This window comes from Lygodium microphyllum, chromosome 28, assembly GCF_053477565.2.
Source record: "Lygodium microphyllum isolate KBCC chromosome 28, Lygodium_microphyllum_v1.1.10, whole genome shotgun sequence".
NCBI lineage: Eukaryota > Viridiplantae > Streptophyta > Polypodiopsida > Schizaeales > Lygodiaceae > Lygodium > Lygodium microphyllum.
Window position 1 is genome coordinate 34,400,317 of NC_141162.1, and position 288,358 is coordinate 34,688,674.

The 288,358-nt window shown below is 42.3% G+C and overlaps 1 protein-coding gene across 1 annotated transcript; it reads left to right on the top strand.

Moving 5' to 3' along the window:
- The first annotated feature begins 46,749 nt into the window (after window positions 1-46,749).
- Window positions 46,750-217,544, top strand: PTAC3 (plastid transcriptionally active 3). The gene is made up of 13 exons (XM_087670108.1): window positions 46,750-47,522; window positions 84,929-85,100; window positions 85,247-85,464; window positions 113,528-113,588; window positions 154,846-154,921; window positions 155,012-155,089; window positions 161,929-162,086; window positions 172,459-172,627; window positions 191,628-192,102; window positions 213,601-213,915; window positions 214,173-214,373; window positions 215,936-216,069; window positions 216,229-217,544. Exons 1-13 carry the CDS (start codon window positions 46,827-46,829, stop codon window positions 216,383-216,385), a joined length of 2,910 nt encoding a protein of 969 aa, XP_087526234.1. The 5' UTR covers window positions 46,750-46,826; the 3' UTR covers window positions 216,386-217,544.
- Window positions 217,545-288,358: the final 70,814 nt, after the last annotated feature.

A 288,358-nucleotide genomic window follows, 5' to 3' on the forward strand; every position in this document is an offset into this window, starting at 1 on the left:
TTTTTGGATTGTCCGTAGCTTCATCAAAACTCACGGGCCCCTTACCTTTAGAATCAAGGCCATGCTGACAATGAGTTCAAATGTCCTCCCCTACTCCATTCTCTTTGACCTTTGAAGTTTGCAGCTCTTCATCTGTAGGAGCCAAAATTTTCTCATCCAGGAGCTACTTTGCTAGGCTATTATGAGTGAAGAGTCTCATGTCAAGATATACAAAGCTTCATTCACTACTTTAGTTGAAAAGGCATTCATGTTTTAGTATATACATCATGGTTGCCTTGCTCCAGAATTGTCATTTTGCTAATGTATATAGGTTGCCACAAGTTCATGCTTGATATCATTCTCCTTGCAATAGTCAACAAATTAATTGATGGATGTGGGTTCCTCGCTTTGATCACCGGGATTTTTTCTCAATTTCTTGCAATTTTATTCTTCACAAGCTTATGCCACTGTAGGAAATCGCAAAAAGTTTTAGCGCTTTACATATTTTCTACCATAATCCTCCATGATTAACACAAATAGAAAGGTCCTTCTAAAGTTTGAACAATTGTCTTACAAGAAACATTAGAGGCATCAATGTTAGAGAAGTCTTCAAGCATTTGGAAATGATGGATTCCAGGACCAACACCTCACCTTTAAACTCTTAGGGAAAATAAATTAAGTAAATGAAGTATGAACATCATTATGCACATCCAAACCATCATTAGATGCACAAATGACTTTGGGCTTAACAGTGCTTGTCTTCAAAAATGTTGAATATCTATGCTTGAAAGAGCCACAAATAAGAAGGACGAGTCGAGTATTGAATATGTATGCATGGAAGAGCTCCCCTACTTCCAAGAGAAAAAAAGAAAAGGACTTGAAAAGTTGTAGGTTTAATTCCACATCCTATTTGCGTAAATGATTTGATTAATGAAGCGTAAACCAAATCAATGGGAAATCTATCTTTAGTTTTAAATGCATTTGTTATTGCCATTGATTCCACAAGTGAGAAAGACCTTCAATTATTTTTACACTCTTAAGTATGTAAACACAAATTGCTAAATAAGATTGATGTATACCTCAACCTTCCATAGAAGCCAATTTTTGGAGAATTGACATGTAAATCTCACACATCTAATAGGGAGTTTGTAATAGAGAATTATGGCACTTCCACCATGTAGATAAGAGAGAAGTCTCAATCTATGTATGGAATGAATTTCTCATCTCCTTGGCTAGAGGAATCATAATGATGTATCCACTCATTACAATTGTTGACTTTCACATTTTGGGAGGATCATAACTCTTGTTCACATAATATTCTTACAACTCTTATTCTCTCTCTATATACATGGCAAGAGCACAACCAATCTTTCTCTTTGTTTCTTTTATGTTTTATCTTTTGCGTCTAAATGTGGCCAATAAGATATGTTGGAAAATGTTTCTCTACGATGTTAATGTTTAAATAACTAATATATATCTTGGACCTCTCATTCAAGTAGCATTGGGTCAACAAATTGGGCACCATTTAGGGTTCAACTTTTCCACTCTCTTTACTAGTCGACAACAATGTGGGATCCCATGAACCCCTGCATAATATGTAAGTAAAAAACCAGCACTCATAAAAACCTTGAACAAAAATGTGAGATAAAACAATACACTCATTCAATGGAAAGACCTTTACATTTAAGAGTAATGCACATCCAAATTTTAGCAAATGTGAAATAAAGAAGGATATATGAGATGCATTAGAGCATTGCAATGTTGCTTTCCTTTGGGCTTTTCCCATCAATTGTTTTCTAATTAAATCCTTGACCTTGAGTTGAAATGTACAATCATGAGTTAGATGTAATAATAATGATAATAATAATAATAATAATAATACCTCAATGATGATGATTTGCAAGGTGGTATAGTCACAAGGTCGTATTCGAATAAGATGCATTTTGCTATACCAAAGAAATTAAGTAGTGATGACGCTTAGCACTTTATGACAAGTAATGCATGGCATATACTCCGACATGGACTTAGTACTTAGGGGGTGCTTCATGCTCCTACTAAAGGTGGGTTTGCCTTCATGTATTATATTACTATTGGTAGGTGGACATTTCATGGAGATGACTAAGTTATCAATTGCAAATCTTTAGGGCTTCAAGCCCTTTAATTAGTGCAAAGATCAATCACTAATACATGGAAAAAATCCATAAAAAGCTTAGAAAAACTCAAATCTTCAACCTTAGACCACATTTCCACACCAACATTTTGAGTTTGGGGTCAAGACCAAAGCTTTATCCTAAGCTCATGAGAAAAATAGACATATGGATTTCATAGTTTTCGCTCAAATTATCTTAAGTTTATTGATGCCATGATTACTAATTGTTTATATGTGTAGATGGGAAAGGTGAAAGATCTCAAATTTGAGGCTAAAGTTGCCTCCTCATAAGCCAAAGTTGACAATTGAGGATAGCTTCAATATTCTCTCTTTGAAAAAAACATAGCAACATAAGTTGATAGTCTACATCAACAAAAGGGGCAAACATAAGCACATGATAGCCAAGAACCTAGATGATATGGAGAAATTTGCCTCATGGATGATATGGACCATGCTGGCCTCAAAACAATGGCCACTCTGGGGACCTACTTCCATTCCTTCAATCATGACATCTATTCACAAGTGCATATAATTTCTTACCTCATAAAGTCAGTTTAGGGACCTATCCCCATTCCTTGAATCATGACATCAATTTTCCCAAGCGTGCATAGTTTCTCATGTAGATCAATCAAGATTAGGTAACCTTGCAGAAGTATGGGAATGGGAGTTTATTGATTAGCGAGCCGCTTGGCCCTTTCAGAGGGAGGCCCAATATTAGCATTCATTTCTCATACTAATGCCATTGAAGAAGTATGGGAATGGGAGTTTATTGATTAGGACCACCTTCCCTTTTCTTGCTTTCATACTAATGTGATTGAAGAAGCATAATTCTAGGGATTGTTAGCCTATAAACCAAACAATTGACCCCAAGGTCTACACCAAATAGAGGCATGATTTGGAAGGATAGAATAGGAGACACAAACCACAATTAAGGAGAAGGGCAAGAGTACATATAGAAAATTAAAAAATAAGTAAAAAGGAATAAGTAAGGTGAATAGAAACCTAGAAAGTGAGACTAGAACAGACCATTAGGAGGTCATGATAACATATTGTGATGCTAAAGAAGATGCCCAACTCGAGGTAGCCTTCGAGGCTTTGCAATTGAAGGATGCACTCATGAAATTGCACACATCTATAAAAAAGACTAAACATAAAAAAGGACCTCCACACATCTATAAAAGATGAAAAATAAAGAGAAAAGGCATCCTTCGAAGAGTGGATGCACATTCACTATGAACAAAACTTCAACAAGCTTAGAGTTAGTCTAGCAAAGTTGCATTTGCTATAGTCAAGGATCCTATGGAGGAGGGTTGTATTGAATATATCATACTCTTGTAGTTTTAAGAAATGTTGGCACAAAAGGCAACTCTGTACACATAACTTATACAGAACACATAGGAGTTAAAGAATACCACTTGACCTCCTCCTCACCTAATTAAAGTTGCCTTCCTCAATAGTCCATCAAAGAAGTGTCTACAAGGGACAAGCCCATCACCGCTATGCACATCCATGTAGGTAGCTCAAAGCCAAGAGGATTTGCAATTATCCATGATAAACTCAAGAGGCCTTGTTCATTACAAATGTTTCACTAATTGAACTCCAAGACGGTCCCCTCAAGACTCAAAGAGGAAGGAAAGTAGGCAAATGCATAATGATTTTCCTCATAGCTTAAAGACACTAAAAGGGGGGTGGATGAATTCTAGCAACACAACAACATGAGCAATCAACAACCCTTCAACATTAGCATGAAGCATCAAAACAAACAAATGCTTGACCCTCCAAGGATTTGCCTCATCTTTCTAAGGCATCAAAAATATTGGAAAAGATGATTCAAGACAGTATATTGATGGCATCATGAGTGTTAGAAAAGTGGTTACAAACTAGTCTTATAACTATAAACAGTGAATACTAATGTAATAAATCAACTAACATTGCATAAAAACCACCTTACTAATTGATATTAGACTAAAATCTAATAGACACAAGTGCACCAAAGAACAAGAAATAGAAAAAACTATTTGAAACAAACATATTGAAGTGAAGAAAACTTGTATTATTGAATAAAACTACAACAAAAATTTGAATGGACTGTGGAAAAGGCTTAACGAGAAGGAGAATAAACTCAATCCTTGATAATGAAATAATAAGAATAACAATAGCTCACTCTTAGGTCTCTTAGTTTGCTCTCTTGTATCTTTTCATATGTTGGATACATGAGTTTATATAGGAGTTGGCACTAGGCAATTTGCCTACAAATCTTGCATAACTAGGCTTGATTGCAATGATAATATCTTTTTGGTGAGTAATTAACTAATGCTGAGGTTTTGTAGGGATGTCAACCATATCATTGGCTACAACTTTAGGAGTTCAAGTCAAATCCAAATTTTGCATTATTTGTGAGATATTAGTTGCCCAAAAGTACCTGCTCTACTGCTTGTTGTTTTTTATGGTCTTGAAATCCAAGAGTAAATCTAGGATTGCTTAAAAATTAGCCTTTGATTCAGTGTACTTAATGCTTTTAATAAAAATCATATATCCATGAAAATATATTAATTTCCTATAATCCTATGATGATTTTTAAGTCATGCTACTATCTAGAAGTACTTATGTAAATAGTTGTCATGAATCACGTAAGGGAGAACTTGCATGAACCACTACATCAAACACACACAATACATACAAGAGAAAGCTCACTCAAGAACATAAGAAGAGAGATGGAGGCAAAAATGTTTCCTCCTAAACATAGTATGGTCTCTTATATCACCCCTAACACTAGCACACTCATCTTTACATTTGGCTCCAATGGCACTGAAAGAGGCTTGCATGTTGTCATACCAGACTTGGATAACATATCCAAGCAATACTACCTTTGGGACATCCATATACCATCAACACATCTAATCACCTCAATACCAAGGAAGTACCTCAATTCATTCAAATACTTCATCTCAAACTTTTGCTTCAAAAGGCCATTAGCATTAGCAATCCCATTGTCACTATCACCTACGATAATCAAGTCATCTACATATATGATTATAATGACCAAACCTACATCATCCTTCCTCACATATGTCAGACCATGCTATAGGTGCTTGCTTCAGCCCATAGAGTACCTTCTTTAACTTGCACACATATGTGGGATACTCTAAATACTTTTAACCTATTGGTTTCTACATGCACAACTCTTCTTGCAAATCACTATGCAAGAAGGCATTCTTTGAGTCCATGTATTGTAAACTCCAACCTTTGGCCTATTGCCGAAGCAATCACATATCTGAGACATGTGCCATCCTAGCAACTAGATTGAATTTCTCTTCATAGTCTATGCCATATGTCTATGCATAGGCTTTCACAACTAGCTTGGACCCCTTATACTTGCTAATAGAACCATCTACATTATATTTTATAGACCCATTTATAGCCCAATAGTTTTCCTGCCCTTGGGCAATGGTACTACATTCCAAGTCTTGTTGGCCTCTAATGTAGCCATCTCATCATCCATTGTTGCATCCTAATAAGCATGACCAATAGCTTCCTCAACATAAGCATGCTTAATATTCTCAACTATCTTTACCATATAAGCATAATGGTGAGCTACATAGCCCTCAAAACCAAATCTTTTAACAGGGTATCTCACCTTGCTAGACTTAGATACAATTGGATAACTCAATGAAGCCTTTACATTATAATGTGCTCTATGCACACCTAGTTTTCTTAAGGAGTACCAAGCTCATCATCTAAACTCTCTAACCCACTAGAGTCTCCATCAATAATTAACTAAATGACTAGTAGATGCATCATTATTGTCTAATACTTTCTTCTTCCCTTTGTCATTATCTACAACACTTGTAGATACACCTGAAGATGTGGGGCTACTCTTTAGTCTCTTAGATAAAGGATTTACTTTAGATCTATTACCAGATGATGTCTTTGCTCCACTAAGGGTATGTGATTCCTACTTTTCTGCCTATACATGACCATCATGATCATCAACATCATCCAACTACTCACCTCATAAAAAATAACATCCGTAGTCATTCAAAAGTCAATAATAGGGCTATAACAATGATACCCTTTTTGCTTAGTAGAGTATCCAATGAAGATACATTTTTTAGTTGTTGGGCCCAATTTCTTCTTCAACTTATTAGGTACATGAGCATCTGCAATACAACCAACCACTTACAAGTGTAACTAATCACATTTCATACCTGTAAAATCGACACTTTCAAATGTGATTAATCAAGTTTCTTGCATGTAAACATTCTTAAGGTATCGTACCATGATGTGCAATTGTGCAGGTTTTATTTGTAATATAGACAACAATGTGAACAGTCTCAAACCAAAAATACTTGAGTATATTCCATCAATGCCCATGCAACTTTTGCAATATAATGTCTATTTTTCCTTTCTACAACCCCATTTTGTTGTGCTAAAAAAGCACTTAACTTTCAAGCCTATCTCTATTTCAACAATAGCCTTGAAAGTTTTGAAGTGTCAAGTACTTTTTTCTTCATGAAATATATCTAGAGTTTTCTAGAGTAATAATCAATGCATGTAACGAAATACTTACTATCACTAAAAGATACATTATGTGTAGGTCCCCAATACTTGTATGCACAACATCAAGTATATTATTACTTACATCTCTGTTATATGAAAATAGTTGCCTTATCTCCTTCTTAAATTAACACGCCTCCTAGCCTTTATGTAATTATGCAACTCTAAATGTAGGGAACCTTATAACTAACCCTTTAGGTTACATTAATTTCGGCCTTTGAAATTTTAGATGTTTAATGCATTTCTCCACATTTCAATGTCTACAAGCAAACCTTTGCCTTTAGCATACATAGTAACATTTATTATAGGAATTCCAACATTCCAAATAAACATGCAACCAACTTAGCTTCCTTTTGCAATCAACCTGCACTTATTATTAAAATCTTCAATAAAAAATCCCTTTGCAATAAATCTAATGTGTAGCTCTTACTTTACCATTTGACCAACAAACACCAAATTCTTTGAGACAAATCACACACATATTACATGTGACAAATGCATTATGTGACCATCATGCAAGGACAAAGGAACTTTTCTAATATGTGAGATCTGGTGGCCTAAATCATCATCTATCTCTTCATAACTTGGACTATGTAAATCCTACATTTCTCCAAACCATTAAGTATAGCTACTCATATGATTAGATGTGCCTAAATCAACATATCACACATCGTCACATACCCCCTTTCTTATAATAACGTTCATCATATAATGTATGAAAAATAAACGCTCGTTTCTGTCATGATTTTGTCTTTGCTTGCTACAATTTGCCACTATGAATATCATCCTTCTTATCATATCAATGGGCTACAATATGATATGTTCTTCCACAATAATAGCAAACAATACCAAAATTACTAGATGATGTATGCCATCCATATTTTTCTCTAGAGCTCCCCCTTACCTCTAGAAGTACTAGGGCCTCTTGAAATCTATGTGTCACCAAACTATTAATTTAACATGTTTTATTGGTTACCACCAACATGACCCATACCACAGCCTCTTGAAGAGGATCTATCACATCCCCTGTGTAAACTAGAGCAAAATGCTTGGACATGTTCACCACTTCTTTTTTATAATTCACTCTGCATATTGATCTCTTTCGTCATCATGAGAGAGACCAACGCATCAAAATTTGGAAATGGCTTCCATACATACATAGAAGTAATGAAAAATATTTCCATGCATTCTCCTTATTAAGGCCAACCAAAGTAGATGAGACCAATCATCATCGTGAAGCATTGTATCAATAGCTTCTAAGGAATGTACAATGCTCCTCACCTTCAAAACATATTCATTTATTTGATATCTTTCCTTTCTTCAAAGTATTTTGATTTTACTTGAGTTAAATCTTTTGTACCTTTGTATTTACAAAAACATACTTTCAAATGTTACCCAAGATGCATATGAATTTTCTATATCTTTTATATATCCTAGCATAAGGTTATCAATGACTGCCGATAACCAATACATTACTTTTTTATCTTTTGTAATCCGTTCTTTTCATGCCTTAAATTCATTATCCACAAGATCACTTAGCTCTAGTTTCATTTCTTTACCTAAAACAAACTTCTAGATACCTTTTCCAATAAGGAAATTTGTCACACGGAACCTCCATGATGGGTAGTTGTTATTGTCTAGCTTCTCAATATAGGATTTTCACTATTCTTAACCATTGTGATACAATTGAGTATCAAACACCAAGCAAGTCTTTTGCAACCTTACATAAGATGTGTACATCAACAGATCAAAAAGCCTTTTTTATAGATTGCTGAACAATACATATAATTTATAACATGTTTATAGATAAACCTTGTGTTTGCTTTCTGAGAAACATCTCAAAACTTACAAATTTGAAACCTGTAATATGTGCATCTGAGAATGGATAACACACCAAATTTATAGTATGCCTTAAAACTATTATTTGTAACCCTATGGAACTAAAACGCGATCTGAAACTATTTTAGATCGCCAAAAACACAATGAAAAATCCCTAAAGCCTCTAAAATGGGATTTGAAACTATCTCAAATGGCCAAAAACACTAGGAAAATGCCTGAAAGCCTTGAAATGGGATCCAAAACTGTCTCAGATGGCCAAAATAACAATGGACAAGCGCTAAAGACCTAGTGTGCAAAATACATGTTATGTTTGCACACCAAATCTCACAACAATATAAGATTTTTGTTCTACCTTGCTTCCCATGCCTCACATGCATTATCTAAAGAAAAGAGTGAGAGAATGGGAGAGCTTCTTACCAGTTGCCTGATTGCTTGAATCATTTTTCTCTCCTTCACCTAAACCTCCAAAACTAGCCTCTCTCAGTGACAATGCTTTCATACCATCACAAATCACATGGTGGTGGGACTTGCTTGAGCTATTGCGCCGAACACACACAATACATATAGGAGAAAGCTCACTCAAAAACACAAGAAGGTGATAATGTTTTCTTGCTAGTTTTCCTTCCTTCTTCCTCTCACAATATAATGTGTACAAAGTATATATAAGATACAACAAAAAGAAAAGTGATCTACTAATTCAATCAGTGCTTAACTAACTATACTAATCAATTGGTGCTATAACTATGCCAAATATAGTTAGATGTATGCTTCTTTATTGGTGCCTCAATAGCTCTCTTATGAGTAGCACCTTATTGCCTTGTCACTCAAAGAATAATAAATGAGTGTGTCTATGTATTGTGCACCCAAGTATACTACTACTCCTCCTAAAGCATATGCACATATTTCTTGTACCATTTAAGTACCTCAAGTTTTCTTTCACTTCTTCCCAATGGTTCTTGCTAAGATTTGACATATACAAGCTCACTACTCCCATTGCAAAGATAATGCCCAAGTGATTAGCAATCATGGCATACATGAGACTAACCCACCCATGATGAATACAGAACCTTAGCCATTTTAGCTCTCTCCTCATCAAATTTGGGACAATCATCAACACTTAGTTTCACATATAGAGTCAATGGAGTACTTATTGCCTTCCCCCCTCCATATTGAAACACTACAACACTTTTCTAACATAATCCTTTTGAGACTAACCATTTGGGATAGACAAAAAGATCTCTTTGTTCTATCCTTGATTATACACATAACAAGAATGTGACTTACATGTCCCAAATCCTTCATTTTAAAGATCTCCATTAACATTTTATTCAAGGCATCAATCTCAATTCTCTTGTAATCATTAGGATTTCTAGTGTATAAGCATTGCTCTATCCCACTTCTCTTTGTAATCATGAGATTGCATTAAGGCATCATACTTATTGTACCATTCCCCTAGGGCCTACTTCAAGTCATAAAGACTCTTCTTTAGCTTGTAGACACTCTTCTTTGCCTTTTTCCACAAAGCCCTTTGGCTATTGCATATAAATCTCATTATAAAAGTCACCATGTAAGAATGCCATATTGACATCCGACTGCATAAAGTCTTCTTTAGTCACTAATGTAAGCATAATGCAAAGAGTAGTTATTTTTTACCATAGGTGAATATATCTTATCAAAGTCCACACGTTTCTTGTGCTTGAAGTCTTTGGCTAACAAACGTGTCTTATACTTTGGCTTAGAATTATTAGTTGCAACATTCAATTTGTAAAACTGCTCACATGGCAAAGCATTCTTATCCTTTGGAACTACCTTCCAAGTTTGATTCTTCGTGATAGATTCCAATTCTAACTATATAGCTAGCTTCCACTTAAGCTTGTCCTCACGAGTCATGGACTCTTTATAGCAAGATGACTTTCTAAAATCTATTAGTATCATGGAGTCGACCCCACCTAAAATCCCTCAAGGGATGAGAGACACAAGTAGATCTCCATAACACAATGGATTGACTTTGAGCTAAAATTTCAATCCCCCACTCTTTCCTCATGAGATACATAGGGCCCTCAATTTGGTGCTTAATAAATCTACCTACTTCTAGATACACTTGACTAATTGGTTACTGCAATTACATGATCTATTATAGTGGCCTTTATCCCAACACTAAGTGTAGACATGTGGACCCATCTAACCAAGTGTTCCATTATTCACATATGTTGAGCTTGTCATCTCAAGTAGTTTCCTTCTATGTATAAGTACTTTGTTTTTTGTAAAACCATTATCCAGAAATACCTTCCTATAAAGAACATGGATCTAGAGCATAGCTTTGACTATGGAGGACGGAAGTCAGTAACAAGACTCATAGTGACATAGACAAGAAGACAACATATTGCTCAAGTGAATGAAATTCCAAGATGTAGGCTTAGATTCATAAACACAATCATGAGCTGACCATGACAAACACACATAATGGAGTACCAAGTACCAATAGCATTACATGAAAAGTGAACCAAGTACATGTCTTTATAGCTTTACAGCTTCTCCACTCTCCTCATTGTGCTTTTGGAATACAAGTCTCCTCACATGCAGCATACATAATTTGACATATTTTCCAACACCCCACCTCAAATGATGAATTCCTACACTTGCTGGCTTTTGCTCCCCCTACATGATAACATGGCTCCGGGAGACTAGCTCTTGGGCTCTTGGGCAGTCTAGTAAAGTCAAGCTTGAAATTTTACATTTTTGGCAAGGGTTTTTTAGTATAAATCCATTAAGGGAAAGAAAACATCCACTATGGAAAACACATGATCCACTATGGTGATGGGACCTAAAACGGGCCGGAACTGGCTATAGCACTAGCGGACCTCATGCTCATGACACACAAACACCCTCATGGCCTCGCGAACCAGGAGCGTCAATCTAAGTCTGAAGGACAAACTGCCCTAAAGCTTAATTCGTGCGTTTATAGTTTATAGTCCAACATTTCCCTTAAACTCCTCAGAGGGAGATCCCAAAGTACATAGGCATAACGCCTCGTCACACACATATAGGAGGCACTCCACCGACTAATAGTCGGAGCCCCACTGCAGCTCTCCTACATCGCAGGGATTGGCCCTTTGATGCGCTGCTAAACATATAACACAAATGAACACAAACTCCTCTCTTTTATATTTCTCGTATTTCCAGGAGATATACCATGCTTCCTCACTTCACAATCCCTTAGGAAACCGACCCTCTACCCTACAGCAAGGGATAACCTCACACCCTCAATGTGGGTCAAACTCCTAAGAAAACAATTGCTATGCAGTCTAGGAGATTTTTCCTTCGATACCATGAACCATGCATAGTGCATAATGTGAATGGTTTAGTGCAAAAACAATAGAAAATCAGCATTGTGCATCGTGCGAAACCAATCTTTTCATGATTTCCATGCTAACGTTTATGTATTGAAACGAGGAGAGACACCGAGCCTTACGCTCATGCTGCCTTTTCCTTCATTTTAAAACAATGCCCTATGGCCATGATGCAATACATAAATCAGATTTAAGATTGTACTTTGATGCTCAAACTCCCCTCTCACCCTACCGCTTAATGTTTTGCAATCGTTGATAGATGTAAGAGTCGTTTTATGTGTATTTCTTTGTAGAGAAAGTGATAAATACGAACAAAAACATAGAAGTGAGGGTAAACTGAGGCTAACCTCATGCTCTAACTTGATTGTGCATTGCACAAACACTTATGTAATTTTTTGGAATTTTTCTTTTATCGTTTCCTAATTTTCTCCCATTTAAAATCCATTTCTACCATTTTTTGGTATTTTTCCTCTATTATTTTCAATAAAAATGACTAGAAATTAAAATTGATTGTGGGATGTGGCCCTTAGATTCTTTGACAGCAAAATTTCAGGTTTTTATTGATGTTATATCTCATGTTTCCACTTTATTTTGTAAAAAGACCCCATTTTGCCTCTTAAACACGTGTTTTACGGGTTTTATACCATTAGTTTCAGTCATAACACTTATGATTTTCTGATTTTCTGAGCATAAACTGATCAAACTCATAGCAAACAACATTATAATAAACTTTCATCCCACATAAACGAGATTTCATAAAGCAAATAGCATAAAAATATCATTTTCCTTCATAAAAATAGCATTACCGCTTATTTTCAGGTCTCCATTTCTTGATCTTGATTACGGGACTCATTTCCAGCATGCATTTAATGCTCATCATCTTCAAGAACATCACTCTTCATGTCTTCATCCACCCGGAAGCAATCCGGTCTCATCCGGATAAGCTTTCCTCCATCATTCTTCATTGTCTTCTTCCACACAAGAACAGCCCCTTAAGGGAGAGAGAGGGAGGAGAGAGAAAGACTGAAATCAGAGATCTCCATTGAGGCCACCATTTGAGGAGCGAAAGGCGGCGATAGAGTCAGCATACAGGAGGGAATCAAGGGCCAATGTATGTTGTATGGGTTGTGTGCAGACTGCCATCTCCAATCCCCAAGAATTGGGTGCATTTTTCGGTGCCATTTTCTCACGCTCCCTCTTCCTTTCTCTCACTACGTTTTGATGCCCACATTTTATGTTGCATGAAATGCTCCAACTCCCCCCAAAGGTCACTTCCCACTTGGCCAAACTTTGGTCCACCTCTTCAAATCTTACCCATTTGTTGGCCATTTCCCCGTCCGGACCCCGAATTGAGCTCTGAAAAATCCTCGGCATCCAGCTTGACATCCCGCATTGGCCGATAACTCTTGACAATCCGCACGGCAGTCTGAAAATTTATCAAAAATCAACAAGTGTCGCTCGGGCGCCTTTAAAGCACTTTGACGCTTAAAATCGAGCCGCCGCCTTTGACGTTGAATATTTTTCCCTTAATATTCATAATTTTTAGCTATTTTTAAGCACTTCTCAGCATCAAAATTTCACTCTCATTGGCGACCACGGGATAGGGCGACTCAGCCCGTCGAATCCCACACCAAATCTGCACAAAACAACCAAAGGAAGCATCAAGCTGATACAAAATAGATACATATTAAAGACAGCACAATGCTCACCCTACCCCCTGACAAAACCAAGGCATGCCATCCACAAGGAGTAGGCCTAGCATAATTTGATAAAAGGTCCGAAGCTAGTCACTAACCAACTACTCCAACACGGCCAAACTAAAAAGAACTATCAAAGAGGTTGCCCTAAGTGGTGGTCTGAACTACCTACCTAACTAAGGACAACACAACTAGGAGCTCCTATTAGGCGAGGACTCCTATAGCCTGATCAAGAAGTATTTTCTTGTAACACATGTCTTCTTTTAGGATTTTTTATTTTATTGACATACTTGGGCATGTAAAAAGGAGGGAGCTGAGCGTAGTGACCCAAGGAGAATAGGGCATCAGTCTCAGGTCCTGTCTCGATACCCAAGAACCTACCAAGCCCTCGTAAGGCAACACTTAATCCTTTTCTGATGCTCACTTTTATTTTCGCTCCAACCTTCCTTAATTTCTTCTTTTCCAGCAAGATGCCACCCCTAGGAAGACAAGGCATCGGCCCCGGGTCTAACTTGTTCCCAAGAACCTACCAGGCCTTCGCAAGGCGATGATCAACTACTTATAGATTTTCCTTTTCTTTCTTCTCTATTTTTATAGGGGTTAGAACCCCTTTTTATACACCTTTGTATATTTTTAATTTCTTTAAGATATTCAAGGTTTCCTTTCCTTTATCATCATCATTTTTCTTCTGGCAAGCTTCTCTAACTGCCTCACAACTAACAAGAACTCCTAGAATGGCTGCCTAGTAGGCTAGCAGAACAGGGTCACTAGGACCCCCTTCTAAAACAGGTCTTTTGATGCTTGACAATGTCAGGAGGCAACGACTACTCAAACCTCCCTCAGACATACTTAACCTAAACCTGGGACTTCATGCCTTGGACGCCGGTCCCCATCAAGAAAAGAAAAATCCCCTACAGGACACAGACATGTAGAGTATAAAAACCACGGTACTCATAAAGGAGAGATATCACCTGGATAGGGCCACGACAAGCTTCCACACAACAAAAGGCTCCTTCCAAGCTCTTCTTCAAACCTGTCTAGCACAAAACTAAAACGAGAAACCATTAACCGTACCTGCACTAAACAGACAATTGGCCCTCTTGGCCTAATGAAATAAAACACTTCACCACAAAAAAGAATCGGCCCTCCTGGCCTAATGAAATAAAATATTCAAAACCTCGCAAAACGGGCTCTCTTGGCCTAACGAGATCAAACAGAATAGCACCTACACATCCCTCCTTGAAAGAATCCAGATATACAATAATAAGCTCCTTTCCAAGGAGCAAAAACAGGCTCGTAGCCCTAAACTAAATGCATAAGGTTATGACCCATCTCTCCTGCATATATAGCAAGAGGCATACGCATAACATGTTGTCTAATTAACCTATGGGTCCCAGATAATAACGGTAGATTGGTCTCGGCTATTCTTTGCATCACCCATATCAACCATCGTCTATCATATATTGCATGCTCTAATAACATTCCCCACAAGCAACCATGTCCTGTTTCATCATTGATCACAATATCCAAACTAGGACCACAATTAAAGAAGAGGTCTTCCTCATAAGCAAGATTTGCCAGTGAATCCGCAAACTGATTCCAATAACGTAGAATCAGCTGAAAAGACACTCTCTCAAACTCCTCAAGTAGGGTCATAGCAGTCTGATGATACATATAAAGAATGGGATTCCGCACTATGTATGTCCCATCTAGCTGATTCAAGATCAACTGGGAATCCCCTTTTACCAACAACCGACGAATACCACCTTGTTTGGCAATATGCAGTCCCATAATCAAGGCTTTATACTCCGCCATATTGTTAGTGAATCCTACCCCGAGATAAGCAGCTAGCTTCATCGTGACTCTACATCGGGGATCTCGGATTATTACTCCAACACTTCCTTTTTTATTAGGGCCCCTGGATGCTCCGTCAAAATATAATGTATATGTTCACAATGGGTTTACACAACCTGCCATCACAAACTCCTCTATTCGTAATTATGGTAATCAAAGTTTAGCATGTTGAGAGGATAAACTGGTGGCTCCATCCCACCTTCTTCATTAAACTCCACAGGGATACTCGTCAACAGTCGTAAGCAGTGATGGCAAAAGACTTTGATCTCCCACACAAAGGTCCCATCTTCTTGCTCAATCACCTTGTATCCTTTGCTCCACCAGACAAGTTTCCCCTGATGGTATCTCTGCTCCAGATATGGGTGCTCCAAATAAGGAATTAATCGACCCATCAACCGACTTTAAGCTCTTTCGCAGGTCTCAAATCATCCCCAGCATGGACCTGCAATGCATTTCTCTGTATTAGCGTACTTAGAAATAATAAGGTTTAATCTTATTAAGATTAACCTTATTCTTAAACTCTACTCCCTGTAGATAAGCTAATAGGGCCGTAGACCTATTTTTCCCTAACCTAACAATCTTGTAGGGCCCATCCCATTTAGGTTCCAGCTTCCCTGGAAATAGCTCCCTGCGCGCATCATAATACAGAACTAATTGCTCTTTTTTAAAGGTATATCTCTTCACTCTAAGGTCATGCAACTGCTTCATCCGACGTTTAGCTACTACCTCCTGGTGTAATAAGCTCTGCAACTTCAGCTCATCCAAGTGGGCTAAGGTCATGAAACGTTCAAAAAGGGAATCCTCATCTCCCAAAGAGTGGTTAATTGCAAACCGTATGGTTGGCAATTCGATCTTGAGGGGTAACACACACTCTTCCCCATTAACCAATTTGAATGGAGTATGGCTGGTAGCTCGCTTGAACGTGGTATTATACGCCCATACTGCCACATACAGCTTCCTGTCCCAGTCTCGTTTCTTCTCAAAGACTATCTTAGACAAGATCCCCACAAATTGCTTATTAGTACTTTCCACCTGCCCGTTTGCTTGTAGATTATAAGGAGTCGTTTTATTGTGCTTGATTTGCCAAGCTTCTGTCAGGCTTTTGATCACTTTATTCAGAAAATGGGTTCCACGGTCCGACACTAATTCTTTCGGGGGACCAAAATGGCAGATAATCTGCTCTAAAAGGAAACTTGCAATCTCTTTTGCATTGTCCTGCCTCGTCGCCCGCGCTTCTGACCATTTTGTAAAATAATCAGTGGCTACTATAATATACCTCTTCTGGGTAGTAGACGACGGAGTAATACGACCCACAAAGTCAATGCCCCACTTCTCAAATGGAAGAATAGCCATGATAGATGTAAGTGGGTGTTTCCTATTCTCTCTATTGTCATGTCTTTGACATGTATCACATTTCTTAACATACTCAAAGGAATCTTGGAAGATGGACGGCCACCAATATCCAGCTCGTAACGCTTTCTGCGCCGTCAACCATCCTGCGAAGTGCCCTCCACATGCAGAGTCATGACACTCCTCCAAGATAAAAGGAACCTCGTTAGGCATCACACATCGGAGGTAGATATCATCAACACCCTGCCGATATAGTGTCCCTGCGATCAAGGAAAACTTCAATGCATGTTGTTTAATTTTTCTCTTTTCAGACTTTGACAAACCAGCTCCCATCTCTCCTGTTGATAGATAATGCGTAATAGCAGCATACCAAGATGGGATAGAAGCTATATCAATTTTAAACATTTCCTCGATATCACTTCCTTCAGCCAAAATCTCTTTCGGCTCCCCGAAATCCACAAGGCATTCCACAATACCCTGCAACCTCGGTGGCTTACTCTTAATCTCATAATCAAACTCCTGCAAAGTGATTAACCACTTTGCCAAACGATCAGGCGGCTGCAGCTTGTTCATAAGCAATCTAAGTCCTTCCGCCTTCGTATAGAACACTACCTTTTCATAGAGGATGTAGTGCCTGAATTTCTTAGTCCCAAAGACCATCGCAAGACACAACTTCTCCATGTAGGTATAATTGATCTCTGAAATGCCCAATTTCCAACCAGCAAAAGCTATCGGATGATACCACTTGTCCTCCCAAATTTGGGCTAAACAACAGAGCTGATACTATGCATGGTGGATGCTGAAAATATGTAGAACACCTCGCCTCTTTTAGGTGCTTTTAAAACAGGTGCTTTTACTAGCTCCTGATTTACATCCTCGAAAGCTACCTTGCAAGGGTCACTCCACTCAAATGAACAGCTAAAGGATAATATATTCGTTAATGGCAACGTTCTTTCTGCCAAGGCATTTATAAACCTCCGATAGTACCCTATCAACGACAAAAAGCTATGAATCTCTTTCAGAGTGTGTGGTGGACTCATAGCAACTATGACCTTGATCTTTTCAGGGTCAGTTGCTATCCCTACTGAACTGACCACATGGCCCAGCAATAGCCCATAAGGTACTCCAAAGACACACTTCCGTGGGTTAAGAGCGATACAAAATTGTCTGCAACGCTCAAAGCACTTTCTTAAAATAATCAACATCCTTTCCCTTACAGTGGCTGCCCCCAGGTCATCAATAAATACTTTCAACTCATCTGGGGAAATGTCACCAAAGGTCTTGTCTGCTGTTCGTTGCCACGATCCAGGTGCATTGCACAAACCAAAGACCATCACATGGTACGCAAAAGTACCAAAGACCGTAATAAAAGTGGTTTTCAACTTGTCCTCTTCTGCAATTGCCATTTGGTTGTATCCTGCAAAGCAATCCATGAATGAATATATTTGCCTACCCACTAATTGATCCAAAATCTGGTCAATAAATGGCAACGGATAGTAATATTTAATCGTCTGCTTATTTAGCTCTCTAAAATCCACACATAATCGGATCTGGTTGTTTTTCTTCTTCCTGATAACAACTGGAGAACACCATTCTGTGTGTTGTACAGGGAAGATTAACCCAGCTTTCCTTAGCTTCTGTAACTCCTCAAACAGACCATCCCTCAGTTCAAAAGGCATATGCCTTACCTTCTGGTGCATAGGACAAATGCCTTCTTTTACAGGAATAGTATGAACAGCTAGGCTGGGAGGGATGCCTCGCAGCTCATCATAACTCCAAGCAAAGATATCGCGGAATTCTTGAATCAATGACACATAGTCCTCCCTTTCTGCTGAACTGAGCATGGAACCTAATTTAATTGGCCGCAAATCATTCGGCGTGCCAAGGTCTAACTCAATCACATTTGCATCTCTTATCCTATCTTGCGGCTCTATCGGCTCATTTAGAGTTATCTGATAGATATCCTTTGTAGTGGACCCCTCTTTAGATTCATCACTGGATGATATCTCACTACCAAATGGATCATCTACTGTTTCTAATTCAGTAGGAGATAAAGGAGCTCTCTCACTCTGAGGAAACTCAAGATAAGCATCGACGATTACTCAATTAGCACCTCGACCTAGAACCACTCGACCGGCGGGTATATCGACTTGACAGTCTGTTCGTAAGATCCAAGGCCTACCTAGCAAAACTTGATAGCTAGGACGTCTTGCAAATCTAATCACCCTAAAGTCCAAGAAACATTCTACACTTGCAAGTGTAACATGGACTCTAGTAACGCAACCTTTTGGTTGTCTTAGACTATCATCAGCCATTCTCAAAAGGGTGGAGCTGTCTTTCTGGATGCCTAGACCCAGCCTCTCCATCAACTCTGAACTCATGATGTTGACGGAGGATCCAGTGTCTACAATGGCATGTTCCACTAATATTCCATCCACATAAGCTGAAACCCTAGGGCAATTCTTTTCAGCATGGTCAAACCAATCTTCCCCTACTCATGCTATGCCCAGAGGTTCTACAATATACCCGATACGCAGGATCTTCTTAAATTCCTTGCGTACTCCTGGAGATAATTTGATCAATTGCAAGAGGTTTACATCTGGTTTAACTTCGCAAAGAGAACTTGCTAAATCGAAGTCATAATAAGTAGCCAAAGCTCTCTTTTCCCGCCAAACCATCCTCTTTTTTGGTCTTTGGACCGGCTTTGGTGCTTCTTTCTTAGCTCTTGCCTTCTTTCTTGGCACTTCCTCATCCTTTTTAGGGTCAACTTTCTTGTCAACCGGTCTTAGCGGTCCCCCTTCCATGCTAGGATTTTGGACTTGCGTCCCCTTATCCCCTTGTTTAGGGTTTGCCTCAACCGGTTTTTCCTTATCTTTGTCAACCTCTTTAGCCTTTTGGCCTCTTGTCATGGCTCTTAAGTTAGAGGTTTCAGGATCATTAACTCGTACAACCTCAATAAGGCTGACTCCGTTACCTTGTGGCAACTCTTCTATATTTGTTCTTCCCCTCTGCAATATTTGCCTAGGTGCACCATTCTGCTGCAAGTTATTTCCTTGCGCTCTATGATTCACTGGGCCCGGCTGTTTACTCCCTTGTTGGAGGGAACTAATCTTACTCCAACAGGTAGCAGCTAAATGGCCTGACTTCCCACAAATGTCACATTTCACATTTGGACAATTTCTAGGGAAGTGCTGTCCACCACACCACTTACAACTGAATCTAGAGGGTCCACCCTCTTCAGGGCGTCGACTCCCTATCAGATTTTGTTGCTTCTTCAAGAAATTAACGTCGACGGCTATTTCTCTATACTGTTCGAAAATCATATCGGTATAATGCTTCATCATGGCCTTAACTTCGCCAAGGACATTAGATGCACTCGACTCATAGCCTCGATCGTCGACCCGTCGTTCCATTGGCCTAATGATTTGATTTGGCATTGGCTGTTAACCCACAGGAACAACATTAGAACTCGAAACTTGGTCTCCAACATTTGGTGGAGCCAACTGACTTGCCATAGGCATAGTCACACTGGGAGGAGCCGGTAATAAAGGTACGTTTGAAACCACACTCCCTCTCCCAATAGGGTTAGTCATAGGCATCCCTTGACTTCCATTCGTCAATGATGGATTGTCGCTAGATACTAAACCCCCATTAACATTCATTCGAGAGGAGTAGGCCGTTTGTAATCGTGCTTCCACTCCCTCTGCCCGTGTAATAACGGTATCTATATCTGCCAAGGCCACACTGCTCAATTGTACTTGGATATTAAAATCCAACCCATGCAAAAAGTATTGCAATTGGGCAGCCGGCGGAATGGAAATGTAAGTTTGCAACTTACGGAATACTTCCTTCAACTTCTTGGCATATGCTTTCACATTCTCGTGAGGATCTTGGCGCGTTACATTCAAGACCCGCAACCAATATTGGCCACCTCTTTCAGGGGTATATTCCGCTCGGAAAGCTGCATAGAATTGATCAATGGTGGTTATGGTTCCAGACTCTATGCTGTGATACCATACCGTAGCCCTTCCTTTTAACGACATATTAAAGAACATCATTTATGTCCCTCGTCTTGGATGCGATAATTAAACATCAATCTCTGAAATTCACAAATGTGAAATTATGCATCCTCTTCCACTAACCCATTAAAAATGGGTAAGGGAACTCCTAAGGCTGGTAAATCCGGCGTCCTTGCAGGGATCGCAATAGGCTGTGCCATGGTGACAATCGGATTAGCAATAGGAGCTTGAAATGACGGATTCACACCCCCACTTGAAGTGGGTAGACTTGGTGGAGGAGAAGAAGATCTTACACTTTCTCCTGCACCTAATGAAATAGGTGGAGTAGTTGAATGACTAAGACCATTGCTTCGTATACATACTGGGCTACTCCTTTGAGGAGAATAACGGCTTACAATCTCTAACCGCCGTCTAGCCCTCTCAGCACGTTCTGCTTTCTGGATTTAGGCTTGACGGTCCTTGTCAGAGGACATAAACCAACTTTCTTTTGGTCCTTAGAAACCCTAGATCTGAAAACCATCACTTATAAGCAGCTCCCAGCAAACGCACCACTGATGGGACCTAAAACGGGCCGGCACTGGCTATAGCACTAGCCGGAACTCATGCTCATGATACACAAATACCCTCACGACCTCGCAGACCAGGAGCATCAATCTAAGGCTGAAGGACAAACTGCCCTAAAGCTTAATTCGTGCATTTATAGTTTATAGTCCAACATTTCCCTTAAACTCCTCAGAGGGAGATCCCAAAGTACATAGGCATAACGCCTCGTCACACACATATAGGAGACACTCCACCGACTAATAGTCGAAGCCCCACTGCAGCTCTCCTACATCGCAGGGATTGGCCCTTTGATGCGCTGCTAAACATATAACACAAACGAACACAAACTCCTCTCTTTTATATTTCTCGTATTTCCAGGAGATATACCATGCTTTCTCACTTCACAGTCCCTTAGGAAACCGACCCTCTACCCTACGGCAAGGGATAACCTCACACCCTCAATCGTGGGTCAAACTCCTAAGAAAACAATTGCTATGTAGTCCAGGAGATTTTTCCTTCGATACCATGAACCATGCATAGTGCATAATGTGAATGGTTTAGTGCAAAAACAATAGAAAATCAGCATTGTGCATCGTGCGAAACCAATCTTTTCATGATTTCCACGCTAACGTTTATGTATTGAAACGAGGAGAGACACCGAGCCTTACGCTCATGCTGTCTTTTCCTTCATTTTAAAACAACGCCCTATGGCCATGATGCAATACATAAATCAGATTTAAGATTGTACTTTGACGCTCAAACTCCCCTCTCACCCTATCGCTTAATGTTTTGCAATCGTTGATAGGTGTAAGAGTTGTTTTATGTGTATTTCTTTGTAGAGAAAGTGATAAATACGAACAAAAACATAGAAATGAGGGTAAACCGAGGCTAACCTCGTGCTCTAACTTCATTGTACATTGCACAAACACTTATGTAATTTTTTGGAATTTTTCTTTTATCGTTTCCTAATTTTCTCCCATTTAAAACCCATTTTTCACCATTTTTTGGTATTTTTTCTCTATTATTTTCAATAAAAATGGCTAGAAATTAAAATTGATTGTGGACTGTGGCCCTTAGGTTCTTTGACAGTAAAATTTCAGGTTTTTATTGATGTTATATCTCATGTTTCCCCTTTATTTTGCAAAAAGACCCCATTTTGCCTCTTAAACGCGTGTTTTACGGGTTTTATACCATTAATTTCAGTCACAACACTTATGATTTTCTGATTTTCTGAGCATAAACTGATCAAACTCATAGCAAAAAACATTATAATGAAATTTCATCCCACATGAACGAGATTTCATAAAGCAAATAGCATAAAAAGATCATTTTCCTTCATAAAAATAGCATTACCGCTTATTTTCAGGTCTCAGTTTCTTGGTCTTGATTTTACGGGACTCATTTCCAGCATGCATTTAATACTCATCATCTTCAAGAACAGCACTCTTCATGTCTTTATCCACCCGGAAGCAATCCGGTCTCATCCGGACAAGCTTTCCTCCATCATTCTTCATTGTCTTCTTTCACACAAGAACAGGCCCTTAAGGGAGAGAGAGGGAGGAGAGAGAAAGACTGAAATTAGAGATCTCCATTGAAGTCACCATTTGAGAGCGAAAGGCGGCGATAGAGTCAGCATACAGGAGAGAATCAAGGGCCAATGTCTGTTGTATGGGTTGTGTGCAGGTTGCCATCTCCAATCCCCAAGAATTGGGCGCATTTTTGGGCGCCATTTCCTCACGCTCCCTCTTCCTTTCTCTCACCACGTTTTGATGCCCACATTTTATGTTGCATGAAATGCTCCAACTCTCCCCAAAGGTCACTTCCCACTTGGCCAAACTTTGGTCAAACTTTGGTCAACCTCTTCAAATCTTGCCCATTTGTTGGTCATTTCCCCGTCCGGACTCCGAATTGAGCTCTGAAAAATCCTAGGCGTCCGGCTTGACATCCCGCATTGGCTGATAACTCTTGACAACCTGCACGGTAGTCTAAAAATTTATCAAAAATCAACAAGTGTCGCTCGGGCGCATTTAAAGCACTTTGACGCTTAAAATCGTCCTAGGTTGAGCCGCCGCCTTCAAAGTTGAATATTTTTCCCTTGATATTCGTATTTTTTAGCTATTTTTAAGCACTTCTCGGCATCAAAATTCCGCTCTCATATGGAAAGATATAATGAAAATTTCTTTAGAATAATCTATCAGAGTTTTGATGGTGGTGGAAGCTTCTTTTTCTTCTTCTCCTTCATTCATAAACTGACCTTGATGGTGATCATCTTGTGCCTATTGTGCTCTCTTCTTGTGGAAACATTCACTGGCTATATGACTAGTCTTGCCATAGTAATGACAAATAATTTGGTCCTTATGGCTATTGGTGGTGAATCCTCGACCACGTCCTTTTGCTGCATAAGTACCCTTGGTGTACAAGAGGTTATCCCTTGAGCTAGTTTCTTTTACATCCTTGCTTTTAATTTTGCTTTCTCCATCAAGCAATGAGCACTCAATGTATTTGAGTGAGAGACTGGGAACATTACTTAGTGTGGACACAAGATTCTCATATGATTCATGATTAACATTGGCAAGTAGCAATGTTATTGCCTCATCCTCATCAATGTTCAATTTAAGAGTTGCAAGCTAAGTTTTAAAGCTCTTGAACTTATTGATGTGTACAGTCATAGACAAACTATCTTTAACATCCAACTTATTAAAGTGCATGAGTAATTTTACCTTTGACTTCTTTACTTGTGTACCAAAGATCCTATCAAGCTCTTCCCATGCTTTTTTTGCATCCTTGATGCCAGAGATGTGGTATAATACATCACTTGATAGACCCCATGCAATAATACCCAGAGCTTTGTCGTTCATTTTCAAACAGATTCCACAAGTCTTTCCGCATGAGGTGGTACATGGTCTTCTCCTTCCAGGATGAGAGCCTTGTCCATTGAACTTGGCTATTTGTTCAAGCTCTGCCATGTTCATCAACTTCAGCAAAAGAGTTGTAGTTCAATTTGTCAAGAGACACAAGAAGATCAGTGTCAATTGACGCTGGTTGAGTATTAAGAGATACTAGTTATGATGAGCTTGATTGTTGACTTGATTCTTCCAAATCTTCTTGAATATTTCCCTTGCTAGAGAACATACAGGTTTGAATGAAGAGATTTCAATAGGATAGGAAGAGTAAGTAAATGAGGTGAGAGAGAAATATTGGTTTGAGACAAGCTATGGTAGTCTCTACTATACCCATATGATTTTTAGCTCGTATCTGCGCGACCAGTGGTCTATCTACACTAAGAATTGGTGAGAAGGTAGGTTATATGATAGGCTAAGAAAGTGCTATGGTCACAGAGTGTTTTGCTTCATGTGCTAGATAAGCCGACTGTACAACCAATGATAGGCACAGATCTATAGACGATGATGAATTTCAGCAATGCCAGGTGTTGCAATGGTCAATGTCAAGTTTTATCATGCTAGACAGGTGCGTCCTAACCAGAAGGATGCTTGCCTAGAAGAAATCATAGAAAAATATTAGGTGTGGAGAGAGATCCAAGATCTCCAAGGCAGGTAGGTGAAGCTTAGATATGGCAGACAACAGGAAGAAGAAGTGTAGACTAAGAGATGAGATTAAATGCTTAAGCTAGATTGACTAGATGCTATGAGCTGGAGGATCAGGGAAAAGAACTGAACCATGCTCGACTAGCTCTAATACCATGTAAAGAACATGGATCTAGAGCATAGCTTTGACTATGGAGGATGGAAGTCAGTAACAAGACTCATAGTGACATAGACAATAAGACAAGCTAGAATGAAGTTCCAAGATATAGGCTTGGATTCATAAACAGAATCATGAGCTAACCATGACAAAGACATAGAATGGAGTAGCAAGTACCAATAGCATTACATGAAAAGTGAACCAAGTACATGTCTTTATAGCTTTCCAGCTTCTCCACTCTCCTCACTGTGCTTATGGGATACAAGTCTCCTCATCATGCACCATACATCATTTGACCTATTTTCCAACACTTCCATATGCACTTTTACTTTTTCTAGAACTACCTATAAGGATAGTTCTTCAACAATAAGGAGAATCAACATAAATTACTACTTCAAAAACTAGCCAATGGCATTGGCCTTTGCTCGATTATTAAGAATTATATTTAAGGAGTAGATTGTGCTTCTAGAACACCTCATCCTATCAATAGTAGGAGAAGTTCTTCATAGCAATGCACAATTCATAGTAGTTCACTCATATGTAGCTCTACTTGGCAATGATGATGTGGAGACTCACGCTACCTCGAATTGAAAGAGAAATAGCAAAGGCCCACCTTGTCAGTGTCCTAAGGTAGATGGGCTACAATGACAGCAAACTTCATGTATAAAAATGTTTAGTTCTACAACAAGAAGAACAACCACCTACAATGTTAGAGCATATAGTGTGGAAGATAGTGACTAGACACTTGATGAAGACATCCTTATCCCACCTCATTACAACCAAAGATTGGGAGGAGGGAACACATAAAGATTAATTGACATCTATAATAGAATGACCATTGATCCATAGAAGGCCAATGCCAAAACGGACAGCAAGTCCAATAGGTGCAATAACCCATTGCAATAACACAACATGAAGCTCAACCTCACAAATCAACCACAACTTCTATAACATGCCTTGTTTGCAAAAGCTAATCATAGGAAGTTCATCCATTGTTCAATATGGCTATCCAACTTCTATAACATGCCTTGTTTGCAAAAGCTAATCATAGGAAGTTCATCCATTGTTCAATATGGCTATCCAACTTATCCCTCACATTGAGCTCCCTCTCTATACAGCACCACCAATAGAGAGCTTCAACTTGCATGCAAGGACCTTGAGGTGTTGAAATAAAATACCAAAGTCTATGTCATCTTGAATTTTGAGGTTCCTCCCAAGCTCCACAGAGTTCACACATACACACACACACACACACTCTCTCTCTCTCTCTCTCTCTCTCTCTCTCTCTCTCTCTCTCTCTCTCTCTCTCTCTCTCTCTCTCTCTCTCATATCAAGCACCTCATAAAGTTGAATTTAGAATATCCAATAAATATATTGAACAAATATAGCAACCTACCACTGATTTTTTCAAGTTACCATGATGTTATGGAAGAACTATTAAGCTAAGCCAATTGAACTATGCTATGGAGGCGAGCACGAGCTCAACCACCAAGTCCCATGGACCGCTTATTGTTCAAGCATTTCAAGCGAACAATAATGGCTACCTCTCACATAGACGACGTGCTATCCCTCTCTACAAGTGTAGTGAGCTTACCTTGATGCCCAATTGAGTTGCTTCCTCTCTCAAGCACTCTGATAGCTCCACGATTCATGATGCAAGCTCAAGTATCCTCAAACCTCTTCCTCCATGCTCCATCCTTCATAGCCACACACGAGACAAGAGAAGAGAAGAGAAGAGAAGAAGAAGAGAGGAGAAGGTGGAGAGCTTCACCTCCAAGATCCCTCACTCTCACAAGCTCACTCCCTCCCTCAACCACTTACAAGCAAGCAAGAGAAGAGAAGGAGAGAATAAGAAGAGTCCACTTTGCCACACACCAAAGAATGAGCTCTCATTCACTTTTTGGACTTTATATACAAAGCCCTAAATCCCTTTTGGGCGGTCATCCCCTTATCCCCTTTTTCACATGGCTGGCCATAGCCTAGGGCCCTTTTTTCCATTATTCTCCTATCTTCCTAGCTTCCTTCCTACCACCCATCTACATTTACAATTTGCACAGGCCAGAGCTCAACACTCTTAAAATAAATCATGGTGTGCCTTGCGCATTTTTACAAAAGTATTGACTTGCGCTTTTTCTTGAGCACCTCTCCTTGATTTAGAACTTTTTCACACTTCTTGTGTTTTCCGATTTTTCTTGGTGCATCTTCATCTTCCATTCCACTTTTGCCTTGGCCTTGACTTTTGCTTTATATTTTTTGGATTTTCCACCTTGTTTGTCTAAGGGTTAACATTACCCCCTCCTGGCTGAGTGCCATTCCCATGGCACTTGCTGAGTTGGATAGTGTTGCTGGGAAGGCCAAGTGGCTTTTTGAGTTTGTATACAAGCCGTGTTGGAGGGTGTGTTGGAGGGATTTATGGAACTAGAAGGCCCTTAAGTTGCGAATGAGCCTTGGTATTGGAGGGATTTATGGAAGTTGAAAGGCCCTTGTACTAGCCCTGGTGGAAGGTGTGTTGGAGGCATTTATGCCTTTGAAATTGAAGATAAAGTTGGATGGATCCGTTGGTTGCCCCTCCGTGGCTACCTTTTCCAATGCTATTCAAAATGGGCTTCTTCATTCACTTTTTGACTAGCCTGTTGCATTTGCCCTTTGCTTTGTTGTGCCTACATGGTGAAAGGTCGCATAATATGGGGAATACATTGCATGGATGATGGGGTCTCTGGAGTTGGTGGTGGGAGCCCTTGTTTGTACCTGGAAAGAGAAGAAGGTGCACTACTTGGGGGTGTGTCTGCCTTGCCGTGGAGTGTAGTGCCGGTGCTTGTGGGGCTGGGAGATGGGTACACCCTTGGGCAAGCCCTTGGTGTGTCCCACACTTGAGGACCTAGTTTGTGCATAGGGGAGGGTAGTGTGTATAGCTCAGGGTGATAGGTCTTATCCATAGGTGAGTGTTATGTCCCTAAGTATGTCCTGCCCTTGATGTGTCCTAAGTGTGAAGTGGGGGATCAAAATGAGGCTAGGGGGTTAGGAATGGAGCTGGCCGACTAGGGCCACTGGGCACACCTAACTTGAGAACCCCTAGGTGCAGTGACGGTGATTGATGTGCAACTTGCATTTTTTATTTCTATTTGTTTTTTTTTTATAAACTGTTTCTTGAGTTTGGAGAAGTAATACAAGATGACAAATTCATTTTTTGGGTTCATGGGCATGGGATAGGGAAGTTGGGGGCTTTAATGATTTGTTAAGGAAGTGTCTGCTTAGCATATACCCTTTTTGGCCTATTCTAGAGTGGAGAGGTGTGGTGGACAAGAATGGATGGCTACATTTGGTAATTTGGCTATCATTCATGTCCTCAAGAAGGGCCATGCAAAAGGATGGGAGTAAAGCAACGCATAGCATTAGCCGAGTCATGGCGCACCCATCTATTTCCGCTTTAATCTCAAAAAAGAGCAGCGAAAGATGGTACTCTGCTGGTTTGGGGGGTTGCTTGAGGAGAGTCCTAAGTAATCTAATATAGTTACATGTTGTTACAAAGGTGGGGTCTGGGCAAGAGGAGAATTCCATTAGGAAATGGGCCATAGAGTCCCATAGATCTTATTCTGAAGGCAAGTGCATCCTCTCATTTTGTGGTGTTGACATTGTAGATCCTTGGGAAGTCGTATCGGCCATGGATGTCCAGGTCAAAATCTACTCCCACCCTTCGAGGATATGGTAGATAGGTCGGGTTGTTCCATTCAAAGGGTAGGGAGCCACAAAATGACATCCATACGTTCACGTTGCCATTCCAGAATCCTTCTCCTCCACTTAGGTTGGGATTCATAGCCTTTCACCGTATCAACCTTTTTTTCCTAGTAATCTGGGGACTCTGTCCCCCAAACTATTGGATTTTTCTCTCTTTCAGTGAGCCATCTTTCACCAAGCCTTTTTCCCATGGTGATTACCTCCGTTACTGCTTCGGTGGATAGTATTTTTCTCAAACCCGCTGGATATCGAATGGTGAAGTCGAAGGGTTGGTGATGATTTTTCCACTACTCCCATACCAACAGCTCTGTATTCCAATTCATGGGTAAGCAGTCCCTTTCTAGTGGGTAAGCAGTCCCTTTCTAGTGGGATGGGTGGCTGTGGAACTGCAAGTGGTTTTGCTTGAGCTCTTTTGCGTGCTCGATCTAACATTCTAGCCCTCTTCTTTTTTGCTTCTACCTTCCTTTCCATTGTGGCATCTTGTTCTTGAGGGGGCTCTAGTTGTGGTGAGGGGGGTGGTGGAATCCACTCCTCATCTTGTTGCTTTCCTTCACGGCTTGACCCTACCCCTGCCTCCTGGGGTTATCGTTCTTGAAGTTCCAAGGTGTCAATCTCCTCTGGTGTCAAGCCTGCTCCTAATTGTTTCTCTTGCTTATCTTGACTGATTGGATTGAGGCTTACATCTTGGACTTGGGAGTACAACCCTTTTTCGATCGCCTTCCGGGTTATTTCTAGTTTCCTTTTAAGCACATCAATTGTCTCCTCCTCCTCAAAGAGTGTGACGTCTAAGATTGTGCTAAGAAAGGCACGTTGTTAGATTTCAAGGCTAGCTTGAGTGGCACCTGCCCTGCCTTCTGCTAATATTCGGCCTCTCTCTGCAAGGGCCAAGCGGCTCGCTAGATCCTTCACTTGCTTTCTCGCTCTTGGCTTCCCATTCCCTTGCCTTCTTTTTCATTTCTTCTAGGCCCTCACTTTGCCTTTGTGATAGTGCCACTATCACTGGCTCCTGCCTTTTCCATTTTTGTACAAGGTCCTCTTTTTCTTCTCTTAGGCGCCCGGTCTTCTCCTCTAGCGTTGCTCGTTCTTCCCTTTGTCATTGCATTCCACATTCTACTTCTTCTCTCTCTTTTTTCCATTCTTCCTGCTCTTGTGCTCTCTCTACTTCCAGCACAGCGAGCTCTTCCATGCCCTCTTGAAGTTTTCTCACCTGTGCTTTAAGCTTAGTCTACTATAGAACCAAGAGCTTGTATTCCCTTTGTATTGTGACTAGCTCCTTGTTCTCTTCCTCGAGTCTTTTTCACCACTATTCTTCGTCATCTTCCTTGGCCCTTAGCTCTGCTTTCACGCATGGATTTCTTTGTGTTGCAAGGCCACTTGGCAGGTCTTTCTAGCTAGGAGGCATTTGGCATTTCCCTTTCCATTTCCAGCGTCGCCATTGCCACTCTCTTCTCCTCCTTTGCCCTTTTCAACTAAGCGTAGAGCTCCCTGACATGCTCATCTTGGTCTACGGCCTACGGCTCTGTGGTGATAGCATCTACCTTTGGTCGCTTGGATCCCTATTGAGATTCAGCACAACAGCCAATCTTTTCACCCCTATAGTTGGGGTTGCCGCTCTAGAGGTGGGCATTGGGATATGTGCCTTATTGACTAATAATTGCACCTGTGCCATGAGGTTGCTAGCGTCCACTGTGGCTGGGGTGCCTGGCATTGCTATGATGGTTGGGGTAGTGGGTAAGAGGGTAGGCGGGGTTGAATGGAGCATGGCTTTACCCTTTCCTTCAGGGACGGGTGGAGACAAGTCTTCTATCGCTTCCTGGCCTATCTTGCCTAGGCGAGCTCATTGCTGCTAGTTCTTCTTGCCTCTGCACTGTTGTTCAATGCACATGTGTATAGCTTGTGCTAGGTCCTCCTCTTCTTTCCTTCTCAACTCCTCTTCTTCTTCCACAGATCTTTTTGACTCAATCTTGGCTTTAAGTAGGTCCGCTTCCTCTTTTTTCTTCCTCTCTTCCTCGTGCTTCTTCTTCGTTGACTTCTTTTTAGACGTCTTTGCCTTATATTTGCTAGATTGAGCTTCTTGCTCTCCCTCTTCTTCACTAATCGTCCTCTCACTTGATGATTCTTTGTTGTGACGAGGAGATGACTTCTCACGTGTTTCATCTGATCCCTCTTCTCCGTCTTGTGCCTCTTTTATAGCCTCTCGGATAAGGACAGTCAAGACTCCTCCATAACCTATGAATGCAGCCTTGGTCGAGGGCTTCTTCCTATTAGTTCCCTTTGATGCTGGGGATTCTTCACCCGTCCATCTACTTCCAAGGTCGAGTGTCTTGACTGATTGGTCTATGGTTTTCCTAACATAGCCGTTCCAATCCACTTTATGCAACAAATGAGCTGCCACGCTCTCCAGCACAGGCACGCCGATCCTATGCATGAGCGAATTGTACCTTAGGCTGGGGAAAAGGGTGTGGATCACCTTTGCTTGCAATTTGATTTTTGCGTTAGGAATGTCTTGGATACTTATGCCATCGTTTGTTAAGACGCTTTCCTTCTTCATCCCCAGCATGGCATAAACGTCTCTTTTGTGCCTTTTCTCCACCTTTGGTTCCAATCCCAATGCCTTTTCCAACAAAGTCTTGTTGAGTGGGACCTGCACATGCTTGGTTCCTTCCCTCCTTGCCAAGGACATTGTCCAACTCTCCTTATCAGGGTTATATATTCTCAGGAATTCCACACACTTAGTGTGGTCAAAACTTTTGGATATATGTGACGAGGTTGCACTGATCCACAATCTTTCTAATGGCTTCCTCGCTGGTCACCACCCCTTCGATGTTGTGGATGCTCCTAAACCTAAGATGGTTGTATGCCCAATTTTCAAGGGTTAGGCCATACTTTGCTCTTTCCTCTTCCATGAAGGGTAGGCGATGGGCTTGGTCTTGCTGCGACATCTTCAACTCCTGTCATAAGCCATGGTTTGCCATTAGTGCTTTTCCACCTAGATTTACTGAAAGAAAGACTTCATGCTTGGCAAATAAACTTATTTTTAGTACGTGATTAGACTTTTTCCTCCAACAGTCTAAGTCCATTAATTTCAAGTTTTATTATCAATTCCTCAGTCACAAGTTGCTTCGTCCTACCATTGAGGTCACTCATGTCCCGCATGTGTTATTTTCCTTTATGGTTCTTGTTATGTGTTTTGGTTTGTTTCACTGTGCCTCCCCCTCTTTGAATTGAGAATAATCCTTCCTAGGATTAAAGGGTTAGAGGATGAGGGCCATTCAGCACACAATGTGAGTACTTTTAACTTTGCATGAGCCAAGCATAGAAATTTGGATTATACTCAAGGTTAGCATAGCTATCCATGTCGAAAGGGCGGATGCCTACATGTGTAATATAAGTGAGAATGTCAAGCAGGAAGTCACCAAAGTCCATTCGACTAGCGACATGCAACTCCTCTTCAGTGATGATGCAATCTAAAAACAAATGTCTCTCAATGTGTTCTTCTAGGAGTTGGCTACGAATAGAAGTCAACACCCTATAGGAAGTTAGAGCAACATAGGTTGGGTCATATTCAGATGCCTTGATTGCGCGTCAATGTTCAGCATTAGTCATTATTTGGTATCCCACTTGCTCCCATTGCAATCTTAGAGCGTACCATTTTTGTAAGAAGGAGGAGTCATGGTCGATAAGCTATTCCAACTCCGCGATTTCTTGATTTGTGGCCGAGGTTGTAGTCTTGTTATATGATGTAATGAGACATTGCTTGATGGCTTGTTTGTGGGATATCTCAGTTGCAATTAATTCCCGAGCTGCTTTGGAAGCCTTGATGAATACAAATTCTGACTCTTCCCAAGAGCAAGGGAGTGTTCGTACTCTCGTTGCTCTAGGTTCGTCCAAGAGACCTAAGTCTAGTAGTTCATAGCTTTTAGCCAAGGTCATGAAAGTAGCGTCCAAGCATCGGAGGCAAGCAACCAAGCCGTCTCCCGTATTTTCAACTAAGTCCGCGGCCAAGGTTTAGATTGATCATTGCTCATAAGAGGGTCGAAGGCTTGTGGGGGGTTGAGGCTTAACAGGACTAGAGAGTTCAGTAGCCAATAATTGCAGTTTGGGTTGTTCTTTAGGTTGGAGTTTGGCCTCACATTCGATGGGTTTAGTGGGAGTTGCGGTTGTCATGCCACTAGATGCATTCAAGATGTGAGATGTATCATTAGCGCTAGAGCTAGGCATTTTGCTAGTAGCGGGCTGTGATTTTAGGCGATAGATTGGTTCAAGCCCTACTGAGCTAGACTTTGGAGGTTCTACGGACTTAGCAGCCTGATTCTCTTGTGTTGTGAGTGTCTCTAGCATGATGTTTCGTGTGGTCAATTTTGAGGGTGGAATTTGAGTAGGGCCTTTGGTTGTTTTGGCTTTAGGTAGCCAAATACAGGTGTTACCCACATAGTAGCCTTGCGCTTGCAATGAGGTCTTGGGGACCATCGTGGCTTTGACTGTGCGTTGATGTTTATGGCAAAACCTTGGCTTCCTAGGTTTTGGGTGTGGATGATGAGCCTTGCGAGGCCGTGGGTTTCTATTTCTAGGTGGCCCTCCCTGTTTAGGTACCCATTTGAATTGGGGTTCATGGGCTTCAGTGTGGATTCTAGTGGGTTGTTGGCCTTAAGGCTGGGTGGGTTGTGACGAGTCACGACCCCCCTCCTTAGCCTTGGTGGTGGGTTTCTCTACCGGTGGCTTTATGGACTTGGAAAGAGTTACACTGCCCTTGCTGAAAGCTGTAACTATGCGAACGTTACCCATGGCGAGGTGGATGCATTGCGACTCATAGTCGACATTACAACGAGCTTGCTTCTTGAAAGTTCGTCCTAACAATGATTATGTGCCTGCATTCTTAGTATTGGGCAACACATAGAAATTTATTGGCATGCTTTCAGACTCGATAGAAATTGCAACCTTGCACTTTCCCAGAAGTTTGTAGGGTTGGCCTCCATAAGGAGTGAGACTAGCATTAGTGGGCTGCAATTGCGGTTTGCCAATTTGGGTCCAAGGTCATGAGTCAAGATATTAAAATCAACTCCCTCATTGATCAATGCGTCGATGGTGCACATGTGCTTCGCAGTGACCGTCACGTTGAGGTAGGATGGGGGCATTGCTTCCTCATCCGCACCGTCTATTTCAATGATACTAGCTACTTGTACGTGGAGAGGAGGTGCTGGCATTGGGGGCTCATGCAACGGGTGTATGGGAGGGAAGTACTTCTCTATGCGGCTGCCATTGAAGAAGCCAATGCCTTCACCCTCTAGGGTTCAAGTTCCACGTTGCCAGTTCGATTGATGGTTTGAACCTTAAAAGGTTATAGCCCTCGAAACTTTAGCTTTTGTTTATGTCCTTTGACTAAGTATAGTAGTACCAGGTCACCCTATTCGAAGCTACGCTACTTGACATGCTTGTCAAACTAACTTTTATGTCTTGCCTTCTCACATATAAACGCATGGGTGGCTAGAAGTCGGGTTTCTGTTAAGCGTTCGAGTTCAATCAAGCGTTCCGTCCAAGTCCCCCTTTCCCTCCCATCTTTCTTGAAGGGTGATCCTGAGGCTTGGCAAAAAGAATTCCAAGGGGAGGATTGCATCTATGCCATATGTCAATCTAAAGGGGCTTTGTTTGACAGCTATTTAATAAGCCATGCAATAGGCCCATAAGGCCGCCATCAACTTGTTATCCCAAACACTGCGTGAAGCAGAGACAACCTTAGTCAAGACGTTTATTAGAATTTTATTTGTTGATTCGGCTTGACTGTTTTCTCGTGGATAGTAAGGCAAGGATTTCTAATGGATGATTAGGGAGGAGGACAAGAGATGAGCTATCACTTCATTGATGAAGTGGGTACCTTGGTTGCTAACTAGTTCGATGTGGCAGCCGATTCGTGAGATCACTTGCTCCCATAGGAACTTAGAGGTGGTCCGAGAGTCATTCTTTCTTGTGGCTCATGCTTCTACCCATCTTGTTAGATAATCGATAGCCACAATAATATATTTGACTTGTGAATACTATGATGCTGGACTAATGGGTCCAATGAAGTCAATTTTCCATTTTTCGAAGGGTTGTTTCCTTACGAATCGGGACTTTGGTCCTTTGGCACTCGTCACAGTGTTTCACGAAGTGTGTAGCATCTCAAAAAAGGATAGGCCACCATAACTAGGACTGCAATACTTTGCCAGCTATCACTTCTCCGCTGAAATGTCCTCGGGTGATTCCGCCATGTGTCTCTATCAGCACGTGATGCATTTCATGTTCACACATGCATCTGCGCAGTAACCTGTGTTGTCGCAGCTTGTAAAGTTGGCCTGCTATTAAGTGGTATGGTTGGATCTTTAGGATGAGCCGCCTAAGTCAGGCTTTATCTATTGGTCAAGCACTTGAACTATGTCATCTGCCCAATATGGTGTCATGTCAACTTTAAACAAATCTTTTTCGCTAGATAAATGGAATAGGTGCGCCTGGCAGTTCATCCACAATGCATTGGCCAGCCACTTCTCCTATGGGGATACGAGATAGATGGTCAACCATGTAGTGCTACTTCCCTTTACACCCTACCACGGAGAAGTCAACTTCCAAAAGCAAAAGAATCCATCTAGCAATGTGTCCTATAGTGCATGGTTTATTAACCAGATACAACAAGGCTTAGTGGTCAACAAAGAAAGTAAAAGGCGCAGCCAAAAGATAGTGCTGAAATTTATTCACAGCAAACATCATGGCCAAGCCCTCTCTCTCCATTGGTCGAGTAATTCATTTTAGTCTCAATGAGTTGTCTACTAGCAAAGCTCACTAGGTAGTCCAGGTTGTGTTCACCAAGTTGGCACAACATAGCTCCTATGACGAATTTCGAAGCATCAATGTGCACGTGGAACGTGAGTGTCCAATATGGGGCTCGTAGTATCGGAGCAATGGTTAGAGCCTTTTTTAGTTCCTCATATGAGTGTTGGTTAGCACTTCGCAGTCCATTCGAATAAAATCAATAGCTTATATAGAGGTCTAGCAATCAATGCATAGTTTAACACAAACCGTCGGTAATACCCAGTATCCCCTAAGAAGCATTAAACACCCTTGTAACCAACTGGGAGTGGAAGATCGACAATGACCTTGATCTTTGGGAAATCTGTGGCAATGCCATTCTTTGACACCACGTGTCCTAGGATACATCCACGCTTCACCCAGAACTGGCATTTCAAGGGGTTCAATGAGAGGCAGTATATCCGACATGGTTTAAGGATCGCTTGGAGCCTGTTTAAGTATTCTCGCCAAGCAAAGTGAACGCATAAGTTGTCCACGAAGACTTCTAACTCCTTCCTCATCATGTCTTTGAATATTGTACACATCAGTCGTTGGAAAGTGGTTGGTGCATTAGTCAATCCAAAAGGCATGACAATGTAGGCAAAGACTCCCCATTCAGCGGCGCATGCCGTCTTATGCCTATCGTTAGGATGCACTTGCACCTGATTGTACCCAGAGAATTCGTCCAGAAAATTGTAGGCATCCTTACCAGCTACTTTCTCAAGCATGTGCTCTGTGTATGCTAGTGGGTAATTATCTCTCTTCGTAGCTGCGTTCACCTTCTTGTAATTGACACACACTCTAATCTTTCCATTCTTCTTTAATATGATGACTATGGGGGAAACCCAATCCATGTGTTAAATTTCATAGATGAATCATGCTCTCATTAGCTTGTCGATTTCTTCCTTGACAGCATGGGCATGCTTTGGATTCATGGGATATGGTCGTTGTTTGACCGGTGTTGCATGAGGTGTCATGGGTATGTTGTGAGTCACCACACTTGGGTCCACCCCTTAAGTTCTTCTAGGGACCAAGCAAACACGTCTATATACTCTCATAGGAGAGTAATGAGACTTGCTTCATCTTGCTCAGCCAATTCATCCACTATAAAGATAGGTCGTGGTGTCTCCCCCTCCTTAGGTAAATTGACCTCCTTGACCTTGGCGGGTCCCTCGATTGGTTTGCTTGCTTGCCCCTACCATTTGGCTCCCAACAAGATCACCACCCTATCTCCCTTTTTGAACTTTGTGAATTGTTTTGGTAGGCCTTACGGTTTTCATTGTTCTTCTGTCTGCGTCTCTTTAGGTAGCTTCGGTCGTTCCTCCCTTAATTGTTGGTGCTTTGGTGGACGGGTAGGCCCCCTTTGGTGTATCTAGTCTTGGGAGGTCGAGGTATTTCAAGATCACTATCTGAGCTGACTTCTGATTCGGAATCGAACTCTCTGTCTTCGCTAGAAGAGGGGCTCTCCCCTGGCAGTCGTAGCTCAGAAGGTGAGTCCGTTCGCAACAGTGGTGCATCATTTGGCAGAGCTAGGCCTGCCCTACTCATAGTCAATTGCACCCATGTGCTCCAACCAAGTTCGATCGCAACCCTTGTGTCTGACTCCTTTCTCTACTCTAAGTGCACTTTGCTTGCATGGTCTAGGCTCTACTTATATTTTTTCAATCATATGTCTCCTAGTGTCGTACTCTAGGGTATCGACTTCCTTTTCGCTCTCATTACTAAAGGAACAACAGTCCTCATATTCGTCATCAGAGCTGTCTTTGTCCAGTTGCTCCTGATTCTCCTGGTTCTGACTATTCCCTTCTTGTTGGGTCGAGAAGTAAGGCCCAATTGTACTTCAAGTTAAAATCATGCACCTTGGACCATCGCCACTCAGACTCATCCAAGAGATCTTGGAGTGGCTTAAGGTTGCCAGCCAACTTATTGGTTAAGTATCCTAGGATCTCCTAGAGCTCACGTCTATTGCTTGGGACTCGAAATGCAACCTGAGTGGGTCTTCCACGTAGACTCCTGTCCATCATGCAGAGTAGCACTGAAGGTGTGTCCTTGAACTTATCAGTTGCCTTGACGGTTTGTTTGTACTCCTCAGTATTTGAGAACAGTAGGTCGATGGTAACAAGAACGTGCATCCAGTCTCGCTCGTCCTCAGGGCACGAGATATACTTGGTAAGAGCTCCATAGGATCCCCTAGTCTGTCCATCGCCCTTCAGCATGGTAGAGATGGTGTCTAGGTTGACTGGTGTAGTCTTCCAAGTGTCCATCTCTACTCTCACAGCTTTTGTTCAATTACCTAAGAAGATAAGACCATTGCCCCAGTCTTCTATGACTCTCGCGTTGCACATCCAAGCCCAACCTAGCAGGATGTTGTAGTCTACTCCCTTCATGACTATAAAGCCTACAAAGAATTGGATCCCTGTGAGCTTTACTAGCCAATCAGCACTCTGAATGGCTTCACCTTCATTCCATTTGCCAGTGTGACTTTACATCTAGCAATCTCGACCGGTGGGTTGCCCCAAGTTTGGAGTACCACATGACTTATCACACTCACTCTTGCCCCTGTGTCCAAGATCCCCTTTCTCATGACATCCCCTAGTGCTAAGAATGGTAGGACTGCATGCATTTTCGTGCCTTCCCAAAAGGCATTGATGTGTAGGGATTTTGGAATGGAGTGCAGCATCAGACTGGGTATTTGAGTTTCTACATCATGCTCAGATAAATCTGTGGCAACTGGCTCATTTGGTTCTTTGACCCACTGCTTAAGCTCCCGCCATAACGTTGGGTGCTGCCTAAGCAGGTCACCTAAGCTCAGAGTTACTTGAGTGGTCACCAGTGTATTGAGGAGGTTGCTATACTCGCCTCTCTTTTAGGTCTGTGGTTCTTGGCCAACGGCCCTAATTAATTTTCCGGCTTGGGGTAGTTAGACTTTATCTAGGCGACCTAGCTTGTGGTTCCCTCGTCTCTCTTGGTTTTGGTTGTGGAAGAGAGATTGGGGTGCCTATGATTGAGAGATCATCGATCTCGTCCTCTAGTATGGGCTCAACGTCCTTTAGGTGCTCCTCAGCCTCCCTCACCCATTCTTTCACCTTCTTGATGGCTTCGAGACCTTACCACTTCCCTTTTCAGCCCATCAACGTCTCTTCTTCTACGTCAATGACTTCCCCTCCAATTGGCAAAGTCGTGGCACCTTCGATTTTGAGGGTGACCTTAGCATCTAGTCTCTTCTTCCTTCGTCTTCAACTCTTTTTTCCAACTAAGGTTGTGTCACTGTTGCTAGGCCCTGGCAATGATATGCCAACCTGCTTTGTTTGCGCACGGGTCATGACATGCAATGGGATAGGTGTGGCCTCCTCGTTGAGTGTCTTGACACCAAACAACCCCAATGGAACCGATGGCTTGTTTGCTGAACTAGAGGATGGTCTCCACCTAGGGCAATCGAAAAAGAGATGAGTGATTCCACACTCAACGCATCTTAGGTCAGCCTTATCTCTATTTTCTTGCTCTCTTTTGGGGCTGCGCGAAGAAATATGTCCTGGGTGATCGCAAGTCCAACAGGCTCTTGGCTCTCTCTTCCCAATGCCATCATCAGTACTAGTTGATAGTCCATGAGGATAGCGTTGCCTTCCTCATCGTATGACACATATGGGTTTACATAAGGCTCATCGTTGCTAGGCTCGTCCACATAGTGGACTGGGGCGTCGCTCGATGGATGGGTAACGTAGGGTCCAGGCGGTCTAGGGATGCCTGTAGGATTTATTTCCATCCTAGGGATGGTCGGCTTAGCATCATTTGGTGCGTGAAGAGCCAATGGGGCTCCCCTTCCAAAGAAGTTCGATGGCCTGTTCACAAGGTGGGGTTAACTGTAAGGCTGTGGATATGGGAGCCTCTGAGGTAATCGACAATGCATGGTGTCATAGCCGAGCCTACCACAATTAGCACAAGGTCGTGACACTCAAACGGCAAGTGATTTTAGCCACAATGCACACGTTGGACATGTGGGCGCATTGGTCGTCTCATCATCTCCTGTAGTTTGGCTATGTCCATTCTAATCTTAGCTAGCTCTTTTCCCGACTCGGTGCCCTTCCCTTTGTCCTGAGTGCTTGAGTCTGCACTCTTACTTGGTGTTGAGGTTCTCTCGAAGCTCCTGACACTGGAATCTTCTTGATTTGAGCCTTTGGAGCCTCTTTCCTTGAGATGGTCATCCACTCTAATAGCTGCTTCAAAAACCCTTGCTAGTGCGTCTTGCTGCAAATGTGAGTTGCCGACCAAGGCTTTGTAGAGCTCTTCGCTTCGTATTCCGTTGACGAATACCGTGGATATCGCCCTTTCGATTGGTTTCTCACCCATGGGGATTCTATTAAAGAGGCTCCTCATGTGGATCATATAACCTCAAATATCCTCTCTCTCTTCCTGCTTGACGTTCATAAGTCACACCAACAGGTTATCGGAGCATCCAAGTTTTGAAAATCTCTTAATGAAGAGATTTTTCAAGCCATTGAAATCAGTACGCTCTATAGCATCTAGACTCATGTATCAGGTCCCGACCCTTGTTGCCTAAGCAGAGTCCGAAGGCTTAAGAGTGCTGAGTAGGATCAGTGAGGCCATTGGCCTTGCAAACATGCTCAAACTATTCCATGAAGCTATATGGGTCATCGGTAACTTTGTACTTGTCCAACTGTTTTTTATTACCACAAGGATTTTCAATTAGCTTTTAGAGCCTTGGTAGACTCCTAGTTTTGTCAGTAGCATTGTTGCCAATGTTGTAGCACTTTGTTTTGCAGCCGTGTTATCTAGCAGCCGCTTTTTCAAGAGCTCGCTCAGTGTGAGATCTTCTTCTAGCGCTCTCTCACGGACTCCTGCCCGCTAGGGCCAGCACTCTTTGGATCTCTTGCATTTCTAAATTCTGGTGCAAGTTCCTAGTTTGTTGATCCTGGTTATACGTAGTTAGGCCTTGCAGAGCCTTACGGGCGAGCTTTCTTTTCTCCTCTAGGTTTGCTATGATGTCATCTATCGGTCTACTATGGTGTTCTAGCTGGGTTTGAGTGTCATATTTGTTCACTAACTGTTGGATAACCTTAGGAAAGTCTCTTAGGTTAAGCTCTTCGTTGCTTCTATGGCCTGAGCTATCTCCCTCCATGTCTAGGACTTCCTGTTCTGCCAAGTTGTCGATCAAGTTGATAAGGCTAGGTAGATCCACTTCCACGATACTGTCTGTCCTTGTTATGTTCAGATTTTCGATTGTATCCTTCACTTGGTCCTACTTTTGGGGATTCGATCTCCCTTCTATGTCCTTGGGTCTTCTCTTATTGGTGGGTTCTTCAAGTACTTAAGTCCAGGTGTGTTCCTTGTTAATTACAATTAGTCCTCAATTTACCCTCACTCTGTGCGTGTGTGCATGCGTGCTCTTTTCTGTGCATTGTGTGAAATCAGGCTTTTAGCTTTTCTCCATCATTCTCTGAGGGTTGGAATTCAGAGTGAGTGAGAAGACAAGTGCCTAAACGACTCTATCACTCTTGTCGTGGGTTTAGCCTGATAGGCTCGTATGCCTAGTTTTTGGCGCAGTTTTTGGCCGTCCCTTCTGATTTGTAGGGTTCATTGCTAGTCTCTCCGCCTAGTCATGATTCAGTAGTGCTCTGAGACTCCACTCGATGCTGCTATCGGGTAGAAATCACTAGATAGTCGGCTAGAGTTTCCTCTATGCTTGAGTCTCTCTAATCCCCTTGTTCCTTGCGCGAGAATGGCTTCTTGAGTGTCTGATTGGCCTTTGGGTCAGTCTCAGGGTCTACGGGTTAAAATTTAAGAAAATCAAAAGTTGGCCCAATAAGTCTAAATTGCACTGGCCAAATGTTTGATTCAGCCCATCCGAATGGTCAAGGGGCAAATGAGAAAGGCCCGAATGCAATTGGTCTGAGTGTCGAATTTGGCAAGTCCAAACGAGGTTGTCTGAGAGCCGAGTGGCCGAACGGTAGTGGGCCAAATTTATTGGTTCGAGGGCTGAGTGGATAGGGCCAAGGGCTGAATTTTCAAGTGTCCGAGTTAGATGGGCCGAATGCTGAGTTGGTCTGAATGGTTGACTTGGACAGGCTGAGCGGTGGGTGTCCAAGTCAACAAGTTGGCTGAATGACCGAATACAGAGTGGGCCAAGGGCTGCTTTTGAGACTCGGCCCTCACCATCACTCGAACGGGCCGAACGCGATGCGTTTTCGTCGAGCTAACACAAAATTCACTATGCTGAGTGATCGAGGCCTTTGCACTACTCAAGCACCTCCAGATCCTAACTACACATGTAGGAGAAGGTGTGGGAATACATGTAGTGGGCAATGAACCCATTGGTGATGAGATTGAAGCAAGTCTACGCAATGAAGCTCTCTCTCACTCTCTCACTCTCTCAGGCAACCAGGGTTTCAAATGAGCTTCCCCTTGGTCTCTTGGCTGTTAAGCTCCTCCTCCACGAAGTTCTTGCCACTTCTACCCCCTTGCTTGTCGGTCTCAATCCCCTTCAACTCTCCTTCCTCCCATTTTTCACATATATGTGCCCTATTTAGTCTGTTTTACAGTAGCAAACCCTACACTTTTCCAACCGAATTTCTAACCTTAACCTACTCTAAATGCAAGAAGAATCGAAAGCAAGGTACTGAACTAATTTCTCCTACTACACTAACCATCAAAGATTAAAAAATACTTACTTGTAGCATGGATTAAAGACCACCTCCTATCTATCTCAAGCTTTGGTTCAGGGATGTAACCCTTACTTCGGTGCTCGATTTGAAGCGCGCAAGCGCTCAAGCTTGAATTCGTTGGTCCCGACAATGGAACCAAAATGTAGAGACAAGCACAAGCTCAATTGCCAAGGCCCACTGACCGCTTATTGTTCAAGCGTTTCAAGCGAGCAGTAATGGCTACCTCTCACATAGCCGACGCGCTATCCCTCTCTACAAGTGTAGTGAGCTTACCTTGATGCCCAATTGAGTTGCTTCCTCTCTCAAGCACTTTGATAGCTCCATGATTCATGATGCAAGCTCAAGCATCCTCAAACCCCTTCCTCCAAGCTCCATCCTCCATAGCCACGCGTGAGATAAGAGAAGAGAAGAAGAAGAGAGGAGAAGGTGGAGAGCTTCACCTCCAAGATCCCTCGCTCTCACAAGCTCACTCCTTCACTTTCTCACACTCCCTTCCTCACGTACTCACAAGCAAGCAAGAGAAGAGAAGGAGAGAAGAAGAAGAGTCCACTTTGCCACACACCAAAGAATGAGCTCTCATTCACTTTCTGAACTTTATATACAAAGCCCTAAATTCCTTTTGGACAGTCATCCCCTTATTCCCCTTTTCACATGGCCGGCCATAGCCTAGGCCCTTTTTTCCATTGTTCTCCTATCTTCCTAGCTTCCTTCCTACCGCCCATCTACATTTACAATTTGCATAGTTTAGAGCCCAACTCTCTTAAAATAAATCACGGTGTGCCTTGTGCTTTTTTACAAAAGTATTGACTTTTGCTTTTTCTTGAGCGCCTCTCCTTGATTTAGGATTTTTTCATACTTCTTGTGTTTCCCAATTTTTCTTGGCGCGCCTTCGTCTTCCATTCCACTTTTGCCTTGGCCTTGTCTTTTGCTTTAGATTTTTTGGATTTTCCACTTCGTTCATCTGAGGGTTAACATATCCACTTTGCCACACACCAAAGAATGAGCTCTCATTCACTTTTTGAACTTTATATACAAAGCCTTAAATTCCTTTTGGACAGTCATCCCCTTATTCCCCTTTTCACATGGCTGACCATAGCCTAGGCCCTTTTTTCCATTGTTTTCCTATCTTCCTAGCTTCCTTCCTACCACCCACCTACATTTACAATTTGCACAGGTTAGAGCCTGGCGCTCTTAAAATAAATCACGGTGCACCTTGTGCTTTTTTACAAAAGTATTGACTTTTGCTTTTTCTTGAGCGCCTCTCCTTGATTTAGGACTTTTTCACACTTCTTGTGTTTTCCGATTTTTCTTGGCACTCCTTCGTCTTCCATTCCACTTTTGCCTTGGCCTTGTCTTTTGCTTTAGATTTTTTGGATTTTTCACCTCATTCATCTGAGGGTTAACATATGCCTACTTGACATTGCCTAGTCCTATGATCCAATCATGTGCATGGTATGCAAATTTTGCCACCTTATTTGTCACAATGATCTTAACATTCTACCCTTACCCCCACAAATTCCCCAAAAAAATATGTGACGATGCATGTGTTGGAACTTCCCTAAATTTCCTAACGTCTTTGCTTTTAGCTTTGAGTCTACTTATATATTCCATCATGACACTCTCAATCCTTCTTTCAAGGTTTTGTACAATAATTTAGTGACTACCTAGGTCCAACTTCATAACTACAATTAATTGCATTAGGCTCTTCATCCTTGTTCTTGCACCCCATTTATCTTTCTGGAAAATCATAAAAGAAGTTAGGAGGAAAACATATAGTAGCACCCTCTATTTTAGGTATTAGAGATGCCCATGGCCTTCATTTATTCAACTTCATCAATAACCGCCTAGTCTCTCCGCCCACCTTATTTAAGGCACAAGGGTAGAATAACAATACACTGACCAAAAAGATGAAGAAAAGAGAAGTTGGAAAAATAAAGTGCCAACAAAGCTAGACTTAAAGTGCTAGAGTGAAAACAAATAAAAAATTCACAAATGGCCAGCCGTAGAAACAAAATTTGCCAAGTAAATGATTATTTTTAAATCCCACAATCAATGATTTCAATTCTTTGTAAAATTTGAGTTGCAAGATTTGTGCTATGCAAATTGTTCAATCCCACGAAAATAGTAGAAGGCCTAGGCCAAGAGTTCGGTGTTGTAGTAAGCATGATGACCAAAAAAGGCTAAGTGGAAGAGCAAAACCTTATCCTTAATCTTTTATATAAAATTTAAAGTTGCTAATTCAAAGTGACATGTTATGTTAGCTAACTTGAGTCTATCTATTTCCCTCTACCTCCATAACTTTAGTTTGAGCTTGGGAGTGAGTCTATTGTATGTGTAGAGCTACTCAATGAGCCTACTATATGTATAGAGCTATTCAACACAAATTTTAGCTTGAGAGAAATTATGTTGTATGTGTAGAGCTATTCAATGAGTTTGAGCTTGAGAGTGAGTTGTAGAGCTATTCAGTGAGTGTGAGATCATGGATACCTCTTGCTCACAATGTTGCATTGTAGGGAGATCAAACAAATGTTAGATCATGAAGAGGTGAATGGAGCTCATGATATGGACCCAAGAAGATTGGAACATCTCTCATCTCTCTATCATTCAAGACTATAATGGTGGAGATAAAGGTATTGATGAGTTGTTGCATTCTTCTTGAAATTTTAGATAGCTTGCACATAGTCTTGGGATATGAGTGTTATATGTGAGGAGAGGATGAGAGAGTAGGATCATAGAGTAGACCAAGTGAGAGATATGTTTCCATAAAGTGTGTAGCTACCCATGGGGCAATAGGTGGTTTTGTCTAGTTGCGTATGTTGAGATTCTATTGTTTGGTAGGTCCTATAAAATCATGTTCTTTTACATGCAAGAGTTCACATACTATGGATGCGACAAATCAAACCTTGCACATATACTTATGCAATAGTTGCCACTTCTCTATCAAGGCAATTATCTGAAGTAAATCAATGTAGGACATTCAATCATTTGGCATAGTTTTGGCCAACCAATGAAGAACATAGACTAGCATTAGACCAAGCGGCCTTTGAAACCAACCGACTTGATAACGATCCACTCCCTTTGCATTCATTTTAACCAATACTATAGAATATAGAGTAGCATTAGACCAAGGAGCCTTTGAAACCAACCAAGTCAATAAAGATCCACTCCCTTTTCACATTCATTTTAGCCAATACTATTGAACAATCCCTTTTACTAATGAATTGATGTGCTTTGCTTAAGCAAAGTTGAGAGAAATGACAATAAATACTTTGACAACATTCCCTATCATCTTTAGGAGAGTTGTTTTTCTATATGCATCAAGGTATTGAATAACTTCACATATTGCATACTTCACTTCTAGCATGTTGAGTCATTGATTGTGTATCACGATAACAAAATCCTCTTTCTACCTTTCAGCATGCATCTTTACATTGCCATACTCACCTATTGCATTATGTTCCTCCATAGAGAAGCACTTAGAGAAGGAAGAGGCTATTTGTTTACAACTTAAGAAGGCTTGGTATGCATTTGTCACTAAGAGCTTCTATGTGATTCACAATTCACTAAGTTTCCAACAATCAAACCCACCTCTTTTAATTCAAACAACCAAGTGTTTATATTTTTAAAAGTTGGTCAATTTGTACAGATTAAGTTATGGAGTTTTCTTGGTGAACTTTCATTGATTTTGAACCTTCATATTATGTGGACGATAGTTTGAACATGCTGTCAGTGTGATTGTTTGACTTAAGGGTCATAGAGTGGCACTTTGATCTTGAATGGCATTTGCTCTTAAGAATTATCTAATGATGTTTATTGAAGAGCTTCACATATTGCATACTTCACTTCTAGCATGCTGAATCATTGATCATGTATCACAACAACAAAATCTACTTTCTACCCTCCACTATGCATCTTTACAACTCAGTGGAGCTTCCCTCAGTGGAGTTTTCTTGGTAAACTTGCGTTGATTTTGAACATCCATATTATGCGGACGACAATTCGAATGTGCTGTTAGTGTGATTGTTTGAATCAAGGGTTGTAGACCAACATGCCGTATTAGAAGAGCCATTCTAGAGTGGCACTTTCATCTAGAATGGCATTTGTTCTTAAGACTTATCTAATGATGTTTATTCCACAATGCTTGGGCAAATGGGCAATGCATCTGTAGAGCATGGTGAATGGTTTCTCTACTCCTATACTACGTTGGACACCATGATGCAATCTTCATGAACTTGGCGGCTCTATCTTTCATTGCTAATTTCTTCTCAGTAATCACCTTCATGAGCAGCACGTTGGATGGGGAATGAAGTAGAGAGACTCAATTATATTTATTCTTTTGATATGTTAATATAAACAATTTTGTATTAAAAAATGATGTTTATTGAAGGGCTCTAGAAGAAAATGACATCTAGAATGGCCTATCCCTTCTCTAATGATGATGATGATGATGATGATGTTTTAACGTCTAATGCTGAAGCGTGGGGTTTATCCACCAAAAACCTCTGTCAACCTGTATTTCACGGTCGCGGACCAATTCGAGACTCGAGAGCACATCAATGGCAGCCTGCTCTCATTTTCCTTCGGCTTCCTCCTTACAGAAAGCATTCCCCTCTCAGGAATCTCTGTCTCCGCAGCAGGAGCCGTCCCTCAACCTTGCGCTCGCTCGCTTGCGCCTGCTCACCACTCCAGGATCGCGAAGAAGAGGACGCCGCAAAAGCACCTGGCAGGGCTCCTCGTTTGCCTCTCAAAGGCTTGATCCTGTACAATACTCCATTTATCGGTGGGAGGACGCAAGAACCATACATGTGCCTGCGCGCGCATCCTCTGACAACAACAGCACACCTAATGGTTTCAAGTCTAGGCATTATGCGGACCCGAGCTCTGAAAATCCTCTGCGCCGGAGGAATGATGCTGGCAAGTGGGAGAGTGTGTTTACGACTTCTGAAAATGAGCTGCCTGCGTCGTGGTATGCATTGCAGAAATCAGAAGACGAGCTTGTTGCAAGCTCAAGCACCTTGAGTGGCAGGGATTTCTGTTGGCAGCCTGCTGAGCTAGAAAGAGCTGGCATTGGTGGAGAGACTGACCTTCGTTTCATGCTTTTGGAGCTGCTGATGGAGCGAGCACGCAGCATGGATGCGGCCGGAGCTGAGGAAGCAATGCTCGACATGACTATTGCAGGATTGAAACCAGGTCCAAGGTCATACCATGGCTTGGTTGTGTCATATTGCATGTCAAGAGATCCAGAAGGAGCGGTAAGAACTTTCCCAACACAGCTTACTACAAAATCCAATTGTCAATGTTCGTTAGTCAAAACATTCTGGCTTCAGCTTTTGGTTGTGGCATTTATTTTCATAGATATCTTTAGGGATCACAGGTATGTTTAGGTGGAAAGACAGATACATGTTTGTGTAAGATATCTAGGGCTGTAAGCTTTAGTTTGGCAGAGTTGCCTTTGTGTTCAAGCAAACATGCACTTTGGTGCAGTTCTACATTCATTGAAACTTGAAAGACGTGTTTTCAATAGCAATGGCCGTGACAGGCATGGATCAGCAGAGCCCTGGTAGATGATTGAAGAATCAATAATAAAGCATAGGGCCCAGTTTTGGTATCTTACTATAAGTCGTATAGTAGCACCCCAACGAGCATCCCATTCTAGAATTTGAATCACAAACCAAAGGTAATCATTGATTGAAGAATAACTAGGCAAGGTACTAGGTTTAACTAATCTTGTTTCCAAGAGCTCATTTACTTGCTACATCCTTTATATGTGAGAGTGCACAATGGAAAAAGAACATGAACAAGGAGAGAAGAGGAAAGAGGAAGCCAATGAAAGAAGAGAATGAAGTGATAAATCTGCACTGAATCTGATTGAAAGTTGAATACAAAGAGTGGACTGATCAGTCTGTGCACATAGCCCAAGGCGTTTATGAGGGCACTGGATCAGGCTGATGATGGAAGGCAGCACTGGAAGATGGAGGAATGTCATGAATGTTGGAGTGAGCTGAAACCTGAAAAGCAGAATGATAGCTATCAATAGCTGAATTGCTATATAGTAGAAAAGTCAAAAAATTGGCCGAGTCGATCAAGGAACATGCCAAAATGTTGGCCAACCTGCCTAAAAATAATAAAATAATGCATGCAGCCAAATACAATGTTGATTGCAGTATACTGATCAATATCACCTCTAGCCTGGTGTGAACAAGCTCTCTAGCCACACTGAAAAAGAAATACAAAGAGATGTAAACTATCCTCTGCCAGTGTGAAGACACCTAAAATTGATTGAAGAAAAAATACATGCTCTAGAAAGATATGCCTCATTTGTCAAAACACATGACAAATTGAGTGTTAGAGCTCCTAATATTCTCGTTTGACTTAGATTGAGGCTCATAGGTAGGAGATGATTGTACAAGACATGACTACTAACATCCCCTCTCAAATCTTGGATGTGGTTGAAGGTCAAAGAAAACACAATGGATCCAAGGATGCAAGAAGAAGTGTTGAGCTAAAAATGCGTTCTAAGCTTAATTAGTTCTTAATTACAGCCCCAAAACTCAAAATTACCAAACTTTTACTGAAAAGAAATGTGATCCTAGAGAGTGTATGTCTCCCTTAAGCCAAACCCTGATTTGGAAGGACCCATCCATCTATAAATAAAGAGACTTCCCACCACTCAACTCAATCTCATTTTTGCATATTGTAGGTGTCAAAAGTAGTGGAGCAATGGAAGCATAGATAAGTGCTGAAATAAACTGTTGAACAGAAGTTAGAAGAGAAAGAAAATAGAAGAACACTGCAAAAGAAGAAAACTTAGAGATGTGCTCAAAAAATGAAATCCATATACCAAACACAAGAATGATGCATAAACAGTGAGTCTTTGGCTCCTAGGCACTGGCACATGCTCCCTCTCTCCACAAAACCTATAGGTGATGATGCGTCTAAATGAGGGGGAGCCGAGTATGTAAAGAAGAAAATAATGCCAAAATAGGGGTAGGTCGGCCATCATAAAATGCCTCGAATAAGCATCATAATGATCATAATAAAATTCCTAAATAACCTAGCCATGCCTGACATAGGTTAGACTCACACACGAGCTGTCTGAATCGCTAATACTCTCTCTCAAATCATGGGTGATGTGATACAATACAATGATACAATGATAATGACTCATCATAGTCCATACAACATGGAACCACTAGAGTAGAACCATGGATACCAAGTAGTGGGCGATCAAGCCACCACCAAGGGGCCTCGGAGAGAACCTGATGTTAATGTTGATTGCACCAACTCTGGAAAATAGAGAAGAGTTATAATAGATCTCTATGTTTGTCAACAGTGTCTCGTAGTAGCATACAAGAGTAGCTTGTCAAAAATGCCTTTGAATATATGTAGCCATGGATTTTGTGCCTTTGGCTAAGACTACCAAAGTGTCCCCTCATATGAGCTCGGTAGACAAGCCGGTAGACGAGGAGCCAATCTCGCTCTTTGTCAAATAACAACCCATCATGAACTTGGATGTCAATCCCCGCTCTAGGATTTGAACCTGCCAGACTTAGGTCGATTAGTCAGTGACGTCTTTCCTTGGAACTTGTGCACCTGTATATCTATATAGATAAGGCTTGTCTGTCCCATCTCACCACCCTCTTACACTCTCTCTTTGGCAATGGAGAGTTGTGAGGGATCACTTGGGCTAGAAAGCAATAGAGAGGGGTAGGCAAGCCTTTCCCTTGTTGTGAAGAAGTGGATCCTTGCCACGCCTTGGACTTCCCTTTGGCTAGAGGATCGGAGTGGGAGTGGAAAAAGAGGATGACTTGTTGGAGGAGTTTGCATTCTGCTTCTTCTTTTTCTCTTGCTTCTTTTGTGAGGTTGATAACACCTTGTAGTCCTTCCACAAGTATCTCTTATTACTGTAGTGATAAAATTGGGCCTTTGACTTCTGCTTCTTGTCACCCCTCTTTGAAGCTGTAAAGGCCTCATTGGAGCCTCCGTAATGAGATGAAAGCCTTACCTGTAAGCGGAAAGACGCCTCGTGCTCAAGCAGCATCGAGAACATATGTGTAAAGCTCATCGGTGTAGATGATGTCTGCGCCGGCAAGGCATTGGCCACTCCATTAAACTGCGGGGGAAGCTTGTAGAGCACCGTTCCCATGACATGTGCTTCTGGAAGGGCAGACTATATGTTTCAAAGTTAATTCTGTACCTGTGTAACATGGAGCAAACATGATTGAATGGTGTCCTTTGGCTCAAGCTTCATTTGTTGAAGTTGTTCATAAAGGGTCACGACATGCATGCTGGTGCCTCATACTGTTAGAGTGCAGCGATGCGGAAGCATAGGACAAAGACTGAGAGAGGGTGAACACAGAGAGAAGAGAGAGAAAAGGAGATAGTGTAACACAGAAAATCTGCAGTGTAGTGTGCTGTATAAGAGTGTAGAAATATACACGGGGGCAGAGAAAATGTCTGCGTGTGTGTCTGTCTTGAAGACCTCGATCTTCGTCAGCCCAAGCACAGTCAGTCTTAGTAGACAGATCTCAAGATTAGAATGAATCAGAGAGTGTGCCACCAAGTGGCTATATATAGCCAAGAAGGTATCAGGTTGGTTGAATAAAATAATAAGAAAACTGTCCGACTGTGCAAAAACCACTGTCCGACTATGCAAAGCTGCTGTCCAATTGTACCAGTGCCACGTGGCATCTTGCCGTACTGCTGATGTGATATCCTGCTCTGTCCATACGACTTTGCACATTGCTGTCCAAGAACTGATGACGTGGCACTTGACAGATCTGTCCGACAGAGATAAACCCTAACATAGCCTGTCCAGGGGATGAATCTACCTCTAACACCTCCTCTTAGATCCTGGACGAGGCATCAGGTTGAGAGATCTGGAATGCTGATGAAGTAAAGCTTGGGGAAGCGCCTTCGTGAACAAATTTGCAAGATTATCCTCCGTCTTGTAGTACTCCAAATTAATGGTTCCATCTAGAAGCTTCTCCCGAATGAAATGATATTGGATCTCAATGTGCTTCATCCGGGCATGGAATACAGGTGTTCGGACCAAGGCCACGCAACTCTCATTGTCGCACTGCAGAAGAGTAGGACGAGTCTAGGGGAAGCCAAGCTCATCCAATAATCTCCGAAGCCACACAACCTCACATGTGGTGGAAGACGCAGCCCGATACTCCACCTCAGTAGAAGAAAGGGCTACCGTGGGCTGCTTCTTGCTACTCCAAAAGATAACACCTGTACCCAAGGTAAAACAATAGCCTGTAGTAGACCGCTGGTGGTCCACATCGCCAGCCCAATCCGAGGCATTTCAACCTGCAAGAACAAGATTTGAAGCATTTGTACTTGTTGGATAAGAAATCCCTAAGTCAGAGGTCCCCCTCAAATACCGAAGAATCCTCAGGGCAACATGCCAATGCACGTGTTTGGGTTCACCCATAAACCCTGCCAAAAGACCCACAGCAAAACAAAGATCAACATGAGTGTTAAGAAGCCAAATCAAGGATCCAATCAACTAACGGTAGCGGGAAGCATACGTCAAAGGAGAATCTGAGTGTGAAGTGGCCTTCCAGTCTAGATCCATAGGAGTAGTAATGGTCCGACAAGTCTCCATCTCAAAAGTCACCAAGAGCTCCTAAATGTATCTCTGCTGAGAGATGAAAATCCCCCCTGAGACTGATAAATCTTGTGACCCAAGAAGAAAGGAAGAAGCCCCAAATCCGTCATCTTGAACGTTTGATGTAAAGTTGTCTTGGTCTCTTGGACCTTCTGTGCATGATCCCCTGTCAGAATCAAATCATCAACATACAACACAAACTACACACGACTAACCTCGGAAGTGTGCACATACAGTTGCGGATCAGCCTTGGAGTGCCGATATCTCAACTTCGACTAAAGAAACGAGTTAATCTTCTCATTCCATGCACGCGGAGCCTGCTCGAGGCCATACAAGGCCTTCTTCAACCTGCAAACTTTCCCATCCGAGGATCCAAAGCCAGGAGGCTGCTTAACATAGATTTCCTCCTGCAAGTCACCATTCAAAAAGGCCGACTTCACATCCAACTGATAAACAGGCCATCTCCTATGGCCAGCCAAGGCAAGAACAGCTCGAATAGTCGCCATACGAGCAGTGGGGGCAAAAGTATCATGGAAGTCAATGCCTGGGCGCTGTGCAAAACCTTTAGCAACAAGGGAAGCCTTGTGCTTGTCCAAAGAACCATCGCTAAGGTACTTGGTCTTGAAGACCTACTTGACACCAATCACCTTCTTGTGAGAGGGACGAGGCACAAGTGACCAAGTGCCATTCCTCTCAATAGCCTCCAACTCGGTTTCCATAGCCTTCTGCCAAGGGTCAGACTGCAAGGTCTCCTTCACTGAAGTGGGTTCTCGATCCTGCATGACACGGGCCATCAAACAATAGTTAGAGCAAACAAGCTTCGTAGAATGTGCTTGATTTCTCCATGACCTCTGCGGTCCATCCTGCAGTTCCCACTCCTGAGAGACCCCCGCGATTCCTGAATCTCAGAGTGTGTCACGGGCCCAACGAGGAGGATGCCGGACCTCTCCCCATCGCTCTCCATCTGCTGAAGACTAGGGTACATCCACCTGTGGAAGCTTCTCTGGGGTGGCCGGTGGAAATGAAGACTCTGAATCAAAAGAAGAATCTCCATCAAGAGGCTCTGGCTCCAAAGGAACTGTCTTGGGAGCCCAACTCTGTTAGAGATCATAGCCTGACTGGAGGGCAGGCAGCTGCACAGTCGGACCAGCAGGGCAGCTGCACAGTCGGACTGTGCAGTCGGACTGCCACGTGGCAGTCCGACTGCCTGCAGCCCAGTCGGCTGCATTTAATGCAGCCGACTTATTCAAGCTGCGCCCTATTTTCTGGCGCCCTAGTTCGTGGCAGTTTTCGACTATTTATAGTCGACGTTTCCAGCAGTCTGGCCACTCTTCTCTGTCGCAGATTACAGACCGGTGCCGTGCAGATTTCTGTCTCTGTTCACAGATTTCAGACAGCAGACAGTGCAGACTGCAGCAGACTTCGAGGTGGACAGCAGGTCGCATCGTCGAGGTGGAGACACGCAGTCCAGCGCACTGCGCCCGTGTATATCTTTGTATTCAGCATTCTTTATACAGCAGATCTTCATTGTCCACTGTCTCTTTCTCTCCCTTCTCTCTCTGCGTTCTCTCTCTCTCAGTCCTACGCTTCCGCACCGCTGCACTCTGACATGGTATCAGAGCAGTGTTTGAGGGCTGACTGAGCGTAGAATCAACCTGAAGGGGAGTTTCCATCGCGACACAAATTTGCGTTTTTTGCGTTTAAGGGCAGACAGGAGGGCTGCGCCTTGGAACAAGGCTGAAACGAGTGTGGGCGCACAGGAAAGGAGTATAGGTGGTGGATTTGCTGCTGTTTACTGCTGTTTGACGCGGAGGAAGTTTGAGTTTTCAACCTAAAAGTGCAGGTTTTGCTTTTTCATCGCCTCCGGCGGGTGAAGAAGCTTCGGGACGCGGAAGAGCCTTAGCAAGCTGAGTTTACCCAGTCAGAGGGGGCTGCTTTTGCGTTTGAGAAGGCATTGCAGGTGAAGATGTCTACAGAGATGGACTTGGAGTTCCAGGCGATTATGGACCGGAAGGTGCCTGTCCTACCGGCTCTTCCTACAGATTAGAAGCTCGACGGCGACAACTACCGCATTTGGCGCGTTATGATGTTGGCCATCCTTGAGTCCTATGATTTGGCGGAGTTGGTACAGGAGGATATTGACCGGCCTTCGGTAAGAGATGAGTCCAAACTCTCTTCCGATGCTCGTGCGGAGTTGGCCAGGGCCCAGTCTCATTGGGACAAACTGAATGCCAGGATTCGATCCTTTCTCTTTCTATCATGCACTACAGCCGTGATCGCTCACATCGAGCACTTGACGGTGGCTCGTGAGATATGGTTGGAGCTTGATCAAATGTACAATCGGATGACCCTGATGAAGAGGGTTTCTTTGGAGGTACAGATGCGGACCTTGTCCGTCAATAAGTCTTCTTCGCTAAGGGAACACATTAACAAGCTAAGGCAGCTACAGATGCAGGTTCAGAATGCGGGGAAGCCGATTTCCTCCGAAGACATGGCGATCACACTATTGTCCCAGTTGCCGCCACGATTCGGTACATTTTACTCTGCCCTTATTGCTTCGGGGCGAGAGTCTACTCTTCGTTGGGAAGAGTTGGTTCCTATGGTCTTGGACCAAGAGGAACAGTTAAAGGGACAGAATGCTTCCAAGTCGGAGGCGTTGACAGGTCAAGCCTCTCAGAAGAGGGGGAAGGACCAAAAGAAGAAGAAGGGGGATAACAAGTCCAAGAAGGACAAGGAGAAGGACAAGGACAAAGACTCCACATGTCATATTTGTGGAAAGACTGGCCATTGGAAGAAGGATTGCCCTGACAAAGACACGAAGGACACCAAGAAGAAGGATACCAAGGATTCTGGAGCGGTGGCTGCACCCTCATCAGCTGCATTTCTACATCTAGTTGACATTGAGGACGCTTCACTGAATGCTTCTGATGCTGCGATGACGGCTTCCCAAGCTCGAGAGTGGATTGTTGATAGTGGTGCCTCACGGCACATGACTCCTTCATCAGATGGTGTTGCCCAGCTGCGACCTTCGCGTGGGCAGGTTCTCATTGGCGACAGCTCTTCAGTTTCTGTTGCAGGTCGGGGTAAGATGCAGCTTATTCCGGATGGACGAGGTGGCACCCATACCTCAGAGGTTTTGCATGTACCAGGATTAGGGTACCATCTCCTTTCAGTTCATAAGATTTGCTCCCTTGGTCTTTTGGTGGAGTTTGATAGTTCTACAGTGCGAGTCCTTGATCGTGAATCGAGGAAGGTTCTCTCATCCGGATATGAGGAGAACGGCATTTACAAACTGAAGTCGTCCACTGCTCTCTCTACTCTTCTTCTTACCTCACAGTCACAGTCTGAGTTATGGCATGCTCGGTTTGGTCACCTGAACTATGACTATCTTCGGAGGGCGTCACGTGGACAGCTTGTTCGAGGGTTGCCGGATATAGTGGTGAGCTAGCAGCCATGTGTCTCCTGCATACGGGGGAAGCAGCATAGAGATGCCATTCCCCACACCGCTTCGCGGCGGTCTACTTCACCGATGGAGTTAGTATCTACGGATCTATGTGGCCCTATGAGGAATGAGTCCCTGCGTGGGAGCTCGTACTTCATGCTGATCGTGGATGACTATAGCAGGATGACATGGGTCTATTTTTTGGCACTAACGTCAGAAGCTTTCTCGCACTTCAAGGATTGGCTTCTCTTTGAGGAGAACCGATCAGGCCGGAAGTTGAAGACCTTGCGATCCGACAAGGGAGGTGAATTTGTGTCTAATGAATTTGGTCGGTTTTGTGCAGATAGAGGAATTCACCAGGAGTTTGCCAATACCAATACTCCTCAAGAAAATGGTATTCTAGAACGGAAGAACCGCAGTGTGATCGAGATGGCGCGCACCATGATGGAGCACCGACAGACCCCTCAGGTTCTGTGGGCCGAGGCTGTGGCTACTGCCGTCCACATTCTTAATCGATCCCCTACTTCGGCCGTGGAAGGGATGACTCCATTTGAGGCTTATTTTGGGACGAAGCCAGATGTTTCTTACTTTCGAGTCTTTGGGTGTGATGCTTATGTTCACATTCCCAAGGCTCACCGTGATAAATTTGAAGCGGCTTCCCGAAAACAGGTATTTGTTGGCTACAGCTCCCAGTCCCAAGGCTACCGACTGTATGATCCCGTCAAGCGGGATGTGTACACTAGCCGTGATGTGCGGTTTGTGGAGGTTCCGGCTACTTCAACGGGTGAGGAGCATCCCGTTCTTGGAGATCCAGGGGAGAGTTGGGCTCCTTCAACAGTTCCACTGGAACCCGTGCCTTTTGATTATGATTCTGTTTCTGACACAGAGTCTATTCTTCCACCGGACCCTTCTGAGGAGTTACCACTGGTGGATATTCCAGAGTCTTCTGCTGATGGAGAACGACGAGGGGAGGTTCGGCCTCCTCCTCGCTGGGCCCGTGACACACTCCGTGATTCAGGGATCGAGGGGGTTCCTGAGGAGTGGGGACCGCAGGATGGTTCGCGGCGGTCACGGAGGCACCAGGCGCATTCTTCGGAGCTTGTTTGCTCCAACTATTGTTTGATGTCCCGTGTTATGCAGGATCGAGAGCCCACCTCCGTGAAGGAGGCTTTACAGTCCGCCCCATGGAAGAAAGCTATGGAAGCTGAGTTGGAGGCTATTGAGAGGAATGGCACTTGGTCACTTGTGCCACGCCCCCCGAAGAAGAAGGTGATTGGAGTCAAGTGGGTCTTCAAGACTAAATATCTCAGTGATGGTACTTTGGATAAGCACAAGGCTCGCCTTGTTGCTAAGGGTTTTGCCCAGCGCCCAGGGATTGACTGTCATGACACCTTTGCCCCCACAGCTCGTATGGCAACCATTAGAGCTGTTCTTGCTTTGGCTGGCCATAGGAGATGGCCTGTTTATCAGTTGGATGTGAAGTCGGCCTTCCTGAATGGTGATTTGAAGGAGGAGATCTACGTTGAGCAGCCTCCTGGCTTTGGTTCTTCAGATGGGAAAGTCTACAGGTTGAAGAAGGCCCTGTATGGCCTCAAGCAGGCCCCGCGAGCTTGGAACGAGAAGATTGATTCGTTCCTCCAGTCTCAGTTGGGATATCGGCGGTCCAAGGCCGATCCGCAGCTGTATGTTCACACTTTCGAGGATGGTTGTGTGCTGTTTGTATTATATGTTGATGATTTGATTGTCACAGGTGATGATGCACAGCAGGTCCAGGAGACAAAGTCAGCTTTACATTGGACGTTCGAGATGACGGATTTGGGGCTACTTCATTTCTTTTTAGGCCATGAGATTTATCAGTCTCAGAGGGGGATCTTTCTCTCCCACCAGAGATATGTACAGGAGCTCTTGGTGTCTTTTGAGATGGAAGATTGTCGGGCCCTCTCTACTCCTATGGATCCGAATTGGAAGGCCACTTCCCATTCAGCTTCTCCTTTGGCGGATGCGTCCCGCTATCGACAGTTGATAGGGTCCTTGATTTGGCTTCTCAACACCAGGGTTGATCTATGTTTTGCTGTTGGGCTCTTGGCAGGGTTCATGAGTGAACCTAAGACGGTGCATTGGCAGGCTGCTCAGAGGATACTTCGGTATCTGAGGGGGACGTCTGATTTGGGGATTCATTACCCCGCAGGGATAGATGGGTCAGATCTTGTACTTGCAGGTTGGAGCGACTCGGATTGGGCCGGTGACGTGGACCACAGGCGGTCTACAACAGGTTACTGCTTTACCTTGGGTGCAGGTGTTATTTCATGGAGTAGCAAGAAGCAGCCCACGGTAGCCCTTTCGTCCACTGAGGCGGAGTATCGGGCCACGTCTTCCACCACATGCGAGGTTGTGTGGCTTCGGAGATTGTTGGAGGAGCTTGGGTGCCCCCAGACTCGTCCTACATTGCTGCGATGTGACAATGAGAGTTGCATTGCCTTGGCGAGGAACCCTGTTTTTCATGCCCGGACGAAGCACATTGAGATTCAGTACCACTTCATCCGAGAAAAGCTTCTGGATGAGACCATCACTGTGGAGTATTGCAAGACGGAGGACAATCTTGCGGATTTGTTTACGAAGGCGCTTCCTCAGGCTCTACTTCGGCAACATTCCAGATCCCTCAGGCTTCTGCCCTGTCCAGGCTCTGGGAGGGGGTGTTAGAGATCATAGCCTGACTGGAGGGCAGGCAGCTGCACAGTCGGACCAGCAGGGCAGCTGCACAGTCGGACTGTGCAGTCGGACTGCCACGTGGCAGTCCGACTGCCTGCAGCCCAGTCGGCTGCATTTAATGCAGCCGACTTATTCAGGCTGCGCCCTATTTTCTGGCGCCCTAGTTCGTGGCAGTTTTCAACTATTTATAGTCGACATTTCCAGCAGTCTGGCCACTCTTCTCTGTTGCAGATTACAGACCGGTGCCGTGCAGATTTCTGTCTCTGTTCACAGATTTCAGACAGCAGACAGTGCAGACTGCAGCAGACTTCGAGGTGGACAGCAGGTCGCATCGTCGAGGTGGAGACACGCAGTCCAGCGCACTGCGCCCGTGTATATCCTTGTATTCAGCATTCTTTATACAGCAGATCTTCATTGTCCACTGTCTCTTTCTCTCCCTTCTCTCTCTGCGTTCTCTCTCTCTCAGTCCTACGCTTCCGCACCGCTGCACTCTGACAAACTCTCCCCTGGATCGCCAAGTACAGGGTGCTCCTCACCCCCTCAGTGGCCAGAACTTCCACGAATTGCACGTCTTGGCTCGTGTAGACATCCCGCTTGACGGGATCAAACAGATGATAACCTTGGGACTGGGAGTTGTAGCCAACAAAACCTGTCGTCGAGAAGCCGCCTTGAACTTGTCACGCTATGTCTTTGGGATGTGCACATAGGCGTCACACCCAAAGATCCTGAAATAAGAGACGTCAGGCTTAGTCCCAAAGTAAGCCTCAAAAGATGTCATCTTGTCAACGGTCGAAGTGGGAGATCAATTAAGGATGTGAACTGCGGTAGCCACTGCCTCGGTCCATAGAAATTGAGCTGTCTGTCAGTGCTTCATCATGGTGCGCGCCATCTCGATCACACTTCGGTTTTTCTAGCTCCAAATGCCATTCTCTTGAGGAGTGTTGGTGTTAGCAAACTCTTGGTGAATGCCCCTATTTGCACAAAAACGAGCAAACTCATTAGACACAAGTTCACCGCCCTTGTTTGAATGCAAGGTCTTTAGTCGCTGGCCAGATCGGTTCTCCTCAAAGAGAAGCCAATCCTTGAAGTGAGAGAAAGCCTCTGACTTCAATGTCAAGAAATGGGCCCAAGTCATCTTGCTGTAGACATCTATGATCAACATGAAGTACAAGCTCCCCTTTAGGAACTCGGTCCTCGTCGGGCCACAAAGGTCCGTAGATACAAGCTTCATGGGTGAAGTAGACCATCTCGAGAAGCTTTGTTGGGAATCGCATCCCGATGCAGTTTCCCACGAATGCAAGGGACACATGGCTGATGGCTCACTACTATGTTCGGCAATCCTTAGTCAAAAGACCCTCGCGACACCTTCTAAAGGTACACATAGTTCAAGTGGCCAAACCGAGCATGCCATAGCTCTGACTGTGTTTGAGAGGTAAGAAGAAGTGAGGTAAGAGCTGTAGAAGACTTCAGTTTATAGATGTCATTCTCCTCATACCCTATTGAGAGAACCTTCCTCGAGCCACGATCAAGGACGCGAATAGTATCATTGTCAATCTCCACCAAGAGGCTAAGAGCATAAATCTTATGGACCGAAAGTAAATGATACCCCAAGCTTGGCACATGCAATATCTATGAAGTGTGGGTACCACCACATCCATCTGGAATAAGCTGCATCTCACCCCGCGTAGCAATAGACACAAAAGAGTTGTCTCCAATGAGAATCTGCCTATGCGAAGGTCGCACATGGGCAACACCAACGGAAGGAGTCATGTGCCGTGAGGCACCACTGTCCACAATCCACTCTCGAGCTTAGGGAGGTGTCATCGCAGCATTAGAAGTCTTCGATGTAGAGTCCTCAATGACCGCTAAATGTAGAAAAGCAGCTAATGAGGGCGCAACCACCACTCCAGAATCTTTGGTGTCCTTCTTCTTGGTGTCCTTGTCTTTGTCAGGGTAATCCTTCTTCCAATGGCCGGTCTTACCACAAATATGGCAGGTCGATTCCTTTTCCTTGTCCTTCTTGGTTTTGTCCTCCTCTTTCTTCTTCTTGTGGTCCTTCCCCTTCTTCTGAGAGGCTTGACCAACCAAAGCCTCCGATTTGGAAGCATTCTGACCCTTCAACTGTTCCTCTTGGTCCAAGACCATAGGAACCAACTCTTCCCACCGAAGAGTAGACTTCCGCCCTGATGCAATAAGAGCGGAATAAAAAGTACCGAATCGTGGCGGCAACCAGGATAATAAAGTGATTGCCATGTCTTCGAAGGAAATAGGCTTCCCTGCATTTTGAACCTGCATCTGAAGCTGCCGAAGCTTGTTGATGTGTTCGCGAAGCGAAGAAGACTTATTCATGGACAAGGTCCGCATCTGCACCTCCAAAGAAACCCTCTTCATTAGGGTCATACAATTGTACATCTGGTCGAGCTCTCGCCATATCTTTGGAGCCACCGTCAAGTGCTTGATGTGAGCTATCACGGCTGTAGTGCAAGGCATAAAAAGAAAAGAACGTATCCTGGCATTCAGTTTGTCCCAATGAGACTTGGCCTTGGTCAAAAACTCCGCACGAGCACCGGAAGAGAGTTTGGACTCATCTAGCACCGAGGGCCGGTTGATCTCCTCCAACACAAGCTCCTCCAAATCATAAGACTCCAAGATGGTCAACATCATTACCCGTCAGATGCGGTAATTGTCACCATCAAGCTTCTGATCTGATGGAAGAGCCGGTAGGACAGGTACCTTCCTGTCCATGATTGCTTGGAACTCCAAGTCAGCCTCTGTAGACATGTTCACCTGCAATGCCTGCACAAACACAAAAGAAGCCCCCTCTGACTGTGTAAATGCAGCCTGTAAGGGCTATTTCCGTCGCTGCCCGAACCTTCTTCATCCGCCGGAGGCGATGAAAAGGTAAAATCTGCAACGGAAGACCTAAAACGCAGCCTTCCTCCCCTTCAAACAGCAAAAACCTGCAGCAAATTCACCAGTTGGACTCCTTTCCCGCACGCCCATGCTCGCTTCAGCCTTGATCCGATGCGCAGCCTTCCCACTCGCCCTCGAATGCTGGAAACGTAGCCTTGTGTCGTGCTGAAATCTCCTCTTCAGATAGGTTCAGCACTCAGTCAATCCGTCTTCACCGCTCTGATATTATGTCAGAGTGCAACGATGTGGGAGCATAGGATTGAGAGAGGGTGAACACAGAGAGAAGAGGGTGAACACAGAGAGAAGAGAGAGAGAGAAAAGGAGACAGTGTAATGCAGAAAATCTGCAGTGTAGTATGCTGTATAAGAGTGTAGAAATATACATGGGGGCAGAGGAAATGTCTGCGTGTGTGTTCGTCTTGAAGACCTCGATCTCTGTCGGCCCGAGTCTTAGCAGACAAATCTCAAGATCAAAATGAATCAGTGTGTGCCACCAACTGGCTATATATAGCCAGGAAACACAAAAACGCTGAGCATCGAGTTGACTAAATAAAATGATAAGGAAACTGTCCGATTGTGCAAAAACTGCTGTCTGACTGTACCAGCGCCATGTGGCATCTTGCCATACTACTAATGTGACATCCTGCCTTTTCCGTACGACTCTGCACACTGCTGTCCAGGTACTGATGACGTGGACCTGACAGATTTGTTTGACAGAGATAAACCCTAACACAGCCTGTCGAGGGGATGACTCTACCTCTAACATGTACAACATCTTAAGCTTCAACCATGTTTTGGGGATGTCTTGGTAACCGCTAGTAGAACTTCTTTAGAAATAAACCGAAGCAATGTAGAATATGCATGTGCATCGAATCCTAGGTAAGCACAACTTTCTCATGGTTGTCCTCATCAAAATCTTTGGGAAGAGGAAAAGGACGCTGAGGCCGAGGAATAGCTCCACATACAACGTATCAAATCTGCTTCTGCACAAACCAGGCTTTCATCATAGCACTGCATGTAAGATAGTTAGGTCCATGTAACTTATCATTTGTGAAAGTGCATGGAGGAGCCATTGGGGGAGGATAAGAAGAGAAGATAGAGAATAGAAGATATATAGAGAGAGAATACAGCCAAATCAACAACGAAGACTTCACAAAATGAGAGTTCACATGCAGTGTAACAAAAAAATTGATCAGAAATGAAGCCCATTGTTGCAAATCAAGCTGTAGATGGATTAGGCTGGCTAAAAGAGCACTTTAGACTTCGGGGTAAAATCAAGGGCATCAAACTACCTAATAAAAAAGAAATGATACTTAACCTATTTGCAGATGACACTAATGTCACACTTAATAATGATGTAGAGTCCATCCTCACCATTTGGAACTGCCTGGACATATTTTGTTTAGCCTCAGGCTCCAAAATCAATCATACCAAAACAGGAGTCAAAACTCTTATCCAGGCCCCTCCTCAATTGATCCTGGTTAAAAATTGCTAGAAACGTAAAATGGCCTAGACAAACAATCGCCAACCACGGTTAGAGGCTAAAAATGAAAAATGGAGTCTGGTTGAGCATTGAAGGCAGCAAACTGACAATTTTAGGTTGTAATATTGATGCAGGGTGAAAACGTAGGCAAAGTAACCGCTAAATGTTTCACCCCTGAAACGTTTCATCTTTGAAACGTTGCGTTTCACCCCAAAAGGTTTCAGCTTTGGGCAAGTCCCAAGTGAAACGCCAAGTGAAATGGTTGACCAATATATGTGATATAGTTTTCTTTATAAATAATGAGTTGCCACTTACACATTTATACCATGTAGACCCTTTCATGTCAATAAATGATGTCTATCATATATGTACTGGTTTAAAAACTCTCAAAAAGCACAAAAAAACAATTGTTTTCCATTTAAAAATCTTGTTTCAATCAACTATTTCACTCTGAACGTTTTGCATTTCAATGAATTGTTTCAAGAATTTCAGCCGTTTTGCGTTACAGTGCTATCGAAATGCATCTCACAGTTACCATGAATGCGGGGTGTAGGCTGAAAACGTAGGCAATAGTGGACCTCTGATGTCACAACTCTATAGAAACATAATTTGTATCCTTTTTCATTAATTTGTCTATATAATGATTTATTAAATTTGTTTCCTTTGCACTAATTAGATATAAAGAAAAGTGCATTGGAGCTAGCCACTGATGAGTGGTCACAGGTTATGGTGGACCCACGCGGTGGGTTAGAGAAAAGATAGTTCACACTTCCACCTATATGGCCCGATTGGGTGCCTGTGACCAGAACTCACGCATATCAGGGTTAGACTCGCACACAAAAAGGTTTGATGCCTTGAAGTGTGGCTAGATCCACCAGAACAGACAATTACAATTAACAAGATGGCATGATCATGAAATGCTTGTACAATGTGCATGTGTGGGCTGAAAGCTTGAAATGCATATTTCTTTGCATAGGAAAGTCACATGAAGATTCTGATACCGTTTTTGTGATGTATACGGAAAAAGCTTTCATATGACACCCATATCGGGGGTCCCTAAATTTTAGGAGCCTCGAATTAGCCTAAAAATGCTAGTCCTAAAAAAATAGGAATGTCATTCTAAAAATAGTAAATTCTGTAATCTGACTGTGCTTACTAAATTTGGTTGTTTCTATTATTGACAGTAATTCAGCCCAAAAAGGAAGGCCATAGAGAAGAGACAAGTGTCAAGACACTTGTCACACAAGTTTCCAAGTGTCCCACCACTTGTCACATCTCATGACGTGTGGCTGGACACTTGTCTTGTGCTACTCCACTTTCCCCTTTTGTACTAGCTTTTCCCTCTCCTATAAATAAGAGCTCGTTTTTCTTCATTCAGCATCATTTTTCTTTGCTGTAAACTCATGTACAGCACCCATAGATAGCCAGAAACTGGCCCCATCCATCCCCATCATCATCCCCCGCTTCTCCATTATCAAATTCCTCCATATTCCCTCTTCTATCACTGCTGTTTTACAGGACAGCAAGCCTGTAAATTCATTACAGCACCTCCTTCTCGAGCTCTTTCTTCCATTTTATCAACAAGAAGCAAGCCCTATCCATGTACTGCTGATCAACGATGGAGAAAGGCTGATTTCCCCTCTTTCTTCTCTCATGCTGTAAAGAAATCAGTTCTTATCATTGCATAATAGATAATGCATGTGTGTTTGTACATCTTTGCATGATCTTGTGAGAGTGAGAATTACTTCTCCTCACTCTCAGGTTGATTGTAACTGAGCTCTTCCCTAAGGGACTTGGGTTGAGCAGAAATACATTCCTTCGGGGGGAGGGGGGGGGGTTGCCCATCTTCAACCCTCAATCTTGTCTCCATTACTTTTACCTTTTCATGGCTGTAATTTTGTGAGTAATTTTCATTTTCAGCTTTAAGTGTTCATTCTCTTTTATATTAAATCTCGAAAACAAGCGAATATCATAATTGTTAAGCATACTATGTTGCTCGGGGCGTTTACATCTGATAGGCTGAAAACCACCAGTAGTAGATTGCTTGATTAGCAAGGGGAAGAAAGACTTGTAATCGGCAGAAAAATTGTAGTAAGAACCTAGATCCCGCAATTTGATACCATGTCAGAATTGGTGCAGCAATGGAAGCATAGACAAGTGCTGAAATAAGCTACTGAACACGAGGTAGAAGAGAAAGAAAATAGAAGAACATTGCAAAAGAAGAAAACTCAGAGGCGCGCTTGGGAAATGGAATCCATATACCAAACATGAGAATGACACGTACAATAGTGAGTCTTTGGTGTCAGAGTGCAGCGATGCGGAAGCGTAGGACAAAGACTGAGAGAGAGTGAACACAGAGAGAAGAGAGAGAGAGAGAAAAGGAGACAATGTAAATGCAGAAAATCTGCGGTGTAATATGCTGTATAAGAGTGCAGAAATACAGAAGGGGGCAGAGGAAATATCTGCGTATGTCTCCGACTTGATGATCTCGATCTCCGTTAGCCCGAGCACAGTCTGTCTCAGCCAACAGATCTCAAGATCAGAATTTGAATAATGAGTAATGGAGTGAGCCACGAAACCGGCTATAAATAGCCGATAAAATAGGAAATAATTGGAGTAGGTCGGCTGCATCAAATGCAGCCGACTGCAGTAAATCTGGCCGACTGTACCAGCAAATCTGGCCGGCTGTACCAGCAAATCTGGTTGACTGTACTAGTGCCCTGCCGTACTGATGACGTGGACTGCCATATACCAACTGTCCTGGAAATGACTGTCTAACATTTGGCTTCTAGGCACTGGCATCGGCTCCCTCATCATTCAAACACATCATCACCTATATGTTCTAGGAAATGATTGTCTAACACCCTCTCTCAGATCCTGGATGGGTCAAAAGACTGAGGGATCTGGAATGCTGCTGAAGAAGAGCCTGGGGAAGTGCCTTCGTAAACAAATCTGCAATATTATCCTCCGTCTTGCAATACTCCACATCAATGGTCCCATCCAGAAGCTTCTCTCGAATGAAGTGATACTGGATCTCAATGTGCTTCGTCCGGGCATGGAATACCAAGGCAATGCAACTCTCATTGTCGCACTGCAGAAGAGTAGGACGAGTTTGGGGGCAGCCAAGCTCCTCCAACAATCTCCGAAGCCACACAACCTCACATGTGGTGGAAAACGCAGCCCGATACTCCGCCTCAGTAGAAGAAAGTGCTACCGTGGGTTGCTACTCCAAGAGATAACACCTGTACCCAGGATAAAATAGTAGCCTGTAGTAGATCGTCGGTGGTCCACATCTCCAGCCCAATCCGAGTCATTCCAACCTGTAAGAACCAGATCGGAAGCATCTGTACCTGCGGGATAATAAATCCCTAAGTCAGAGGTCCCCCTCAAATACCGAAGAATCCTCAGGGCAGCCTGCCAGTGCACGTGTTTGGATTTCGTCATGAACCTTGCCAAAAGACCCACAGCAAAACAAAGATCAACATGAGTGTTGAGAAGCCAAATCAAGGATCCAATCAACTGACGGTAGCGTGAAGCATCCATCACGGGAGAATCTGAGTGTGAAGTGGCCTTCCAATTCGGATCCATAGGAGTAGTAATGGGCCGAAAAGTCTCCATCTCAAAAGTCACCAAGAGCTCTTGAATGTACCTCTACTGAGAAATGAAATTCCCCTCTGAGACTGATAAATCTCGTGACCCAAGAAGAAATGAAGAAGCCCCAAATCCATCATCTTGAATGTCTGATATAAAGCTGTCTTGGTCTCGCGGACCATTTGTGCATGATCCCCTGTCAAAATCAAATCATCAACATACAACACAAACAACACATGACCAACCTCGGAAGTGTGCACATAAAGCTGGGGATCGGCCTTGGAGCGCCGATATTCCAACTTCAACTGAAGAAATGAGTCAATCTTTTCATTCCATGTATGCGGAGCCTGCTTGGGGCCATACAAGGCCTTCTTCAACCTGCAAACTTTTCCATCCAAGGATCCAAAGCCAGGAGGTTGCTCAACATAGATCTTCTCCTGCAAGTCACCATTCAGAAAGGCCGACTTCACATGCAACTTATAAACAGGCCATCTCCTATGGCCAGCCAAGGCAAGAACAGCTTGATAGTCGCCATACGAGCAGTGGGGACAAAAGTATCATGGAAATCAATGCTGGGCGCTGAGCAAAACCTTTAGCGACAAGGTGAGCCTTGTGCTTGTCCAAAGAATCATCGCTAAGGTACTTGGTCTTGAAGACCCACTTGATACCAATCACCTTCTTGTGAGAGGGACGAGGCAGAAGAGACCAAGTGCAATTCCTCTCAATAGCCTCCAACTCAACTTCCATGGCCTTCCGCCAATGATCGGACTGCGAAGCCTTCTTCACTGAAGTGGGCTCTCGATCTTGCATAACACGGGTCAGTAAACAATAGTTGGAGCAGACAAGCTCTGCCTAGTTCCTTTGTGACCGCGGTTCATCCTGCGGTTCCCACTCCTCAGGGACCCCCTCGATCCCTGAATCTGGGAGGGTGTCACGGGCCCAACGAGGAGGAGGATGAACCTCTCCCCGTTGCTCTCCATCTGCTGAAGACTCACGAACATCCACCGGTGGAAGCTCCTCGAGGGTGGCTGATGGAAGAGAAGACTCTGAATCCGAAGAAGAATCTCCATCAAGAGGCTCTGGCTTGAAAGAAACTGTCTTCGGAGCCTAACTCTCCCCTGGATCTCCAAGGACGGGGTGCTCCTCACCCCCCTCTGTGGCCAGTACTTCCATGAACCGCACATCTCGGCTCGTGTAGACATCCCGCTTAACGGGATCAAACAAACGATAACCTTAGGATTGGGAGCTATAGCCAACAAAAACCTGTTGTTGGGAAGCTGCCTCGAACTTATCACGCTGCGTCTTCGGAATGTGCACATAAGCGTCACACCCAAAGATCCTGAAATAAGAGACATCAGGCTTAGTCCCGAAGTAAGCCTCAAAAGGTGTCATCCTGTCAATGGCCGAAGTGGGAGATCGATTAAGGATGTGAACTGTGATAGCCACTGCCTCGGCCCACAGAAGCTGAGGTATCTTGCGGTGCTCCATCATGGTGCATGCCATCTCGATCACATTTCGGTTCTTCCGCTCCAAAATGCCATTCTCTTGGGGAGTGTTGGTGTTAGCAAACTCCTGGTGAATGCCCCTATCTGCACAAAAACGAGCAAACTCATTAGACATAAATTCACCTCGCTTGTCAGAATGCAAGGTCTTCAGTCATCGGCCAGAACGGCTCTCCTAAAAAAGAAGCCAATCCTTGAAATGAGAGAAAGCCTCCGACTTCAAAGTCAAGAAATAGGCCCAAGTCATCCTGCTGTAGTCATCTACGATCAATATGAAGTACAAGCCCCCCTTCAGGGACTCGGTCCTTATCGGGCCACAAAGATCCGTAAATACAAGCTCCATGGGTGAAGTAGACCGCCTAGAAGCTTTATTGGGAATCACATCTCGATGCAGTTTCCCACGAATGCAGGAGACACATGGTTGATGGCTCACCACTGTGTCAAGCAAGCCTCAGACAAATGACCCTCGCGACGCCTTCCGAAGATACACGTAGTTTAAGTGGCTAAACCGAGCATGCCATAGCTCAGATTGTGTTTGAGAAGTAAGAAGAAGAAAAGTAAGAGCTGAAGAAGACTTTAATTTGTAGGCTCCATTCTCCTCATACCTTGCAGAGAGAACCTTCCTCGATCCATGATCAAGGACTGGAACAATATCACTATCAAACTCCACCAAGAGACCAAGAGCACAAATCTTATGAACCGAAAGTAAATGATACCCCAATCTTGGCACATGCAATACCTCAGAGGTGTGGGTACCACCACGTCCATCTGGAATAAGCTGCATCTCATCCCGTGCAGCAATAGACATATAAGAGTTGTCTCTAATGAGAATCTGCCCATGTGAAGGTCGCAAATGGGCAACACCAACGGAAGGAGTCATGTGCCGTAAGGCACCACTGTCCACAATCCACTCTTGAGCCTGGGGAGCTGCCATCGCAGCATCAGAAGTTGTTAGTGTAGAGTCCTCAATGACTGCTAAGTGTAGAAAAGCAGCTGATGAGGGTGCACCACTGCTCAAGAGTCCTTCGTGTCCTTCTTCTTGGTATCCTTCTTGTCTTTGTCGGGGCAATCCTTCTTCCAGTGACCGGTCTTACCACAAATATGGCAAGTTGATTCCTTCTTCTTGTCCTTCTTGGATTTGTTGTCCTCCTCCTTCCTCTTTTGGTCCTTCCCCTTCTTCTGAGAGGCTTGACCAACCAATGCCTCTGATTTGGAAGCATTCTGTTCCTTCAGTTGTTCCTCCTGGTCCAAGACCATAGGAACCAACTCTTCCCATCGAAGAGTCAGCTCCCGCCCTGAAGCAATAAGAGCAGAATAAAAAGTACCGAATCGTGGCGGCAACTGGGATAGTAAAGTGATTGCCATGTCTTCGAGGAAATAGGCTTCCTCGCATTTTGAACCTGCATCTGAAGTTGTCGAAGCTTGTTGATGTGTTCTCGATACGAAGAAGACTTATTCACAGACAAAGTCCGCATCTGCACCTCCAAAGAAACCCTCTTCATGAGGGTCATCCGGTTGTACATCTGGTCGAGCTCTAGCCATATCTCACAAGCCACCGTCAAGTGCTCGATGTGAGCTATCACGGCTGTGGTGCAAGACAGAAACAAAAAAGATCGAATCTTGGCAGTCAGTTTGCCCCAATGAGATTGGGCCTTGGTTAATTCACACGAGCATTGGAAGAGAGTTTGGACTCATCCCTCACCGAGGGCTGTTAATCTCCTCCATCACCAGTTCCGCTAAATCATAAGACTCTAAAATGGCCAACATCATCACCCGCCAGATGTGGTAATTGTCACCATCAAGCTTTTGATCTGTTGGAAGAGCCGGTAGGACAGGCACCTTCCTGTCCATGATCGCCTGGAACTCCAAATCAGTCTTTGTAGACATGTTAACTTGCAATACCTGCACAAATGCAAAAGCAGCCCCCTCTGACTGTGAAAACGCAGCCTTCTAGGAATGATTCCTCCGCTGCCCAAACCTTCTTCACCCGCCGGAGGCGATGAAAAGGTAAAATCTGCAATGGAAGGCCTCAAACGCAGCCTTCCTCACCTTCGAACTCCCAGGCTCGCTTCAGCCTTGATCCGATGCGCAGCCCTCCTGCTCGCCCTCGAAACCTGGAAACGCAGCCTTGTGTCGCGATGAAATCTGCTCTTCATATACGTTCAGTCCTTAGTCAGTCCATTTTCACCGCTCTGATACTATGTCAGAGTGCAGCGATGCAAAAGCGTAGGACAAAGATTGAGAGAGAGTGAACACAGAGAGAAGAGAGAGAGAGAGAAAAGGAGATAGTGTAAACGCAGAAACTTTGCGGTGTAATATGCTATATAAGAGTGCAGAAATACACAAGGGGGCAGAGGAAATATCTGCATATGTCTCTGACTTGATGACCTCGATCTCCGTCAGCCCGAGCACAGTCTGTCTCAGCCAACAGATCTCAAGATCAGAATCTGAATAATGAATAATGGAGTGAACCATGAAAACGGCTATAAATAGCCGATAAAATAGGAAATAATTGGAGCAGGTCGGTTGCATTAAATGCAGCCGATTGCAGTAAATCTGGCCGACTGAACCAGCAAATCTGGCCGACTGTACCAGTGCCCTGCCGTACTGTTGACGTGGACTGCCGTATACCAATTGTCCAGGAAACGACTGTCTTACATTTGGCTCCTAGGCACTGGCATCGGCGCTCCCTCTCTCTATAGAACATATAGGTGATGATGCGTTTGAATGATGAGGGAGCCGGGTATATAAAGAATAAAATAATGTCAAAATAGGGGCAGGTTGGCTAGCATAAAATCCAAATAAGCACCATAATAACCATAATAAAATGCCTCAATAACCTAGCCATGCCCGGCATAGACTCACACATGAGCTGTCTAAATTGTATATCTCTGGTGTCCATATCTTGCTCATGAAGAATATCACAGTTCAAGCTATTGTCCATTCCTGTTCGGAACATGTAAGACTTCCAAACTGGAGCTTACTAGATGGTTGGGCATTAACGGCAAAGTGCAAATACCACTAGAAGGCACTAAAGAAATGTTACTAACCGTGACTATACCCTCACATTGATGAAGATCATACAACAAATCTCCTCGATAGTCATATGACTCAAAGTATCGTTGTTAGTAAGCCAAGGCCTCTCTAAAGATGTGACAATTGAAGAAGAGTCCTTCATCTCATGTATATGAAGGAACCCGGACTTATGAGTGATAATTGAAGTAGAGGTAAAGGAAGGCTCAAATGATGTACCTCCATTCTTTCCTCCCGGATGAAGATGAGGGTATTTTTTACAACACTTCTCTTTGGGATGGATACTCTTTGCTCAATGTGGGCATCTAGGTTTTGTGAATCAGTGTCAGAGCCTAAACAACACTCCTTATCTTGCCTCTTCTTGTGCTTGGCCTTCTTGTCCTTCTTGTTGCCCCCTTATGAACTTGCAATAAAAGCTTTGAGGTGCCACTATTCAATATCCATGAGTCAGTGGTAGATATTTCTTGCGCCGAGGAACACACTTCCACAATGGTCTCCATGAATAACTCCAACTTTACTTTAGTCGTATTGGTTGTCTCTTTCTCTCCTTAGTCTTTAGGGTGCCATTCTTTTCATCTGTCTTCTTGACACGACAATTTGCTATTGCATGTCCTTTCTTCTTGTAGTAGAAGCACTCTTCTTGAAACTTTTTCTAATCACCCTTCTTCTTTTTATCAGTGTTGGTAGAGGAACCACCATTGTCTTTTGCATTGGTAGAGAATACAACATCTCCACCACTGCTACCTTCTTGGGCTCTAAGCCGTAACTCCTTCATTAGTAGTGCATAAAATGCCTGAAACGTCAAAGCTTGGGGTCTCATTTGAGTGTCTAAGGCAGTTACCAATCCATCAAACTTTGGTGGACAAATCCGAAGACACTGTCATGAGAATATGTATTTTTGAAACCTCACTTAACATGTGGATTGACTTTTAATCACATGGTTAAGTAAATGTTGCATACGTGAGGTTTAACTGGGATTAGAGTAAATTTACAAGCCTGGGACTTGAGGAAATCACGGGATGTCAAAGGTAAAAGTTGCTATAAGTTATGCCGCACAGGTACTTAGTGGTATTTGGTGCGAGTTGTTGGCCTGGGTCATCCATTTGGCCATAAGTGTGAGTTGGTGACACTAGAGAAATGACGTTTAATGGTACCTAACACCGATCTGATGGTTAAAGATGGCGCAGAGACACTTGGGAATGGAAGTTGCCTAGCTAATTTAATTATTGACCAATTAGATTATTATTTAGGGTACCAAAATAATTATTAGATTAATTTTTAGTATTTAAATATTAAAAATTAATATTTAATTATGAAAAAGGTTCGAAAAACCATTTGGGAAGATTGCCACTTGTCAAAAATTCCCATGCAAGACTGAAAAACGTCTTTAGAGGTTGGAGAGAGGCATTTTTATAAATTCAACCTGCAAGAGAGAGGGAGGGGAGACTACTGGTGTGATTTGCAACCATTGGAGGATCTTCTGAGGCAGCCAAGGGCAAGAGAAGAGCAATCAACAGTAGGTGATAGCATCTATAGGCTGTTGAGATGGGGCAGCAGCAGTAAATGACTGATTTTCTTCAGTTCTTTGCATCTACAAACTGTTGTGGCAGGACAACAGCTGCATTTGATTGATTTTCAGTCATTCTTTGTGACAAAACTCTAAATTTTCTCTCTCTACAGCTTTCTCTCCCATCTCCCAGCCATTTCGTAGCCTTGCTTCGAAGATCTCAGCATTTGGACCCTTGGAGGTTGAGAAATTGCAAATTTCTCTGCTGTAAAACCTAATTTACAGCAGAAATTAGGGTTTAGCATCAGCCTTGGAAAGCATGCCAGAAATTGGAAGCTTCAAGGCTTGGATTCAATAGGGCTGAAGGTGAATTTCAGCTAAATTCAGATGGAGGACTAGCTAGTCATTAAATTTGGGACATTTCCATTGTCCATGAAGTGGGTGAAGGCCAATTAAGTGCTTGAATCAAGGGGCAAAATAGATTAAAGACTTGCTGGTCACTTTGGACAGCAAGGGGAGTTCAAATACCGAAAGGGATTGGGAGAATCCCATTGTAAATCAACTTCTTCTTCAATAAAGCTAAAGAAATACCGAAAGGGGTGCCAATTTTGGGGCCAATCGGGTGTGCATTGTCCAAGATCAGTAGGTAAATTTGTATTTTCAGATTTGGATTAATTGTTTGCTGTTGTAATTAAGTTGTAATCAAGGATTTACCACCCATCCACGGAAGGAAAGCTGGTTTCAGACACCCTCGAGCAAGCTCCTCACTAGTCTTTTGTATCCGAGCACCAACCATCTAGTTGTGCAAATTTTTGATTAAAGTGATGAATGCTTCAGCTGTCTCTCCTCGAGTAAACTTCTTTGTTGCTAGTTGATTGTCCAAGTTTTGAATTCTTGTTTGATTTTGCATTTCATAGTGACTCCTTAGTATGTTCCAAGCCTCTGATGCCCTGGTTGTATGATGAATCAAGGTTAAAACACTGGCAGAACAGCTTATAACTAAGGCACACAACGCGTCTGCGTTTCTCCGCTTCCAAGCTCATAGAAGATTTGCGTTTGGAGAAATCATAAAACTCGAATTTAATGGTTCGGGGTTGGGTTGTGGTTCTTGGTTAGCCCTCGATACTGTCTCTCGAAGCTCATAAGAATTAAGGATAGTTGTAATTTAAACTTCCACAAATTGTAGCTTGTACCTTCTATCTTGCCTCCGCTAAAGGTTGGTGGATGAATCCTCAGTGTGTAAATTGTCAGTACAATACCACCACTATCTGATGTCCCAGTACTGCCACCTGATGCAGCAGACGACATTTCTCCTCTTTGTTGAAGCCCTTGCCTTTCGCGTACTCTTCACTCCTTAGAGTCCCCTAGGTTCTGATACTTTGTAAAAATTATTTGGTGCAATGGATAGAATTTGAGCAAGGAGTAGAGAAAACATTACGAATATGAGAAAAGCAGAAAATGCTTTAATTTCAAATGAACTAATATAAGATGGCTTTGTCCACATGCGTGCTTCCACTGTGAATTTTAGATGGCGATCCAGACAGATGATAGGGGAAGAGCTTAAGGCTAGTTGGAAGAACTCAGACTTAGTGAAAGATAGATTGACGATGGCTTTGGAGGGGTCTTTCTTTTATAGCTCGGGAAGGTATTTTGGTTGGCTTGTCTGACCATATGATAAACGTTCCCTAGTTGGCAAGGGCATATTCTAGAGAATATTCTCTTTACCTTCGAGCCAAGAGTATTGCCCTTGGATCTTTGTCAAGGGGGCCACTGGCCCCCTTGAGACCCCCTAGTGCGGGGTTGCTTTCGTGGCCCCTAGATCCCAAAATATGGGTCCTTGATAACTCCTATATTCCACAACTCAATGTATTGTGCCTCGAGTTGCTACTAGCATAACTTGATCCTGAAAGTCCTCACTTTTGGCTCTGATACCATGTGAGAGTGCATAGTAGAAAAAAACACAAACAAGGATAGAGAAGAGAAGAGAAAGATTACAATGAAAGAAGAGAATGAAATGATAACCGTGCATTGAAATTGAATGAAAGCTGAATACAAAGAGTAGACTAATTAGTCCTTGCATGTAGTGCAAGATGTCAATGAGGGCATTGGATTAGGAGAGAAGGAAGCACCAGAAGACGGAGGAATGTCTTGGATGTTGGAGTGTGCTGAAATTTGTAAAGGAGAATGATAGCAGTCAATAATTGGACCACTATATTCAGTGGAAAAGTAAAAAAACTGGCTGAATTAATTAAGGAATGTGCCAAAGTGTGGCTGACCTGCATAAAAATAACAAAGTAATGCACGTGCTATGTAGCCAAATAAAATGTTGATTGCAGCATATTGATTAAGATCGCCTCCAGCTTGGTGTGAACAAGCTTTCCAACCACTAAAAAAGAAATGCAAAGGGCTGGAAACTATCCTCTGCTAGTGTGAAGACATCTACAACCGACTGAAAAAGAAATGCGTGCTCTAGAAAGAGCTGCCTCCTTTGTCAAAACACATGATAGATTGAGTTTTAGATCTTGTAATATCCTTGTTTGACTCAAATTGAGGCTCATAGGCAGGAGATGACCGTGCAAGAAACATGATTTCTAACATTTTCTTGTTATGATGTGTTGACGCTATGAGAGACTGGAGTCGGGCTTCTAGGGGTGAGATCAATTAAATGATCTTTAGGTTGCTTAATTGGTAGTTACCTTGATAGACACTCTATAAAACAAGTGTTGAAAATCTCTTAAAAATTCAATATATTTGAAGTCTCTAGTATGCATAAGCTATAAAGAAGAAGCTTCTGACATATAAGTGAGGACCCAACCAATGTTTGGGCTCCCACATGGCTTCTTAAGTCACTTGCAGATCTTCATGTGTTTGGCTTCGTAAGTCACTTGGAGATCTTCATGTGCACTAGACATCTCCGACACATATCTACATTGATAGTCAGAGTGCTTTGGCCATGGCATGGAACCCAATGTTCCATGTCTGTACAAAGCATATAGAAGCTCATTACCATTATGTTTGTGAGTGAATGTCAGTGAGTCTTGAGAGATATAGAGTTGTCTTATGTACCCATTGAAGACAACTTGGTAGATCTTTTCATGAAGGCTCTTTCTCAATCAAAGTTCTAGGCTGATTGACAAGCCTTGAACTTGATTCCATTTCTTCTATGATTTTTCATACTCTCTACTCTCGTAGGTTGTCCCATTTACTTGGATGAACTTCTGTAACCATCACCTTATATTTTCTTTTATCTTTTAGGATTTTTTTGTCAATTTTCCTAGATTAGTGTGCCCATTTTATGCATCAAGTTTGTAGTCATCTCATGGATTAGGCATTGATGCCCTTTGATCCATGATCTGAGCTCCCTATCCATTTCGTTTGTCATTAAATGCGGTTGTTGCCCCTAATGTCCTAGACACTAAGTGACTAGGGTATGTTAACTGCGAAACGCGTTTTGCTGGCATTGAAACATGAAGCAGCTGAAACGCTTGAAACGTTTCAGTGAAACGTGAAATGCCTTGAGTGAAATGTTTGATTGAAATAATATTCTTTAAATAGAAAAAAAATTTAGTTTCTTCCTCTTCTTAGAGTTTTTGAACACTCTACATATAAGATAGACATCATTTGTTGACATGAAAGGATTTGCATGGTATAAATTTGTAAGTTGCAACTCATTGTTTATAAAGAAAACTATCTCATATATATTATTCAACCATTTTACTTGGCGTTTCGCTTGGGACTTGCCCAAAGGCGAGATGTTTTGGGGTGAAACACAATGTTTTAGGGGTGAAACGTTTCGTGGTTACCTTGCACTAGGGTTAGGGTTTCATTTAGGGTTTCCTATGACAGTTAAGCTGTTAGGGTTTCTTTTTGTTTAGGGTTTCCTATGATAGTTAAGCTGTTAGGGTTTCTTTTCATTATAAAAGGACCCTTTGTGCGTCATTAGCACATAAGTGTGGCATTATTCATTTTGGTTGCCTTGAGCGTTGTACTCTCTCTTACTTATTTTTAATACATCATCTCTCATTTAGTGATTGAGTTATTGTGGATCGATTAATTTGTTCATTATCTTTCATTCTCTATTAATTAATCATGCAATTACTTCATACCTGGGCCATCCGTGGTAATGGTAGTGGATCCTTTGACACTATCTATCAGCATGCTACCATGCATGGATACTTGATTTATCTTTGTCACACGAGACATGATCTTCAGTTTACTGTCTCCTAGTTGAGCAGATTTATGCATAGCCCTTCAATATTTCATTGGCAACAAGCAGTGAAGCGTGTCTTACTATATTTTAAAGGCACTCTAGATCTTGGTTTTTTCTACAAGGCTGATTTCTCACTCTCTTTGCATAGACCTTATATAATTTTATTTTCTAGGATTTTCCTTGCATGTTTCCTAGATTAGTTTGCCCATTTCATGCATGGGGTCTGTAGGTCATCTCATGGACTACACGTTGATGCCTTTTGATCCATGATTCGAGTTCCCTAGGCATTTGATTTTTCATTAAATGTGGTTGTTGCCCCTAGTGTCCTAGGCACTAAGTGACATTAGGGTTAGGGTTTCATTTAGGGTTTCCTATGACAGTTAAGTCATTAGGGTTTCTTTTCATTATAAAAGGACACTTTGTACGTCATTAGTGCATAAGTGTGACAATATTCATTTTGGTTGCCTTGAACGTTGTGTTAGAATTTGGTAATTCTGGGCAATGCCCAATGTATTTTTTGTGGTGTGGATACTTATACAAGTGTCAATGTAGTGTGTGTACTTAGTGTCTTTAGACATTTAATTAGTGATACTAGGAACTAGAGTAAGTTAGCCTAACTTTAGTTAGTTGGTGGAAGGCTGGTTAGGTCAACTCATGACCTAAACTAGGTTGTACTTTCACTTTTTTAGTTTAGTTCGAAACTTGTTTATTTTTTTTACAGGGAGTTATCCATCCTCTTTTCCTACTATTGGCCTTTTTTCAATAAGCATGGCTTTTAGGTCATCTTTGAGAGTGACAAATGTATTGTCAAAGATGGAGAGATGGACTTTGCACTTGGGATATCTGGCACCTTGCACAAGGGTTTATTCATGTTAGACACTTATGACCGATAGTCTCATGATGCTCTGGCAGCCACTAATCTTTCGCCCGCTATGCAAAATGCAAAGCTTTGGCCTGCCCGTTATGGACATATGAGCTTTGGGAGTTTGATGACACTTCAGAGGTATCATATGGTAGATGCGTTGCCGTCAGTGGAGACTCCACCTCCTCATGCATGTGAGGGATGTATTTTGGGCAAGATCCACAAGTTTGCCTCAAAAAAGGATGGGGTAGTGCGTGCTGTTTGGAAAATGCAGCTTATTCACTTTGATGTTTGTGGTCCCATGAGGACACATGCACTTGGGGGTCACCTTTATTAACTTTTGCTCCTACATCTTGTATGAGTGATTGCGATGGCTGCACATTATGGTTGGAAAGTACATTAGTTGGATATTAAAACAACATTCTTGAATGGGGATTTGCAAGAGGATGTTTATGTGTCCCAACCTCTAGGGTTTGAGATTAAAGGGAAGGAGCATATGATATGCAAGCTGCACAAAGCTGTTTATGGTCTTAAACAGGCTCTTTGTGCATGGTACTAAAAAATTGATTCATTTTTGGCCAGCAAAGGGTTCAAAAATAGTCCAATTGTTCCCACTCTATGCATTAAGAATGAAGGGGGGGACTTGTTGATTATCATTCTTTATGTGGATGACATGCTGCTCAGTGGACCTACAGAGGTAAAAATTGTAGAATTTAAGATTGGTTCAAAGCATGCATTTGCTATGTTTGACATGGGCTGTCTACACTACTATTTGGGGATTCAATTCACCCAAAATCAACATGGTATCATCATGTCACAGTCATAGTATGTAGATAAGTTGTTACATAGGTTTAATATGCAAGACTGCAAACCTAGGTGCACTCCTATGGAGCTTCCTATGCATGATGGCGAAGAGATGCATGATATTGCAACATATAGTGAGGCTGTTGGCTGCCTTATTTACCTTTGCAACACACGTCTTGACATTCAGTATGCAGTATCTTAGGTGAGTAGATATATGCATAGCCTACGGACCAGACATTGGCAAGCTATTAAGCGGACATTCAAGTACTTGTAAGGTACTTAGTCACATGCATTATTATTTTCTGGGGGGAATGGGGGGGAAGACTTGCACTTGCAGGCTTACAATGACTTAGGTGCCCAAGTATTTTATGTGGTGTGGACACTTATACAAGTGTCAATGTAGTGTGTGTACATAGTATCTTTAGACATTTAGTTAGTGACATAAGGAACTAGAGTAAGTTAACTCTAGTTAGTTGGTGGAAGGCTAGTTTGGTCAACTCATGACCTAAACTAGGTTGTACTTTCACTCTTTCAGTTTAGTTCAGCATGTACACTCTACTAATGCATAGGACCATGTGGATGTCAAAAGGGCTTAGCAAATTTAACTATGGATGGGCACAATTAATTTTCTAAGTAGGGACAAAGGGATGGATTAATTTTAAGAATTTATTCAATTCTAAAAATTAATTAAATGGCTAAACATTATTGAAAGTGGATAGGAAGGCTATCACTTGGCAAAACTTTCCCATGCAAGTGGGGAGAAGATTGTTGGAAGTTGGAGAGAGCTCACTCTGGCTTGTTGGAGGTTGAGAGAGGAAGGAGAGGTTGTCATTGCTGTACCAGGGCACTGGAGGGCATTTGCAGCTAGCTGAGTATCCTATAGGAGCTGGCGACCTGATTAAGAGGACCTTTTCCCGCCGGGACAGCTTGGAAGCAGCTAACATCAGGGTGACAGCCATTGTGGCAAGTGTCAGCTGATTTTGGGCCTTCTTGCAGTAGCCAACAACATCAAAGGCAACATTGATCAAGGAGCAGCTGATTTTTGCAGTTCCTGGCAATAAAACTCTGAATTTTTTCTTTCCTCAGCATCCTCTCTCATTTTCCAGTTGTTCCTCAAGTATCTTAGCAAATCTCAGCTATTTATAGCAGGAATGAGTCAGTATTGGTGGACAACAGGATTATTTATTGTTTTGTAAACCTTGATTTACAACAATTTTTAGGGTTTAGTGTTAGATGTGGATGCAACGATAGAAGTGTAGAAGACTGTTGTAATAGACTTTACAACACTAGAGAAAAGAGAAAACAAAAGAAAACAAAAGAATAGAGGAACACTGCAAAGGGAGAACTCAGAGATAAGCTTGGGGAATGGAATCCATATACCAAACACGAGACAACCATGTACAATAGTGAGGCATTGTCTGCATGGGCATTGGCAACAACTCCCTTTCTCCAACATGGCTTGCTTTGGAATCTATAGATGATGAATGACAGATTGAGGAGGGAGCCTAAATATATAGGTAAAAAGTAATGCAATAAATGCATGAGGTTGGCCAGCAATAAATGCTATAAATCACATAATAATGACCAATGAAAAATGCCTCAAATCATCTATAATGTTTGGTCCATTGAATCACATGTACATGCTTACTCATGAGCTGACTAGACTGCTAACATGCTCTCTTTGATTGTGGGTGATTTGACACATACAATGATACAATCATAATGAATCATCATAGTCCATACAACAAAGACCAGTAGAATAGGATCATGGATATCCAAGCAATAGGTGATCAGGCCACCACCAAGGTGCCTGAGAGGGAACTTGATGCCAATGTTGATTGTACCAAAACTTGAAAATAGAGAAGAACTATAACAACTCTTTGTGTCTATCAACAATGCCTTGTAGCACCATACATGACCACCCTGTTAAAAAATACCTTTGAGCATATGTGAATATGGATTTCTTGCCTTTGGCTAAGACCCAAAGTGTCCCCTCATGTGAGCTTGAATGAGAAGCCAATACCGCTCTCTATCTAGTGATAGCCCATCATGGAGTTGGATGTCAATTTGAGCTCCATGGTTTCACAACTTGCCAAATTTCAATTGATGGGAAAGGGAAGTCCCTCTTTGGATCCTTTGCACTTGTATGTCTAGATAGATGAGGCTTTACCTGCCCCACCTTACCACTTGCTCACACTCCTTCTTTGGCACTAGAGAGTCTTGAGGGATGACCTTATCACATGCACTAGAAAGGAGCAGAAGGAGGGGCTGCCAAGCTCTTCTCTCGGTCTGAAGAAGATTACCCTTTTATGCCTTGGCCTTTGCCATGGACAGAGAATTCGAATTGTAGTCGGAGGAGGAGGATGACTTGGCAACGGAGTCCGTATCTTGCTTCTTCTTCTTCTTCTTCTTCTTCTTCCTTGAAGCCCCTAACTCTTTGCGATTCTTGCACAAATGTCCCTTACCATAGTGATAACATTGAGCCTTCGAGTTCTTCCTATCACCCTTCATTGAAGCCACCATATTGAGATGAAAGGCTCCTCTATAACTAAAAAGATGCCTTGTGCTCAAGCAACATCGAGGATATATGTGTAAAGCTCACTAGCATTGATGATGTTTGGTCTTGCAAAGCTTTGGTGACTCCTTCAAACACTAGAGGGAGCTTGTAGAGCACAATCCCCACAAGATGAACCTTTGGAAGGGCGGATTGCATGTGACGAAGCTGATCCTGTACCTTTGTAACATGAAGCAAGAATGGCTGATAGTATCCTTTGATTGAAACTTCATTTGTTGGAGCTGTTCGTAGAGGATAATTGGATGCATGGTCGAGGGAGCCTCATACAACATGTGAAGCTTTGCCCATATTGTTGAAGCTGTTTTGTAGGAGTTGACCGCCAATAGAACCTCTTTAGAGATACAACAAAGAACAATAGAATATGCATGGGCATCATTGCTGATGTAAGCACAGCTTCCTTGTGGTTGTCTTGATCCCAATCGTCTGGAATTGCTGATGTAAGCACAGCTTCCTTGTGGTTGTCTTGATCCCAATCGTCTGGAAGAGGAATGGAAGGTTGAGGATGCTCAATAGCTCTAGAAACCACATACCACAATCGCTTGCACAAACCATAATTCCATAATAGCACTCCAACTCAAGTAATTAGGGCTGTAAAGTTTATCACCAATAGAACAACAAGGAGGAGCCATCTGGAGAGGATAAGAAGAGAAGATAAAGGGAAGAGAGAGAGAGAGAGAGAGAGAGTAAGAGATACAGAGAGAATGTTGACCTGAGGGTCTGATGTAAATTTTCACTACCTAATTCAATTATCTTCACGAGAGAGAGAGAGAGAGAGAGAGAGAGAGATTTATGAAAAAAAAGAGAGATATAGCCAAGCACAACGCAGAGTACGTGAAGTATTGGTTCACACAGTGTCATGGGGAGCTGATCACAAAATGTCAGCAAAATCAGAGTGACAATAGCCAACAAATACTGATAGAGGTTCTCATGGCTGTAGGCACAAACGGAAAATCAGGAGTGGTGCATCTTGGCTAATTGCTATTGGATATCCTTGATTTTAGCTCGGACACACGCCAATAGCAATGAATATCCACATGATTTAATAGAAGAAGATACTTTGGGATGCTGCCATGCATATGTTTGGGTTCTGGAAAAGTCGGATGGGCATCACCCATGTGTTGAGGTTCGGTGGGAATGGGTGCATCAAAAGGAGATACTCCTTGAGAAGCCATGATGGTAAGAGAGGAGTAGTCCGAGAGAAAGTAGGAAGATTGAGAGTGAGTTTATGCTGTTTGGATTTGAGAGAGAGGCAGATGTAGATGATAACAAGACTGTAAAATAGAGTGCATTAAATGTAGGTCAGAACATTCTTTTTTTTTTGGGCCATTCTTTGACCACGTCTGGCCTACCCTCCATGCAATGGGACAAGTCACACCCTTCCCCTTCCCCTTCAAGAATAATAGACATTGCTTGGGAGGGTGCCCATGTGGCAGCTAGGGTTTTGCCTATCCCATATGGTTGGTCCACGGTTGCGTGTCCCAGTCACCAGGTCCAAAGTCGCCATAGCCATGGACTTCGTCTGCCCTGCCATGAATTGAGAGACTCTCTCTCTCTCTCTCTCTCTCTTTCTCTCTCTCTCTCTCTCTCTCCCTCCCACCTTGACATCACACTTCATTGTTCCTTGTCTTTCTCTTTCCCCGACATCACAAATTTCTTGATGCTTCAGGGCTCACAAGAGAAAAGAACATTAACATTGATGCTAAGGTCAAATCAACAATAATATTAACATAAACACTAAATATTAAGAAGTTCAATAGCATTTAATATTATACTAACATTAAAATCAATAGTAACAATGTAACATTAACACCAAATCTTAAATTAAGAATTAAGGGAGAAATTTTGGAGTTTCGGCTTTATTGATGATATTTTGACATAACCTTAGAGTGGCAGCTCCCCAGACTCCTTCATGAGTACCGTTGAAACTTGATGCATATGCATCACCTCAACACAAAAAACCGAGCAAGAGTATTGGACAAGAATCGTACCTTGTTGTACCCATCATTGGCAACACATGCCCCTCGTGTACGTCCCTCTTGCTAGTAGTGTCCCGTACCATCCTAAATGAGATAAAAGCATACCTATGAGGTGTGAACCACCATGGTTCCATGAGCAAAAGTGGTTTTGTGCATGTCATTGGATCTCGCATCCAATTGCAAGTGGACACTCTGATACCAATAGAAATGTCCCCCTAGGATCCAACTTGCACATGAGACATGACACAAGCCATATCCACAAATAAAAAGGATTGGATATGAGACTCCTCTCCCAGCCATAGAGCCAAATGGGCTCACCCTTCAGCTTGAAAGCTAGTAGCACTCTGGTTCATGACCACATCACAAGGGTTGTTGTCCCATACCACCAACCCATGCCATCTAGGTGTATGGATGCATTGGCCAATGGGCCAAGAGTCCAAGAGAGGCAATCACAGAATAATGTGCACAATAGGGCCTTGAGTCCTATAAATAGGACTCTGCTGCCCTAAACCCAAATTCCCCTTGAGTGACTTCATGACCATTGTAACCAATGCTACTAGCACTCATCCGGATGTCCAAGGATGTAACAAATAGCCTTGGCATAAAATTCCTCATTTCATATGAGGACAAAGCTCATTGAAATTTAGTATCACTTCATCTGTAAGAAGGTCTTGGATGGGACCATTGATACGGAGTATTGTAAGATAGAGGATAATTTGGCAGATTTGTTTACTAGGGCTCTTCCTCAAGCTGTTCTTTGTCAGCATACTAAACCCCTAAGCCTTATGTCATGTCTAGTATCCGAGAGGGGGTGTTAGATTAGGTCACCTCCAGGACAGGCATCAGTGGGTGATTTGCGTTTCTCTCTTCTTCAATGCCATAAATGTTCAGTGGGCAGCATTGTGTGCATTCAGAACAGGTTGGACAGGCAGCTGGGCAGCAATTTGGGCAGTTCAGGCAGGAGGGCAGCTCGGGCAGGCAGTCGGCGGACTTGGCACGTGGGAGGTCAGTTTCCAGCAGTTGGACAGTCTATGCATCAGTTGACTGCATTATTTTATTGTTTCTGTTTTGGGTAGTTGTACCCAGCCTTCCCCTGGTTCATTCTCACTTGAATTTCATGCAGGATGAGAGATCTCCAACTGTTCATACATTCACAGCTTGTTGTACATATAGGGTAAAGGGGCCAGTATAGTGGCACCTAACTTGGATGCCTAAAATCTCAAACTTCAAGTGGGCAATTGTCTAGCGCAATGGCTACATCTCATCGCTTCATCATGAAGCATCTCAAAAAAGAATGTAGGCAGGTACGAGATTCCTTGCATGTGCAATGGCCGCCGAAGTGATTTTATGTGTTGTGAAAAACTCCTGCTAAACAAGTGCACATAGGTGCCTGACTAAAAAGACACATGTGGGCCAGGGGAGGACAAGTTTTGAACCCGCGTCTGCCAATCCCGTGCTTTGTTTTCATCCTCATGGAACCATTGGAGCAACCTAGAGTGACTTGTTGTTGGTCCCCACTTAAAACAAAGAGATGCACTTCTATTGGGGGACTGTTCTTTTACTGGCCCCCTTACCCTACTACCTTTTGTATTCAATATTCATTCTGTGTGGTCTTTAGTGTTCCCCCCCCGGCCGCCGCCGCCTTTTCTTTCAGTCTGGTCATATGCTTGTGCATCGTTGCACTCTGATAGGTAGTCCCTCAGAATGGTGTAATTGCAGGTGCTATATTTTATGTTTATTTGTCCCTTGAATATGGGGGTCTCCGGATGACTAATGTGATGAATATCCTAAGTCAAATGCCGACTATCTTTTGTGTTGCTTAAGCCTTGGTTGTCTTGCTTGAATAGACATGTATTTTTCGGTGTCCTTTGTTCCCTCTTGTTACGAGGGAACTTCTTGTTTCTTGTCCCATTTCTTGTTTTGGTTATGATGGTTCAAGAGAGTTCTTTTCTTGTGTGTATCTCTTAATTTTTGTTTGTCCCAGAGAGAGAGAGATCAATACACAAAGACACATCCCCCCTTCCCATTTGTCTTTTTCTCGGTTCCTTTTTTTTGGCAGGGGGATTGGACAACACTTTGCATAGAACTCACATAGACCCTTTACTTTTAGTATAAGGTTTCTTGGATGAGCAAGGTGCCTTTTACATTGTCCACGAGGCAAACTGTTCCTGATAGCATGCAAAAGTGCATGTGCATGTGCATGTGCATCTAATTGGCTTCCTTAGAAGGCTTGTGGAGTTATGCATGCACTGCATATTTTGTAGCTTTCATCAGCATATATTGGTATTGAACTTGTATTTTGATTTCTCGTTTTTGGTAGAATATGAGATTTTAAGTCATTTGAATGTCTTTCCATACTTTTTCCACCTGGCTTATATGTTGTTATACTTTTCAAGGCCTTTACTGCTAATTAAACTGTATTTTACTTGGCTGCAGCTACAAGCTCTAAGGAAGGAATTGAATTCAGGCCTTGCTCCATTGCCAGAAACGTTTACAGCATTGGTACGTGCATTTGGGGCTTCAGGTAACCAGAAAAGGGGGGAACAACTTCTTGGACTAATGGAACACTACAAGATGGACAGCCGCATTGCTTGGTTGACCTTTATAGGTAAAAGCATATATGTAATGATGATTGGCAGGATGTATGTTGACTCGATCCAGGAAATGAATTCCGAATGAGTTTTAGTCTTTGTTGTGTAGGACAAATGCTTTTTGTTTTTGCATATTGTGATAAATGTGACCTTCTGTATACAGAGGGACTTCTGAAAGGTGGCCATCTTACAGAGGCTACTTCTGTATTTTTGAAAGGAGCTGAAGGGGGATACAGGGGCACTGATTACGTGTTCGATACTCTAGTTGAAGAGAATGCCAAAATTGGAGAGCATGCCAACTGTATACGTATACTGCGTTTTATGGAGTACATGGGAAGGATGTGCAAAACGTTTCATTACAACTGCTTACTGATGATTGAGGTGGAAGGTTTTTGCAAGCAAATTTTCGTTTAGATTCTTTGATTACTTCCATTTTCATGTGTAAACACAATCACATTTCTTCTTTTTGTTGTTTTTGGGGGTGAGAGGGAGGGGGCAAAGGTTGTTAGGAGGTATTTTGTGAGAGTGGAGTGGGAATGGGGGAGGGAGTGGTCTTCTTTAAGAGGACTCTAAGGCAGCCTCTCTGATGCACACTACCAGATACCCTATCTCTAATTCTTCCAGCTCCAGAACCGTCATCTGGCTGAAGGTTTAGTTGATCTGCAAGTTCATTCCTTTTGGCAAACTTGCCAACTATCCTCAAGCTAGCACTGTTGTCAAAATTAATCAGGTTGAAATGACTACTGTTATGTTGAACATGCTCATCCTTGATGCCTTTATCATTGGACACTAGCCGGGATGGAGACGTTGGTTGAGTAGCAGAAACAAAACTTTGGAAGCTATGACAAGGTAACTGCCCTACCTTTGCTTATGCATCTGAATTTAGGCAATTAATCTGTGACCTCACTTGGCATGAGGAGTATTTTATTAGCCAATTCGGATGGGGTCTTCGAGATGACATCAAGGACCTCATGCTCACTATGCCTGAGGCAAAAACACTCAACAATTATATCATGCAAGCCAATCCACTATGATAATAGATTGTTCGAGAGGAAGCAAGAAAAGCGAGAAGAATTAAGGCCTCACTAATGGAACCTAGCCCCAATTAGAGACCCAATTAGAGAATAAACCAAGCCCGAACTGATACAAATAGATAATACCAAATTTTAACGCTTGACTCCACAAGAGAAGCAAAGACGAAGAGAGAATCATCTATGCCTATATTGTGGAAACCCTAGACACATTGCTCTAAATTGCCCAAATAACCAAGAGTTGCTGCAACCATCCTCCAGCAGGAAAGCGAGGATGTCGGTTGTAAATGAGACTGTACAACCGAACCTTGATATAAGAAAGAGTTTCTTGATCCCAACCACACCCATAGAAACTTTCCTTGTCACAGTCGAGATGATCCTGCCAAGAAAGACCCTTTCCCTCATAGCCTTGGTTGACTTTGGGGCCTTCGCATGTTTCATTGATGATGGATTTGTGAATAGATACTAGATTTTAGTACTCCAATAGACCAATCCTGCAACAGTTGAAGTTGTGGATGGAAGACCTCTAGCATTTGGAGATATTACCAAGGAAATCCGACTACTCATGGTAACTCTTGGCGATCACAAATCTCGTATATGTTTTAATTTCATATCTAGTCCCATAAATCCAATCATCCTTGTGATGCCTTAGCTAAAGAAACACAACCCAAAAATTGATTGGGTTAAGTAAAAGATTACACGTTGTGACAATCAAGGAAAGCTGGTATATCTAGGAGCCAAAGCCTTTATGCACACAACAAGTGTAACCAGTCTTCCTCCTCGGATAGGGTGGTAAATAACCTGATTAAGCACTATTTGCAACAATTAATAAATTCATAAAACTGAAATGTACACTTTACCATATAATCTTGGACATTGGATACCCTGTTAGTCCCAAAACTGGTGCCCCTTTCGGTATTTATTTAACTTAATTGAAGAAGAAGTTGATATACAATGGGATTCTCCCAATTCCTTTTGGTATTCCAACTTCCCTTGCTATTCAAAATGACCAACAAGTCTTCAATCTGATTTGCCCCTTGATTCGAGCAATCAATTGGCCTTCACCTGCTTTGATGGAGATGGAAAATGCCCTAAATTCAATGATTTGCTAGTCCCTCCACTTGAATAGGCTAAAAACAGCTTTAGCCTTGTTTATCCAAGTCTTGGAGCTTGCAATTTTTGGCATGGTTCCTGAGGCTATTGCTAAACCCTATTTTCTGCTGTAGATTAGGGTTTATAACAGAGAAATCTGAAATTTCTCAATCTTTGGTGATCTCAATGTTGTAATCTTCGGGGCAAGGTTGTAGAAAGACTGGGAGATGAGAGAGAGTGCTGAGGAGAGAAAATTCAAACTGTCTTCACGAAGAACTGAAGGAAATCTGTCATTTATTACTGTTGCCCTATCTCAACAGCTTGTAGATGGAAAGAACTGAAGAAAATCAGTCATTTTACTGTTATTGCCCTATCTCAATAGCTTGTAGATACTGTCACATGCTGTTGATTGGTCTTCTCCTGTCCCTGGCTGCCTCAGAAGGTTCTCCAATGGCTGCAAATCAGACCAGCAGCATCTCCTCCCTCTCTCTTGCAGACTAAATATACTAAAAATATCTCTCTCTAGCCTTTAAAGACGTTTTTCAGTCTTGCATGGGCATTTTTGACAAATGGCAGCCTTTTTAAATGGTTTTTTTAGCATTATCCATAAATAAATTTTAATTTTTAGTCTTTAAATACTGAAATTAATTTAATAATTATTTTGGTGCCCTAAAAAATAATCGGACTGGCCAATAATTAAATTGGTTAGGCAACTTCCATTCTCGAGTGTCTTTGTGTCATCTTTTACCATTAGATTGGCGTTAGGTACCATTAAACGCCACTTCCCTAATATGACACGTATGGCTAAATGAATGACCTAGGCCGACAACTAGCACCACATACCACCAAGTACATGTGCGGCATAACTTATAGCAACTTTTGTCTTTGACATCTCGTGATTTCTTCGGGTCTCGATCTCGTAAATTTACTCTAATCCCAATTACACCTCACATGTGCAACATTTACTTAACCATGTGATTAGAAATTAATCCACATGTTAAGCTAGGTTTCAAAAATACATGTCCTCACGACAGCAAGGGACGAACCGATCTACATGATATATCATATACCAGCTAAAAAATCTAGCAAGGATGAGTCAATTGATCTACTAAGCCAATGTCAAGAATTTCAAGATGTCTTTGAAAAAAAAGAATGCAAATCTCTTGCTTGGATGCAGACCATATGATTGTGTTATAAAACTCTATGAGAGGGCTCAACCACCTTTTGGACCCATCTACAGGCTGTCCCCTGATGAACTAGTTAAACTATGCAAGAACATTGATGAGAAACTTAGCTAAGGGGTTCATTAGGCACTCAATCCTGCTATCGCTCCAATCGTGTTCGTGAAGAAGAAAGATGGGTCACTTCGAATGCGTATGGATTATTGAGGACTCAACAAGATAACATTTAAGAATCGATACCCTTTGCCATTGATACCAGAGCTCTTGGAACGCCTTGGAAAAGCCAAGATCTTTACAAAGATTGATCTACGAGAGGCTTACAATCTTGTACGGATCAGAGAAGGAGACAAATGGAAGACAGCCTTCTGCACAAGGTATGGTTCGCTTCGAGTATGTTGTTATGCCATTTAGTCTCACCAATGCTCTTGCAGTGTTTTAACATATGATGAATGATATCTTTCGAGAGCATCTAGATGATTTTGTAGTTATATACTTGGATGATATCTTAATATTCTCAAAAGATTTACAAAAACATGAGCACCATGTAAAATTGGTTTTGGAAAAGCTAAAAGAAAAATGACTATATGCAAAACTTGAGAAGTGTTTCTTCCATTAAATAGAAGTGGGATTCTTGGGGTACAATGTCTCCCAGAGAGGAACCTTTATGGATCCCAAGAAGATTGAGACTATAGCAGATACCCACATGTGTCCATGATGTCCAATGTTTCCTTGGCTTTGCCAACTTCTATAGGGTATTTATCAAGGATTACTCAAAGATAGTCAGACCACTCACCAGACTCACAAGAAACTCAAAGTTCTCATGGATCGTAGAAGTTGAGAAGCTCGGATGCATCAGCCTATGCCTTAGGAGCCATCTTGTCCCTGGATGGAGATGTTGATCATATGCATCGAGTGGCATTCCACTCAAGGAAGTTCTTGTTAGCAGTCATGTTTGTCATGCCTTGTCATCTCCTGCCTATGAGCCTTAGTTTGAGTTAGATGAGGACTTTAGGAGCTCTGACTTGTCTATCACTTGTTTTGATGGAGGAGATAGCTCATTCTAGATCACTTAGTTTATTGCATTTCAGTGCATTTTCTCCTCCAGTCAGGATTTTATGTGCATTTTCTAGGGCAGTTTGTGCATTCTTCAGCCTACCTCACTTGTCGCCAAATTTCAGGTCGGCCAATTTTTGGGATTTTTGGCTATTTATAGCCATTTTCCACTTGGCAATCAATTAGATTATTATCTTTCCTCCTTCCTTGGCCGGTGCACACTCCCACTCCGTCATTTTCCTCCGTCTTCGGTGCTGTGGTCATCATCAGCTTGATCTGGTGCCCTCAGTGACGCTGTGGGCTGCGTGTAGGGACTGATCAATCCTCCTCTTGTATTCAACATTTGTTTCTTATTCAGTGGAGGTTTTTTTTCTTCTTCTCTTGCAGATTGTCTCTCTCTTCCTTTATGTTTGAGTTCCTTCTTCCGTTGTGCACTCTCACATGGTATCTGAGCATGGTATCATTGCCTAAGAGCGACACGGAGTTGACTTCTCACGGAGACCACCCCAGATTGCCAAGCGGCCTGCCGCATCAACGTTTTTCTGAAAACACAGCTTTTTGCTTGGAGGCGTTAGCTTTTCTTGTGCGAGGTACCCGTTTTGTTGCCCACTTCTTGTCTTGCTGGAGGCGACATGCTTCCTCAGCCAGGCGCCTGTTACATTAATAAATGTAACTTATGGGAGACAGGCGCGAGGGATGACCGTCTGGGGGCCTTGGGCACCCGAATGGGGTCAAGGGGAGCCTAGAGAGTAAGTGAGTCTAAGAATAGTAGGACTCACCTGAAGTGGACGACTGGCAGATGAAACGGGAAAGAGGACCCAACACTCATCTAGACGAGGCTGGGTGGAAACGAACGATATCTCTCCTGCTATGAGCGTGGTCACTGTATGGTATCATTGATGGATTAGAGGCAATCTTATACTGGTATCAGAGCTGTCGGGTTCCGTTTTAATTGAGGCGAATGCTTTCGTGTTGGCACATTGGTCTCACACCCTACTAATCTTCAATTCGAACTTTGACGACGGCGCCCACACGGACGCGAATCCAAGCTCGAGTAGACGGCGCCCACACGGACGCGAATCTAAGCTCGAGTACTTGACGGATTACGTCAGTACTGACCAGTCGACGCCTGACAGGATTGGCCCGCACCTCAACACACGTGACTGGTAACATCCGTCACAACCGTAAATTTTCCCCTCCTTGGATTGGCCACCATCCCCAGTTTTTATGTACAGGAAGTGGACGGCAGTATGGAGCTAGTCAGGCGAAGTCCCTTTTGAGATATAGCTGTGGGTACAGCTAGTTTACACGCAACCTCCTGTGGGGGGGGGGGGGTGGGGGGTGTGTTTAATCCCCTCCTTATTCTGTGTTCTTGCCCGACAGGCTTCATTTCAACGCGACTGGCTCGGTTTGGAGGAAAGTCGAATTGTTCCTCACTCTTTTGGTTATCACTAAATTATTAAAGCCATCAACAACTGCCCTATCGCTATAATCAGGGAAGTACTTCATTTTGTATACAAACTTCTTCTATTTGCTTTCTAATTCCAGTGTATTAATGGAAGGTAAAGAGAAAAAGGGGGTGACGGAAGATTCTAGTTCTGGGGACCATCCTATAGCGGATCCCCATGAAACAGAAATTCAAGAAGAACAATGGGAAGAATTTTTTGCTACACGAGAACAATTTGATGATTTAACTGCTCGTGTGCAAGCACAGGGGGTTCAAATGGAGTTTCTAACTCAAACACTCACAGAAATAAAATCTCAATTAGCCCTATTATTAGAAAGGGATAAAAATAAGGTAGAAACCTCGGATATTCCATCTTCATCGAAAGATTTAGACGTGAGTATGCGAGATCCTAGAGAACCCCACCAAAAGTTAAGGGATAACCCAGTGTTAAAAGATATGAAACCCCCTTAGTTTTTCGGGGAGGAAAAAGACAGAAATAAAGATACTATCTTTAATTTTCTCAAAAAATGGGAGGATTTGCACAAACTTTAAAATACTCCATCGCATCTCCAAGCTGGAGGCCAGTTTAACTTTGGGGCCAAAGGCATATAAATGGTGGCGAACTTTAAAGGAGGCAAATAAAATACATGAAACTTGGGCTCAATTTGAATTGGTCTTTTTGAAAGAATTCATTCTTGAAAATGAAATGGAAAGAAATTGGGAAGATTGGGATTATGTCAGACAAAAAGAAAGACCTTTGCTGACATATCTGGAGGAATATCGTGAGATAATCCTCAAATTGGAAGGAATAGATGAATTTCAAAAGACAAGAGGATTCATTAGGGAACTAGATAAGGCCTGTAAAAAGGAAGTGAAAAGGAGTTCACCTAAGACGCTTGAAGAGGCAATTAAATTTGCATTAATCAATGAAGATAATACGCGTCCAGGTACACTCATTAGTCTCACTGATACGGAGCCGAAGACTAAGGAATTTGAAACCTCAAAATTTGTAGGCAAATTTAAAAGGAAAATGCCATTTCTTAAGGGCAAGAAACAACCCCTTGAAAAGAAACAATATGTAAGGCCAAAGTTAAGTCAAGATGACTTTGATAAGGCCAAAAAAGAAAGGCTGTGTTTCAATTGCCTATCCCTTAACCATGCTGCTTGGAATTGCCCTCAAAGGAAAAAGAGGGAAGATAAAGGAAAGGATAAGGACAAGGGCAAGGGAAAAGAAAAACAAATCCATGTAGTGCAGACCCTGGAATTAAAGGGGCATGGAAAGTATAAATCTTTAGAGGTCTTGCACAAGGATATACAACACAGGTGTTGTATGTCAACTTCTATGTGGCAACTTACTTTTGGGCCACATGATTTAGTTAGAGTACATGGATTGATAGCTGGAAAGAGGGTTAGAGTCATGATTGATGACTCTGCCACCCACAATTTCATAAATTATGCACTTGTCAAGAAATTGAAACTTCCCCAACAAAAGAGTGGGCATCAATGTGTTGTTCGTATGATGCAATGTCAGGATAATAAAATATGGGATACAATGGTATCCAATTTGGAAATTGAGATCCAAGGATATAAAGATAAACTTGATTTCCAAATTATGAATATGGAAAGAGCCGATATTGCTTTAGGGAGGGAGTGGCTATGGGGATTGGAACCATCCTTAAAACGTAGTTATCATCATAATACACTGGAATTTGAAAGGGATGGTAAGACTTTTGTGATTCAAGGTGAACATGAAGTATCTGATAATCCTTTGTTGTGTTCCACTGAAGTTCAGAAGCTGATAAAGAAGGAAGCTTGTGAGATATATATGTTATGGTCCGCTCTTGTACAAAATACTTTTACTTTCTGTCATATAAAGCAACAATTTTCTTATGTTTGTGAGTTGAATGTAAGTAATGAATTAAGTAGTTTGTTAGATGAATTTAAAGATGTGTTTCCTTCTGATTTACCAAGTGGCCTTCCACCAGATAGAGGTGATGTAAATCACCCAATTGACATAGATAGGGATACACACCCTATTTCTAAACCACCTTATAAATTAAGTGAAACATAGCACCAAGAAGTAGAAAGACAAATTAAAGATTATCTTGATAAAGGGTTTATACAACCCAGCAATTCACCTTGGGCTTCACCAATTTTATTGGTAAAGAAAAAAGATGGTTCTATGCGACTTTGTGTTGATTATAGAGCACTTAATAAGATAACGGTGAAGAATAAATTTCCTATGCCCAGAATGGAAGATCTTATTGATCAATTACAAGGGGCAAAATTCTTCACAAAGATAAACTTAAGATCAGGCTATCACCAAGTAGGAATTAAGGAACAGGATGTTCCTAAGATAACATTTCGTACTAGATATGGGGATTATGATTTTTTGGTGATGCCTTTTGGTCTCACTAATACACCAGCTACTTTTATGAAGCTGATGAATAGTGTGTTACGGCCCTATCTAGGACACTTTGTAGTAGTCTTTTTGGATGATATCTTGATCTTTAGTAAATCAAAAGAAGAACATTTGGGACACTTACGATTAGTATTCCAATTGTTAAGAACACATTCCCTTTATGCGAAGAAAACTAAATGTAAATTCTTCGCACAAGAGGTCAAATATTTGGGGCATATTATCTCGAAAGAGGGAATCAAGATGGATCCAGAAAAAGTAAGGGCAATTATTGAATGGCCATCTCCAAGGAACCTGAAAGAGCTGCAGATCTTCCTAGGTTTATCTGGATTTTATTGTGGATTCATTCGAGATTATGCCAAAATAGCTGTTCCGATGACAGACCAACTTAAACGGAAAGGGAAGAGCTTTAATTGGGGAATAGACCAAAATGAAAGTTTTCAAAAACTTAAGGTAGCTATTGCTACAACTCCAGTACTATTAATTGTGGATCCCAATAAACCATTTGTTTTTTATGGTGCCAAACTTTTGATCTTGTCGGATCATGAAAGCATTAAGTGGCTTAATGACCAACCGGATCTACAAGGGCGTAAAGCCAGATGGGCCGAACTTCTTCAAGAGTTCGACTACGAAATAAGATATAGAAAGGGAAAGTACAATATAGTGGCTGATGCACTCAGCAGAATGCCCATCATAAATGAATTGAGTTTCACTCAGTTCACTTCCGATTTACTTGAATCTTTGAAAGGGAAATGCCAGGTTGATCCGGCATATTCCCACATATGGGAAGCAATAAATAATGGGGATCCAAATTTTACCATTGATAATGGTTATTTACTCTACAAGGGTAGGGTATGTGTCCCGAAAGATGAAGAAATAATGCGCCAGATACTCTTTGAGTGTCATGATACCCCTAGTGCGGGACATCCAAGAGTTAATAAGACTTGTAGTCTTATTAAAAGGCAGTTCTATTGGCCTGGAATGAATAAGGACGTCCTCGACTATGTGGTCAAATGTAGTAAATGCCAGGTTAATAAAGCTGAAAGATTGAAAATGGGACGACTTCTCCACCCATTAGAGATACCTTCGGGAAAATGGGAGAGTATCTCCATGGACTTTATTGTTGCGTTACCCAGAACATAGAGGGGGCACGACTCTGTGTGGGTGATTGTGGATAGGTTAACCAAAATGGCTAGGTTTATTCCAACTTCAACTGATGTTAAAACACCAAAATTGGCTAGATTGTTCGTAGAGAACATATATCGATTGTATGGCCTTTCGGCAAATATAGTTTTTGATCGAGATAGAAAATTTGATAGTCAATTTTGGCGTGCCGTATTTAGGAAGTTGGATACTAAACTTAGCATGAGTACAGTGGACCACCCGCAAACTGATGGGCAAAGTGAAAGGGTTAACCAAATCCTTGAAGATATGCTTAGGGCAAACTAATTGGGAAGGGTATTTACCGATAGCAGAGTTTGTATATAAAAGTACCAAGCACTCTTCCACTGGATATAGTCCATTTATGCTAATGTATGGGTTTCAGCCTAGAGCTCCTCATGCAATAGGATTGCATAAGGAAAAGGTTCAGGCAGCCAAGGACTTTTTGAAGGATATGAATAATATGTTAAAATTTGCTCAAGAAAATATTAAGAAAGCTCAAAATCGAGCTAGAGCTTATGTAGATCCTCACCAAAGAGACATCTCCTTTGAAGAAGGGGAATTGGTCTATCTTAAAGTGCCTGAACAAACCAAAACCATGAAAACGGGACGATGTCCAAAGCTTTCACCCAGGTATTGTGGTCCTTTCACAATACTTAAAAGGGTGGGAGAACAGGCTTACAAGCTCCAACTACCTGTTGGTAGTAAAACACATCCAGTTTTTCATGTAAGTAAGCTACGGAAGAAGCTGGGTGATTTGGACAATCTAATCTTAAATGATAACATTGAGGAGCTATTAGATGATCAATCTAATCCACATGAACCAGAAAGAATATCAAATGTTCGTAACAGACGAACAAGGAATACTATTTATCAAGAATATTTGGTCAAATGGAAAGATTGTTCAGAAGAAAACTCAACATGGGAGCGAGTAAGTACTTTAAGAAAAAGGTTTTCCAATTTACAATTGGACCTTTTAAGTATCGTTTTCGAGGACGAAACCGATTCTTAAGGGGAAGGAAATGTTACATTAATAAATGTAACTTATGGGAGACATGCGCGAGGGATGATCATCCAGGGGCCTTGGGCACCGGATTGGGGTCAAGGGGAGCCTAGAGAGTAAGTAAGTCTAAGAATAGTATGACCCACCTGAAGCGGATGGCTAGCAGACGAAACGGGAAAGAGGAGCTAGCACTCATCTAGGCGAGGTTGGGTGGAAACGAACGATATCTCTCGTGCTATGAGCGTGGTCACTGTATGGTATCCTTGATGGATTGCAGGCAATTTTATAGCGATAGTCTTCTGCTGCGAACGTAGTGTTCCCCTAGTCAGGCAAGACCTTTCCTCAACAAACAGACATAGTCCTTGTGCAGGCGACAGTCTATCTCCCCTAGGTGAACCCTCTACATTGACTTCCTTGTGATCTTGTAGCTATTTTCTCCTGTATTGGGACTGTCTACCGCCAAAATGCAGGTTTTTAATGGATGTTTTGCAGACATTTACAAAGATGTCTTATCACTAGTTCTTTGTTGACTCAAAGGATGAGGTCTATGTTTCTTTCTCTGAGAGATGGAGCGATTTTCATGCTAGTTCACGTGACGATCGGAGGTCACCTAGCCTGTTTGTACGAGATTCCTCTCCTCATTGTTTTCTCTATGTTTCACAGAAGGCTCGTTCAGTTGGCCTTCATATGCCTTCCATGACATCCTCTATATAGGTGTCCGTACTCCCTTCTTTACCCAAAGAAGATGGGCTTGATGATTCCAACTACTCGCTTTGGTCTTGTAAGGTGGAGTGTATCCTTGATAGCTTCGATCTTGGGAGTTTGTTACCCACCCTATTCCCGTCTAGTGGAGGATCCCATCGTTGAATCATGGATGGATTGCGTGGCCTTATGGGATCGGCTTAACTCGAGCTTGATCTTTCCTCTTTATTAGCTTACAGGATTTTGTCCTAGTGCATGTGCACAGGTTGCAGAAAGCAACAGAAGCGTGGACAAAGCTTGTGTAATTGAAGAGACATTTGTGCCTATCAATCCACACCGACAATCATCTCCACTTCAATATTACGTGCCCAGATGAATGCTCACTTTTCTTCAGTAAGTAATTTTTTTTCCATTACAAATCCTGTCAATGCTACCTCTATATCAACATTAAAATCAAAACCCTCTTACAATAGCTTCTATAAGAAAATAGGAGTCTTAGAAAAGGTCGGATCTTTTTCAATATGGTCTATTGATGGTAAATCATCCGAAGAAATTAAGCTTCTTATCTACATGATGTATACATATGTAGGACAAAAGATGATAGAACCACAGACAAATAGAATAGACATCCTAAATGCAATGACCCATGGATTCGTTGGCGGACTTAAACAATGGTGGATATCCATTCATTCCCAGGTTATGCTAGCCATTGTATAGCATCAAGACCCTATTTAAATTTTCTTTGAGTTGTTACTAGGAGAACTTGTTGGAAACAAACTAGATGATATTTTAGAAGCTAGCGAGCTTTCTTTAAATCCAAACTCTATGATCCTAGACTATACAAATAATATCTTGTATATATGAGAGACCTTATATATGAAGGTCTTGGAGCCCATGATAACTCTATGAAAGAACATCTAGTATGTTCTTTTTCAAAACCTATTCCTTTTTATTGTAAACAAAAGATAAAAAATGAAAACAAGGATCTCACTGATAGTGTTGGACAGATTATCCAAACCATTGAGCAGACTATCAAGGAAGTATGTCATCAGCAGAAAATGACACAACTCAATCAAAAGTTCTCTCAATCTATCTGCAAAAGAGTCTCTAAATTTGAAGCTGATTTTGGATGTGACAAATGTCACTCTAATATTTCTTACCACAGCTACTATATAAGGAAGAATAACCATTGGCATCAAAGACATCATGGATATTTGCTAGAATATGAGCATAGATCTTCATATGGCCATCGACTTCGTCGACATTCTAAAAGATCAAGAGAAATCAAGAAAGATAAGTATCACCAGAAATCTTAATCCAGAAAAGAGAAAAATAAGGAATATGAAAAAGGTTCAAAAAACAAAGACTTGAAATGTTTTCTTTGCGGGAGTACTTCACACTTGGCAAATAAATGCCCAAAGCAAAATAAAGAACAAACAAATGCAGCCAAGGTCAACATGATGCATCACTATGATCATGATAGTTGTTATTCATATGACAACTATTCAGATGATGAATATTCCTACAATAATGATTATGACAGTGACTCTGAGACAGACACTGATGATGAAGAAGAAGAAACCAAGATAGAATCTTCTGAAACTAATAGCTCGAATTCTTGGCATACAACAGAGAATCTTTCAGATACATTGGAAGACACACCTTCCGATATAACTGAAGAATCAGGTGATGAGATACATCTTGATAGCTTTCAAGCTATTAATGCCCATAAAGTCCATTTTTCCTCTAAAGGAAAATTTATGGAAAATGCCTTTGCCTCCTCTTCGAAGACATTGAAGAACGATTTCAAGAAAAATGAAAGAAAAAAAACTTGAAAAAAGTTCATCAAGCCCAGAAGAATCTGAAGATACAGATATCTCATCATCAAAACACAAGAAACAGAAAAATAAGATTCGACAAGAATTCTTTTCAAATCCGTATGATTTGCCTAAGCCAGGTACTCTTGGCCCAGAAACTAAAGGACAAGTAAATTTTTTTATCCCATACAAGTTGGAGACTTTACACCAACCCAAAACAACATCCCAACTACTACATTCAGCCTCTTCAGGTACTCAACAAGCAGGACAAGATATGACTAATGCTTTCTTACAAATGCAATAGGAACTCCACTCACTCTGTAAAATCTACAAAAGGATCTTGCTAAGTCAAAAGAAAATAGCTCAAGGAACTACAACAATCTTACAAGAGTTGCAACCAAGTAAGATTATCTCAAACTAGAATCCACAAGCTAAATGCTTTAGATACAGGTGGACCTATTCCCATGGTTTGTGTACAAGTTAAAAATATGCCACAATTTTTCCTTTTTGTAAATGCATTGTTGGATACAGGATCTTTACTACAATTGCTACCTATGAACTATTTCCCAAAAATTGTATAAAAGTTTCTACTCCCATTATAGTAGAACTATCCAATAACCTTAAATTTGATCTTAAATTAGGATTTTGGCAACTACCTATAAAGGAAGAAGATAGGTACAAGACAACATTTTGTGTCTCTCATGGTCATTACCAATGGATAGTGCTATTCTTTGGAATCAAGATAGCCTCTACAAAGTTTCAAGAATGGACTGATTCCAATTTTGGCAAATTCTCTTTTTGCCTTATCTACATTGATGACATTCTTGTATTTTCAGAAACTGTGCAGGAACATGTAGAGCATCTTTTCCAGTTTGCAAAAGCAGTCGAAGAAGCAGGAATAGTACTATCACCCACTAAATCAGCGATGTTTAAAAAATCAGTGGGATTTCTTGGTATAGAAATAAACCAAGAATGCATAAAGCTTCAGGAGCATGTATTAACTAAAATTACAGACATGCCAGACACTTTCAATTCAGTAAAACAACTCCAGCAGTTCCTAGGTTGTTTAAATTGGGTCAATTCTTCCTCCCCTCAGATTGCCTTTAGGTCTTCCATTGTTTCTTTACACAGATGCTTCTGACACTGGATGAGGTGCTTGTCTTTGCGAAGAAGAATCGTCAGAATTACATCTGTGCAGATATGCCTCAGGAATCTTCTCTACCACCCAAAGAAACTACCCTTCCTACCAAAGAGAGATTCTAGCAATGATCAAGGCAATTAATTCAGAATCTTTATTGAATTTGTTCCTTTTACCATTCGCATTGACTTGAAACATGTGCCCGGGTATCTTACCAAAAAAGCACCTAATGAAATCGGAAATAAAAGGTTGCTAAGGTGGTCACTCTTTTTTTATGCCCTTGATGTGACTTTTGAATATATTCCAGGTGTTCAAAACACTATTGGAGATTTACTATCCAGAAAGTCATCATGACCACTTCCAAAAAGATACTACTGTGTAATATTCCTTTGTACCCTCATGATGTAAAGACAATCCCAAAGTACTTTTCTTTCCATCTCGCTCCGCACTACCAGATACTTCCTCATCCCTTTACATGGGAAAACTTTGAGCAGGAAAATGATTCCCATTCTTATAAGCCTATATAAGGCTCACCCATCTCATTGTAAAAAACAACAATAAGACAACGAGATAGAAAGAGAGAAGCTAGAGAGAAGTCCAGAGCTAAGCTTAGTTTTCTTGTACTCAGTTCAAGCTTATAATACAGAGTAACTTTCTCACCATATCTTTTTAGTTTAAATCATTGAGTTCTTGGCAAGCAAGTTCAGTCAATTCCCTTTCATAGCTTCTGTGCAAACTTCCGCTCGCGCTCATCTCTGCAAGCAAGTTGGTATCAGAGCAGATTAGTTTTCCATTTGTGATTTGAGAGAAGAAAGGTAGTAAGTGACGCTGTGAGATATAGCTCGTTAGGCATTGAGGCGTGTGTTGCCGTGTTCGCCGTTGAAGAGCATTAAATCCTCTGTTAGTCCAGTAAAGTCCTATGGCTTCTTCAAAACAAAGTGAAAATGTCCTCTCTTCTGCCTTCAAACATCTTTCTGAGTGCTACAAGTCATTGGGGAATTCAACCATCATCGTTGATGATTCTCAGCCAAGCTCAAAATGGATCTTGCCAGACATTGGTGCTTCTCACATCTATGGTGAAAATGATATTTTCAAGTTTAAAGCATCTACTCTGTATATTGAGGATCAAGGAATACTTATTGTAGGAGACTCACTCTCACAAGACCAACATGTAAATCTTTTTTCTTTAAAGGTAGTTGCCAAAATCCTGATTTAAGCTCAAATCTACTGAAGATATTGGCTTTTTTCAATCTCTTTAAAAGAAGATCTTTCAAGGCAATAGGATGACCATGTCCTATTAGATACTGATTCAAGGGTTTGTAATTGATCACCAATATCTTTTTTTCCCTTTTCTGTTCTGAATGTTTATTTACATAAAAAGCTTGACATACCCATGGGGAGTTGGTTGCTTTTATTAAGCCTTTGGTCAAGAGGGACTGTATCTCTTCTTTGCACAACTGTAAGTCTTCATCCTTCATACCAAAATGGACTACCTTGGTAGGAACTGCATTAGATTGGATAGGTAAGGATACTGCAATCCTTGTCTTTTTTCCTTGTAGACCATAGGATCATCATGCATAAAAGTCTTTATGTGTTCCTGTATCTGAGTTGTAGCCTGTTCATGTTTCTTCAGTTCTGTCTTTATCCATTGGACTCTTGAACTATCTTTAGCCTGGGCATTTGCTTCTGCAATGGAATAAACAGTTCTTCCAATTTTTGTAAGTAGTGTCATGTCAGCTTGTTTTTCCTTATAGGTCACTGTAAATTTTCTAGCCTAAAAAGTATAGGGCACCAAATGTTGCAAGATGTCTGTACCAATCAATAAGTCATACCTCATTTGTTTCATGAGTTGTATTTCTATTGGTACCTTGATTGTTCCAAGTTGTACATAAGCCTGTGTCACATGGATTAGTGTGATTTTTTTGTTATTGGATAGTTCTACTATAATGGGAGTAGAAACTTTTATATAATTTTTGAAAAATAGTTCATAGGGAGCAATTATCAGTGAAGATCCTGTATCCAACAATGCATCCACAAAAAGAGAAAATTGTGGCATATATTTTTAACCTGTACACAAACCATGGGAATAGGTCCACCTCTATCTAAAGCATTTAGCTTATGGATTCTAGTTTGAGATAGTCTTACTTGGTTGACTGGACGTATAGAGTCACTTGTAGTTGAAGATTGCAACTCTTGTATGATTGTTGCAGAAGACATTTGCCCATTGGATTACTCTCGAGAAGAAATTACGGATGCTCGCTGTCGACGATTCTTCTTCCATGAAGGATCATATCAACAAGTTGGAGGACATGAGGGATGAGCTTGCGCCCCTTGGTAGGATGATCTCTTCAGAGGATATGGCCATGATTCTTTTGACTCAGCTGCCATCTCCCAGGTTTGATGTCTTCTACACGAGCCTTCTTACATCGAGGACTCGTGAGAAGCTTCTATGGGAGGAGCTTGCCCCGCTTGTTTTGGAGCATGATGAGTGTGCCAAAGAGTTAGGCAGCAGATCCACCTCTACCAAAGCTTTTGTTGCAGGTTCGAGAGGGGGGACGCAGAAGAAAGGGAAGTCACAGGCTAAAAGATAGGAGAGTTCTTCAGGTTCTGACTCTAACTCGGAGAAGCCTAAATGCCCATATTGTGGGAAGGGGATACATCCAAAGGAGAAATGTTGGAAGAAGTACCGTCACCTTCATCTGGGAGCGAAGGATGGAGCTAAAACATCCGCGCCTTCTATCTCCACTCCAACGGTTACCCATGAGTGAATTTTCCTTCATATTGTTGGTGCGGAGGAGCTTTCTTCAGTGGTTGCCTCATCTTCTGAGAGGCCTTGGCTGGTTGATTGTGGAACTTCTAGTCATATGACTCCACGAGGTGATTTGTTTTATGATCTATGCCCTTCAGAGGGTTCAGTCATTGTTGGTGACATTGCTTTGGTGCTTATTTGTGGTGTTGGCACTTTGCCTTTATTTCTCGACTGCGGGTCGAGCTCCCTTTCACAAGCTCTTTATGTTTTGGACTTGGGCTTTCCACTCCTCTCCGTTTATGGCCTTACAAGGCTTGGTAATCGGTTGTCTTCACCAAGCAAGCTGTTTGTATTAAGGATTTTTCTATAGGGGTTGTTATCGTGATAGGTTGGTAGGAGAGCGGGCTTTATAGGTTCTATTCCCCTTCTCTTATGCAGGGTCCTCCGAGGTAGTTGTCTATTGCTACACCCATTTGCACTTGTGCACCCTCTTTTCCACAGGTTCCTTTTCATTCCCCACACTCTCCTTCGGTGGTTCCCTCGTACCTCCCATCCCTTTCAGAGGGGGACGATCTTGGTGATGCGGCTGTGGATTTTCTGGCCCCTATTGTTTTAGAGGGAGTTTCCTAGAATCACGAGGAGCTTCTTCATCGGCAATCTTTATGGACGGACTTCATCGATATTGGCATTTCTCTTGCTACCCTAGGATCCGTTTCTCCCTCGACCTTCCGTCACATCCAAGACTTGAGAGGGGGTGTTAGCAGTCGTGTTTGTCATCCCTTGTCATCTCCTGCTTGTGAGCCTCAGTCTGAGTTAAACAAGGACTTTAGGAGCTGTGACCTATTTATTACTTGTTTTGACGGAGGAGATAACCCATTCTAGATCACTCAGTTTATTGCATTTTAGTGCATTTTCTCCTCTAGTCAGGATTTTATGTGCATTTTCTGGGGCAGTTTTTGCATTCTTCAGCCTGTCTCATCTGTTGGACATTGTCCACTCTTTTCGGGATTTTTTTGAGCATTTATGGCATTTTTTACTAGCATTAAATATTGGTTGGCCAGTTTTTGGGATTTTGGGCCCCAAATTTCAGGTCGGTCAGTTTTTCGGATTTTTGGCTATTTATAGGCATTTCCCACTTGGCAGTCAATTAGCTTATCATTTTCTCTCATTCCTTGGCAGGTGCACACTTCGACTCCGTCATCTTCCTTCGTCTTCGTTGTTGTTGTCATCCTCAGCCGGATCTAGTGTCCTCACTGACGCTGTGGGTTGTGTGCAGGGATTGATAAGTCCTCCTTCTGTATTCAGCATTTGTTCCTTGTTCAGTGTAGGCTTATTTTCTTCTTCTCTTGCAGATTGTCTCTCTCTTCCTCTATGTTTGAGTTCCTTCTTTCGTTGCGCACTCTCACAGTTCTCCCCTCCAAAGTTAAACTATAAGATCCATGACAAAGAACTCCTTGCCATTGTAGATGCCTTTGATACTTGGCGTCATCATCTAGAGGGTGCAACCCATAAAGTTATCGTCTATATAGATCACAAAAATCTAGAATACTTTATGACAATCTGTATCTTGAATCAAAGACGATTCCGTTGGAGTAACTTCTTACCTAGGTTTGACTTGGTTATCACCTATCACCCAAGACATCAACAATGCTAATTAGATGCTTTATCAAGAAGATCCTACCTAGCACCTAAGAAGGGAGAAGAAGCTTTTGATCAACATTGAGCAATACTACTCGAGCCAAGAGTACCTCCGACTAGCAACCATCTCCAGTTGTAAACAAGACGGACCTACCTTGATCTAGTTAATCCATGAAGCCCTGTTGCATGAGGATTGGGCGAATAATGTCAAGAGAAAGAATCAAGAGGGAAAAGGAAATGAATTTTGTGAGTTTCAAGAAACTAATGGATTGTTATATTATAAGGATCTACTTTACATCCCTCCAGGAAAGTTGAGACTTGAGGTACTCCTACAATGCCATGACACCCTAGCAACATGACACTTTGGAGTTAATAAGACCTTAGAGCTTATTTCTAGAGATTTTTGGTGGTCGTAGATGTGGAAAGAAGTTAAGGAATATATAAAATCATGTGATACTTGCAATAGGGCCAAGGTACCTCGTCACAAACCACATGGTCTCCTGTAACCCTTGCCCATTCGAGTGCAACCTTGATCTTCTCTATCCATGGATTTCATAACAGATCGTCATAAATTAGACAAATATGACTCTATTCTTGTTGTGGTAGATAGGTTCACAAAAATGGCACATTTCATCCCTACTACCAAGACCATCATAGGCGTAACTACTGCTAGACTCTTCCTTAGATACATTTTCAGATTACATGGACTCCCAGACGATATCATCAGCGATCGGGGTCCCCAATTCATATCTAGTTTTTGGAAGAGCCTTTGCAACCTCCTTGGAGTCCAAGTTAAGTTATCCATAGCCAATCATCCATAGACTGATGGTCAAAGTCTTGGAAAAATATCTCCGCTGTACCATCAACTACCATTAGATTGATTGGTTTGAGTTCTTGCCCTTTGGAGAGTTTGCTTATAATAATAGTATCCATGTATCTACCAAGCAAACTCTTTTCTTTGCAAACTATGGCCAGCATTCAAGGATGCTTGTATATCTCTCCAATCAAGTAAAGAATGCGGCCGTCCGAGATAAAGCTCAACACCTAGCAAACATACACCAAGAACTCAAGCAACAAATCCCAAAGTTTCAGAATCAATACAAGCACTATGCGGACCAACATCGTCTTCAACATCCAACATACAAAGTCGGTGATAAAGTATGGTTCCTCAGGCATAATCTCCAGGCAACAAGGCTCTCCACCAAGCTAGACCAATAGAGATTTGGGCCCTTCACTATCGTAGCTCAGATCAACCCACTTGCTTATCGACTTCAACTCCCCAGCACCATGAAGATCCACCTAGTCTTCTATGTTTCCTTGCTCGAGCCATAGCATAGCTCACCATTGAGGGGGGAGAGATCTAATCCCCCACTACTTGTCTAGATTGAAGATCATGAATAATTTGAGGTCGAGTATGTCTTAGACTCAAGGATCTTCCGAGGTCGATTGGAATACCTTGTTCATTGGAAAGGATATGGCATCAATGATTGCATTTGGGAACTTGCAGAAAATCTCCAAAGAGCACCTCTCAAAGTTAAAGAATTTCACAAGAGGAATCCACTGAAACTTGGATCAAACCACCAAGCTGCTCCTCATGGAACTCGTTGCTAGAGGGGGGGGGGTGATGTCATGGACATGGCATGGTCAGGATTAAATCTTGCTCATGCCATATAAATCCATGCCCCATGCGAACGTACCCTTAATAGGACATCCTCAAGTCAACCATATGAACCTACCCTTGCCATGTCATCATAGAATATTCTAGAAGATGTGCCATGTCATTGCTTGTATAATTGATGATATCATCATGAAACATTCTAGAAGATCTTTAGCCGCTCTCCAATACCTATAAAAGGAGAGGCTTGCCATAGAGCTCCTCAGTCTTGCCAATGCCAGTCTTGGGAGCTCAAGGAGTCGAGACCTCTAAGTAAGTAACTTCGAGTTCTAGTTCTAGTTTTTGTCTAGTCATGGTATTTAGTCTTGTCTTCCATTATACTCGTTGTCTTGTCACCTTGTAATATCATAGTACGAGATATTGTCTAGTACTATCTTATATCTTGTTCATCCCCGTCGAGGGACGTCTTGTAATTTTGATATCTTGTATCCATACCTACAGTCGCAAGTTGTGGGATCCTTCATATCCTATGGAGTCTTGTTGTCTATGCCTATGGTCTCGGGTTGTGGGATTTTCCGTATCTTTCTTAAGTTAACATTGCACCTTGTGCCCCTACGTGGGATTGTCTTGTGATTAGAATTCTTGTAACAAATCTTGTGTCTAGTCTAGTCTCTCAAGCACAGTCTAGTGCTCCCATAACAATAGGTTGCCCGATTGGATCATATAGGTTGAAGTGTGTACTGTCTTTTCTTTAACCCACTAGGTGGATCCACCATAACTTGTGACCACTCATCAATGGCCAACTCTAATGCACTTTCCTTTATATCTAGTAAGTGCAAAGGAAACAAACAATTAAATATACAAAATAATAGAAATGATACAAATTATTTTTCTATTTTGTTATGACAAGGAGTGTATAGAGAATGGTCCCGCCCCCACCAATCCACGAAATAGCCTTTAGGAAGGATATGAAGCTAATCCTATAGTTGTGTCACCTTGCGAAGGAAAGATTGATTTATGTTAGTCGTCTTGAACATGATATTCTATTGTTGACCATAGAGGGTTACAACTTGCATGGTTGGTTGAGCCTCAGACATAAGTTGTAACTTCTCCCACACCTTGAAAGGTGTCATGAGAAGAGCTCTTGTCTGAAGAGTTTGGAACCAAGTTTTTCTTTTTATGGTTTAACATTAAAGCATGTATATCTGACTTGGTCTTTAGCTCTACATTTAATATTTCTCCTTTGAAGGATTCTTGAAGATTAGGGAAGCTTTTGTTCAGTCTATGTAGAGTATTCTGTTCCTCTGCACCACTTGGAATTTCTTGTAATAAGCTCTCTATTTTGTTTTTGAGGACAAAAATATCTGGGTGGGGATGGATTGTAAGGAGGGGAAATATAGAGAAAATAGAGGAAATATTGATGTATTTGATAAAAATAATTGGGGTCCTTGACACAAGTGTAAATAGATATACAAAACATTCTCATGGAGTTATTCAGCAATAATATAAGTCTCTTCATCTTCTTCAAGCATAAGTTAGAACTGCTTCCCTTCTCTAGTGGCCATCTCAGCTTGTGATGCTGCCCTGCAGCGAGACACCCTTATCAGCCATCTCCTCCAGTTCAATTTGCCACACATGGCATGTTAGCAGTCTGCAGCTGGCAACGGCATCTGGGTCTGCATTTTCAACCCAACTAGTCTGTTCATCAGCTGATATCACCTTCAGACCTGTTGGTTGCACATTTACTGCCTGCATTGGCTGACTGCACCTGCTGTGCGTCCATGTTTTCTAGGAGCTGACGTCAGCCTTGGGACTGCGACATGGTACATCAGATCAGTTTGCACCAGGTTCAGCCTTGCATTTGTAGGATAGAGCAGGCTGCCCAGCTTCCTTCCTCCATTTATAGCAGTGGGTCTCTCAGCCAAAGGCTGTTTGTTGTGATTTGGGATTCCTACCCCCGTCTCACCTTGGATAGTGTGTTTTGAGCATTCATTCTTCTTTCATTTTGAGTTACTCTTCATGTTCTATTGTTCTATCATTGGGTTTTGTTGTACACTTTGTGTTTTTCTTCTTTGCTTGATTATTTCTTTACATGGTATCAGAGCTAGGCACTCATTGAGGATACCTAAGTGTTGATTTGAAAGCTCGACATTAGCGAGAAGTAAGAACACAGAAGGGAAGATGACTTCAAACATTGCACCATCAATTCAATCTCCAAGGCGAGCAATGCCAAGGACCGAGCAAGAGTGGTACTCACAACTAGCTTCCAAGGAGTCTGACACATGTGGAGATAGAGGAGAGAGAAGGACTAGAATTCAAAAAGGAGAGAGAAAGATTGAAAAACCGGCATTTTTATTTCTTTGATTGATTGAGTACTTTGGACATTATTGACCATATGAAATCTCTTGGGACAAATAGGACTGGATTCTTATGCATGGAGTCCAACAACTTCTTGAAGGTGACTATAACCAAATCCCTTTATATGATGTGCACAAGTTTAAAGATGTGAAATTTAGGAATATCCTAAAATTTAGGGATCTCCCCATTTGTGAAAGCTCTTTTTGAGCATGTTACAAAAATAATGTTGGAATTCTCTTATGAGTTTTCTATACAAAGATATCTACATTCTAAACATTGAGGCTACATATGTACATCATACGAACTTTTTATAATCATGCCTCCTTGTTGATTTTAACCTTGATATGCATGGGTTTTGGTCATAGATGCCCAATTGGGTCATATAGGTGGAAGTATGTATTATCTCGTCTAAGCCACTATGTGGGCATGTGGGTCCACCATAACTTGTGACTACTTATCAATGGTGAGCTCTAATGCACTTTTCTAGCTATCTAGTAAGTATAAAGAAAACAAATTCAATAAATAACCGATTATGTAAATTAATAAAAAGGGCACTAATTAGTTGTGTTGTGATAGCCTAGAGGACTCTAGGAACTCGTTTTGATTGCATTGAAATGTAGATGATGATCTCCCAAAACCAATCCTTGATGTCTCTTCATTGGTCTCCCACAAATGATACAATACCTAAAGAAAATGAATAAGCCTTGTTTCAATGACCACATGCTAACTGATGGTGAAGATTTTGGCACACCATGTGAATATTGTTGACGAAGTGGTAAAGGGGAGCAAATGAGGTAGCTAGGTAGGTAGAGGTGGAATTGTGAAGAAAACTGCTAGGGTTTGCACTGAGGACACAGAGTATACGGCCACAACAGAAACACAAAGAGACAAACACAGACACAGAGGGCAAAACTCAAACCCTAAATGCAAAACTCAGAACTCAAACACAGAAACTCAAACACAAACAGAAGAAGAGAGAGAGAGAACACAACTCTAAAGTGAATGAATGCTGTAAATGAATGTAAGAGTGTACAGTGTGCTCAAAGGCAGAGCAATGTCGGAGTGTGACGTCTACCGGAGACGGATCCCAAGTTTGTGACCACAAGTCGGAGTGTAGAAGTGCTGAATAGTGAATGACAACAGGCTGGTCACCAAAATGCAGCAGTCTGGAGGTTGGAAATTGGTAAATGTAGCAGTGTACCGCCGATCAGAGGCGGGAACTGTGCATAGTTGCTATGAACAGCAGGCTGAAATAGTGTCTCATGTGGCTGGCAATGACTCGACGATTAGATCGCCACAGATGATGATGTCGCTAGCAACTGACGTCAGCATGGATGAAGGCGCCAACAGCAGGAGCAAACACGCATGGAGTGGTAGTAGTCTCGAGGTTCGGACAACCACGTGGGAGGAGACTGATGGCTGAAATCTGCACGCGGAGTGAGAAACCTGCACAGATGGAATGAGGCTGAATGGGGGCAGCCTGTCTATTTATAGATGTGGAAGGACACCCAAAAAATTAGGGTTTCCACTAAACTCTCTCGAACCGTTCTCCGTTTTAGGGTTTTCACTGATCTCTCTTGAACCACTTTCCGTTTTAGGGATTTTACTCTAAAAGAGCATTTTTAAGTGTGTTTTGGGGCTGATTAAGAGGCTAATTAGCAAGTAATGTATATTTTAGCTCAACACTCCCTCTCCACATGGCTTGCTCCTAGGCAATGTGTGCAAAACCGGTTTTTCTTAGGGAGTTGCTGCTAGATAGGTCTAGATTCTTTGGTTCCATTTGAGGAAGAGGAGTCACCCTTTGATTGACTTGCCTTCGCATCTTGCGAGTTATTGCTACTTGTGTTTTTCCTGTCGAAGAAGAGGCAGCCAACCCCCTCTGCTTTGAATAAAGCTGTGATGAGGATTTCTTGTGGACTTGATCATGCAGCCTCGCGTAACGCAAGAATTGGCACTCAAACTCGTAGAAGGTTGGCAATCGAGGTTGGGAGATGATGCGTTGAATGAAATTAAAGTATTTTTCAGGCAACTTTTTCAAGAAGAATGTAATTTGATTGTCATCTGACTTTGGAGAGCCAATAGTGGCGAACTCGGCAAGTAACCGCCTATATTCAGCCAGCTTGACTTTCAGATCATCCCCTTTCTTAATAGAGAACTCTTGAAGCTCAGAGTTGAGATTGATGCGTCGAGTACGATCATGAGCCGCATAGCGGTCGAGAAGGTGACTCCAATGCTCTGACTCGAGCAGGAAGTGCTACAACTGAGAGTGAAACTCAGGAAGCAATCCGTGCATCAGCTCAACATTGACTGTGACATTGCGGGCTCTCCATTGACGAATGTAATTAGGGTGAGCTAGTCGAGGGTCCAGCATAGGCTGTAAACCAATGACAAGGTCCCAAAGACCCTAAGACTCAAGCACTTGTTACATGAAATTAGACCAAGTGGTGAAATTTGACCCGTTCAAACGTGCCTTATCCGCTAAATCATTTTTGGCCGTTGCAACAGGAGTGATAGTGCTCGGAGATGGATAGTGTGAAAAAGTGTAGCGGGGGTAGGATGGGGGAGTGGAGTACACTTGGGAATGGGCCTCAGAGTGCCCACTAGGCATGCGGGTAGTGTGCAAGGTGGATCCATAGGTAGGGATGGGCTGACTAGGCATGGTCATGGTAGCCATGTGAAAAACCCAAGGGGGTGGGACAGGAACACGGGAAGCAAAAGATGGGAATCCCTGCGTAGGTGTAACCCAAGGAGAGTGTGAAGACGCACCATAAGCTGAGGATGGAAACCCCTGCGTATGAGTGATCATGTGAGATGCAAAGCTGGGGATAGTGAGGGGGATGCCCATCACAGTCGACCCAGGAGTTATGGGTGTGCTCATTTGCTAAAAGGTGAGAGACACTGTGTTAAAGGGTGGCATTCCCCCTAACGAAGTACCATGGTGCAAAGAGGTAGAGAAAGGGGAGGAGAAGGAAATGGTGCTAGGAGCTGAGATGGAAGATCCAATCCCTAGGGTGTGTGATGCAGATGTGGAGTGTAATCCAAGGTTTTGGAAAGATGATGAAAGGTGATTAAGGTGTGATATAGAAGAGGGTGGGATGGGAGGGAAATGAGAAGTGTGTGTGATATGCTCAAATGAAATAGAAGCTGTAGATGTATCCGAATTCCGTGTGCTTTGTGAGCCCCCTCTATTGAAGTTCACATATGCAAAGCCATTTGGATCTTGTACCTCAAAAGAAGAAATAGGCGAGGGTTTTGATTCATGCAACACAAAAGAATTGTACAAACCTGACATTCGACTTGACTGAGATGATGAAGATGGATTGCCAAATGTTCCGAATGCCGTATGTCCTCCATGATCGGAGAGGTGGCCAGGCTCACCAACCGGTAAGAATGTGGTAGCAAAATTGGTAGGAGGGGTGTAAGCATCACGGTACTTGTTGCGATAGTATTCCTCAAAGTCCTACTCTGTCATGTTAGTGAAATCTGGTGAAGGTGGAGTGTCGTTCTCCTCACCAAGTCCATAATGCTGTCTCAGGGCCTCCAATGATGGAGAAGCCTAATAAGACATCATAGGAACTGGAGAAGAAGGTGTCTTGGACATTGTGATTCGGTTACGAGTCGTATTGTGTGCCTCGCACAAAGACTAGCTCTCCACAATATCCGCAGGATACTCTTTGCAAGAGCACCGGCTCCGATACCATATAAAGAAAACTGTTAGGGTTTGCACTAAGGACACATAGAGTGTACGACCACGACAGAAACACATAGAGACACACAGGCAGAGACATAGAGGGAAAAACTCAAACCCTAAATGCAAAACTCAAAACTCAAACTCTAAACGCAAAACTCAAACAAAATAAGGGAGAGAGAGAACACAACTCTAAAGTGAATGGATGCTGTAAATGAATGTAAGAGTGTACAGTGTGCTCAAGTGTAGAGCAATGTCGGAGTGTGACATCCACCGGAGATGGATCCCAAGTCTGTGACCACTAGTCGGAGTGTAGGAGTGTTGAATAGTGAATGGCAGCAGGTTGGTCACCAAAAAGCAGCAGTCTGGAGACTGGAAACCGGTAAACGCAAGAGTGTACCGCTGATCAGAGGCTGGAAACTGTGCAGAGTTGCTGTAAACAGCAGGCTGAAACAGTGTCTAATGTGAATGGCGATGACTGGATGATCAGATCGCAGCAGATGATGATGTCTCTTGCAAGTGACGTCAATATGGATGAAGGCGCCAGTAGTAGGAGCAAACACGCATGGAGTGGCAGCAGTCTGGAGGGCTGGACAGCCACGTGGAAGGAGGTTGATGGCTGAAATCTGCACGTGGAGTGAGAAACCTGCACAGACGGAATGAGGCTGAGTGGGGGCAGCCTGTCTATCTATAGGTGTGGCTGGGCGCCCCAAAAATTAGGGTTTCCACTAAACTCTCTCGAACCGCTCCCCGTTTTAGGGTTTCCACTGAACTCTCTTGAACCTCTCCCCGTTTTAGGGTTTTTACGCTAAAAGAGCATTTTTTAGTGTGTTTTGGGGCTGTTTAAGAGGCTAATTAGCAAGTAATGCATATTTTAGCTCAACAGGAACTTGTTCACAAGATGTGGGAGCCGAATTGAATACTTTGTGGATAGAGGAGCTGTTGGAAAAGAGTGAGGTTTGAATAGGCTTGTTGAAGAAGACATAGTGACTCGCTACAACCTCTCATCGCAATTGATGATGGTGGTCTCAAGAATGACTATGAAGTGTCAATTGAGCTACTGTAAGTGAATTGGGTAAACTCTGGACTGGTCCCAAAGAAACAAGTCTCTAGCCCATATAATTTAAAGCTGCGGAAATCAGAAAGAAAAGAATACATGGGATGCTTCTACTTAGAGAGACCAATGTCAAATTGGCCCTGAACCCCTTGCGGTTGCTTATATACTTTATTGCAAGCTGTCACAAATTTTGTGAGGTACTTAGCATTGCAAATGAGCCAGTTGCTTTGTCCGTTCTCTCAAGCGATTAAAAGAGCCTATTCTACAGCTTCTTGCTTAGAGACCTCAGCCAATGACTCTTCACAACACTGCCTCCCAGAATCTTCTTTGAAGAGCAGCACATGGGCAAGGAGGACGAGAAATATCAAACATGACATGGGCCAACATGGCCTGGATCTGCACGTGTGCCTGTAGCACAACAATCTTTTGTTTTGTAATGGCAGTGTGTCCATTAGGTTGACCTACTTGGATGCCATATGCCGTACACAGCAGCATGACCACTGCAAATTGCAGCATGCCTATTAGTTCTTGCTAGTTGTGTGTAGCAATTCGCCAAAAGTAGATAGATAAAGGGAAATAAAAAATTTCCTGTAAATTAGTAAGTAATAGAACACAATTTTGATTGAGGTTTAATGTCCTTCATTAAATTTTGCCATGGCAGCATGCCACATCAGCACTTTTCATCATGTCTAAGCATGGTCATGTTTACGGCAAATGAAGTTTCTCGGAATTCTCTTTCCACTCATTAAAATTTTATCCTGAAAACTTCATCTCGATAGACCATCCTTGGATTCCCTCATGTCTTCCACACAATGCAAACTTATTCTCCCACCCTACCACCTTGATATTGTTAGGATTCAGGTTAGACCCCAGTTTATTAGGGTTAGGGTTTACACAGAGTGTCAATGGCACACTTTGACTGACTATTTGCCAAAATTACTCAGGGCATACACTGTCGTGTGCCCATGATGCAGCTTGCCCATCTCTAAGGTTGAACCTCCTTCCCAGTCTTACTGCTTGCAATATTTGGACTTCTTGTTGTTAATAAGTCAGGACACTTAGTAGATTGCTTGTTTGAAAGAAAAGTCCAACTGTTTGATAAACATTTACCTTGAGATATACTATCAATGCTGTAACTCATAGTTCATAAAAATGAGAGAACCTTCAGTTTATGCAGTGAGTTGTCATGGTAATATTTGGTTGTTTAATGCATGACATCAATCACCATGTCCAGCTGACTTGTGTGTGTGTGTGTTTTCCCTTCTTATAAGATTATATTCAACTTGCTGAAACAGGCTAATAGAGGTGAAGCTGACATTGCTTTGGAAAGGTTTGAGAGCATGAGGTATGGTTATGGTGAGTATTATTCAGTGTTTTTCCCCCAGGTAGAATATATTCTCTTTGGGCTTCTATGAATTCAAGCTGAAGATTTTAGCAGTTTTCATGAACACATGGCTAATGTGATTTGACTTTAGTCATGTCAACACATAGCTAGTGGTTGATTTGACTTTAGTCACAATTATATTGCATTCAAAATTCTCTTACAATGCCTAGAAATTTGCTGCTGAAGTCTCTGTGATTACACACAACATATATTGCATTCAAAATTCTGTTACAATGCCTACAAATTTGCTGCCAAAGCCTCTCTGATTACACCACAAACAAACACCTTACTAATTTTTGGAACTTTTCAAAGGAGGCTCAACCTTTCTTCCATAGTCCTGTGAATCATGCAGCGATTCATCAACGGCATTTCCTTAGTATGTGCATGTTGAAAACCTGATAGATCAGTAGGAAAAGGACAGTTATGCAGATGTGAACATTTTTGGATAAATAGGTAATATTTAAGTGTGGATATGTGAGATTGGATTATTTGTGACTCAAGTAGGGAGTCACCGGCCTCAGACATATTCAAGTGGCCAGGGCTGCTAGCCTGTAAACATCACAAATAAGGCTGAGTTCATGAGACCAAAATAGCTGGAAGAAACATGCACATAGGAATCTGATGGTCGTGGGGGTATGTATCTGAATATAGAATCTCTGCGACTATCTTGCGTGCATCACTGCAAGGTGAGTGAAGCAGTCAGACAGGCACCAACTCGTGGAAGAATACTGAATCTCACCAAAGGAGTCACCCCTAGGGCCTATTTGTTTGGCGTCCACACCTGTTTCCATGGAGACCCTGAGGGATTGGCATCATATACCTGAAACAAAAAATCCTCCTAACATCATGTCGGGTATTCCATCAACAAAATTGTATTGACTCACTAGAGAAGAATATTTTGTATCCACATCATGCCAGGTATTCCATCAACAAATTTGTTTCCACTTACTAGAGAAGAATATTTTGAAGTTTTGAGGTGGAGAAAACAAAGAGGCTCGCACAGATTGGGCCTACCTCAGAGCTCATGTAGCGTTCTTGAAACCAGCCTTCTTTTTGAGAAAGGGTGGTGGAATGTTGAATTACACTAATTACAGCAAGCAATTAAAGCATAAAACACATCATAAATTGAAACTTCAGCACTTTACCACTTTGGGATAGATTGCCCTCAAGAGATTGAGACGAGTCAACACCTAATGGCCCCAAAAATGTTGGTGCACATTTTGGTATTTCTTTTCACATTATTCCAAGATCATGTACAACCAAGAGAATAGCTGGATCCCTAGGAAGATGGAAGGCCTTGCCATAAACTTACTTCCTCTATTAACTGAGCTCAATCTCTTACAAAATCTGGAACATTTGGCTGCTCAAAATGATCAGCAGTGAATTCCCCTATTTTACCCCTTGGTTTGGAGTGTTTGGGGTACCAAATTGGATCTTCTTCAATTGTGTGCAAGTCACCCTTGCTGTAGATGACCAATTCTTTGCAGATTCACTGTAGATCTTCAACTTAACAGCAAATAGTCTTTATGCATAGCTGACATTGTTGAGAACACATTCCAAGGCAGCTGAGAAACCCTAATCTCTACTGAGTTTTGGACATGAATCTCAGTGTGTTGAGTGCCCAAATTTACGAAGTAAGAAAAGAAGAACAGCACAGGAGAGAGAATCTCTGATTCCTAGTCCCTGAACCATCCATAAAACAGGTAGTTTACTGATTTTAAGGGCATTGCTGCTGCAGTCATCAAATGGCCCAGATCAGCTATTGCTTGACCAGAATAGCCATGTATGCAGTCATCTTACTACTGCTGAGATGCATCTCAGATGCTGATGCCTGCCATTCCAGCTCCCAAGCATCCAGCAAATGTGGTTGCCCAACTGTTCTCAGCCCCAGAATGTGCTGCAGGTCAGGTTGTCCCACTATTCCAGCCCCAGAAAGCGATGCAAATCAATTCGCTCTACTGATCTGGTGCTTCCCCTGTTGTCTCTCAGGTGGGAAAAGTTCCCCTTGGGTCAGTTGGTTGCACCCCTTCAGGGTCTTCAATAGTGAGGAAGGTTCACCTCTCTTTTGTCCCACTCTCTCTCTCGGTATCCACCTTTTTTCTTGGTGGGAATATCAACATGGCAATAGCATACTCCTCTAATCAATCAGCATGAGATGCATTTCTGAAATATCCATTCAGCCCTTTTCATGAAATGCAATAGGATGGAAATTTTGAAAAATTGGATAGGAAGAGGGTCTCACCAATGCAATTCAGTGACTCACTAATTGCTAGTACTTACCCTTTTACAATATTTTAATCTTGAATTTTTAAAAAATAGCCAATCAATGGATTAGAGTAAGCAATCTTATCAATCAATAGGCTTAATCAATCAGATTAAATGCAATGCTGGGAATTTCAGTTTGAAGCCTCTAATTCACTAATTAGATTCAACATGCATCAAGCAAACATTCCATTACATGAATAGATTGATTCAAGCAATGGTTGGCTAAGATTGGATGGAAATTATTGAAATTCTTTAATCTCTCAATCAATTGGATAAAGCTCAGCAAATGGATGAATGAGAGAGATTAAGACTTGAAGAAGTGTACCTTTGACATGGTTGATGATGACTTGATTAATCTCCAAATGCTTGATGAAGCCTCCGATGGTCCAATATTACCAAAATAATCTTCAAGGCTTGTATATTTAATGCTTAGGAGAAATCTTGAAGCTTCAAATGCTTAAGATTGAAGCTTTAAACCCACTTCCCCCTAAATTTGACTCCATGGAAGCTCTTGAGCTTCAATCTTTGACCATTCGTGCTCAATCCTTGCAATTTCTTTAACAATCCTTACTGACATGATCCCACGGGCAGCTCAGAATTGATGAGTCCACCTTTAGATTGGCCCAAAATGTCCTCATACAGCCGTGCATGGGATGTTTTCTCTCCTTGTGCGAAGTGACAAACATGCCCATGCATACTCAGCCTGTAGAAAGCACATTTCCAGCAATTGATTAATTGTGGAAATTAAAATGTCCTTGTCCCTGTCCAAGAATTAGCCACTCCCAATTGTCACTTCAAAATCCTAAGTCCTTTGGGCTTAAAAGTGTTCAGACTTTCATTAACCTTAGTCCAAAGCATTAAATGTTTGAATTCTCTAACTTCCATGATACAAAAAGTCATTTTTAAAGGCATATTTAATGTCTAGAGCCAAGATGTGAGACTAGACACCAACTGTCACTTGTCCACTACACCTTTTGCCAATGTCTGTCATTGCCCAACAAGCTTAGGTTTTCCTGTTCACTGTGTCTCATATTTCAACTTATGTTCACATATGCACTCACATGTGTAAAGAATAAGTTGAAAATTCACACCCCCTTAACACAACTCCTATTTCTTTGGTAAACCATTGTGATGATCCCATCTACAACTCCAAGGGAGGTGCACAAGAGCTTGAGTATGATACTAGCAAGGATTAGGAACTTCGAGCGCAAGGAGGACCCATTGACATGGGATCGAGATTGTTCTCAAATTTGAACTCATTAGAATGGGTGAAAGGTAAATAAGTTCGATTTTCTAGTCCTTCATTAGTTACTTTAGCTGACTTGTAGGCTAAGAGCAAAAGTATTCACGGTGATAACCTTGATAGGCACTAGTATGCAAACATTAATAGATGCGGCTCGAGAAAAAAAAGATGGGATAACATCTTTTGTAGTTGGTAGATTTAGGAGATATTTGTTTTGGTGCATCATAGTCCAAATATACTGAAGAGACTAGATTTGTGCATCTCTTTGAGCAAGCGCATGCGTGCGCGCGCACACACATCAAACAGAGATTTCATTGCTTTTTTCAATATATTATATGAGGATTAAAGATTTTGGGGCTATTTTTACTAGAGCTTTGGATACATGAAGAGAACCTTCTAGAAGCTGGGGAAATTGTTGAAGAAGAGCCGGTGAGTTAGAAAGTTCTTATAGGAATATGAGTCAGCAAGTTCCAGGAATATTTGGTGCTAGCTTGCTAGAGAGTCACATCAGGAAAACTAACACACCATCCATGAGTTAAGAGGGGTCACAATCCATGAATTAAGAGAGGTCACATAATTTGGCAGCCACTTTGTAGAGCATGGTGCCCTTGTTTACCTATTTGTTATTCTCAATCTCCTTACCTTCACTAGGGTTACCTATTGAAGTGTACCAAACTCTAGTGTGCGAGATGGTTCCATATTTCGCACACATATCATTACCTAGTGCGCCATCAGTTTATCATCATGTATCACAATCTATAGCTAGGCAAGGGCCACGAGTCACCATGCCTATCCCTATGGTACAACATGTATCACTGGGCTCTATTCTTGCCGTCCCACCTTACTCTTCTTATGTGACACCTCCTAATTGGAAAGAAAAAGTAAGATGAAAAGTTCCGGTGGTGGAAACGCGATGAAGTGAACACGGAAAATGTCCGTAGGAATAGGATAGACAGGATGGGAAGGGTCGAATGCAGTTCCGGGGAGGGAAAGGCGTGTTCGCATGGAAAAAAAAGCAAAAACACAAATAAAAATAGAGTCGGAAAATAATACGGAGAAATCCATACATCGGAACGGAGGGTAACGTAAGTGAAAGAATAGATTCGTTTGGGCAAAACGCAGTTACGGCGTTAGGGAGCATTTCCATGGGAAAAAGAAGAAAAAAGAACATAAAAACACACAGAGAAATTAATAAAATAAAATCGGTAGGGTGGAACAAGATGGAGGAAAAAGGAAAATCATGCAGGAGACCAAGCTGGACAGAGCTATTCAATCAAAATTAAATTGGGAGGTAATGAAGGCAGGTTTTCATGGAAAAATAGTCAAAAACGCACAAAAAAATACTCGAAACTACAAAAAAATTAATAACAGACAAACCGTACATCGGAATGATAGGCAATAAAAAGGAAAAATGTCCATGGGAAGGTGTAGGCCAGGGATATTACAACATATTGCAGGTTCGATGCGAAAAAGGCACGTTCACATAGAAACACGTGAAATGGGCAGAAAATTCTTCAAAAATTAATAACTCATAATCCATGGCTCGGAACAAGGGGTTGTAAAAAGAAAAAGTGGCTAGTTCAAAGGGAAAGACTAGTTTTTATGGGTCTAATTGTGAGAGTGCGCAACGGAAGAAGGAACATGGAGAGAGAGAGAGAGAGAGAGAGAGAGAGAGAGAGAGAGAGAGAGAGAGAGAGAGAGAGAGAGAGAGATTCTTCGATATTGGGGCTGTTGGCATAACTTGACCATTTGGAATGCTTTCTTTTTGATTCCGCCTATAATGTTCAGCGGCATATTGCTAGGCTTAAGGGCCTCTTGTATTGGCAGCTAGATCTTCTCCAACATTCTGACATGCTCTCTAGGGAGGACTTACGTCCCTGGCATATGACAATTTCCTCCGCGTCTTTGCCATGACTTTGTAACTCGTAGTACTGGAACCTCTTCACATGATGACTTAGTGTCATCATGTATCTTGTAATCAAGTAATCTTGTATTTTTTTCGTAATTAATACAATTACCTTTTACGAGAGAGAGAGAGAGAGAGAGAGAGAGAGAGAGAGAGAGAGAGAGAGAGAGAGAGAGAGAGAGAGAGCGCAGAAAATGAAGGAAGAAATACTGCGCTGATTGAAATGAATGATAAATACAAAATTATGGACTTATCAATCCTTGCACGCAGCCCGGAGTGTCTGTGAGGGCACCAGATCAGGCTGTAAACAGTGGCAGCACCAATGTTAGAGTGGGAATGGAGGAGTGTGTGCTAAAATTTGCAAGAGAAGTGAAAGAGAATGATTGGGGGGGCAGCTATAAATAGCCCCCCATCAACAAAACTAGTCGACCTGCCCAAATATGGGATGACTACAGGTCCATTTTGGGCTGAGTGCCACCCGCAAACAAAATCGACAACACAAGAAATGCTAGAGCTCCTCTGTCTCCTGCCAGACTCTAGCAGGAGCTCACAACCAGGAGATGACATACTATTAATGAAATATGACAGGCCAACAGCCCCTCTCAGATCCTGGGAGGGTCTGAAGACCTAACAACTGCATGTGATGAAGCAAAGAAGCCTAAGGCAAAGGCTTCGTGAAGAGATCAACTGCATTGTCCGCTGTGGGACTGTGGGCCACCGCCAGCTCCGAATCCACAATCTGCTTTGGAACATAGTGCAATTGAACATCAATGTGCTTCGTATGAGCATGAAACATTGGGCTCGTCGCTAGAGCAAGGGCACTTTGGTTGTCCACGCACAACTCTGTAAATCTTGACTGCGGAAAGCCAATCTTCGCCAACATATGACGGAGCCAAACTGCCTCCATAGCGGTCGAATATAAGGCCCGACACTCAACCTTTGTAGAAGAAAGTGCCATAGTAGGTTGCTTCTTGTTGCTCCAAGAGACAGCACCGGATCCAAGGGTAAAAGTATAACCTATAGTGGATCGTCGAGAATCCACATCACCTGCCCAATTAGAATCACTCCATCCAGAAAGAGTGGTTCCATTGCCATACATGATCCCATAGGATCAAGTCCCCTGCAAATATTGAAGGACACGCAAGGCCGCCTTTAAGTGATTCTGAGTAGGAGTTGTCATAAAAAAAGACAACAAAGCCATCACAAAAGAGATATTCGGCCGAGTGTGAAGAAGCCAGAGAAGTGAGCCAACAAGGCACCTGTAACAGGTGGGACCGATCGGTAAAGGGAACTGCATATGCCACTAGCTTGGAATCTGGGTCCATGGGGCAAGAAATAGACCGACACTCGGCCATACGAAACTTTGAAAGAAGCTTGGAGATATACCTGTGCTACGAGATAAAGATGCCTTGTGCCATCTGATAGATCTCCAATCCCAGAAAGAAGTGAAGGATCCCTAGATCCGTTATGTCAATCTCTTGTCGAAGAATAGTCCAAGTGTGATCCACCACCTGAGTGTCGCTCCCTGTAATGATAAGATCAACATTCAAGATCAATAAAACACAATGGTCACCCGCGACCTTGAAGTAAAGGTTGGGGTCATGATAGGAGCGATGAAAACCACTCTGTACAAAGAAGCGGTCAATCTGTTGATACCAAGCACGAGGAGCTTGCTTTAGGTCATAGAGGGCCTTCTGCAGCCTGTAGACATGATCCTCCTTCCCCTGCACAAGAAAACTTGGAGGCTCGGACACAGAGATCTCCTCCTCAAGGACTCCATTCAGAAAGGCTGACTTGACGTCCATCTGGTAGACAAGCCAGTGGTGGTGAGTAGCAAGAGCGAAAATAACTTGAATAGTAGACATTCGAGCTGTAGGAGCAAAAGTCTCAAAATAAGCCAATCCTGCACGCTGAGTAAAACCCTTGGCAACAAGCCTAGCTTTGTGCTTGTACAAGGAACCATCTACGAGATACTTGGTCTTAAAGACCCATTTCACACCTATTACCTTCCGCTTCTTGGAATGTGGTACAAGCTCTCAAGTTTGATTTCACTCGATGGAAGTGAGCTCTGCGTGCATAACTTGTCTCCAAACATCTTGTGCAAGAGCTTGCTCACAGCAGTAGAAGGCTCGGAATCCTGAAGAATTTGAGACATAAGATCATAGTTTACACAGAGTGAACTATCCCGTTGGTCTTGTAATCGGGCTGATTTGCGTGGACCTAAAGGTGGAGCAAGAAAGTGAGAAACACGTGACTCCTGTATAAGCTACTTGTACCACCGAGGAATTCGAAGAGACTCCTGCTGCTGCGAGGGAGACCAAGTGGCCTCCAGAACCTGCAAAGCACCTGTTTGTGGAAGGGACTCCCCCTTACCAAGGGAAGGTAGATTCTCCTCATATGAAGAAGGCTCCCCATTGAACGGCTGTAGATCCCTAGAAGACTAGGGGAGAGCAAATGTCTCGTGCTGATACAAAGACACAAGCTTCTTCCATACTTCTGTCGTGGTCTTGAACTTGTGAACATGAACAAGAAAAGAGTCATGAAGACTCATGAAGAGAAAAGATCGGGCTCGAGAGTTGAGCTGATCCCACAAGGTGAGACGGTCCATAAAGGCCCCATCAGAAGGATCCACTGGGGGACGGTCGATGGGTTAAGAGACTAGCTCCCATAGGTTGAACATATCAAGGAGGCATTCCACCTTGCATGACCAGAGGGAATAGTTGGAACCATCCAACTTGTCTTTCTTAGAAAAGGAAGGGAGTATGGGCACTTGTATCGAGGGGATCAAGGAAGGCATGCGGACATCTGAAGTAGTCTTTGCCGATGGAACCTTCATAGTAGATGGAATCCTCTAAGATGCATGGACTGAAGAAGGACGGGTAAGAGGAGACTCCTCCCGTCGTCGATCACGAAACTCTTGATAATCCCATCTCCGCTCAGAGGAGTGATGAGAGAGAAGCTCGTCCTTTGAGTCATCGAAGCCTAAAAACTGGTAAGACATCTTCCAAATTTGCAATCACCAAACAATCTGCAACCAACAGATAGTGAAGATGGAGCCGCCTATGTCAGAAAAGACCCAGAAGATGTTGTCGCCTGCAAGAGGAGAGAAAATGCTGTGACCTGGAGAAAAAAACTGCCGCCTATCCTCCAGATGATGACACCTCCTCCTTTGCTGATGTGGATGACCTCTTGTTGACTGTGTTTGATGCAAACGCAGGCAGTAAACACCGAGAAAATTGTCGCCTACTCCCCCTGATACTGCAAAATAGCAAAATGCAGGTATGGAAGGCTGCGTTTCAGCTTGGACAACACTACCAGGGGCTGGAAAGGAGGGAAGAAGGGCTGCACTAGATGGTGTCCTCCTCTGCAATGGAAGCTCTCCATGCTCTCAATTAGGCGATGATACCATGTCAGAGTGCACAACGGAAGAAGGAACGCGAACATAGAGAGAGAGAGAGAGAGAGAGAGAGAGAGAGAGAGAGAGAGAGTTATATTAACATCTACAAAAGGCCAAGTTGGCCTATGAGACCAAAAGGTTACATACAAAATGTCTGGGAAATTTTCCAAGTCCTAGTAAAGCTACTATCTGGTTTTATGGTGAACTAGGTGAGTAGGTACAAAATGGTATACAAACTCGATACAATCTAGATAGAAATGATGGCAGCACCAATGTTGGAGTGGGAACAGAGGAGTGTGTGCTGAAATTTGCAAGAGAAGTGAAAGATAATGACTGGGGGGGCAGCTATAAATAGCCCCCCATCAACAAAACTGGCCGACTTGCCCAAATGTTGGCCGACTGCACACTAAAAGGCCCATTTTGGGCTGAGTGCCACCTGCAAACAAAATCAGCAACACAAGAAATGCCAGAGCTCCTCTATCTCCTGCTAGACTCTAACAGGAGCTCACAACCAAGAGATGACAGACTGTCAATGAAATAAGACAGGCTAACACTAACTACACCATTTGGTATAATTTGATGCGGTATGTTCTAGACTCTCGGAACTTGTGGGGACCTTGTTCAAGGGTTGAAACCGTAGCCATACCCCTATTGGTCTTCTTATGAGGCTGTCCACTCTAAGAAAAGGTGCAATGTATCACAACCATATTTAGTTGATACAAGGTTTACTTTCCGAATTCTACTCACTATTATATCATTTTGATCTAGCATCTGATGGATGGGATCTAGTGAGAATACTTGATTGATTGCTATACGGCTTGGGATAGGACCCATTGAATCAGCCTTAAACATGAGCTCCAAGAGTTAAAAATATTCGACCAGGATGAACTTAAAGGTCAAGTTAGTAGAGTATTTGTTGCTACTCACTGAGTTTGCTATTATTGGATCTCCTAACTAAGGCTGTTTGATCAAGCTCATAAGAAACCCGTTGCAGAGAGGGCCTTAGTTTCCGCTTAGAAAGAGAAACAAGGGAAAGGCAAGAACAAGGCAAAGATAAAGATTTAAGAACTAGTGGGTCACAAGGGAACACCAAACTTAAGTAAAACTGGGATGAGAGAATATATCCAAGAAAAATAGGTATTGCCCACACTATCAAAAGGCTGGATTTTTTGATGATGAGTGACACTCAAAGGCCAAAGGTACAACACCTAAGTTACTCCCTAGTTAGATCTTAGCCCCACCTACAATAGGTAGCCCTCCTCAGTGGAGGTAGAGTAGTGCCCATCCACTCAAATGAATTTCTTATTCCTCCATGAGCTTTGCTCTTTTGGGAGCACAATCTTCTTTACATCGACCATTGTTGACATACTTGATTCCAAGACTAACCTTATGATTGCTCGTGCGATGATGCACAGCCTAATGGCCTTTATTTTTTCTCTTAGTTCTTATCCTAGCCAACGGTTAAAGCTCCTAGTTCCATCATATCCTTTGCTTGGATGTGGCCAAGAATCCTTTGGATAAGGAACAACTTTGGCATTTTTGCCTAGGCCACCTTAGGTAGTCGTCATATTGTCAAATGGTTGAGGGCCTTCCACGCATGAAAATGTCGAAGGATGATTATTGTGCAAGCTAGCTAAGTGAGACAACATCACATTCCATATCCTTAGTAGTTTTAAGGTAGAGTTGAGGGACTACTTTGGCTAATTCATGTTAATATTATTGGCTATTTGTTAACATTATAGCTAGCAAGAGGTTGCTAGGCCACAACCATATCATTTAGACCAAATGGATCTTTTGCACTAAACTAAAAGCTAATGGAACTTTGGATAAATACAAGGCTAACCTTGTAGTACCAGGGTTTTGAGAAAATAAGGCATCGATCATCAAGAAATCTTTCTATCGACTGCATGATTGATATCTTGGTGTTTGTTATTTGCAATGGCATCTCATTGTAGATGATTAATATATTAGATGGATGCTAAAAGTGTGTTTTTAATGGATAATTGCATGAGGAGGGCCATGTGGAGCGGCTACTTGGATTTACTCTTTCAAACCATGCAGATAAGGTTATTCATTTGCAAAAGCGCTTTATGGGCTGAAGCAAATGTCACACTCTTAGTTCCATAGAATGTATGATCTCCATAGATCGCATGGCTTCTATGCTATTCTATATAATCCAAATTAGTAGATCAAGACCAATGGAGAGGGGGTCAACTATGTACTGTTATATGTTGATGATTTGTTGATTATGGGTTTGAGATACTGCTAGTAGGGGGTTATTTGTTGTATCCTAGTAGAAATATATCTTTGATTGACAAAACAACATTATTCACTTGAGATACAACTAGTAGCCACACATCCCGATCCAACTATGAAGCTCATGAAGGATTCTCATGTACCACCTTTTGATGGACATACATTGATTGCTAGTGGAAAGCTCTTATACCTCATTAATACTCTCTCGAGATTGCACACTCAGTTTCCATACTTAGTTAATACTTCAATGCGCCAAAGATGTCTCACCAGGTCTCTTGTTTACTTATGTTAATGTATATTAAGTGTACTTATGCTTATGGTTTCGATATAGGGATACATTGATTGTGATTGGGCCAAAGACCTAGACACTTGGCATTCCTATGGTGGTCACATGTTGTCCCTGGGCTTAGCTCCGTGATTGTTCGGTCAAGCCATGAACAACACATAGTTGATGCATCTTCATTGAGGATTGGGGGTATGGCTATTGATGATGGTAACATCTAGAGTATCCATTTGAGGAGTGTTTTAGCAAAGCTATAATTTTCACGCCAAATCTTGATTGTGATTTTTTGTGGTAGCTAGGGTGCCATTGCACTTGCTGGCAACTCCATCGTCAGCCCAAAGATGAGCCAGTGGAGCTAGCAGCCATCCACCTAGAGTTCTACCACCATCTGATACTTTTGTGGACCTCTTGACCAAGCCAATCATCCTCCAATATCTAGGGTGTCCCTATAGCTTTTCTTTTTACCAATCAATGGTGAGAGGGGCAGCTACTTCTCTTGGAGCTTACATGATTTTAGTCATCATTACTTAATTTTCATATGTACTTGTATCATTGTTGGTATGTGCTTGGATGGTCATAACTGTAAAAGGGTGTTTTGGCAAGTGACCAATTCCCCTATGGGGCAACTGTCCAAGTGGCACCATTACGCTATGAATAACAATATGTTTGAGCATAACACCTTGTAGTACACCTTGTATAAATCGCACATTGATATTGTGTTTTTGTGTGAATGGGTCACTTCGGATTTGGGGCGGGGGGGGGGAATTTGTATTTGCAAGAGCTCATCCAGGGATGAAACTTCCTTGCACATCTGTGTAGCATAATTCCCTTTTGCCTTTTTGCAAGTTGCTGAGTTTGGATCCACTATATTTGCGGCATCTGATATGATAGTGTGTTATGGTAGTGTAGGGTGGCACTACATAGCACATATCTCACAATTTACCTCATCATTTACTTTGTTGATACCTCTTGAGTCTTTATCCATGCCTCTCCTTGGATGGGTTATATTTATGGAGGATGTTACTTTTTCCTCCTCTTATTGTCATTAAAAGCCTTAAAAAACAAAGATGAAAATAAAATAAAAATCTGAAGACCCTTTAGATAGGGCTATCTGAAAGAAGATATCCACCTCCTCTGTAGTCTTGTTAGTTTCTTGGGCAGCCAATGAGCATCCTTGGACTTGCCCTGGCTGCTTTGGGACGGGACCTTTTAGGTATTTCAAAAAGGGTAGAAATTGGCTTTTACTTTATCTCAGACAAAATCCTTTTGGGCTTTAGAGGGGGTTTTGAGCCACTAACTTAAGGGCTGTCCCTTAATCCATTATTAAGTCTCGTTAGACCAGCCCCAAGGGCACATTAATGTTTTGTTTTTACTATTAATGGCTTATTTTTGGTAGTAGGTCAAGTGCACCCTTAGTTCTCTATAAGTAGGAGCCTATGCAAATGCATGTTTTATCCCTCAATGGTGGTGGTGATCTCTCTAGTAGCCCTCTTGGCGCTCATACCCATCCTATAACAGACTCGTATAGTGCTAGTACCCCCCATCTCATCTCTGTTGGGGCCTACAGCTTTTGTAGTCTTTGCATGATCTTGGCATGTGGTATTGTGTCAAAGCCCTTTCGGAAATCCCCAAAGCAGCAATTTATCTGCCTCCCATGTGCGTTGCTCTCCTTGATGATGGCTCGGAGTGTTAGGATATGATCAAGAGTGGAGTATCCTTTCCTGAACCCTATTTGTACACATGCTTGATGTTGGTGCTTCTTTACCCATTCGCTTAGCTTATGCTCTAGTATCCATCCATAAAGCTTGGCAGGAGGAGACCCTCCAGGAGTTGATGACATGCTCATAAGAGACTACAATAGTAGGTGACAATAGTTTGAGGGTTGTTACGGGCAAGCAACGTCATATTCAAGGTGTTCCATAAGTGGAGATCCTTCATGACTGTCTAGATAGGGTAGTAGTTGTTTTCTTCCATTTTCTCGTGACGAAAGTTTGAATTTTCTCTCTTCAGCATTCTCTCCCATCCTCCCACCTATTCTTATCCTTAGCAAGATACGAAGGCCACGCGACTTACAGGCTGCAGACGACACGCTCCAGGCAACATGGCGGTGGACTCAATTTGACGGGATGCGACTTGATGAGACAGCGCGCGTCGGACGGGACGGGTTTCAGCGGGTTGCCACGAACGTGATGGGTCAACTGACAAATGTCATGCTACGTAAATTTTTTTTTTCCTTTGATAAAAAGTGAAATCTCCCTCTAAATCCTTTCAGCCATCACTTACTCTTGGTGGGCGTTTGTACATGTAAGCACAATTCAAGATTTTGGGCAGATTTGTGCCAAAAATTTGGGGATTTGTCTAGATTTGGTGCAAGTAAGACACAATAGTGATATTTGTCTCAGAAATTGCAGGAATTTGTGACATTTTGCCTCCGACATTTGGGGATTTTCATGTACATGCAAGAATTGGGCTGGAATTTACCCGATTTCTCAACATTGATTGGTACTTGTTTGTACCTTGGTCACTTATGTGACAGTTTGGGCCTGCATTTGCTGAAATTTTTGGTCACATTTGGGCTGGAAATCATGGTTGGCAGCAGTGACAGCAACCATCTCATGCACATTAAGAAGCTTGAAGGAGCACATGACTTTGCAGTCTGGCAAAAACAGTGCTATAATATTCTGTTGCAGAAGAAGCAGGCAAAGCTGATTAAGACCAAAGGGGCAAAGCCTGCAGATATGGAACAAGAAGACTGGGATGAGTTAAATGAGCTTGCACGCTCAACCATCGAGCTATTGATTTCTGATGCCTTGCTGTTTAACATTGAAGGTTTGGATTCTACCTATGCTATTTGGACTCGATTGGAAGAACTGTATGCCCATAAGAGTGCCGTAAGCAAAGTTTATTGGCTGAAAAAGCTTATGGATTTGCATATGAAAGAGGGTACAGCAATGTCTATTCACTTGAGTGAGTTTAACTCCATTTTCAGCCAACTGGTTGCCTTGAAGTTCATGAATGATGAAGAATTTAAGGCTACGTTCTTGCTTTGCACTCTACGAGAGAGTTGGGATACATTCAAGACTACTATGAGCAATTCTAGTGCGATCCTTTTGTATGCTGATGTAGAGAGTGCTCTACTCATGGAAGAAATGAATCGGCAGAACAATGTATCCAGTAAGTCTTTCAGTGCTTTGCATACTAGGGGCAGAACACAACAGAAATACAAATCTGATAGCAAGGGATGGAGTAAATCACGTGGTAAGGATGTTGAATGCCATCATTGTGGCAAGAAGGGTCACTTTAAACGTGATTGCTACAAATGGAAGAAAGAAAAAGGAAAGGGTCACTTTAAACGTGATTGCTACAAATGGAAGAAAGAAAAAGGAAAGGGCAAGAAGATAGATGATAGCAAGGAAGAGAAGAAAGAGAGTCAGCCTAAGACGAGCAGTGTCATAATTGAAGAGGTGAATGTAGTCACTCATGACAATGACAGTGGGAATGACGTACACTTTGTCTCTTCACACTTTAGTACACATGCTTTACTTGCAGATATGGATGATGATATGCACACTTGGATTCTAGATTCAGGTGCTCCTTTTCATGTCACCCCTCATCGTGAGTGGATTTCTGACTATACAGGGCGTCGACATGTTGTTGTTCATCATGGGGATAACTATGCATGTGACATTGCAGGTATTGGCAGTGTGTAGTTGCAATTTCAGCATGGTTGTGTCTTCACACTTCAGCATGTACAACATGTACCTCAGCTCAAGAAGAGCTTGATTAGCACAGGGCAGCTAGATGACGATGGATTTCATACCACCTTTGGTGATGGAAAATGGAAGATCTGCAAGGGATCTAGAGTGATTGCTAGAGGTTGTAAAAGTGATACCTTGTATCCTCTCCATGTATTTAGTGTGAGTAATCATGTTGTTGCCGTGACCGAGCAGCCAAGTGTTTCTTTGTGGCATGGCTGGCTAGGACATATGAGTCAAATTGGAATGAAAGTGCTTTCTTGTTTGGGTTACTTGCCTTGTCTTTATTATGCTAATTTTGAGCATTGTGATCATTGTGTCTATGGTAAACATGCACAAACGTCTCATAAGAAGTCTCTTTCGCTGAAATCTTCTCCACTAGAGTTAGTACATTCCGATGTATGTCAGATGCCAAAGTTATCTTTAGGGGGGAAGAAATATTTTGTCACCTTTGTCGATGATGCTACGCAAAAGGTATGGGTTTACCCTATTCGTAGCAAGGACAAAGTGCTTGACAAGTTAAAAAAATTCTGGGCATTGGTTGAGAATCAGACTGATAAGACACTTAAGTGTCTTTGCTCTGAAAAATAGTGGGGAATATGTGTCCAAGGCCTTTGAGGCATTTTGTGGCAGCAAAGGGATAAAGAGGGAGCTCTCTACCCCTCATAATCCACCCCAAAATGGAGTTGCAGAGCGTATGAATCGGACCACACAGGATAAGGTCCGTACGATGCTGTCTAATGCTGCATTACCTCATGGTTTTTGGGCAGAGGTTGTTATAACAGCCGTACATTTGGTTAATCGGTCACCAAATAGGTCTTTTTGGGGGGGGGGGGGGGGGGTTTCCCAAGAAACGTGGTCGGGCAAGCCACCTTCGTATGCACACTTGAAAGTGTTTGGCTGCAAAGCATTTGTGCACATACGTTAAGAAAGCCATAGCAAACTTGGGTCAAAGTCTTGTAAATGTATTTTCCTAGGATATAGTGATGAAGGTGAAATGGGGTATAGATTATGGGATCCCGAGAAAAGGAAAGTAGTACGCAGCAATGATGTTATCTTCTGGACAGATCGCATGCATAAATAGCCCGAAAAGACTGAGGAGGTCCGTAGGGTTGTATTTCGGGAAAAAATACATTTTGGACAGCAAAATGTGCCCGTTGTACAGCAAATACTTGCTGTAAATGAACCTGCAAATGCAGAAAATAATGCTGGAAATGATCAGCCAGCCATTGCCCATAATGATGAGCCACTGGATGTGCAAGGATAGCAAGCTGTTAATACTGATTTGCAGGTTGAAATGCCAGGACAACAAGCTGAAAATGGAAATTAGCAGGCTCAATAGCTAGCAAACAATGATCGTTGGGTCAGGAGATCGTCTAGGGCTACTAGACAACCTGATAGATTCATTCCTGGTCCAAACAATGTGGCTGATTATGTCATGTTGATAGACTATGGTGAACCGTCTTGCTTTAAGGAAGCAATGGACAGACATGAGAGTAAGAAATATTATAAAGCCATGTTGTCAGAGATGGAATCTCTTGAGAAAAATGACACTTGGGACTTGGTGCAGTTGCCTAAAGGGCAGAAAACCCTTCCATGCAAATGGATTTACAAGAAGAAGGTCACTTCTGGTTCCTCACCAAAGTATAAAGCAAGATTGGTTGCGAAGGGGCATAAGCAGGAACATGGAGTTGACTTTGATGAGATCTTCTCTCCTATAGTCAAGATGACTACATTGAGAACCATTTTGGGCTTGGTTGCAACTGAGGATATGGAGCTCATACGGATGGATGTAAAGATTGCATTCTTATATGGTGATCTGCATGAAGATATATATATGTGGCAGCCTGAAGGGTTTGTGGCAAAAGGGAAAGAGAAGATGGTATGTAAACTCAAAAGGAGTTTGTATGGGCTGAAACAAGCACCAAGAGAATGGTATCATAAGTTTGATACATTTATGTAGTCTCAAGATTTTCATAGAAGTCAAGTGGATCACTGCTTGTACACTAGGAAGGCAACAGATGGCACCCTGATTATCTTGGTTTTGTATATTGATGACATGCTGATTGCTGGCAGAGATACACATGCCTTGGACTCACTGAAGCAAAGTCTTCATGGAAGCTTTGACATGAAGGATCTTGGTGATGCAAATCACATTCTTGGCATGCGAATACTAAGAGATAGGTTAAAAGGATTACTCTATCTATCTTAGCATGAGTATATCTCCAAGGTTTTGCAGCGTTTCAATATGGAAGGGGGGGAAAACAGTTGGGGTTCCAGTGCCTCCATATGTAAAACTCAGCGCAGAGGACAGCCCTACATCGGATGATGAGAAAGCTGAAATGGCCAAGATACCATATGCTTCAGCTATTGGCAGTTTGATGTATGCTATGGTTGCTACACGTCCTGACATTGCCTTTGCAGTGGGAGTGGTTAGCAGATACATGGCAAACCCTGGTAAAAAACATTGGGAAGTAGTGAAAGGTATTATGAGATACCTTAAAGGCACAAAGGTTTTGTGCATCTGCTTTGGAAAGAAGAAGACATCTGTCATTGGCTTTATGGATGCAGACTATGCTGGTCATGCGGATTGCAGAAAGTCCACTTCTGGGTATGTGTTTACCTTCACAGGAGAGCAGTCTCTTGGATCTCCAAGTTACAAAAGTATGTTGCATTGTCTACTATAGAGGTAGAGTATGTGGCTGCCACTGAGGCATGCAAGGAGGCTTTATGGCTTTCACGTCTGGAGGGAGAGCTTGGCATTACAGAGTTACATGTTCTCCATTGTGATAGTCAAAGTGCTATCATGCTAGCACGGAATTCCGTCTTTCATGCAAAGACGAAGCACATATAGGTAAAGTATCACTTCATTAGAGATGTACTTGACAGCAAGAGCATTGAGCTTGTCAAAGTGCATATAGATGATAATCCTGTAGATCTTCTCACGAAGGGTTTTCCAATAGAGTGGTTTGCTCATTGCCGACAGATGATGGGAGTTGGATAGGTATATGTTTTTCAGCTTTGTACATACCTAGACTTAACTGATTTTTTTCTCCCCTTAAGGCACATTGCCTTTAGGTGGTAGGTTGTTAGGTATAAAGGGCCATCGTGCCTTTTATATGTGCACCGGTGTGAACACACCCTTAGCACATTTGTACTTTCATATATATCTATCTAAAACCTAAAGAGGTACACTTGTCATTGTACCCAAAAACGTCGTGCTCACTCTCCTCTCTACTCTGCACACACACTCTCTCTCTCTCTCTCTCTCTCTCTCTCTGTGTCTCTGTGCTGTGAGAAAGCATTGCGTGTCTCGATCCTTGCGCTTTTTGTCATAACATTCAAGGAATCTCATTGTATTCCATCCAGATTACAATTCAAGATAGGTTGTTTATTGTCCAAGATTAAGTGGTAACATTTCCATTTTCAGTTTATGTGAATTTTATGCATGCTGTAATTTTTGATTTATCATGTCATTACCACCCTCTCTGAGAAGGAAGGCTGATTGCACCTACAACCTATTGCCATTTGCGTCATGATGCTAGGTATGCTTTCATCCAACCTTCTCCTGCTGATTTGATCAGTTTATGACATCACTGCTCTGCCAGATAATTTCCAATAATCCAGTTTTTGGCGCAATTTGTGAATCAGTCATTGAATCATTTATTGCAGTGTAAGATTCCAACCCAATCAATCAGCCAGATGTCTACCCGCGTGACCCCTCAAGGGATTTTCTCTAGGCCAAAGCAAGCAGTGCCATTCCTATTCTTTCATTGCAAGCATTGTAGATTCATGACAATGACCCATAAACATGCAGCCACACCAAAAAGCTCCAATGCACAGCGTATTCAAAAGGAGTCATTAGTGTAACCATGTGCCAAAAAGTGATTCCCATTTGGTAACTCCAATCCATTGAAAATTGCCATTATCAGTTAAATGGTTCAAGTGTGAGATAAGAGGCTGTGGCGCCATCACATAAGGCAAAGCAGTTAATGGACAGCCCTGATGAACTGATCAGCCCAAATGACCATGAAAATAGATAAGCCATTTCCCAATAAGAAAGACACTTTGCTTTTGGCATAAAGCTAGAAAACAACCAGTTGCAATTTAGGTCCAAATCCTATTGGGTTAGTATCAAGGCAAGGTAATCCCAATTCATAGAGTGGACTCACTTTCAATTTCCACCTTTAGCATAAGCACATCTTGTTGCATATCTTTAGCATATCTTGCTGGCAATATTCTCATTACTTTGTATTCCGGGCACAAAGCCATATTCAGATAGATCCAGCCCATCTTGTAATTTCTTTTTGATTCAATCAGCCAACATCCCTCTAATCAAAGAGCGATTCAGAAAGTTCCTTTTTGGAAAACAATTTAACGCAACTCTTTTCCATGATGTAAGTATAGGATTCTCATTCTATGCCTCATTTATCATGACAAGCATTGATTCATCAAGCAATTCCAATATGACCTAAAAAATTCCACTATCAAGCCATCCCATTTGGATCATTTCCATCTACGCAATGAGTGCAAGGCATTGATAGTGAAGAGTCCTTTCAAACCCAAAGCATATTGATGAGAAGTCATGCGGTAAACATGACTAAGAGAGTCAATCTAGCATCCATTTGGGTCATTTCCATCTACCCAATGAGTGCAAGGCATTCATAGTGAAGAGTCCTTTCAAACCCAAAGCATATTGATGAAAAGTCATGCGGTAAACATGACTAAGAGAGTCAATCTAGCATTAACCACCAGGAATATTAAAAGCAGTGGCAACAAACAAATCAATATAATGTTGTCTACCAAAACACTTTTAACTCCATCAGAGATTGTGTCGAGCAGTCAGCTGCAGTTTTGACTCAATGGATATTTTGTCGTGATGCATGAAGGTTCTTATTAAAATCTTTGGATGAACAACCTTCATCCACAGTAGCTTTTTGTCTAGCCCTTGTAGTCCACCTGTATAATTTACACTAATCATTCTGAATTTACACTGATCATTCTGCATATGTTTGGCATGAGCAATGCTTCATGCTCTGTATTTCGCGGCTCTTGGTTGAGTTTGAGCTGCTAACAATAAAATTTCATGTCTGCTTGGCTGCTGGAGTTCTATTGTGCAATTCAGCTGTATACCAAATCGATGGGCCATGGAAATATGTATTTTTCTTTAAGTTATTCAAAGGTGAAATGTGAGGCTTTTATATGGACATTGAAACATTCAATGTTTCTAAGGGCTTGGACGTTTAATATGCACATTGAACCAAATGTTTCAAAGGGCTTAGACATTTTAATGTCACATTAGATGTTGGGAAGCATTTAATGTTATTTTCATTAGTGCAGGGTTAAATGGCTATTTAGGTTGAATTTGCATGTGGATGCCCCAATGGAAACAGAAATTTCCCAAGTGGCAAGTTTGGGTCAGTCATGGGCTGCATACAAGAGTAGCTTCTATTAATGCTGTGAACAACATAGAATGTTGGACAACTATATTATTCACTTATTTCGAGATGGAACATTTGAAGAAAATGGAGAAAAATGAATTCTTGAAGTTGAACGTGACAATTATTCAGAAAATTACAGACACAAACACAAAATGAACGAAGAAAAATTGAGGGTTTATCCCCCTTCTTCTTCTTCTTCTTCTTCTTCAAAAAACCACCCGAAGGAATGTATTTCTACTTAACACAAGTCCCTTGGGGATGAGCTTAGTTATTTCAATCAACCCGAGGTTGATGAGAAGTATTTCTCACTCTCATAGGGCCATGCAAAGGATGTACATATGCACACGTGCATCACATGGATATACGTACCATGCAATAAAATAATCTATTTCTTTACAAATTGAGAGCAGACAGAGAGTTAAAGTTAGACTTTTTTCATTGTTCATTAGCAATATATTAAAGTGCAACAAAAGCTCTAAAAAGAGGTGTTGTAATAAATTTACAAGTCAACTGCCTTGTAGAATAGCCATAAGAGAAGATAAAAATTGAGAGATTTTATGATGAAGTGGAGGATGATGGTGCAGATGGGTAGGGCGAACTTTGGGGCTATCTTCAATTGTTTTATATTAATTCGCAACAAAGCAAAATGATATAGAATGAGAGGAAACAGAGTCTTTTAACAGAAGAAAGGGAAACTTAGTGTAATGAGGGAAAGTACACTAGTATAAGATAATAGTATAAGATAAGTGTGTAGTCACATGTTATGAAGTCAAAGAAGTGGCGGGACACTTGGAAGTTTATGTGACAAGTGTCTTGAAACTTATCTCTCCTTTATGGCCTCTTTTTGGGTTGAGAATTGCTAAGAAATAGAAGTGACCAAATTTAGTAAGCATTGATATAACACAAACTCACTAATTTTAGAATGTTCTCCTTATTTTTGAGAATTAGCATTCTTGACGAATTTGATGCTTCTAAACTTCAGGGATCACCTAAAATTTAGGGCCCCCAAATATAGATATCATCTAATAATTTTTTCTAAGTATATTACAAAACTATGCTAGAGTCCTAATACGAGTTCTCTATGTGAAGATATATCCATTTCGCATTTTCAACCTACATGTTCACATTGTGTAAACTTTTCATGATCATGCCATCGTGTTGATTGTAATTCTCTACTTTGGTAGACTCTTAAGATATTAATCCTTTTTTTTGTATAAGTTTGGCTTTGATATGCTTGAGTCACAATTTGACATATGCAAAATTTAGTCATTGTTGTGGATAAATATTTAAAATTTAGTAAGAAATTTTATGTCACAAGGCCATTTCTTGTGGTTTAATCCTCATGAAACAAAATTTGTTTAGGTTCAAATAGTTGTTTTGTTTCTTGAACTTCGAGAGTATCTTCAATAATGGGTTTCTCTCGTTTTGGTCTCAGTAAGACATGGAAACCATTCTACATTTTTGAAATGAGCGGGAAGCTCAAGTCTATAAGAAACTTCATTTATTTTGAATTAATTTGAAGGGTTCAAACTATCTGTTGGAGAGCTTTGAAAAGATAAGTTTAAACATAATGTTGTTTTAGTATCATTTTTAAAAATTCTAGCAAAACATGTTGACCATTTTGAAAGGCCAAATATCTTATTCATTTATCAGCTCGTTTTTTTATTGCTCTTGGGTAACTTTGATAGTGGCTTGAACTTGAGTCATTATTGTTCTTAAATCTAAAGCAAACTTCTCAGTAGTAAAGATCTTATAATTAGTGCAAATGATTGGAGATGGAGTCTCTATACCCTATACTATCTCGTTTGGAGCTCAATATCTTTGTGAATAAATATTCGTCATCCCTTGGAAATCTTCATGATGAGCCATTGTAATGGTTGTAATCTAAGGTACTCTAGAGAGTACATTAGCAACTACAATATACTTTCCGAGAATGTGCATAATTTGAAAGTCAAACATAGATAAAAAATAATTTTATCTTGCATGTTTCTTTTGTGCATGCTTTTGAGTCTTGAAATATTTTAAGCTTCGATGATCACTTTTTATGCAGACTTCGTTGTTTAAAATGATAATGTCTCCATATCCTCAAAGCATGGGACTCTAGGTTAAGTGTCTATATGTGGGTATGGTGGCAGTATGTATACATAAGGGCATCAAGCATCTGCACATTTAGATAGAATCAAAATTAACATTGCTAAGGAGGTTTCCCTAACCATTATACTTTGACTCTCAAATAGGAGAATTGTCACTAAGATGAGTAATCGGTGCGTATGAGCTCCTAGAGCCATGTCTCACATGAGTTTTGGTTGCCAATTGTGTATTGCTAGTAGTTGCAATGCCTTAAGAAGTGGATGGTGACACCTTATGAGGACACTTTCTCATTGTGAGAGGTATGCAAGGGAAAGGTTTTATGAAGAGGCTTAGACATTGTGATAGAGGGTAAGAGTAGATAGGGGTATGAGGTAGGAGAAGACTTGAGACTTTCGAGAAGGGTCAAGAGGTAGACTCTAGAGGAGGTGGTAAGATACAGAGAGGGGGAGGTAAGATAGATAGAGATAGAGGAAGGGAAGTCAGTAGAGAGAGAGAGAGAGAGAGAGAGAGAGAGAGAGAGAGAGAGAGAGAGAGAGAGAGAGAGAGAGAGAGAGAGAGAGAGAGAGAGAGAGAGAGAGAGAGAGAGAGAGAGAGAGAGGAATGTATTTATATGCAGCAACTGATTGATACATTTCTGTTGGACTTCTCTTCGGAGGGCAATGCTTCTTTTGAACGTTTGCTCTCTAATGTGCAACGGATTGTTCGGCAGTATGGAATTTATCATGCCTCTCTTTGTCAGCGCCGTCGAGAAGCTGCGGAGGAATTACTGGCTTTGGTTCGTTCTCTACTGGTGGAGACTCTAGATGATGCATTTCTGCTGTCATTGGCTATGCCTTTGGCTGATCTTATTAAAGAGTTTCAGTTGAAATCTTATCAGCAGGCCAAATTGCAAAATTTGACGGAGAATTTGCAAGATAGTGCTCGTCAGACTCATAAGTTCTTTCGAGCTCTCCATGGCTCTCCTGCTCGAGAGAATATGACTAGACTCCAGGATGCAGAAGGTCAAATGGTCATTGATCCGCAGACTATTGTGAATATGTGTAGGAATTATTTTCTAGACCTTTCTGGTTTTACTCCTCCACCTTCAGACCAAATTACTCATGCCCGCTCAGTTTTCTATGATTTGGTCCGCAATTAGGTTTCACATGACATGCAAACCACTTTAGAGACAGATATTCGTGAGACGGAGGTCATGGATGTTTTGTTATACTTGCCCAAGGATAAAAGTCCTGGTTGGGATGGTCTTACCAATGAATTCTTTGAGGTTTTTGCTACCCAACTGGCGAAACCATTGATGGCTATGTTTCAGCAGGTTTGGGAAACGGGGTTCATGCCTTCCTCATGGAAAGAAGGACTTATTAAAATGCTTCCAAAAGTTCCTTCGCCGTCTATGCTAAAACATTGATGACCAATTTCGTTGATGGGTTCTATGTATAAAATATTTTCCAAAGTAATGGCGAATCGGCTCCAAAAGCATCTTCCTGTCATTGTGCATCCTCTCCAATATGGTTTCATTAAGGGCCGAAACATTCTGCATAATGTCTTAAATGTGCAACTGGCTATTGACTATGCAAGGCACTCTAATCAGGAGGTGGTACTGATTCAATTGGACCTAGAAAAGGCTTTTGATTATCTGGACTGGTCTTTCATTGCAGAACTTATGTCTACTATGGGCTTTGATACTCGGATGTCTCGTCTGATATACACCATTAGTGCTGCGGCTTCGTCGTGAGTTATGCTGAATGGAGGTGTTACCGAGCCATTTGTCCTTGCCCACTCGGTGAGAGAGGGTTGCCCTTTGAGTCCTCTCTTTTTCGCCCTTGCGACTCATCCAGTCCTTTCGATGTTATCTCATATGGTAGCTTCTACTCAGTTGGCTGGATTGTCTCTTCCTTCTGGACGACACTTCATTAGTCAATCCTTGGCTGATGACAGCTTTATGATTCTGTGTGCGGACAAGGATAATCTTTGCAAAGCATTAGATGTTTGGACTCTCTTTGGTGAGGCTTCTGGTCTTCATATCAATGCTTTGAAATCAGCCCTTCTCAGCTGCACGGAGTTGGATTTGCAGTCATTGGATTGGCAGGGAATGATTGTTCCCCGTGGTTCCATTGTCAGGCATCTTGGGTACCCTTTGGGTGTTGATGTTTGGCCAAAGCAGCTACTAGAGTGGATTTCACAGAAACTGGCAGCTAAGTTTCTGTATTGGAAGTCACAGGCTTGGCCCTTCCATGTTCGCCTCAAAGTGGCTCAGACAATTATGTTGCCAATGCTCACATATTTCTTGTCATTGCTGCCTTGGACTACTACTACATTGAATGCTCTTACTCAATCTATTCGTTTCATGTTATGGAAGAAGGATTCCTTGCATGCAGGCATTTCATGGATTTCTTGGTCGCATGTATGTACCCCCAAACGCATGGGTGGTGGGGCTATTTGGATGCCAAAACTTATATGCTGGCTCTCCGTTGGTCTCTTCTTCGCGCCATGTGCTTGGATCATCACGTGTGGGTCGTTATAGCCCGTTATTTTCTTGAGCATCACGGGCTTGTGCATGGTAATACCCAAATTCGGAGTTCTTGGTGGCATGTTCTTAATGCGGACTCTCGGTTTTCTAGTCCTTCATCATCTCTGCTTGCTCATTTGGTATGTTCTTGGAAATTGGTCCTCCAGAAGGCTCAGTGGCATCCAACGGAGGACCGCTTAGCTACTAACTCTTTTCAACTGGAATTGTTGGCAGCCTCGCGGTTACTTTCTTGGGAAGGCAAACAAGAGCTCAGACCAAATTTAACCACATGGCACGTTTGGGCTTGACGTCAGTTGTTGCAGATGCCACCCTTGCCAGTCGCAATGTGTTGATATCATTTCGTACAACGAGGAGGCTTTTCAGGATCCCTCGTGGATACAGGGATTTATGGGGACAACTTTTGATGGTGCTCTAGAGCTGGGACCTTGCAGGACTGGGACCTTGCAGGCCGACTGCATTTAGAAAAGGCTTCAGCTAACCAGGTGTATGATCTTTTGATTAAAGATCATCAATGGCTGGTTACTAAAGCTAATACTGTATGGGGATTGCGTAAATCTCAGTCATGGTGGAAGGTAACTGTGATGGAGGGCTGGTTGAACAAGACACCTTTCAAATGCAAGGTCTTTGCTTTGGAGGGTAATGATTGGTGGTCTTCTTCTTGCTTCAGCCCTTTCCAAGCGTCGAATCTCCAACGGCAATTGTTTCTTTTGCACCACCACTGTGGAATCGGCCCGTCGTCGATTTATTTCTTGCCCTCTTGCTAAGAAAATCTGGTCACTCTTGTCAGCAATTTGGCGAGCGGTGGTTGGTTTCTCACTAAGCCCTTTTGATTGGGTTTTTGTGCGGCCCAAATACCCCACACCGGCACAGTCACATATGAAGATCTTGTTTCACTTTCTTAGATACTGGGGCTGTTGGCACAATTGGACCATTCGGAATGCTTTTCTTTTTGATTCCGCCTCGAATGTTCAGGGACATCTTGCTAGGCTTAAAGGTCTCTTGCATTGGCAGATAGATCTCATTCCGCACTCTGACTTACTCCCTCGGGAGGACTTACTTCCCTGGCATATGGCAATTTCCTCTGCGTCTTTTCCATGACTTTTGTAACTCTTTTGTTGTTTAGTACTTTATAAATATAACATCCATTACGAAAAAAAAAAAAGAGAGGAATGTATTACGAAAAAAGAGAGAGAGGAATGTAGGACTTGAGAGAGCGAGCGATGGCAACCTGTCCCGATTGGTAGACGTATCAAATCTTCACCTGCTCCACCTGCACGCAGCCTGCATAAGACCTGTGCACATGCCTGAGCCCGCCTACGGACGTGTTTTTTCCCTGTGCCACTGTTCAACTGCTGCGCGCGCCGCCTGAGTCCTCTCTCACATTAGCGAAGGGTCCCGTCTGCCCTGCTCGACACTATCAGTCCTGCCCTTGCCATCCATAGGTTCCTTTTCTGCCCAGGTCGCACTCTGGCCCAGCACACATGTGTAAATTGTCGACTGATCTGTGTCCTGACTTTTGTGTGGCGACTTGCTGCGTTTGACTTCGAGGCTCTGTTTGTAACGACCTGCTTTCATCCCGGGTAAGGCAGAGTGTGAGTGTGAGTGAGAGTGATTGTTAAAGGTCTGTACAAACTGTATAGCAGAGCATTTGTGCATGGGCCTAAGGTACAACGGCCTGCAGAAGAAGACAGTTTCAGTTTTGTTCTATGACAGCCAGTCACGGTTGGAATAAACTGTGTAATAAGCGTAAGCCTCGGATATGGAAAATTTGCAGGAATCTAATGGTATTGATATGGCCTTTCTAGACCAGCATATCTGGAATGGGGACAATAAAGACTTGGTAGAATCAGATGATGATTCGTGAGCTGAAGATTGTGGGCAGTTAATGGAAGGGGATGAGATGGGTAAACGTTGTAAAATGTCGGTCGAAGAACCAGATTTGTGTGCCCTGAATTTGCCTCAGCAAAATATTCATGCTTTGTGTTCTCAGACTAATGAGTCTTTTCAGTTTATGCTGGCCACTGCCAATCATCTTATGTCAGAATATGCTCAAGCCAATGAGGGTAAAGCGAGTTCTTTACCGGAAGGGAAACATGTGGTTGCTGTTATGGGTGCTGATCTAGTTCTTTAGCAGATTGCTATCTTTCATGAAAGGGCAGCCATCTTTTACTTGACGAGAAGGACTCCTTTGATCACTAGAACCTGTGCTTGGTTGCAATCTATGCTTGTCAATATGGAGATGTGTCAGGATGATGCTTTAGGGCAAGGGCAGGCCTCCCTTGTGGAAGGGATTTATGATGGACTAAGGGGTTTTTGCTCCTAAGAAGTGTGTGCTCATATTATGCAATGTATCACATTGTTCATATATGGTTAGTTAGTTCACATGGTTCCATGGAGGCCTATAGCAGAGTTTCAGGAGATACTTAGGCATGCATGTCCAATTTGGGTTGAGGTGGTTGATTTTCCTCCACATCTTTGGCGACTTCTTCCCTTGGTTTTGAGATCTCTTGGTGAGGTGTTGGTGGAGCCTCGATTGGCCTCTTGCAATAGGAATAGGGCTTGTATGCTTTGGGATATAGGGAAACCTCGCCCGACCAAAGTTTGTTTTGAGGTTCTAAGGGGTACAAACTTTGGTTTATGAGCTTAAATGGGACACATTTGCTGGACACTGTTTCAGATATGGACAATTGGGACATTTTATTTCAGAATGTGATAGAAGCAAGGAGGTATTGTAGCGGTCTATGGATCCTGATTTGGATATGCATGTCCATCATCCACAGCAGATGGTTCAGTAGCCTGAAGCTGTTCCTGAGCCGATTGTCGAGCAGGGACAAGTAGATGGAAAGAAGGTTGCTTCTCAAGCTGGTATTGAGCGTGCATTACTTTCTGTGGGTTAGAACTTGTCTCCTCAGGATAATTCTTGGGTTACGGTGGTTTGTCGTAATACTAGACATGAGCCTCAGTCAACTCCTGTTCACCCAGCTCCACAGACTCTCACTCAGACTTTTCAATGCACATGTAGGGGGTCTTATATAAAACCTCAACCTGCAGAGTTGGTGCGAATGAAAAAAGGGTTTCTGATGTTGCTCTGTGCTTTGACTTGAGAGGGAGGCTGGTGCCTCCTCGGGATGTTTTCCGTTCCTAGCAACAATAGTTTTCTTCTCGTATTTTAATTGCTATTTTGCAAAGGCTAGATCTGGTAGTTATGATTCGAAGCCAGATGGAAAAATTTAAGGTGGCCAAAGCAATTGAAGTGAAACGAAAAGGGAAAGTGGGGGTTTAGTAGTTTCCCCTCGAATCTCGAACTCCTGTATCTGAAGGATCAAGGCATGGGTAATGAGCTGGAGAGTGTGTCATACTCTAAACGGATTCGGAATCGCAGCAAGGCAGCCTTCGGATATCGAATACCATCAAACACAACAGCAAGAAGTTGTATCTCATGCAGATAGCAGTGAGGAGAGAGGAAGACTAAAAACGCAGTCTGCAAGAGAGGGAAAGACTAAAAACGTAGGCGAGAGCCTGCAGGAGAGAGAAAGACAAAAAACGCAGGCTGCAAGAGAGAAAGACTAAAAACGTAGGCAGGACAGCTTGTAGAAGAGAGGAAGACAAAATGTAGGTTGTAGGAGAGAGAAAGACTAAAAACGCAGGCAAGACAGCCTGCAGGAGAGAGAAAAGTGCCAAATGCAGGCTAGACAGCCTAGTGACAGCTGGAGAGAAAAAAACTGCCAAACGCAAGCTGTAGATGATGTGGCAGGCAGTACGGCAGCAGGTCTGTGCAGAAACAATAGTCACCTGGCTGGGATCAGCTCCAAATTGCGAGAAGAGGGCTGGAAATCAGTGCCAACTGATGTAGACAGCAATGGACAGCTTCGACTGAGATATCCTCCGCGAATAGTGATTGAGTAGCAAGCTGAAACACTTGAAATCTGCAAAAACGAGATTGAAGAGTGAATGGAGGGCAGCATACGTATTTATAGAAAGTTTGGGCTACAGAAATTCTCTAGGATCGCATTTCTTTTAAATAAACAAGGTTTCTTCATTAATTAAGTAAGTTTTCGGGCTGTTTAAGTAAAGCTAATGCATTTTTAGCTCAACACCCCCTCTCAGGCCCAACAACAGTGCCACGAGAAAGATCTTTGACCCTAAGGCATCCCACCCCAAAGCAGCTAGAGCATCGGACAAAGGGTGTGCGTCAGTTGCCCAATGGCGTACTAAGACTACAGAGGCGATGGTTATTTTACCAAGGGAGCCCAAGTGATCAGCCCAAAGAAGAAAGGGCATCAGAGAAAGGGTGCACGTTGGTTGCCCAGTGGCCTACCAAGCCCTACAAAGGCGGATGGAATCAGCTATGGATTTTTTTTTTTGTGGAAAATTTGATAGGTTTAGCATTAAGTGTGGGGTTCAAAACAGTTTTCATCCTATTGAGTATCCATGCCCCAAATGGAAGAATGATAAAGGATGGTCAGAGACCCAAGACCTTCACAAAACAAGCATACTAACCTTACCATTACTGGGTGTCTGTGAAGAAGGAAAATGTCTGTGGGTATAGCAAATATGTGAAGCAAGCAAGACAAGCAAAGCAAGCAAGCAAGCTAAGGAAAAAAAAACTGCCTTGGAGACTGCCATGGGAAATGCCACAAATATGGTGGATCTAGAGTCGACCACTCCAAAAGGCAAAAAAGGGATAAATGCGCACAGATGCATGTTTACATGAATAGAATGCCAATGCATGGGGTAATGCAAAGGGTGATGCAAGATGTCATGCCCATGCAAGATACAATGCAATGGTGCTACTTGGATAGTGCCCTCGTAGGGGAATTGTTCACTTGCCCAAGTGTCTTTTTACAATCAGATATTCCTGACAGTGCGGATGAAGTTACAAATGTCCATAATACAATACAAAAGAATAAATGAATGAATGTCTAAAAACTGTAAGCATCATCACTATCACTATCAAGAGTAGAAGCCACCCCCTCTCAAACTAGAAGGGAAAGCAAGAGGGAAGCACCCTTTCCCCATCAAGTTGAAGTAGGGGAGGGTGTACCCAAACCGATCTTGGATAATAGGTATTGAAGAACCGGCCGATTGACCGCGCTTTGGTCAAAATATCTGCAAAATTGTCGGATGTAGGCACAAACTCTAGGCGGATAGTGCCTAGCTCAACCTGCTCTCTGGAAAAATGGAAGTGGACTTCCATATGCCGCGTTCGTGGTGTAATGATCGGATTGCTCGCTAGGGCAATGGCATTTTGGTTGTCGCAGAAGACAACGGTGGGAGAGTCGCATAGGAAATGAAGTGCCGCTAGTAAACTCCTTAGGTAGATGGCCTAGGTGGTGCTATTGAAGAGTGCACGGTACTGAGCCTTAGCCGTGGAAGCTGCCACCATCTCTTGCTTACGGCTTGACCAAGAAATGGGAGCCATGCCCAAGGTAAAGAGGGAGCCACCATGAGAACCCCGGGTGTCGAGATCTCCTGCCCAATCAGAATTAGTGTACCCCTGCAAACATAAACTAGAACCATATGTTAGGCCATAAGAATAAGTACACCGAAAATAATGCAATACACGAAGACATGCAATCCAATGTGACATCCTAGGTGCTGTGAAATACTGATTGGGTATGTTGACTGAGTAAGCTAAATCTGACCTAGTGTGAATTAACCAAAGAAGTTTTCCTACAATAGAGCGATAGGTATGTGCATTGAAGGGCTGTCCTAGGGTATCCTTCCACAAGTGGACAATAGGATCAAGACGTGTGTGTGTGTAGGCATAATAGCTGAAGACTCGGAAGTGGGAAATGACAGGCCGAGAGTTAAAAAATGCCTCATATAGGGTCTTTTGAAGAAGAGCCACAGTCGGCGGGCATTGGTTGAGGATGTACACCAAAGTGTTAACATCCTCGACCCGAAGGCTACCTCAGGTAGCTGTGTTGCGAATAGTATAGAACGTGCCATTTCAATGTTTGTCCGGTTCCTATGCTCTATGACTCCATTCTGAGAGGGGGAGTTAGTAGAGATGAGCTGGTGAGAGATGCCATGCTTTAGTAGAAACTCGGAAAACTCGTGGGAAATAAACTCACCACTTCTATCACTCCTCATGCAACCAACACGACGTCCAGGCTGGTTATGAACGAGCAGTAGCCAAGCAAAAAAATATGTGAAAGCATTTCATATATCTAGAATGATCATCTACTATAAAAAGAAGTACTATACGCCATTCAAGGAGGCAGCGGATGTCGACGCACAAAGACCAACATGAATCAATCTAAGAGGCTCCTCAACACGATGTGTGGACTACAGAGGGAATGAGCTACGGTGCTGCTTTCCAAGCTGACAAGCTTTACAGATATGGTGAGCTAGTTTTAGACGGGGAAGGCTCTCAACCAGCTGATAGGGGGATAACTCATAAAGAAAATGTCCTCTGTAGGAGTCATATGATATGTAGCTCCACTGTCCACAATCCAGACAGGAGCCGAAGTGCTCGGCTATGACGAGTGGGTCTCTGCGGTAATGTTGTTAGGAGGCAACTCACAGATGTGGACAAGACTCACATCTGATGTCTCTATGGAGATGATGTGGGCCTCTGCAGACTAGTCGGACAAGCCCTTTGGAGTTGAGAACGTTGTTGACTAAGATGGTTGAGCGGTGGCAGTATGAGTATGACCTTTGAACTGCCCCTTGCCATCACTCTACCTCCCCTGTTGGGGGTTGCCTTATTGAGGGGGACGAGGGTCTGAGACTTAGATTTGGGTGATGTGCCTCTGGCCTTTGATCGACACTCGTCGTCAAAATGACCAGCCTTTTGACAATGTTGACAATACCTATTCTTTTTAGATACATTTTGCCACCCTTGTTTGAGTTGTGATTGGAAGTTTCCTTGTGATTCTGCGGATTGATTTTATTTTTGATTTTGAGGGGAGGTTTGATTTTGTTTGTCCTTTCCTTGTTGCCCCTTCTGAGAATGAGCAACAAGAGCCCCCTCTCTGAGGAAGAGTTCATATGAAATTGATCGAACAAATATGCGTAACACAACAGTTGACACTCAAATTCATAGAAAGTAGGCATGGTAGGCTTTGAAACTATACCTTTCACAAAATTGAAGTATTTCCTAGTAAGTTTGTTTCAGAAACAATGTGACTTGATTGTTAGAGGATTCCGGAGTCCCGTAGTGGAGAATTCGGCAAGAAGTTGTTGATACTTAGCCAACTTGACTTTCAAGTCATCCCGGTCAATGATTTTAAAGAGCTGGAGCTCATGGTCAAGATTTATATGACGGGTCCTATCCTTAGCCGCATAGCGGTCACTCAAGTGTGCCCATCGTTCTGACGCTAATTCAAAATGCTGAAGCTGAGAATGAAACTTAGGCAATAAGCCTTGCATCAACTTGACAATAGCGGAGGTATTTCTAGTCTTCCATGAGCGGGCAATCTCGTATGGAACAAGTGCGGTATCGGGTTGGGGTTCCAACCCCTGCACAAGATCCCATAGAATCTGGGAGTCAAGGACATGTGTCATCAAATTTGACCAAGTGGTAAAGTTTGACCTGTTAAAACGAGTCTTATCATTGAAAGTATGCTTGGCAGAAGATGAGCCTGAATCAGGAGGTGTCGAGAAAGTGGGATAAGATAGAGGTGGAGGGTAAGATGGTTGTGGTGGATGTGTTTGATAGGAAGAATGAGGGGGAGAAAGGTGGGTAGGCAGAAATAGGCGGGGAGTGTCCAATGAGTGCCAATTGATACGGAGGCACTGGAACATGAATTTTTCCATCAGGTGCCGATGGACATGGAGGCACTGGGACACGGAAACCCTCTGTCCAAAGCTTGGCCGGGACACAACAGCATGACTAGGAGGTCCACTAGGTAATGCTATAGAGGCAAGCTATGATACCAATTGATCCACACTCAAGAGAGACGGGAGGGATACCCAGGCTGCAATGATCCCGAAAGTGTATGAGAAGTAGGTGGAACACCACCCGATGGATGAAGAATGAGGTCCTAAATGTGGTGCCTATGTTTCCATAACCCCTTGGTGCGGTGTGATGTGCAACATGAGGTGTTTGATAGGGAAATGTAAATGGTGTGAAGGGAAGTGGGGAAGCAATAGAAGAATATGGTGGGATGGGTGGGTTTTGAATTTGTGGTGTGAAAGGTACAAATGCATTTTGTTCATTTTTACCATTTAATGATTGAAAATGAAATGATGATGATGATGATGATGCACCATGCAATGTAGAAATAGGAACCCCAAATTCATTTTGATTTTGAGAAGTAAACTGAAAAGAAGGAAGGGTAGAAAAAGAGATATCTGGCTTTTTCTTATAATCCCCACAATGTGTGTTAACATATAAGAATTGGTCCTCAAGAGAACCTTTTCCATAGTCAACAGATTGTACTCCATCTTCCTCATGATTTCTACCAGTATATTGCAAAGCAGACGAGGTAAAAGACAAAGGAACAAAAGACGAATCTAAAGTACCTTGCACTAGAGTGGACGGAAGAGGATAAAAGAATGGAACATACTCCAGATCTCTTTCTCCAACAAGGGGGCCCATCCCTAAGGGAGATCTCGACGGTCCTGCAATATCATCAGATTTATGCGCAACATCTGAAGAGAGAAATTGATGGATACCTTCATTGAGTAGCTTCTCCTGAAGCGCAATCCTTCGATCGAGCTCCTCAATCTTCTTTCATCTATAGTCCATGATCACATGATATTCTTTAGTGGAAAGTGTCATAAGATCCGAGATACACGCTCGGCTTTTTTATATACTTAAATATATATGGCGAATATTATGCTGGCACAGAGGGAGAATAAATGAGAGAAAAGAAAGATGTAGAGAGAGAGAGAGAGGTAGAGAAATTGGCAACACACTAGGGATTGGAAGATGGGCCAGTCCCCCCCTTGTGGAGTTATATTATTGACAAGGAGCAAGCTCCTTCGTTACACATAAGCCAGTTCTTACTTGTAGATCTTGGAAACAAGATCACGGTTACTTGCACGGTATACAACCGGCTAACACTTGCTCAACTTGGAAGTTGGCACCTTTTGATCCTTCTTGAGTCTCCTTCTACATAATATGTGTAGGGCTCTTCTCTTGACGCTTGATTTCAGCAGAGCTTTCGCAGCACTTGTACCTTCTCTTCTCCTCTTGGATGAATTCAAAGTGATGTTTCTTTTTTCCATCCTCACACCCAAGGAAAGCCTCCTTTTTTATAGACTTTCAAGAGCTTCTCTTTTTGGAGAGAGACTTGAGTTGATCTTCATGCAAGATGTGGTTGTTCTAGGTCCTACTTTGAAGTACTAATTTCAAGATATCTCTCTGTGCGTTGTTCGGATGAAAAAATGTCCAACATGAAAGTTGTAGATCTTGCTGTTTCTGATAACTTTGGCGGCCTGTTTTTAGAGATTGTCTTTGTATTGCAAGATATTTTAAAAATGGATTCATCACGTCTTTTTTTAAAAAAGAACAACTTCTCAAACTATACTCTTAACTTGTGGTCCATGCAACCACCTTAAGGAGAGTTCATTCAATTGCCTTGGGCTTCAACCTTAAGATTGACTTCCACACAAAAGCTTGTGTCTTTTTAGACCTTAGAAAGAGAAAATCACTTCTCTCCTCACTTCTAGAGGATCGCGTCTCTTGTCTTTCTTAGTGAGAGAATTACCTCTCTTGTCTTTCTTAATGAAAGAAAAGACCTTAAACCTTGACTTGTAAGGGAGAGGATGACCCCAAATGAATGCAATGCTCATTACACACAAGTAAACGTTCCCAGGCGTCCTCGGATACACATATAAATACATATACACAATGCTAATGCACTTCCTCTTCTTAGAACCTAATCCATCTTCATTTATGTGTAACTCCTTGGTTCTTGTGTACACTCTTACACTTGGCAGACACTTCTTTCCCCCTTCATAACTTGTACTGCATGTATCAAATATCCCCGTCACAGTGCTCTGATCACCCCATTGAGTGATGCACTAGGAATATTGGTCTCTAAATGGTCTCATGGCCATGCTAGATCATCATCAACACTTAAAGAAAAGTGAGTCATTAATTTATTGACATAAATTTATTAAATAGAGAATGTGCCATAAGTAATTAATTTAGTGACAGAAAGCTTGTATAGCCTTTCTTCCGCGTTGCCAGAAGTGTCTTCCACTATGTCGGAACTTTGTGGAGCAAGTTGTTTTGCTGACTCTCGCTCGGTTCTCGGCATAGGTTGTTCTGGAGACTGAATTGGTGTTGATGTGTTCGAAGTCATTTGAATCTACTGTTGTTCTTGCTTCTTGTGGAGAGCTTTTAGATCAAAGGCCTAGGTTTCTTAGAGAGTACCAGGCTCTCATACCATGTAAAGAAATACTCTGATACAGAAATACAAATAACAATCGTACGACAAAGCATAGGTTGATAAAAGAACACAGTTAGGGTTAGGGTAACTCAGAGACAATGAACATAGAAAATAACCGAAGTGATATAATTGCTGAATATACAATGCTCATGCAGCAAACGCACTATGCAGTGAATGAATACTGAATTTCGAACTCTTGTATCTCAAGGATCAAGGCATAGATAATGAGCTGGAGAGTGTGTCGTACTCTGAACGGATCGCGAATTGCAGCAAGGAAGCCTCCGGATGTCGAATACCAGCAAAGGTAGTAGCGAGAAGCTGGATCTGATGCAGAGAACAGTGAGGAGAGAGAGAGACTAAAAACGCAGGCTGCAAGAGAGAGAGACTAAAAACGTAGGCAGGACAACTTGCAAGAGAGAGAGAGACTAAAAACGTAGAGGCTGAAATGTAGGTAGGAGAGCCTACAGGAGAGAGAAAGAATAAAAATGCAGGTAGGACAGCCTGTAGGAGAGAGAAAAGTGCCAAACGCAGGCTGGACAGTCTGGCAATAGCCTATAGAAGCTGGGTGACAGCTAGAGGAGAGAGAAAATTGCCAAACGCAGACTGCAATTGATGTAGACAGCAATGGATAGCTTATGTTGAGATATCCTCCGCGAACCGGGTATAGGCAATAAGTTGAGACGCCTGAAATCTGCAAAAAAGAGATTGAAGAGTGAATGGAGGGCAACATACGTATTTATAGAAAGTTTGGGCCCTCCCAAGTGGATTTGTGCTTATGGGACACAAAAACTCTCTAGGATCGCGTTTCTTATTAAATAAACAAGGTTTCTTTATTAATTAAGCAAGTTTTGGGGCTGTTTAAGTAAAGCTAATGCATTTTTAGCTCAACACAGCTGTTTTTAGGGATAATGCACATTCGTTATCTCGACAGTATGGTATTTAGCATGCTTCCTTTTTACGTGGTGAATTGAAGCATGCGCAATCTTGGTTGGCCCATTCGTTGTCTCTGTGCCAGTTGGAAGATACCACTAATGACTTACTTACATGCATTGAATGGTTGAAAGGTGGAGTTCAATATCTACAGGAAGAGGAATATGCTAAATACAAATTGTTGTCGAGAGCGAAAGCTTTGCATAATAATAACTATCAATCTCATCTATTCTTTGCTTAATTACATCAGAAATACGCTCAGAAAAATATTGTGCGCTTGAAGAATGAGCAAGGTGCTATGGTGACATATCCTGCATCCATCTTTCAGATGTGTGTGGATGTTTATAAATCATTGTTGGGTCCTCAAGAGATTCTTTTTGATGTTGTACACTCAGCTCGCAAATACATTTGTGATTTGGTTAGTAATCAGGTTCAACTAGAATGGGTAGCCTTAATGGAGGTTGATGTTTTGGAGGATGAAGTGGAAGAGGTGCTATCCCATTTTTCTAGAAGGAAAAGCCCTGGTTGGGATGGCCTTCCTAATGAGTTGTTTTGAGCCAATGTTGAATAGTTTAAGGATCCGTTGACTCGCCTGTGTCAGCAAGTTTAGAATTCTAGTGTCATGCCTTCGGATTGGAAGATTGCAGTCATTCGGTTATTGTGTAAGGTTCCCTCTCCTACTTCTTTGAAACAATGGAGACCCATTTTTGTTATGGGCTCTTAATACAAAATTTTCCAAAAAATCATTGCCAATAGATTGAAGAAAGTATTTCCGCATTCGGTTCATCCATGTCAATACGGTTTCATTAAGGGTTGGAATATAATGCACAACATTTTGAATGTTTAACTGGGATTGACTTTGCAAAAGCTTCAGGCCAGCAAATTGTTATGCTTCAGCTTGATATTGAAAATGCCTTTAATCATGTAAGCTGGTCTTTTTTGAAGCAGCTAATGTTTACCATGGGGTTTGGGCCATGTATGGTTTCTCTTTGGATACTATTAGTCAGGGAGCACTTAATGGAGCGATTAGTGATGAAATTGCCTTATCTCGGTCCCTTCGGCAAGGCTGCCCTCTCAGCGTTTTGTTGCTTGTATTAGTCATTCACCGGATGCTTTTGTTGTTGGATAAGTTGGCCAATCAAGGTGAGATCGTTGGTTTGTCTCTTCCCAGTGAGGCCCAACTTGTGGGTCAATCTTTGGCAGATGATTTCTTTATGCTTCTTAAGGCAGATCGCTCGAATGTTGATTAGGCAATGATAGCATGGAAACTTTTTGCTATGGCATCGAGACTTCATATTAATGCTCAGAAATCATCTGCTCTCTTGTACGGAAAATGATTTGCAAGCTTTGGGCTGGAATGGTATTGTGATCCCTAAGGGAAATATAACCAGATATTTGGGTTATCCTATTGGTGTGGAGGTAGCTCCTTGTGCCTTGTTGGATTGGATGGCATCCCGTATTCATGATCGGTTTATGTATTGGAAGTCTCAAGGTTGGCCTCTCCATGTGAGACTTAAAGTTGCTAAATGCATTATAATCAACATGGTTTCGTTTTTCTTGCCATTGCTTCCTTGGATTGAGAAGTCCCTATTGGAATTAGTTCAGCCTATCCGATTCATGTTATGGAAAAAGAAAGGAAATCGCAAGGGCCAAGTGTGGATTTAATGGCAGCATGTGACTACTCCTAAAAGGATGGGAGGAGCAGCTCTTTTGGATGTTAATTTTCATATGGCTGCTTTGAGGTTAGCTCTTCTGCAGGCACTCTGTGTTGAGAGTCATCCCTGGACAGATATAGCAAAATTTTTTATAGAAAGGATTGGCATTTCTCATGGTAGCATGCTTATTCACGCTTCTTGGTGGTATATGCTTAACTCTACAAGATCTATTAAGGTCTCCCAGTCTTTTCTTGTTTCCCATATGATCACATCTTGGCATGCGATATTTCGTTTTGCAGTTTGGTGCCCTCTTGATTTTCATGAGGAGGAGAATTCCCTGCTAGGAGAAGTACTGGCTACCTCCACGTTGTTGGATTGGCTTGATAAAGATTTGGAGCGAGATAAGTTCAATCGGATGGCTCATTTGGGGTTGCAGACAGTCCTGAAAGGTGTCATTCTTAGGTAGGCCCGTCTTTATTCTTTTCGGCATTTTCGTCAGAATTTTCGGATGCCTAGAGGATATCATGATATTTGGTCGGCCATACAGGATAGATTTTTGAGGTACCATCCTTTGCTTGTGTCACAGCTATTGTCTCCCTGGCATGATTGGATGTTTGTGATTCCTGATGATTTCAAGAAAAGGTCAACTAACTAGATATATCATCATATGGTGGAGGCCAAGAGATGGGTCATGGATAAGGCTAATAAAGTATGGCATATTCGGGATAGCAGAAAGAAGTGGTAGGATAGATTCATGTAGCTCTGGAAATCTAAGGTTTCGTATCAGGGAAAAGTGTTTATATGGAAGCTACTTAATGGGGCTCTTCCTACTGGGAATGTGCTGCGTGCTTGTAAGATCTCTGCTGGTTGATGTGTATTTTGTACTACATGTGATGAGATAGTGCTTCATCTTTTTGTCTCCTGCCCTGTTGTGAGACGGATTTGGAGTTTTGTTTCCTGTGTATGGTTCTCCTCAACGCATCATCGGATATTAGCTTGTTCGTGGATTATGGAAAAGATGACCTTCATGACATCTTTACGTTCAGATTATTCCTACCTGTTCCATTTCCTCAGATGGACTGCCTTGTGGCATATTTGGCATACTCAGAATGTCTTCATTTTTGATTTAGTATCTGGCATTCATGGTCATGTGGCCCGAATTCGTGGTTTAGTGTTGTGGCAAATCTCCTCTATGGTGTCTGCTGATCTGGTTCTTCGTGACATTGCTGCTCCCTGGCTGGATACTATTCACTCCACACCAGCTGCTCTTTCGGTGTGACATTTCTGTGTTAGAGTGTGTGTAGACTTTCCTTTATGTGTGTTATTTTCAATGTTGACCTAATGGTTGAATGTAAATATTTACTACTTAATTCAATTATCTTCATGAAAAAAAAAAGAGAGAGGAGTGTAAACGTCTTGAACAATGTAATATGCTCTACAATTATAATATTTGTTTGTTTTTAAGACATATTTTTGAATAAATGGAGAGAACAAATAGTAAAAACTTGAATATGACAATTTACAACCATGGAAATGTAGAATTAATGGAGACAAGATTAAGGGTTGAAGATGGGTAAAACCAAATCAATTCCCCTCGGCAAAGGAATTTATTTTTGCTCAACCCACATCCTTGAGGAAGAGCTCAGTTACAATCAACAAGAGAGTGAGGAGAAGTATTTTTCACTCTTACTATGAAAAGATGTATATACACACACACATTACCAATTATGTAATAAAACAATAAATTTCTTTACAAGATGTGAATAGAAAGAGGGAAAATCAGTCTTTCTTCATCATTGATCGGGAATACATTGACACGGCTTGGTTCTTTTTCTTGAAATGGAAAAAGAGCTCAAGGAGGGAGGGCTGTAATGGATTTATAGGTTTGTTGTCCTGTAAAATAGTAGTGAATAAAGAGAGAATATAGGGATGTTTGACAGTGGAGGAGTGGAGCATGATAGTGTAGACAAATGGGGTCAACTTTAGGCTAACTTCAGTTGTTGTATAAGAGTTTACAACTAAGAAAACTAATGCAGAATAAAGAAAAATGAGCTCTCTTTATCTCTTCAAATGAGAGAGCATTTGCTATCCAGATTTTTAAGGAACCTTATTGGAGTGACCAGTGATGGAATGGTTTGTTTAGAATGCAATGAAGAAAATTTATTGTACAGTTGGAAAACAGCATGCTTGCTATTTTGCCAACTTCAAGATTCTTCTCTCACAAAAGAAAACATAGGTAAAGAATGGTCCTAATTAAAATGCTGGGGAAAAGCCATCACAAGATAGGATGTCCCTAGGCATAAGATGGAAATATTTCTGTTATCTTAGACAGGATCTTCAAAGCCGCTTTTACATCTAGTTAATAGGATGTGACCCATGGAAATGGAAATCCTGTGGGAATAGTTGGCTCAAAGTGCAGTGCAGAAAATTTATTATACGATTATGTGGCCTGAGGAATGGTCCTAATTAAAATGATGGGAATGGTTGGTTTAAAATGTTATGCAAAAAATTTATGGTACTTTGGAATACAGTGCATGTGCTATGGTTGCAACTTCAAGATTCTTCTTGTATAAAGGGAAACATATGTGGCATAAGCAATTGTCCTGAATAAAATACTGAGGAAAAACTGTCACAAGATAGGATTTTCCGAGGTATGAGATGGGAGTATTACTGTTATCTCAGACAGGATCTTCCAATCTGCTTTCATTTAGTTAAAAGGATCAATCTTGTGACCCATGGGAATTCTGCTGGAATAGTTGGCTTAAAATGCAGTACAGAAAATTTACTATACCATTGAAAATATTGCAAACTTGAAGATTTTTGTTTTATAAAAGCAAATGCAAGCTGCCTAAGGAATGGTCCTAAATAAATATTTGGGAAAAAGTATCATCACAGAAAATCTGTCTCAAGATAGGATGTTTCTAGGCACGAGATAGGAGTGTTTCTGTTATCTTAGACAGGATATTTCAAGCTGCTTTTGCATTTTGTTAAAAGGACAATCATGTGATCTATGGAAGTTTTGTTCTTATGAAAAAGAAAAAAAAAGTGGCAAGTCTGCATATTCTGGTTGGGGTTGGCTGCAACTGAAGTTGGGCAGAGATCTTTATCTCAGAAGTGCCTTGTTCTTTCAGATGGTAAGAAGCCCGATACAGAGACATATAACTTCTTATTTGAAGCTCAGATAAGGTGCACATTTCCTGGGGATAGGTGAGTTTTTTTGAAGTCTTTTTAGTTCTGTTTCATTCCAATTTTAAACTAGTGTCGAATGTACTTGTCTTAATTTGAATTGTGCTGCAGGCTACCACAAATAATTAACGTGCTTGGATTGATGGTGGAAGACCACAAGAGGGTGCTGCCTAATGCAAGGACTTATGTGTATGTAACTCAAGGCAGCACATTTTACAGTTACCAAAACTAAAAGCTGGTGTTTTCAATCCATGGGTGGAACACTCATTTGCTCTGACTTCCATCATAATACATGCTACACATGTTCTTCTTCATGTTTGTACATTCATGCCAATCTGCATGGTAGTTGTGAATAGTTCATCAATATTTTTGCTATGAAAGGAAGAATTTTGTTTTTTGTTTAATTGATGATTTTCTTTATGACATTGCACAGTGAGTTTAGATGTTTAGTTTTGAAATATTTGGGTTTAAGAGAGAGACTGCAGTTAACTGTTCAACCTATCTGATTTTTCAAAATTTGGCAGGTTTTGCTAGCAATATAGGTCCTTGAGAATTAATGTTTTGCTCTTTCATCATATCACTTTTGTTGCACCACTTTCCTGGCGGAAACTCTGGTTAAAGGATTATATGGGCTTGGGAGGTTTGCAACTGCTTTTAATGGGAATGGCAGGAGTATCTATGGCAATAAGAGGATTTAATGTGTACGGTTTGAGGCATTTAACAGCATAAAGGAAGTTGGAAGAAGACCAGACCGAGAAGGAGTTATATCAACAGCTGGCAAAGGCGAAAGTGACATTTGATTTGAAAGGACAGGTGCAAGTGATCTATGGTGTAACTTGTCATGGAAACAAAGAAAATGGAGGCTTAATATCAATATCCAGACAGTCCCCCCATTTTGGCAGAGATTTAGCCAGTTGCATGAGAGCATCAATTTCGAATTTTACATGTTGCCCAAAAAGCATGTGCTGTAGAGTTGAGATGGAGGTTTCTGTTGGTTGACCACCCAGCAAACACCGTGTGTCTTGGGATTTTGCTGCTACCTTGGAACTACATGGTTCCAAGTTGGCAATCTAGTGCCTTGTTTATACAATTGGCACACATTGTGCATTTTGTCAAACATGTAAGAGTTCACTACTTTTATCTACACTTAAATGACTGTAAAGGGACTGTTGTTGGACACTGGTGAATTAACATTCACTGATCTCAGCCTTTCCTTGGTTTTGAACGCTTGTGGAAAATCGACTAGGGCCAGCTTCCTGTCTTACTGCAGCTGTCATTCAGCTGTGTATCACCATCAGTTTGCAGTCAATCATTGCCACTTTGCTGTGTCTTGCCTCTACATGCCTCATCCTCTTTAGATATTACTGCATTCTTAGCTTCTGCTACTGCATGGCCGCCTTAATTCAATCTACATGAGCATCTAGAATTGTGCAAAGTTGGTTTGCTGCACTTGGGCTTGGTTTTGGAGAATGGCAGTCTCTGACACTCCCCCCTGGCCCTTCCCTTTTGGTCTGTTCATTGAGTTTCATCACCATTCATTCGTTTCCAGTTCATAGTGTTATTTGCGTTCATGCACTCTTTGTGTTTTTTGTGCAAACCCTAGCGGATCCTCACGCTTTCCCATTACAATCCAATGTTTTACTGCTTCAACACCTTCTAGTCCCTGTTGAGAGAAGGCCTTTAATTTCAGCTCCTTGGTGGCAGATTTAATTGCTTTCATGTATTTTATTGGAATTAATGAAGCATATTGCTTCAAGCATTGGTCAAATTGAGGATTGTTATTCTGCTGCATCAATGCCCAATTATCTTTATCTTATTTTTTGCTCTTCACGAATTAATTCTTCATTTTGCACATTATCTTGAGATTCTGAGTACGAGCTTTCTGGGAAAGATGCTTGTTTTGAGATATGGCATGGCTGAAACACCTGCAACCTCTGTATTCTGGGTATGCTTGGCCCATGTTTGGAGGGGCAACAGAGCAAATCCTGCCTGTGCCTGGTTAAGGAGAGCAAGGCATGCCTCCCTTTGGGCTCCTTTAGCTAGATCAGAGTGGTGGTTTCTGCAGGTACAGTTGCAGGGATAGACATACTCCCGTGCATTGTTGCCTGGATGCATCTTTATTACCTTTCAGCCATCAGGAGATTAATTGCCACAGCTTACAGATTTGGCCATGGTACATGCATAGATTCATTTGAATTTGTATTTACCCACCTAATCCTCCTGTGGCTGAGTCCCATTACTTGGAGAGCCTCATGGCACATGCTATGAGGGTAACATAGGTGGCATGTAATATTAGATGGTTCAAAGTGAGTATCACGTTTTGTATCAGATCTGTCTGCTGCTGATGAACAACTCTGTTACGGGAAAACAAGTTCGAGAGACCTCTCTCTCTCCTCCCGACCACGCTTAGGAAGTTCTCCCAGTGCCATCCCGTCGTGACCTATCTACCAGCTGTCATTACCTGGTGAGTTCTACTATTTTAGTATTACTCACTTCCTAAGCTCCCCTTAACCTGGTACGGGCGCCCAAAGCCCCCGGATGGTCATCCCTTGCGCTTGTCTCCCCATATGTTACATTTATTAATGTAACATTTCCTCCCCCTTAAGAATCGGTTTCATCCTCGAAAGCGATGCTTGGGAGGTCCAACTGTAAATTGGGAAATCTTTTCCCTAAAGTACTTACTTGCTCCCATGTTGAGCTTTCTTTTAAACAATCTTTCCATTTTACAAAATATTCTTGATAAATAGTATTCCTCGTTCGTCTGTTACGAACACTTAAAATTCTTTTTGGTTCCTGTGGAATAGATTGGTCACCTATTAGCTCCTTAATGTTATCATTTAAGATTAGATTATCCATACCACCTAGTTTCTTTCTTAGCTTGCTTACATGGAAAACTGGATGTGTTTTACTACCAGCGGTAGTTGGAGCTTATAAGCCTGTTCTCCCACCCTTTAAGTATGGTGAAAGGACCACAATACCTGGGTGCAGCTTTAGACATTGTCTCGTCTTCATGGTTTTAGTTTGTTCAGGCACCTTAAGATAGACCAATTCCTCTTCTTCAAAGGAGATGTCTCTTCGGTGAGGATCTGCATAAGCTCTAGCTCGATTTTGAGCTTTCTTAGTATTTTCTTGAGCACATTTAAACATACTATTCATATTCTCCAAAAAATCATTTTCTGCTTGAACCTTTTCCTTGTGCAGTCCTATTGCATGAGGAGCGCTGGGCTGAAACCCATACATTAGCATAAATGGACTATATCCAGTGGAAGAGTGCTTGGCACTATTATATGTAAACTCTGCTATCGGTAAATACTCTTTCCAATTAGTTTGCCTTTTACTTACATGTGCTCTCAACATATCTTCAAGGATTTAGTTAACCCTTTCAATTTTCCCATCTGTTTGCGGGTGCTCCACTGTGCTCATGCTAAGTTTAGTATCCAATTTCCTCTGCGACAATAAAGTCCGTGGAGATACTCTCCCATTTTCCCAAAGGAATCTCTAATGGGTGGAGAAGTCTTCCCATTTTCAATCTTTCAGCTTTATTAACATGGCATTTATTACATTTGACCATATAGTCAAGGACGTCCTTATTCATCCCAGGCCAATAGAGCTACCTTTTAATAAGACTATAAGTCTTATTAACTCCTGGATAATAAGACTCCTGGATGTCCCGCACTAGGGGTATCATGACACTCAAAGAGTATCTGGCACCTTATTTCTTCATCTTTCGGAACACATACCCTACTCTTGTAGAGTAAATAACCAGTATCAATGGTAAAATTCTTCCACTTGAATCCCATTTGAGCAACCCCTGATGCTCCATTTTCTTGTTGAATATCCTCAGATGTTCCTTCCTCTGTGAAGACACTTCCATTTGGATCCCCATTATGTATTGCTTCCCATATGTTGGAATATGCCGGATCAACCTGGCATTTCCCTTTCAAAGATTCAAGTAAATCGGAAGTGAACTGAGTGAAACTCAATTCATTTATGATGGGCATTCTGCTGAGTGCATCAGCCACTATATTGTACTTCCCCTTTCTATATCTTATTTCGTAGTTGAACTCTTGAAGAAGTTCGGCCCATCTGGCTTTACGCCCTTGTAGATCCGGTTGGTCATTAAGCCACTTAATGCTTTTATGATCCGACAAGATCAAAAGTTTGGCACCGTACAAATAGTGCCTCCATTTCTTCATTGCATATACTATTGCATACAGCTTCCTCTCATAAACAGAATAATTCCGTTTTGCACAGTCTAATTTTTTGCTTTCAAAAGCAACTGGTCGACCTTCTTGTAATAAGACGGCGCCTACTGCCCTATTACTGGCATCAGCTTCAATCGCGAATGGTTTATTGGGATCCACAATTAATAGTACTGGAGCTGTAGCAATGGCTATCTTAAGTTTTTGAGAACTTTCATTTTGGTTTATTCCTCAATTAAAACTCTTCCCTTTCCCTTTAAGTTGGTTCGTCATTGGAACAACTATCTTGGCATAATCTCGAATGAATCTACCATAAAATCCAGATAAACCTAGGAAGATCTGCAGCTCTTCCATGTTCCTTGGAGATGGCCGTTCAATAATTGCCCTTATTTTTTATGGATCCATATTGATTTCCTCTTTCGAGATAATATGCCCCTAATATTTGACCTCTTGTGTGAAGAATTCATGTTTAGTTTTGTTCGCATTTTCTTAACAATTGGAATACTAACCTTAAATGTTCCAAATGTTCTTTTCTTGATTTACTAAAGATCAAGATATCATCCAAGAAGACTCGCATAGTCACATCTAGATCTTTCGATGAAGATGGAATATCTGAGGTCTCTACCTTACCTTTATCCCTTTCTAATAACAAGGCTAATTGGGATTTTATTTCAGTGAGTGCTTGAGTTAGCAACTCCATTTGAACCCCCTGTGCTTGCACACGAGCAGTTAGATCATCAAATTGTTCTCGTGTAGCAAAAAGTTCTTCCCATTGTTCTTTTTGTATTTCCGTTTCATGGGGATCCACCATAGGATGGTCCCTGGAACTAGAGCCTTTGGTTACCCCCTCTTTCTCTTTCCCCTCCAGTAATACACTAGAATTTAGAAAGCAAATATAAGAAATTTGTGTACAAAGAAGGGGTACTTCCTTGATTATAGAGGGGCACAAAGAACGGTGAAGCTTTCTTCAAATCTGCGCTAATTGTGTGCAGATTACGCGAGAATAAAGCCTGTCAGGCAAGAACATTGGGTAAGGATGTGATTAAACACCAACCCTCCCCCCCCCCCCCCCCCCCCCCCCCAACTAGAAGCAGGATTTCGCCCAACTTGCACCATCCCACCGGACTTTGCCCTGACTTGCACCGTCCCACTGTACTCGCCAACACGGAAGTGATCATGTGGGCTCTGCCCGCGCAGGTTCGAATCCTGCCATCCACGCCAACACGGAAGTGATCGACACGTCAAACGACGGCGACTTGAGCCATCCCGTCGTGGTCGCCAACACAGAAGCGTCTGAAGACGGGACCCCGATCACTCTTCGGCAGGAATTTCGAAGCAGTTGAAGACGAGGATGAAACCCTTTCGACAGGATGTGGCCCAACGGCTCTGATACCATTATTAGATGGCTCAAAGTAAGTATTACGTTTTGTATCAGATCTGTCTTCTGCTGATGAACAACTCTGTTACGGGAAAACAAGCTCGAGAGACCTCTCTCTCTCTCCTCCCGACCACGCTTAGGAAGTTCTCCCAGTGCCACCCCATCGTGACCCATCTACCAGCTGTCATTACCTGGTGAGTTCTACTATTTTAGTATTACTCACTTACTTCCTAAGCTCCCCTTAACCCCGTATAGGCCCTCAAAGCCCCTTGGACGGTTATCCCTCGCGCTTGTCTCCCCATATGTTACATTTATTAACGTAACATGTAACTCATACGCTGTTTGAGCATAGAGATTGGTTGGATGGAGGGCTTGATGAAGAGAGCCATATATGCAGTTTAGTTAGTGCTTGCAAAGGTGGGATTGGAAGAGTTTCAATGAAATCAGCTGTTTATCCAATATTTTTGGTTACCATGCTTGTGCTGCCCCTCTTTTTGTTGTTTGAAGCTGTTAAATTATGAGAAGAGGTTATGACGTGCAAAGAGAGGGACATGTCCCTATGATAGCTGGTGATCCTGAACAATGGTGAACTGTGGTCTACATTTATTTACCTGTGCGTGTGTGCATGGTGTGAGCACACATACATACATGTATAGATCTACAAAGTGGCAAAAGATGTTAGGTTGAGCTGGAAGCACCAGCTAGTAGCCACTTGCTCCCACCATCAAGGGCTCATCATATATATGGCTGAATAGACCAAAGGAATACTTGGCCCTCTACCAGCATGGTTCTGAGGTATAGAAGATATTGCACAACTGCGAAATTATTTGGAGAGGTTTTTGTTTTGTGCATAGAGGCAGGACGTAACTCTGCCATAATGGGCAATGATTAAAAAACCATTTTATGTCAGCTTAAGTAGACAACACCAGGTAGATATTCTGCCATAATGGGCAATGATTAAAAAAATCCCAATTTATGCTCTTAAGTAGACAACACCGGGTAGATATTCCAGGTATGGCACTGCCACCTGCTCCAACTAGTAAATGGCCTCTCCTGTTAAGGCCTAAAATATAAAATGAATATGCCAACCAGGACATCACTAATCTTCCGCATCACAGTTATTGATTGGGAAGAGTAATAAAGACTGATGAATATGCTTCTTAAATTCCTGGACCTGTCTCTGTAAGCTGTACGAGAATGACAATTATGAGAAGCTTCTTTTCAAAATTTTGTCCTGCTTCTGCTGCTCTTTTTATTGCCATTATTTCACTTTGTCCTGGACATTTATGCCTTAATCCTCAGAGCCTGTTATACAGGTATGGTGTTGCTTTCTTTCTTGATTTATTCATGACATGAAGACTATGCCTACCATGGTTTATTTTTACAATTCAGGAATTGATGATTGTCTGGGTAGGCTGCACAATGAGAATATGTTAATGTGATTGCAGAATTCTGGTAGAGTGTTTTACAAAGTACAATATCCCTGATGAGGCAATGCGCCACTTTCGTGCACTTTCAAAAATTCCTGGTGGAATGCATCTGCTTCACAACGATGGAAAGTATGGGGATCCGCTTGGTTTGTACCTGCGTCTTCTTTGCCTTCATGGTGAGTGCCTTAGCATGTATTGTTGTCTTCTGGAGAAAGCTAAAATAATGATAATGTTGCCCATTGTATTGAAGCAAAGATAGGCCTCTTTGCAAGTCAATGCATTTGATGTTACTCTATATTCAAGTTTACTTCAATAGTTGCTGGTTTGGGCTTCTCAAGTTGTCCATCTTTCCTTCAGCTAATTACTTGTTAATTGGAGAAGATTTCAATACATATTCATCAAATGCAGCCAGTTCAAATGTAAAGAAAGATAATACAAGAGTATACCAGGAAATTTCAGCTTGTGTTCTGAGGATAGTTGTTTGGAAAAATGTTTACTATTGAAGGATACAAGCGCCCTAAGAGGAGGTATTTTTTTTGTTTGATGGTAGAGCACTCAATTGTCATTAGTAGATTCTTGGTTTTCTACTGCTTCAAGAGCTGTGCATGCAAATTCTGGGTTTCAAGTAGGCAATGTGTATTGAGAATAAGCAGTGTACATATCTAACATTGTATATAGAGTAATGGGGAAAAAACATATCTAACCAGCTACCAAGGATTGGTTTCTTGCATTTCAACACAGGCTACGAAGTGCTCCGGAGAAATAGTATTTGTATTGACTTATATAGCCTTGGTCTCTGAACTACCTACAAAATTGTGTAACACCATGCCTTCATTCATTGTCTTCAGTTGGTGAGGCAAGCATTAGACAATTCAATACTGTTTTGGGTAATTTAACAGGCCAAGCCTCACAAAGTGCGATGCCAGGTGTTAATGCTGATGCTGTAGAGAAGGTTCCTAAACTATAAGCATGAATTGGTTTATAAAAGGCTCCATATTATAAATTCAGTCATATACGGATGTATAGTGATCAAGTGAGGCCTGCTAATTAGTGCAAAAAAAGAAGAGGAGAAAAGAAAAGAACAGAGAGAGGGTGAGGGGGAAGGAAGAATGCCTTCTGTTTTCTCCTCTTTTCAAAAAGAAGTAGAAAGCCTGTTGCCCAAATAATCCTATATTTGGCCTTGCATTGTTGTGTATAAGCCACAGGTCCCTACTAACTTTTAAGCCAAAGTTGCTAGGTACGTACAGCATGCTTCATATAGTTTGCAAACTCCTACCTGAGACAAAGCCCTTCTAAGGATAGTCTAGATTACAGTTGAGCATTGAATATAATCAGAATATGGTCAAAAAGGCCAAGAACATGATGGAATGGTATCTGAGGCATTGCTAGGTAACAAAGGATGTGAAGGCCTCTAATAGTCAGTCGCAAGCTGTTGGTGATCTTCTACGTTTAGCCATGTGTGAAGATACCATATCCATACATGGAATTGTGATTGTTCCATGAAATGAAAACATCAGTGAAAGTCACAGGAAGTCCATTGGATACATCAGACAATGTGTTAAAGCTGAAACTAGTCGACAATGTAATAGAAATCACTATTCTCTGGACAAAAAAGAAACTAATAAACAACTTTATGCAGCTGATGCTCTTCTAAGTACCAAAGTTTTTCATATTCAAACACAAGCTGTTGGTAACCTTCTATGTTTTAGCCAATATAAGAAATAACTCAAGCATGTGGCTCCTCTTTGTGAGAGGTGAGAGGATGCACAGAGATCAAAGCTCAGCTGAGAGTACAGCTGACAATGAAGAGTGTGTTGGGAGTGAGGACACGACTCCCAATGCAATGATCAAAGAGTAATGTTCAAGTATTGTTCAAGTACAAAGTAGAACCCTTAAACCTTAGGGTTGCTAAAGTGTGTTCACATCCGGAAGGTGTAAAACACGATAAGTGCCCTAATTGTGTAACATAGGCAGGGGCAAAAACCTCTTGTAAGGAGAGTAAAAAGTGCCCCAGTGTCCTATTGAGGATCATCGACACTCCTGTGTGAGTGTAGGCACGAGTCAAACCCAACAAACCCCCCAAGAGTGAAGAGTGATCAATATACAAGGATCATCCACCAAAGGAGATCAAATTTAAAGCATTGCGGAATGCTTCAAATTTGTCATGAGGAAGAGCTTTGGTGAAGATGTCTGCCACATTACAAGTGTAGAACAACACACAAGGTTGATATCGCCTGCATGTAGCCTCTCTCTGACAAAGTGATAGTGGATCTCTATGTGTTTCGTACGTGCATGAAACACCAGGTTCGGTGCCACTATAATGGCACTTTGATTGTCGATAAATAAAGGAGTAGGCTCAAATACATCTAAATCAGCCAACAAATGTCTCAGCCATATACATGCAATTGTGGTAGTGAAAGCTGCCTGGTATTGAGATCTACATGATGATGTGGCAACAATGGATTGTTTCTTGCTAAGCCAAGAGATGCAAGATGAGCCAAGCAAGAAATAATTATCACTTGTAGAGTGACAAGAATCAAAATCACTAGCCCAATCTGTGAGAGAGGACGGCAAGATCAAAGCTCATCACAGAAAACAGTAGATAGTAGAGAGTGAAGCACGACACCCAATGCAATAGACTGAAAGAGTATAAACAGAAAGTACAAGGTACAACCCTTAAACCTTTGGGTTGTAGGGGAGTGTTCACATCTGAACACGGTAAGTGCCCATAAGTGTGTGTCATAAGCACATACAAAATAATACCATAAGTCTCGGGGAAAAAACTTCTCCTACCGAGAGTAAAAAGTGCCCCAGTGTCGTACTGATCATCGACACTCTGATGTGAGCGTAGGCATAACTGAGGCGTGAGTGAAATACCCAACAAACCCTCCTGGAGTGAAGAGTGATCAAGAGTACAAGGATCATCCGCCACCAAAGGAAATCAAATTTAAAGCATGGCGAAATGCTTCAAATTTTTCACGAGGAGGAGCTTTGGTGAAGATGTCTGCCACATTACTAGTGGTAGGACAATAGACAAGGCTGATATCACGTGCATGTAGCCTCCCTTTGACAAAGTGATAATGTATCTCAATGTGTTTCGTGTGTGCATGAAACACTGGGTTCCGTGCCACTGCAATGGCACTCTGACTGTCAGTGAACAAAGGAGTAGGCTCCGTAACAGATACATCCAGATCAATTAGCAAGCCTCCAATCCATATGCATTGAACTGTGGTAGTGAAAGCTGCCTTGTATTGAGCTCCACATGACGATGTGGCAACAACGGACTGTTTCTTGCTAAGCCAAGATATGCAAGACGAGCCAAGAAAGAAACAATTGCCATTAGTGGAGTGGCGTGAATCATAATCACCAACCCAATCAGAATCACTGTAAGCATGTAATTGAAGTGGTCCCTCCTTGGCATAAAGCAATCCAAGAGATCTAGTACCCTGCAAGTAACGGAAGACACGCTTAAAAGCTTGCCAATGTGACATGCGTGGCTGATGCATATATTTGCTTACGGCTGAAACTGCAAACTGTATGTCCGGCCTAGTGTTGCATAGGTAAATAAGACATCCAACTGTCGGAGCATATGTGTGTATATCAAACAAATCACTGTCATCATGTAATGACAGTTTAAGTCTAGAATCCATTGGTGTACAAACTTGCTTGCAATCCTGTATGCCAAACTTCTCAAGAAGTTTACCAATGTATCTTGACTGTGAGAACCCAATACCTCTAGCATCATGTATGAACTGAATGCCTAAGTAATCAAAGACCCCAAGTCTGACGCGTCAAATGTTTGCTGCAAATTTTGTTTAAATGCTGAAATCTGATCAGCATGTGTCCCTGTAAGCAAGAGATTATCAACATAAAGACAAATGATCAGCATGGATCCCCCCTCTTTACATACGTAAAGGGTAGTCTCAGATGAGCTGTTTATGAACCCTTGGGTAAGCAAGAAAGTATCTATCGTTGCATACCAAGCTCTAGGAGCTTGTTTCAAACCATACAAAGTTTTTTTTAGCTTGCAGACCAAGTGTTCCAAGCCCTCAACTGCAAAACCAATGGGCTGCTGTACATATACTTCCTCATCTTCCCCATGTAAAAATGCAGTTTTAATATCCAATTGATACACAGTCCATCCATAATGAGCAGCCAAAGCAACCATAGACCTGATGGTCGTCATACGTAAAGTAGGAGCAAATGTGTCCTCATAGTCAATGCCTTTTTTCTGTGCATAGCCTTTAGCTACAAGCCTTGCCTTGTATTTGTCAATGGATTCATCTGCATTCTGTTTTAGCTTGTAGACCCATTTTGTTCCAATGGCTTTCTTCCCAAATGGCAAAGACACCAAATCCTATGTTTGATTCTTAGTGATAGAATCCAATTCAGCTTTCATTGATGCTATCCAATGCACACTCTGTTGTGCATCCTCAAAACATTCAGGCTCCTAATCATCAAAGGTGCTTGTTGCCATAATGAACTCCATGGTATGTGCAGTATCATGCAGACGAGCTTGCCTTCTAGTACGACCAGCCATGGGCGCATCCAGATGACTATCTTTCATAGTGTGCAAATACCATCTAGGCATTTGTCTTGCCTCCTGATTGTGCATAAGCTCTTGCTGAATTTCAGTTTCAGCACTTTGCTGAATATTCAGATCAGCCAGTGGCTGATTTTTTGCATTTTCCAAAGGAGTAGCTGGCTGAGCATTGAGTTCACTTGCTGAAACTCCAGCTGAATCACCAAATGTAATGGGCAGCAGCCCTTCAAATACATTATGGGCAGCCTGATATATGTCTAAACCTGCCAAGGACAATTTTGATTTTTCATCAAATAGTACATCCCTATTGACAAAAACCTTTTTCGAAACAGGATCATAGAGTCTGTAGCCTTTGCTCTCACTGCTATATCCCATAAAAATGCATTTAACAGCCTTGTTATCCAACTTTTTCCTGAGTACCTTTGGAATATGTGCATTTGCAAGGCACCCAAAGGTACGAAAGTGTCCAATAGAGGGTTTTCGGCTGTTCCAAGCCTCAAAAGGTGTAATTTTCTTCAAAGCTTTGGTGGGGCATTTGTTCAAAACATGGCAAGCACACATGACGGCTTCCATCCAAAAACTGTGAGGCAAGCTCTTTGCCTTTAGTATACATCTAGCCATCTCCATGAGTGACCGATTCTCTATCTACAACCCCATTTTGCTGTGGAGTATAAGCAGTAGTGTACTGATGGACAATGCCCTTCTGCTTCAAAAAGGAATTCAGCATTGAGGACATGTATTCCCTCCCTGAGTCCAAACGGAGAGTCTTAATTTTACAACCAGACTGGTTTTCAACAAGTGCAACAAAAGCCAAGAATGCATCATACACTTCTGACGTTTTGACCAAAGAGTAGACCCAACAAAATCAAGTAAAGTCATCAATAAAAGTCACAAAATAGTAACATCCTCCCAATGACTTTGTTTGCATAGGCCCACATCCATGTGAATGCACTAACTGCAACCTGGCTGTTGCTTGAAAAGCAAGATCACGGGGAAACGAAAAACGATGCATTTTTCCCAAAATACATCCTTCGCACAAGTGCTCAGGAGGTCTCTCCAGTAGAGGTAATCCATCTAGCATTTGTGTACGCTGTAAGCGCATCAAGCTGCCAAAGTTCACATGCCCCATCCTAGCATACCATAACTGTGCCTGTGTCATAGTAGGAGTAAGATTGGATGTGAAATAGGCTGACTGATCAATTGAAAGAGCATCCAACTCATATAACCCATGACATAAAGTGCCTGTCAAGACCAACGTCATGTGTTCTTTGTCTCTCGCCATGCATCGGTCATCATCAAATGTGACGTGCAATCCACAACGTGCCAAAGAAGAGATAGAAAGCAAGTTCTTCTTTATGCTTGGCACAAATAAAGCATCATGTAGGCGGAGAATAGAGCCATCAATGGCTGTGAGCACAATCTCTCCAATATCTCTAACAGGGTATGATGCATTGTTGGCACTCTGCACAGACTTGCCAATTGGAGCTGCATGAACAGATGCCTGCAAACATGTGCTCCAAAGTTAGCCAAGCTTCTCGTGAAGAAGCTGTTGAACGAATGTGGGGGATGATTGACCGCTGAAGTGCCAATGCAATCAGGGACAAAGCTTGTACATCCCGTGTATCCCATTCTTTTTGAGCTGCTATTCTTTGGGGAAGTGGCTGAAGTGGAGCAGGCTGAGGTGCCTGTGGTGCACGTCCTCCTAGAGGAGGAGTAGCTGGAGCCACAACTCCAGGTCGAGCTTATTCTCCACTGACATAATCCCAAAGATTTTTGGCCACAAGTACATTCTTCATCATGAAGGACCAGAGTGAATAGTTATTTCCATCCAATCTATCCTCCTTGGATACATAGGTGAAAACATCTCCTCCCTGATTTGCCATGATTTTTCAATTACCAAAAAATGCAAAAGAGCAACGTTGAAGCAAAACATCACTGGAAATCTAAAAATTTCCAGAAATTGCGGGAAATAACTTTTTGCAATTAGTGTACAGTGGTACACTCTGTCAAAACTGTCTGTTATGTACGTAGTCCAACGTGCAATCAGTTTTCAGCAACACTGTACTAGCAAAATCCCCAAAATTTCCTTACCTCAGGTTTGTCAAAACAATCTGTCAGTGATTGTAATTGCAGTGCATATCCCATGTTCCCAAAAAACTTAAAAGCCCTAAAATTTTTAATGAATGTGCCCAAAAATTTGCATTGACCGTGTCCTTGACATGTATCCCGAATTTTGTGCCTGTGCCCTGGAAACCCTTGCCTCCAGAAATGGCAAGAGATTAAAAAAAAAACAAAAAAAAAAAAAACGCAGAGCCGTCAGGCACGCCTTCAACAGGTTGATTGGCGTCCGACGTCATAGACGAGTTGGCGGGCGAGGCGATTGACGTCGCAGGCGAGCTGGCGAGCGAAGCGTGCAGTAGCTGGTGGGACGTGGGGCAAGCAAACGAGCAGGGACGAGTTGGCAGTCGACGAGCGAAGTGATTGATGGTTGGTCAGACGCAGGCGACGCTCGAGACAGCTGGCGAGTGTGGCACAGTGGATGGAACTGGCAGGTCGAGCTGCTGGCACTTCAGATGGACTGGCGAGGTAGCTGACGTGGCGTGCAGCATAGGGGCGGATAGGAGGTAGTCTGGCGTGTAGCGCAAGAAGCAACTCGAGCTGCTGCAGGTCGTGGCGAATTCGACGGGGCAGAGTTGAATTGAGCGGGGAGCTCCCACAGACTGAGCGGAGCTGAGCTGGACGGAACCTCGGTTGAACAGAGCCAATGTTGCTCTGATACCAAATGTGAGAGAGGATGGCAGGATCGAAGCTCAGCACAGAAAACAGTAGATAGTAGAGAGTGAAGCACGACACCCAATGCAATAGACTGAAAGAGTGTAAACTGAAAGTACAAGGTATAACCCTTAAACCTTAGGGTTGTAGGGGAGTGTTCACACCCGAACAGGGTAAGTGCCCGTAAGTGTGTGTCATAAGCACATAAATCTTTGTGAGATGTAATATGCCTAGAAGCACCATTGTCAAAAAACCAAGTGCTTGCATCCTCAGTAGAGCTAAATGCTTGATCAGCCCAAGAAGTGTCATAACTCCATGTGTAAAAGCAATAGTCCCTGTCTGCAACAAAGGACGCGAACTCAGTAGTAGTGGAACGAGCATCAGAAACTAACATTCCTGACTCCTTTTTCTCCTTGGCAATGCGCTTTCTGCACTCAATAATGTAGTGGCCTGGCTTCTTGCAATAATGGCATTTGCCCTTTTTGGCTTGCGTTTCCCCTTGCTTTTTACTTGCCTGTGATGTGCCAGAAGTCCTAGAACTTTGCGGAGCATTCTTTACTTGGCTGCCTTTGCTTTTTTGTCTAGCTGTAAAAGCTCGCTTAGAGGCTATGGCATCGACGCCACTATTTCTTCTTGTTTGCTCCTCCTGTGCGGTAATCCTCATGGTAAGGTTTAAGGCCGTATGAAAAACCAAGTACGAAGGAGGTAATGAGTTCAAAGTGGTAGATATCATCTATGCATCTGAATAGTACTCATCAACATTCATGAGTTGCTCTTGCAAGTCTTGAATTTTATTCAAGTGATCCTGAATAGAATCACCCTCATCCATTTTCAATGTCTCTAGCTCTTTCTTTAAGAAAGAGATGCGAGTCTCATTCTTGCCTGCAAACATTTGTTCCAAAGTTAGCGAAGCTTCTCATGAAGAAGCTGCTGAACGAATATGGGGGATTATTGACCTCTGAAGTGCCAATGCAATCAGGGACAAAGCTTGTGCATCCCGTGTATCCCATGCTTTTTGAGCTGCTGTTCTTTGGGGAAGTGGCTGAAGTGGAGCAGGCTGAGGTGCCCGTTGTGCACGTCCTCCTGGAGGAGGAGTAGCTGGAGCCACAACTCCAGGTCTAGCTTCTTCTCCACTAACATAATCCCAAAGATTTTTGGCCACAAGTACGTTCTTCATCATGAAGGACTAGAGTGAATAGTTATTTCCATCCAATCTGTCCTCCTTGGATACATAGGTGAAGACATCTCCTCCCTTGTTTGCCATGATAACAATTACCAAAAGAGGCAAAAGAGCTAGTCAAAGTGGGGCCAAATTGGAAATCTGAAAATTTCCAGAAATTGCAAGAAATAACCTTTTGCAATTAGTATACAGAGGTGCACTCTGTCAAAACTGTCTTTAATGCACGCAATCCAAGGTGCATTCAGTGTTCTGCAACACTGTATCAGCAAAATCCCCAAAATTTCTTGCCTCAGATTTGTTCAAAACAGTCTTTCAATGACTGTAAGGGCAGACCATGTGCCAATGTTCTCAAAAAACATAAAAGCCTGAAATTTTTTTATGAATGTAGCGAGAAATTTACATCCAATGTGTCTCAAACACGTATCCAGAAGTCAGTTGCTTGTGTAGAAACCCCCTCTTCTAGAAAATTATTCTGGAAGAAAAAATGTAAAAAATTAAAAAAAAAACTATGTTAGTAATGATGGGCTGTCGTTGACCACAGGTGGGTGTGAGCGGAGTGGTCAGCGTTGCTGACGTGAGGGCAGTCGGGCTGGAGTGAGGACATGATTCCCAATGCAATAATCAAAGAGTGTAATGTTCAAGTACAAAGTACAACCCTTAAACCTTAGGGTTGCTAAAGTGTGTTCACACCTGAAAGGTGTAAAACACGATAAGTGCCCAAACTGTGTAACTTAGGCACGTAAAATAAAAGAGAATAAAGCTGGGGGGAAAAACCTCTCGTAAGGAGAGTAGAAAGTGCCCAGTGTCCTACTGAGGATCACCGACACTCCTCTATGAGCATAGGTGTGAGTCAAACCCAACATTCTTGTGAAAGAAAATTTATGTGGAAGCCGCAATGTAGTCTAGTGGACATCTCAGACAGTTGAAGCCAGAGAACAACTCTATGCACATTTTTTAGGAAGGGATTCCATTACATCAGAGCCAAGACCTACACCCAACAGGTAGAAGGGACACCTAAACTGAAGCTGTGTGCTTGCATAGAACAATGTGCTGAAAAGACACCTATTAGGCTGCTTCTTGCCACTACCCTCCTGTCCTTAAAAACTCAAGTTTTGGAAAGCCTGTCAACCTTGAGTGGTTCAAAGTGAAAGTCTGTAACTAAATTTTGCTTCTTGAAGTGCTCTTAAGTGCCTGTTATATCCTTCTGCTTGTTGGAAGAGGTTACTTTAGGCTCTATAACAGTATCCTTTGAGTTTTCCACTCCATTTGATCGCTTTATGCTTTTAGCTGACGAGGAAGAGCAATGCCATTGTTTCTTTACATATTGGGTCACTAATGTGCAATATTGAAAGCTAATCCTCTGGTTCTGTTATGACAGAATCAGATCCATGCCTCAGTCTCCTGCTGGTGCAAGTTGGTGTTTTGAGGGACCTGTTTTCAATTGCTGGATATAGTTGTAGTCTGGTCTTTTCTCAGAAGTTTCCATGAGTGTGTGCTGCTTCATTCACTTGGCTTTTTGGAGTGCTGCCCATTGGACTTGATACATCAAAAAATTTTCCTTGCCAATCCTAAAATGCAACAAAATATAGGAACGTTACAGGGACTTCAAAATGAATTAAACACCGCCTTGTGTTGTTTCACTGCCACCTTCTTGTTGCAAAATGTCTTGTTTACCTGTAATCATGCATATTGATTGAAGTTTATTGTAAGCTCTTAAATGGAATGGAACTAAGTGCTAGTATACAGATAGATGGAAATCAGAATTTTTGCTTAATGAACATACTTTTCTGTAGTCATATCTATTCCCCTTATTAGCTCTTAGTGGCAAGAGTCTTTGACCATTTCGGGCTTGCATATGATGCTATTTGTTCACCCCTGCTATTCATCACATAGTAGTCTGTATATTTTGCATGAAGGGGTTACGTTGTGAATGGAACATTAATCCTTCTTTCATCGAATTTTCAGTGAACCTGGAAACATATTATCAACACTGTTGATCATGATATATTTGATCGGATGTATTCTCAAGAAGTTAATACTGTGTTGCTTACAGGACGGATAGACGATTTGTTAGAGGCTTTAGAGATTATGGAGGCAGACAATCACAAGCTTCCAAAACGAGCAATGCTTGTCAACCGAAAAGGTAGAAGTTTAGTTAGTTCATGGATAGAGCCGCTTCAACAGGAAGCTGATTTGGGATATGAGATTGATTATATAGCAAGGTGAGATTAAGATAGTTTGCTGCGGCTAGGGATCTTTAGATTTGAGTTAATTCAAAGATTATGGTACAGTTTTCTGTTTTTGTTTCATGGTGATTTGCATCATCCAAACATTTCCTGGAATTCTGAAAAAAATGCTTTCATTTGAACACAAAGATGTGAAACTTGCTATATCATTTCTCTTAATGTTCTATATTGCGGAAGGTGGTCCTTTGATGATCATTCTTTCAATTACTCCTGTATATTTTTGCTAAGTAAAGTCTGGCTAATTATATTACTTGGAAGGAAATGAAGTACCAGTGCTGAACAGTGTAGCTGGAGTTGAATGCAAACCAGATCAAGTATTTACAAGACCTCTCAGGGCAGTGTAGGGAGAATAAGAGAAAAAAGGATGTGTGCGTGTGTGTGTGTGCGTGTTTTTGGGTTTTTTGGGTTTTTTTTTTTGGGGGGGGGGGGTATAGAGCACCACAGGGTGTGAAAGATGGGCTATGGTGACCCGATGTGTGAGGGAATGATTGTGGAAGCTCTTGTTGATGCCACAAGTCCTTTTTAAGATGCTTCTAGTGGTCTTGGAGAGGGAGTGGACAATGGACAACTAGATCTTTGCTAGAGTGGCATAAGCAGAAAGGATCCTTCCATTGAGTATCAGTTGGCATTGGGCCTTCCAAAACAAGCCGACTTGTGAGGATCCCAATGAGCTCCCATGCCTCCAATTGTGACAACATGTGCTCAAGTACCTGCTGGCCACATAATGCCTCAGTTGGTGACTGCACATGGACCAACATCAATGATTAAGGTCATGTCATGCATCTCACCAAGTAAGTGGCAGCTGTGACTGTTTGACTGCTAGGAGAAAGCTCCCCAGGTGATACACCTTCAGGCATTTCTCCGTAGTAGCTGTGCTACCTCACATGACCACAAACATTGCTTTTGGGGTCTCTAGATGCTGCTGCAGGCAGGCAGCATTGGCAAACCCTGTCTGCATCTAAGCCAGCTAGCCACTTATTGCTAGACCCCATGGGAAACCAGCCATAGGAACTATGAGAAAGTGTGTCTAAAGGGATCCATGATGCTATGCTTTACCTAGTCTGTTGCAAGTGGGAACCCGATCTATATCATCCTGCATCACAATATATCTGCAGGTTTGTTCCATGTAGGCAGAGAAACTCAAAGCTGTCTGTGAAACCAAAGAAGTATGCTAGCTCCACTCTCCTGGGTCCCAGTCCAGCTCAACTTGGATGCCATCATGAAGGAGAAGCTTCTGGGTCTGCACACCTAGCCTGAGTTCTCGAACCACCAGCTTGCCCAATACGACATGACTCTAGTACTTTCGGTAAATAATGCACATTACCCCTTCTGAATGGTTATCTGATGATGGTTTGCCATACCATTTGGCTTGAAAATTCATGGACCCATCTAAAGCAGACCATAGAACATTCAGAACTAAGTGGCCTTATTGAGATATGCAGGCAGAAGAGATGCACCAGCATGAAGCAATATATCAGGTAGTCAGAAGTGTCAAGACGCAGTTCACCACTAGAGCCTTGCCTGCTAGAGGAAGATGGCTCCAATAATTTAGGTTTTGCTAGAGTTTAGACATAGTCTATCACATGTACAAACTACTGGGCTGTTGAGCTAAAAATGCACTAGCTTCACTTAAACAGCCCCAAAACATGCTTAATTAAGGAAGAAACCTTGTTTATTGAAAATGAAATGCGTTCCTAGAGAGTGTTTGTATCCCATAAGCACAAACCCACTTGGGAGGGCCCAAACTTTCTATTTCTATAAATAGATATGCTGCCCTCCATTCAGCCCTAATTTTGTAGGTTTCAGGTGTTTTCAGCTTGCTGCCCACACCCCATTCGTGAAGGACATCGCAGTCCAAGCTGTCCATTGCAATCTTCACTTATTTGGTGCGTGTTTCCAGCTCTCCATTGTTAGTTTGCTGCTGTTTCCAGCCAAGTGACTACTACTATCTGTAATCCAGCTGTGGTACAGCCTGCCACGTCAGTATACTGCTGCGTTTGCAGGCCCCAGCTGCTGCCCTATAGATTTTCTCTCTCCTCTAGCTATCACCATCATCTCCTCAACGTGTCACTGCTGTTTTCTCTCTCTTGCAGCCTGTGTTTGCTGTTTTCTCTCTCCTCACTTGTGTTTTTAGTCTTTCCCTCTCGTGCATTGCCGTCTACATCAGATCCAGCCTTCTTTGGTTGCGTTTCCTGGTGTTTGACATGCTGAGGCTGCCTTGTTGCGATTCGGGATCCGTTCAGAGTACGACACACTCTCTAGCTCATTACCCCTGCCCTGGTCCTTGAGATACAAGAGTTTGAGGTATAATATTCATTCATTGCATAGTGTGTTTGCTGCATGAGCATTGTATATTTAATAATGATATCATTTTATTCATTCTTTGTGTTCATTGTCTCTAAGTTACTCTAACCCTAATTGTGTTCTTCTATCAGTGTGTGCTTTGTCGTACGGTGTTATTTGTGTTTTTGTGTTAGGGTATTTCTTCACATGGTATCAGAGCTGAGTTCTCTAAGCAAAACCTAGGCCTTGATTTGAAAGCTCTACATAAGAAGCAAGAACAGAAGGGCAGATGACTTCGAACACTACTTCTGCATCACTTCTAACATTCGAGCTAAATCCCTCATAGCTTTCTTCACAAGCTCCTGACATTGCCGGATAGACATTGGACTACCATGGAGTTTCATGACCTTATGAGATCATTGCAGTTGAGTAGGATCTCATTTTGATATATAGAGCCCAACAATACATAGAATGCAATTTTGAATTTCACTCTTTAGATTCGGTGTGTCGATCTACTGACCATGGATCAAGGCCGGAATCTCCACTTAGCACTGGCTATCCGCAAGTGGAAACTAACATAGACTATACTCCATTGCCTTCATACTTATTCTCTCCGGTGTAAAAAAAAATACCCTAACACAGAAACACAAAAAGAAATTGTATGACAAAGCATAGACTGTCAAAAGAACATAGTTAGGGTTAGGGTTACTTACAGACTATGTAGTGAATGAATACTTAACCTCGAACTCTGATATCTCAAGGATTAGGGCAGGGGTAATGAGCTGAAGAGTGTGTTGCACTCTGAACGGATCTCGAATTGTAGCAAGCCGGCCTTCGGATGTCGAACACTGGCAAACGTAGCCAAGGAAGATTGGATATGATGTAGACAGCATTGAAGAAGAGAGAAAGAATAAATACGCAGATGAGGAGGGAAACACAAAAAACGCAGACGAAGGAGTGAGAAACACAAAAAACGTAGGCAGTGGAGAGAAAAACTGCTGCCACAGGTTGAGGAGAGAAAAAAACAGCAGCGGACAGCAGGGAGGAGAGAGAAAGCTGAGCATGCGGCAGTTGGAGAGTGATCAATAATAGTCGCATTGCTGTAAGCAACTGCAAAGTGTGGATGGAAGGCTGGAAACAAGTGCCAGATTGTAGATGACAGCAAGGGACAGCTAAGACTGCCATGTCCTCCACGAAAGGGGTGTGGACAGTAAGCCGAAAATACCCGAAACCTGCAAAAACGAGATGTTAGTTGAATGGAGAGTAGCATATCTATTTATAGAAAGTTTGGGCCCTCCCAAGTGGGTTTGTGCTTATGGGACACTGACAGTCTCTAGGAACGCATGTCTTTTAAATAAACAAGGTTACTTCATTAATTAAGCTTGTTTTGGGGCTGTTTAAGTGAAGCTAATGTATTTTTAGCTCAATACCCTCTCTTAGGCCCAATAAACAACAGTGCCACGAGAATAAAGGCTAGCCAAGCCCTTTTTCTTTTTTTTTTTAAACCCTAAGGCGTCTCACCCCAAAGCAGATAGAGCATCGGACAAAGTGTCACAACTCTATAGAAATAGAATTTGTATCCTTTTTCATTAATTTGTCTATATAATGATTTATTAAATTTATTTCCTTTGCACTAATTAGATATAAAGAAAAGTGCATTGGAGCTGGCCACTGATGAGTGGTCACAGGTTATGATGGACCCACGCAGTGGGTTAGAGAAAAGATAGTTCACACTTACACCTATATGGCCCGATTGGGCGCCTGTGACCAGAACTCACGCATATCAGGGTTAGACTGGCACACAAAAAGGATTGATGCCTTGAAGTGTGGGCAAGATCCACCAGAACAGACCGTTACAATTAACAAGATGGCATGATCATGAAATGCTTGTATAATGTGCATGTGTGGGCTGAAAGCTTGAAATGCACATTTCTTTGCATAGAAAAGTCACATGAAGATTCTGATACTGTTTTTGCGATGTACACGGAAAAAACTTTCATATGACACCCATATTGGGGGGGTCCCTAAATTTTAGGAGATCCCTAAATTTTAGGAGCCTCAAATTAGCCTAAAAATGCTAGTCCTAAAAAATAGGGATGTCATTCTAAAAATAGTAAGTTCTGTACTGTGACTGTGCTTACTAAATTTAGTTGTTTTTATTTTTTACAGTATTCAGCCCAAAAAGAAAGGCCATAGAGAAGAGATAAGTGTCAAGACACTTGTCACACAAGTTTCCAAGTGTCGCACCACTTGTCACATCTCATGACATGTGGCTGGACACTTGTCTTGTGCCACTCCACTTTCCCATTTTATACTAGCTCTTCCCTCTCCTATAAATAAGAGCTCGTTTTTCTTCATTCAACATCATTTTTCTTTGCTGTAAACTCATGTACAGCACCCATAGATAGCCAAAAACTGGCCCCATCCATCCCCATCGTCATCCCCCACTTCTCCATTATCAAATTCCTCCATATTCCCTTTTCTATCACTGTTGTTTTACAGGACAACAAGCCTGTAAATTCATTACAGCATCTTCTTCTCAAGCTCTTTCTTCCATTTTAGCAACAAGAAGCAAGCCCTATGCATATACTACTGTTCAACGATGGAGAAAGGCTGATTTTACCTCTTTCTTCTCTCATACTGTAAAGAAATCAGTTCTTATCATTGCATAATAGATAATGCATGTGTGTTTGTACATCTTTGCATGATCTTGTGAGAGTGAGAATTACTTCTCCTCACTCTCAGGTTGATTGTAACTGAGCTCTTCCCTAAGGGACTTGGGTTGAGCAGAAATACATTTCTTCGGGAGGGGGGGTTTTGCCCATCTTCAACCCTCAATCTTGTCTCCATTACTTTTACATTTTCATAGCCGTAATTTTGTGAGTAATTTTTATTTTCAGCTTTAAGTGTTCATTCTTTTTTATATTAAATCTCGAAAACAAGCGAATATCATAATTGTTAAGCACACTACGTTGTTCGGGGCGTTTACAGTTGTATCAGAGCTTTGGCTCGGTCCTCACCCCAACACTGGTAGTGCTTACAATTATAAGTTTGTTTGTTTTCAGCCCTTGCATTGAGTGCTTAAGCATATTTTTTCTGAAGAGTCTCAATGGATCAGTCGAGTGCTATCCTTCAAGCCATTCAAAGTCTTAGAGAGGAGAATCAGCAAATTCGTGACGAACTTCTCAAACTAGAAAAAGTTGAGAATCCCAAAGAATTCAAGGAAAGAAGCCCATCTGCTTCAAGGAGACAAAGCCATATCAATGAAAGGAGCCGATCAAGAAGTCCAACTACTTCTAGGAGTCAGTCCCGTTCTACTTCAAGACAAAGAAAGAGATCGCGTCGAAGCTCATCCTCTTCTTTAAAGTCATCTGGCGCCTACTCTGATGGACCCTCTTCTAGTAACGAAGAGTTACACCCTTCTCGTGGAAGACCTCATCATCGTCAAAGGCTTCGACATTCCTCACCCTCGTCTCCATCTTCATCCCCATCAAGCACTTCATCATCTTCAATCTCAAGATCCGGGCATGGACGAAGGCATAAGAAGAAGAAGAAGACTAAGTCACTATCTCAACTTGAAAAGAAGATAAAGTTCAGTATGTATAATGGTTCCTGAAATCCTGATCTTCTTCTGAAGTTTATTCGTCAATTTCAAATTTTGTATGGTCGTGACAAGTATAAAGAAGAAGAAAAGATTAAGTTCGCAGCTTTACATTTAACCGACTTAGCCCATACTTGGTGGACGCGGTTGGAATATAATCATGCTGATCCAAAATCATGGCGGTCCTTTGTTCGCATGATACAAGGCCAATTTCTTCCTGTTCATTTCAAAAGAGATGTAAAAATGGAATGGGATCGGCTTTGGCAAAGGAAAAATGAGTCACTTGGTGACTATACCAAGAGATTTTGGGAGCTACTTTTGAAGGTCCAACATTTCAAGAAGATCAGCAGTTCGGAAAAGCTTAGGAAGTTTCAAGGAGGTTTGCATTTTAAACTTCGTACTGCTCTTAATCATTATCATTGTTCTAGTCTCAGGGAACTCATTGACCATGCTGAGACATGGGAAATGGAGCACAATGGCAACAAATCATTCCAAAAGAATGATAAGAAGAGAGTAGCTAATGATGAGGAGTATTCAGCCCCAAATGAAGGACAAAAATAGCGGCAAAAGCAGCCATCAAATCAAAAGAAGATGAAGCCCTATGCACCTCCTAATGCTCCTCAATTTCGCTCCAATCTATACCCACAAGCAAAGCAACTTTCCGAAGAAGAAAAGCAACGCTTCATGAAAGAAGGGAAGTGCTTTAAATGTGGACAAACAGGCCGTATAGCGAAGCAATGTCCAAACAAGGGACAAAGCAAGGTTTCTTATAACAAGCCTAATTCGCCAGTGAACATCAATGCTATCAGTGATGTAGTTGCAAACACAACTCACACTCCAGAGACGCGCAAATTATTAAAAGCTTGGGGATAGTTGCAAGGTAAGCAAGCACTATTCTTGATAGATCTTGGGGCGAATGAAAATATCATTTCCTTGCAATTAGCTAAAGAGCTTGGATTAAAGAATGAAGAGATGGACACTCCGGCAAAAGTTTGCCAAGCTTTAAATGTTGACGAAGGTGACACAGTGAAGACTGTGACACCCTATATTGGCAAGCTCAAGTTTCAAATTCAAGGCTACAGTGACGAAGATACCTTCTGTATCGGAGACCTTGATGGTTGCGATGTGATTCTTGGCATGCCCTGGAATCATAGAGTAGATTCAACCATCTTCTCTCAGAAAAAGAAGGTAGAACTCACCAACAAAGGCAAGAAGTACGAGATCCAAGCTGGAGTTTCTGGAGACACCATACCTATGGTAAGCCATATGCAAGTCTCTAGAGCAATTAAGGATTGTGTTCAATGTTGTTTGCTTTATGTCACTGATGTAAAAGATAATATGAATGCTGAAAACCAAGAGCGACTTTAGCTCTTGGAAAAGTATAAAGATTGTTTTTCGGAAGATCTTCCTTATTAGCTTCCCCCAGAAAGCCCAGAAGACCATCATATTGATATTATCCCGGGCAGTTCTTCTCCTAATATAGCACCATACCGTGTGAGCCGTCTCAACAAGAAGAAATCAGAAAGCAAGTCAAAGATCTACTCAACCATGGGCTAATTGGACCAAGTAGCTCACCATTTTGTTTACTGGTTCTTCTTGTTCAAAAGAAAGATGGTACATTCAGGATGTGCATTGATTATCGAGCCCTCAACAAAATCACTGTGAAGAATCGGTTTCCTATTCCCAGAATTGACGACATTTTGGATCGTCTAGGAGGCTCAAAGGTTTTTAGCCGCATTGATCTAAAGAGTGGTTATCATCAAATTAGGGTAATTACCACAAGATGTACACAAAATTGCTTTCCGCACTTCATACGGTCTTTATGAATTCTTGGTGGTTTCTTTCGGATTAACCAATGCACCGGCCACCTTTAATCAAATGATGGAGCGCATCTTTAGAGAGCATCGACAATATGTCGGTACTTTCTTTGATGATATTCTTGTCTTTAGCAAGAATGAAGAGGAGCATCATCGACACTTGGAAATTGTTCTACAATTACTTCAACAAAATCAACTCTTGGTAAATGGTAAAAAGAGTGAATTTTTCATGCATAAAATAAATTACCTTGGGCATGTCATCTCTTCTGAAGGGATTCAGATGGATCCTGAAAAGATCAGGATAATCCAAGAATGGCCTCATCTTCATGATGTACATGAGGTGCGATCATTTCTTGGCTTATGCTCTTATTACCGCCACTTCATCAAGCATTTTGCACATATGGCTTCTCCACTTCATGACCTTACAAAGAAGAAGATCTCTTTCTAATGGAAGGAAAAAGAGAAGGCAGCCTTCACAAGGCTGAAAATAGCTCTTACTTCTGGACCTGTTCTTATCATTTCAGATTTGGTAAAACCATTTGTGGTGGAAGTAGATGCTTGCGGTGATTGTATTGGTGCAGTGCTAAATTAAGAAGGCCATGCCATAGCCTTTGAAAGCCGCCGTCTAAATGATGTGGAGAAAAGGTATGACATTTATGAAAGGAGCTCTTAGCAGTGGTTCATGCTTTAAAGATATGGAAACATTATCTTTTAGGCAATGAATTCCTTATTAAAACTGATCATCAAAGCTTGAAGTATTTCAAGACTCAAAAGCATTTGCAGGAGAAACATGCAAGATGGGAAAATTTCTTGTCTATGTTTCATTTTCAAATTATGTACACTCCAGGGAAACAAAATATAGTTGCTGATGCACTTTCTAGAGTGCCTTGCATTGCAACTATTATAGTGGCTCATCATGAAGATTTTCAAACGATAAAGAATACTTATGATGAAGATACTGATTTTCCAGCAATTTGGTCAAATTTACAGCAAGGAGGTTCTCATCCAGATTATTCCATCAAAGACGGTTACCTTCTCATCAACAATCGCCTTTGTGTCACTCTTCTTGTTCGACAAAAGGTGCTTAAAGAAAGTCATGAATCCCCTTATATAGAGCATAGAGGGAGGGCAGCCACTCTAAGTGCAATTGAGCGGTACTTTTATTGGCCAACATTACGAAGAGATACACATAACTTCATTGAGGCTTGTCTGGTATGCCAAAAATTCAAGTATGATAGGCAGAAGATTCCAGGATTGTTGCAACCTCTTCTAGTGCCCAAAGATCCATAGGAATCTATCACAATGGATTTCATCTCAGGTATTCCAAGAACACCTCAAGGTCATGATATGATTTGGGTCATAATTGATAGATTCAGCAAACAATCACATTTTATTCCATGTCATAAAACATTGAAATCCGCACAAGCTGCAAGACTTTTCATTCAACATATCTTCAGATTACATGGTATGCCTTCTGAGATCATTTCAGATAGAGACTCCAAATTCACAAGTAACTTTTGGTGTGCTTTATTTGAGAATTTGGGAACCACTTTAAAGTTCTCCTCAGCTTTTCATTCTCAAACTGACGGCCAAACAGAGGTGATGAATCTTACTCTTTTGGATATGTTGAAAGCTAATGTTAGTGAACATAAGTCACAATGGGAGAAATATCTTCCATTATTGGAGTTTGCTTACAACAATGCAGTGCACTCATCCACAAGGAAAGCTCCAAATGAAATAGTACAGGGTAAAGTGATTCCTCCTCCAATTATTCGCACTAAAGATAAGATTTTTGCTGCTGATGAGTTTGCTTTAGATTTAAAAACAGCAATGGATCAAGTTCGAGCCACTATCAAAGTTGCCCAAGAGCGACAAAAGAAGCAAGCAGATAAATGAAGAAGACCTTTGGCTTTTGAAAAAGGTCAATATGTCTTGCTAAAGTTTGATAAAAGCGGGCTTAAACAAGGTTCCGGTCAAAATTCATCTTTTCCAAAGCTCTCCAGTAGATACTTTGGACCCTTCAAAGTGATTGAGAAAATAAATGAAGTTTCTTATCGACTTGAGCTTCCTGCTCATTGGAAAATACACAATGCTTTTCATGTAAGTTTGCTAAAACCTTACATAGGACCAGAACCAAAGGAGCCCATTACTGAAGACATCTCAGAAGTTGAAGAAACAGAGCAACTCTTGGAACCTGAACAGATTTTGTTTCACAAGGATCGAACAATGAGAAGTGGCCTTGTGACACGAAAATTCTTACTAAAAATCAAGAATCTACCCACAACAGATGCACAGTGGGTAGATGAAAAATTCATGAAGGATTACCCAAACATTCTTCAGCCATATCAACAAGCTTTTCAGCTGAGGACAACTGAATAAAAGCTAGAGGGCTGTCACAACTCTATAGAAACAGAATTTGTATCATTTTTCATTAATTTGTCTATATAATGATTTATTAAATTTATTTCCTTTGCACTAATTAGATATAAAGAAAAGTGCATTGGAGCTGGCCATTGATGAGTGGTCACAGGTTATGGTGGACCCATGCGGTGGGTTAGAGAAAAGATAGTTCACACTTCCACCTATATGGCCCGATTGGGCGCCTCTGACCAGAACTCACGCATATCAGGGTTAGACTCGTACACAGAAAGGATTGATGCCTTGAAGTATGGGCTAGATCCACCAGAACAGTCAGTTACAATCAACAAGATGGCATGATCATGAAATGCTTGTATAATGTGCATGTGTGGGCTGAAAGCTTGAAATGCACATTTCTGTGCATAGAAAAGTCACATGAAGATTCTGATACCGTTTTGTGCGATGTACACGGAAAAAGCTTTAATATGACACCCATATTGGGGGGGTCCCTAAATTTTAGGAGATCCCTAAATTTTAGGAGCCTCGAATTAGTCTAAAAATGCTAGTCCTAAAAAATAGGGATGTCATTCTAAAAATAGTAAGTTCTGTATTGTGACTGTGCTTACTAAATTTAGTTGTTTCTATTCTTGACAGTATTCAGTTCAAAAAGGAAGGCCATAGAGAAGAGACACCCAAGTTTATAAGTGTCCCACCACTTGTCACATCTCATGACATGTGGCTGGACACTTGTCTTGTGCCACTCCACTTTCCCATTTTGTACTAGCTCTTCCCTCTCCTATAAATAAGAGCTCGTTTTTCTTCATTCAGCATCATTTTTCTTTGCTGTAAACTCATGTACAGCACCCACAGATAGCCAAAAACTGGCCCCATCCATCCCCATCATCATCCCCCACTTCTCCATTATCAAATTCCTCCATATTCCCTCTTCTATCACTGCTGTTTTACAGGACAGCAAGCCTGTAAATTCATTACAGCATCTCCTTCTCAAGCTCTTTCTTCCATTTTAGCAATAAGAAGGAAGCCCTATCCATGTAGTACTGTTCAACGATGGAGAAAGGCTGATTTTACCTCTTTCTTCTCTCATACTGTAAAGAAATCAGTTCTTATCATTGCATAATAGATAATGCATGTGTGTTTGTACATCTTTGCATGATCTTGTGAGAGTGAGAATTACTTCTCCTCACTCTCAGGTTGATTGTAACTGAGCTCTTCCCTAAGGGACTTGGGTTGAGCAGAAATACATTCCTTCGGGGGGGGGGGGGGGGGGGGGGGGGGGGGGTGGGGGGTTGGCTATCTTCAACCCTCAATCTTGTCTCCATTACTTTTACATTTTCATGGCTGTAATTTTCATTTTCAGCTTTAAGTGTTCATTCTCTTTTATATTAAATCTCGAAAACAAGCGAATATCATAATTGTTAAGCATACTACGTTGTTCGGGGCGTTTACACAAAGGGTGCATGTTGCCTGTCCAATGGCCTACTAAGACTACAAAGGCGATGGTTATCTTACCAAGGAAGCCCAAGTGATCACCCCAGAGAATTAAGGCATCGAACAAAGGGTTTACGTTTGCTGCCTAGTGGCGTGTCAAGCCCTACAAAGGTAGATGGAATCAACTATGGAAATTTTTTTAGGCTTTTTAGATTTGATAGATTTAGCATTAAATGAGGATTGCAAATTAGTTTTCATCCTATTGAGTATCCGTGCCCCAATACGAGAGAGTAATAAGGGATGGTTAGACCCAAGACCTTCACAAAAACAAGCATACTTTCCCTACCATTACTGGGTGTCGGTGAAGAAGGAAAATGGCTAAGTTGTGAGTATAGCAAATAAGTGAAGCAAGCAAGATAAGCAAGCAAGCTAGGAAAAAAGTGCCTTGGAGATGGGCATGTGCAATGTCTCGAATATGGTGGATCCAGAGTTGACTAATCCAAAAGATCGAAAATGGATAAATACGCATAGATGCATGCTTACATAAACAAAATGCCAATGCATGAGGTAATGCCTTTCAACATGCAAGATATCATGTTCACGCAAAATGCTATGCAACGGTGCCACTTGGACAGTGCCCTCGTAGGGGAATTGTTCACTTGCCCAAGCACCCTTTTACAATAATATCATCCTGACAGTGCAGATGAAGTTACAAATGTCCATAATACAATACAAAGAATAAATGAACGTCTATAAAACTGTAAGCATCATCACTGTCACTATTAAGAGAAGAGGCCGCCCCCTTTGAATTTGAAGGGAAAGCAAGAGGGAAGCACCCTCTTCCCATCAATTTGAAGTAGGGGAGGGTGTACCAAGCTGATTCTAGGTAGCAGGTATTGAAGAATCGACCGGTTTACCACTTTGGTCAAGATGTCTGTAAAATTATTTGATAAAGGCAGAAATGTGTAGCTCAACCTCCTCTTTGGAAAAGCGGAAGTGGACTCCCACATACCGCGTCCGTGGTGTGATGATCAGATTGCTTGCAAGGGCAATGGCACTGTGGTTGTTGCACTAGACAATGGTGGAAGAATTGCAAGGAAAATGAAGGGCCGCCAGTAAACTCCTCAGGTAGATGGCCTTGGTGGTGCCATCCACAAGAGCCCTATATTCAACCTTGGCCGTGGAAGTCGTTACCGTCTCCTATTTACGGCTAGACTAGGAAATGGGACTCATGCCCAAGATAAAGAGATAGTTGCCAAGGGAACGCTGGGTGTCAAGATCTCTTGCCCAATGAGAATTAGTGTACCCCTGCAAACATAAACCAGAACCATATGTCAGGCCATAAGAATAAGTACGCCATAAATAATGCAATTCACGAAGACATGCAATCCAATGTCACATCCTAGGTGCTTTAAAATACTGACTGAGAATGCTAACTGAGTAAGCTAAATCTGACCTAGTATGAATCAACCAAAGAAGTTTCTCTACAACAGATCGATAGGTGTGTGCATCGAAGGGTTGACCTAGGGTATCCTTCGATAAGTGGACAATAGGATCAAGAGGCGTGGCTACTCACCATGTCTGATCTGTAGTGTACTGTTCCACAAGCTGAAGTGCGTACTTCTACTGTGACACAAAAAGACAGCCCCCAGACCGAACTATCTCCATCCCCAAGAAATACAACAAACCAAGGTCTGTCATCTAAAAGGTAGTACTAAGCTTTGCCTTAATTTTTGCGATTGCAGCAAAATCTGAGCCTGTGATGAGTAAGTCATCAACGTACAACGGGATATAGCTAATCCCCTCTGCAGTAGATTGAACATATAAGTTCGGGTCATAAGGGATTGAATGGTATCCTGAGTCTGTAAGAGCTCATCCATCCTATGGAACCAAGATTGTGATGCTTACTTTAGCCCATAAAGAGCTTTTTGCAAGCAGAATACCTTATCCTGCGGGTTCCCAAAAGGAAAGCTCGGTGGTTGCTCCATATAGACTTTCTCCTCGAGATAACCATTTAGAAAGACACTCTTGACATCCATCTGATGTGTTGGCCAACGGTCGTAAGTGGCTAGTATGAGAAGCAACCGGAAAGATGTCAATGGCGTAGTAGGGGCAAAGGTCTCTTCATAATCAATGCTAGGCTTCTGTCGAAACAATTGTACTACAAGGTGAGCCTTGTACTTGTCTAAAGTCCCATAAGCTTTAAGCTTAGTCCTAAAAATCCACTTTGTCTCGATGACTTTCTTGTGGCTCAGACGATCCACCAATGTCAAGTCTCATTTCGGTCAATACTCTGTAGCTCCTTCTCCATGGCCTCTCGCCATTGAGGGTGTCGAAGAGTCTCTTGCCATATATCCGGCTCAGAATGCGTTATGTAATTAGTTGTAAACAGTGACGCAAATGATGCCTGAGGACCAAGCCAGATAGATCTTCTAGGTTTCTCTAGAGTGGAATCCAGTGGTAAGATTCCCGAATTCCGCATGGTCTGTTGGTACCAGTGAGGTAACGGGTCTCACGGAGGGGGTCTAAGAGCTGAAGAATTTGCAAGAATGTCAGGAGCGGGAAGTAGACAAGGCTCAGTAGGCACGATCTCCAATGATGTGGAAGGAGGAATCGGATCGAAATCTGGTACAAAGGACTGCACGATATCCCTCTCGTCAAAAATGGTGTCCCTTCAAATGATCACCTTATTTGTTCGAGGATCGAACTAATGATAGGCTTTCGCTTTAGAAGAATAATTGACAAAAATAAGGAGATCAGCTCAGGGAGTGAGCTTTCCTATGTTATCATCAGGCGTGTGTGTGCACGCACGGCACTTGAAGACTCTGAAGTGGGAAATAACAGGTCGAGAACCAAATAATGCCTCATACGGGGTCTTCTGAGGAAGAGTTGCAGTCCGACAGTGGTTGAGGATGTACGCCGCAATGTTAATAGCCTCAACCCAAAGGCGCTCAGGGAGCTCTGCTGCGAATAGTATAGAGCATGCTATTTCCATGACTGTCCGGTTCCTACTCTCTACGACTCCATTTTGAGAGGGGGAGTTGGTAGAGGTGAGCTGGCGAGAGATGCCATGTTGCTGTGGAAACTCGGAAAACTCGTGGGAGATAAACTCACCATCGCTATCACTCCTCATGCAACCAACACGATGTCTAGTTTGGTTATGAACTAGTAGCACCCAAGTATAAAAATATGTGAAAACATTTGACTTATGATTGGTATAGGCCGTTAGGCTGTGCCTCACCGCGAGCAATTACTAAACCAGTTTGAGAGTCAAGGACCTCGACTGTTGATGCTGTAAGAAAAATTGCTTGCCCCAACCGGCAAAGTTGCTCAACAGATAACATGTTCACCCCAAGGTGAGGAACATGATATACATTGTCTAGTGAAGCGAGATCTGGATCCTTGTGAGTGGCAAAACTGACGCAATCTTGATCTTGAATCTTGAGCGAGGAGTTGTTTCTTACGCGGATCTGTCTGGCTGCAGGGACTCAGGTATAGAATATGTCCTCTATAGGAGTCATGTGATACGTAGCTCCACTGTCCACAATCCAAACAGGAGTTGAAGTGGCACTGGGATACGGAAGCACTGTCCAAAGTTTCAGCTGGGACACAACAGGATGACCAGAAGGTCCACTAGGTAAGGCCATGGAGGCAAACTGTGGTATCAACTGATCCACACTTGGAAGAGAGTGGGAGGGATACCCAAGCTGCAATGATCTCGAAGGTATGTGAGAAGAAGGTGGAACACCACTCCGTTGAGGCAAGGATGAGTCCTAGAAGGTGTGCCTATGTTTCTATAACCGCCCGGTGTGATGTGCGGTGCAATATGAGGTGTCTGAAATGGAAATGTAAATGGTGTGAATGGAAATGGAGAAGCAATGGAAGAAGATGGTGGGATGGGTGGGTTTTGAATTTGTGGAGTGAAAGGTGAAGATGCATTTTGTTCATTTTTTCCATTTAATGATTAAAAATGAAAAGATGATGATGAAGATGCTCCATGTAATAAAGGAATAGGAACACCAAATTCATTTTGATTTTGAGAAGTAAACTGAAAAGAAGGAAGGGTAGAAGATGAAGTACCTAACTTTTTCTTATAATCCCCATGACGTGTGTTAACATACAAGAATTGGTCCTCAAGAGAACCTTTTCCATAGTCAACAGACTATACTCTTTCTTCCTCATGATTTCTACCAGTATATTGCTAAATAGAAGAGGTAAAAGATGAATCTAAAGTACCTTGCACCGGAGTAGATGAAAAAGGATGAAAGAATGGAATATACTTCGGATCTCTTTCTCCAACAGGGGGGCCCATCCCTGATGAAGGTCTCGACGGCCCTACAGCATCATCAGACTTATGTGCAAAATCTGGGGGATACACACAAGGGTGGAAGCTGAAAACAGTTTTCCTCTTCTTAGTTGTGTAAGCCAAAAAAACTCAAGTACAAAGAAATAGAAGAACCCTAGATATGGGTCTCAAACCAAACTCAACTAACTAAGGTGGCATACTAACTGAGCCACGAACTAGAGTAGATAAGGATAGCTATCATGTAGCTATTATTCAGGGGCGGTGTACCAACCGCATCTGCAACTGACAAGTCGGTGACATAAATGCACAACGGTCACCCTGGCGTATCACGAGTGGAGCTCGATATCTCAACATGTGTTTGTATTTTGTGTTTTACATTTTGCGTTTTGCATTTGGGTTTTGAGTTTTGCACGTCACTGTTTGTGTCTTTGTGTTTCTATCCATACACTCTATGCTTCCTCAGTGGAAACCCTAGCGGCTTTTTCATAGGTAGCAGTATCCATTTCCTTCAAGGGGGTATTCGTTGTAGAGGTATTGATATTCTGGATAGCCTTCTTCGTAGTGGTCTTTGGGGTAATAGTAGTTGGCTCTTGGTTGTTGCCAGAGTCTTCTTATTCTTTGTCATCTGACTAGAACTCTTCTTCTTCTATCACTTGCTTCTTCTTTTCTTGGCTCTCGTTTGAGTTCTCTTAGCTCTTTCGCTCTTCTTTGACTAGCTTCAACCCATTCTTCAATTGTTGGACTCTTCTGGCTCTCTTTTGCTTCAAGTATGGTTCAACCCGCTCTTTTGCTTCTTTAAATCCCAAGGTAGTCTCCTTGTCCCATCCCAACAGGATTTTTCCTTGTAGCTCTGTGTCGAGGTTTTGGGCCATCTTCACTTGCTATAGCTTGGCTAACACATACACACACACAGCCATCCACCCACCCAACCCCTCTACCCCCCTTGCCAATGAGTAGTTGGTAGTTGGCCTCCAAGTCCTCATCTAGCTATTCAATCTTCTCCTTGAGATTGTGTAGTCTTTTCCAATGCTTTGATTGCCTTCCATGTTTGCTTGATCAGTTTGAGCCGCAACTTCTTCTTCTTGTATGTGATCTTTAACGAGTGACATAGCTCATTCTCCTCTTCCAAGAAAGTGTCCTTCCATAGCTTTGAGTCTCTCCATGTCATCATTTGGATGGTATGCCACGCGCCCCTATCATGCCATGGCTCCCTCTCAACTTTATTGGCACAGGAGGTTCTCTTTCAATTTTAAGCAGGTATCAGACCTAGGGGAGAGAAAGGGGGGAGGTGGGGAGATGCGCCATGTCATGTCGTGTTGTGTCATGTCGGGATCGTTGTGCTACGTTGCGTGTGGTGTTGCGGTAGGATCTTCTGTGTCTGTGAGCTTGCTTCTCTCTTGAGCTAGTATGCTCTGTACTAGAGTTGCTCTGATACCTAGTGTTACGGACCTTCATGGGACTTCAAGTCATAACCTGTTCATGAGGCATAGAAATGGCACATCCGAAAGGTACACAAGATATATCAATAAGGAACCTTTATATTCATGATATCAAAAGATACAACATTGAGGCACATCTCAGGACTACACCCTTGTGATGGTGCACATGTAAGGGTTCATCACGAAGCCTAGGGAATGAAATGTTGAAGCACAACCCAAGCAGAGCTTGAGTGACTACTACTCCCTATAATTAGGTGCATCAGTAGGCATCCTCATGGTATACCTACACAAACATGGAAAACACAAATTCAAAATGCAAAACATAGAAACTGATATAACAATGATGAAGCAATTGTAGATAGTCAATAGCATGCACAAACATGAAAAACACAAATTCAAAATGCAAAACACAAAAACAGATATAACAATGATGAAGCAAAACATAATACCTCAACTCCAATTTGGCTCGAGTTGAAGGATTAAGAGCTTTAAGATTTGATATATGTTGGTAGTCTGGTGGGCTCAACACATTGAAAAGCATGAAGAAGAGTAATGAAGGAAAATGGAAAGCAACCCAATAATGATGGAGATCCCACAGAGTTACTCCAAAGGGGGCTACCAAGAACACTCACAATGAGCAGGAGTAAAGAGTGAAGCACCAACCAAGTGTGAGTGAGTAATGTTCCTCTCCTCTTCCTTGCTTCAGTTTCGTGTATTTGTTCCTCTCCTCTTCTTGCCACTTCTCCAATCTACCTCTCTGTATAGTCCATCTAGCAGTGCCCCCTTTCCTTTTTCCTCTGGCGAGCTGGCCAGCGCTGCCTCCTGAGTCCTCACTTCAGTTTCTTGTATTTGTTGCTGTCCGCTTCTTGCTGCTTGTGCAGTCTACCTATCGATGTAGTCCATCTGGTGGTACCCGCTTCCCTTTTTCTGTCGCTTACCCTTTCTAACATTCTACTTTCATCTCAGCCCTCTGCTGCCCTTCTCCTTTCTCTGAGCTCACCTGTTCCTTTCCTCCATGCTTGCACCTTTGGCAAGCATATTCATTCACATTGCTTGAGCCAAAGTTACCTCCCCTTTGCAGTTAGCTTTACAACATACCATTTATGGTGCAATGGATATTAACTGAGAGCCTTAGAGATTTTACACTCAAGAGAGGTTTGTTTGTGGCCTGAATGCTGCTCAAAATCTCTGGTCCAGAATGTTTAGTTTCATTATGGAGGTTTCTTAATCTTCTCCATGATACTGTGCTGCATGTGTAGCTCTCCTAACATCTATAAAGAGAAAAGGGCGTTTTCATTTGCTCAAGCAATCCAAGTCACCAGTCTTCCATTTCATTGCCTTGGCTGTGTGAGGAATTCTCAGATATAGGTCAAACTGGCACTGTCAATTACATAATTTGTAATGTAATTGCTTCTCTTGTATTGGGATGTTCATGCCTGCCAGGAAGTAAAGCAACTGCATTCAGAACATTGATGCTTATAGTATCAAAGTAATTATAAGACACTTATCCGTGTTCAGGATATTTATTTGCTTGTGTGATTGTTGTCTGCCTTCATACTCACACGTATGACTTAGAACACATCAGATGTCTATTGTAATCTAGTGATTTTTTAAGTGCCTATGTGCTTCCCAAAATCAAAGAACTAGGGTCAGGTTTGTCTTGGATAGATATTGCCAAAACTGCTATTATTGTGGTCAATGAAGTGTACTTTTGGGTTTTCAGATATATAGCTGAAGGGGGTTTAACTGGAACACGACAAAGGTGGAGTCCTTCATCAGATGGAAAGTCCACTCCTATAGATCCTGATAAAGAAGGGTTCATGTTTATGACTCCATCAGAAATTTCATTTAAGAAACATTGTGGAGAGCAACGTTCTGCTTATGCTTATAGTCTCATTAAAAAGGTGAAGAGGGATGGGGTCCATGCTCTTGGTAAAGGAGCAACTGAAGAAGATGTTTCCAAGGTTCTGGAAAAGCTGCGGAAGGACATGCTTGCAGATTCTATTCAGCAAATGAGAAAGCCTAAGGCTGCTAGCAAAATGCTGGTATCAGAATTGAAGGAGGAACTAGAAGCACAAGGACTTCCTTCTGAGGGAACAAGACCTGTTCTTTACCAGAGGGTTCAAAAGTCAAGGAGGATAAACCGAGCACGAGGTCGACCAGCTTGGTTACCACCTGAAGTTGAGGAGCCTGAGCAGGTACATCTGCATCTTATCTCATGCATTTAACTAACTTGACAAAAGGTGCTTCAAATTTCTAGTGTTCGAAGTTGTTGATCTGTTAATCTGACAATTGCAGTTTCAGCTGAAAACCTTAGTTTTCACTTGGTCCAATTGTTTTACACTCTAAATATTTTCGGACTAAAAAGGGAAATCCAAGGAAAGATGAAGCTTAGCCACCAAGGTGTCACTAGGCTACTCTGCACAAAGCAGTGGAAAAATCCTATAAAAGACACAAATCAGCTGTGCAGTGAAACCAGCCGTGTAGACTATCCCAGTTTTTTGCAAGGGTACTGCACTTCACCAGAGTAGTAACTCATGCTCTTTCACTTTACTTTTCCATAAAAAGAGAAATTTCTTAATAAAGAACTTAGGACAAGGCCTTCCTTGAGGCAAAAATAGAAACAGCCAGCCAGCCCTCATCCATGCATTCCAAGTCTCTTTGCGCTTCTGTGTTTTTTCCGTTCTGCTTCTGCTTTCCGCTGTGCAACTCTGTGTTTGGTATTAGAGCTATTTAACATATACCTCTTTAGAGAAGTAAGGTAGGTAGTGACGTGTGAGGTGTTGCTTGTGTTAAGGCAGTCAGGCTGTGGTGCCGCTTTTGTGCCGTGTGTTTTGAGCGTTTATCCTTGAAAGTCCAGTAAAATCTCATGGCTTCCTCTCAACAAGTTGGTAATATGTTCAGTTCTGCATTCAAGACACTGTGAGAGCGCTACAAATCATTGGTCAATTCCACGATCATTGTGGATGAAGCACACGCGAGGTCAAAATGGATCCTTCCCAAGACAGGTGCAGCACACATCTATGGTGAGAATTAGTTATTCAAGTTCAAAGCTTCTACTTTGTACATTGAAGACCAAGGTATATTAAAAGTTGGTGACACGCTAGCTGAAGATCAGCATATAAATCTGCTAGCTCTTGTTCTACCTAAAATCCAGAAACATCAGCATAAAAAAGGTTATCCTTATCTCCACTTAGGATATATTGCCATAGGTATCATTCTCCTTTTTCGCAAAGGACTTAATGTGCCCTGTATGGCTGCTGTCCTAGACACTAGACATCTCCAATTACAGGATATGATTGTCGGAGTTGTTATTTCTCCACTTTCAAATGATCCGATTTTCTTTGAACTCTGCCCAAACTATGTAATAGCTATGAATGATTCTTACTTAGCTGAATCACTTATGCTCCATGTAAGACCCTAGGCTTACAAATGAAAGCATCATCTGCTCACTTAGTGTCACGAGGATGTGAAAATTTGATGTTTTTCTTATGTTTAATTGATATTTGATTAAAGGATTAATCAAATGTGCAATTAAAATATGCACATGTGTTGCACATGTGAGGTGCAAGCTACGTTTTCACAGTTGAACGTTGAAGGACCCTGTGAAAAAAGATGGGTGTCAAAGGCAAAAGTTGTAACAAGTTACACTTGTTAGATTCTAGGTGAATTTTGGTGTCAGTTTTGCCCCTAGGACCATTAATTGGCCATTAAGTGTCAGTGGTGACACTAGGAACTAGGCATTAATTAATGGATTAATGCTTGTCCAAGGGTCAATTAATGCATGGGATCACTTTGGGTTGCAAATGGCCTAGCCAATTAATTTTTGGAAGGGCAAGGTCAATTTTCTAGGCATGGTAAATGGCTAGAAATTGCTGAAAATGGATTAAGAAAGCTTCCACTTGGCAAAACTTTCCCGTGCAAGTAGGGGAAAGGCTAAATAGGACTGAAGGGAGAGGGAAATCTCGTTTTTTCATTTTGGAGCTGTTGGGAAGAGGTGTTGGACTGTTGCTGCTAGCTTTTGGGGCCATTTCCCAGCCATTGGAGACCATTTTGGTGATGGAGATTGCATATTCTTGACCTTGGGAAGCTGGCAATTGCTGCTGATGCACTTTCTCCTGAAGATCACAGTCTTGATGCTCCTATCGTTGTTGGTGCATCCATTTGAGACCGGTATAACACGGCAGCAACTGATTTTGATCAGGTCTTCGTGACAGATCTCAAAATTTTCTCTCTTTACAGCATTCTCTCATCTCCTTCAGCCTATGCTCAACCATTCTCAGTGATTCTCAGCCATTTGGAGGAGATTTCAGCCACTTTTGGTGGGCTGATCTGTAATTTCTGCAGTAAACCCTAATTTACAGCAGAAATTAGGGTTTAGCAGCCACCTTGGGATCCGTTCCAGAGATTGAAGGCTCAAGGGATTGAAATCGGCAGCTGATAATTGAAGATTATCAAGGGAATTCAGGAGCCAACCCATCCCAAATTGATTTGGGGTAGCATTTGGCCAGCCCAGGGTCAAATTGGAGAAGAAGTCCTGGGTGAATGAAGGGGCAAATGACCCAAAAGGCTTGCTGGTCATTTATGACAGCAAGAGCAAATGGTTAGCAGAAGGAGATTAAAGAATCTCGAGTTGTACTTCTTTCAATTGAATGAAAGCTAAAGAAATACCACAAGGGGCACCAATTTTGGGGCCAACAGGGTGTCTACTGTCCAAGAATGTTATGGTAAAGTGTGTATTTCATTTTATGTACATTTATTTATTGCTGTAATTAACTCTTAAATCAGGTTATCACCACCCATTCCAAGAAGGAAGGCTGGTTTTACTTAGCCATCCAGTACAGAATGGTTTTTAGATGTATGTCTTTAGCAATCCCTAGAGTAGTAGAAGGAATTAACTCCTCAAAAGATAGAGGCCAAATAATCATTATGAAGTCAGATGAAAGCACACAATACTTTCTTTCGGATTGTGTTAACTGGTTAGAGATAGAACTTCCCCATGAATGGCAAATGGACATATCCTCTTTAAAGAAAAAAAAACTACTTCCTCCCAACATAATCAAGGTCCAGAATATCAAAGGCAAGTCACTTCTTTTGCCTCCACATAATACTCTGGAACCTCCTGTTTTTGCTACAGTGGTATCTTCGATACCTCTACAACCGCAATTAAAGGTCTTCCCTTCTCAAAGAGCTAATGTATTGAAGTTTCATACACAACCTTGCTAGCACAACCAAATTGTACATGGAATTCGCTAGCACTGTAAGAAACTCATTGAACAAGCTTCTTCTTCTTCTTCTTCTTCTTCTCTGTTATTAATGTCACTCAAGAATTCGATTATGAGAACAAGAAGTTTAAAGCTGCTCCATACTTAAGGCCCCAAGATACTGCTTCATGGACAGTTGAGTTAGAAGCTGCTAACTAGACACATTTGGCCCTCACAGGCTTGATCGAGAAAGTTGATACACTACAACTCTCTGAACAGATTTTTGTTTTATGTCAAGAAATGATTAAAGCGTCAAAATCCAGCTCTTCTACTCCTGCAACACTTCCGATGACAGCAGCTTCTTCATTAATTCCAACTACAACTGCTACACTTGATTGGGCTATCTTTTCCACTAAACGACTCCAAAAAGGATGGAGTTCACATTTTGTTTTCCTATCTTCAGGGACACTAAATGTACACCAAATTTCTTCTAATAGTAAATTAAAAGGCAAAATGATCATTCCCACTGGTGAAGATACTTCCAAAACCCCCACTACTTTCAATAGTGATCTATACTGTTGCTATGAAGATTTAGATGTCTCTTCTTGTGATGAGGATTCAGAAAATATTTTAAAGAGGATTCAGAAAATATTTTAAAGGAAATACAATAGATCTATTGTCCTTCTCTATCTGAAGTGATGAATGAGCCTCAACCATATATGCATCAGAAATCCTTACAACCAGGTAACACTGTTGAAGGTCTGGCAGAATATCTTGAATTTATGTTCCCAGACTAGTATGATAATGATTATCACCTTGCATTTGATACAATTGACACATATGATCTTCACCGTATCTAAAGGCAAAGAGAAGCAAATCAGGTCTTAGATCATATGCCTCTGTGCTTTGATCCTAAGAACCTTCAAAAGGATGACTTACAACACCATATTGAAGCCCGAATTGATTCAAGGATGATGGGAGAAAGTATTGAGCAACACCCTCCTCATATTCCTCCAAATGAGCTCTCTGCATGGTATTTCAGAGACCAAGCCACTTTTCAGCGATAGGCTGCTTACACACTCTCCTCTTCTGATGAAGATGGTGATAGTGTGGTGGATGAAGATTTGTTCCCATTAATCCTTACAGAGCAAATACTTCTCCAGATTCAGTCCTTTGTGCTTTTCTCAATGCAAATACTGTAAGTAAATCATCTCCACCTCCAAATCATCCTATGAATATCTCTACTGTTTCTTTGAATGCAACTTCTTCACATTCTAAATCTTCATATACCAATTTCTATAAGAAGGTTGGTGTTCCAAAAAAAGTAGGATCTTTTCCTATTTGGTTTATAGATGGAAAATCTCTAGAGGACTCAAGAGATTAAACTCCTTATCTACATGATGTATGCCTATGTAAGCCAAAAGATATAGAAAAACCCCAAACCAACAGGATTGATATACTTAATGCAATGACACATGGTTTTGTTGGTGGACTAAAACAATGGTGGATATCAATACAATCCCCAAGTCAAAATGGTAATTGTACAGCATACTGACCCAGTTCAATTGTTTTTTGAACTGTTACTTGGCGAGTTAGTCAGTAACAAATTGGATGATGTCTTGGAAGCTTGTGAAGCATTTTTCAAATCAAAGCTCTGTGATCCAAGGCCGTATAAAGAGTACCTCATTTATATGAGGGATCTTCTATACGAAGGATAAGGCGCACATGATAACAGCATGAAAGAACATTTGGTATGTTCTTTGCCTGAGCCTATCTCCTTTTATTGCAAACAAAAAATGAAATCACAAAATAGAGATTTTACAGATAGTGTGGGTCAGATAATTCAGACAATTGAACAGGCTATCAAAGAAGTTTGTCATCACCAAAAGATGACCCAACTCAATTAAAAATTTCCCTAGTCAATCTGCAAATCTGCCTCTAAGTATGATGTTGACTTTGGCTGCAAGCAATGCAATTGTGGTTCTCCTAGTTCCAATGGGTCTAACCATAAATACCACTCAAATCGCCATTACAAAAGCTAGAAGCCCTACTTCAACAGACAAGACCACAATCATCACTCTAAAAAATCATCGCGACACACTAAGCATTCATACAGACATAGACATGGTAAGTCACATCGTTAAAAGATGGACAAAGACTACAAAAAAGAGTTGAAATGCTACATTTGTGGTAGTTCTTCACACTTAGCCAATAAGTGTTCGAAGAAAGGAAAGACAAACAAATGTTGCTCCTAAGGTTAATATGTATTATCTTAGCAATTCCTCTTCCTGAGATGAATATTCTTCCCAAACAAACTCTTATTTAGACAGTGACACTGAAGACGATTCTTCTGAACACAACAATGACAGCAGTATCTCTTGGCATATTGCTCAAACAACCACAAATGAATCTACATCTACAGATGCCTCTTTAGAGACAGATACAGAATCACAAAGTGACGTAGATTCAGAAGACTCTGAAGATTACACAGTACACTCGACTACATTTGAACTTGTAAATGCACATGTCATTCATTTTCTAGGCCAAAAGGATAAATTGTTTCTTGGAGCCACTTTGATTGCCAAAGAAGAATCTTCTAGAAAATACAAAGGCAAAAAAGCAAAGCAAACTTTGCTAGATTCTAATGACTCTGACACTACTACAAGCTCCTCTTCAAAAAAGCATAAAAACAAGCTACGCCAAGAATTTGTTGCTAATTCTCATGATCTTCCCAAACCAAGCGCGCTTGGCCCAGAGACAAAAGGACAAGCTAATATGCTTGTTCCTTATATACTTGAGCAAATGCATCAGCCCCCAACAACTACACAACTAATGCAATCCCTATCTGCTACAACTTCTAGCACTCAACAAGCAAGTACTGATATGATTCAAGCCTTTTCTTTCATGCAACAGGAATTACACTCCCTATGCTAAGTCTACAAGTGGATTCTTAGAGGACAAAAAGAATTAGCAAAAGGGACAACTGCTATTTTGCAAGAATTGCATAACTCTTCCGCATCCATGGAAATTCTTGTCAAACCTGTAAATCAAATCAGATTGTCACAACCACATGTACATAAGATCAATGCTATGACTATTGGTGGCCCAATCCCTATGGTATGTGTTCAATTGAAAAACATGCCACAATTTTCATTATATGTGGATGCTTTACTAGTTACAAGATCCAGTCTCACTATAGCTCCTTTTGAACTCTTTCCTCCAAAGTGTATAAAATCCTCTACTCCTATTATAATTGAGCTGTCAAACAACAAGAAGGTTACATTGATCAATGTGACACAAGATTTTCTCCAACATGGCCCTATTAAAGTTCCTATTGAGGTTCAATTGACGAAGCAAATGCGATATGATTTGCTCATTGGAACTGATATCTTACAACATCTAGTTACATTTATTTTTGCATTGATCATTTCACAGTTTCCTATTTGGGAAAAATTGTAGAAATGCCCCTGATACCTAAAATTGGCCATAGTATTTACTCAATAGCAGAATCAACACCACAACAAAAGGATGCTGCCAGAAATGATTGGATCAATAGAGAAATACAATTATATGCCTCAACAATTCAAAAGATCAAGCAACACCTCACAAGCTTCATGCATGAAGACTCGCTTATGTATAGAGAAAAACAGACCTCCTATGTTGTTTCTCTTCCCATATAGCCAAATCTTATTCCTACTAAAGTTGTTCACTCAAGTATGAAAGAAGAAGACCTCTTACTTTGCAAAGAAGAGATTCAAACTCTTCTTGAAAAAGGCTTAATAGAACCAACTACTTCCCCGTGGGCATGCCTGACATTCTATGTAAATAAACACTCAGAACAAAAAAAGAGGAAAGAAAAGAATGGTCATTAATTATAAACCATTAAATAAATATCTTATAGGACATGGGCATCCTATTCCCCTAAAGGATTTGTTGATTAAAAAACTCAAAAAAGCCAATATCTTCAGCAAATTTGACCTTAAATCAGGATTTTGGCAACTACCTCTAAAGGCCGAAGACCGGTACAAAAGTGGTTTTTGTGTTCCTCATGGTCACTACCAATGGAATGTTTTATCTTTTGATATCAAAACTGCTCTTACCTAGTTCCAAGGATGGACTGATTCAGTATTTGTCAAACTTCCTTTTTGTTTGGTGTATATTGATGATATCTTGGTCTTTTCAGAAACCATCAAAGAACATATTGAGCATCTTACTCAATTTGCAAAAGGAGTGGAGGATTCTGGAATGGTCTTATCTCCTACAAAGTTATGTTCCAGACCTATGTTGAATTTCTAGGGTTGGAAATTCAACAAAGAACCATAAAACTACAGGACCATGTTTTGGCAAAATTTTTTGATGTGCCAGAAGAATTTTCCAGTGTGAAAGAGTTACAATAGGTTTTAGGGTGCCTAAATTGGATTAATTCTTTCATACCTAATATTACCACTTATTCCAAAGATCTTTATCCACTTCTCCAAAGGGATCAGTTCAAATGGAAACCTCTCCACACACTGGCTATACAAAATATAAAAAATCTAATCAGGCATCTCCCTCCCCTTCTTCGCTTGCCTACTGGTCTATCCCTCTTCCTTTACACTGACGCTTCTGATTTTGGATGGGGTGCTTGTTTATGTAAAGAAGATTCTTCAGCCTCACCATCAACTCTTCACACATGTCGATATGCTTCAGGGATCTTTAATAGTACACAACAAAATTATCCCTCTTACCAAAGTCCTAAGTGAACCTTTAACCAACTCCCACAAGTCTAATGCAATGTGCATGTTGAGCCTTTGTAAGACTTTTAGTGAGAACATGTGCAGGATTATCTTGTGATTTGATCTTAGTCAGTGTGACTAGACCATCATCCAAAACCTGTCTGATAAAATGATACTAAACATCAATATGTTTGGTACGTGCATAAAACATGGCATTTTTAGCCAAGCATACAACACTCTGCCTATCACATCCAAGTACAGGTGTTTTGGTAGGCAATCCAAAATCCTTGACCAAACGACCAAGCCAAATAGCTTCTTTTGAAGCTTTAGTGGCTGAAATATATTCAGTCTTAGTGGTAGAGAGTGCTACTATCTTTTGTAATCTAGAGCACCAAGAAACTGCCCCACTAGTCAAGGTAAATATGTACCCACTAGTAGACTTACAAGTATCCAAGTCACCTACCATGTCTGCATCACAATACCCCTATAGATTTAAGTTACTCTTTCCATAGCAAATACATTTTCTTTGTGTGCCCTTAAGGTACCGTAAGATGCATTTCACTGCTTCCTAATGTGCTTTGCCAGGATTTGACATAAACCTGCTCACTACTCCCACTGCATGAGCAATGTCAGTTCTAGTGGCAACCATAGTATACATAAGTGAACCAAAAGTTGAAGCATAAGGAACACCCTTCATAGAGCTGATTGCCTTATCATCTTTTGGGCAATCTGCTTTGTCAAGCTTAAGATATGGTGGTAAAGGAACACCAAGGGGCTTAGCATTTGCCATGAAAATTGATCAAGTACTTTGCTGATGTACTTTTCTTGTGAGAGAAATAAGAGCTACTGCTCTCTATCTCTTGTCATACGCATGCCCAAAATGTGTTTAGCGGCACCCAAGTCCTTTATGGAAAAAATTGAATTCATTTGTTTTTTCAATCAATTAATATGGCTTTTATGCTTACCAACAATAAGCATATCATCCACATAAAGCACAAGTATAATAAGGCTTCCATCATCAGCTTTCTTAATATATAAGCAGTGATCTATATTACTTCTTTAAAACCCATGTGAGAGCATGAAGGCATCAAACTTTTTATACCATTGTCTAGGAGCCTATCTCAAGCCATGCAAGCTTCTCTTAAGCTTACATATCAAATGCTTCTTTCCTTGTATAACAAAACCTTCAAGTTGTTTCATGTATGCTCTTCTTCAAGATCACCATGCAAAAATGCAAATCTAACATCCATATGATCAAGTTCAAGATCCATAGATATTACAATGGCAAATAATACTGGAAGAGTGGTCATTTTGACAACAAGAGAAAAGACTTCTTGAATATCAATGCCCTCTTTTTGTGTATAGCCCTTAGCCACAAGTCCGGCTTTGTATTTGGGTTTGCCATCCACACATTTGATTTTATAGACCCATTTGTTAGGAATGGCTTTTCTATCCTTGGGTAATGAAACCAAATCCCAAGTATCATTCTAATGCAATGACGTCATTTCTTCCTGCATAGGTAGCTCCTAGTTTTTCTTCAATTCACATGATAAAGCCTTTTTATACGTAGGAGGTTCACCTTCGTTTGTGAGAAAAATGTAGTCAAAAGAGGGATCAAACCTTTGTATAGGTCTTCTGACACGTGTAGACCTTACCCAATGATCTGTGTTATCAGGTTTGACATTGCGCACTTGAAAGTGGCATTCCTAAAGAGGTTTGATCTGGCAAACCTGAACAGGTCATATGAAGCAGGTTTGCCAGATCAAACCTCTTCAGGAATGCCACTTTCAAGTGCGCAATGTGGAGATTAGTTACAGATATGCACCACGATTTTAAGTACCTCTCCCCAAAATGATTGCAAGAGGTTAGTTGTGGATAGCATACACCGTATCTTCTCACATAACGTGCGATTCATTCGCTCAACCACACCATTAGATGACAGATTATAAGGAGCTGTAATCTCCCTTTTAATCCCATTGCCATCACAAAATTTATTGAATTCTTTAGATACATACTCTCCTCCGTTATCTATTCTTATGCATTTTAATTTGAAACCCTTTTGAGTACTAACAAATGCATAAAACCTTTTAAAAGCATCAAATGCCTCACTTTTCTGCTTAAGCAAGTAAACCCATAGCTTTCTAGAATGATCCTCAATAAAAGACACAAAATAACGAAAACCACTATGAGTTTTTATTGGCATGGTACATACATCAGAATGGACTAAATCAAAGATACATGTCTTTCTAGAGGCTCCATGAGAGTATGGACTCTTTACATGTTTACCTGGAACACAAAAGTCAAGCTTTGAGTTTTTCACATCAACTCTTCCAAGTGAAGAAAGTGCCCGCAAACCCTTTTGGCTCATGTATCCAAGACGCTTGTGCCATAACTCCATGTGTGACTGCACTTAAGCAATTGGAGCAAACTTTCCAAGAAGCGCCTTGTAGTAGAGATAATATGAGTCCCGTTTTTACCACCTCTAGTGACTAGCATAGACCCTTTCTGTATCTTCCACATTCCACCACCAAAAGTCGTGAAGTAACCTTTGTTGTCTAGCTACCCAGTTGAAAGCAAGCTCTTCTCGATGCTAGGTACATATCAAACATCATGAATGATCAATTTCTAATCATTTTCAAGAGTCAGGTATATGGTGTCCATTCCTTTAATATCACATGCATGATTGTTGGCTAGGTAGACCTTTCCAAGATTACCTTTTGTATAAGAAGAAAAACACCCCAAAGATGGGGTTACATGAAATGAAGTAAGGCTGTCAACAATCCACGATTGTGACAAACCATCATGAGCTGACAACAAAGCATCTATCACATCCGTTTTAGTGATATACATGTACTCCACTGTCATAGCATGTGGATCTAAAAATGCAACCAACAAATCAACATCTTTATCCTCTTCTATCTCCTTAATAACAACACTAGATACTACATTTGCTTTTTCTATCTCTTTAGGGGTAGAGCTGCCATCCTTTTCATTCTTTTTGCCTTTTGCATTAGCTTGCTTCTTGGGTTCTTGTTCCCTTTTAAAGTACCCGCAATCAGGCTTTTTATGCCCTTTGCGACCACATTGATAACAAGTTACATCTTGTTGTTTTTCCTTGCTTTTGCTGCAATTTTTGTACATATTTGCAACATTTGATCTTTTTTCAATTCTTCCTCTTACATTGTAAGTTGATCCATTGTTTTCCCCTCTTGCCTTGCGTCTAATCTCTTTATTGAGAATAGAACCACACACGCCATCAAATGTCAAGTTGGGGTTATTGATCAATGACACAACCAATGCTTCCCATGAATTGGCAAAGTCATAAGCAAGAAGATATGTGAGGTAGGCTTAGACTCATCAAGCTTCAAGTTGACCAGCTTTCGCATGAGATGTACTTGATTGACAGGAGTTGTATTCTCATAAGTAGCCTTGAGTTTCTCCCAAAGTGCATAGATAGTATCAAGCCCCTTTATATCAACCAAGATATCATCTGTGATTGCCATTTTAATGTAAGTAATGGCCTTTTTATTCATTTTAGCCCAATCCTCATTTGGCAAAGCAATAGGCTTCTGTTTCGCCAAGGTATTATTACAATCCTTAAGAAAGAGTATACCCTGCATACGATCTTTCCAAAGATCAAAGCCATTGCCATCAAATTTACGAATCTCAAAGAGATTCTTTGTGTCAAATGTAGATGCACTGCTAGCCAACTTCAGCAATAAAAAAATTGCAATAAAGTGCCGAAAGCTTTTAGCCAATAGCAAGGTTGCCGAGTGTAACAGCAAGTACACACACTTGTACTTCCAAGGTGTCTAGGAAGCAGATGTTTTGCTGCAATTTCAGTCTCAAGTACTGCTTATAGCATATACACGAATCAAATCTGATACATTTGCAGTAAGGACAGCACCCACTTTAGTAATACATCACCATAATGTCCAAATGCAATAATCCAAATTCTGTATATACCATTGTTCCACTGCATAATGAGCATTTAGCAATACATATACCAAGAGAAGCTGCCCTTTTACAACATTTGAAATATCCAAAGTTCAAATTTCTCCCACTCAACAGTGGATCTACTGTAAATTTCACTGTCAAGTCTCAAATCAACTCAAAATGCATCACCAATGTGGAAAGTCCCAAAAGTTTTACAGTAAATCTGTCCCAATTGTATCAATACATCTTCGCGAGCATCAAATGCAGGTAAATGTTGCAAAAATTTTACGAATTTTGCAAACACCCCAAATTTCAGTGTTCAAGAGTGCATAAATTTCAATGAAATTAACTCAACCGAGCAAAATTTCACTTACATGTGAAAAGCCCCAAATTTTTTGGCACCCAATCTCTGCAATTTTTGGGTCAACTGTCATTGTTATGTGTGTCTGGCACCAAATCTTGGAAAAACCCCAATTTTCAGGAGTAAATTCGCACAGATTTGTGTTCTATGCTTGAGCATGTAAACACGTGATAAAGAAGGGAGAGAAACAAAAATTCCAGATTTAAAAAAAAAAAGGTCGTTGACTTGCCTATCTACCGCCTGGCCCCATCAGCCCGTCATGCGCTGGTCAACGTGGTCGCATGTTGGTCAGCCCTGTCGCATATCTAATGTTGGGCCCATCAGAAACTGGTCACCCATTAGCGCCTATCGTGATGACTTGGAGTCGCGCCAACACTTGTCGCTCGCCTATTGCCTGTGGCTGTTGCCTACAACTACTACTTGTACATGTCGCCTCTGTGATTACTGCCTATAGCAGACGTTGCAGCTACCTTTCACGTCTACTTGCTTGGACCGTCGTGCTCTGATACGAGTTTTATGAGTTGAGTAGAAGCAAAGAGAGTATGCATGTCAATCGAGGTGCAAAGGAGTTTAGTGAACAATGAGTGTGAGAGTGAGAGTCGACAGATCGGTGTATATCAGTGTGGTACACACAAAGAATAAAAGAAAGTGTTTATACTTAGGGTACGATACAGTTACACCCGCAAGGGTGAGTACCTGTGTAAAGTAATATACACAAGAGAGAGCGTAAGGGCCTTTACACCCAACAGAAGCTCTAAAGTGAACGAAGGTTGTAAATGAATGTAAGAGTGTACAGAATGCCCAAGGGCAGATCAATGCAATGTCAGAGAGTGATGTCCACCGAAGACGGATCATCCCAAGTGGAGTAATCACTAGTTGGAGATGAGACTGTTTAATAATGAAGGTCAGCAGTCTAGTCACCAAAATGTAGCAATCGGAGGCTGAAATCTAGTAATCATAGCAATGTACCACTAGAGGAAGGCTGAAAACTGATCACCCGAGCTAGAGAATTGTCAGGCGATAGTAGGAAAGGTGTTACTAATGTAGATGGCGTGCTGGACAGCAAAACACAAGTGCTGCAGTAGTCATGTGGTGGGAGAGATGGCAGCAGCTTGTCGCCTAGCACGAGATGCTGAAAACACAGCCTAATCAGGTGCTATGATGACATAGGAGATGGGGACCTCCAAACAACAAGGTGATGGCTGAAAACAAGCTATGTAGGGCTAGATAGTGTTGGCGGTGATGGTTGGACAGCAGATTGTAGGTGGCTAATGGCTGAAATCTACACGGTAGAGCAAGAAGCCTACACAAAAGTATAAGGTTGAATGATGGGAAACCTATCTATTTATAGATGTGAATCGAGCGAGCTCCGTCGCCCGTCATTGCTGACCTACCACCGCGCTCCCGCAACCCCCCGTCTCTCCCGTTGACTTGCCATAGCGCCCCCCCAACGACCCAACCGTTTCGTTCGCCTATCCCTTCCTGCGGCACATTGCGCCTCTCCGCCCCGCCAGACTGTCACGCCATCGTGTTGCTTCCAACAGCAAATCCCCACACCCATCCCCCCCAGCTCTCGCTCCGCCTGAAAATCCTCTTCAACCAACCTCTCTCCGCCCTGATTCCGATCTGACACCCAGTAGCCCCCCCCCCAAATCTTGCATTGACCCCCAATCAGACGCCTAACCTGACGTTCTCTGTTGTCTCCCCTTTCCGACCCTTGTGCGCCCCCCAAATCTGACGCCTAGTCCCCCCCCCCCCCACAACTCCCACGCTATCCCCCGTTCCTTTCAACTGGCAGCTCCAACCCCCTCACCCGTGCGACTTCAGTCTGGAAACATCTTTTTGTGGTGCTCAGTGCCCCCGTCACTGTCAGAAAACAGAAAACCCCCCCCCCCCTCCCTCCCTCCCCGCCCCTCTTCATCGACATTGCACACCACCCCCACCTCACCTCCGGTTGCTCCCTCCATTTGTAGCAACGCTCCCCCCCCTCTGAGTGTTCAGCAATGTGATCGGCACGTTTTTCAATAGGGACGCGCAATGGAAACCTCTGGTCAGACGCCGGCACACTCAGCGAGTGCCCCCCAATCAAACACCTTGCGTGTAGTCCTCTCTGAGGAACAGCTCTTAGCCGTTCGAGCTAAGGAGCTGGAGCTAATGGAAAGAACGATTTATGGTCAGGTAGTAGGACATTAACCAAGGCCCAACTTCGGGACTGGCTACACTCCATGCTGCACATTGGGACAGCGCAGATCGAGGAGGCGGTCCTATTGGGCCAAGGGATCTTCATGGTCCGGCTCAGCTCGGCAGACGTAGCTTGTGAGTTACTCGCCAGTTCACCATACGCGTCCACGAAGGGGGCCATACACATGGTCCCCTGGTACAGGGGCTTTACTGTGGAGACGTTTGCACTCCACAATAGGTTTCTTTGGCACTCGGTCACCCTTCTTTTCCTCGGCCTGGCGATTGAGTATCGCCAGTTGGTGGAAGACTTTGGATGGCTTTTCGGCACTATCCTTCCCACGTCCTTCGTGGATGCAGTGACAACTGTAGGAGTCCCAAAGGTACGGGTGGCAGTGAAAGAGGTCAAGAATATCCCACAGTTCCTAGAGATTGAAACGGGCAGGCACTCCTTTAGGCAGCAAGTCATTGTGACGGAGCAGCCAGGGCAGTGCCTGCACTACTACAACTTTGGGCATCAAGCAGCAGGTTGCACACGTTTCGGAGCCAAGGTGGCTCCGCCAACAAGCCCGCAGGTGGACGTTGATGGCTTCACACGGGTCCAGAGACGACAGAGAGGGAGACGGCAGGGAGGGGCGCAGCCAGTGTATCAGACCCAGCCTTGGCAACAGGGAGCAGGTGGGCGTCCGACGCCCACCTCGGCAAAGCACTCTACAGCCCCCCCTTGCCCGCCCCACTCGACAAAATCGCAACCCCCCACATCCACCACCCACGCCACAGACTACCTCTCTTGAGTCCCCACAACCCCCACATCCACCGCCCTCCACATCCCATGCCCCCTCCCCCCCCCCAACTGACCCTGGCCCACAGCCCCCCACTTCCAGGACCACCAGCCCCCCCCCACACCCGCCATGTACTTTCGTCCATCCCACCATCCTTCGATCATCCTCCCCCCCACCACCTCCTGTACCGAGCACCCCCCCTGATCCGCACCTGGTTCGGGTGATCCCCCCAGACTCACCCCCCTCCTCCCACAGGAGGTGATGAGTCACACACACCTACATCCTCTTCGCACCAGCAATCCTCCCCCGAATGGACCAAACTATGCTTTTTTTCTTCAGTCCTCTCACTCAGGGGAGTGGACAACGACACTGATAGAGGAAGAGTTGAAGAGTCAGGTGGCGGACCACACCTCCTAGTGAATGGGAGAAGAAGGACTAGCATTGTTTGCACAGCAGTGGCCTAGTTGCATAATGGACATTAATTGGTGGGCTGGTGCCGAGGTCCCTCACCTAAGCATTATCTTTCGAGCCCCTCCACAATGGAGAGCTCCGAGGGATGTGATCGAGTGGCCTCTGGCACAAGCGGCCCGTTTCTACCTGTGCACAGAGTCTCGACTCTCAGCATGGCTGATAGATGCATTGATAGTACCACCTGGAACTTCTATCACTCCTATGGTCCGGCCGAGGGCCACCATGGGGGAATGAAGCTCGCCATCAAGACCGGCGGCAAAAGCGTACCTGCATGCCTCATAGCTCCTTCTCGTCATCAGCAGCCTCCACACCGAATAGATGTCTGTTTAGGCAGTCACAGGTTTCCCCATGAGCTTACACATTGCATCCTGGAATGTGAATAGCCTCCACTACAATGGGGCACGTGGTTCCAAGAAATTGATTGTTCGGCAGGAGTTGCAGCCTGCCCTTGCCGAACGGATCAACATCTTACTTCTATAGGAGCACAAGCTCACCCCCACCCAAGCCCAGTGGGTAGCGAAGGTACTCCCAGGCAGCTCACACACTTACTGGGAGCACGCCATAGATGCCCATGGTAGGAGTGGAGGCGTATGCACCTCTATTGGTCCGAGTCTTACCGCTTGTTTTCGAGACCACGAGACGATAGTGGCAGGGAGGGTGCTATGAATCAAATTGGATATTGGGGACTCGTACCTTGGATTCCTTAATATCTATGCCCCTACGGAGGTTAGGGCACGCAGTAGGTTCTAGGTGGAGATTGCGAAAGGACTCCCAGAGGTGGACTCCTGGATTGTTGGAGGAGACTTAACAACCTGGAGGCTTTGGAGGACCAGCAGGGCAGAGAGAGAAACTACCAGGGCATGGTCGGGGAGGAGGAGAAGGCATGGGAGGTGTTTCTACTGGCAGTAGGAGCACGTGATGCCTGGAGAGACCCTGCCTTCCACAGGAGAGAGAGGTCGCTGGACTTCTCTTGGGTATACAGGCGGCTAGGTGGAGTCTTGCTGGAGCGGTTGGATAGGTTTTATGTGGGAGAGTGGGGAGGCTCTCGGGAGGCCAAATTGGGCAGTTGGCGAGCACCACGTTGTCCGATCATTGCCGAGTCCTCCTGACACTTGATCCCCCAACATCTCCCCTAGATACACGATCTTGTCGGATCCATGACTCGATCTACAGGAGGGAGGAGGTGACGAGACAGATAGAGCAGATTTGGACCAGAGAGTGGGGCAAGAGGGGCGGATCGCAGAGGAGGTTGCAGAGAGAGAGCACTCTGGCGGGACCTTGTAGCCACGCAAAGATTATTACAAGAGGCACCAAGGGATCCCACTCTCCACGCACAGGAGGTGCGTGCGCGAGCAGCCATTGCTGGCCTAGAGGACAGGCGCTTTGAGTTCTCTTTCCGCACCTTCTCAGCTTTCTGGGCGCAGAAGGGCGATATGATGAGCAGGGAGTTTTTTTAGGTGCACCAATCTCGCACCTCAAGAGAGCAGATACAGAGCCTCCAAGATCAGTATGGGAGGACCCGTTCTAGCCCAAATGAGGTGATGGAGATTGCCACCGACTACTATAGTCACCTCTTCTAGCAGGAGACAGCCTCAGCTAGAGGACTGCGATGTAGACAGTAGGTCTGGGATAACATCCCGTCCCTCATCATAGAGGTGATGGGACGCTCCCTCCTAGCCCCCTTCACAGAGAAGGAACTAGAGAAGGCTTTCCATACACAGGATGGGCAAAAATGCCGAGGAGAGGATGGCCTCTCCAAGGCTTTCTTCACTACCTTCTAGGAAATGGTGAAGGACCCCCCTACTGATGGCCTTACAGGAGATTTTCACTTCAAGACAGATACCAAGGAGTCTATCGGCAGGCCTTATCAGTCTTCTCCCCAAAGGGGGAGACCGGTTGGAGCTTTCCCAGTGGAGACCGATCACCTTATTGTCAGTGGCCTATAAGGCATTGGCAAAGATGATTGGTAGGCGACTACGCCCCTTGCTTCCAGACATCATCCATGACACACAGACAGGCTTTGTCTAGGATAGGAGCATCCTGGACAATGTATTCACCTTCTTTGAGGCGACAGAGTGGGCCTAGTACAGTGGGCAGAGACTAGCCATACTACTCTTGGATTTTGAGAAAGCCTATGACAAGGTGGACTGGGATTTTCTAGAGGGCACCATGGTGAGATTGGGTTTCCCCCAGGCTTGGATTTCCGAGGTCTCCGCACTTTACAGATCGGCCACTAGCAGGGTTCTCATAGGAGGGAGGCGAGGGGAGGAGTTTCGGCTGGAGAGATCGGTCCGATAGGGCTGCCCCCTGGCCCCGTACATGTTCCTTCTCTTTGCAAAGGTGATGTCTCACTTCCTCAGGTCACACGTGAGCGGCTTACGTGGCCTTCAACTTCCAATTAGAGAGGAGACCGAGTTGTTAGACTCAGAGTATACAGATGATACAGCCCTCTACATAGAGGAGGACGAGTTGATGCTAGAGAGAGTGAGGTTGGCTCTTGAGGTGTTTTATTCAACAGCGGGAGCAAAAATCAACTGGCGAAAGTCGGTTGGTTTCCTCACAGACCTGGACTCTAGCACGGAGTGGGGCGTCCACCTGGGATTTAGATGGGTGAGCAGAGGACAGACCGTCCGGTACCTAGGGTTCGAGGCGGGACTCCACATCACTCTCGCCAAGCAGTTTTTTCCAGTCCTCGATTCTATTGAGAGGAAGTTGATCTACTGGAGCACGGCTCGCGTCTCACTAGTCGCCCGAGCCCTGGTAGTTAACCAGGTCCTCCTAGCAACGGCCTAGTACATCGTGTCGTGTTGGTGTTTCTCCTCCTCCTACGTAATGCAGCTTCGCCGCCTAGTGCGGAATTTCCTTTGGTCCAAGTCAGATGGCTCCAAGGATTCCAGGGACAAGGTGGCATGGGTGACCATTATACGATATCGATCAGAGGGAGGGCTTGGGATCATAGACCGAGAGTATCAGAGGATGGCCCTCCTGGGCAAGCTAGTTGTCTGCGGCCTCACACCGAGAGGGTAGACCTAGAAGGCCCTATTGCAAGAGAGTCTTCAGGACTGTAGACCGAGGCTTGGCGGTGAGTGGAGGCCGTCCCTGAGATGGATCTTCACGTCAGCCAGATCCCCCCCCCCAGATCACCCTTCCTACGCAGCTTGCTCCGCGTGTGGCAAGGCCTCCTTAAGGCCCTAATCCAGAGGCCCCCAGGTTGCCAGGAGGAGATAGACCATTAGCCAGTGATTTGGAACCCCCAAGTCAGGGACCGGAAAGGGGCACAGATTGGCAAGCGCCTCCACATCCAGTGGGCTGGTTGGGAGGCTTGCCCGGCTCGTACCATCAGGACATGGTGGGAGGTGTACAGGATGGCGGATGAGGAGGTGCTGAAGCAAGTATCAAGCTACCAGCGAGGAGTGGAGCTGAGAAAAAGGGAGATAGACGCAGCGATGCCTCAGGAGTGGCTTGCTCCCTTGATCCGAGAGCGGATAGAGCCCGGGGAGGTATGGGCCGCTAGGTTTTCACCAACAAGCACCCCCCTACAGGTGGCAGGAAGTGTGGGTGGCGCTCCACCTGGGACTTTTTTCACAGTGTAGGAGGGGGGGTGTCTGGCTCTTGATAGAGGAGAGCAGGACGAGGGGATAGCTATTCTTTCATGGAAGAGCATCCGAGTGGTTCGCCTTCAGGGGAAGACATGGCGGCTGGACCCTTTGGTCTTTTGGCACGAGCTCAAGGAGTGGCCCCTCTGGATCTGGGAAGGAAGGCCAGCTGGAGTGGGATCCAGGAGAGTGGCTTTGGCCGGCCACCGCGATCGCCAAGAAGCCACCAAGGTTCCTAGAGTACACCGCCAGGATTGGCAGACACGTACTGATGCAAGACATGGATTGGGCGCCGTCACACAGCAAGCACTAGGCGGAGCACAGCATCACGGAGCCGTTCCGATGAACCTTCTGGCGCCGTCTATGGGACAGTTGGAGGCCGAGGAAGGTATCGTATTTTTTATGGCCGGTGGCACATGGAGGCTTGGCGGTGGGAAGTTGGCTTGCCCAAATGCAAAAAGAGGGAGTTTGTAAGTGCTTCACACAGCAGTCTATGGAAACCCCGAAGCACTGCCTTTGGTTGTGTGAGGTGGCATAGCTCGTGTGAAGAGGAGTATGCTGTATCCTGCGCCGCATAGGACCCAGCCTTGGATGTATCTCTTGGGGTGCTTTTTGCTAGCAGGCGGTCAACCAAGGCCGTCACCTTCTGTATAAGGCCGAGATGCAGGATACGATATTCATTATCGAGGCAGGGTCGTGCGCAGTGGTGGGTTTAGAGGCTCTACCCATCCGCTAGGTACTAGAGCCCACAGCAAACCTCTCTAAGGTATGGGAAATCATAGGGAGTCTTACTGGTTGGCATATCTGGAAGGCGCGGTGTCAAATGGCTTTCGGCGAAGAGAGATGGGAAATCATAGGGAGTCTTACTGGTTGGCATATCTGGAAGGCGCGGTGTCAAATGGATTTCGGCGGAGAGAGACTTTCAGTACAAGCGACCTTAGCAGAGCTCTAGACCTCCATCATCCACTCCCTTCGAGGCCGATGGGATCAGGTGGAGGGTGAGTCGAGGGCTCGTCAGGAGCTCTGAGATCATTTCATGCGCACTTGGGGCGGTCAACTCAGGGCGGCCAGGACCTGTTCTTCGTGATGCAGGCAAGTAGCCCCAGATGGCGATAGTCTGATTTGCAGCCATTGGAGGACCTTTTGAGGCAGCTAGGGGTAGGAGAAGACCAATCAACAGCAAGTGACAACATGTATAGGTTGTTGAGACAAGGCAAGGGCAGTAAATGATTGATTTTCTTTAGTTATTTGCATCTACAAGCTGTTGAGACAAGGGCAGCAACAGTAAATGATAGATTTTCCTTAGTTCTTCACGAAGAAAGTTCGAATTTTTTCTCTCCTCAACATTCTCTTTCATCTCCTAGCCTTTCTACATCCTTACTTTGAAGATTACAGTATTGAGATCACCAGAGGCTAAGAAATTTTAGAATTCTCTTTTGTAATCCCTAATCTGTAGAGCAGAAATTAGGGTTTAGCGGCAGCCTCAGGAAGCATGACAGAAATTGGAAACTCCAAGACTTGGATTCAACAGGGGTGAAGCTGTTTTCAGTCATATTCAAGTGGAGGGACCAGCACATCAATGAATTTGGGGCATTTTCCATCTCCATCAAAGTAGGTGAAGGCCAATTGACTACTCAAATCAAGGGGCAAAACAGATTGAAGACTTGCTGGTCATTTTGGACAGTAAGGAGAGTTGGAATACCGAAGGGGATTGGGAGAATCCCATTGTACATCAACTTCTTCTTCAATTAAGTTAAATAAATACCAAAAGGGGCGCCAATTTTGGGGCCAAGAGGGTGTCCATTGTCCAAGATTGTAAGTTAGTTTGCATTTCTCAGTTTTGTAATAAATATTACTGTTGCAACTAAGTTGTAATTAGTTGCCACCTATCCACGGACGGCTAATTACACCAATGGTTTCATATTACCTACCCTTGCTCCGTTGGTCAAAGTCTTAACAATAAATTACTCAGCCCATTCAGTTCTTGCATGGGAAGAAGGATTCTACAAAGACGGGCATATTTTGGATCTCTTGGCACTATGTTTGCACTCCCAAAAGAATGGGAGGTGGGGCTGTTTTGGATTTGGAGACACATATGATTGCTTTCCATTGGTCACTGTTTATTCTTGTTTGTATGGTGTGTGCCCTCAGGAAGCCCTCTTGGCCCTTCATGGTGTTAGATCCTCACAGTCTACAAACTGCACGTAAATGGGAATGGTGTGTCCTCATTATTTTATGATGTGCTTGTGAGTCCGGCACTTTAGAACAGAGGATCAATCTAACATCCAAGATAAATATTCATGGGCTTATAGTGTACTTGCTTTCAACCAATGGTTAAATCTCTACTAAATCTGAGTATGGTTAAATTGTAAGTTTTCAGATGGATGAGGTAGACACTTGAGGACTAGTTTATGTGGAGAGGTTTGAGTTTACCTTTTTGTTCCTATGCGCAGGTAGATAACAGACTAGAGAAGTTGATGTCACGACTTAATTTAAAGAATGAAAATAATACAGAGTATTGGAAGAAGCGGTTCTTTGGTGAAAGTACGGAAAATGAAGAAGTTGAGGATGGAGAGGATGCATCCACACATACTGACATCGATACTCCTGTACTAGAAGCCTCAGAAGGTAAGACAGATGATGGGGAAGGTGAAGAAGATGCAGAGGAGGATGTGGATGATTTGGAGGATGGTGGTGAAGAAGAGGCAGAACCCCCTGGCACACTCGCTACAAAGCTGATGGATAATGATGAGACACTGGAAATGCAGGTAATTGACTGTATTTCTACTATAGTATCATATACTAATGCTCGTATGTAGGTAGGGTTAAACAGAAAAGTGGCTACATGGTTAAAAGTTACTTTCAGGGCTTCCTGTCTGTAGTCTGTACAAGCAGTTATTATGATGAGGGTTTTTATTGTGTTAGTCACTAGAGTTAAGAGAAGATGCCCTTTTGTGGAGAACTAATCAGTGTTTTGTGGTGAAAATTCAAGTTCAATAATCTCATCTCCATGTTTTGTGGACAGAGGAGAGATGAATACTACTTTGAGTTTAATCTCGAGGAACAAATTGCTAACCTTAAGAAGTACAAAATCTTCAAGCCAGAAGATATGTACACAATAGCAGATGTTTGGGGTTGGACATGGGAGAAAGATCTAGATATATATCAGCCAGAGAAATGGTCTAAGGAAAGAGAAGTGAAGCTAGGAATGAAACTCATGCAGAAGGTCTCTCTCTCTCTCTCTCTCTCTCTCTCTCAATATTTCGTACATTAGAAAAGATTGAAGTAGGCGATCTTCTGACCTACATGCAAGGCCCAGCTAAGTGACATCAATAAACTCATGTGGCAATCTACTTCAAGTTTCTCGTTTTCATCAGGCCAGCTCCTGGGAGAAAGTCACCAAAGTAATAATCCATGAATCCATGAAGAAATGCCAATCTCTCTTTTTTGTGTTATCAAGTTTGAATTATTGAAGTATTTTTACAACAGGCCTTCTAAGAAACGTAAAATCTGTGTGTATGTGTGCATGCGCGCGCGTGTGTGAATGTGTGTGTGTGTGTGTGTGTGTGTGTGTGCATAAGGTCCCCTGAAGAGAGGTGATCAATTGAAAGTACAAATATCCCAGTTATTCTGTTGGATTGATGGAGAGAGTGAGAGCAAGCATAGAGAAGAGATGGCTACAGAAAAAATACACACCCCCCATCCCACCACAAAAACAATACATGCATGATGGATTCTGCATGCACATGTGCACAAATCCCACCTCTGCCACCTCTGTTCGGAGGCAAATGTTCAATTCACTGATGCACCCATCGTCAGAGGACTCGTAACATTGTAGGAACATCCCAAGATGCCTTTGGATTCAACTTAAAAGATATAAGCTCATGAACAGACCATTCTATAAATGTGTAGTGCAATGTTGCTCCTTTTACCTTTTTTGTCCCTCTTTTGGAAGATTGTTCTCTCTCGTGTATGTGTGCACACACACCTGTCGGCTACAGAAAAAATACACACCCCCCATCCCACCACAAAAACAATACATGCATGATGGATTCTGCATGCACATGTGCACAAATCCCACCTCTGCCACCTCTGTTCGGAGGCAAATGTTCAATTCACTGATGCACCCATCGTCAGAGGACTCGTAACATTGTAGGAACATCCCAAGATGCCTTTGGATTCAACTTAAAAGATATAAGCTCATGAACAGACCATTCTATAAATGTGTAGTGCAATGTTGCTCCTTTTACCTTTTTTGTCCCTCTTTTGGAAGATTGTTCTCTCTCGTGTATGTGTGCACACACACCTGTCGGCTACAGAAAAAATACACACCCCCCATCCCACCACAAAAACAATACATGCATGATGGATTCTGCATGCACATGTGCACAAATCCCACCTCTGCCACCTCTGTTCGGAGGCAAATGTTCAATTCACTGATGCACCCATCGTCAGAGGACTCGTAACATTGTAGGAACATCCCAAGATGCCTTTGGATTCAACTTAAAAGATATAAGCTCATGAACAGACCATTCTATAAATGTGTAGTGCAATGTTTCCTCCTGCTCCTTTTACCTTTTTTGTCCCTCTTTTGGAAGATTGTTCTCTCTCGTGTATGTGTGCACACACACCTGTCTCAGAGAGAGAGAGAGAGAGAGAGAGAGAGAGAGTGTGTGTGTGTGTCTTTTACGAAAAAAAAGAGAGTGTGTGTGTGTGTGTGTGTGTGTGTGTGTGTGTGTGTGTGTGTGTGTGTGTGTGTGTGTGTGAATGGCCATGTTTTGGTAACAGGTCATAGATCTAGGCGGCACTCCAACCATCGGTGATTGTGCAGTGCTTTTGCGAGCAGCATTGAAAACACCTTGGCCCGAAGCTATGGTGAACATACTTCAGCAAACTCACAAACTTGGTTACATTTTTGGCAGGTATGCTAAAATCCATTCCCTGTTATAGACGCCTCAGAAGTTGTTGTGCTAGAAAACCTGGATGCTCATAATTCATGATTTGTGAGTCTTTTCAACTGTCTAAACTTATGTGCAGCTGTTTTCCTTTGTAACATATACAACTTTATGGTGGTTGTACAGCCCTATTTATGATGAGGTGGTGACTACATGCATGAATTTGGATGAGCGAGAGGCAGCAATAGCAATAGTAACTGACATGGAAGACACAGGAATCAATGTGCCAGATGAGATACTAGACAAGATAATCCCAGAGGAAGGCCCTGATAATACAGCTTAAAGATGTGACTTCTTCCTCTCTGCCACAGGTACTTAACCTCTAAGGCAAGCAGCCATGGCCAATTATACAGGAATACAGTGTGTGAAACCCCAGCCACCGGCATGCTCAGCTTCAAAATTCAAGTTTCTGATCTTCATGAAGGTGATCATTCATCCTGTAATGATTACTGCCAAAAGTGTGGTAGCCACTTCCTGTCAAGAATCAGCTTTCATCTTTCAGCAGATTCCATCTTATTATGACTGTGAATTCTACATCCTGCACTTCCAAATCCACCGTTTCACAGAGACTGGCTGTTGAAAAAATATGTGATTGCCTCCATATGGCAAAGTTTTGCCCACCTGTATCCTTACACCCATGTAACGTATACCATTTCTATAAACCTTCAGTAGGCCAGCACCACCTAGAATTTGTCTGTATTCAAAGTGGGTGTCCATGAAATCTAAAGAGAATCCACTGTTAAGTCTCAGAAGTACACAAGCTCAAGGCTCAAACCAAGGCATGTTCATTTGTTAAAAAGGTCAAAGCAAACCTTGAAATCCATTTGTCTAGAGAGAGAGGGAGAGAGAGAGAACCACTCCACAAGTACACAAGCACAAATAACATATCTAGTGGTAATGGAAGTGACAGTCTGGGAATCACCACCCAATGTGATGATGTCAAGTATGTTTAGGCAAATGGATGCCAAGGCTTGACTCAAATATCAAGAGGAATCCGATGTAATCACATATGAATACTGCGGACCTAGAGCGATGGTTTCCTAATGGATGCCATGCATGCAATGGTGGTCAAGCAGTGTTTGATGTAAAACGTTTATCTCAGAGGCTTGCATTACAAGAGATGTAAGAGATGCTAAGCCAGATGATGTATCAGCACCTCTTTATACATAGCTGTACCGTGGCATGCCGGATTGCTGATACAGTTGTTTTCGTGTCTCCTTTCACCAATATTAATTAACTATTCAACAATCTTAGTGCAAAGTGGAGGGAAGAGTAGCCAGCCAAACCATTTGCAACCATTCCTTAGTGACTTATGCCACTTTGGTTAATGCCATAGGAGACATTCATCAATTGTAATATTAGAACATCCAAACTATCAATGTCGTTGGAAAAGAGTGTGATTTTGGCCTAACCCCCAATAATCAAGTTACCATTTGAGCTCACTTGGACCTTTTTTGTTGGACAAGTGTACAAATCTTGAATCGAGTTTCTTAGGCATTGTAGATTGCCGAAAGTTACCACTTCAAGCACAAAGTTTTGCTCATCACATCTTCAGGGTTCTACCTATGCTCATTATATAGAGTGAAGGATAAGCAACCTACATCCATTTCAGATGTTGAGTTGTTGCACACGACTTGATGAGCCTTTAACTTTCTCATGTTCTAGATAATTGAGATACACGATCATTGTTTTAGATATGATCATTATTCTAGATGGTTCAATCCTTGCAAAACTAAACAAGATTCATGATCCCCGAACAATACTAGAAACACTAGCTCTATGATTTAGGTTGAAAGATTATGTTTGTGAAAGCAACTTTTGTTCCCAATTAGGCACTTCACTTCACAAGTGAAAAACTTAAGGAAACCTTGTGTATCCCTTTTAGCAGCGTTTAAGAGGAAGGGATTCTCGGCTTCAAATGATTCTCCCCTGCTTTAGAAATAAAGGAGGAGATTCAATGCTAGTGCAAATTGTGGTTGTCTCATTGATGCACCATCAAATTGAGCTAGGTTACAATATGCAAGTTATTAAGTATGGAGAGTTGTGATATTACTCTCAATTTGTATACATGGGTTATGTATACCACAAAAAACCATGGTTTATAAATATATGCTTTTATCATAATTTTATTTTCACTTTTTATCAAGTGAGATGGCATTATGTAAATGGAATTTTATAGTAGTCAGTCAACATTAACAAGATGATAGAAAATCTTCTAATGATGTTAAAGGTTTAGTTAGAGGATGAGCCCTAAATAGTACTAAGTGTAAGGGCAAACATCTCATTATGTCAAGTAGGAATTAATGAATGATGAAGACTTGAATGTGCTAGTGAACTATCTATTCAAATGGTGGTAAGTTACCTTATCAAACTTGTGCTTGAAATGTGTGTTTAGGTGCATTGGAGTAAATAGACATATACTTCATGTAAAGACATTACCATGAAACAAGCTTGCTTCTTGCCACAACTATGTAAAAGAAAGCATGACAACACAAAAAGCCTCTACATTAATGGCTAGTTGATGTTACATTATGGCATTACCATGAAACAAGTTTTCTTGTTGCCACAACCTATGTTAAAGAAAACATGACAACATAAAAAGCCTCAATAACTTTTCAAGGAAAATAGTTTAGGTCACATGGATTAGGTTCTAGTTTTTCTTGAAAACCTTTGGGACTCTTGAGAAAACCCTTAACCTTAGTGTTTGAAGCAAAATCCCCTTCTCTATTATGGAAAAAAGGTAAAGCTTGTTGGGTCCTTTCATAAAAAGGGAAAAATGACCCACTACATTTAAGAAAACACATTTCTAATTGTCTTTTTAATTGTTGGGGGTGTTTGAAAAACCACTATGTCACTTGAATTTTTATCCAAATATGTTTTTTGGGTGGGACCTTCTACAAAATAGTTTCCTTGGGAAAACCCCACTAAAACAACACCATATAATACCTAAGGGTTTATAATTTCAAAGTTTTGAAAAAAAATTAATTGATTGGAAAAGACTTACATTTTAATTTATGGTCACACACACACATATTATGTGGCTTACACTTAAGTTGCTCTATCTCTCTCCTACCTCCCTTCATTGATCGCCTTGTGTCGCATATTAAGAGTGTCTCTCTTTGCCTCTCTCTTTGTGCCTGCATAAGAAATCAATTTTTGGCACCAAAGCTTCAAAGTTCAAGCTACAACATTGTGGCTTGAGTTTTTTCCAAGTGATAAGTGTGCCCTAGGCTCGTAGACATAATATAAGGTTGAGCTCATCAGAGATGCTTCTAGCTAGTGGTTCAAGGCCACCCAAAAATATGGTGGGCCCATATGGGGTAGCACTACCCACATCAAGTTAAGACTTGCATGGTTGTTCAGACAAATGTGAATGCTAAAGCTCTTTCGGTGCAATGTGATTGGTTAACTCAATCAAGGGAAATGTTGAGCACCCTAGTGTGTACATGTCTAAGACAATGTTGTAAATTGAATGCACCAATAGCTCACCTAAACAATTTATCTTGAAAAAATTTTGTTAAAAACCATATAATTCAAATTCAAATGGTGCTTGATCCTAAGTTGACTTATTTACAGAATTTTCTATTTAATTACAATATTATGGCTATGAAAAATAATACTTTTTTGGGGCAAGGACACTTAATGCTATTGTCCCCTCCTCTTTTGGATATTCGAAGGGTTGAGGCATTTATAGCATCTTGCTCCTCTAGAAGTGGTCACTTGTCTAGAAGCATAGAACCATGTCATCCTATTGCTAAGTCAACTTTATTTACATCTATATATACTTGTGGATTGGATTAGATGATGTCTATACAAAGTAATATATCCATTCATAAGTATGTTCATAATCTTGATCTAGCATTTTCCAATATAATGTTCTTGTTTCATCCAAAAGAATATATTGTATAAAACTCTCATAGCTAATTTTCAATTTTGTAACAAACCAACAAACAATGTTACACCCACACCCACCCACCCACCATTGTGACTTGGTCTATGTGTACAATTGGTGCACATAGTGGTTTTATATATACCATAGCCCATACACACACACACACACACACACATACATTTTTACTTTGCTTTATCTTTTAATTGTGCACGTATGTTGTCACAAGACACATACATGCTTATACATGCAAGTGCACACTAATTCTTTAAAGATTCTTCTTAAGCTTAGATCTCTAATTAACTTTAATGATTTAACCATGTATCTACTTTCTTAATTGCATTTAACACTATTTAACTTTAGCATATCTATTACTCACCTTGTATCATTGGTTTCATGTACATAAACCCATACACATGCACATATGCATGATGATTCATGTTTCCCTTCTCACTAATTTGCATATTGGTGAGCCCTTTGTATACACTTGTTTCTTGTCATGAATGTATTTTTATGTTGTATTTAATGCACATACTCAGTTGTTGTGAAGACTTTCAATTATAGTTAAACAATACAAAGCTAGCTACCTTATCAAGGGTTAACATTGGATAACCTACACACACACACACACACAATTGGCACCTCAATTTAGATTGATGAAAGGATGAGGTTGAATTGAATATTCTCTCTCTTTAAATATGGTTGACAAGCAAAATTGAGCTTGTATTTATCCTTCATTATAGAATCCAATTGAGAGCACACATTTTCATAAAATGGATGGTAACTAATGGTTTGATTTTCATTATAGCCTTGCATTGAATTTGCTTAGTAGCATCGCTTTCTCTCCAACTTGCACAAAATTATAGTCCAATATGATTTATATAGCAAGGAAAAGAATCTTACCAGTTTGGATACATTAGAGCCAATTTTGAGGCCAAATGGGCCATGAGAGATTTGGATTGATATTTAAGCACATCGTAACTAGATAAAAATAGGGGAAGAAGGATACCTTATTAATTGCCTATTTTTCTCTAACTTTACGACCGAATTAGTATTAAATAATAGTGATACCTCTCTCTTTTCTTTTCTTTCATGTTTTATAGTTCGATTCTTACAAAATTTGATTAGAACCTTTAAAAAAACATTCTATTCTTTAAAAACCATGATTAAACCTCTAAATGGTTGTTTTTACAATTTCAGTTACATTTTATGCGTAGACTTCACATTTTCAATACTTTCACTTGCATTTTACATATTTTATTTTCATTGTTTACTTTTTTCTATTTTTATTTTCTTAATCTTGCTATTTTTATCTCTTTGTATTCATGTGGTACCATTGAAAGAAGCATGAGGTATCATTTCCATTATTGTAATGAATGGAGCTAAGGAGAAAGAGCTGAAGAGCTGAAGAGAGAGAAAGAGAACAAGAAGAAGAGAAAAGAAGACTAGAAGAGGAGAGAGAAAGACAAAAAAGAGGAGAGAAGGAAGGAGGAAGCCATCGAAGTTGAAGATGAAGGTGAAGAGTATGTTCTTGATAATAACTGGTTGCCCTAATCTAGGACTCTTACACCTTATATACCCCAATCAGTGTGGCTGGGTGTCTGACCCCTAGTTTCTATATATCCTGCATGTTACAATCCATCCCCACCCTAAAGGTTTTTGCCCTAAAAAAGGAAGAGAACAGGAGGGGAGTGATGGGTGGGCTTAGGGAGGGATACAGAGTACTACTCTGAGCCACATTATAATGAAAATGGGTGGGTAAAGACTAGGGAGAGCATGTTGTCCATGATCATCCTGTTGAGGTAAAATTGACATAACTTTTGGTAGAATGCTCCAAATAGGGCATGCCATATGTCAAAACGGAGCTTATGATAATAACTTTCAGTCTAGGTAGAATGCACATGCCTAAGATTTGGGCAAGTAAAAAATTATTCTAAAACTTTGTAGTCTACAAGTAGAGGGTGGTCAATAACTGGTTAATCTTCAGTCCATTGAGTCTCTTGGAGATGAGAAAATTCATTAACAATGGTGGATGGGTGCTAGGAGGCTTCTTCTAGGGCAGTCCTTGCCATTTAATAAGGTACTCCTTGATGGATCGAGACCTTAAGTGCTTATCTCGTTGCTCAATGATTACCTCAGGGATATACTAAATGATGCCTTCTTTATCTATGGGGGGAAATTCTTCCACATAGTCTAAGTTAGGTGCCCATGAAGGGTTTCAACTAGCTGACACAAAACACATTATGAATTTTGGTGGTAGGGGGGAAGCTCTAATGGGTAGGCTAAGACACCAACTCTCTTCAGGATCCAGTAGGGGCCATAGAAGTGGTGGGACAACTTGTTATTGATGCCCTCTTTGAGAGTGGAGCAGTGGGACTTAGACACTTTCAAGAGGACCAATTCCCCTTCCTGGAATTCCAAATGCATTCTTTTCTCATTAGCATAGAGTTTCATGTGTGTTTATGCCTTTTGAAGATTCACTTTGTATTGCTAAAGTAGAGCTTGCATGCAATCCAACTCGGCCCCTACTAACTCTGAGGATTTATCTTTTTATTGAATAATACTGTAGGGAGGGGAAACCTTATACTTGTATAAGGCCTCAAAAGGGGAAACTTCAATGCTAGAGTGGGTAGAGTTATTATAGGCAAACTCAACCAAGTGGAGCTACATATCCCAATTGTGTGTACATAATGGCAAAAGTGCCTCAAATATGTGTCAAGCCATTTGTTCACTCTTTCAGTCTAGCCATCAATCTCAGGGTGGTATGTAGTGGAAATGGGGCAAGCTTACTACCCATGGATGTGAAAACTGTTTGTCAAAAGTTTCTCATAAACTTAGCATCTCGATCATGTACTATGACTTGTGGTAACCCATGCAACTTAAAGACATATTCCATAAATTGAGTGGCCACCTGAGAGGCAATATATTGGGTCTTAGTGGGGATAAAGTGGGCAGCTTTGGTAAGGCGATCAACTACCACATATATACTATTCCACCCTTTCTTGGTCACGGGGAGGCCAATGATGAAGTTTATTGTGATATGAGTCCATTTCTCTTCAAGAATAGGGAGAGGCTGCAAGAGGCCAATGGGTCTGATTATATTATCCTTGTTTTGTTGGCATGGAACACATTTGGTCACAAAGTCCTTGACATCCCTTCATAAGCCTTTCCAATGAAAGCTATTGGAAATCCTATCATATATTTTGAAAACACCCAAGTGACTAGTAGTAGGGCAAGAATACATCTCTTCCATGATCTTCTATGTGAAGGGGGAAGTGTGTGGAATGACAATCTTGCCATAGGGCCAAATAAGGCCATGCTTGAGCTGATATTGGGAGTTTTTAGCCATGAACCCATGCTATAATTTCTGGAAGATGTGGTTGAAGTGATCGTCTAACTAATAAGCTTCTTGAAGCTCTTCAATCCAATCACTATGAAACTCTAAAATAGATTATACTCTGCATGCCCACATCCAAGAGAGTGAATCAACTACGATATTATCTTTGCCCCAAGCGTGAGAAATGTCAAAGTCATAGTTTTGTAATGTTGCTACCCATTGCCTTTGTTTAGGAGTCAAAGTGAACTGGGTCAAGAAGTACTGGAGAACTCGGTGATCACTTTTTACTTGGAAGGGACTGCCATACAAATAGTGGTGCCATTTCTTGATAGCATGGAGAATGGCCAACATCTCCTGGTCATACACATTCATTTACATCTCCTTCTCATCAAGCTTGCAGCTCTCAAATGTAATCACACCATGCTCTTGCAACAATACTACACCAATACCCCTACCACTGGCATCACAATGAATGGTAAACAACTTAGAGAAGTTAGGGGAGACAAGGATGGGGGTGGAAGTAAGCACGTCCTTTAACTACTTGAAACTATGATCAATAGTGGCATCCTAGAAGAATGCTTCCTTTTTTAATCGATTAATCAAAGGTACTGCAATGGTGGCATAGTGCTTAATGAAGCGTCTATAGAATGAAGAGAGACCAAGGAAGCCACGCAATGAAGTGATGGTGGATTGAGTGGGCCAATCCCTAACACATTGCACCTTCTTCAGGTCAGTCTGTATGCCATTTTTGCTCACAATGTGTCCCAAGTACTCCACAGATCTCTGCATGAAGGTACATTTTCTCTCCTTAGCAAAGAGTCGATGCTCTCTCAATATGTCAAACACCCTTTTGACATGTGCCAAGTGCTTCTTTGGTGACTTGCTATAAATGAGGATGTCATCAAAGAAAATGAACACAAACTTGAACAGAAAGGGTTGAAGGATTTTGTTCATGAGGCTCTAAAATATGGCAGGGGCATAAGTCAACCCAAAAGGTATCACTAGAAAATCATAAAGCCCATGATCAGTCCTTAAGGCTATTTTGATCTCATCTCCCTCCCTTTCTCATACGAATTTGATGGTAGCCAAAGTGTAGGTCAATCTTAGTAAAAAAGCATGCCCCTTTCAACTCATCCAGCAAGTCGTCAATCCATGGGATGGAGTAGTGGTTCTTCACTATGATTTTGTTCATCTTTGTTGTCGATGCACATGTAGAAAGAGCCATCTTTCTTCTTGGCTAACAGGATAGGGGATGCATAAGGGGAAGAACTCGATTCAATGAAACCCATCTCCAAGGTCCTTGACTTGCTTTGCAACCTCTTCATGTTCACACTTGGAGAGTTTGTAAGGTGGCTTGTTTACTGGCTTGGAATGGGGCTCTAAATCAAGTGGGTGGTCCACTTGTCTCTTAGGGGGAAGGATTGTAGGCATCTAAAATAGATCAATGTACTCCTCCAGTAGAGCCTACAAGGTTGAATCATTAGATACTTCAAAGGGTTGACCTAAATTGTCCTTATCTAATTGCAAGACAAAGATTTGTGAGCATTTCTTAAACTCCTATTTGAGTTGCTTTGCTGTAATAAGCTGAAAATCAGCATGATCTTGAACTCCCTCTAGGTGGATGAGTTGTCCATGCATCACAAACTCCATGTAGAGCTGAGAGAAGTCCATAGCAATTGTCCCCATTTTTTTTAGCCAATCACAACCCAAGACAACATTAATGGGGCCCATATCTAGGGAAATTAGATCAACCAATGCCACATAATTTTTAACCAAGCATAAGGCGACTATGGGACATACATGTGTAGTGACTTCTTCTTCTCCATTTGCTAGTTGGACCTTGAAGGGGTGGTGTAATTCCATAGGGGTGCATTTCAACCGGTCAATGGCTAATTTATTGACAAAACTGTGAGTGCTACCACTATCCACAAGGATGAAGACATGCTTCCCATGGATACTTTATTGAATGCGCAAGGTGCTGGGGCTCTGAGAACCCATCCAAGTGTCCAAGGAGATGGAGAAAAGGAAAGTGGTAGATGAGTGGGATATCAAATCAAGCATCTGTGATGGACAGCCGCTCTGGTAAAAAAGAAACCCATCCTCCGAATCATAGAGCTGCTCATGATCCACATCGTCAACATGCTCAACATGGTCAGTGGGTAGGTCATCCCCATCACTATGCCAATCTTCCATGACATACATGCTATGGACCTTGACCTTAGTTGTCTTGTAAGGGCACTTGGAGGAATGGTTAGCAGTGTACTTATCCCCACATTTAAAGCATAGGCCTTTTTCCTTCCATTCCTTCACTACATATGGAGAAATGAAGTGTTGGCCACTGGAGCCATGGGAAAGTGATGTAGTGGATTGTTTATTTTTAGCATACTTATTCTCACCATTAGAACCAAATGCTATCCCAAAAGTGTCTGGTTTTCTTTCAGCATGGAAGGTGGGATAAATGGGTATTTTGGGCATGTTATTAGGCATAGAAGTACCTTGGAAACAACCTCCATATGGGGCTGATCTTGAAGGGATATGGGGCTATCCGGAACCTTGCTAAAAATGTTCATTCTTATGGTACTTCCTTGCATATCTCTCTGCTAGTTCAATTGCTTCAAATAGTGTGGTAGGCTTTTGGGCCATGACATCTGCCGATAGGCTTGGTTCCAACCCATAGATATACTTGTGCAATTTAGCATCATCGCTAATGCTCTCCACATACATGGTCAAGTTCATAAACTGATTTGTGTACTCACATATATTGAGGTTATGTTGATCAAGAGTGTACCATCGTCTTGCCAACTACTCTTTTTCCACAGGAGACATAAATACTTGGGCCATATACATTTTAAAAACTTTCCAATCAATGAACTAATGATTCTCTCGATTGATTTAGAGCCACCATCTGTGGGAAAATCCTTCCAAGTGGAGAGAACCAAATATAATTTTTTGATTATCAGTGTGGGGATAGATATTGAAGTAGGACCCCAACTTGGACGTCCATTTCTCCAAGTCTAATGGTGAGGGAGATTGCCCATTGTACTTAAGGATAATCTTATCACATAGATCATGAGGGCCTTGCGGCCATGAAACCCTTGTTTGTCCATACATCCCATGATGTCCATACATACCATGTGGTGCATTTATCCCATGCTATCCATTATAGCCATGTTTCCCATGATTGCCATGTTGGCCATTAGTACCATATTTTCCATGATGGGGCTGATTCATATAGGTTGCATAGGGGCTCCTAGGAAGAGTGGAGGAGCTTCTGCCAAGGGTGGGAGAGTCCCTCAACAGTGGTGTGTTGGCTACAAGGTTGATGGGGGGAGCTCAAAAAGGGCTCATCATGCACATGAGAGGGTTCACCAATCTCATAGGTAGAAGGGGGGATTCCCTTAGTACCAAGTATGCCATGTGGACTATGCAATGGATCTTGAGGTGGTGGACGTCTAGATTTGTGCCTAGAGTCATTTGCCTTCTCTTGGGATGAAGCTGTAGCTAGTTGAGCAATAAGAGTAGTGAGTTGCTTCAAGGTTTGTTGAGTCCTCGAGTTTGAGAGGGCCATTTTCTCAATTGCTTAATCAAACTTGGATATCATTCGACAGTGGTTGGTGATCATGTCATTATGCCATTCCATGTGACGAAGCTTATGCTGACATAAGATATGGTTACACAAGTTGTAGAGATCAGTATAGGGCATTTCCTAGGAGCATATCACCATGGTAATCTTGTGCCGAGCTCATTCATGGAGATCCTAGAGTCTAATCTCCCTCTAGAGTTCTTCATGGGCCTTACTTTTGCCTTTCTGGCCAGCCATCTGGATGAAGTCCATAGGACCTGCTATAAGTAAAATGAGATGTAACTTTTGGTAGAAAACTCTGATTGGTGAGATTTTTGATTCAGATCGGAGGGGAAAAAGTCTTCTTCGAGATGAGATATTAATCTTTGTGATACAAAATGATCAGAATATTTTGTAATTGGATTTTTTTGTTTGCCTTAGAGCAGTTTGCACCCTGTCCATAGTGACCCTGGTGCACAAAAATGGGCATAACTTTCAAAGCATAGCTCCAATCAGGGAGATTTTTTATTCAACCCGGAGGGGACAAAGCCCTCTTCAAGATAAGCTAGGTTTATAGCCATATGCAATTTAGAATTTTTTGTAATAAGATCTTTATGACTTTCATACTTGACTATGACCAAAAACAATGTTTGTCCCTTAGTGCAAAAGCATTATATGGATGAATCATACGTTGAAAGGTCTAACCAAAAGCTTGAATGGCATCCTAAGTATATTGATCACTATTCCAAGCATCATTGCATATCCATCTGCTCTATCATCAATGCATAAGTGAAGTTTACTGCCATACATCTCTTCTGACTGCATGCACTTCAAGTGTCATACATGGGTGCCATTAACATTGAAAGGGTGTTCAAGGGGAATCATTGCATTAGGAGAGGTGGTGATCATAGGGAAGTACCTACACCTACATACAAGTATCGGGATCTGGATCACCAAGAGGTGGGAAAAGTCCCCCTGTCGGGCCGGGTTGTGCACCCATTCAGGGTCTTAAGTGGTAAGGGAGGGCCACCTCTCTTTTGGCTTACCACCTCGCTTGGCATTGTCCTTTTTCCTCAACTGGAGTATACATGGTAGACATTTTTATTGAGCAATAGGCATGAGATGCATCGGAAAGGAAACATTGGGTCGTTTCATGAGATGCAAGGATGAACAAAGGCTTGGATAGGGGTTACCTTGGCAGTCCTACTACTTACCCATTTACAAAGGCTATTACTCAATTTGAGACTTATCCAAGGCACATAAGGAAAAGAGGGGGGGTTAATGCCAACCAATACAATTGATTCATGATTAGTTATGATGTATTAGGAAGCAAAGGGGGATATTGACTTTCAGTAGACGCATGCGTACAAGAGGGATTGAACTAATAAAGCCTATGCAATCTTTAATCTCTCCAACAAAGGGATTAAGCTTAACAAGTGGATAAATATGAGAGATTAAGATCAGATTGACATAACTCTTTAGTGCTTAGGGAAGATGGTTGAAGCATAGCTCACTATGATGCCCATTTGCTCCATCAAGCAAGCCCGATTGCTTGGGGCATTCCCATGGGAGAAGACTTCAGCATTCGAATGCTTCCACTGATGATGAGGGCTCCCATGCTTATTCTTGAGCTTGAACTTCAAGGATGGAAAGCTTCAAATGGAGCTTTCATGGCTGCTCATAAAGCTCTTTGCATGCTAAGTTCCATGTCTTCAATCCAGGTGTAAAAGAGGTGATCTAGGGGATGAAAGGACTTCTGCGGGTTGAGCTCTCAAAGATAGGAGGGATTGGGGTGAGTTTCAATGGTCTGAGATAGCTTTAGTTTAAGAATCCATGGCTGCCCAAACTATCTAGCTGCTGCCCATCTTGCAAGTTGATTCCAGGGCCAAAATTGCCAAGAGGGGAGAGAGAGGAGTGTTGAGCAAGTGCCCTGGAGTGACAAGAGTGCTAGAGGGTAGTAGGAGGGGGAAGTCAGGAGGGCTAGAGCAGGCAAGGTAGCCATCGCAAAATGTGCCAAAAATTATTGGGGGGTGCCCTTATAGGCCTTCTGTTGATCTAGAGCTTGTGGGATTAGGAACAAGGTTCAAGGGCTAGATGATGCTGTGGAGTAGCCTCAAGCAAGATCTTGGAGGTTTTTGTGGTAGGCAACCATGGCAACTTGAAGAAGAAGAGAGAGAAGGAGGTCTGAGGCAAAAAGTATTGGGTTTTTTGCCCTCTTCCAACTCGTAGGTCTCTAAACTTGGCCAGGAACTCCTAAAATTTGCATGAAAAGAAGTGACGACCTACTAGTTTATCCATTTTACCTCCAGATATGTCTGAGTCTCCAGCCATAACTCTTGCTTGCTCCAAAAAGCTGAGATTAACTATAGTCCTTCTTGATGTACCTATACCTATAACCTTAGTAACTAAGGTTTTTGGGATTTTAAAAGGGAGAAAGAGGAAAGAAGAAAAGGACCAAAGCCTAAAACTCTGATACCACTCATTCTTTTCATATTTGTAGAATATTTGTAAGGATTCTAAAAGTCTGGCTACAAGCCTTTCTCTTCATTTTCTTTCTTTCTCACTATTTCTCTTTCTCTTATTATATATGTGCCATTAAAAGAAGCTTGCTTTGTCAATTGGATTGAAAGAAGCAAGAAACTCATCAAGCTAATTGGAATGCTAATACCACAATTTCTTTTTAGCATTTTCACTTGCCATAGTTTGAGAACTCGCTCTTAAACTTATCTTTCAATGTTGTAGATCTCTCTCTCTCTCTCTCTCTCTCTCTCTCTCTCTCTCTCTCTCTCTCTCTCTCTCTCTCTCTCTCTCTCTCTCTCTCTCTCTCTCTCTCTCTCTCTCTCTCTCTCTCTCTCTCTCTCTCTCTCTCTCTCTCTCTCTCTCTCTCTCTCTCTCTCTCTCTCTCTCTCTCTCTCTCTCTCTCTCTCTCTCTCTCTCTCTCTCTCTCTCTCTCTCTCTCTCTCTCTCTCTCTCTCTCTCTCTCTCTCTCTCTCCCCCTTGAACATTTTTCTCCTTCTTTAAAAGTGACATGAATGAAGCTGCAACCAAAGAGAAGAGTCATATCTACATAGTGGTGGAAGACTAGCATCCCACATGCAACAAAAAAGAATCACAAGGTTCTCACCAATCAAGTTGAAGATAAAAGGTTAAGAGACGAAGGCAAGAAGCACATTGACTTGTGTGGGTAGATGGAAGGTTATATCCAATAAATCTAGTTAATTACCCAAATTTATCCAAAAAATCTAGTCAAACCCCCCTCCCCTCCTTAAAAAATCATATCTAATAGAGGAGAAGTGGTATCAGAGCTAGGTTCATCAAGCAATTAGGAGCTTGGCATTTCTTCATGTCTAGGAGCTTGAAGTTGAAGAAGAGTTCACTATGAAGGGCCATGTTGTACATATTGCATATACCTATCTAAAATCATTATTGAGGTACACTCTTCAATACCACAAATCGTGTGTCTATATCTCTTCTCTCTCTCAACCTGCATCTCTACACAAAAGCTCCATTGCAGCTAACTCAATAAAGTGGTATCAGAGCTAGGTTTATCAAGCAATTAGGAGCTTGGCATTTCTTCATGTGTAGGAGCTTGAAGTTGAAGAAGAGTTCACTATGAAGAGTTTGCAGGAAAGGAAGCAAGGTTTGAAGCTTCTTCTTGAAGCTTGAAGCTTCCCTCTTCATTAGAGCTTGTAAACAACCATCATTGGCCACTTGGGGACCCTCCCCATCATTGGCCATTTGGGGACCCTCCCCATCATCTGCAACACTTGGACTAGCATTCCAATCTCTTCAGGGTTGAAGGCATCATCAGTGTGGATATGCAGATCTGGTTTTCAACATGCTCAAGACCTACAATAGAGCTACTCCTCTTCATTTGGCATCATGGTTCCAAACTTTGCATCTAATGCCTAGCATTGAGCATTGAAGTGTAGTATTACGCTTGGGGTTGATATACATTCAGCTTCAAGTTTGAAATACATAGTATTCAAATATGTAATAAACAGGGTAGCAACTATTTCTTGAGTGGATAATACTTATGATTCACTTATGTTATGACTATCTAATGCCCATTTGGTGCTACATGACTTGGAGATGTTATGTCCATGATTAGAGATCATTTTGGGGTGATTAGAGTCATCATTTTGCTTGGTTTTAACATAGATTTGGCTGCCAAAATAATAGGGTTGAATGACATTTTGACTACGTATGCATTATGTCTTTCTTCTAAACTCGGTCTCGAGTATTCTAAACCAAGTATTCATGCTTATGGTTGATGTTACATGCTTGGATTTGATTTTGGAATGCATTTGAGTAGTGATTAAAGCTCATTTTTGGATCGCCTTTACCTACAGGTCTATTGATGTACATTCATGAGAGTTTCCTACATATTTAGGACATCATACCTTAGATAAAGAAATTTGATATATTTCTATGCTAGAACATGATGGTGATGTTTTGAGCAACTTTGCATGATCTTTGGAGCTCAATCTCAGTCAGTCTGAGAGATTATTTCAATTATAAATTTTCAGGACAGATTTTTCCTGAATGTCAAGACTGCACTCTTGAATGGCAAGATAGCCACCTATATTGTTAGGAATTTCAGGACTGCACTCCTAGGTTGCAGGATAGCCACCTATATTGTCAGGAATTTCAGGACTGCACTATGTTTTTTGTGAAGAAATTGGTATGTTACCATCATTGAATGATTTTGAGGCATTTTGGGCAATGAACTGATGTATGTTCTTGCTACTACATACTTGGGTATATTCCTAACATACTAGTGGATTTTGGAGATTCCATTGCTCGGCATTAGTTGTCATTTATTGTCATATAGTTATTAGGCTATGAATCATGGCTAGCAGCAATGACAATCATCTTATGCATATCAAGAAGCTTGAAGGAGCACACAACTTTGCAGTTTGTGGCAAAAGCAATGCTATAATATCTTGTTGTAGAAGAAGCAAGCAAAGCCGATGAAAGTAATGGGAACAAAACCAGCTGATGTAGAGCAAGACGATTGGGATGAGCTGGATGAGCTTGCATGCTCAACCATTGAGCTATTGATTTTTTATGCCATGCTGCTTAACATTGAAGGGTTGGATTCTACTTATGACATTTGAAAACGACTGGAAAATTTATATGCCCAGAAGAGTACTGCAAGCAAAGTTTACTAGCTAAAGAAACTCATGGATTTGCTTATGAAAGAGGGTACTGCAATGTCTACTCACCTTAGTGAGTTTAAATCCATTTTCAGCCAGCTTGCCACTTTGAATTTCAATATTGATGATGATGAGTTCAAAGCTATGTTTTTGCTTTGCACTCTGCCCTAGAGAGCTGGGATACCTTCAGGACTCCTATGAGTGATTCTAATGCTATGCTTTTGTATGCTGATGTAGAGAGTGCTCTACTCATGGAAGAAATGAATCGGCAAAACAATGCATCCCGTAAATCTTCCAATGCTTTGCATACTAGAGGTAGATCATAGCAAAAAGGAAAATCTGATAGCAAGGGACGTAGTAAATCACGTAATAAGGATGTTGAATGCCATCATTATGGCAAGCAGGGTCACTTCAAATGTGACTACTATAAATGGAAGAAAGAGAAAGGAAAGGGTAAAAAGACGAATGACAACAAGGAAAAGAAGAAAGAGAGTCAACATGCTAAGAAGAGCAATGTGAAGATCGAAGAGGTGAATGTAGTCGGCCCCATGAGACCGTGAGAGTGACAATGGGAATGATGTACCCTTTGTCTCTTCCTGTTTCAGTGCTCGTGCTTTGATAGTCGATATGGATGATGACGTGCACACTTTTATTTTGGATTCGGATGCCTCTTTTCATGTCACCCCTCACCATGAGTGGTTTACAGACTATACAAGAGGTCAACATGGTGTTGTCCATCTTGGGGACAATTATGCATGTAACATTGTAGGCATTGGCAGTGTGCAACTGCAATTTCAGCATGGATCTGTCTTCACTATTCTGAATGTAAGGCATGTTGTTAACCCTCAAACGAACAAGGCGGGAAATCCAAAAAATATAGAGCAAAAGAGAAGGCCAAGGCAAAAGCGGAAGGAAGAAGAAGGCACGCCAAGAAAAATTAGGAAATACAAGAAGTGCAAAAAAGTCCTAAATCAAGGAGAGGCGCTCAAGAAAAAGCGCAAGTCAATACGTTTGTAAAAGAGTGCAAGGCGAACCATGATTTATTTTAAGAACGCTGGGCTCTGACCTGTGCAAATTGTAAATGTAGAGGGGCAGTAGGAAGGAAGTTAGGAAGATAGGAGAACTGTGGAAAAAAAGGGGCAACCGGCCATGTAAAAAGGGGATGACTACCCAAATGGGATTTAGGGCTTTGTATATAAAGTTCAAAAGATGAATGAGAGATCATTCTTTGGTGTGTGGCAAAGTGGACTCTTCTTCTTCTCTCCTTCTCTTCTTTTTGCTTGCTTGTGTGTGCTTGAGGGAGGGAGTGTGAGAGTGTGAGGGAGTGAGTGTGTGAGAGTGAGGGATCAAGGAGGTGAAGCTCTCTACTATCTATTCTCTTCTTCTTCTCTCCTCTTCTCCTCTCTTCTCTTATCTCGCGTGCAAATATGGAGGATGGAGCTTGGAGTTGGAGGTTTGAGGATGCTTGAGCTTGCATCACGAATCATGGAGCTATCAGAGTGCTTGAGAGAGGAAGCAACTCAATCATGCATCAAGGTAAGCTCACTACACTAGTAGAGAGAGATAGCACGTCGGCTATGTGAGAGGTAGTCATTAGTGCTCACTTGAAACTCTTGAATAATAAGCGGTCTGTGGGTCTTGGCAATAGAGCTTGCACTCACCTCTACATTTTGGTTCCATTATCGAGACCAACAGATTCAAGCCTGAGCACTTGCGTGCTTCAAATCGAGCATCGAAGTAAGGGTTTCATCCTCGAACCAGAGCTTGAGATAGATAGAAGGTTTTGGATTTTAATCTATGCTACAAGTACGTATTTTTGGTTTTTGATGATTGGTTGAGTATGAGAAATCCATTTAGTACCCTAATTTTGATTTTTGTCGCATTTAGAGTAGGATAGATAGGAGAAATCAGAGGAAATCAGAGAAGGAAGCTTGAAGTTTACCGCTGTAACATAGTTCTGAACATGGCAATAATAGGGGAAAATCAAACCAATCAATAAGCTTGAAGTTTACCAGGGGAACATGGCAATAACAACAATAGTTCTTACTGTACAGTAAGCTTGAAGTTTACCTATAGACCAATCGATATACCACAATAAGAGGGGAATATGGCAATAACAACAATAGTTCTTACAGTACAAATATGATGCTCAAACCCAACTAGAACACCGCGGTAGACCAATCGAGGACATCGTGGCAGACCTAGAGGAGGAAAGAAAATTGGCCCGTAGAGATTAGCAAGGCCTAGTGGCATACAACCAAGATCAGCAAACTAGGAACTTACACTAGAGCTTAAAAATGCGAGAGATCTAGAGAGTGCCAGCCCTAGCGGGCAGAAATTGATCAGAGAGTGAGAGAGCTCTAGAAGGAGACCTCACATTGAGCGAGCTCCTAACGAAGCGGCTACTAGATAACACGGCCACAGAACAAAGTGCCACAACATTGGCAATATCACTAGTGGCAGGGTTGGGAGTCAATCAAGGCTTTGGGAGCCAATCGAAAATCCCTATGGTAGCAAAGCAGCTGGATAAATATCAAGACCCACACAACTTTGTGGAGTAGTTTGGGCAAGTTTGCAAAGCGAATGGCCTCATTGATCCTACTCAATGATCCCAAGTCTTTGGACTGTTCTTAGGCGACAAGGATCGCGAACCTAGTACACAAGTCTAGATGCTGCAGAGCGTGTCGATTTCAATGGCCTGAAAAATCTCTTCATTAAGATATTTTTAGAATCGGGATACTCTGATAACCTGTTAGTGCGGCTTATGAACGTCAAGCACAAAGAGAGAGAGAGGACATTCGAGTTTGTGTGACCCATGTAAGGAGCCTCTTCAAAAGAATTTCCATGGGTGAGAGACCGACCGAAAGGGCGGTATCAATGGTATTCATCAATAGAATACGAGGTGAGGAGCTCTACAAAGCCTTGGCCAGCAACTCAAGCTTGCAGCGAGATGCATTGGTGGCAAGGGTCTTTGAAGAAGCTATTAGAGTGGACGACCAGCTCAAGGAAAGAGACTCCAAAGGCTCAAATCAGGAAGAGTCCAGTGCCACGAGTTTGGAGAGAGCCTCAATGCCAAGAGAGAATAGACTCAAGCACTCAAGACAAAGGGAAGGGCATTGAGTCAGGACAAGAGCCCACATGTCCAATGTGTGCATTATGGCAGAGATTAGGATAGACATAGCCAAACTATAGGAGATGATGAGATGACCAATGCGCCCACATGTCCAATGTGTGCATTGTGGCAGAAGCCACTTACTAGTGGAGTGTCAGGATCCTAGGTCACAACCTTGTGCTAATTGTGGTAGGTTTGGCCACAACACCATGCATTGTCAGGATCCTAGGTCACAACCTTGTGCTAATTGTGGTAGGTTTGGCCACAACGCCATGCATTGTCAATCACCTCAGAGGCTCCCATACCCGCAGCTTTATGGTCAACCCCACCTTGCGAATAGGCCACCGAACTTCTTTGGAAGGAGCCCCATTGGCTCTTCTAGCACCAAATGATGCTAAACCAACCATCCCTAGGATGGAAATCAATCCTACATGTATCCCTAGACCACCTAGACCCTATGTGGCCCATCCACCGAGTGATACCCCAATCCACTATGTGGACGAGCCTAGCAATGATGAGTCGTATGTAAACCCATACATGTCATACAATGAGGAAGGCAATGCTATCCTCATGGAATATCGACCAGTATTGGTGATGGCATTGGGAAGAGCCAGAGGCAGAGGCCTAGGAGGGCAAGCCTAGGAGCCAATTGTGTGCTAGGCTTGCGGTCAACCGGGACATATTTCTTCGCGCTACCCTGAGAAAGAGCAAGAAAATAGAGATAAGGCTGATTTAAGATATGTTGAGAGTGTGGAATCACTCATCTCTTTGTCGACTATCTGCCCTAGGCAGAGACCATCCTCTAGTTTAGCAAATGTACCATCGGTTCCATTGGGGTTTTTCAATGTCAAGACACTCGATAGGGAGGTCACACCTATCCCATTACATATCATGACTCGTACACAAAAAAAGCAGGCTAACATATCATTGCCAGGGCCTAGCAACCTTGATGCATCCTCAGTTGGAAAGAAGATCCGAAGACAAAGGAAGAAAAGACCCGACGCTAAAGTCACCCTCAAAACCAAAGGTGCCAAAACTCTACTGGTACTGGTTGGAAGGAGAGTCATTAATGCTGAGGAAGAAATGTTTGCTCCACAGACGGCTGAGAAGAAAAGTGCTAAGGTCAGGGAGGACCCCAATCTGAAGCGCCAACTCGAAGCCATCAAGAAGGTGAAAGAATGGGTAAGGGAGGCCCAAGAGAACCTAAAGGATGTTGAACCCATACTAGAGGACAAGATCGATGATCTCTCAAGCATAATCATGCCAATCTCCCCCCCCCCCCCCACGACCAATATCAAGGGAGATGGTGGCATCCCAAACTGGCCATAGTATTTCAGCTCTAGCCAACATGGCTTAGTACCCAACACTATGGCTAGAGCTGAAATACTGGATTGAAGAACTAAGTGAGCCAATTTTTGCTGACTTGCGTAAGCATGATGTAGAAACTCAAATGCCAAGCCTGACGTTGCACTCCATGCCTAAGTCCTTGCACGTCAATGCCTTTTGGGAAGGCATGGAAAAGCATGCAATCCTACTAGTCCTAGCACTAGGAGACGTCACCAGAAAGGGGATTAAGGACACAAGGGCAGGAGTGAGTGTACTAAGCCATGCGGTACTCCAAGATTGGGGTAACCCATGAGTCGAGATTGCTAGGTTAAATGTCACACTGGCAAATGGAATGAAGGTGAAGCCGCTTGGAGTGTTTAAAAAATTGGCCAGTAAAGATCGTGGGGATCCAATTCTCTGTTGACTTCATACTCATGAAGGGGGTGGACTACAACATCATGCTAGGCCAACCTTGGATGCACAATGTGAGAACCGTAAAAGACTGGGGCAATGGTCTTATCTTCTTAGGCAATCAAACAGAAGCTGTGAGAGTGGAGATGGACACTTGGAAAACCATGTCAGTCGACCTAAATGCCATCTCCACCATGCTGAAGGGTGATGGACAGACCAAGGGATCCTATGGGGCTCTTACCAAGTATATCCCATGCCCTAAGGACAAACGAGACTAGATGCATGTTCTTGCTACCATCAATCTACCATTCTTAAATAATGAGTACAAACAAGCCGTCAAGGCAATTGATAAGTTCAAGGGCACACCTTCACTACCAATCTGCATGATGATCAGGAGTCTATATGGAAGGCCCACTCATGTTGCATTCCGAGTCCCAAGCAATAAACGCGAGCTCTAGGTGATCCTAGGATACTTAACCAATAAGTTGGCTGGCAATCCAACAAACCTTAAGCCACTCCAAGATCTCTTGGATGAGCCTAAATGGCGATGGTCTAAGGTGCACGATTTGAACTTGAAGTACAATTGGACCTTACTTCTCAACCAACAAGAAGAGAATTCTCAGAATCAGGAAAATGATGAGCAATCAGACAAAGATAGCTCTGATGACGAATATGACTATTGTTCCTTCAGTGATGAGAGTGAAAAGGAAGTTGATACCCTAGAGTACAACACTGGGGGGCATATGATCGAACAAATACAAGTAGATCCCAGACCATGTAAGCAAAGTGCACTTAGAGTAGAGAAAGGAATCAAACACAAGGACTACGATTGAACCTGGTTGGAGCACACGGGCGCAATCAACTACAAGCGAGCGAGCCTAGCCCAACCAAGTAATGCACCACTGCTACAAATGGACTCACCTTTTGAGCTACGACCACCAGGAGAGAGCCCCTCTTCTAGCAAAGATGGAGATTTCAATTCCGAGTCGAAAGTCAGCTTAGATAGTGACCTAGAAATACCTTGGTCTCCCAAGACTAGACGCACTAAGGGGGACCTACCTGTCCACCTATGACACTGACGGTTAAAGGAGGAACGACATGCACTGAGCAAAGAAACACGGACAGACAAACAACGAAAACCACAAGACCTACCAAAGCGATTCACAAAGTTCAAAAAGGGAGATAGGGTGGTGATCTTGCTGGAAGCCAAATGATAAGGGCAAGCAAGCGAACCCATCAAGGGACCCGCCAAGGTCAAGGACGTCAATTTAGCCAATGAGGGGGAGACCCCACGACTTGTCTTTATAGCCAATGACTTGACTGAGCAAGATGAGGCAAGTCTCATCACTCTCTTGCGAGAGTATGTAGACATATTTGCTTGGTCCCAAAGGGGTAGACCTAAGTGTTGTGACTCACAACATCCCCATGACACCTGACACAACATCGGTCAGACATCAACCATATCCCATGAATCCAAAGCATGTCCTCAAGGAAAAAATTGACAAGCTAATGAGAGTAGGATTCATCTAGAAATTGAACACATGGACTGGGTTTCCCCCATAGTCATCATATTAAAGAAGAATGGAAAGATTAGAGTGCGTGTCAACTACAAGAAGGTAAACGCAGCTACAAAGAGAGAGAATTACCCATTGTTGTACACCAAGCATATGCTAGAGAGAGTGGCTGGCAAAGAAGCCTACAGTTTTCTGGACGGGTTCTCTGGATACAATCAGGTACAAGTGCATCCTGACAATAGGCATAAGATGGCATTCGCCACTAAATGGGGAGTCTTTTCCTATATAGTCATGCCTTTTGGATTGACTAGTGCATCAGCCACTTTCCAACGATTGAAGTGTACAATATTCAAGGACATGATAAAGAAGGATTTAGATGTGTTCGTGGACGACTTGTGCATTCACTCTACTTGGTAAGAACACTTAGGTAGGCTTTGAGCGGTCTTTGAACAATGACGGCTATACCGCCTCTCATTGAACACCTTGAAATGCCAGTTCTAGGTGAAGCATGGATGTATCCTAGGAAACGTGGTGTCAAGGAATGGGATTGTCACATATTTCTCAAAGATCAAGGTCATTGTCGATCTTCCACCCCCAACTAATTACAAGGGTGTTCGATGCTTCTTAGGACATATTGGGTACTATCGATGGTTTGTGTTAAACTACACATTGATTGCTAGACCTCAATATAAGTTGTTGATTGTATTTGAATGGTCCGCGGAGTGCCAACATGCATATGAAGAACTAAAAAAGGTTCTAACCATCGCTCTGATACTACAAGCCCCAGATTGGACACTTAGGTTCCATGTCCACAGCTTATCTTGAAAAGCCAACCCTGTCAATTGATAGTAGCTGGCCAACTTCATAGACTAGGGCAAGATGGGTTGCTGCACAGATGCTTCTATGAGCATGAAATGCATGACGTACTGATAGAGGCACACAGTGGAATCGCAGGAGGACATTTCAATGGAGATGTGACAGCCCGCAAAGTGCTGCAATCCCAACTGTGGTGGCCTACCCTCTTTCGAGACGTGACATGATTCATGAAGCATTGTGATGAGTGCCAACAAACTAAATTCCCTATCCGTAAAGATCACATGAAGCTAACCCCAATTATTGTACAACAACCTTTCAAGAAATGGGGGATTGACTACATCAAACCCAATAGTCCTGTGGCACAATATTCACAAGCTAAATACATCATTGTGGCCACCGACTATCTAACCAAATGGGAAGAAGCACGAGCTACAAGAAAGAATGACTCTACGACCACCGCTAAGTTCCTATGAAAGCAAGTAATCTCATGATTTGGATGTCCCATCGAACTAGTTAGCAACCAGGGCACACACTTCATCAACGAAGTAATAGCTCACCTCCTGTCCTCCTTCCTAATTATCCATCAAAAATCCTTACCCTATTACCCACAGGAAAATGGTCAAGCTAAATCGACAAATAAAATCCTAATAAACGTCCTGACCAAGGTCATCTCTGCTTCACACAATGATTGGGATAACAACTTGATGGCGGCCTTGTGGGCCTACTACACAGCTTACAACATAGCGGTAGGAAAAAACCCCTTTAGAACCACTCAAACCACAAGCGATTCAAGCTGCTAAATCTATGGACCCTCTAAAGCCTAGCTCAACAGGACATAAGCCAATGTATTGGCCAAAACCACAACCTATTACTAACAAACCTACTTTCATGACATTGGCTAAAAGCTACAATCGACTAGATCTAGGACTCTTGGAAGAACCTATAGCGACGGAAGTGCGAACACTCTCTTGCTCTTAGGAGGAGTCGAAATTTATATTTGTTAAATCTTTCGAAGTAGCTGCGGAGTTAATTGCAACTAAGGTATCCAAGGAACAAGCAGCCAAAAAGCATCTCATCACGTCGTATAGCAAGAGCACGATCATGGCCACAAACCAAGAAATCGAGAAGTTGCAATGGCTTGCCGATAACAATTCCCCCTTCTTGCAGAAATGATATGCTCTACGACTGTGATGGGAGTTAGACATATGCCAAATAATGACCAACGTTAAACAATGACACGCAATCAAGGCATCAAAGTACGATCCCACCTATGTATTCCCCCCAACTTCATATAGAGTATTGACTGCTCTCCATAATCAACCCATGGAAGACCACATTAAAGAACACCCTTATTTAGATTGCATCCTCACCGGGAGGAGTTGCACGTCGCTAGCAGACTGGCCTCTATTGACTTCTCACTTGATGTCCTCACTTACATTACACATGTGGGCATCCGCCCTTTCGATATGGATAGCTATGCTTGGTTAGAATATAATCGAGTTTCTACGCATGGCTCATGCGAAAGTAAAACATTAAGATGGTGTGCTAAAGGCGCTTCATCATCTAACCCTCTCATCCTAGGAATGATTCTTTTCATTGAGAAGGGGGAAGGGATAAGGTGATGAGTGGTGATTTTTGACTCCAAGAAGTTCTTAAAAATAGCCAAAAAATTCAAATTTCAAGGGAAAAATAGACTTCATTGAAGGCAACAGCTGCAATCAGTATAATTTTAAGCTCCAAGGCCCTAAAGTGCTTTAAAGACACACCGAGCGACTGTTGGGGAATTTTAATGATTTCTCAACATGTCAGATGAGACTTTGGGAGATGCCCGACAGTGGGGACTTTGAGACGGACGTGCCGGATTTTTCAAATCACGATTCTAACGCCAGACAATCAAATGGGGGTGCCCGGGGTGTCCAAAGCCCAAAAGGGACTTAAGTAAAAAAGGACTTAAGGGGCTTAGTGGATTATAGGGGGTGTGACTCTTGGGGCCACCCCCCCAAAATTTTCATGTGAACGGGGGGGCCGTTTTTTTTTCAGTGCGACCAAGAAAGATGAGCACCATGGTGATGTTTTTTTGGAGAGAAGGGGGGAGGCTATGGAGCCTCAATGTAACACCATAAAGTAATTGCATCACTGATCTTCTTGCTTCCCACACTCTCCATCGCCAGTCTTCATGCAAGCAATGGTTTCCTGGACATGAAGAATCAGTTTCATTCTTTCTCTCTCCTCCAAATGGTGCTTCACATGGCAAGAATCAAGAAGAGAATGCGATTACGGATCCTTGTTCGGCATGAACCGGATTGCTCCAAGATCAAGAGAAGGCTGAGGGGAGATGCTCACCATTGAAGATTTGCTGCTGGTCGGTCTATTGACAACTTGAAAAAATAATCAAAAAAACCGCAACACGCAAGTAAGCGGTATGCATCATTTTTACAAAGGAATTTTGCTTATTTTTTATGTTTGATGGCTGAAATGGAATTCATATGGAACAAAAATTTGTTTGGATCTTGTTTGCATTATGATTGAGGGTTTTGCATAAAAGAAATGCATATCCGTAAAGATAAATAGTCGTAATAATTAAATTATAACCCGAAAAGCGCCTTAGTCTTCATTGGTTTCGGGTGGGGAAAAGAGATGCACATGGGATAAAATTGTGAGACACAACATATTTCAGCTATCATAATCAGTCATAATCATAAATCAAAAAATAATCTATTTTTATGCATAAATAAATAGAGAAAAATAGCTAAGAATGGAGAAAAATAAGATTTTCATATTATAAAAATCTAGAAAATTATGATTCGTGGTTGTGGCTGTATAACAAAGCTGAGGCATGAATTTTGGCTTCAATTCGACTTTGTTTATGTATTATAGTTCATGGTTTTTCCATTTTATGCGAAAAATACAGACAAAATAAAACCCTACACCTATGAACGCAACATAACCTAAACGTTAGAGGGAAAGGGTGATGTTAAGAGATTAAGAGGGCTGAGAGGGTTTTGAATCTTTGAAATATTTGATTGTGCATTTCATTTATAATTACGATATTCCAGTTTAAGGGGCTAGTAGCATAAGGAATCGGTACTAGTCTCCATACATCGAAGCATACATTTAGTGAAAATCATGCAAGGGTTCTTTTTCCACATCACAAAATGCTGATTTGATAAATATTTTTTGTTCACTAATATCATATGCACTATACATGATGCATGACATGGTACTGATCCTGGATTGCATAGCAATTGTCTTCCTAGGATATGACTTATACGTGGAGTGGAAAGGAACCTAAGCAGTATGTTAGTTGTTCGTTTTCTAAGGGAATTATTTGGTGAGGACATATGGTATCTCCTGGAATGCATTTAAAATGAAAGAGTGGAGTTTCTATTGTGTGTACTTTTTATTGAAGCAACGCATCTTGGGGCCAATACCCGAGGTGCAGGAGAGTCGCAGTGGAGCCATGACAATTAGCCGAGGGGAGCTTTCTTATGTTTGCGTTACGAGGCACTATGCCTATATGTTATGGGATCTCCCTCTAAGGAGAAGGGAAGGTAAACATTGGACTACATATCAGCTACTACAAACGCATAATTAAGTCTATCTAGTGTATATTTGTGTAATACATATGCTCCTAGTCCGCAAGGTCGTGTGGTGGGATTTTCTATTGTGTGCATGAGGTTCGGCTAGTGCCATAACCAGTGCCGGCCTATTTTAGGTCCCATCAGTGGTGCGTTTGCTGGGAGCCGCCAACAAGTGGTGGTTCCGAATCTAGGGTTTCTAGGGACCAAATATTTGGTTTATGTCCTCTGATAAGAACCGTCAAGCCGAAATACAAAAAGTGTTACATGCTGAGAGGGCTAGATGGCAGTTGGAGATTCTAAGGTATTATTCTCCTCAAAGGAGCGGCTCGTTACACATAAGCCGTAGTGGTTCTAATAACCTAAGTGTCATAAGTAGCCCTTTGAGTGCAAGTGGAAGTCTTAGTACTTCCCCACTTCCAGTCAATGAACCCACTTCAAGTGGGGTTGTAGTTTACCTACACAAACTCCTGTTGTCAATCCGGTTGTAGCCATGGCACAACCCATCACAATTCTAGTAGGGACACCAAATTTACTGGCATTAGGAGCACTTTTACCCATCTTCCATGGGTTAGCAGAAGAAGATGGAGAACTTCATATTAAGGAGTTTCAAATGCTCATGTTCAATTATCGAATCCAAGACGAAGAATACCTAATGATGTTCTTCAATATGAAGTTAAAAGGAAGGGCAGCAGTATGGTATCACGGTCTAGAGGTCGGAACCATAACTAGCACCACTAACCAATTCTTCACGGCCTTTCGTAGAGAGTTTGCTCCTGAGAGGGGTGGACATATTGGTTGTGTGTCTTGAATGTAACACCCCAAGAGCCAAATGAGAATGTCCATGCCTATGTCAAGAAGCTAAAGCAAGTTCTTCGCAAACTTAATACTTATATCCCCATTCCACCAGCTACATAGTTGCAATATTTCCTACATGGATTAGATTTTAAAATCTAGGTGTAGCTCAGTAGTGTCACTTTGGCCGACATTGACATTGCTATCACCCAAACAGAAGGAGTAGAATCGCGCTTGCAAGCAGCTTACCTCAGTCTTATTGAGACTGTATGTGTCAATGACGCTGAAACTTCTAATCTACGAGCCATAACAAGAGATCAAAAGATTAAAGAGGGTGATAAAGGAACTGTAAAACCTGTCGAGGGAAACTCTAAGCAAGATATTAGGGGAAAGCAAAATCTGAATCCTGATATGGAAGGTGGACCTCTAAGGCCTATTGATAGTAAAGTTGATCCCAAGAAGGATAAAGGATTGCTAAGAAAGAAGGAAGAAGTTAAAAAAGAGGTGCCAAAGCCGGTCCAAAGACCAAAGGAGAGAATGGTTTGGCACGAGAAGAGAACTTTGGCTAACTACCATGACTTTGATCTAGCAAGTTCTCTTTGCAAAGAGCATCATATTGGAAAATATGGGAATTTTCCATAAGTTTAGGATACGTGGTCAAATCTTTGGATTTGTCATAACTTGAACACTATAACTCCAAATCAAGCACTCTATAGCTCAATAGATTCCATTTTTCAAGTGTTTTCCAATGATAGGTCACATCATATAGTTTTGAGAAACTTATGGGCATATTATCCGAGTGCCACCTTTTTAGTATTCAAAAAATGGGAATTGGGAGATTCCCGAACTCACTAATATTGTGTTGAAGTTAAACCAGACATGAATCTCCTGAAGTTGATTAAACTTGCTCCAGGAGTACACAAGGAATTCAAGAAAATCCTGCGTATTAGGTATATTGTAGAACCTTTGGGCATAGCACGAGTGGGAGAAGATTGGTTCTAGCATACGTGGATGGAATATTGGTGGAGCACGCTATTGTGGACATTGGATCCTCCGTCAATATCATGAGTTCAGACTTGATGGAGAGGCTAGGTCTAGAGATTCAAAAGGACGGCTCCATACTTCTTAGGATGGCTGATGATAGACAATCGGAAGGTTGCATCACTAAAGTCCATGTTACCGTTGCAAGCATGGAATGCTATCTGAACTTTAGGGTGATAAGTTTTTCAGGACGTTCTAGCTATCAAGTTTTGCTAGGCAGGCCATGGATTTTAACATATTGTCAAGTTGATATACCCGCTAGTCGAGTGATTCTAGATAGAGGTGCCAATCGTGTAATAGTGAATGCTTATCCTGAGTCTCCTCAAAGTGAGAGAGCTCCTTTATCCTCTACTGAACTAGAAACAATAGATGATCCATCTGGTAGTGAGACGTCATCGAGTGATGGATCTAAAGAAGGGTCCACTATAGAGGACATTTATCAGATAACATTGAATGAGCTGATAAAGCCTCAAGATCGAATAAGAGACGCGGACGTTATTGAGTTGGCGGCTAATGATTCGCGGCCAATTAAATTAGATTTCATGCTTAGTTTGGAAGAGAGAGAGGACTATGTGTCCATGATTCAGGAGTTTCGTGACATTTTTGCTTGGCAAACTTAGGGGCATTTCCCCCAGTCTAGCTGTGCATACTATTCCTATAAAGGAAGGTACCCACCTTGTACATCAAAAAGTAAGACGCATGCCTTTTGAATTAAGGAACGGGTTGTTTGAGAAGCTACAAAAATTGCAAAAAGAGAGTTTGATCTTCCCTAGTCAGCATACTGAATGGTGTTCACCGATTGTGATTAGAAAGAAGAATAATAATCAAATCCAGCTTTGTGTAGACTTTAGAGAGCTGAATAAACAGACTGTTAAAGACTACTAACTGTTGCCCTTTATTGACCAAATTTTGGATCAATTAGCAGGTAGGGAAATATATTTGTTCATGGATTGCTTTGTGGGGTATAACCAAATGGCAATTGCCGAGCAAGACAAGCTAAAAATGGCATTCATTACTGTCTTCTGTACCTTTGCGTACCATGTGATAGCATTTGGTTTATGTAATGCACCTAGTTTTTGGCAAAAAATAGCCGACAAGACCTTTGGTAACATCTCCCTAGAGGAGTTGAAAGTATTCGTTGATGATCTAGGAGCAACCACCATAAGAGAAAGGCAGTTGATCATTTTACGGAAGTGTTTTGAGCATTGTAGACAATTTTGCATAGCTCTCAACCCACGGAAGTGCGTCTTTGGAGTGCCTTATGGGCTATTGTTAGGTTATGTTGTTAGTTTAGTAGGGATTGTGATTGACGGTGAAAAGATCAAGGTCATAGTCGCCATGAGTCCGCCGCGTACTCCAAAGGAGGTGCATAACTTTCTGTCATCGGTACGATATTATCAGAGGTTTATCAATGCCCTGGCAGAAAGAACATTGCCATTGACGAACTTATTGTGCTTTAACTGTTAGTTTACATGGAGTGATGCTTGCAAAGTATCTTTTGACAATGTGAAGTAGGAGCTTGCCAAAGCGCATGTTTTAAAAGCACCTAAAAAGGGCGAAATGTTTTATATATTTTAAGCAACCACCATGTATAGTATTAGCCTACTGCTTATCCCAAATTTGGGAGGAAAAGTGGTACCATCCGAATGCTTTTGCTAGTCGAAAGTTGGGCATATCGGATATTAACTATACCTATATGGAGAAGTTTTGCCTTGCGATGGTATTTGCGAACAAAAAGTTTAGGCACTACATTCTCTCTGAGAAGGTGGTTTTCTATACGAAGAAGGAAGGGCTTCGATTGTTGCTGAACAAGTTACAGCCACCGAATCATTTAGCAAAGTGGTTAATCACTTTGCAAGAGTTTGATTACGAGATCAAAAGTAAGCCACCAAAGCTACAGGGCCCTGTAGAATGTCTTGTGGATTTCAGAGAGCCAAAAGAGATCGTGGCTGAAGGAAGTGACATGGAAACATTGTTTAAGATTGATACGACATCTATTCCCTCCTAGCATGCTGCTATAACACACTATTTATCTACGGGAGAGACTGGAGCTACTCTATCCAAATCCGAGAAGAGGAAAATTAAACAGTACGCATTAAAATTTTCCTTGATTGCAGGAACACTATATCGGCAGGGTATCGATGATATCTATCGTCGATGTGTGATGCCTGATGAGGTTGCATTTATCTTGGAGGAGTGCCATGACTGTGCTTGTGGAGGGCACTTTGTTGGGCAGTTGATGGCACAAAAGTCTTTAAGAGTTGGTTATTGGTGGCCGTCCATCTTCCAGGATTCATTTGAGTATGTTAAGAGATGTGATACATGTCAAAGGCATGAAAATTGAGAGAATAGGAAGCGACCACTTACATCTATTATGGCTATCCTTCCATTTGAGAAGTGGGGCATCAACTTTGTGAGTCCTATTACCCCGTCGTCTACTACTTAGAAGAGATACATTATAGTATCCACTGATTACTTTACAAAGTGGTCAGAAGCATGGGCAACGAGGCAAGACAATGCAAAAGAGACTGCCAATTTCCTACTTGAGCAAATCATCTGTTGGTTTAGTCTACCAAAGGAAATAGTATCGGACCGTGGAACCCATTTTTTGAACAAGTTGATTAAAAGTCCGATTGAAACTTGGAAAATTAAGCATAACAAGATGACCCCCTATAGTCAACAAGCCAATGGACAAGTTAAAAGTATCAATAAGCAGCTTGTGGGTATTCTATCCAAAAAAGTCTCCGAAAAGAAACAGGAGTGGGATACAAAAATATATGTGGCAGTTTTTGAGAAGTGCTTAAAAATAGCAAAAAAATCCACAAATTTCTAGGAAAAAATAGACTTCGTCAAAGCCGGCAACTGCAATCAGTACGATTTTAAGTGGCAAGGCCCTAAAGTGCTTTAAAGACCCATCGAGTGACAGTTGGGAAATTTTCATAATTTCTCGGAATGACAGATGAGACTTGGAAGATGCCCGAAAGTGGGGGACTTTGAGATGAACGTGTCAGATTTTTCAGATCATGATTTCAATGCCTAACAATCAAATGGGGGTGCCCGAGGTCCAAAGCCCAAAAGGGACTTAAGTAAAAAAGGACTTAAGGGGCTTAATGGATTGGGGGGGTTGTGACTCTTGGGGCCACACCCCCAAAATTTTCGTGTGAAGGGGGGGGACATTTTTTTTTAGCGCGACCAGGAAAGATAAACGCCATGGCGATGTTTTTTTTGGAGAGAAGGGAGGGAGACTATGGAGCCTCAATGTAACCCCATAAAGCAATTGCATCACTGATCTTCTTGCTTCCCACACTCTCCATCGCCGGTCTTCACACAAGCAATGGCTGCTTGGACATGAAGAATCAGTTTCAATCTTTCTCTCTCCTCCAAATTGTGCTTCACATGGCAAGAATCAAGAAGAGAATGCGATGACAGATGCTTGTCCAGCATGAACTGAATTGCTCCAAGATCAAGAGGAGGCTAAGGGGACATGCTCAGCATTGAAGATTTGCTGCTAGTTGGTCCGTTGGCAACCTAAAAAAATAATCAAAAAACCCACAACATGCAAGTAAGCGGTATGCGTCATTTTTACGAAGGAAATTTGCTTCTTTTTTATGTTTGATGGTTGAATGGAATTCATATGGAATAAAAATTTGTTTGGATCTTATTTGCATTATGACTAAGGGCTGTGCATAAAAGAAATGCAGATCTATAATGATAAATAGTCGTAATAATTAAATTATAACTTGAAAAATACATTTTTAGTGTAAAAATGAAGGTTTCATTGGTTTCAGGTGGGAAAAAGAGATGCACATGGGATAAAATTCTGAGACAAAACATCTGTCAGCTTTCATAATCAGTCACTAATCATAAATCAAAAAATAATCTATTTTTATGCACAAATAAATAAAGAAAAATAGCTAAAAATAAAAAAAAGAATTTTTATGTTATAAAAATCTAGAAAAGTATGATTCGTGGTTGTGGTTGTATAACAAAGCTTAGGCATGAATTTTGGCTTTAGTTCGGCTTTGTTTATGTGTTATAGTTTATGGTTTTTTCGTTTTATGCAAAAAATATATACAAAATAAGATCCTACACCTATGCAACGTAGCACAACCTAAACGTTAGAGGGAAAGGGTGATGTTAAGAGATTAAGAGGACTGAGAGGGTTTTGAATCTTTGAAATATTTGATTGTCCATTTCATTTAGATTGCGACATTCCAATTTAAGGGGCTAGTAGCATGAGGAATCGGTGCTAGTCTCCATACATCAAAGCATACGTTTAGTGAAAATCATGAAAGGGCTATTTTTCCACATCACAAAATCCTAATTTGATAAATATTATTTGTGCACTAGGATCATATGCACTATGCATGATACGTGCCATGGTATCAATCCTGGATCGCATACCAATTGTCTTCCTAGGATATGACTTATATGTGGAGTGGAAAGAAACCTAAGCTGTAGGTTAGTCGTTCATTTTCTAAGGGAATTATTTGGTGAGGACACATGGTATCTCTTGGAATGCGTTTAAAATGAAAGAGTGGAGTTTGTATCGTGTGTACTTTTTATTGAAGCGACACATCTTGGGGCCAATCCTCGAGGTGTAGGAGAGTTGTAGTGGAGCCGCAGCATTCAACCGAGGGGAGCTTCCTTATGTTTGTGTTACGAGGCACTATGCCTATATGTTATGGGATCTCCATCTAAGGAGAAGAGAAGGTAAACATTGGACTACATATCAGCTACAAACGCATAATTAAGTCTATCTAGTGTACATCTGTGTAATACAGATGCTCCTGGTCTGCGAGGCCGCGTGGTGGGGTTTTCTGTTGTGTGCATGAGGTCCGGGCTAGTGCGGACCCATTTTAGGTCCCATCAAGTGACACATAGAGAAAAGAATAAAGGAAAGACACACATTGCAAGGGCAAATTGCAACAACTTAAGAAAAATGTCAAGAAAAGTGAAACCAATACACCACGAGGAGGAAAAAGACCACGGTTGCACTCAAACATTTCAGTTCAGCAAGTATGTAGTTGTTTCTCGTTGCTTGTAATTGTTCTGAAAAACAATAATAGTGAATATGGATTCATGACGTGCACCCATCATGGCAAGCCAAGAAAAGGCTAGCAAATTGCCTTTTTTAGAGAAAGAACATGCAAAATATGGACTTTTGGTTGAAATGCGAGCCTCAACTAGTTCAAATTTCGGCATATCTTCAACCTAGATGATGTGGCCATTGAAGAATGGGCGGTAAGGTAGATCAATAAGCAATGCAATCTGCAGAAATACATATAAGTTGTGAGCCGGGGAGTGGACTACTTCCACTGTGTAGAGTTCCTGAGGACTTTCCGCAAAAACCGCGGCACCATAACTGTATATGAGGGAGAGGAAACTTGCCAAGTGCATATTAAATTGACCTCGGAGCTAGTGGAAAGGGCATTGAGCCTAGCAAACAAAGTAGAAAGGAAGCCAAAAAGAGACGTATATGCCTTGCTAGGGATGGACAAGGTAAAAGTCCACACCAATGACGGCATCAGCTTGGCGGACATTCCTAACCCCGAAATCCAACTCCAAGCCAAGATGGTGCACATGCTATTTTCTAGCCAAAGATACAATTCCACAATGAGCTGCATCAATGTCCCCTTGCTAGAGAGTGTCACAGCAAGGTCGTTGGATGAGGTGAACCTCAACGGGGTCGTGAGGAAGACCATTGAGACCTCGGCAAAAGCCTTGGCAATGAGAGGGCAGCCCATTGGAGGAGAATCTCCCGCCACCAAAGCTAAAAGAAAAGCTTCATCTTCAAAGGCTGCGACCCTTGGATTCGGTGGGGTCTTCACACCGCGATCATCGGGAATCCCTGGGACAGGAGCAAGAAGAAGGAGAAGAAGGGGTGGACGAAACACCAAGCAGGTCACCACCCCACCAAGAACGAGAGGCACACTCCAGCGAAAGGACACTGAGTGAAGAAGAAGAAGTCAAGGAACAAGAAGAGCAAACTAACCGGGGAGAGGCTAGGAATACAAAGAAGAAAACTACACCAAAATAGGAGGAGGCAGAGAGGAGGAAACAAGAAAGGGCGGACTTGCATAGGGCCCACAGGGAGTCGAAATGGGCCGAGGAGGAGAGAAAGAAAAAGCAATAAGAGGAGGAGGAGGAGCTAACAAAAAAAGAGGAGGAATACATGGCCCTTGCCACACGTAGGTCCATTGAGCAATAGTCCAGGTACGATGAGCGAGGACCCACAAGACCCATCAGAAACGAAGGGCCAAGCTCAAGTGCCTATGTGCCTGAGTTCGTGCCACCTGCAATGTAAGAAGGCAAGGGCAAGGCTCCGATCACCCCCATCCTGACCCTCTTGATGCCCACCACCACCACTGTTTTCTCCACTCCTAGTTCTACGACCCGAGTAGATGCCAGCAACCTAATGGCTTAGGTCCAGTACTTTGTAAATAAAGAAATGGGCCAAGGATCAAGAGAAGGAACCCCTCTGGTAGGAACCAAAAGGCCGGTTGCGGCAAATGCCAAGTCAAGACAAGACCCTAAGAGGCAAAAGGTTGCCGGCTCTACAACCTCCGTCCTCGCAACAGAGCGGTCACCCAAAGAATACAATGAGTATGTCAAAGAGCTCCTCTCTCAACTAGAGAGAGAAAAGGAGGAGAAGAGAACTATCGTAGCAGAGCTTGAAGCTGAAAAGAAGGCCATGGCAGCATTCCAACTGGAGAGAATACGCCAAATGGCCATGGCCCAAAGGGAAGTCAATGACCTGAAAGAGCAGCTACAAGCTAAGAAAGAGACAGAAGCTAAATGGCAGGTGCGCTTGAGTGGAGAAACCGAGGCCACGCTACGCCTACGGCAACACAATGAAGAGATTGTGGCACTCTACGAAGGTCTGCAAGCTCGAATGGAGAAACTCACTAGATCCACAGAAGGACTGGAGGAGCTGAGGGAGGAAAGAGCTTGCAGGTATGAAACAAAGGTGGAGAGACTCACCGAAGGGGCTATCTCGGCATAGAAAGAGTAGCAAAAGCTAAGGGTAGAAATGGAAGACAAAAAATGAAGGTTGATAGTGCTAGCCCAGAGGCAGAGGGAAAGCCTTGAAGACATGAACAAAAGAACGAAAGAGTAGGCCAATCAGAACAAAAAAAGGGTCAAAGCATTTGCGTGTCGCCTTGCTCAACCTAAAAAAGAAAAGATACTCGCCAAAAGTAGAGCAAAGGCTGCCCAAGTGAGCTTCCACACCCGCGACAATGCACCTTCCTAGAAACCCTATCGGATGTCACCCATGCAAAGGAGGGAGAGTCCATGGAGGCAATGAAAAAGAAACTGGGAATGGCTCGTAGGGCACTGATGCCGCCACAACCTAGTGGAGTTGGCCCAAGCTTGGAAGAACAATGCCATTATCTCCTATTGAAAGGCCTAACCTTGCAAGAAGTGGACACACTCGAGTTCCTCGAGGAGGAGGAGCAAGAGCCAAAAGCCAGGAAAGGGAGGTGGATGTGAACTTTGACATGGGACAACATAAAGATGAGCTTGTCCCACCACCTCCTTCCTTGGGGCCTGAAGACCAACAACACGCAAACACCTCCGTAGAAAGAAAGGTGGCATTAAGAGAAAGAAGGAAGCAAATGGTGGAGGAAACAAGGAGAAAATGGAATGCCAAGGGAGTGAGGGCACCCCAGGCACCTATCCCACCATATGCAAATGACACCCCAACAAGCTTCCACACCAACTTCATAATTTGGGAGAGACAAGAAATGGCCAGGAGCCCCTTCAACCTCAACTTTAGATTCCCCACCACCTTGTGTAGAGTCTTACCTATCAAGGTGGTGGAGGAGGTGATTAATATCGGAATCAGGCTCATACAAAGATGGCTAGAGGAGAGAGAACAGAGCCCCACATTATGGGCCACAGAAGATGCCAAATTTTGGCAAAATAAAAGTTTTTGAAGTATCACAGTCTGTGCCTCCTACAAATGCCAACCTACATGGAGAAGAAGGGTCTGCGACACCAACTTGGACACTTGGATGGCCTTTTGCAACACTCAACCCTTCAAGCAGAATGACCCAACCTTTATGCCCTACCCTCGAAGGATGGGAGTGGATTTTGACTCCAGTGTCCATGGCCGTTTTGACTTCCCTGTAATCTATAACCCTCATGATACTAGATATGAAGATGCCCTCGTCTTCACATCAGAAAACTTGTATGATACTCTAATCCAATTCACTAAACCAGTTCTCTTCATGCCCTGACCCCGCCTTTATTACCACTTGTAATTACCTTAAATTGCTTAGTTACAAAGATTAAACTTCTATAACAACTATGTAAATCTATTATTATTATTATTATTAAGAATTTTAAAAATAAGAAAAAGGAAAAAAAGATATCACACGTCGCCACTGTAAGTTGCACATCCACCACAACCACTGCACCTAGGGGTCCTCAAGTTAGGTGCGACGTCCGGTGGCCGCGATTGGCCGACTCCGTTCCTAACCCCCTAGCCTCATTTTGATCCCACACTTCCCGCTTAGGGCATATCAAGGGTAGGACACACCCATGGAGGTAACACTCATCACTTGTGGTTAGACCTATCACCCTAAGTTCCATCCCACTAGCATGCGCCCAATGCACCACACGAGAATGGCACACACCCACACATAATGCACCTTTCTTTTCTTTCCAGGTACAACGGAAGGTCCCACCACCAACTTCAATGACCCCATCATCCATGCAATGTGCTCCCCATCTTATGAAACATCCTACCATGCTGGCCCAACAAACCCAGGGGTGGATGCAACAACCCCAATCGAAAAGTGAATGGTGAAGCTCATTTCAAACAGTGCATCAGAAGATCACTGTAGAGGGCTAGGCGACAGATCCATCCAACACAATATTCAATTTCAACGACAGATCCGCCCACCAGCCTCCCTCCAAGATAAGGGATCATCTCCAACACACAAGGGCCTTTTAGTTCCAAAAATCCCTCCAATAGGTCCATAAATCCCTCCAAGACTAGGGCTCAATCCAAACTCAAGGGCCTTCAAGTTCCATAAATCCCTCCAACAAACCTTCCAACACCACTTATACACAAACTCAAAAACCTCATTGGCTACTCAAGCAATAGAGTCCGACTCATCACCCAACAAGTGCCATGGGACTCGCACTCAACTAGGAGGGGGGTAATGTTAACCCTCAAATGAACAAGGCGAAAAATCTAGAAAATCTAGAGCAGAAGATAGGGCCAAGGCAAAAGCGGAAGGAAGAACGAAGGCACACCAAGAAAAATCGGGAAACACAAGAAGTGCGAAAAATTCCTAAATCAAGGAGAGGCACTCAAGAAAAAGCACAAGTCAATAATTTTGTAAAAGAGCGCAAGGCGAACCATGATTTATTTTAAGAACACCGGCTCTGACCTGTGCAAATTGTAAATGTAGAGGGGTAGTAGGAAGGAAGCTTGGAAGATAGGAGAACAATGGAAAAAAAGGGCCCACCAACCATGTAAAAAGGGGATGACTACCCAAATGGGATTTAGGGCTTTGTATATAAAGTTCAAAAGATGAATGAGAGCTCATTCTTTGGTGTGTGGCAAAGTGGACTCTTCTTCTTCTCTCCTTCTCTTCTCTTTGCTTGCTTGTGTGTGCTTGAGGAGGGAGTGTGAGAGTGTGAGGGAGTGAGTGCGAGAGTGAGGGATCAAGGAGGTGAAGCTCTCCACCATCTCCTCTCTTCTTCTTCTCTCCTCTTCTCCTCTCTTCTCTTGTCTCGCGTGTGGCTATGGATGATGCATCTTGGAGTTAGAGGTTTGAGGATACTTGAGCTTGCATCACAAATTGTGGAGCTATTGAAGTGCTTGAGAGAGGAAGCAACTCAATCGGGCATCAAGGTAAGCTCACTACACTAGTAGAAAGAGATAGCGCATCCGCTATGTGAGAGGCAGCCCCATTAGTGCTTGCTTGAAATGCTTGAATAATAAGCGGTCCATGGGTCTTGGTGGTAGACCTTGCACTTGCCTCTACACATGTATTGCAGCTCAAGAAGAGCTTGATTAGTACTGGACAACTAGATGATGATGGATTTCATACCACCTTCAGTGATGGGAAATGGAAGATCTGCAGAGGATCTAGGGTTATTGCTAGAGGCTCAAAGAGCGATACTTTGTATTCTCTCCATGTATCTAGTGTGCATGACCATGTTGTTATCATGACTGAGTAGCTAAGTCTTTCCTTGTGGCATGGCCAGTTGGGACACATGAGTCAAATAGGAATGAATTTACTTTCTCATTTGGGTTGCTTGCATTTTCTTCATTATGCTGATTTTGAGCTTTGTGATTACTATATTTATGCTTAGCATGCGCAGACATCTCATAAAAGTCACTTTCTTTGAAATCTTTGCCTCTAGAGTTAGTACATTCCAATGTATGTCAGATGCCAGGGTTATCTCTAGGAGGAAAGAAATATTTTGTCACATTTGTTGATGATGCTACTTAGAAGGTATGGGTTTAGCCAATTTGTAGCAAAAGAACGAAGTGCTTGATAGGTTTCAAAAATTCTTGGCATTGGTTGAGAACCAAGCTCATAAGACACTTAAGCAACTTCGCTCTGACAACTGTGGGGAGTATGTGTCCAAAGCCTTTCAAGCATTTTGTGACAGCAAGGGGATAAAGAGGGAGCTCACTGCCCCTCATAATCCACCCCAAAATGGAGTTGCAAAGCGCATGAATCGAACCTTACAAGATAAGGTCCGTATGATGCTATCTCATGCTGCATTACCCCATTGCTTTTGGGTAGAGGGTGCTATGATAGATGTTCATTTGATTAACATATCACCAAATAGGTCTTCTGGGGGGAGAGTCCGTCAGGAAGAGTGGTCGGGCAAGCCACCTTCTTATATTCATTTGTGAGTGTTAAGTTGCGAGGCTTTTGTGCACATATGGAAAGAAGAACGCAGCAAACTAGAACCAAAGTCTTGCAAATGCATATTCCTAGGATATGATGATGAGGGTGAGATGGGGTATAGACTTTGGGATCTCGAGAAAAGAAAGATAGTATGCAGCAATGACGTCATCTTCCATGAAGATTGCATGTATAAGCAGCCCAAGAAGACCAAGGAAGTTTAGAGGGTTGTTTTAAGGGAGGATGTACCTTTTAGATAGCCATTTGTGCCTAGTGGACACCAGTGTATACGTGTTGTAAATGACCCTCAAAATATAGAAAATGGTGTTGGAAATGACCAATAAGGTATTTGCCCATGATACACCATAATTTCAGCTTGAAAACATATAATTTTAGGATAGCCTAAACTGCCATGACAGCATGTTGGAATTTCAGGACAGCAACCTATACATGCAGAATTGCAGGTTTGTATTTCAGGATAGCAACTTGTACACGAAAAATTACAGGCCCATATTTCAAGATAGCAACCTGTAAATACAGATTTACCAACAAATGCACAACCTCCTGTGGGAGCTTTCACTCGACCACCAAGACCCGCGGACCGCTTATTGTTTCAAGCGTTCCAAGTCGAGCTCTAATGGCTACCTCTCAGATAGCCGACGCGCCATCCATATCTATGGGTGTAGTGAGCTTACCTCCATGATGTTCGAGTTACCTCCTCTCCCGCACACTCCGGTAGCTCCACGATCTAAGTGCAAGCCTCAAGCAAGCTCCATCCTCAAGCTCCACGCTCCAAGCTCCATTGCCACGAGCAAGACGAGAGAAGAGAAGAGAAGAGAAGAGAAGAGAAGAAGAGAGGAGAAGATGGAGAGCTTCTCCTCCTTGGTCCCTCACCCTCACACACTCACTCCCTCACACTCTCACACTCCCTCTCTCAAACACAAGCTCAAGCAAGCGAGAAGAAGAAGAAGAAGAAGAAGAGAGCTACTTTTGGCCACACACAAGAATGAGCTTCTCATTCACTTTTCAACTTTATATACAAAACCCTAAATCCCTTTTGGGCGGTTGTCCCCTTTTCCCTTTTTTACATGGTCGGCCGTAGCCTAGGCCCTTTTTCCCATTGTCCTCCTATCTTCCTAGCTTCCTTTCCACCGCCCGTAGCCTGGCGCTCCTTGAATTAAACCATGATGCGCTTGCGCTTTTTTACAAAAGTTTTGACTTGCGCTTTTCCTTGTGCGCCTTTGTCTTCCGTTTGCTTTTGCCTTGGCCTTTGTCTTTGTCTTCTGTTTTAGCTTTCAGGATTTTCCACTGCCTAGCACTCTTTTACAAGATTTTGTAAAATATTACACAGCGCAGCGAACAGAATCTGAGAAAGAGATAGAAAGTACACAACAGAAAAGAGGAGAATCAGTAAATTCTTTAACTCCAAACAACTGATACAAAGATGGCTCTGTCCACCCGTGCGCTTCCATTGTGTGAAGCTTAGATGGCGATCTAGACAGAAGATAGGTGAAGAGCTTAAGGCTAGCTGGAACAACAACTCTGACTGGGTGAAAGATGAGTGAGAGATGGCTGCGAAGGGGTTTAGCTTTTATAGCCCGCGAAGGTCGTTAGGTCGGCCTGCTGACCCGACCTACCATATGAGCCTCCACTAGTCGGCCAGGGAATATTCCCTTTACCATCAGGCCGGGGGCACTGCCCCCGGACCCCCCAGCAGGGGCCACTTCCGCGGCCTCCGAAGCCCACAATAGGGGCCCCTTTTAACTCCCTTACACCGCAACTCGATGCAATGCACCTCGAGTTGCTACCAGCTTAACCACTCTGTCTAATCCAAAGATTAGACCCACAACGGTCACCTTTTTGCCATCCGGTCACATAGACCTCATCTGATATACAAGTTAGGACTCAACCAATGTCCAGGCTCACATTTGGCTTCTCCTCATAATGGGGGCCTTACAACTTTGAGCACCATGGATCATTGGTAGCACTTAATGAGGGTGGGGCATTGATCATATCTAACAGATTTCAGGGTACACCTTTGTATTTTAAAATGTGTCTTTCCCCTTTTGCATTTGCCTTAGACTTTTTAAGGTTGCCCTTGCGCTTTTGGCCTTTTCTCCTCTTCTTTCTTCCGTCGAGCTACCTTTTTTCCGCCTTTGCCCTGTGTCTTTTTTATTTCCTTTTGCTTTCTTCGTGTTGGCGTTAACATTATCCCCCTCCTAGACGAGTGCCACCCCATGACACTCTTCGTCGAAGGTAGCATGCGGAGCTTGCACCGAAGACGTGGGTGGAAGGGACTATTGTGGTTTGCCTTGGAGGAGTTCTGATTTTGGTGCGGAGGAAGGGCATTGGTGGCACTGTGTCGTTCCTATTGGTGGTTGATATGATTTTTGTAGGTGGCAAGAGGGCTACTATTTGTTGGGAATGGCCACTCAGGCTGGCACGGGGCTTGGTGTGCGTGGGATGCTCATGGTGGATCTTGCTCGTGATGGTTCTCTGGTGGTTTGCATGATGAAGTAAAGGTCAAGAGTTTAGAGTTGAGTGTTGATGTAGCGCTGACGGCGCTTTCGTTGGAGTCTTTAATACCTGCAATTGGAAAACCTCTCAGGTGGTCTCTCCCTAAGGGATAGTGCTAGTCTTTGTAGCGTGCACAAGACATATTTGGATTAGTTTGGGAGACAGGTCGAACTCTAAGCAAGCTTGGAGTATTGTCATGCACTTGAGGACCCAAACTGTGTAGAGACTTTGGTGTAGATACTATGTGAGTGCTCGTGCATACTTAAATATTACGTAGGTAGAACACTGCGGCCTGATTTCTCATAACGTCGTGTGGATGAAGCAAAGTGGTTTATGACAGAAAGAAGTACGCGTGAAGGTGGGTGCAACATCCTGTGCATTGTGATTGCACAACGTAGCAAGATAGAACCCAAGGATAGTGTACTATCCTTAGGTGGTAGACATGGGACCGGTGCGATGAGGACAGTGTACTGTGCATGGCCATTCGTGCGGTGCATGCCCCAATTGATTGCCATGGTTTTAAGGCAAAGTGTAAGAGGGAATTGTGTGAATGGTTCAGGATGACAGGTCTAACCACAGGCGAGACAAGCTCCCTAGGGCTGTCCTGCCCTCGATGTGCCCTGAACTATTGTGGGTGATGCTAGGGGGCTAGGGGACTAGGGACGGAGCCAGCCGACCAAGGTCACTGTACGCACCTAATTTGAGGACCCCTAGGTGCGGTGCTGTGATCGTGGGTTTTTTTTTTTGCCACAGTACAACCATTACAATATGCGGAGGCTATGAGCCTTTCAATGGGTCGGGACATGTCAAGCCTCGGAGGCTCAGGAAATGGATATGACCATGATGATTTTGCCCTAGGCTCGTTGTTAGGGGAGCCATTGTTGCGATGTCGGTGCGATTGCAGTGACACCCGTCGTGAGCTCACTGTAGAGCTTGGCCCAAGAAGAGAGTGTAGCCCATGACTATGCATTGGTTCGTGCAATGTGGGCACTCGCACGAGTGATTGTTCGCGTTCAGCAGCGTGGCTTTGTTGTGGTTTGTGCACGGTTGCTGGTTTTGCGGGTGACCCAAGTGTTGAACATGTTTGCATGAAGACCTGTGTTACCCTGCATCTACTTGTCACTTCGTGAGAGCACATGCTTGATTTCGTTAAGTAATTCAACAGATGTAGTTATGTTAAGACATGACTTTTCGAAATGCTATGATGTTAATTGCAATGCCCATGCGATTGCTTGTCAAAGACATGGCATACATTAGCGATAGGCAGAAGAAGTCATACAAGTGGGGAGTTGCCCTTTTACCCATCAAAAGACAAAAAGTTATGTCCTGATAACTTGTCAAGCTACTTGTACATCATAGGGGCTTAGTCGATTTGTACTAGGTGGGGTGAGTCCGATTGGTTAGGCGACTGGGGTGGTGCTGGTGCGGGACTCTTGTGAGGTCGGGCAGGGCACATGTCGGCCAGGACATGAATGGTGTAGTCCTGGGCCGCCACTGTTTCCAAAATGCCTTTAAATAATTCATTGAACTCTTCCCTATCCCGAGCTGCCTTTTTTGTCCTTGAGCATCTAGTGCTTGAGTGTACATTGGGGGTTTGTGCAACTGGTGTTGCCACGTCTTGCGCGCTTCGTTGAGCTTCGACTTTCCTGGCCCGAGGATTCTTTGGCCTTCGTCTAGGGCAGTGTCACTTAGGGCCCCGTCTCTTCGCATGCCTTTTGAGGGTGGGCACATAACGCACCGGCGGAGAGGCGTGTGCTGCATGTTCCCGTCATCCACGAAGAGCATCTCTACAAGCCAGCTGCCCATGGTTCTCCATGTTTTCCTTGTGGGGGGCCTGCACAATGCAACCCAAGGGTTAGGCCTTGATACGGAATAAGATCGTTCGCATGGAAGGGATTTCAGCGTGGGTTATCAAACGCATATGACTAGAAGAGGAGGGGTGGAACATGCTATGCTCGTTGTAGTGGAATGGCCCCCGTGATGATGTTAACTTAGCCTCCCACCATTAGTAGGTCTCGGCTCACGCCGCGTTACATCGGCTGGTGGTCATGGATTTGGGCAGGGCTCATCCGCAGAAGGATGGACCGAAAATGGAAAGGTGTATAGAAAGGGGCTGCACCCTGCTTACATCATCAAAGATGTTGGTCAAGGCTTTCCGCGGTGGCAATACGGGTGCATGCCCTTTGCCCAGAGGTGGAAATGGTCATGTGACAAGGGGACTGTCAAGATTGTGGGAGAGAAGGAAGGAGTCTCACTTGTAGCTTTCTTGCTTGCACAATGGGGGAAGACACACAAGGGTGGAGGCTGAAAATAGTTTTCCTCTTCTTAGTTGTGTAAGCCAAAAGAACTCTCATACAAAGAAATAGAAGAACCCTATATATGGGTCTCAAACCAAACTCAACTAACTAAGGTGGCATACTAACTGAGCCACGAACTAGAGTAGATAAGGATAGCTATCATGTAGCTATTATTCATGGGCGGTGTACCAACCGCGTCTGCAACTGACAAGTCGGTGACATAAATACACAACGGTCACCCTGGCGTATCACGAGTGGAGCTCGATATCTCAACACTCCCCCTCGAGCTCAATCCCAATTCCTGCACACCAAGCAGGTCTCTGAACTTGCGCAGCTTCTCTGCGCCCAATGCCTTCATGAATATGTCAGCTACCTGATCCTCTGTGCTGACATAAACTAGATCAATAAGACCTAGTAACACCCTCTCCCGCACATCGTGATAATGCACCTCAATGTGCTTTGTTCTAGCATGATAGACTGGGTTATTTGCCAAGTGTATACTACTCATGTTGTCACAATAAATGACAACTGGCCCATCTGTAGACTGATGCATATCATAAAGTAGCTTATGCAACCAAGCTACCTCACATGCAGCCATTGCTGCACCCCTGTACTCGGCCTCTGTGCTCGATTAGGCAATTGTAGGTTGTTTCTTGCTGCTCCAAGTGACTGCAGCACTCCCAAAAGAGAACACATATCCACTGGTAGATCGTCTATCAGAAATGCTACCAGCCCAATCAGCGTCAGTGTATCCATGCAACTGTATCTGAACCCCAGTCTCATAAAATAGTCCATACTGCAATGTGGACTTCACATACCTGAGTATGCGTCTAGCCGCATCCAAATGCGGTTTCCTTGGAGCCTGCATAAACTGACTTACCAATCCAACAGCATAGCTCAAATCTGGCCTGGTAATAGTCATATAAATCAAACTTCCTACTATGCGTCTATACATAGTAGGGTCTTCTAGAAGCTCACCTGCATCTGCGCTCAGCTTCACATTCTGCTCCAAAGGAACTGAAATAGGCTTACAGCCTGTCATCCCATATTTGGACAGCATGTCCAATCCATACTGCCTCTGCAAGAGCTGTATCCCACTTGGTGATCTAATCACCTCAATGCCCAAGAAATAACGCAACTCTCCCAAATCCTTCATCTCAAACTTCTGCTTCAATAGCATTTTCACATGAAGGATATCTTCATCACTGTCACCTGTCATAATCAAATCATCAACATAAATGACAAGTAGCATAATACCTTTCTCTGTTTTTCTCACATAAAGTGAGAAATCTGCCTTGGACTCAACTAACTAAGGTGGCATACTAACTGAGCCACGAACTAGAGTAGATAAGAATAGCTATCATGTAGCTATTATTCATGGGCGGTGTACCAACCGCGTCTGCAACTGACAAGTCGGTGACATAAATACACAACGGTCACCCTGGCATATCACGAGTGGAGCTCGATATCTCAACAGGGACTAGACGAGCCCAGCCCGTTGGTCCCAACTCTTCTGTCTGCTCTTGACTATTATTGCTTGTGTGTATTGATAGTGTCTATACAAGGTGACACAAAAATCATTGTTTATATATATATATATATATATATATTTATATTTATATTTACGAATCCATGTCACCTCACAAGGATAGAAACCAATTGTAGAACTCGGGATTGTACTGGAGCGTGGCACATGCACCTAGTATTCGTGGCAGCTTACTCAATACCGATAGATATTTTGCCACATCGAGTAGCATGGAACCTTGCCCAAGTCTACTGGCAACATGTAACTCCTCCTCAGTGAGAACCTTATCAAACAGAGAGTTTTCTTGGCTAGATTCAGCCAAGTCCATACCCCGAATTGCAGTCAGCACTCAAAGGGAGGTTGGTGCCACATAGGTGGCTCTCTTTGAGACCGCCATTTGGCCAATCGCTCCTCAGAGACTGTCATGATCTGAGCTCCTAGTTCGGCCATTGCGACACGGTTTTCACACCAACACTATTCAAACTGACTTCGGCCCTCTGACAGTCACTTTAGTTGCTCTATCTCTAAGAGATTTGGTTGGCATAGCACATCATTGAATGTGACAATTAAGCACAGTTCATCGGCTTCCTCGCCCGAGATGAGTAGCATGCGTTCATGCAGGAGCCTGCTATAGTGCTCGTCAAGATGTTCTTGCTCTTCCCAAGATAAGGGAAATGGCAAGTATTCTCTGAGCTACTCTTTAGGGAATGCGTGCATGTCTGCCAAGACATAGACATGTGCAAACACCTTGAGCTTGGCATCCAACTCAGTTAAGCATTCGGTGACACTTCTATGTTCAACGAGGGCTTGCTCGGTTGCCAACTCATGCAAGGTTCTAGGAGTTAGCATGGGCTTCAGCCTAGCTGGGGGCTCAGGCCTAGATGAGAAGGATCAATCCACACTAGGATGTCTGACACTCTTGGGGTTTCCATGTTTCTCCTGAGGCTTCATTATTGCATCATGGTTTTCCTTGGATGTGACTGGTATAGGTTTGTCACCCTATTGTGACAGTGTTATATCCACTCTTGACTGGTCCATGCAAGTTCTATTGTCGGTGGATTGAGCATTGTAAGTAGCCATTGATGGTAACAATTGTTTTGATTTTTCAGAGCACACGGATGTGTCTGAGGTTTCACCGCTATTAGGAGAGGCGTTAATGGGTTCATTGTTGGGTGGACTTGATGCTTTGTTCATCAATTCTCTAACGCTCTTTGTCTCAATGTTCTTGGGGTCCACAACCACCTGCAACTGTTGTTGTTTTCGTTGTTTTCTCCTCTTTTTCTTGGTTAGTGAAGGTGCATCTCTCAACATCTTAGGACCTTGGACTAGGTCATCCATTGTTGTGCTTGGTTGGGCCTTAGCATTTCCTATCTCTAGGGTGTCGTCATGGGACATAGCCGTGGTCTGCTGAATAGCCTTGCTAGGTTGAGTGGTTCGATGCGCCATCTCCTTGGCCACATCTTTGGGAGGTTTCCCCTCAAGCCTAGGTTTTAGGTGCTTTGGAAGGGCTGGAGTTGTCAAGGACACTAGTTGCAGCACCTCCTCCGCAGGCAAACTGCTAAGGACATGCTCCGCAAGGGGTGTTGTCACGGCCGAGGGCTGTGACTATTGTGATCCCTGATTTGAAGTTTTGGCTGCTAGCTCAGTGGACTTGCTACTATTGGTGAATTGCGGTGTCCAGTCCTTAGGGCAATTGGAAGTGGTTGTGTCCTTTGTTGCCCTTAGAGCATTCACTTGCGTAGATCGAGTATTAGTAGTATTAGTTGAGCTAGCCACCACGGTGGATTGCACAGTCATATCCTTAGGTTGAGAGCTAAGGATGGTGTCGTCTCCTGCTTCTTGGACATATGGAAGCTTTGATGGAGGTAGAGATTGGGAGTGGCCAGCCGCCATTGACAACCGCTGTTGTGCTTCCAGTGTTTGTTTGGAAAAAGAGGATGCAAGAGATCTAGGACTCTTAGGTGGACCTGGTACTAGCTAAATGATTTGCTCGAGGCTATTAGACGATTGTGCCATTTGCGTTGTTGAGCGGTCAGCCTTGCCATGAGCAGTGTTGTGCCTATGATGCATGTTGTCCTCTTGGAAAATCAAAGGCTCTTTGGGCACTACTGGCTCTTGTACACGCTCAATGGCTACACATGAGAGTCTGCTTATTAAGCATGCTAGGCTGAGGCTCTTTCTTTTGAACACTCATGTCTGGTTTCTTGCCTTGAGTCCTAGAGTTTCTCTTAAATTTCCTCCTATGCTTCGTTGCTCTTGATGCAATCTTGCCTTCAGCTGATAGAGATGATTTAGCAAGGGGTTTTGGTACCCAAATCCATCGGTTACCTGCATAATATCCTTGAGCATGTAGCAACGCTTTGAATATCCATCGTGGCATAGTGTTGGCCCTCCATCGATGCCTTCGCCTATAGGGCTTGGGCTTCCTTTGGGGTCTTCTACGATATTTGTAAGTCCAAAGCCTGTCCTTGGCATTGTCTCTTGACCTTCTTGTTTTAAGCATGGCCTCACTCACTGGTTCTCGTTGTTCGACCTGTGCTTGCATCAACTCCTCCCACAAGTCCTTGCTCTCGTTAGTAAGCTCGACTATCACATCAGCACCTTCCTTGCCTTTCCCTCAAGGTTTGATGAGGTCACCCTTGCTAAAGGTTGTGACTATCCTCACACCTAGTAGTGTCAGGTGTATCCTCTGAGCTACATAGTCAACCTCACATTTGGTCGCTCTTTTAAAGGGTCTTCCCAGGAGGGTTTCCTTACCATATTTAGCACTATTTGGAGGAACATGGAATAGGATGGGCAAGCTTTCAGTTTCAATTGTTGCAAGGATATGGCACTTCCCTGTGAGTGCTTGTGGAGGTCCCCCATAAGGGCTAAGAGTTGCATTAGTCGGTGTCAGCTGTGGTTGGCCTAGTAGGGCCCATGCATCATAGGTCAAGACGTTAAAATCTGCTCCTTCATCAATCAGAGCATCGATAGTATGCTCTCTTTTCGCAATGAGTTTGACCCTAAGATAAGCAGGTGGTACTATGTCTTCATCTTCTCGGTCTTGGCTTGTAAATTTAAGCCTCTAACAAATGCCCTTGAGTCCCCAACTGCACGACTAGACGTGGGTTCTCCACTGATGTCTTGGCTTGTCTGTGCAATGCCATTCAAGGAGCATCTATTGTTAGGACTCTCATATCTAGTCATTCTTGCTATTGTAGCTTGATGTTGTTGCTTTCCACTTTGACTAGATGCAATCCGAATGCGACACGTATGAGTTTTTGTAGTGTGGCCTTTTTGCCCTTGCTGGCTAGTTTGGCCCATTGAGGTTCTAGGGTCTTTGTTTCTCTCGGTTCGGGCATGAGCTTTTGGTTGCTCTTTCGTTAGTGAGAATCCGTGTTCATGTAGAGCCATTACTACGCTAGGGTCGAATTTGGAGGACCTGTCACGGCACGCGCTTTCTCTCCAACCTACTTGGGGGAGGTGCGAAGGGGGCAAAGCCCCCTCTGCGAAGGTCCAGGAGGCAGTCCCCTCCCCGGCCCGCAGGGCCGTTACGGTAAACACCATGCATAGTTTGGAGGATCGTTCAGCCAAATCTTGAACTACTCGCTCTAAGTTTCAGCCTAGTGATGGATCTGTGATGTACCTTTCGCTCTATGTAGCATGTGGGGTCAATTTCGGGGTTCAGAGTTTTTCTAATTTGTTGCCTCATTTGTTTTTGGGTCCAATCATGCTTTTTCACTTAGCGGTTTGCATCTAAGTCCCTGGTCTCGCAACTGCCTACTTCTAATTGCTAAGTGGCTGCACCCTACGATTTTGCCTATTCCGTGTGCCAGAATCAAGTTCTAAGCATCCTAAGGGCTTTTGACAGTTTGCACTGCTGAGTTCTAGCCAGGTCAGGTCAAATTTCTGAAAATCTGGTAAAAATCTACACTCGGCCCAACTGGTCCGAATTGCAGGGTCCGAGTGCCCGATTCAGCCCATCCGAGGGCCGAGTAGAAGGGGCCGTATGTAACTGTCCGAATGCCAAATTTGCCAACAGTCCAAGCCTAGATGTCCGAGGGCCAAGTGGGTCGGGGCCGAGTCAGGAGGGCCGAGTGGGCGGAGTTCCAAGTTAGTCCGAGTGCTCGATTTGGACTGGGCGTCCGAGTGGTAGTGGCCGAATGGTTTGAGGACCAAGTGGCCGAGGGCCGAGTCGAGTAGTCAGGAGGGTCGAGTCGAGCGGTCTGAGTGTAGTGGGCCGAGGGCCGAATGGCCGAGTGGTCCGAGGGCTGATTCTGGGACTTGGCCCAGAATAGCGGCGCGTTTTTCTTTTTTTGCCAAGCCTCACAAAATTCGCCGTGCCGGGTGTTGGAGGCCTTCCCCCTAGTCAAGCAACTCCAGATCCATCCTACTCATGTAGGGGAAGGTGTAGAATTACCTGGGTTGGGTAAATATCTCCCAGATGACAAGATCGAAGCGGATCCACTCATGAAGCTTTCCTCTTCTCTCCTGCTCTCCTAAAACCCTGCAGTGCACAATGTGGCCTTTCTTGCCACTTTTGGCCCTTATACCCCTTCCCGGGTATGGTATCGATGCCCCAATCACTCACTTACCGATCTTAGGCATCACAAGCGAGCTCTTTACCATTTCTTGCACGATTTTTACCCTGTTTTTTTCCTGTTTTGCAACAGTAAACCCTAATGCTTATTTTCTTTGTTTTTCTTCGTTTTTTCCTACTCTAATGCATCCAAATCACAAAGTAAATACCTACACTACTCCATCTCGCAACATAAATCTCAAAAAGCAAAAAACTACTTGCCAAGGAGATCGAATACCATCTTCAACCCCCTCACTTCCTACCTATCTCAAGCATCGGTTCGAGGAAAACCCTTTACTTCGATGCTCGATACAAAGCGCGCAAGCGCTCAAGCTTGAATCCGTTGGTCCCGGAAAACGGAACCAAAATGTGGGAGCTTTCGCTCAATTTCCAAGACCCACTGACCACTTATTGTTTCAAGCGTTCCAAGCCGAGCTCTAATGACTACCTCTCACATAGCTGACACGCCATCCATATCTACAGGTGTAATGAGCTTACCTCCATGCCATTCGAGTTACCTCCTCTCCCGTGCACTCCGGTAGCTCCACGATCCAAGTGCAAGACTCAAGCAAGCTCCATCCTCAAGCTCCACACTCCAAGCTCCATTGCCACATGCAAGACAAGAGAAGAGAATAGAAGAGAAGAAGAGAGGAGAAGATGGAGAGCTTCTCCTCCTCGGTCCCTCACCCTCACACACTCACTCCCTCACACTCTCACACTCCCTCTCTCAAGCACAAGCTCAAGCAAGCAAGCAAGAAGAAGAGAGCTAATTTTGGCCACACACAATCATTCACTTTTCAACTTTATATACAAAACCCTAAATCCCTTTTGGGCGTTCATCCCCTTTTCCCTTTTTTACATGCCCGTCTACATTTACAAATTGCGTGGGTGAGAGCCCGGCGCTCCTTGAATTAAACCATGATGTGCTTGCGCTTTTTTACAAAAGTTTTTTTGACTTACACTTTTCCTTGTGTGCCTTTGTCTTCCGTTTCTCTTTGCCTTGGCCTTTGTCTTTGTCTTCTATTTTAGCTTTCAGGATTTTCCACCTGGCACTCTTTTACAAGATTTCAGGGTGCGCCTTTGTATTTTAAAATGCACCTTTCCCCTTTTGCATTTGCCTCTGACTTTTTAAGGTTGCCCTTGCACTTTTGGCCTTTTCTCCTCTTCTTTCTTCAGTCGAGCTACCTTTTTTTCGCCTTTGCCCTGCATCTTTTTTATTTCCTTTTGCTTTCTTCGTGTTGGGGTTAACAACTTTGCTGCGTAGGTCAACCCAACCTTCAAAGGCAGCCAAATAGGTTTGTTCCTGGTGCACAGTATGCTGTAGATTATGTCATGGTTTTACTAACTGTGGTGAGTTGTCATGGTTCAATGTAATTTTACAAAGCTGAATGATGGGATGCAAAGTTGTTGATGATACATGTACTTAATTTCATAATCCGTGACTGCTCTTACAAGAAAATAAGCTTGACTTGAAATTGAACTTATGAGGTAATACTCTTATATCAACCCTTTTCTTATCTCAACCAACTCTGGAGTTTAAGCTCTTGAACCCCAATACAATATTCTCTTTCAAACCCCAGTGATTGACCAAGAAGTACCTCTCGAACCTTTTAACATTCACTGAAGACACATCTCCATTTGTCTTGGCTAGTTTTCTTGCCGAACCCCTTGTGGTGATCTTTAAACTACACACTGTGACAACGTAGGTCATATGCATGAATACAATTGTGATCTGCATGAGGACATATATATGCAGCAGCCTAAAGGTTTTGTCACTAAAGGCAAAGAGACGATGGTCTATAAACTGAAACGGAGTTTGTATGGGTTGAAACATGCACGGAGGGAATGGTATCATAAGTTTGATATTTTCATGCAATCTCAAGGCTTTCAAAGAAGTCAAGTTGATCACTGCTTGTACACCAAGAAGGCAACATATGGCAGCTTGATTATCTTGGTTCTATATGTTGATGACATGTTGATTGTTGGCAGGGATACTCATGCCTTAAATTCATTGAAGCAAAGTCTTCATGGTGGCAACTTTGACATGAAGGATCTTGGTGATGCCAATCACATTCTTGGGATGTGGATACTCAGAGATAGATCTCATGGGTAGCTCTATCTATCTCAGTAGGAGTATGTATCCAAGATTTTGCAGTGTTTCAATATGGAGGGGGGGAAAGCAATACAAGTTCCATTGCCTCCATATGTGAAACACAGTGCAGAAGACATCTCTTCATCTAATGATGAAAATGTTGAAATGGCCAAGATTCTATATACTTCAACCGTTGGCAATTTTATGTATGTTATGATTGCTACACATCCAAACATTTCCTTTGCAGTGGGAGTGGTTAATAGGTACATGGAAAACCTTGGCGAGAAGCATTGGGAAGTAGTGAAAGGTATTATGAGATACCTTAAGGGCACAAAGGATTTGTGCATCTGCTTTGGTAAGCAGATTACATCTATCATTGGCTTTACGGATGTAGACTATGCTGGACATGCGGACTACACGAAGTCCACTACAGGGTATGTGTTGGCTCCCACTGAGGCATGCAAATAGGCCTTATGGCTATTTTGTTTGGTTGATGATATTGGGATTACAAAGGTTCATGTCCTCCACTATGATAGTCAGAGTGCTATCATGTTAGCATGGAACCTTGTCTTTCATGCAAAGACAAAACACATACATGTGAACTATCATTTCATCAGATAGGTACTTGATAGAAGAGCATTGAGCTAGTCAAGGTGTACACTAATGATAACCCTACAAACCTTCTCACGAAGGTTCTTCTAGTAGAGAGGTTTGCCCATTGCTGGTAGATGATGGGTATTGGATAGGTATAGTCTTTTTAGCTTTGTACATACTTATACTTAGCTGATTCTTTTCCTCTACCTTTGGGCACATTTCCTTTAGGGGGAGGTTGTTGGGATAAAGGGCAGTGCCCATGTCTGCCTGTAAGGGCCAAGTTGTACATAATACATATACCTATCTAAAATCATTATTAAGATACACTCTTCATCAGTACCACAAATTGTATGTCTCTATCTCTTCTCTCTCTCAACCTGCATCTCTACACCGAAGCTCCATTGTAGCTAACTCAATAGTATTCTCTTGAACCAACCTTGGATTCTATACACTAAGGCACTTTGCATAGCAAAAGTATTGTTGGCCATAAGGCACAGTGGCAACCCATGGGAGCTCTATATAGTATATTTATAAATCTAAAAAAATAAAATATATGTATCTTATATAATTAAGATTAGGAATATGTTTAAATATTAGTATCATGTTATCAATATTGATATTACATATAGTTATCATTGTATTGACTATTAGTAATAAGTATTATAAACCTATTAATGATTATAGAATATTATTATTTATATTATATTAATAACTTAATGACATTATTGCTATTACATATTCTATTAGCATAGTGTAACGTGCCTGTGGCTGTCGAAGCACGTTTCTTAGCGGTCCATTGAGAAACGAATCTAAGCATCATTGCCTGGCACTCCCATGGAATGTTCCGAGGTTTGTCGCCTAGGGTTTCCCGAGTCCACCTCGCAAGGGAACGTTCATGACTGAACCCACTAGGATCGACCTAAAATCTAGGTTCTTAGTGGACAAGATCTCCTAACAGCATTCTAGCATCGAAACCTAGACGTCCTACTTTACGTAGAGATACACCGAAGCACGTCCATGCCCCACTTAGTTCAGGGAGAATGGGAAACGAGAGGGATGCACCGCTCAACCTCTCTGCCCATAGGGCATAGTCCCATTCCAGTCCCGTAAAATAGCATGAATCGGGTTCTAACCTAATATTACCTAAAGATCGTATGATTGTAGAACCTTGTGAGAAGTTTCCTAGTCTTCTGGGACCACCCTTTCGTAGGACGGACCCGTCGAGGGTTCCGCCCATTTGCTTACCTCAATAGGTGTTCTTTAGTTATCTAATTAGGTCCTATCACATTTACATATGACATTTAAAATAAGCTTCCTTTATTAAGCCTTTTAGGAAACAGGGTTCGTTCACGTAACTTACGGCATTGACATGAAAACAGTTCAAACAGGTCCCTTGGAAGTAACTTTATATTAGCATTTCGACTAAGATACAAATCTTATGCAAAAATGACGTTTCCCACAATCCATGATGATGCATCTTATTTCTTCCAAGTTTCTGCCCTTGCACTAGTAACAGGGCCTTGAGAATCTATCATGAGTCACGTAGATTGTTTGAGTAGGAGTCAGAGGCAAGGAATTTATAGCGAGAGCCCCCCCTGGCATCCAAGTGTCCTCCTACGTACAAACTAATCCACGGAGAGACCTCTCATGGCGGGTTCGGTCCATGTTTCCATCATGGTTATTTGGAACCCCCTTGGCTAGGGTTGGCGGCCAGCTAGGGGTAGCTTGGCACTTCCTCCATGAATTCAACCTAATTCATCATTCAAATTCCTTTTGTAAGCTTGGGTCATGCATTCCTTTCATAGACAGTGATTCTAGATTTACAAGCACAATCAATAATGAAGGCGAGTGCTCAGGACATCTGCTAAGGTGGAGTTCCCATCTTTAAATGCTTAGCGATGCCCTTCTTGGGTCTTTCTTGCCTTCGCATCAATTTCCATTATCTTCTGAGAGATAGAGAATACCCTCCCAACCTCACTATTATGCAATAGGAGCGAGCAATTACACTATTGGATTCATATCTGATAGTTTTTGGATGGTAGCTTTCCTTAGTTGCTAACCTTTGGTTCTTATCTTAAGGTCCAGGTCTTACATGATTCAAACCAGGATTTCAATTGGTTAGTTGGTAACCATTTTCCCACCTTATAATTTTATTGGGGTTCTAAGTTTTCCCTAGGGTTTCCTTCCCTCAGGATAATAGGAAATTTTGTTCATTCCTCTTGCAAGTCAAGCGTAAACTAAGCCCATTTACCATCCTTAAATAGTTGCAACATCGATGTAATGTGGCTATTCGTTCTTCTTGTGGATATGACATTCGAGTTTTCTTGTGTTAGCTTCAAGATGTATCATATTTTGAAAATGATATACCCAAGAGTGTTTTGGACCCATCCCGGCTGGTTATTGGGATAGAGACCAAAGAGCATGTTGACTCTAAGTCAAAATATAGTCATAAGGACAACTTGACATATTTGCGATTAAAATCCTAGTTGAATCGAATTAAATCTTAGTCTCACTTATCATGTAGGATTTCATTTACCAAACTGGCCCTTGAAATTAAGCTTAACACTTCACATGCGCATCTTAATTCTACCTTATTAGATACATCCCTATTATGTGGTGCAACTAAGGTTGTCCATGATGCCATGCAAATCTAGATGTAAGTCTTTCCTGAGTTGATGATACAATGCGGGATCCCCATTCATGAAAATTCCTTCTAGTGCATTTATACAATTCATAAGGTGTGACCTAAGTATTTGAATGCGAGTGTACATCAGTTCATTGTAAATGCAAGTTAATTCACTCCAATGGTCTACAGGATGCAATTGGCCTATACGGAATATTTATGTACATCGAAAATCTATGATGCATTTACGAAAGTTTGAACCTAATACTTGGCTTAATTACTACAATAACCCATAGATGCTTAATCTATTCGTTGCAATTCATGGTTATTAAGCCTTTTCAATTACCTTTCGAGTTATGCAAGTTACGCGATGCGAAGTATGAATTCTTCCTAGTGATGTCCATGCTTAAATGTTTGTTTTCAAGTACTAGACATGGCAGTGGTACCTAGTTTTGGAGTGTCGAGTTAGTGTTTACACCCGATAACCCATTTGTGTTAATGGTGGTATCTTTGCCCAATCCTCCTTCCGTAGTCATGGCTTTTCAAGTTACTTGGGATAGTTTACACTTTGAGGCCATTTTGGAGCTTGGAATGCGACCTTCACTCCTGTTAAAGGACTCCTTGGTGCCGAAGTTCCCTACGCCTTGTCTTGACTTTTGCGATCTCCTTGTCAACTAGAGGTAATCGATGGAGAAATCTCAAGAAGTGTCAATGGGGAGAGAGGGTGCTCGAGGCTTCGTCCAGGTAAGGAATTGTCCTTAGGCCTCTTCTCTCTCTCTCTCTCTCTCTCTCTCTCTCTCTCTCTCTCTCTCTCTCTCTCTCTCTCTCTCTCTCTCTCTCTCTCTCTCTCTCTCTCTAGATTCCCCTTCCCTCTCGTTCTCTCTCTCTCTCTCTCTCTCTCTCTCTCTCTCTCTCTCTCTCTCTCTCTCTCTCTCTCTCTCTCTCTCTCTCTCTCTCTCTCTCTCTCTCTCTCTCTCTCTCTCTCTCTCTCTCTCTCTCTCTCTCTCTCTCTCTCTCTCTCTCTCTCTCTCTCTCTCTCTCTCTTTCTCTCCTTCACTAACTCTCCCTCTCCTTCTCCCCTTCACAAATTGGCAATACCAATTAGCAGGAAGGAGGAGGGAGAAGAATAGCGTGTGTATTTTCTTAAGGGGGGGGATTTTTATAGTAGGAGAAGGGTATTTTGGGGAGGGGGTGTGACACGGGGGCCCCTTCCTTTTCCTCCATTCAAGCGGCTAGAATGCCCTTCCCACTATGCAGTCGGTAGTTTCTGGAGGAGAAGGAGAGATAGTGGGGGTTTGGAGGTGGCACACATGTGCCCCTCCCCCCATCATAATCATCATCTTCTTTACCTATCTCATTTATGCATTCAGCTCCCTCCGTCAACTTCTTCGACGGCCTCTCCTATTATGGCTCCCTCCTCAATGCCCCCTCCTTTTGCCAACAGATGGCGTTGGTAGGGGGATGTAATTTTTTTAAAAAAAATAATTTGGTTAAAAAAGGGGGGAGAATCTTTGGCGATGGCAGATGACGACGTAATTTAATTTGGTTAAAAAGGGGGGGAGGGATCTTTGACAATGGCAGAATGTTATATCCTTCCCCCCCTTAAGGAATCGAGATGTCCTCATCTCGAAAGGAATTAGGGGTATTGTAGATTGAGAGTACTCTCATCAATCCATGTGGCGTCTTCTTCTGGAAAGCTCCTCCACTAGATGAGGTGCCCTTTGAGGGTTCTACTCCTCAATCTTTTTTCCCAAATGTCTAGGATTCTATCTTGCCAGAGCTCAAGGACTCCTTGACTTACATTACAACTTGTTGATCATTGAGTACATGGCTAGGATTAGATACATATTTCTTTAGTAGGCTAACATGGAATACATTGTGAACCTTTACATTCTCAGGGAGTTGGAGTTTGTGGGCACTAGGCCCTAGGCACTTGAGGATCTTGTAGGGTCCGCCTTAGACTTAGTTTCTTAAATTCTCCTAATGATAATGAACTCTTCTTAGGTCGTACACGAATAAAAACCATATCCCCTTCAGTGAAGAGTCGCTCTTGTTTATTTAGATCTGCATAGGCTTTATGCCTATCCTTGGCAGCTCTAATGTCTTGTTTGATGGCCTTGACCTGCTCATCGATCTCCTCAAGCATTTTCTTGGAAGCTTCTATCCTCAAGGTAGGATCTAAAAAGTGTAATGGAGTACGAAAATCATGCCCATACAATGCTTGAAAGGGTGTCATTTGAATGCTTGTTGGTAGAAAGCATTATAGGTAAACTCTACCAATGGTAGATATTGGATCCATTTTGTGGGTTCACAACAACAATATGCCCTAAGAATATCTTCAATGACTTGCTTGACTCTCTCTGTTTGGCCATCAGTTTGAGGGTGATAGGTTGTACAGAAACAGAGTTGAGTTCCAATGGCCTCGAATATCCCTCTCCAGAAATAAGATGTGAAGAGGGAATCAGCCACTAACGATCGTTCTAGGCAACCCATGGAGCCTGAATATCTCCTTGATGAACAATCTGTCAATGTCTGAAGCTTTATAGTTCATCTTGACTGGCATGAGGTGTCAACCTTGGTGAGCATGTCTACCATAACCATAATTGAATTGTATCCTCCCTAAACTGAAGGTAATCCAACAACAAAGTCCATACTAATAAATTCCCACTTCATTTGGGGGATGTCAAGAGGTTGTAGCTTCCGAGGCATCTTGACATGTTCTGCCTTAATGCGCTGGCAAGACAAACATTTCGTGACATATTTGAGCATTTCTCCCTTAAGCCTTTCCCAATGGTAGCTCTTCTTGACCATGTTGAGGGTCTTGACATATCCGGGATGGCCTGAAAAAAAGGGGGAGTCATGTGCTTCCCAAAGTGTTCTCTATTTGAGTTTCTTGCTTGAGGGTATGCATAGTCTTGTCCTAAAATAGACAAGTCCTTAATTGACTAAAAATTCTTAATACTTGACCTTAAGTTTAGGTACTTGGTCCTTTTCCAAAATCTCGTTCATCATCTTCAGATATTCTAGGTCATGGCTAGCTTCCTCCTTTTCTAATTCAAGGATAGGGTTGCTAGGCATTGACACCATGGTTGCCAATGATTTTGCCATTGAGGGTTCCTCCATAATAAGAGAGTTGAGGGACGCTTTGCAACTTAAGGCATCAGTGACCACATTCTCTTTGCTAGGCTGATTCCTAATCTCAAAGTCATATTCCTGCAGAACCTCAATCCAATGATGTTGCCTCATATTGAGGTCAGTCTCTGGGTGAATATCCATTTAAGGCTCTTATGGTCCATGACCAAAGAGAATTTGTTACCAAGAAAATAGTGTCGCCAAAGTTTGAGAGCATGAATAACCGCTAGTAGCTCCACGTCATGGGTAGCATATTTCCTTTCATGGGTTTTTAGCTTCCTCGAGGAATAGGCTATAGGATGACCTTCTTGCATTAGTACACAGCCTAGCGCAAGTGAGCTAGCATCTATGACAACTTCAAATTCCTTGCTCAAGTCAGGGAGTTTCAGAATGGGTGTTGTCACTAAGCTATGCTTGAGTTGATCAAAACTTGATTGTTCAGTGGGCGTCCACACTATGGAAACCTATTTTTTTAGCAAATTTGTGAGGGGTGCTACGATTAAGGCATAGTCCTTAATGAAGATCATGTACCAACCTGTTAATCCAAGAAAGCTACACACTTCTTTAATAATAGTTAGTGGAGGCCACTCTTGGACATCCTTAACCTTTGGAGGGTCTACAAATATTCCTTCATTTGACACAATAAATCCAAGCTATTCGATATGCCTCTTGAGAGAGGCACACTTTTTCTTCTTAGCATAGAGCTTATGAGTTCTCATGGTCTCAAGGATGATGCAAACTTGGGATTCATGATCCTCCTCTTCCTTGGAACAAACCAAGGTATCATCAAAGGAGACAAGCACAAAATCATCAAGATATGGTCTAAAAATATCTTACATTAGCCTATTAAAGGTGGAACAAGCATTAGTCAAGGGCATTAGTCAATCCAAAAGACATTACTGTAAATTTGAAGTGACCATATCTAGTGTTGAATGCCGTCTTAGGAATATCCACTTCTTTGACGTGGATCTGGTAGTATCCTGACCTCAAATCCATCTTGGAAAATATGTTTGCTCCCTGCAATCGGTCAAGTAACTCGTCTATCCTTGGGATAGGATATTTATTCTTGACAGTTACTAGGTTCATGCCTCTATAATCAATGCAAAGGCAAAGTGTGCCATCCTTCTTTTTTTGGAACAAGACTGCTCCCCAAGGAGAACTGCTGGGGCATATGTACCCTTGGTCCAATAGTTGTTTGAGTTGTTCCTTTAACTCAATAGCTTCAGGAATGGACATCTTGTAGGGCCTTTTTGCAACTGGTGCAACTCCTAGTATTAGCTTGATCTCATGATCCACTTCCCTAGGCTTTGGTAATTCAATCAATTCTTCTGGGAACACATCCGCATACTCTTTTAACCATGATGGTTTTTCATTGGTGTCCTCTACCTGTTCTGGTTAGTTTAGCTTGATCAGGTAGACGAGTAATCCTTTCCTTATTCCTTGAACTATTTGCATTCCCTTAGCTAGCTAGATCTTTGGTTTACTTGCTTCTCCTTGAGTTGTAACTAGCTCACCCTTAGGATTCTGATAGGAGACTTGACCCTTTCCACAATGGATGTGAGCATCATTGGGGATTAGCCAATCCATCCTGAGTAGGCACTCATGGACTCCTAAACTCATTACCCTGAACCTAACAAATGTGGGCTCATTTTCGAGTAGGAATTCTACCTTAGCAGTTTGTCTAGTGCAAGCAATTTCTTGCCCATTTGCTAGTTTGACAAGCAAAGTGGGTGCAGCTACATTTGCTATCCCTTAGCAGTTTGTCTAGTGCAAGCAATTTCTTGCCCATTTGCTAGTTCAACAAGAAAAGTGGGTGCACCTACATTGGCTATCCCTAACCTTCTTGCACAAGCTGGTGAAATGAAAGAATGAGTGCTACCACAATCAAATCAAGGTTCTGAATTTCTTATCTTGGTAATTTGATGGTGTTTGGATCACCAAAAATTGGCAGTTTGTGCCCTTTTTATGGAGAGTAGCATGAACAGATTCCCTCTCAATCTCAGCTTCCATAGACGGGTCTTCTTCTTCGTTGATTCCTTTAGTGGAGATATTGGAAGTTTTTGCCCTTCCCATTACTGCACAACCACGGCCACAGTTAGCTCTGGCTTGGCCACTGAATTTTCATTGGCGACGCTCTCTACCAAGTTTGGGGCATTCCCTTTTGAAGTGCCCAGGTTCATTACAGTGAAAACATTGCAGGCTTTGATCACTTCTTTGAGTGGGGACAAAGTCATTGATTGCATTCATCCTCGACTTCTTCCACTCACCTTGACCCTATCCTTGTGCCCTTTTGAATTGAGCTTTCAACATTCCTAGATTCTGGTCTTTGTGGGACCAAGGTCTATTATTTCTGGGCTTCACCTGGACATCTTGGGCAATAGGTCCCGGTCTTATCAATGCATCTTGCAAATTTGAAGAATGCATTGATTCCAACTGAGTGTTCATGGGTGGGTTCAGCCCATCACAGAACTTCGAGACTTGTTGGAGAATACTCATTGTCGGAGCGTATTTCAACATGGAGACAACTCTTGAGTAGTACGCCTCTAGAGACAGGCCCAACTGTTTCAACTTGAAGAACTTATTCATCTTCTAGGTTTTGTATGCATGTGGCATGTACCTTCCATGCATTGCTTCCTTTAGTTTATCCCAAGTTATTTTTGTTTTAGTGACTACTTGGTCTTTACACCATTGCTTCCACCAGAGCCTAGCTTGCCAATAAGTTTGAGTTGCACTGAAGTAATCTTCAATGGATTCAATCCATACTTCAACATTAGCTTCAAGAGTCTTCCCTTTTCCGTTGAATTCTGGTGGTTTAATTTGTTTGAGAAGAAACTTCTTCTCTTGTGCCTTCGTTGGGCTTAATGCGGCGAAAAAAAGACTCTGATTCTGCGCTTGGGTTTGTATTTGGTTTTGGATTAAAACCTTTGCATTAAGATTACATTTACACATCTCCTCACAACTTGTCTCAATGCACAGTTTGTTTTTAATCAATACTATGCAACAAATCAAATGAATATAAATTTCTTATTTATCCATAAAGAAGCATAATCCTCAAGTACAATTATTCGAGAATAGATAGAGATTGGTTGAGATTATTTTCTTTTCAAAAGATACATCAACACTATGTTAATAATTCCCTATTGGATTCACCTACAACGATAGAATAGTAATATGGATTGGGGGAATGGATTCTCAGGAAGCGGTAAGTCATGGGAAGTTTAGGAAATCCCCGTTTTTTATAGCCATGATGATTGTTTCTTCCCATTACATTAATTCTATCCGTTGGCAAGACTTTGACCACCTCGTCATACATGTAGTGATTCTATTCTACTTGTTGATATCCAATGTGTAGCATCAAATTTACACAAGCCTCATGGAAGATGAATAACTTGATGACCTTCAAGTCCTCCAACCATTTTAGCCTCTTCAAGTTGTTTTGAAGATAGGTGAGTCGGTTAGCATCTATGTAGCAGTATCCCGTGCTCCAAGTCCAACACCTTTCCACATACATTGGTGAAAGGTTGTAGAGCCTATCCAAGATCCCCATCATGTCAGATCATCTGCAATAACTTGAAGAGTTCATAGCCCTCCTAAACATGATATGAAATACGAGGAACGTGCTCCATGCCTTGTAAGTCTAGAAGTGGCAACAATTCACAAATGAGTAACAGGAAAAAAAATATTTTCTAGTGAAAATATCACTTCACTCTTCCCAATTTATTCCTATATCTTTTGTTTTATTTGTTGGTTAACTCTGATACCAACTATAACGTGCCTGCCTAATGGCAATCCAAGCAAGTTTCTTAGCGGTCCATTGAGAAACAAATCTAAGCGTCGCTGCCCAACGCTCACATGGGATGTTCCAAGGTTTTTCGCCTAAGGTTTCTCGAGTCTGCTCACAACGGAACGTTCGTGACCGAACTTACTAGGATCGACCTAAAATCTAGGTTCCTAGTGGCCAAGGTCCCCTAACAGCATTCTAGCATCGAAACCTAGACATCCTACTTTACGCAAAGATACCCAAGCCAAAGCAGGTCCATGCTGCACTTGGTTCAAAGAGAATGGGAAACGAGAGGGATGCGCCACTCAACCTCTCTGCCCATAGGGCATAGTCCCATTTTGGTCCCCTAAAACGGATGAATCAGGTTCTAACCTAATATCACCTAAAGATCATACGACTGTAAGACCTTGTGAGAAACCTCCTAGTCTCTTAGGACCATCCTTTCATAGGACAAACCTGTCAGGGGTTTCGCCCACACACTTCCCTCAATAGGTGTTCTTTACTTATCTAATTAGGTCCTATCACATTTACATGTGACATTTAAAATTAGCTTCCTTTACTAAGCCTTTTATGGAATAGGGTTTGTTCACGTAACTTACGACACTGACATGAAAACAGCTTAAACAAATTCCTTGGAAGTAACTTTATATTAGCATTTTGACTGAGATACAAATCTTGTCCAAAAAAGACGTTTCTCGCAATCCATGAGGATGCATCTTATTTCTTCCAAGTTTCTGCCCTTGCACTAGTAACAAGGCCTCGAGAATCTTTCTCGAGCCACGTAGATTGTTTGAGTAGGACCCAGAGGCAAAGAATTTACAGCCAGAGCCCCCCTGGCCTCCAAGTGTCCTCCTACGTACAAACTAATCCATGGAGAGACCTCTCATGGCGGGTTTGGTCCACGTTCCCATCACGGTTATTTGGAACCCCCTTAGCTAGGGTTGGCGGCCTATTGGGGGTAGCTTGGCGCTCCCTCCATGAATTCAACTTGATTCATCATTCAAATTCCTTTTGTGACCTTGGGTCATGCATTCCTTTCACAGATAGTGATTCTAGATTTACAAGCACAATCAATAATGAAGGCGAGTACTCAGGACATCTGCAAAGATGGAGTTCCCATCTTTAAATGCTTAGTGATGCCCTTCTTGGGTCTTTCTTGCCTTGGTGTCAATTTCCATTATCTTCTGAGAGATAGAGAATACCCGCTTTCTGAACTCACTCCTATGTAATAGAAGCGAGCAATTACGCTACTAGATTTATATCTTCGCATGGTAGCTGTTATAAGATCTGAGATACACGTTCGACTTTCTTATATGCTTAATATATATATAGTGAATATTATGATGGCACAAAGGGAGAATAGATGAGAGAAAAGAAAGATGTAGTGAGAGAGGGAGAGCGGTAGAGAAATTGGCAACATATTAGGGACTGGAAGATGGGAAGATGGGCCAGTCCCCCCCTTGTGGAGTTATATTATTGACAAGGAGCAAGCTCCTCTGTTACACATAAGCCAGTTCTTACTTGTAGATCTTGGAAACAATATCACAATTCCTTGCACGGTATACAACCGACTAACACTTGCACAACTTGAAAGTTGGCACCTTTTAATCATTTTTGAGTCTCTGTCTCTCCTACACAATATGTGTAGGGCTCTCCTCTTGGAACTTGATTTCAATAGAGCTTCAGCAGCACTTGCACCTTCTCTTCTCCTCTTGGAACTTGATTTCAACAGGGCTTCCATAGCACTTGATTTCAGCATGGCTTCTGCAACACTTAATTTCAGCAGGGCTTCTGCAGCACTTGTACCTTCTCTTCTCCTCTTGGAACTTGCAAAGTGATGCTTCCTTCACCCCTCTCTCACACCCAAAGAGAGCCTCCTCTTTTATAGGCTTTCAAGAGCATTTCTTCTTGGAGAGAGAGTTGAGTTGTTCTTCATGCAAGATGTGGTTGTTCCAATCTGCATCACTAATTTCGAGATATCTCTTTGTGCATTGTTTGGATGAAAAAATGTCCAACATGAAAGTTGTAGATCTCGTTGTTTCCGATAACCCTCACGGCCCATTTTTAGATATCGTTTTTCTATTGCGAGATGTTTTTAAAATGGATTTTCCAAAAAAACAGCTTTTTAAACTGTACTCTTAACTTGTGGTCCATGCAACCACTTTGAGTCATAGATAAGGAGAGTTCATTAGATTGCCTTGGGCCTCAACCTTAAGATTGAATTCCACACAAAAGCTTGTGTCATTTTATACCTTAGAAAGAGAAAATCGCTTCTCTCCTCACTTCCAGAGGATCACGTCTCTCGTCTTTCTTAGTGAGAGAATTCCCTCTCTCGTCTTTCTTAATGAAAGAAAAGACCTTAAACCTTGACTTGTAGGGGAGAGGATGACCCCAAATAAATGCAATGCTCATTACACACAAGTAAACATTCCCAGGCGTCCCTAGATGCGCACATAAATGCATAATACAATGCTAATGCACTTTCTCTTCTTAGAACTCAATCCATCTTCATTTACGTGTAACTCCTTGGTTCTTGTGTACACTCTTACACTTGACAGACACTTCTTTCCCCCTTCATAACTTGTACTGCCTATACTAGATATCCCCGTCACAGTGTTCTGATCACCCCATTAAGTGATGCACTAGGAATACTGGTCTCTAAATGGTCTCATGGCCATCCTAGATCATCATCAACACTTAAAAAAAAGTGAGTCATTAAATTATTGACATGAATTTATTAAATAGAGAATGTGTAATAAGCAATCAATTTAGTGACAGTAGCTTCCCTAAGTTGCTAACCTTTGGTTCTTATCTTAAGGTTCAGGTCTTACATGATTCAAACTAGGATTTCAATTGGTCAGTTGGTAACCATTTTTCCACCTTAGAATTTTATCAAGGTTCTAAGTTTTCCCTAGGGTTTATTTCTCTCAGGAAAGTGGGAACTTTTTTTCATTCCTCTCACAAGTCAAGCGCAAACTAAGCTCATTTACCTTCCTTAAATAGTTGCAAGTATCAAATGTAACGTGGCGAATAGTCGTTCTTCTTATGGATATGACATTTGAGTTTTCTTATGTTAGCTTCAAGATGTATCATATTTTGAAAATGATATACCCAAGAGTGTTTTGGACCCAGCCCGGATGGTTATTCGGATAGAGACCAAAGAGCATGTTGACTCTAAGTCAAAATAAGGACAACTTGACCTATTTGCGATTAAAATCCTAGTTGAGAGTCGAATTAAATCTTAGCCTCACTTATCATGTAGGATTTCATTTACCAAACTGGCCCTTGAAATTAAGCTTAACATTTCACATGCACATCTTAATTCTACCTTTTTAGATACATCCCTATTATGTGGTGCAACTAAGGTTGTCCATGGTGCCATGCAAATCTAGATGTAAGTCTTTCCTGAGTTGATGATACGATGCGGGATCCCCATTCATGAAAATTCCTTCTAGTGCATTTATCTAATTCATAAGGCGTGACCTAAGTATTTGAATGCGAGTGTACATCAGTTCATTGTAAATGCGAGTTAATTCGCTCCAATGGTCTACAAGATGCAATTGGCCTATATGGAATATTTATGTACACCGGCAATCTATGATGCATTTGTGAAAGTTTGAACCTAATGCTTGGTTTAATTACTAAGTACTAGACATGGTAGCGGTACCTGGTTTTGGAGTGTCGAGTTAATGTTTACGCCCGATAACCCATTCGTGTTGATGGTGGCATCTTTGCCCGATCCTCCTTCCATAGTCACGGCTTTTCTAGTTACTTGGGAGAGTTTACACTTTGGGGCCCCTTCGGAGCTTGGAATGTGACCTTCACTCCTCTCAAAGGACTCCTTGGTGCCGTTGTTCCCTACACATTGTCTTGACTTTCACGATTTCCTTGTCAACTAGAGGTAATCAATGGAGAGATCTCGGGAAGTGTCGATGGGGAGAGGGTGCTCAAGGCTTTGTCTAGGTAAGGAATTGTCCTTGGGCCTCCTCTCTCTCTCTCTCTCTCTCTCTCTCTCTCTCTCTCTCTCTCTCTCTCTCTCTCTCTCTCTCTCTCTCTCCTTCACTACCTCTCCCTCTCCTTCTCTCCTTCACTAATTGGCAGCACTAATTAGCAGCAAGGGGGAGGGAGAAGAATAACGTGTGTATTTTCTTAAGGGGGGAGGGGGGGATTTTTATAGATGGGAGAAGTGTATTATGGGGAGGGGGTGTGACATGGGGCCCCTTCCTTTCCCTCCATTCAGGCGGCCAAAATGGCCTTCCTGCGAATGCAATTAGTAGTTTCTAGAGGAGAAGGAGAGATAGTGGGTTTTGGAGGTGGCACATGTGTGCCCCTCCCCCCATTGTAATCATCGTCTTCTTTACCTATCTCATTTATGCATTCAGCTCCCTCTGTTGACTTCTAGTTCGACTCCCCCTCCTATTACGACTCCCTCGTCAACACATAGTTCAACTCACCCTCCTTCCACCAACCAAGGGTGTTGACAGAGGGGGGATGTAATTAAAAAATTGTTTTTTTAATTTGGTTAAAAAGGGGAAGGGGGGAATCTATGGCGACGGCGGATGATGATGGAATTTTATTTGGTTAAAAAGGGGGGAGAGAATCTTTGGCAATGGCGGACGACAATGGAATGTTACACACAGGTATCTTACTGTAAATATGTATATTACATTACTATGGTTATGAGAGTGTACCAGTTGTACTTTTTGAGCAATTGAATAAGCAAGATATTCTTCTTGTACTTTGTGAGCTCTCTTCTTCCTCTTGTGCACACTCTCCCATGCTACAACTTTGATATTCCAACACCTCCTCCTACTCCAGCCATCATGTGCTCATGATTTGGACAACCTGTAAGAAGCTAGGAATAAGGATTTAGTGTAAAAAAATAATATTGATATTATGCCATGTCACACTAACATTGGTATAAAAGAAGAGGACATGTAATTTTTCACATCTTTTGACATATTAATACAATTACTGTCCTTCTCTCCCATCTTGCTCATAGCTTCCATGGCTTCTCTCTCTTTTATGTCTTTCTCTCTCCAAATCTAGTCTTTCTCTCTCTCCTTGCAGTCTTTCTCTCTCTTCTGGAGTCTTCTCCCTCCTCTTTCTCTCTTTCTAGTTCTCTCTCTGACAAGTGGTATCAGAGCATTGGTCTTTGATCAATTTTTCCCTCTATTTTCAGTCCTATTTTCTTCCATCAAAATCAATTTTAGACAAGTATTGTACAAGATAGTGACTAGTGGAGTGCTGTAGACCATGTACAGTTAGTAAGAGAAGACATTTGGAGATCTCCAAGGTCAGATATGGTAGAGGATGTCTAAAGTGATAGGTCGTCATCAAATTTCATGCAAAACTGGAGGTAACTAGGGTAAAGAAGAGTTAACTGAGCTTAGTTTGAGATTAAACTCCAGTTACTTTTCAAAAGGGAGCTTCTCTTTTCTCTCTTCCAAGATTTTGGCTGAAGCTTCAATGGTGGCTGCCAAGAAATCTTCCAAGTTCTCTCTCTACTGATCAATTTTCACAGCCAAACCATGTGGCAAAGATCCTCCATCTCATGTATTTCAGATTGAGTACCCTGGTTAAGTTATTGATGTAGCAAATGGAGTAGCCAACAACCCAAAATTTGCGCCAAAAAATGCGCTAAATTCCCTACTTTAATCCTCTTCCAGATCTGCTATTCATCTCCTACTGATTGGTTGCATGCTTTGAAGCACTTCATTAGGCATTATTTTAGCAACTTCCAGCAAGAGGGGAACTCTAATCTTCGTCTCCTTTGTTCAAAACCCTAAAGCACAGTAGGGTAGCCATAGCCATAGACTAGAAGCTCAAATTTCTTCAAATTATGGACTTCTTCGACCTCCAATGCTTCTCTAGTACCATGTACAAGTCGGATAGACTTCAAGATTGAAGACATTGTAGAGATTTCAGCCCATGGAGGACATTGGAGCTCATATTGAAGGTTTATTTTGGGGTTTTCTTCGAGAGGCTTGAATCTTTGATATTCAAGTGTTCAAGCAAGCTTGGGGCATTGATTCTTCATGAATTTAATCATATTGGAGCTTATATGGACTGATTTCATGGATATTTCAAGCTTTATGGTGGATTCATGGTGGATTTTGAAGAATTCTTCCATCAATGGGATTGGAGCTAACATCTATCATCTTCTTCAAGCTTAATCAAGGTATTTCTCTCACTTAATCTCTAAAATCTCTCAATAATCCACTTGCTAATGCTTTTTCACTTGTTGATGAGAGATTATTGATCAATTAAGTCTCTGAATTGATCAATAGATCAGAGATTAGTATTATTCCTCATTAATCTCAACCTATTCCATTGAATTCAGTCTTGATTCAATCATTACTTCATCATAGATATCATTTCCAAGTTTGATGCATAACCTTGACTTGTTTTGGTTGAATAACTCCTAAGGACTAAAGAAGCTAAATTTGACATCCATCTCCTAAGGAATAGGTACATTATCCAACATGGAATCTTTGATTTGCTGAGCATAATCTCTAATTCCTAAGGACTAAAGAAGCTAATCTCTAATTCCTAAGGACTACACTATTATGGCAGGGCATAAGGGTAAAATAAGGTCTAGGATGATTATGCTCAGCAAATCAGAGATTCCATGTTGGATAATGTACCTCAAGAGATCCCTGAAGAGTCTCAACAACAAGGGGAAGTTAGTATGCTCAATAGTACCTTGTGCGTACATGAACAAAGACATAGAGAACATCATGAGGCCCTATTATCAAGAATGGAGCAAATGGTTTTGTCTACTGATCAAACGAAGTCTTCCATTGAGAAGTTAGTAGATTCAACGACTCAAAAAAAGGCTTCTATTGACAAGTTGGTGGAATCTAATGCTCAAATTATGGCTCAATTCTCCTAATGGATGCAGATGCAAATGGGAGCTAAAGAAGCTAAGGAGAAAGTCGATTCAAACAGTGAGCCTTCAATCCCACTTCAGCCATCTAACCAAAATGGTCATGGTCATGGGATTATTGGAAGAAGAGGCATCCCAAATAGTCAATATGAAGTAGGTGAGGCTTCACAAAGGCATGATGACTATTTGGATAGTTTGAATGGAGCTAACTCTAAAGCTTTTGGACTGAATACTCAACTTCCTAAGGGTCCTCTACCAACAAGAAGATTGCATAGTGGTTCTCAACCACCTATTGGGAGATTTCCACCTCAATTTGGGGGCTCAATGCATGGTACTCATGATCAGTCTATTTTGGGACAGCAACCATTCCATGAAAGAGAGCTAAAGGACAAGATTGTTTTAGCCAAGTTTAATGGTCAATCATCTTCACCATTTGATTTAGAGGAGTGGACCTCTAAGATGGAATCCTAATTTGACATATTCCCTAAAACTGATGGCATGAAGATTCATTTTTCTTCTTTGCATTTAGAGGGATTTTCCCATATGTGGTGGAGGTATATAAAAAAGGAAAACATACTTGTAGAGAATTGGGAAGCTTTCAAAGCACTTATGGTGGCTGAAGTATTTGTCTTCCCTCTTGAAAAAGAGAAATTGGCACGGAGATGGTATGGTTTGGAACAAAAAGGCCTAAGTGTAAGAGAGTACACTAACCAATTTCTCAACCTAACCATGTATGTAGAAAGCATTAGTGATGAGGCTAAGCTCCGCAAGTACATGTATGGTTTAGAGCCATCTTTATCAACTTATATCATGGCACAAAACCCTACTTCTCTCTTTAAGGCTATTGAGCTTGAGGAGCATTATGGAAGAAAATATAGAAGAGAATCTTCATTTCAGCCTCGTTTTGGACAACCAAGGACTGTCTTTAAACAAGGGCAAGTTGGTAACACTTATGGCAGCAATCATGTGCCAAATGGGAGCTTACGGGTGCCAACTTATCCACCATTCAATGCTTCCAGACCTCAAAGTAATTTCAGGATAGCAAACAGTCCTAGAGTTGACTTCAAATAGGGGACAGCAAACCTAAATCCAATTAAGCCAATATGAATCCTAAGTCCATTCCTATGGATCTTTACAAAGAAACAAAGGAAAAAGGCTTATGTTTCAAGTGTGGGAAAAAGTATACACCTGCTCATGCCTCAAAGTGTGTATATAAAAATGTCAAACCCAAGCTTCAAAGTATGTTAGTCTTTGAGGATCTTGAATATGAGATGGATGAAGCCACTGCAATTGCACTCAATGCTGAAAATGAAGATCTTGAGGAAGAAGTTGGGCAAGAGTATTTCTATGATCCAATTGACTCATTTCCTTTTGATCCAGGTGGAAGTGTTCCTTTTAATCTAGGTAGGACTTGTAATGACACACTTCCTACCACTAGTTGTTCTATTTCCATGGATACTTGGAGAGGATCTAAGAGCCCTAATACACTCCGTATGAAGGGTAACATTCATGGAAAGGCAGTGTTCATTCTGATAGACACTGGCAATACCCATAGTTTTGTGAATAAGTCCATTATGGACAAGTTGAATTGTATTCCCACAGATTTACAGCATCCCATTAGAGTTCAAGTTGCCAATGGTGAAGAAGAAATCAACACACAGATATGCCCACAGGTTTCTTTACAGCTGGCTAAAAATTTTGAAGTAAAAGTAAACCTGATTACTTTGGAAATGGGGCCTATAGACATTGTACTCGGTTGTGATTGGTTGATGACATTGGGCAAGATCACTATGGATTTCTCATAGCTGTATATGGAGTTTATCTTCAATGGACAACTCATCCATTTATAGGAAATTCCTAGTAGATCAAATTTTCAGCTTATTACCATTCAACAACTCAAAAGGGAGTACAAGAGGCGCTCACAAATATTTGTTTTGCATTTGAATAAAGAGATGCAAGATCAGCCCAATAATTCAACAAACCATCTAGCCTTGACAGCTCTTCTTGAGGAGTATAGGGATTTGTTTGAGGTGCCTACTTCATTGCCTCCCAAGAGAGCAGTAGATCACCCTATTGATTTGGAGCCCAACTCAAAGACAATCAATAAGCCACCTTGCATATTATCTAAGTGTGAACGAGAGGAAGTAGCCAAGAAAATCAAGGAACTTCTTGAGATGGGATTCATTGAACCAAGTTCTTCACCTTATGTATCTCTAGTTCTGTTAGTCAAAAAGAAAGATGGATTTTTCAGAATGTGCATTGACTATAGGGATCTTAATAAGATCACAGTGAAGAATAGGTATTCGATACCCAGGATTGATGATTTGCTTGATGAGCTCAAGGGGACTCGATTCTTTACAAAGATTGATTTGAGGTCAGGGTATCATTAGATTCACATGCGAGAGGATGATGAAGTCAAGATTGCTTTCAGGACTGATCGAGAGCTCTATCATTTCTTAGTGATGTCATTTGGGCTTACAAATACTCCAGCTACCTTCCAGATCCTGATGAATAAGATTTTATAGCCTTTCCTCTTTCAGTTTGTCTTGGTGTTCTTTGATGACATTCTGATCTACAGTAAGACTTTACAGGATCACTTGGCACATATGAGGAGGGTTTTTTATATATTGAGACATCACAGGCTTTTTGCTAAGGAGAAGAAATGTTCTTTCATGTAGACTGAAGTGGAATACTTGGGACATATTGTCAGTGAAAAAGGAATACAAGCTGATCCCAAGAAGGTGCAATGTATAAAAGATTGGCCAACACCCACTACTACTTCCTCTCTTCGAGGATTCCTTGGTTTATCTTCATTCTATCACCGA

What these genes read in the sequence shown, in the direction of transcription:
- PTAC3 (XM_087670108.1), top strand. Translation starts at nt 46,827, where the DNA reads ATGGCAGCCTGCTCTCATTTTCCTTCGGCTTCCTCCTTACAGAAAGCA. An exon ending in TGCTTGGTTGACCTTTATAG is followed by an intron (nt 85,101 to 85,246) that starts GTAAAAGCATAT and finishes TTCTGTATACAG; the next exon opens with AGGGACTTCTGAAAGGTGGC. An exon ending in CTTGGTTACATTTTTGGCAG is followed by an intron (nt 216,070 to 216,228) that starts GTATGCTAAAAT and finishes GTGGTTGTACAG; the next exon opens with CCCTATTTATGATGAGGTGG.